Source organism: Candoia aspera, chromosome 1 (genome assembly GCF_035149785.1).
Source record: "Candoia aspera isolate rCanAsp1 chromosome 1, rCanAsp1.hap2, whole genome shotgun sequence".
NCBI lineage: Eukaryota > Metazoa > Chordata > Lepidosauria > Squamata > Boidae > Candoia > Candoia aspera.
This window is the reverse complement of record NC_086153.1, coordinates 21896000-22184357: the sequence shown is the minus strand read 5'-3', so window position 1 is coordinate 22184357 and position 288358 is coordinate 21896000. Positions and strand designations below refer to the sequence as shown.

General features: G+C 40.6%; 3 protein-coding genes across 12 annotated transcripts; all 3 read left to right on the top strand.

Moving 5' to 3' along the window:
* Positions 1-26013: 26013 nt before the first annotated feature.
* Positions 26014-58865, top strand: KIF3C (kinesin family member 3C). 2 transcript variants are annotated; one of them, XM_063300192.1, is made up of 8 exons: positions 26014-28091; positions 48875-48976; positions 49237-49359; positions 52584-52702; positions 54542-54661; positions 55540-55675; positions 57624-57799; positions 58385-58865. In XM_063300192.1, the coding sequence occupies exons 1-8, from the start codon at positions 26679-26681 to the stop codon at positions 58476-58478; spliced, it is 2283 nt and encodes a 760-aa protein (XP_063156262.1). In that variant the 5' UTR covers positions 26014-26678; the 3' UTR covers positions 58479-58865. The 2 variants fall into 2 exon arrangements, with proteins under 2 accessions (XP_063156262.1, XP_063156270.1); XM_063300200.1 differs by having other exon boundaries at positions 26018-28091; positions 55546-55675.
* Positions 58866-67629: 8764 nt separating this feature from the next.
* ASXL2 (ASXL transcriptional regulator 2) lies at positions 67630-143277 on the top strand. Of its 2 annotated transcripts, XM_063300181.1 has the most exons (13): positions 67630-67883; positions 102179-102261; positions 104465-104467; positions 107848-107956; positions 109489-109642; positions 124726-124841; positions 126718-126853; positions 128307-128447; positions 129727-129890; positions 130772-130868; positions 131174-131279; positions 132304-132955; positions 133722-143277. In XM_063300181.1, the coding sequence occupies exons 1-13, from the start codon at positions 67827-67829 to the stop codon at positions 136056-136058; spliced, it is 4155 nt and encodes a 1384-aa protein (XP_063156251.1). In that variant the 5' UTR covers positions 67630-67826; the 3' UTR covers positions 136059-143277. The 2 variants fall into 2 exon arrangements, with proteins under 2 accessions (XP_063156251.1, XP_063156246.1); XM_063300176.1 differs by lacking the exons at positions 67630-67883; positions 102179-102261; positions 104465-104467; positions 107848-107956; positions 109489-109642 and adding an exon at positions 120110-120480.
* Positions 143278-154846: 11569 nt separating this feature from the next.
* DTNB (dystrobrevin beta) lies at positions 154847-265968 on the top strand. 8 transcript variants are annotated; one of them, XM_063300149.1, is made up of 21 exons: positions 154847-154975; positions 169556-169623; positions 170208-170288; positions 178061-178274; positions 180493-180578; positions 182673-182827; positions 183389-183494; positions 184751-184917; positions 191703-191827; positions 206693-206770; positions 222699-222788; positions 225605-225695; positions 230711-230796; positions 232541-232654; positions 232780-232876; positions 234704-234724; positions 251454-251613; positions 253810-253899; positions 257730-257792; positions 258538-258576; positions 260389-265968. In XM_063300149.1, exons 2-20 carry the CDS (start codon positions 169557-169559, stop codon positions 258540-258542), a joined length of 1896 nt encoding a protein of 631 aa, XP_063156219.1. In that variant the 5' UTR covers positions 154847-154975; position 169556; the 3' UTR covers positions 258543-258576; positions 260389-265968. The 8 variants fall into 8 exon arrangements, 4 of the variants coding, with proteins under 4 accessions (XP_063156219.1, XP_063156212.1, XP_063156205.1 ...); XM_063300142.1 differs by lacking the exons at positions 234704-234724; positions 258538-258576; positions 260389-265968 and having other exon boundaries at positions 225608-225695; positions 257730-258524; XM_063300135.1 differs by lacking the exons at positions 234704-234724; positions 258538-258576; positions 260389-265968 and having other exon boundaries at positions 257730-258524.
* The last annotated feature ends 22390 nt before the right edge of the window (positions 265969-288358 follow it).

Below are 288358 nucleotides of genomic sequence, written 5' to 3'. Positions count from 1 at the left end.
CCATCTGGATTGTCAGTAATCTTGCCCTTGTGTTCTATACAGTGACAGTTTCTGGGTCATCTCCCAAGGCAGCCCCATGTACAGCATGTAACAGTAGTCTAATCTGGTGGTGATCAAGGTAAGAGTAACTTGCTGGGTCATTCTGATCAAAGTAAGATAGTAACTGGCTCACTGGATGAAGTTGGACAAGGCCCATCCGCTGGCTTGTCCACAGCTTTCACCTGTTGTTCCAGCAGGAACCAAGAGTCCAGGAGGACCTCAAGTCACAAACCAACTATTTCTCAGGAAGTATGACCCCAGCCCATAGTATTACTGAGACAATTATTGTTAAATTGCTGAACTGTTTACTGACAAACAACAGCTCTTTCTTGGAAGGATTTAATCTGAGATTGTTTTGCCCCACCCAGATCCTTATAGCCTCCAAGCACTGGTTCAGAACCTCCACATCACTGGTTCAGTCCAGGCAGTGATGTATTACTGATGTCATATGCACTTTAGTGATCCCTCACCCTGAACCAACAGATGATCTCCCCAGTGATTTCATGTAGGTGTTAAATAAGGTTCAATATCATGTACTCCTAAGTAAGATAAGACCACTTTAATGTGGTTGTAGAGTAGTTCATCTGTTAGTCCCACTTTGGGAACTGACTTTGATATAGTGAAGGTTTATCTTGGCCCTGTAGTACAATGAGGACATACATTGAAGATCTGTCTAATCCAGGGTTTCTCAACCAGGGTTCTGTGGAACCCTCAGGTTCTGTGAGAGGTCACTAGGAGTTCCCTGGGAGATCACAATTTATTTAAACAATTACTTCAAATTTGGGCAACTTCACATTAAAGAGGTAAGTTTCATCCCTTATTTTTAGTTTAAGAGCACTGTTAATGCATATATACAGGCCTACACATGAAACAAATATAATAATTTTGTAACTTCTGGCCAATATTTGAGCCTGAATGTGCAGGGGATCCCCGAGGCTTGAAAAATATTTCAAAGGTTCCTCCAGGGTCAAAAGATTGAGAAAGGCTGGTCTAATCTTAAAACAGGCTATTCAGTTTGGAGTGCTTTCTTTGGAGTGAGATCTGCTGTTTATTTACTTGATTTATCTACTGCCTCAGTAACAATACATAAAATAACAAACATGACCTTTTCTTGTAAGGTAGGTATTTGAGCCCTACAATCCTTTTTGTTGCCATATTTTACCATGTTTCTAGTTCTGTTGCATCCTTTTTCAAATGCGACTACCAGAACCATATACAGTATTCTAGATGTACATCAGATTAGAATAAGGGCATTATAATATTGGTAGTCTTATTTTCAATCCCTTTTCAAACACTCTTTACTATGGCATTTGCCTTTTTTTTACAGCTATTCAGCTGTCCACTATGACCCCATGTATATACTCTATGACTGAATTCTAATAAAGTATATTGTAAATATTTATTTTTGTTTATTAAATTTATACTGCCCAATTCCCAATGACTCTAAGTGGTTCACAAGTGAAAAATTAAAAAGAATAAATTTTTAAAAAATATTTTGTTTATGAAATGTGATTTCGGCAACGTTGATTTTATATTTATATGCTGCTTAAGTTTATAGTATGTTTTCTCTGAAGCAACACAAAAACTTTGCTAGACCTTCAGGGTGCAGGTTCCTGCCTGTTCACTGTGTATCCATAATGGCTAGCTTCACACAGTGAAAAATAAACCAATTTTGGCCTCTTTCTGGTGATAAGCACTGATGCTAATATTCCTTCCCAGTTATAGAAGAAATATCCATCCTGACTCCACATGGCCTTCAGATTTTAGCAAGTGGCCATATTAATCAAACCTGGCTTTCAGACAGTGGCTTCAATTACTTTCACCTAGCCTTTTTTCTGTTGTTCTCTTGAGCAGAAAATTGCAAAGTAGAACATTTTCAGGGTATTAATACATTTGGTTCCTGAGTGACTCTTTGCCAAAAAAGCGGCAGCACTTTTGCAGTTTGGCTCTGCACGTGTATGAGAAGCTCCTGGCTTTTGTTTTTGGTTCTTGGTTTTGAGCACAAACTCAGTATAAACAGATTAGCATTTCTGCTTGAGAAAATTGAAAAGTTGAAATGCCTTTTGACAGCAAATGAAATCTTAAAAGGGGCAAATTTACCTTATGAAAAACAGATCATTCATTTGTACATTCATCTATTTCAGACTCACATTCATTCTGCTTTATACTTTGCAAGGGTATTTATTTGTGGACATTTTCTGATCATTTTAAAATCCACATCAGAGCATAAAGGCAGTGCATTGGACAAAATGTGACAGTGCTCCCCTCTTCCTGGATATTATTCTTTTACACTTTTCTTCCTTTCCTATTACAGGAAAGGCTTTTTAAAAAAATACTGAAAATATGCATGTTTACCTTGACTTACACATCTTCACCTCTTCTGATTTTCTTTGAGGGACTCCTTGTTTCCATCTTCACTGTATTTCAGTTAAGATTACACATGTATCTCAAAGATTTCCCCATTCCATAGAAGCGCTAAGCTTTTTGTTTGTGTTGTGTATTTCTCATCACGATCATTGATGTGTAAATGAATGTCATTTAGTCTTCTTCAGAATGATTATGTTTATTAAGTCAAAGAAGGAAGAATAATATATGAAACTATATATAAAAAGTCTAATTGCCATTGGCTGGAAGTAGATATCTCCTGCTATTTTTTAAAATCACACGGGTAGAAACTAGATTGCTTTTAAGAACCAGCTGAGCATTATTCTCCAGTAGTAACCAGGCAGCCACTTCCACTGATGTAAGAGGTTGGGTTTTTCCCTTTCCCCTTCATTTGGATAGTACTCATGGTGGAGAAACACTGGTCCTGAATACCCCATCCTTCCCCAGTTTGCAAATGTCTCTTTTCAGCCCCTTTGCCATGTGAATGATAGGCTGCTGCAATCTTCCCTCTCCGTTAATTTATTTTTTTATGTATTTTTCTCAACCTGCTTTAAAACTGAATCTTTTTGTATGTGCAGGGAGACTGCAGTCTCTTTCAGTAGTAACATCAGCTATCTGCAAATGGAAAGAATGCTATGCATTTGGCCATAAACGATGAGCAAATTAATTGCACATATGGGAAAGGGTGAGTTTATCTTCAGTGCCAGGAACAAGTTGTATGATGGTTTCCTTTTAGGTGAAATGGGATTTAGATCCAGTTTCAAATTGAAAAGTATCCTAATCCATTAGTTTTAAAGCTACCCTGGACTGTGGATTTTAACCCTTGCAGCAGAAATCTTGAACAACCATTGTGCATGAAGGGAAGAGGCCACAAGCCATTCCCATCTACCAGAATCTTGGCCGACTGCCTTCCGTCAGCTGAAAAATGTGAAGATTGATAATACTGCTGTGCAGAAGTAAGTCATACTTTTTCCAACAGTCCTTTCTCTTGCGTTATCATGTGTTCAACTGCATCTTCCAGCAGCAATTCTGCTAACTCTGAATTTCAGGTTCCTGGCCTTCCACTGTGTGCTCATCTTTTAGGTCATTGGTCATTGGTCTATCACAGTAAGTGTATACGAATATGCCAGAAGTGTGCCAATTCTGGTAGTTGTCTTCTCCTAGCAGAACTTTCATATGGCAAATAGGCAGCAATGTCACTCTAGCTTTAAATCAAGCTGGCTGGAATTCTGGAAGCTGCAGTCCCAACAAATCTGGAGCAAATCAAGTAAGGGGCCGTTGGGCCTAGAGGAACAGAAAACGATGAGATGTGGCAGAGAGGACTTTGGGCTTTGGCTATGAGATGAGTTTTCTTGTAGGTTGGCTTCAGGTGGGCTAAGAGCAGGCAACTTTTTGATGGCCAAGAACTGCTCTTAACATGAGCAGTCCGTGATGCAGACTGAGTGGGGCCGCATTACAGATGGGTGAGGATAGTGGTTCCTGGGTTTGGAGTCACTGAGGTGGGGATTTTCCTTATATTTTTAAAGCAAGCCTATTTTACAGTTTGCATTTCATATGTTTTCTGTCTCAAAATGGCAAAAAGCTACAACTGGTTTTCAGCAATCTTGGAGCTGAAATTTGGTAGCATATTTGTATGGGCTCTGGGGCCTACAAGGAAGGAGATGAGGGAGAGTCGTACCCTTCCCTGATGTAGTAGGTTGTCTACCCTAACGTAAACCATTGTCCTGGCCTCCCTCAGAAAGTCACAAAAAGAGAAGCAGCTGAGAAAAATAAACTGCAAAATACTCTTTGTGCCAGAAATTCCAACACAACAAATAGGAAGAAAAACATGGCCACTTTAATTCTTCCTGTTCATTCCAAGTAAGTGCTTCACAGTTCTATGGTGCTTCCAGTATCACCTTAAGGAGGCTTTGTGAGTCGCCATGCAGCTGAAGCCTCAGTTTTTCTTTTAAGTGAATTTATAACCTAAGGAAAAAGTTTACTCAGTAGGGCTGATTCATACAACTATAGAGAGGAGTAATTAAAAGCAGCAAAAGAGATCGAAGAGACAGTTACATAGATATCCATTGCTGTTCTTTTAAGAGAAAGAGCACCCTGTTCTTTTGTCTTTGAATATGCACAGGTTTCTGTATTTATAGGGATCCCAGGGTACCACAAGGCTATTCTGGTTAAAATTCCACATCCTGGCAATGTAGGCCCTCCTCAAATCATTATCTATTTAGCTTTCAGAGTTGAGAGAAGCAATCTTTTTTGTCCCTGTGGATTGAATATAATTTGATACCTATAACACATGACACCAACTGCATTCAGTCCACAGCCCCAGTCTTGAGCCTGTGTTAAATATTTGGCCTAATTTTGGGACTTATTCTTTCCTCTTATTTTTGTTTCATCTTCCCTGGCAAGTTCTGGAGAATTCAAGAATTTGTGGTGTTTTGGTTGGTCCTAATGAAACTTTCACCAAAACAGGATTATGCATTTTCCCCTCATTGATCAATACAGTTCTGTCTGCTTTTTATTCTGCATAGAGAATTAGCTGTTGGGACTTCTGCCAGAATCCAGTTAAAATAATACCTCATCTTTTTTTTTTTTACCACATAATTTGTTAAAACATGTTGTAACAGAGCCATAGTTTTGGTATAGCACATCTGGTTTAAACTACACTGTGATTATAATTCTACAAAGCGTTACTAGGAAGATGAGTTTGACCAGTAAAAAAAATTCTGCTTTGTTGGCTACATCCAGGACATCAAAGCTTAAGCATTGCCCTTGAAAGCAACAACCAGTTTCCTAAAGAGGTGGGCTTTCTCTTATCCTCTACATTCTATTAAATTGAAAATAGTGCTCAAAGGAAAAGTGAAGAAGGACTATCTTCCTATCTAAGCAGGAGGCCCAAATTATCTTTCCAACCATCCTCTCTGCAGTGTATTTCAAATATCTGCTGAAACCCAAGATCTAAGACAAACCATTGACCCATTTCACCCGGTCAGGCAGAGAGGGCATCTTATAGACCCTGTCTATGAGAGATTGTCGATTGGCAGGGTCCAGGAGGAGGGCCTTCTCTGCCATAGCACCTGCCCTTTGGAACAACCTACCCCCAGACGTAAGACAGGCCCCCACTCTCCTGGCCTTCCAGAAGGGAGGTAAGACCTGGTTGTGCCATCTTGCTTGGGGTGGGAGGGGGGATAGCCAATCTTGGAGGTGGTTGGCACTGTGAGGGGGCCAATAATAATATTCTTACTCACCATCTTGAATTTTATATTTTACATTTTTGCGCTTATATATTTATATTTATATGTATTTATATTTATATTGTTTTATTTTAATAATATGTTCTCTATTTTTTAACCGTTGTAAACTGCCCAGAGTCGTCATTACGAGATGGGTGGTAAAAAAAAAAAAGACAAATAAATAAATAATAAACTATTTTGGCTAGGTTGATTGTATGATTTTACTTGGAATTCTTTGTGTGTGAGTGTTGCCTTCTCTTGTTTTTCCAAGATTCTCTTTTCCAAAAATTAATTTGGTGTTTAGAGATTTGGCTTCATTCATTGGCCCAATGAAATTTTTTGTAAATTATTTGATTGCTATTAATGGTGCCATGAATCCTCTTGTGATGCCCCCTGGCTAGTGGTTCTGGCTGGATGTGAAAGAACTTGCTTAGTTTGTTCCCACTGAATGTCCTGCCCAGGAATGGGGAAGGGAAATGGATCCATCAGTCTAAGGGCTGTTGCACGCAAAGGTGCACCATCCCAATGTGTTGTTGAGTAGTTTTATAATTACGGGATTGAATGAAGTTGCTATGCAAATTGCATGTTATGCTGTAAAAAAGCTAACTATCCCAAGCGACATCCATCCATTAAGCATTATGTCCCCTGAAGCCTGCCAGTTCAGCTCTGAAAGTCACTCTCTTCTGTTTTTGTTTTCTTTGTAGGCACCCATACCTACATGCTTTCTTCTTCTCACTGTTGCATCCATACCCTTTGCCATATGCCTCAGTCACTGCAGCTATTTTAATTTCTCCTCCCTTAACCTTCTCCCAGGGAGGAGAATGATGACGTGAAAGGAGCCTTTGTGTGTAGGAAAGCAAATATGGTTCTATTGTTTCTCCTCTCTGTAGCTACTATTATCCATCCACAAAGAGGATAAAGTATCAGCTGCTTGGATGAAATGTCAGTACCACTGATCTATCACCAGGGGTGATTTATCACCCCTGGATTCACAGTGGTACTCCTGGACAAGGGCAGGCATAGGTGCTTAAGACATAAATTGAAATATTGGAGGCTTCAGTGAGGGAAAAAGGCAGTCGTGGGAGAGGCGATACTCCTGCAGCATCCAAGATCTCCTTTTGTGGTACCCAGAAACAGTAGACCACAACAGTTGAAGCGTGGTTTTCTGCCATTTTGCGATAGGACGCATCTTAAAACTTTAGTATGTTAATTTTTTTTTTTAAAAAGGAAAACATAATCAAAAATTCAAGAAAAAGCCCCAGAAATCCTATTCCTCCCCATTGTTAAAAGCATCCCCACCCATCAAAAGATTGCCCACCACTAAAATAAAATCCCATAATAGTCATATCATAAAGAGCAACTTAAGGCTGAAATGCTGAGCAGCGGCATCATGAATTGGACTGGGATAGCCAATAGGTGGCCGATGAAATTTCATACTTGTTGCAGTATGTTAACTAACCCAACCAGAATTCATTTTACTAATTCTGCACAAACTGAAGCTTCTGAATTGCCTTCAATTGCTGTTGAAATATTACACATAATAGTAATATAATGTACAAATCACTGTAACCAGGCTGTCATGAACATCTGGCAACCCAGTCAAAACTTCATACTATCAAAAGTCACTCATAAAACTGCTGAAACACCAACTGCCTGGACCTGCAATCAGCTACAATGTTTGGTGAAAATTCAGCTTTGGTTTATTAGTTTTCACAAACAGCAGTGTTTCTTAGCCTTGGCAAGTTTAAGACGTGTGGACTTCAACTCCCAGAATTCCCCAGCCATCAAGGCTGGCTGAGAAATTCTGGGAGTTGAAGTCCACACGTCTTAAACTTGCCAAGGTTGGGAAACACTGACATAGAGACTTCACATAGATATTACAGTAGGGATAGGTCACATTTCAGTCCCAAATGGCCCCAGAAACTGCTGGATCAGTGGCAGTGCTGTAGGTACCAGTTATCTGTTCCACACATACTGTACGTCCTTCCCATTCATCAGAAGGAGGGAAGCCTTTCCCCATCTCTCCCAGTGACTCCGCTGCAGATTACTACTTTGTACATTACTTTGAGGTATAGTTTGCATGACCATAATTTGAGTAAGCCACAATTAATTGGGGTCACAAACTCTTGTAAGTCATAAGTCAAGTTTTACAAATTATAATGGTTGGGTTCATAAATCACACCAAATTAAAACCAAACAAATAATTAGATATCTTAATATAAGGTCTAAACATGAATCTGTAACTTAATAAGGAACTGGAAGATCAGTCTACAGTATTTGACAGAAATTCTGCAGAAATGCTTCTCTGATTATGTAGTATCCCATTAGCTTTTGTTCCTTAAAGATTGTTTCCAGGAATCACTGGGCAGCATAGTTGAGTAGGTCCCAAATGCAGGTTCTTACCCTAACCCTGCACTGTCACAAACCTGACCACTCAGATCTCACTCTGACATTAAAACTGCATCCACTGCAAAGAAGGATCCTGTTTGTGTAATGTTGGGTGTGTTCAGCAGCCTCTCCATGACTCAGCCTCTGCTCTGTCTCCGATTCCTTCATTAAACACAAGAGTCAGCAGCCTCAGATAATTTCCTCACCCTACAGCCGCTTTTAGCAACTGCTCATGGGAAGACCCAGCCCAGTGGAAATATTCTGCAAAGAAACAATTCTGTACATCTACCAACTCCAAGCCATGAAATCAACCTTCACTTGGACGCAAGGCTAGGGCCTGCGTATCTTCAGTTTCTGTTTTGTAAAACATCTGAAAATCTACAAGGCTGACTAGAGCCACAGAAACATTGCCTTTCTCTTTTCTGGTGGATGACTAATCCTGGGAAATTGTGCCGAGCAAGCAAAACTATAATCGCTAGTGAGCCAATTTCAGTTGGGATAGAATACACACCAGTTTGTGTTTCAAAGGATTCTTCATCAGGCCAAAATGGTCTCATGAGAAGTTCCATCTCTCTCAAAAAGTGCAATTTAAAGAGGGTCCTTTATAAATACTCCAATCTTATTTGCATATTTTGGCCCAAGAGGTAAAGTCCCCTCAGTAGCATGGTTTTCTGACATTGTACCAGCTGCCTGATTTTTAGTAATGTTTTGAGGAAGGATTCATTTTGTGCCTCTTCATGGAATAAAATGTTTCCAGGATAGCCTCTAACACTTGCACCACAACAGGAGACCAAGGAGCAGTTGCAACTAAGAGACTGCGTGGGGCCACTCATTGTGCTAAGCCATTTGTTGAATAAACTGCAATCGGCTGGTGTCAAAACCCAAGCACGCCACATGATGGCTTAGTGTGCTGTGTGAATGAAGCCAATGGCAGGGAATGTGAGTGTGGCCCATGTAGCGCCTGCCCTACCTTTTGGCTGGGTTTGCACAACATACTTAACCAGACAGTTAAAGATCTAACAACTGCATTTGCACAACTTGGCTCGTTTTAATGTGATTAGAGTTTTTGTGTGAAGCCAGCCACTGAGAAAGATGGATCTGCTTTGTTTGCTTTGGAGCCAGCCAATTCAAGAAAAAGATATAAGGGGTAAAAGTTTTTAGTATGAGACTGAAGAAACAAAATAGAGTAACTCCCTTCTCTCTAACTTCAGTCCTTGTGTCGGTAATGCAGGCTTCCAAGATGCTGTGTCTGCACTTAAAGTGGTACAGTCCAAGAAAGCCTTAACCATCGTATTGCAGTAATTGTGTACTCTGCCCTTCTAGCTGATGGTACCACCAGCCCTTTTCCATTCTCTGGGGTGGGTGCACCCTGTACATACTCCTACCCTGGCCTCTCTCCAGCGTTGCTGTGCCAGCTTCCCATCAAAGAAAAGCATCCATTGTCCTTCACAGCTGCCCATTCATATCCATCCTCCTTCCTTCATCAATGGGCCATTGGAAGAACTTGCCCTTCAGGAAGCAGCTTAACCCTTCAAACCCCAGTATGTGTCCCCTACCAGTGTAGATAAAGCCTCTTTTCAGACACAGAGGGCCAGGAGGGGTCTTGCTTGTGGGAATCACAGATCTTTTGTGGAGGAGATGACTGCAGAAAATGTGGAATAGCGGCTGCAAAAAGGCTACACTTCCTCCTTGGGACTTGAAAGCAGATCAGTGAACTTGGTGCTAAGCAAAACAGAAGATGACAAATCCTTGCTCCAGTCTTAAACTGGACCCAAGAGTAAGACAGTGTCTAGATTCACAAACAGTACTCAGCCACAAAATAATAGAATGGAAGTGATCTTGAAGGTCATCTAGTCTAACCCCCTGCTTTGTGCAAGATGGGCAGTGATGAAATTTGAAATATAAACAAACAAACAGTGCAGAACCTGCTATGTAACTTCAGACAGATGGCTATCTAGCCTCTGTTGAAGACCTCTAGTGAAGGGAGTTGGTTGTGATTGGAGTGGCATAGAAGCCCTGTAAAATAAATAAACTTCATGGGAGTAACCTATTCTGCCAGTTGACAGTTCTTAACCTTTTTGGATGCTTATAATCTGTTTCTCTTTTTATTGTTCTAAATTTTTACTATATAAAGTGCCCAGAGTCAGTTGGAGTCAGGCATTCTTTAAATCTATGTAATAAATAAACAAACCTGAATCTGCTCCCCTAACCTGTTGATTCTGGTCTTGCTTCTGGGGCTACAGAAAGAAGTCCACTTCCTCCTCTATATGAGAACCCTTTATAAAGCTGAAAACTGTTTTTATATCTCTCCTCAGTCTTCCTCTTCCTCTTCTTCTTCCTCTTCTTCTTCTTCTTCTTCTTCTTCTTCGGCAGGTTAGACATTCATAAAACTTGGTTTCCAATCCCCTCAACATCTTGGTAGACTTTCAGAACTTGGTCCTTTTCCAGAACTCAGTTTGTTGAGTCCTTTTAAGACTGTGCTGCCTAGAACTGGACCCCATATTCTAAGAAAGGCCTGACCAAGTTGGAGTAGAACATGTCTGAATCCTCCTGCAGCAATCAGGGCTGGAAATCAACTCTGGAGGAACAAGTTGCTCTTTTGGCTCTGCTTGGAAAGATGTATTAGGAAGAATAATTGAGAAGACAACACACAAGAATTCCCAGTACTTCTGCTTTCAAAGGAGGACCAATTGAGCAGTTAGCTTCTTGTTTTCTTTCCCTACTCTGTAGAGGGGAAGAAGTTTGTCTCTTCTGAGAAAGCAGGCAAAACTGCACCTGGATGTTGTTTACATGGTGGCTACCAGCCTCCTGCTTGGTGTGAGAAACTGCTGTCGAAGTGGGACTTTTGTGATCTGGAGTTTATACTCATGTCAATACAGCTGTACACAAAAGTATATTTATATGCAGCTGTTTTCAGATTCAGAATAAGAAAACGGTGAATGTGGCAGATGCAAATATTTGGACATTCGTTCAATCACTACTTTGTAACACCTCCTTTGGCAGAAATAAGAACTTCCAAACATTTCTTATAGCCACCTAAAAATGTTTTTATTCTGGCTTTTGGAATTTTTTCCCCACTCTTTCTTGCAGAACTCTTCTAACTCTGAAATAGTCTCTTTTTTGCTTGGTCTACGTGTTTCATGTTTTCAATAATATTCAAATCTGGGGACTGTGATGGCCATTCTAAACCAGTATCTTCTTTTCTTGTAAGAACGTCAGGGCTCATTTGGAAGAATGTTTCAGATTTTTGTCTTACTGAAATATCAAAACTCTTTTCAGCAATTTTTGACAAAAATAACAGAATTTTCATCAAAAGAGAAAGAGGTGTTAATGAACAAAATTTGGAAAATGAAGTGCAATTTTCTGCTGGACACCATGTGTGCAGTCCAGATTTTGCTCTTCAGTAGATCATTGTGAAATGCATAGATGGATATGAGAAATATAATATATTGTACGTTAGTTGATTTAGAGAAAGCATATGATAAAGCAAATAGGCTTAATTTATGGAATATTTTGCCCAAATGTGAAGAAGAAAATTGGCTGCTAAATGTGATAAATGCAATATATGATGGAAGTAAAATGTGTAAGAACAAATGGAATGTTTAGTGAATGGATCAACACTGAGTAGGGAGAAAGATAAGGATGTGTGTTGTCCCCCCCTTTATGAAAAAAATGTATAAGGAATGCTTATGATAGTGGTAGGTTCGTTACGGACATCAATTATGTGAGGTGAATGTCCAGTTGTAGGATACGAAGAAGAATATGGATCTGAAAAGTAGTATTTCAAAGACCAGGGTAATTGTGTTTGATAGGTAAATAAAATGAACAATTGCAAGCTGTACATGACTAATTAGTAACATATGGCTGCGAGAGCTGGACCATAAGGAAGGCTGAGCGAAGGAAGATCGATGCTTTTGAACTGTGGTGTTGGAGGAAAATTCTGAGAGTGCCTTGGACTGCAAGAAGATCCAACCAGTCCATCCTCCAGGAAATAAAGCCAGACTGCTCACTTGAGGGAATGATATTAAAGGCAAAACTGAAATACTTTGGCCACATAATGAGAAGACAGGACACCCTGGAGAAGATGCTGATGCTAGGGAGAGTGGAAGGCAAAAGGAAGAGGGGCCGACCAAGGGCAAGATGGATGGATGATATTCTAGAGGTGACGGACCTGTCCCTGGGGGAGCTGGGGGTGTTGACGACCGACAGGAAGCTCTGGCGTGGGCTGGTCCATGAAGTCACAAAGAGTCGGAAGCGACTAAACGAATAAACAACAACAACATGACTAATGAAAAACTAGAGCAGGTAGATGAACTTGTGACCTTGGTAGAATATCTGCTAAAGATGGGAAAGTGTATGGAGAAACTTTAAGATGTTCAAACAGTATGTGGTCTATTGCAAGGAATCAATGTTTGTCAGAAGCAAAAATGGCTGTCCTTAAGAGCATGCTTCTGCCCCCTCCATTATATGGAAAAGAGAATTTGGGATGTCCGAAGAAACATAAAAGTAAATTGAATGAAATGCAAATAGGATACTTAAGAAGTGTGTGGCATAAAATAGGGTAAGGAATGAATGGGTGCTGATATCCAGCAGCATGAACTTATCTAAAAGAGAGTATTCAGCCTCTCTGAACTGTCTTTTGACTTACTGAGCTTTTCTTTTAGACTAGGTTCACATGACACACTTATTACTCATGGTTAACTGAACATGCTTTTAACCCAAGTCAAGTGAACTGGGTCCTTGTGCTAGAAACAAAACAGTCCTGTAAGGTAAACCAAAGCCGGTGTAATTATTTTCATATTGCAGATGTTATACTCCCTGGGAAAGAGAGTGGCAGTTAAGAAAATACTGCAAGTCGTTTCATTATTATCTGAAAACTCGAAAGCTAGCTTTCCTGTTCATCTTGAGAGCAAGAGAAGGAAGAAAGCTTTGCCCTCCCAAACTCTGAAAAATTTGCTCCCAGAAATTAAAGTATTCAGTTGTCTAGATTTATGTAACTGAATCCCTTTTCCTTTGTAATAAATCTAGTTTAAAAAGCCTCCATGAGAATCTTGCTTTTGGGTGGATTTGGCTGTCAAAGAGTTTGACAGCAGATGAGGAACTGAGAAATAATATCTTGCCTGATGCTACAGTATTAAGATTCTTGCCTATAACCAGACCTGAGTCTGAGTCTCCTTAGCTTCCAGGCCCAAACAAACCTTTATTTTTTATTATTTTATGGCTAAGATTTCTATGCCATTCCATTCCAGACTGGCCCTGAGTGGCTTAAGTGACCTCAAGAAGCTAAGCAGCAGAGGACCTGGATTGAACCTGGATGGAAGACTACCAATTAAAAAAAGGGCTATAGGCTAGGTTGGGAAGCCAAAAATCATTGCTTGGAAGAAGGCAATGGCAGACCATTTTACTGTTGCCAAGAAAAGAGATGGCTGTGTTCATGAAGGCACGGGGACTGAGCTCATCTTGAGGACTGCAGCCTAGAGGATGCAGAATAGGAATCCTATTTTAGCACAGGAGCTGGAGATAAAGAGACTTTACTGTCTCCCACAGCAGCTGAAGGCCTCTACGTAGCTGACCAAATCTGTGTTCACCCAAAATGTTTGGCGGCGGCGGTGGTGGTTTGGTTTTTTTGTGTCTTTGAGTCCATCTTTCTCCTGCCAGATACAACAAACGAGTCCATACACTTTTCTTGGCAGCATTTTCAAAAGTGGTTTGCCCTCGCCTTCTTCCTAGGGCTGAGACAGAAATCAACTGACCCAAAGTCATCCCGCTGGCTTTGTGCCTAAGGTGGGATTAGAATTCAAGTTTCTATATTTGTAGTCATCCAGCGCCCTGACTACTAGGCCAAACCAGCTGTCTTGGCTGTGGGTTGCTTAATAATAATTTATGAAATAACTCACAATTGGCTAGCTTCCCCTAACAAGCTGAACCATAAAACACTGTTGTCAGACCAGAAGGGATGGGTTCACATTACTTTCTAAGCCACAGTGTGGTATGTTTGTGACCTACCTTGTGCCATAAACACAACTTCAGTCAGGCAAGAAAAATCTGGAGCCAAAATCTGATTTAGTCCACAGTCAAGTTCCCTCCTGTCCCCCCTACCGCACCCCCAACACTGGGGCTGTGACATGCACCCCCTACCTGTTGTGTTTCAGTGCCACCTGCTGTTGGATCCTGTTCCCCACAGTCATGTTTTTTGAATTAGAGGTCCTCCCTGCCAAGTTCACACATGCATATGTAAGTTCATTTACCTCTGGGTTTAATGGGCAGAATCAAAGCTTCCTCTTCCCAGGAATTATAGATAACAGCAAAGAGCTGCTTCTTGCTGCTGGGGAAGATAACATGACATTTTGGCCAATCTGGTCCAATCCTAACTCTTTTTACATTAGTCAGCCTACCAGATTTTGTTTACCTTTAGCACAGATTTTATGATCAGCCTCTAAAGCAGGACCATCACCTAACTAGCAAGATCTTAGTCTGTCGAGTGATTAAATCTTCTTACATGTAAATAAAGAAAAAAAATATTCTCCAAACATTTTAAAAAATGCCTTTTCCTGTCTTAGCACCATGTAGGTTGTGTTTGTACAACAGCCTAAGTAAAAATTTGGTTTGTTTCTTTGGGTCTTAATACATTAAGTGAATCAAGATTGTGTGGTTCATTGACCACATTTATTATGTAGTATGTTGCATGAACCCATCAAATTATTTAGTCAGTAAATCATTGATGTTACACATTGCTTTCAGCCATAATGTGGTTTGCTTAGTTGGCTGTGGGAACCCAGACCATTGTGGATTGTAAACTAGAGTGATGATTAGGTGTGTTTGCAATCCTGCCAACTGATTTATTTATCATGGCTTAAAATGTTATATAAACAGAGCCATGGATACCCCCATGTCCTGCTGTGCTGCCTCATCGTGGGGAGGGCATGTATGTGTTACTGGAGGGATGAGTGAGAACATCTTTATTTTGCTTACCCACGGTTTATTAACTAAACCACAATGGGTTCAGCTTACACAAACAAGTAAATCACGCGTCATGCTTTACAGAACACACTGACTGGACTTAGAGGACACGCAAACAAAGCACATTACGGCTTAATGCAGTTCATAGACACTGTTACAGAGAGCTGCTTCTAAGATGGCTTCCCAGCTCCAGTTCTGAGTACTCATATAATTACATCAGAACAAATATGAAATGAATATCTGGTATCTGAAGGCACTTCTTGATTCAAAATATTTTCCATAAATAAATCTCACGGATAAAACTTTGTAGCCTCCCTGCTTACATGACATTGTTTTCAAGTCAGTGGCATTGATTTTAGCGGATTTGGTTAGAAGCTGCCTAAGGAGACTGGTGCCATTCAGGGGCTGACATAGCAGGTCTGTACTGTCACAGTATTTTACTTTTCATCTGAAACTGGCTTACACATCGCTTTCAGCCATAATGTGGTTTGCTTAGTTGGCTGGGTGAACCCAGACCATTGTGGATTGTAAACTAGAGTGATGATTAGGTGTGTTTGCAAACCCTGCCAACTGATTAAGCAAACCGTGCTAAAAGCTTTGAGTGAGAAGCTGTTTACCTTTTTTTCTCCATGTAGTTTTCCTGCCCTAACTTGCGCTCCAGATTACGCTGAGAAACATTATGGAACGGAAGGGTTGGGTCTAATCTTTTTTCTCTGATCCCTGATCCAGTTAGCAGACATTTCCTCCCACCACAGCAATTTAATGGATGTAGCAGAAGATTGCATCACAGACTGCCTGTATAACGCCCCCCCCTTTTTTTCATCGCTTGACCCCAAATTCATGTGCTGAGAATTTCCTTCATATCACAGTCTTCCTAAATCAATTATATGCTCCAGTTAAGCAGGACCTAAGTTACTCTGGTTTTTCCTTCTAACACCTTCCAACCTGCATAGCATTTTATTTATTCTTAATAGTCTCCTCCTCCTTTCTTTTCTGGAAGTGCAAAGCTTGGACATCATTTTAGATCTCTCTCCTTTTCTCAGCTCTGGTGCTTACAGTCTGTTCAGATTTAATGTATCCTTCCATCGTTATGAAATGGCTAGGATATATCCTTTTCTTCCTGCTGACTCTACCAAAACTTTAATGTGGGCTCTTTTCACTCCTAGTCATACTGATAATTATAGTACTTTATTTTCTTGTCTCTGTATTTTCTCTCTCTGCCTTGAATGTGCACTTACTTCTTTCTTCCCTTGCATGACAGCCAGGCCATGCTGCTTCTATTGATTTCTTGATCCAGAACACCAGGGTCCCTCACCCAACATGTATTAGCTGGAAGCTGAAGCATCGCCCTCTGTTGAAAATGTACCCTAAATCTTCCTGCCCTTCTTTTGCCTCTTCAGCTGGTCTCCTTTCTTCACACTTACCTGTAGGCTGCATCTGCACATGTTAAATCTGGTTACCGAATTAATCCTTTGACTTCACAATATATGGAATGATAAACTAAGCAACCAGGCTGGACTTGTACCGCTCATTAAGCCAAGAAAGTACTAGCCAACTTCCCTTTTGCAAATGTAGTCATTAGGTTTGTAACTAACCTTGTTAAGCATGTGTGAACACAATCTTTTCTTTTGGTATCAACCACTTCTGCCCTTGCCTGCTTGCTAGATCCTCTGTTTCAAATATTAAGACGTGGCTGTGCCACCTCGCTTGGGGCAGAAGAGGGGATAGTTTGTCGTGGGGGTGGCTGGTGCCATAATATGGCCCCAGGGAATTTGAACATCTTCCATCTTGGTTTTTAGCTTTTTAGCTTATATATTGTCATGTTCCCGTTCCGATGTTTATGGTTCCTCGTAACGTTTCACATGTCATATCTGCAGTTGCGTGCCTGCCTGGCCACGCTGGTAAATTTCCTTTGTGCTGACTTGTGATCTTCTGGAATGTATGTTTGGGTTATCTCTGCTGTTCAAGGTTACTTTCTCAGGCCAATTCTAACGGTTGCTAGCATCTGGGGTGGGTGGTTGCTATGCTAGCTTGAGGGGAGGGTTCGCAACGGGAGCAAGGCTTTTTAAGTTTGTAATTGGCGCGCTTTTGCTCATTCTCAGCTTGCTTCATACTTTGCATACTATTCATTCAATAAATTAGTTTTCTCTAGTAACTACTGATGAGACTCCTTTTATTGGAATAGGCAATCATTACATATATTTTATAATAATTATATATTTTTAGAGTTTTTATATTGTATATAAAATATATTTTATAATGTTTTTAATTGATATGAACCATTGTTGTTTTAATGTATTGCAAGCTGTCCAGAATCGTGTTTGAGATGGGCAGTAGAAAAATGTGCTAAATAAATAAATATTCTTCATGTCTTTGTTTGTTTGTTTGTTTGTTTCTCTACTTCCCCTTTTTATGAGGATCTTATTTTTAATTTTGTCCCAGCATCTGATGAATCAACTTCTCCTTTTCCCCCTTTCCTGATCTTGAGCACAACACTGAAGTAGACATCCTCAGCCAAGTGTCCTGTAGAAAAGTTGGCCTGTCTCCCCATCTCTAGCTCCAACATGGATCTTCAGAAATATTAAACATATCTATTTTTAGTCCCAGCAAATGACAGCACTGGAATGTGCCTGATCTCAAAAAGCTAAACAGGATCACGCTTGGATAGTACTTGTATTGGAGAGTACTGGGAAATCCCAGGATGTAGGCTAATCTGAGAATTTGAAAGAATATCCTAGAAAAAATAATAACAAACCATTTCCATACCTGACAAGAAAACAACATGGATGTGGCCATTAGATCATCAGGAGCTGAATTTGATTCAACGGGATCTGTAGTTTTTACTGAATTCTTAAATGTGAAGGCTTATTCTTCCCATGTTGAGAATTGTCTCTCCTCCTGCTCTGGGGGACAGGGTGGCCAGCACTTCAGGATTCTTTTCTTTTCATTCCTTTTCTTTTTCATGCAAGTGTATAATGAGCTGCCACATGCCCATGGGAATATCTGAGAGTGAAAAAGCTGGAATAGTAGCTTTGCTTTGTGCATCATCATCATTTCCAAAGTGGCTAATGTTTGCTAAACATAGTTAGCAATTAGTCCAGGTTTGTACAACTCATGGAGCTATGCTGGACTATATAAATCAAGAACAAGGGGTGGCTACAGGCCAAGAACCTGAACTACAATCTGGATTTTCAGTCTGGGATCCAATGGCATGCTAAGCCCAAATACAGTACAGTTCAGTGAACATGCCAGAGTTGTTTACCTGCTTAGCAGATGATAGTCCTCTCTGTGTATGGGAAACACTGCTTTCTCCTATTGAAGAAGAGTATTATCCAACATAGTTCAGACCAAATATGTTTTTCTCATGTAGGAAAGGGCTGGATGGTTCAGAAGGCTGGGTGAACATTGGAGATAGTTGCAACTGTGCTAGGTTGTACCATTCTTTCTTCCCTTATTTCCCCTCAAGAGATGTGTTTTAATATTCCCATTGTAGTGTTTATAGCTGGACTTCCAAGAACCTAAAAAGAGTTATGTTAGACCAGAACAGAGCCCATCTAATCTTGCTTTCTCTGTCACACAGGAACCACCTAGCTGCATGCAGCAAGCTCACAAGCATGGACAGGAGGGTGGTAGTCATCTTTCACAATTGCTTCTCAGCAGCTGGCAATTAAGATATGCTGCCTGTGATCAAAGAAACAGCAAATACAAGGCTACCACACTGGGTTGTGAAAATCTAGATGACCACTACATGTCAGCAAAGAGTCATGGCTTTCTGTACCTCTTCGTTGCCATCTAATGGTCATCTGGTTTTCTGTAGCCCAGATCTGGTAGATCTAAGTCGGCAGCCAACAGGACTACTATAGTAACTTGCTACCTACCAATGTACACAGATATGATTAACACTCAAGATATGACCCTCTTTCATTTGGTCATGTGGTATTTGTTTATGGTGTATGAGGTGGGGTGTGGTTGAGGTTGCTGAGAAACCTCTGCTAAAATTAGGCAGTGCAAAGCTAGCAGGTCTGCCAGCAAAGTACATTTGTTAAAAGCATTTTGGAAGGGATCTTGACACTGGTCTGAAGCCATGAAAGGGTCAGGATGCTAGGAGAATAGCCAGAAACTCTTGAACACCAAAGCTCAGAAAGGGGCTTTACAAAACAAGAATGGGGAGGGAAAAAAAGCATAATGGAAGATTGCTGCCTTGAGAGCATGTAGCATCTGAAAAAAAACCTGTCCCAGCTGGCATTGTGCATCATGTGATGCCTCAGTCATATCCATTATGATCATATTAATGTTCTGTCCCAATCCCCAAATTTTCTCTGGGTGTCCCCAATAGCAGAGCATCCAGAGTTCCTGCAGAAATGTTTAAATAGTTGTCTGGGAGCTCTGTCTCTGGGGATCTCTTCAGGAGAAGGGAGAAAGCAGAGAATCCAGCTGTAACAGTGACTCTACCAGTAACCAAGAAAAGAACGTTCAGTGATGATACCCACCTCTTAACCTCCTCTAGGTCTCTGCTTGCTGAACAGCTTCGTACTGAGTTTCTTGCATTTGTTCTCTAAGCTGAGGTTGGTCATGGACACAGAGCAGGAGGGTCCCAGCTGGGACACACTGTCCTGTGTAATCAACCACCAGAGGGAGCTCCAAGAACACATCCTGGAGGTTGAAAATGACAAAATCCCAGTGTGTGTCCACTTCTCAGACGATATGCCAAGGATAGTTGGGCTGATCCAAATATACATTCACTGTATCCAATCCAAATGTACTTTTACTGAGCTCTGAAAAACAGTATGTTTTGTGGAGATGCAGTAGTAGTTAAACTGCTAATTAATAGTATCACTAATAAATAATATCACTAATAAAATACCCCTCAGTCCTTAGTGCAATGCTTTGAACTAAAAATTCAACAGATGAATAAGTAGATAGATATAAAGTGCATGGGACTTTGGATTAATTTTTTAAAAGCGGCAGCTTACTTGATTCCTAGGGGATGAGACAAAATATGTGCCATCATCGTTCAGTACAATGGCTGTGTCTACCCAGGTGCCCTGCATTAAGGACTTAAACAAAATATTGAAAGGAACATTTTTGAGGAAATTCTCCCATTACTTGCAACACACTGAGTACATCTTTTCTGTAATTCAGTTGCAAGTTTACAGAATCCATAACTACTTTATATCTTACTTCTTTCAAAGTAACTTCTTTCCAAAGCAATTTATAAAACAAAGCAAAATTAAAATTTTAACTATTGTCACAAATTAAACATGTTGCCAATGGAACATTTTAAGATATTCAAATAATATCAAATAATACGGTATATTGAAGTGATTTACACAAACAAAACATTTAAAAAGTCAGATGAGAGACTTGAAACCTTTCTTAGTCAAAGGCCACCTGAAATTAAAGTCTAAAAGGTTTGTCTTAATACAAAAAGGAAAGAATGTAGCCTATATTCAGTGGAAGGGGGGATCTTCAAATGAAGGCTCATTACCTTGATGGATGCTATTATTTTTTAATTTTTTATTTAATTTAAAACAGAGATATATTTCCAAAAAAAGATAATATCTATAGATGGACAGATAATTATGGAGGTTATACAATTAATGCTCAATATACCATTAATAAGAGAGACAGAGTATATTGAGTTGTTTTTATGATACTAAATATTTTACTTAATAGTGAAATTTCCACTATATTATTATTTATAATTGTTAAAAATAGAAGAGAAAAAAACACCCCTAAAAACAATATACAGTAAATGTTTAATTTCTGACTCCCCCTTCTTTGTTTTCCAATTGATTTATAGACTCTATTGGTGTAAACTTTAGAAACCATACTTTAAGGGTTTGTATTTAGCTTTCTGCCTAATGCGTAATACATGGAAGACATTCTTGCTTGAATTTAGTTAAACTTCTATTATTATTTTATTTATTTATTTTATATCCCGCCTTTATTGTTTTTATAAATAACTCAAGGTGGGGGACATTTATTTATTTATTTTATGTATTATTCGCATTTCTATTACTGCCCATCTCTCCCCCCAAGAGGGGGACTCTTGGGGGGAGATGGGCAGTAATAGAAATGCCTAATATACTAATATACATACCTAATATTCCTTCTTCCTCCTATTTTCCCCACAACAACAGCCCTGTGAGATGAGCTGGGCTGAGAGAGAGTAACTGGCCCAAGGTCACTCAGCCAGCTTTCATGCCTAAGGCGGGACTAGAACTCACACTCTCCTGGTTTCTAGCCCGGCACCTTAACCACTAGACCAAATTGGCTCTCTTATGTATGTACACTGTTAATTTCACCATTTCCGCATATTCCTCAAGTTTAAATTTCCAATCAGATAGCTATCCTTCTTTTGGGTGACCAGGGTTGATTTAGAACACCCCCTCTCCTAGCAGGGTCTGTCCTCCTGACCCACAGTCTTTGCATCCCCATCTCCCATCCCATGCTTTGGACTGATGCTGTGACTGGGTTTATACCTCACATAAAATCATGATTTGCTCAACTAAGCTTAGTGAATAAACAATAATTGGCTTGATTTGTACAACACCCTGAGCCAAAATCAAGGAAGCCTTGCTAGGCCTAGCATGGTGATTGAATTCAGTCATTGTATGAATGTATCTACTCAGAAGTGTTGGCGCTCCCCAACTGCCATATCCAGTGGCAGGAAGCTTTATAGTTCAGGGAAGAGTCCCTTCAAGCAATCCAATTCTCTGGGCTGCCCACAGCAAAAACTCTGCTATTCTTATAGCAACCTAACTAGCAACCTGTTTGCATATTTAATGAAAGACTGAATCAGTTGTAATTCTTGAACATGTAGAAAAATGTAAGATGCGTTTTATTTTCATCAAGAGTACTGGAAACCTGGTGTTGTAATGACTCTTCAATTGCCAGTATCAACCAGAGCAACACATGTAGACCAAAACGTCAACCTGTAAAGGGGCATCCATTTTACACAGCCTACTTGTGTTCTCTATGCCAGATAGGAGCAAAGTAATGTTCTCTCTGATGCCTTCATTTTATGCCAACCTGTCTCTTCAGCCCTCTCTTCCCTGAGGAAGTGGCTTGTACTGTATCTATTATTTATTTATGAAACTTCTACCCCACCACATGCAATCAAATGTCTCTTGGCAGCTTACAGAGAATATAAGACAAGTTAAAATATCAACAGTCTGATTAAAACCCCAAACAGAGACCATCAAAAACAACCTAAACAAGGGACAATATGATAACAACAAAAAATAGGGAAAAAGAATTAAATATGGTGTCATATATGAGATAATACTCACGTGCATAGTATTTTAGTCTTCAACATTTTCCTAACAACCAGCAAGAAGGGAGCTAGCCCATTCTCTATCAGGAAGCTGTTCCAAGGCACCAGGACTGATACAAAAAAGCAGTGCCTTCCAGCTTTACCCCCTCCAACCTCTCAGAAATGTGGGACCATGAGTAGCTTCTCCTTGGATGTTTTAGTAGATTGAGCTGATACTGAGTAGGTAGCCCTGTAGGTACTGCCACAGAACTTAAACCTAAGTGAGGCAGGACTCATCTTTGCAGAAACTATGTTGGTCCTTTTCAAGCAAGACTTGGTCTTCTGTATAATAATGTTATTTGTAATAATGCATCCCAGAAATCTCCCCATAAACTGATAGACGTATGAGTTCCTGATTTCCATTTTAAAATTGGCAGTATGTTGGTTATTTTCCAATACAAAGACTGATCTTGCAGATACATCACATATTTCTGGTAGAAAATCATCAGGTTCCCATCTGAGATCTTTAAGAATGCTAGAATGGCTCTCATCCTAGCATGAGAAGGGTCAGTGTACACAGGTGAACAGCAGGATTTTCAAATGTCAGTGTCCCTTCACCAGCTGGCAACCCTAGTAGTAAAAAACTTTCCAATTAGGAAAGATACTAGACAGGAAACCCAGGAGAGTCAGATTTATTTCCAAGATCTCCACTTACCTATTTCTATTTCCAAGGAAAGGCAAGATTTTAAAAATGCAGCTAGCCGGCTTCAACCCACAGCACATAACTCACTTATGGTAATTACTACCACAAGATATAGTGATAGCAATATATTTATATTGTAGCTGACCTTGGGAAATCTCAGAAAGCTTAGCAGGGTTGGAGCTGTTTAGTGCTTGGTTGAGAAACCACAAGGAAATATCACAGCTTTAAGCTAGACTGGAATATAGGGGAAACAATCCAGGAAGAAGGCAATGGTTGCTCACCAATAATTTTAGTGTTATTGCCAAGAAATCTACATGGATGGATCCAGAAAGTTACCAGAAGTTGAGCATGACTCCAAAGTATCTTTACTCTTATTTTTTCAAAGGAAACTAGATAAATTTGTGGTGGAAGTAGCTATTAGACACAAAAACTTAATGGAATGTCCATATTTTAAAACAATCAATATGCTGTTGAATGCCAGGCAAACAGCAGGAGAACTGCCTCTTCGTTCTCCGTTGATGGACTTGCCAGAGCATTTGCTTGGTCATTATGGAAACAGGATATAGATTCATATAGATGGATTTTTGGTCAGCAAGACTGCTGGTCCTTCTATAATGTATGTTATCACCATGTTTTAACAGATGAGGCTAAAGAAAGGGGAAAAGATGAAGAGATGAAGGCATGCAGTATTAGGACTCTCTCTTTGCCACCAGCAGGAAGCATTTGGATCAGCTTTCCCCAATGTGGTACTCTCCAGATGCACTGTACTACCAAACTAGTCACCAGCGGACCATGGGGAACTACTGAAAAGGAGTGTTGCAAAATTGTTTGGTTCCTTGCAATTTTAGCACTGAGTGGGAAGGGGCTGCAAATTTGGCCCTCTGCCTAAAGTGCTAAATCAGCTGGAGGAAAAATATGACATTGCTCAGGCTAAACTGTTCTTGGCAAAATTGCCAAAGCATTGTGGAAGGAGAAAGCAGTGCCATTAACCCTGGTACTTTATTTGGTCATTCAGCTTCGTCATCCTCTGCATCCCACCTGCAATGTTTTCTGCAGGCCAGTATTTTGATTTTGCTTAGGTTTATTATTGTTGGTTGTTTGTAAAGGTCAACCTACTTTCAGATAGTGGCTGGATCAGCAATCATTAAGAATGCATTGTAAGTGGATACAAGAGGTAATTCAGTTTGCACAATGGAACTGAAGCTGGAAAGGAGTTAGATATTTCTGCAAAGCAGCTGCTACAGGAAAGATAAAGGATTTGGAACAGCTTCACAGTGAACAGGCTTGAATATTATTGAAAATCTGTGGAGATCTCAACATGCAGTGCATGTAAGGAGGCCTGAGAAAGTTCTTGAGCTAAAAAGGTTCTGCAAAGAAGAGTGGGGAAAAAAATCAAAAGCAAGAATACAAATACATTTAGCTTGCTACAGGAAATGTTCCTTTCTGCCAAGAGAAGTGATACAAAGTAGTGCCTGAAAGAGTGGCCAAACGTTTGCACCTACCATATTCACCGTTTTCTTATTTTGAATCTAAAATAACTACATATAAATAGTAAGCATACCAACATTTGCAGAAATAAGTTGTATTTAACTCTGTACCATGTAGGGATTGTTCACTTAGAGATTTACAGAAACATACAATTTGCCCAAAAAGGTATCTTTTATTCAGATATGCTCTGAGAAATGCTCTGTTAAAGTTGGTACATAGATTTATTAAATCTGCAAGAATGAGGAAAAGGAGATAAATAAATAAAGACATCCTTGAGCAGAATTCAACTCCTGCTAACTACATGGACATGTCCATGCATTTTCTTGGAAGCAATACCAACCTAATTTGCTGTTACCTTTTCCCAGGACGTTTTTTACCTCCCACACTAGCCTACAGCCTTAATGGCCTTCCATCTAAATACTAGCAAAGCCTGATCCATAGTTTCCAAACTCAACCAGATCCTGTCAGCTGCTGATATGGAGGTGGACATCTAGAAAAATTTGCATCTTCCTGTTGTTGTTTATTCGTTTAGTCGCTTCCAACTCTTCGTGACTTCATGGACCAGCCCACGCCAGAGCTTCCTGTCGGTTGTCAACACCCCCAGCTCCCCCAGGGATGAGTCCATCACCTCTAGAATATCATCCATCCACTTTGCCCTTGGTCGGCCCCTCTTCCTTTTGCCCTCCACTCTCCCTAGCATCAGCATCTTCTCCAGGGTGTCCTGTCTTCTCATTATGTGGCCAAAGTATTTCAGTTTTGCCTTTAATATCGTTCCCTCAAGTGAGCAGTCTGGCTTTATTTCCTGGAGGATGGACTGGTTTGATCTTCTTGCAGTCCAAGGCACTCTCAGAATTTTCCTCCAATACCACAGTTCCAAAGCATCGATCTTCCTTCACTCACCCTTCCTTATGGTCCAGCTCTCGCAGCCATATGTTACTACAGGGAACACCATTGCTTTAACTATGCGGACCTTTGTTGTCAGTGTGATGTCTCTGCTCTTAACTATTTTATCGAGAGGATGACCACTAGATGACAGCAAATAGTTTGTCTGTTTCCAGAGATTTTTGCAGCCCAGACCTGGGGAGGGAGTGGGGGTGGAGAGGAGTTGGTCTGGAGAGGCCATCAAAGAATAGGGTGCATATCCATTCTTCTCAAATCGGCCACTCTTTAGTCCCCATAATTCCCAGCTGTCTGGGAGATGTAGAAGACACTCAGTTGGGAAAGATTTTCGTGAGTGGTGCTGGCTCCAACGATTCAAATGTCTGAACCATGCTGATGATACACCACGGCCTTCTCTGGTTTCGAGGGCTCCCTGTTGTGCTCTGATTGGCCGAAATATCCCTGTCCCTTTACGAAACAGCCCCCCAACCCACCCCCGGGCGCACCACCCTACCTTCTACAACAAGTCGCATCCTTCTCCTTGTGAGTGAAGAAGACAACAAAGGCAGGACTACATTCCCCAGCATACTTTGCGAACAGTGGGCGGGGTGGCCAGGAGAAGCTGGTGTTCCCTTCTGGGGGTGGGCAGCGTCTGAGAATGAGAAGGAGACGCTTTCTGTATCACCCAGCCCCCTTCCGTCCTCCCGCGTTTTGCTTTTCCGTTCCAGGGCAGCCAGCAGCAAGCCAAGTGCTGGCAGCCCCCTCCCACCGGATCAGCAGCAGCAGCAGCATCCCACTCCGGGCGCTGCTTCCCCCTCCCTTCTGTTTTCCTCCCTCGTTCTCTTACGCGTTAGAGGGCGGCAGCTGCTGCTGTTGCTGCTGAGCTGCAATGAATGAGCATCCAGTGCAGCGACTCTCGAGCCCTTCAGATCGCCCGGAGCTGCTGATGGACCCACTGGGAAGATTTAAAAATTAGGAAGAAAGCGAGCCTAGGCAGAGCGAGGCTTTGCCTTCCATCCCCAGCTGAGAAGGCTAAAATCGCACCGTTTCCCCACCTCCCTTCCTCCTTGCCCTTCTGCATGGCGGGATGAGCCGGCATGGGTGGTCTGTGGTCCGGGGCGGGATGCCCTGAACAGAGCACGCCTAACCGTACCTATTGTGCGAAGAAACGGTGCAAATAACCGCAGCCGCCGCCACCGCGCCAGCCTGTCAACGCCACTGCCGCAGCAGAGCAGCAACAACAGTCACTCGGGGAGGAGAGGACCTCATGCCTAGAAACGCCGTCGCTGCCGAGACCTGACATCCGAAGGGCGAGGGAAGCCCCGGGGGCAGGACCTGTCTTGGGTTCGAGATGGCTAATAGGCCCAGGGTCAGCGAGACTCTGAAAGTGGTGGTCCGCTGCCGCCCCATGAACAGGAAAGAGGAAGCAACCGGCTACGAGAGGATCCTGGACATGGATGTGAAGCTGGGCCAGGTGACTATCCGGAACCCCAAGGCCTCTCCAGGGGAACTAGCCAAAACATTCACCTTTGATGCTGTGTATGATGCCACCTCCAAGCAGGCAGACCTGTACGATGAAACGGTCCGGCCCTTGATAGATTCAGTTCTGCAAGGATTCAATGGCACCATCTTTGCCTATGGTCAGACCGGTACCGGGAAGACCTACACTATGCAAGGGGTCTGGGCTGACCCTGAGAAGAGAGGTGTCATCCCCATCTCCTTTGAGCACATTTTCACCCATATCTCCCGTTCGCAGAACCAGCAATATTTGGTCAGGGCTTCCTATTTGGAGATCTATCAAGAAGAAATCCGAGATCTCCTGGCAAAAGACCAGAGTAAGAAAATGGAGCTGAAAGAGAACCCAGAAACAGGTGTTTACATCAAGGACCTTTCATCCTTTGTGACAAAAAATGTCAAAGAAATTGAACATGTCATGAATTTGGGGAACCAAACTCGATCAGTGGGCAGCACGAACATGAATGAGTACAGCTCCCGTTCACACGCCATCTTTGTCATCACAGTGGAGTGCAGTGAGACTGGCCCAGATGGAGAGGATCATATCCGGGTAGGAAAGCTCAACCTGGTGGATTTGGCTGGGAGTGAACGGCAGAGCAAGATGGGTGCCCAGGGGGAACGACCAAAAGAAGCCTCAAAGATCAACCTCTCCCTCTCTGCTCTGGGGAATGTCATCTCAGCTCTGGTGGATGGCAAAAGCACTCATATCCCATACCGGGACTCCAAGCTCACCCGCCTTCTGCAGGACTCTTTGGGTGGCAATGCTAAGACCATCATGGTAGCCACGCTGGGCCCAGCTTCCCATAGCTATGATGAGAGCTTGTCCACTCTTCGATTTGCTAATAGGGCCAAAAATATCAAGAACAAGCCACGAGTCAATGAAGATCCCAAAGATACACTATTGCGGGAGTTCCAGGAGGAGATCATCCGCCTGAAGGCCCAGTTGGAGAAACGTGGGATGCTGAGCAAGAAAAGGCGGAGAAGTAGCCGGAGAAAGAAAAGCATGGATGGGGAGGGAACCCCTGAAGCTGAAGAAGCAGAGGACAATGAGGATGGAGGGCTGGAAAAAAACATGAAGAATTACTTGAAGGAGCAAAAGGAGAGGTTGGAGGAGGAGAAAGCAGCAATCCAGGATGACCACAGCCTGGTGAGTGAGGAGAAGCAAAAGCTACTGGAGGAGAAAGAGAAGATGATTGAGGAACTCAGGAAGGAGCAAGAGGCCACTGAACTTCTAGCCACCAAGTACAAGGTAAGTCTCATTCATAACACCATTTCTGGAGTGTGGTTCAAGTACACAGCACTAAGCAATCTCTTGTGCATCCAGGAAAAAACAGTGAGGCAGGACATCATTTTCCAGGTGGAGCAGGAAGTCCCATGTTGTCCCAAACACCATCTGATATGTTCAGAGGCTCACCATTAAGATTATTTCACCCACCCCTTTAATAACACTCAGTTAATCTGATGGGCTTCTTGGATTCTTAGCTCAGCATGCAGCCATTCATTATGAGTTCTATTCCAGCAGTGCTGGTGGCAAATATTGGTTGATGCTCAGTGAAAATAGGTGATACTTCTTGGGGTGAGCAGAGGCCACAGGCTAATATTTTTTTTGCTGGGTCACATTGGACCTTGTGGCAGTAATGGATTTCTGTTGGCTGCAGTGTCTGCTGGGCCTCTTGCTTGGGTTTATGCACTGTCATGTGTCAGATTCCTTTGCATGGGCTGTCAGACGCTGCTCCCTCTGGCCAGGGAGGAGGAGTGGCTGAACTGTAGGACAACAAAGCCCAGGAGGGGGTCTTTGGTGTTCAGGGCTGGCAGTTTCAGCTAATAAGCTCCTCCATTGCACAACAAAGCAGCACAGAAAAGGCCCATTTCTCTTACTAGGTGGAGGTGACCTCCTGCATATGCATTGGCTGGCATCTCTGGGAGGTTGGCCAATTGTTCCCGCAGTTCTGATGGGGTTTTCTTTTGTCTCTGCAAATGGGTGTTAACAAGAGGGGCTGCAAGCTTCCTTGACTTCCAGGTCACATTGCCTGCAGCATCTTAGGGGTTTAAGTGAGGACTTCCCTGTCCTATTTTATTTCCAGCTTTTACTGAAAAATATGACTAAAGGGCGCTCAAGGGCTGTTTTTTCCCCCAAACCATATCTGCACCTTTTTGCTGACTCTTGTTTGGCCAGATCTGCCAGTGCTATCTGTGCCCTTAGTTGCCTTCTAGTGTGAGCTGGGAAGTGCAGCAAGATGGGGCTCCATCCTGTGGACCATTTGGTTCTTGTCTCTCTTGAAAAAAGGGTGGATGTGGCACCACAATTCAGACTGCAGAGCACATGGAACAGCTGAGCTCATGCAAAATGCTTAATTGGTTACTAAAGGAATCATTGAAGGGTTCATGCAATTTATTGAAACATAAACTAGCTCAATGGTTTGGGTTCACACAAGATGCTAAGCGGCAAAAAACCTAACCAGAGTTAGTAAAAATCAAATATAGCACATTGGACAAATGTAGCTGCTATGCCTTTAGCTCACCTGGTTGTATGAATACTTCTGAAGTGTTTATAGGTGACTCAATACTGTCCTTCCAGGATGACAACACAAGATCCCACTGAGGCTTCCAGAAATGATGTATCTGCCCCAAACTACTGCTTTCAGAGAACCTCATGTCAAACTACTAGGCTTCCTCTCCTCTCCCAGAGGTAGTTGGAGATTCCACGAACCAAACCCTGGAATTCCATTCTTCAACAACTACCTTGCATTTTCTGTCTGTGTCTGTCCGTTCATCCATTCATCCACTTCATATGTCTGCCTATCTATCCAATCAAGCTATGGATGGCTCCAACTCTGCTTTTGAAAAGCAGTGAAGACTTGGAGTTGGAGCCATCCATATCTCTGCATTCCCTACCACCCATGGAAGCTGATGACTATAGCACTGTTCCTTCACTCACCTTTCTTTCCACAGACCAAACAAACCTCAATTAAAATCTTTGCTCATAGAGGAAACTCACATGGTGACCTTAGCTCACTTGCTGTTCCTTAGTACCATCTACTTCGCAGGCTTGGTGTGAAGTAAATGCCTATATAATTGCACAGGCTTATCTGAACAACCCTGAGGGTAAACGCAGATAAAAATATACTGAATGACTGATAAAAACAACTAACACTCCTTCATTCTACCCTCTTTATTTCCAACATGCACACCTTCAAATGTGTGTTGTCAATCGAGGCTTAAGTTCAATATTGATTTAACATCTTTAGCTGTTTTTAGGTCTTGTCTAGTTTTGTGCATCACCCGGAGCCCACTGGAGTTGGGTGGCCAATATTTGGATGGATGGATGGATAGATAAGGTCGTTTTAAATAAGAGGTACTTCCCTAGGTGGGTTTTTAATCCCAGGTGGAAAACTGATTGGGATCACACATTCCTTTAAGTCATAGTTTGCTGAATAAACTATTGTTGGTTGGACTCAACACAATATGCTACAGCATAACCCATGGTTTACAAATCAGAATAGTTGGGTTCACATGACACATTAAGCCAGAGACAAACCAGCCATATTTGAATTTAGTGCCATGTGTGAATGCAGCAAGATGACTCAACTAAACCATTTTCTAGATTCATGCCATACATCAAGTCTTAAACTGACCAAAAGGGCTGGGTTCCCATAACACGCTAAACCACAAAAAACCTAACTAAGGTTAACACTAACCAAACTTAGTATATTGTACACCTGCAGACATTACAACTTTAATTGACTATGTTAAGCCTCTGTGGACACAGCCTGCATATCTCTGGGAGAGCTTAACAACCCCTCCCCGCCCCAGAGCTCTCTATGTGAGAAATCCAGGATTGCATAGGTTTCCTATCTCAGTTATGAGATCCTAGAAGTCATTCTAGACTCCAGGCAGTCTCAGACCAGATGCTATTGTTGCCACCTCAGTCTGGTTCAGCCTGCTTCCCTCAACCCCAAGATCACCCCTGAGTGGCTGTCTTGGGGTCTTCTTCCCCTCCTGGGGCTCATCCAGCGGATTCCAGAGTTTTAAGATGAAATGTGGCATAGCCAGGGCTCAGTCCCATGAAGCTTTTTCAGAGTATGTTTGTTTGTTTGTTTGTTTGTTTGTTCATTCATTCATTCATTCAATTTATATAGCCAACCATCTCAGACCAGAGGCTCTGGGTGGCTAACAATAATTAAAAAAAAACACCAATTAAAACAATACAGAAATTAAATATAAATATAAATGTTATCAGTCCTGGCATGTATATGCTTCTGAATACGCACAAAGGGCCACACTCTCATATCCCCAGAATTACAACTGGCCTTGGCAGAGTTAAGGCTTCCTTCCTATGGCGCCCCTCAAGAGATCCTTTTACACCTCATTCTTGATATTGCAGAACGGAAAGAGGCAAAGGAAGAAGCCAAACTCCATTCCCAGCATTCAGTATACCCAGTGCTTGACCATGCACAAAGGGCAAATTGGCAAGTCACATTCATATTTGAGCAATCTTGTTCTGGAACAGGCTAGAAGTGGGCAAGGTGCTGCTGAATTTAACATGAACAGGAAGGCGGCTTTTTTTTCATAAGCCTACTATTCGCTGCGATTGATCGGGTTGAGGGGAGGAGATAATTCTGTGCATGGCCAGAGATATTCTCCCCAGCTGAAACAACTTGTAAACCACCCAGATTCCCTTTTGGGAGTTGGGTGGTGATAAATTTGATTAATAAATAAATAAATAAAATAAACTTTGGAACTGCTCTACAAACAAGATGGACTCACTGCAAATGCAGGCAGTCTCACTGGCTAGATGAATAGCTAAGGATGAATGTGCATTGTCCATGAGAGCTGTAGCAAAAAACTCCATTCTTTGCAGGCTTTGCCCATGGCTCATAATTAGAAGAAACTTATTAGACTCATTAAGTCAGAGCTGGGAGGCTCTTTTGCAGCCAAAACTATATTTGGTTTTTTTATCTTTTATATTTGGTCCACTGAGGCCCCAGAGGTTGTGGTAGTGATGTGATGAAGTTACTGGGAAGGGTGGGGCCAGAACCTCAGGTCCTTTTTCCATTTTTTAAAGTTTACGTTTTCTTTCTTTTTTCTGTTCTAGTAAGATAGATATGTATATCGACCCTGTCAGGGGCTGCATATACCTTCCCTTCCCTTCCCTTCCCTTTGGAAATTATACCTCCAAGTTTTGGTAGTTTGCTGCTGAATTTCATTGACAAAATCTTGGTGGCAGAGGGAGGCTTTAAAAAGGGGTTTGGGAGACCAATGCAATTCATAAGCCATGGATTGCTTACCCCTGACACAGGAGCATCCTTCAGTGTGCAGAAGAGAAGCCCGATGCTTTCCCAGAACCAGGCTTCTTCCCTCACTGCTACAACAGGAGTCACGGTTTCAGCGAGATATAGGAGGTAATGCTTTCCTCCGTCCTCTTTGTCTCTCTGAAATCCCATGTCCTATTCTAGGGATAAAACCTGGATCCCATTCTTTCTAATCCTGGATCAGTAGTGAGGAAGTTGCATGTCAGTGACACTCCCTTGTTTGTTATTCCTGAAGTTTTCCAGGACTGGATAGGCACAGTGGATGCCCTGCACAGTCTCAACAAAGCCCTCTCAGATGATGGTCCTCCCAGCTTCCAAGAAGATAGCAGAAGCATCTGACTGACCTCTTGTAGTTAAGGGGAGGGAGAGGGATCTGGGGTAATGGCCTCTGCATGAATGTTCTCTTCTGTTGGTTGGAGTTACCCTCTCAATGAACAAGCACAATGCCATTAACAAGTCCCCCCAGCCTACACAGCCTTGGGCCAATGGTGGCCTAGAAAAGAAGGAGACTATTGTGTTCCAGAAAGAGGCAGCTTTGTGAATGGATGGATGGGAAACAGAGGGAAGCCCTCCTTTTCTTTAGCACATAATCCAGCTTTATGGGATACTGTGTAAAAAATCAGATCAAAGACTGAGCAGCTTAGGAGCCCCAAAAAGGTTGTGGTCCCATTCCAATACTTGGGCCAACTGAATAACATGAATGATGAGCACCTCACTTGGTGCCCACCATGCTCTAGGCCCCATTACTGAAAATTAAATAAACAGCAATTTTTGAGAATATATCCACTTGCCCAGAAAAAGAAGACAGAGGTGAGCTGAGACTGAAAGAGCATCCCAGTGTTTGGATTTGGATTGTGAATATTTTTTGACCACCACACCCACCATTTTGCAAGTTTCCTATAGCATGCTCTCAAAATTCCAGTTGTTTCCACCAGCTCAACAGCAACAGCAAAAAAAACCCCCTTAAGTGGAATTGTCAGGCAGATCTTTTCTCAGCTCTAGAGAAAGGTTCACTGGGTCTTTTTCACCTGTTGGCTTGAGTCCCACATTGCTCTAAGCCATAATAAGGTTTGTTTGGTTTGGCTTTATATATTGTATAAATCCAGCCATTTGTGTTTTTTTTCAGCAAACCATGTTTAAGCAAACCATGGCTAAGTATGTTGTGTGAATCCAATCAGAAAGTAATTTGTGTTAGAGCTCTGCATTGCCCCTGTAGTTCCTGTGGTGGAGTACAGTTGCATTTGATTTTAATTTGTAAGGTTTTAGTAAGGGCATTTAAACTGAAAACAAAGAAAAAGAGATCTGGTGAGGGGGTGATGCTGCTATCTTACCATCATGCTTGATGGAACTGTTTTTTGATCAGCAGCTGCCTTTAGCAACATAATTGCTATGGAAGGATGACCTAATTTTGACAAGCACTGGGAATGTAAGCTGTAGGGCTAGGCAGAGTAACTAGCGTTCCAGATTGGCTTCCTTTGGGAGCATGTGTGCACACAATGCAGTTTTAGAGACAAGATTCTTACTGGCAGAACGGACTGTAACGAAGGCAGCAGCATTGCATTAATCATGCTAAAAGATGGGATGGGGGCAGAATGACAGTATTGGACTACAAAACTCAGCTTGTCCTTCATCTATTTCTGAATGGAAGACTACTGTTAGACAGCTTTCACACTAACAACTGATACGTTCTTCTTTCACTTCAGCAAGGCTATGTGCACATTGTAATTCTACTGGAGCAAAAATACCATACACATGCAGACTGTAGTGCAGGTCAAATAATTGTACCTCCAGATGATGTCACTTTTCATTAGAAAAAGAACACATTTCTAGCCTTTACGGTATTCAAATGTGCTTGAAAATATACAGGCAACATCTAATGAAAGGTCTGAAGCCAACAGGGAAAGGTCTGAAGCCAAAATTGTAAAAACTTAGAACAAATTTTGTAATATGAGTTTATGTGTTTAGGATGCTAGATTAAAATGTTCTTAGTGAGGGGAAAATGTTATTTATTTATTTTCTATCCCACCTTTATTATTTTTATAAATAACTCAAGGTGGCAAACATACCTAATACTCCTTCCTCTTCCTCTTTTCCCCGTAACAACTCTGTGAGGTGAGTTGGGCTGAGAGGGAGTGACTGGCCCAAGCTCACCCAGCTGGCTTTCATGTGAGCAACAGAGAAGACCTATTTCTTCGGTCCCACCTAATGACACTTCTTGAATGACAGGACTCAGAGCATGCCAAACCTGTCCATTCTTATTGGATGAACAGAGGTAATTGGAGACAGGCAGTCTTGCAGATAACCAGGCCCAGTGCCAGGAAGGGCTTTATATACAGTATGATAACCAGCAACTTTAACTGCACCTGAAAGCCTACTGGTAACCAGATTATATCATGAAGTAGTGGTATTGTATGGACATACCAAGATGATTGATTATTATTTGGACCACTATATTCTGGACCAGCTGTAGCTTCTGAGTGGTCTTCAAGGGACAGCAGTCCCATGTAGAGCAAGTTGCAGTAATGTAGGTAAGATGTGGTCAAGGCTACTCATGAGTCACGATGAGTAGGGCCTCCGAATTCAGAAATGGGAGCAATTGGCTCAGAAGATGGATTTGTGTAAAGACCCTCTAAGCCACAGCTGCCTCCTGTTCTTCAAGCACTGGCTATGAATCTTAGAGGATCCACAAATTGCACACCAAGTCTGTCTGGGACAGTGTGACCACATACCCATTCATATCCAAGGTTGAAGCTGACATGTTTTTCCCCATCCAGACCCTTATATCCTCCAGACACTGAGACAGAACCTCAGTGGCATCGCTTGGCTGGCCAAGGGTTGAGATACGTAAATAGGTATCATCAGCGTATTGATGATATCCAGTTCCATGACAACAGAAGACATCACCCGGCAGCTTCATGAAGATGCTAAATAGGAGTGAGGAGAGAACTGAACCCTGAGTAAGAGCTGAAGGCTAGACCTCTCTCCCCATCAACAGGAAGAGGAACTGGCCCTGGAGGAAGGAGGAGAGCTATCATAACAATGTGCCTCCCACTCCCAATCACCTGAGCTGGTCCAGAAGGATACCATGATCAATGGCACTAAAAGCACCAAGAGATCTAGAACGACCAGAGTGAATGCACTACGCCCATCTCAGTCCTATCATAGGTCATAGGGCTGTCTCAGTAATGTGTCCAGATCTAGTAGGGATCCAGTTTGTTTCTTCCAGCAGTGCTCTAATCTCTTCTGCCATTTCATCTCCAAAAGTTCCTCTGAAAACTGGGAGCCCTCTGAGATCCATGTGCAGAGAAAGGCCATGAAAGTGCAATCTGATTCAAGGCTGGCACCACCTTCTCATTCCAAGAGATGACTACGGCTTCAGTTGAAATGTGGGGTCTACCAGGCATCTGGGCAGACAGATTGGCAGACATGAAGAACTCCAAAACAATGTTTTGTCGATGACAAGGGCAAGAGCAACATTCCCAACTCCAGATCTCGTTGCCACTGCCCTGAGAGAAAAAACAGATCCAACAAGTGACCCCTGCTTTGTGTTGGGCTCTTGATGACTTGGATCAGGTCAAGAGTTGCCATGGTGGTAGCTCTGAACTCCCAAGTCACTTCAGACTCCACACTTGGGGAAGGCAGGTTGATGTCTCCCAGTACCATAAGCTGGGACATCCCCCTGCCAACCCAGCCACAATGTCAAGCAGCTCAGGCAGGGAAGTCGCTTTACAATAGCAGCAGCCCCATCTGTTCCCTAGAGCCTTTACAAACAGGGTCTCACATCCAGTTATCTGTGGGGCAGCAACTCTAAAAGCCACAATAGGCACTTCCCCCCCCCCCCCGCCCTGGGGTCACAACGGCCACACTTGAAACCCAGATAGGCACTGGATTCTGGCAATATGTTAAACCAGAACTAAACATGCAGTATTATAGGTTAACATTCTGTCTGAACCCAACCTATGACTGCAAATATTACCTTCCAGGATGGAAAATCTGGAGGCTGACTAGCAAGGCACACCTACTAATAGGGCTAGATTGGTGAGCACAGATTCTCCTAGGGGAAATAATGGGAGGAGCTGTTGCTAAGCAACTGATTTGCCAGGCATTGCAGGGAATTGAGCGGGAATGAATATGAACAAGGATCAGGCTAGCCACTGCCCCATCTGGAAGGCTTTCTAGAAACCTTGTGGACTGTAGCCAAGGGGTGTAGAGCGGTCTACAGCCTTGCTGCATTCAGGAGCATCCATAGAGGAGGCCAAAGAAGTCAAGATGATGTCTGTGACTATGTGATTGAAGCATTTTTACACGCACCGCAAGTGCAATTACATGAAAAGAGGCAGGGCTTCAATCTTGCATCCATAACCATCATCTTGACTTTTTTATCCTACCCCACCATGCATCCTTGAGAACCTTTCAGCAGTTGCCACTAAAGTGTATTTTTTTCATGTACCAGAGGAGGAAATTATTAAATACATATATGGGGAGTAATCATATTAACTGCAATTCACATTTAATTCAGATATAATTTTTGTCATACCTGGCTTATTTTATGGTGTGTGGATTTAATATAATGGGATGGACACACAGAAAAAAACCAACACTGTATCACCTGACTGTCTGCCCCTGTTCCCAACTAAGTGAAGTTGCAATGCAGCATGTAATTCACATTGGAATTTTATTGTAAACCGCCCAGAGTCCCTTTTGGGAGCTGGGTGGTGATAAATTTGATTAATAAATAAATACATAAAAAATAAATTGGAAGAGAATGACTAGATTACATTAGAGGTATGCATTTAGAAGCAGCCTTTTCATAGCTGGTGGGGGACATTTCCTAATTAATTTCTGGACATCATCATGCTCATTGCTTAGCATGACATGTAAACCCAGTTTTTGTGGCTTTTAAACTATAGATTATAGCTTAACACAGTGTTTCTCAACCTTGACAACTTTGAGATGTGGGGACTTCAACTTTCAGAATTCCTCAGCCAGCTTTGCTGGCTGGGGAATTCTGGGAGCTGAAGTCCACACATCTTAAAGTTGCCAAGGTTGAGAAACACTGGCTTAATACAACATGTGAAGCCTGCCAGTTGTGGCACAATCAGTAAACCAAGGGTTTTAAAAAATAATGATTTAGCACAAGATGTGATCCAGTCTGTGTCAATGAAACAAGGAATTGGGCTGTCTCAGCTGCAGTGAATGTCACCCACTTTTGATTTTCTTGTATGAAAAGATCGAGCCAGTGATTGTGCTGAACCTGGGGCTGCAAACAGGGAGAACCCTTGTAATGACTGGAAGTGATTTCTTGTAAGGTTAATATCACATGCAGAAATACTAGCCTAATAGACTGACACAAAAGTGATAAGCAATAGCTGTTGGTGTGTATTTTGAGCAGCCTGAGGATCTGTAATGTTTGAAATATGAATTTTGTGCCCTCAGTTATAGGCTACATATTTTCAAAAGATCCTGAGTTATGGACTTGTCCATGGATGTCTGTGCCTTTTTCTATTTATATCACTTACTGTTTACATCACTTACTGGCAATCATCCAAATTATGACAAGCTTATTTGATAAGCTTGTTTAATAATGTTCTCCAGTCACAAGAAAGAGTTGGCTGAGAGTGTATGAAATCATCTGTCTGGGTCTAGGATGGTTCATTGCTTCCTTGCATTTTTTGATTCATTGGGAGCATGCAGGCACATGCCACATACAATCATATAAGGCCAGGGGATGGTGCAAGTCATCCAAGCATTTGTGAAAGCATCAAAGAGGGTTCCCTTGCACTTTGAGAGCTGCGTCTCTGCAGTCTCTGTGTCTTTACAAGAAAGCCCCTGAACATCCCTCCCAGGTGAGGTGTTCTCCAGAGGGGGAAAAAGCATTGTTAACAAAATCAGATTTAATTTAGGTAAATTAAAGATTTAATAATTAAAATTTCTAACTGTTTCAGAATAAGTCTTACTATTAAATGATACACAGTACTCTTTAACTTAAAATTCCACTCAGCCATCCTCTTAATTATAGTTGTACAATTATCCAGCTCATTCATAAATACATAGACTTTTCTCACTTCAAAAATGTTTAGGATTTAACCTGGACTGTCTTTCCTATAAATGAACAAGAGAGGGTTTTTTACTTTTTTTATTTATTGATTATGTGCCATCAAATCGGTGTTGGTGCTTAGTGACCACATTCTCCAGATCTTTCCCCAGCCTGGTCCTACAGGCCTTCCAAAGGTGCATCCATTGCTGTTGTGATTGAGTCTATCTACCTTGTTGCTGGCCGTTCTCTTCTCTTTCTTTTTACCTTTCCCAGCATAATAGCTCAAGGGAGCTAAGTCTTCACATAATGTGTCTAAGTATGATAATTAGAGCCTGGTCATTTGTGCTTCAAATGAGAACTCTGCATTGATTCTAGATATGATCCAGTTGTTTGTTTTCTTGGCTATCCATGGTGTTTTCATGAGTCTTCTGCAATGCCAAGTTCAAAGGCATCAATACCCTTTTATCCCGCTTCTTAAAAGTCTTTCGCTTCCATAGAGTGTCACAGGGAAAACCATTGCCTGCACAATTCTGATCTTCATAGATATAAACACATCATGGCATCTGAATATCATTTTCAAGGCCTTCATTGCTACCCTATCAAGTGCTAGTCTGTAGCCTATTTATTGATTGGTGATGCCTTTGTTGTTGATAGTCGATCCTAAAAGGTGGAAGCTACCAACCACTTCAGTATCTTTATTATCAATTACAAGGCTGGTTGCAGTACTTGTTGTAATTAGTCTGGTCTTCTTTATATTTAACCTTAGTCCCATTTTTTCATTGTGCTTGTTAACTTTCATTATTACTGCTTGCAAATCATTTGCATTTTTAGCTATCTTTAGTACCATAGTGCATGTTATTGAAGTCTCTTCCTCCAATTTTAAAATGACACTCTTCTTCCAATCCAGCCTCTCTCAATATGTCTTCAGCGTATACATTAGGTTGATTAAATTAGGAGAGAGTATACAGCCTTGTTTCGTTCCTTTGCTGACCTGGATCCAATCTTTTTACCACATTCTGACCAGAGTGTGGCTTCCTGTCCTGTGTCTAGGATTCTCATGAAGACAGTGAGATCTTTTGGGACTCCCCATTTTCCTAAGGACATGCTACAGCTTGACATGATTGCTACAGTCAAAGCCTTTCTATAATCAGTGAAACACGTGTTGCTTTCTTTGGGGTATTTGGCTTTCTCAATTATTCAGCATGCATCAATAATAATGTCTCTTGTTCCTCTGCCTTTTCTAAAACTAACTTGAACATCTGGTATCTCCCCTTCTGAGTAGGCTTCTAATCTCCAATGTAGGATCCCAAGCATTATTTTGTAGCATGTGAAATTAAGAATATTGCACAATAGTTTGCACACTCTGTGAAGTCTTCCATATCTTTACAGATGTTATCATAATGCTGCTGCTTGTCTTTTCTAAGAGCTCTCTGAAATTGTTAACTTCTTCCTGAGATCTTTGTCCTTCTTGGCTGTGGCTTCTCTTCTCTGCTTGTTTTTAGTTTTATAACATTCATATCATGTAAATAATTCTTGTTTCTTGGTATTATAATGACTTTTTAGTTTTGTCAGTATTTGTACCTAATCTAAGTCACTTGTATAACCCCATCTGTGGGCTGATCCAGCAGGATTCTTCTGTTCTTATGTCTTAATTGGAAACTGATGGGTATTACAGAACTGTATGTATACGTGTAGTTGAATCTTTATGGATAACAATATGGTATATTCCTATCTTATAATAAATAGAGTGTTGAATGCTCTTTGAGTTTATATTGCACATGGAGGGCATTGTGACTAAATGGTGTGCACAAGAATATGGGCAGAATTGGTTGAGATGTACTTATGATGAGGTAGGTATATCAGTTTCCAGTTTCATCCTTTAATCTACTTAGTAGCTTCAACTGATGGGGTCTCCCAAAAGTCTTATGTTGTAAACTCAGAGGGCAGGCTATGAAAAGATGTAGGCAGCAAAGCTTTTTAAGCAGCCCATTACTGTGCATTGAGAAAATGCAAAGCTATTTGGGGGCAGGGGAGGAGTTTACCATATTCTCAGAAAGGACAGTATGTACACATGAATGGAGAGAGCATATACATTTATAGCCATACCTATGGATGGCTATCAGTGTCTTGTAGTGATCCATATAATGTAATATATAATTAATATGTGGGGTAATGCCTCCTTGGGCTAGAGCCAGGAGATTACAGATATATACAAAAGGTCTGTGTTCCATGGAATCACCAGCTCTTAGTGCCTCTGGACTCATACCACAGGGAAATGAGTTGTTGCTCACTTTGATGAGCTGGACTTCCAACAAATGGTCTTGTCTCTTGTTGTATTGGTGCTCCTGCCTTGAACAAACGGATTAGTGAGTGGTTCATGGACATACACTCTTACTTGACAGGCCTCCAATCCTTACTTCCCCATCATATTAGTTTTGGGTGTGACTGCATGAAGAGGCAGAGGAAATGGCCAGATATCATAATAGATAGAAGTTGTAACTATCCAATAGGATAGAAGTTGTAACTATCCAGCAGGTTGAATTTTAAATTGCCACCTAACAATGAAACCTACCTCTTTGTTGCAGAGATGAAGCCCCGTGGCTTGCTGACATCTGAATGTTTGCTGCTGAGCTAACATGTGATGCCATTAATAACTGTGTATTTAGGTGGGGAGGCAATACGTTCACATTTCCAACAAACACAATGACTTTGTTCACACATCATGGTAATTCTGGAATCTTTGACTTGTTCAGCTCTAAGAAACCTGAGTTGGAAGGCATGGTTTTTTGTTCATTATTGATCCCTGCATTATATGAAAGAGAAAAGAGAGGAGTACTAGATTGGGTGTTGCTTCTTAACAAACCATTTTACAATCTTTCCCTCTTATTTTTAATCCCTTATTCACATGTCATAAACCAAACATATTTTTGTTTTTCTACTGTACTTAGTTTGAGAGAAATGGACTCTGACAGTTGAGAATCAATGCTACTTCCACAGCATCACAGGCATTTGCAAGAGGGAAAAAAGACAACATGTATGTCATTGCCATCATCAAAGAAATGATAGAACTCATGTGCCAAATATCATAACATCTTTACATTATTGTGTTATTTGTGTGATGCCATCATGATGCATGTGTTGTCATTTTGACATCTTCCTGGTCAGGGCCGACTCTAGACATTGTCGCGCCCTAGATAAAGTCATATTCTGGTGCCCCTTATGGTTTGGTTCATCCTCCAATTTTGTTAGGAGTTTCAAAAAGGCACCCTCTTGTTTCTTAATTATATTTAACCCTCAAGCATGTGCGCTGGCTCACAAAGTGCATCATTATTGCTTTTTACTTTTTTATTGTGTTATTTGGAAGTCCTTTCAATTTTGGTACCCCCCCAAGTCATGGAGCCCCTAGGCCAGTGCCTACTCAGCCTTAGCCTAGAGGTAGCCCTGTTCATGGCTTGTGACAGACACCACAGCACAACCATGGGGACATGGAAGCTAGAGGCAGGTGGTCCATTTAAAAGTCTGGCACCTGCTCTTTATTCTCCCATTCATTTTTGAGATTCATTCTAGCTAAAATATGATGGACTTCAGTGGAAAGATATAAAAGTAGAGTTAGATAGAGCACCTGCAAGAACAGAAAACGTAAGTATTGCGTGAAAAAAATATTAGAAGATAGACTAATCTTGCAACAGAATGAATAGAAAATATGACGTAGAAGCTATTTAGAACAGAGTGAAAATGACGTTACAGAATGCCTGGAGTTAATGCTAAAGGGAAGTATGAAAAAAGGATGCTGGGTGGAATAATGAAGTGAAAGAGGCTGTGAATGGGAAAAATGCATGTAGGAGAATGATTGCTAAAAAAAATGATAATAGAAATGTATGTACAGGTAGTCCTTGGTGAACAACCACTCGTTCAGCAACCGTTCAAAATTGCAACAGTGTTGAACGAGTGGTACTTACGACTGGTCCTCAAAGTTCTGGCTGTTGCACACACTCATGCAGCCCAACAGCACCTCCTCCCCCTCTTGCACTTGCACGGCCCTGCAGCGCCCCCTCCCTCATCTGGTGCCACAGCACCCCCTTTCCTGCCCACTTGCACTTGCACAGCCCCACAGCACCCCCACAGCCTGGCCGCACTCCATACCACTCATCCACCCACTGGCCTGCTTGTGAGGTGCCTGGGATTTGCAACTACCTGCCAGCTTCCCCATTGACTTTGCTTGTTGGAGACCGGCAGGAAGTCACAAGTTGCAGTCACGTGAAATCCTCGCTAAATGACCTGCGATCCTCGCTTAATGATGGCAACAGGGACTGACAGGATTGCCATCACTAAGAGATTCAGTCATGTGACATCGCGCTTTACAACCACATCACTTAGTGATGGAAATTTCAGCCCCAATTTTCTGTTGTTAAGCGAGGACTACCTGTATACTGTAGAGGGAAAAAGATCGTTGCAAAGAATGTAGTTGGAGATAAGATTAAAAGTGTCAGAAGAGATGCAAAGTAGTTTTGATGGAAAGAAAACATTGTTTTGGAAGTAGGCGAAGGAAGCTAAACAAAGTATCTGTAGCAGAGTGAATGGAATTACAAATAAAATTTATTAAATTAATTGGTGTGAACCTAAAATTAGGAATTTGGAATGAATACTTCTGAGATTTGTTTGGGACTGATAATGATATGTGGAAGAGTGGAATTGAAATGAATATTGTAAATGGTAGTGTCCAAGAAAAAAAAATGATGAAAAAGGAGTGATAACTCCTGTGAAAATGTTGAAAAACGTAAGGCTGAAGGTATAGATGGTGTAACTGGAGACATTTTAAACTGTGGATCTGGTTTGCTAATGAGGTAGTTACAGAACTTGTTCAACGAACTGTATGTGTGACTACATTTCCCTGATGTCTAGAAGAATGCCACTACTTTTCCCCCACAGAAAGAGAAAGATAAAATGAGTGGATGCAAAACCTATTGGAGGATTTGTTTGTTGTGTGTACCTGACAAGGCATTTTATAGACTTCTGGTTAAGTGTGCTAGTCAAAAATAGCCAGAGAGAGGCGGCGCTGCAAACCCTGCATCTGTCTCAGTCATATCCTCCGGAACCAGAAATTTATTAGTTCCCCCAGGCATTAGATTGGAGTCCCCTCTTGGTTGCTTTGTTATGGTGCTTGGTTGCCATTTTATATTTATATATTGTGTTTGTTTTAATGTTCCATGGGGGTTTTTTGGTTTATTGTTTGTGTTTTCTTGTTGTACGTTGCCTAGGGACACATTGTTTGAGTTGGGTGGCCCTATAAATCTAGCTAATAAATAAATGAATAAATAAATAATTAAGTCCACTTCCCTCCCAGTCAAACCAGCATGTGGTGGATAATGATATAGATCAATATAAAACATCATAGGTATAATAATATCAATTTCTAAAATATATTAAAAGATCATAAGAAATTATAAAGAACAGTAATAAATAAACAGCAAAATTCATAGGCCCTTCATAGGAAAAAAAATCCAACATGTACTTTAATAGCTTTTAATAATGTCCAAGTCAAAAATGGTTTATTGCCATTTACTGTTTTATGATATTGTGTATATTCATGGTTGAGTTTACTACTTTTACAGCTACATCTTTAGTTTTCAGGTTTTCAAAAAGTATTTTTGTTTTGGTATTTTATTTATTGATTTCGTTAATCAGATTTCAAGCCTGCTGCAATCTAAAGACTCTCAGCAGCATACAACAGAGCAATAGGATATGCCACCCTGAGTTGCTTGCAATTAAGTGGCCACTAAAATAAAATAAAAAAATAAAATAAAATAAAATAAAATAAAATAATAATAACATATCCACAGTACAGAACATTAAAATACCTACGGTGGTGGTGGTAATTATGATGATGAATATGTTGATAATCTAAATTCAAAATAAATATCAGTGGTAAAAACAATGAGAGCTGACATACAGTCAGTCATCATGAGAGTGTCTATCCATCAAAGATCTCCTTCTTTAATATTTTCCAAAAGTTAGTTCCAAAAGTTCCAAATGTAGAGGCAGATTAATCTCTAAGGCAGTGTTTCTCAACCTTGGTCACCTGAAGATGTGTGGACTTCAATTCCCAGAATTCCCCAGCCAACTGTACATATGGAAAGGATCTGGGAGTCCTTGTCAGTCACACGCCAGCTGTCTGATGTGGTTGCCAAAAAGGCAAATGCTATCTTGAGATGCATTAGCAGGAGCATAGAGAACGCATCAGAGGAACTGATTTCTCTATTATATTCTTCCCTGGTCAGACCCATTTAGGGTACAGTTCTAGGCACTACAGTTCAAAAATTGGAGCATGTCCAGAGGAAGGCTATGAAGCTGATTAGGAGTGTAGAAACAAAGCCTTATGAGGGATGGTTAAATGATCTGGGCATATAAGAGGTAACTAAGATATTGTATCAGGAGGGTCATCACACAGAAGAGAGAGTCAACTTATTTTCCATGACTCCAGAGTGCAGGACCAGAACCAATGGGTAAAAATGATAAGGAAAGAGGTTCAGGCTAGACATCAGGAGGAGCTTCATGACTATGTGAGCTGTCAGCCAGTGGACGAGTTGCCACATGAAGTGGAAAGCTCTTCTTCCCTAAAGGTCCTCAAACAGAGGCTGAATGTTATCTGTCAGTGCTGTAGTAGATCCTGCACTGAACAGGGGTTGGACCTGATGACCTCTAAGATACCTTCCACTTCTATGATTCTGTGAATCTAAGCATACAGGAGTTAGAGAGTGCAACAATAACCCTCCTTTTTATTTAGCTTCCCCATTAAGCACTGATGACAGCTTCTGAGGAAGGACAGCCCCTCCTCCCTGGCCCTGCTTCCTTCCTCTCCCTCATTCCAAAATATCTTTCTTCCTTCAAGACTCTTGGCTTGCATTCAGGTCTCTGCAGTATATAGCAGGATTTGACTCTATGTTTTGAATATTTTCTAGACCAGGCCTAGAAGTTCGCCTCTTATCAAGTTCTGGGTTTTCAGAAAACCCAATTGTTTTGGATAATCAAGATGTTTGGCACTTAAAAAGGAACATCCAATTGATAACTCCTTCGTTACTTGACAGGAGGCATACAACTTAATTTATTTCTTGTATAAGAGCCCCAGAGAAATCAAAGGGCATTTCTGAATTTCTTAATGGGTATTGCCCATAAACCAGACATGTCTTCCACCTACCTGTGTTCCATGACAACCCACCCCTGCTTGAGGAGACTGGCCAGTCTGAAATCATAGGCAGCTTTTCTTTCATGCTTCCTTCCTGGCCTTCTGGCTATTCCAAGAGACTGCCTGACTACCTTTGCGGTTGGGTTTAGCAACAGCTGAATCAGTCTCTCTCTGAATCCTCTTCTGCATACAATACAGATATAAGAGCTATGCATCCCAAGTTGCTTATCTCTATCTGTGGAATCCTTCTCTGTTAAGATGCCTGGCTAAGAACCTGAAGTTTAATTTATGAATCAGTCACATTCCTCTCCTTGTAGATGGGGAAAATATGAAAACAAGCAATTCATGTTGCCTTTATAGCTTCCATCAGATGGCTATTCATTTATCTCTCATCTGCCCTAATGCTATTGTATTGCCTACACAATTATCAAAATCAGCAAACTCCTCCTCATCACTTCAGCCTAAAATCCAGCATTGGCCAAACTAGGGTCTTGTATAAAGTTTATGGTGTGTGTATTTCTCTCTCTCTCTACAGACACACAGACACACACACACACACACAGAGGCAGTCCTCGGTTAACAACCATTCGTTCAGCAACCACTGGAAGTTACAACGGCACTGAATGAGGAGATTTACAGCTGGTCCTTGAAGTTACAGACATCGCAATGTCCCCACAGTCACGTGATTGTGGTTCAGGTGCTTGGCAACCAGCTTGCAATTATGACATGACAGCGTCTCACGGTCATGGGATCACCATTTGCAACCTTCTTTGCCAGCTTCCTACAAGCAAAGTCAATGGGGAAACTGGCAGGAGGTCACAAATGACAACCACGTGGCATCCCCACTTAACAACCCACAGTGATTCACTTAATGATGGCAACTGGAAGCACCAGTATTTCTGTCACTAAGTGGTGCAGTCGCATGAAATTCTGGGCCCAATTACCGTTAAATGAGGACTACCTGTATATATAAATCTATATATAAATTATTTGTGGCATAGTAAAAGAGGATCAACTTTGGTGCAAAGCAGGGTCGGTTTTCATGATAGAAGGGCATGGGAGATATGGGCCTTGCAGTTGCAAAACTGGAATCCCCAACCAAATAGTTACATGTCTTCAAGACAACTTGCCTTCCTTTCAAGTAGAAGATTCCAGTGTTTGTGTGGGAAGGAACTGCTCAGTGCAAGGCACACAGGAAGGATGGCTTGCAAGCAGGGTGTGCAGCTGCCATGTGTTGGGCAGCAGCTGTGTGGAAGGAAATAGTCCTGGCTGTAGCCCAGCACCATCTGGGATGTGTCAGCACCACAGCCTGGAAACAAAGAGTAGAGAGCTTGCTCTGGACTCCTTGAGTATCAGGCGGTCACAGGCAGTTTGAGCATTCCCACAGGACAGGTGGGGAAATTCTCCATCTTAGTTGTTTCTCAAAGCACTAAAATTAGGTGAGCAGAACAGGAATCATTAAAACTGTGATTTAAAAAGTAGACAATTTTTCTTATTTTCTCACTCTTGGACAGGAAATCCAAAATTCCTGATGGATGTCAGTTGAAAATGCCTTCAGAAAAATTCCCTCCATTCTACCCCCTGATTGACAGGAAACCCTAGCATTCCAGAGAGATGCAAATTGAATCTTGCTTCAGAATCTCCTTAAATAGCTTGTGATGTTACTAATGCTACTTATTTACATAGGAAGCTAAGTTTACATTTTCTAAATTGTTCCTTCTTTTCATAAGTCTTCTAGCCAGGAACTTAAATAGTGCTATTGTCCTTTGTTATTCCTTTCCATCAGATGGTAAAATTCAAGTTGTTTTGGGATTTCCCATCCCAACAGACTTTTACATTTGGCCACTTTCATTTCTTATAGAGGGGAAGATAGGTAAACATGAGCCTGTATTTTAACTGGGATTTGACAAGACTTTATCCCAGATCCAGATTTAACAGTTTAACCACAGTGATCCATAACTGTCTTTATGAGGCTATTCCAGGGTTATTTATCCAAGGTCAACAATATTGGGAGAAAGAGAAATTGAATGTACCCACATAGTCTAAAAATGTGGAAAACTCAACAGAGTTTAATCATCTGGATGGCATGAGAAAAGGCAGCCTGGTATATCTTTGAAAGATATTCTAAAAAGTGGAATTCTCAGGCCAACACCATTATATTTTTAAGCAGCTGGCTTTCATTTCACTGAGACTCATCAGTGTATCATGTCACAACCACAAGGACCAGACCCATCTGGCTTCCACTCTCTGATGTCATCCAAAATCTGCTGCCTAAGACAGCTGTGTCACCTTTGCTCATGGTAAGGCCATTTCTAGTCCTCTTATCCCAGACATTTAGATTCCTGTGCAGTGATAGTCACACTGGGAAAGAAAAAATATGTAATATTTAATTTCTATCATTTCACTTTTTAATAACTCAAAGTCCTCTAATCAGGATTGGGACCATGGTGCAGCAAAATGAAGGTGAAATCCTCCACCTTCGTGCTGTTTTTCTTTTTGTCCAGGGGAAGGAAGCATCACATAGCTGTAGAAACCTTCACCTGAACCATATAGGCCCAGAGACAGATGGTGTCAAAAGCAACCCGTCAGCTGGCTTGCCTCTATCTCTTTTTAATTGCTTTTCTATTGTGGATTTGGATCTGTGGTTTGTCCTGGGTCAGCTTTGTATAGCCAAGCTGACCCAGGAGCTTCTTCTCCTACACTTTTTTGGCTCAGGTGCTTGAAACCTCTGGTACCAAATGCCAACTTAGCTGCTTCATCTGGTCACTGAATTAACCCAATTTCTGGGTCTGCACAAACATTGAACCATAAAGTTAAAGACTGAGTTTGGAAAAAATGTCCAACTTGTTTATGAAATTAATCCAATGTTCTGATTTCACAAATACACTGAACCACAAACTAACCACACTGCTTATGCACAGTATGCTAAACTACAAAAAACTAATAAACAAAAGTAACTAAATTCAGCCCATTGTGCAAATGCAGCTGCTAGGTTTTTAACTGATTTGGTTAAGCAAGGCATGAGAACCCAGCCTTTGTAAATTGGCTTTTTGTGTGCCACCAGAAAAATATGGCTTTCTGAATAATTTAAGTGCAGTAACTGATTTGTTCCAAGTCCTGCATACAACTTCATTTCTCCAGTTACCACCTCAAGATTTGGCAGGAAGAGTTGAAGCAGGACACACCCACGCACTACTGAAGGAGTGAAGGAGGATAGAAAATAATCCAAGCCTTTGTAATCCAAGAATTAAATGGCCAATATCTGCTATAACAGTTTCAACTCACCAGTGTGTCTATTAAGTATTTGCTATAGCACTGATTACCTATTTAATCCTTTCAAATGAATTAAATCACTTGAGAGGGGGAATAACCATTCTCAAAGAGAACAAGAGTTTAGACATGTTAGGGCTGCTCAACTGTACATGCAAACACATGCATCCTGGAAAAAGGATGGAACCCCTTGCCATAGTCTACTGTTACGTTCCCCTTCTTGTCTTCAGGCGATGGAGAGCAAGTTGCTGATCGGCGGGAGGAACATCATGGACCACACGAATGAGCAGCAGAAGATGCTTGAGCTGAAGAGGCAGGAAATTGCAGAGCAGGTAAGGACCAACTGGGATCTGGATCTGCAACAGACCCCTCAACTTTCCTCTTGTGTATCCCATTCTTTTTCAAGCCAACATGAGACAAATGTGATCCTTGATCTCTTTCAAAATACAAGCAGCCTTCTAAGCAGCTCATGGATGCTGGATTGTAATCTTTTGTCTGTGGAACCAGTGGTTGCTGTGTCTGATAATACTCTGGTGGGAGATAGCAGCATTTTATTCTGACACTAAGGAATGTTTGGCCTGATCTGTTACAGAAGCGGCGTGAGAGGGAAATGCAACAGGAAGTGCTTTTGCGGGATGAGGAAACCATGGAGCTCCGGGAGACATTCACCTCTTTACAGCAGGAAGTAGAAATAAAAACCAAGAAGCTCAAAAAGGTGAGACTCCTGTAGAGATATAGAACATCGGAAGGTACAGCAGTGTTAGGGGGTTCCTTCAGAAGGTCCATCACAAGAGGTTGATAGCTCTCTTTAGATACAGGCTTATACATGTTTTAAGATTATTCTTTCCCAGGAGCCAAATCAGGAACAAACTGTCCCCTGCAATAGATAACAGCAGGATCCATGTTCAGTTGGCAGAAGCTTGTCAGGAATGTTGAGAAGACAAGGGTTCAGTTTTATGTTGCGATTAAGGCTGAAGAGAAAAGGGACGCGGTGGCGCTGCGGGTTAAACCGCTGAGCTGTCGATCGGAAGGTCGGCGGTTCGAAACCGCGCAGCGGGGTGAGCTCCCGTTGCTCGTCCCAGCTTCTGCACACCAAGCAGTTCGAAAACATGCAAATGTGAGTAGATTAATTGGTACCGCTTCGGCGGGAAGGTAACGGCGTTCCGTGAGTCGTGCTGGCCACATGACCCGGAAGTGTCCTATGGACAACGCTGGCTCCAAGGCTTTGAAAAGGAGATGAGCACCGCCCCCTAGAGTCGGACACGACTGGACTTTACGTCAAGGGAAACCTTTACCTTTACCTTTTAAGGCTGAAGAGAACTCTCTCATTCCTAATCACTTACCAGCTAAATATTGTCTTTATGACACCTTGGATGTATACAAAAACGGGTGTATATAGACTGAAGTGACTTCTAGAGAGGCTATTATGGGTCTTTGTGCACTCTATATTCAGAGACCTCTGCATCCCCCTTAGGAAGATTGTTGCTGATATCATGGGACAGGGTGATGTTGAGTAGGCATCACATAGCAGCATTGTCACTCAGATCAATGCTTTGAATTTTCCCATAGGAATGAATAGCAACTGTTCACATAGATGGAAGAAAATAAGACACACACTGCTGCTAGGAACCTAGATGAGTTTTACATTTCCCTCCTCCCATCCCAGAGTACAAATTATCCCACAGTACATAATGAAAGCTGTTAGAATTGGGACAGTTTCTACGTGTGTAGCCACAGCTGTTTTTTTTTTTTCCTTGCTGGAATCCCAGCGGGACAAAATTTCAATGACTTCTTCCATAGATAGATAACATAGATAATAGGTAAGTGCAAAACTGAACATTTCATTTGCACTCCGTATGCAGTCTTTGCTGTGTTTTTCTACACAATAGGTTTATTGCTCCTTTTTATAGATGAGGCATGGTAGGAAACAGTGATATGTCTTACTAATAATCATTAAGATACTGAAAATGCAAAAAAAAAAAAAATTATTCCGAAACCATTGTGCTCCTTCAAAGCAACAGCTACATTTTGGCCATTACAGAGGTCTGAGGAATAATACTAATTTCACTGAGAAACCTTTTTCCCCTGATTCTCGACCAGACTTTGCCCAATTTTAGCTGTCTCCAACAGGAGAAGTGATAAGATTTAACTAATAAATTAGTAAAGAGAAAGGGAGGCTTCCCTGTATATGATCTTAAGAACAGAGAACATTTCTTATCATAGTTCAGACCATTTGTCTAAAGTAATCTCTACTCTTTGGGTGGGCAATCTGTGGCTTTCAAGATATTGTTGAATTTCAGTACCCAGCAGTCCCAGCCAGTATGGTCAGCGGTGACTACCTTGGCCTCTTGTTCCTCTTTCTTGGCCTCTTGTTGCTGGGTTCATACAATATGCTAAACCCCAAGTTAACAAAACACAGTTGCTGTGTTGTCAAAACATGCTATGGTCAAAGAATTATATTATGCTTTCGTATGATAGCATCATTCGCACAACATGCAAAGAAAATGGTTGGGTTTCTGTAACATGCTAGACTACAGATTATCCAACCTGATTTTAGTCTCATCTATCATTTTGTGTGCTTGCAGCAGCTCTCCAGCCTCTCAAATTGTCTATGTGAAACTCTTAAACTGGTGCTCTGGATAAATATGTCTGATCCTTTAACATAGATAATAAGTACAATGTACATGTCTATCTGTAAAGCATGCTCCACTTTCAAGAGCAAATCCTCTCCAAAAGCCCTTTGTTTCTAACCCAGTGAGAAAAAAGATAATGTGACTATCTGAATGCACAGAATCTTAACTTTGGACATTCTCACTGCACAGAAGCAAGCCTAGGGCTCGGGCTCTTTCCCAGTCAGAGCCTATTCTCAGTAAGAAAATTTGAGACAAACAACCTGTGATGCAGTAAGTCGGTTGAAAGGTGTGTCTCTACAAGTGTCAATAGCAGGCACGGAATCAATGTATAATCAAAAAGCAAGTGAGCGTGCTGGAAGAGAGTCTGACTCGCAGCTGGTGTCAGTTGATTGTAGGGCTTCTTTTGGACCCAGGCTAAGTGCTATTCCGGAACAGTGATGGGTTTTCTCACCAGCTAGTGATGTTTGGTGGGAGAGAGGAAAACAAAGCCAGAGGAATCCACCAACTCCTGCCCTTAATGTGCCCTGCACACTTAAATAAAGAAAGGAACATTTGTCAGCATTGTGCCTGTTGAGGAATAGCGATCCCCGGGGGTAGGCTGGAAAATTTATGTATGTATGTATGTATCTATTCTTCAAATTTCTATCACTGCTCATCTCTCCCAAAAGGGGACTCTGGGCGGTTACGCCAATATATATTCTGCCAGCTCAGGGACAGGTACACAGCTTTTAACTTGGCTGTGAGGAAGAGCCCAATGTCTTTGTGAACCTAGAAAATCTGTGTGTTTAACTAGATTAAGGTTATCACATTATTGCCGCAACACAGTATCATTTGTAGTTTAACCCCTGAATTGCCCATTTAAGGGGTAAACAACTTTCAGGCCATGGGAAGTGTATAGTTCCTTCTAGCAAATGATTTACAGCCCCCAGATTTTTGCCAGAATGGTTGGGGCCAAAATGTTTGAAACCTTGTTAAAGCACCCCAAAATGTCTCACCTATTTTTCTAATTTGGGGAAATTTTAAGGGACAGAATGGGTGTCCCTTAAATTAATTTTACCCATTAGAGCCGCCAAGCCATTTCACTCCTTAAATCCTCTATCCCCCAAAGCAAAAAAAAAAAACAACCTTAAAATTTGGCTGCTCCCTCATTACTGAGACTTGGCTGCCTAGTAGACTTCAAAACAGAGCATACTTTTTAGGCTAAAAAAACGTGGTCCTTCAGCTGTAGTTCATGCCAGCAGGAAAGGTGAGGTGTGGTATCAAAGCTAGTCCGCTAAATAAACAGCATTTTTTTTGGATCCGGCAGCTTTATGCCAAGCTCCAGGCTGTGAAGGCAGAGATCCAGGACCAACATGATGAATACATCCGAGTGCGGCAAGACCTGGAGGAGGCACAGAATGAGCAGACGCGAGAACTGAAACTCAAGTAGGTGCCTTGGCAGGATTTGATAGGGTCCAGGGGCAGTCCAGTCTATGAGGATCCTAAAGAACAATTGACACTCTTGCCCATCCATCTCATTGCCAGGGCTGGTAGGCAGAAGGGGAGTGTGAAAGGACAGTTTGTGAGCAATGCAGATATGCCAAAGTGACAAGCTACTCAAGTGGAGAAATCAGGCCAGAACCAGCAGCTTTATAAAAAAGAAATGAAATCCTCTTGGTCTCCCTGTGTCACCTGACCTCTGCAAAGTAAATGCCCTAGGACCATCTTCTGGATACTTCTGGTGACAATGCTGAAGTGAGTCCAAAATTTGGCAAACAGCCCCGTTCTTTCTTCTTCCTCTTTTCTTTCAGTTGATTAACAAAATAAAATCAGCAATATACAAACCAACCAGGTTCAGTGCTGAAAACAAATAACATTTGAATTAGGGATAAAACAATTAACCTCATATGATGATGCTTATTTTTTTCCCCTCTCTAGAATCCTAAATAATTTTGATATAGCACAATGGCAAGGATTTTTTTTTTAAAAAACCTCCCATCTCTGTTAGAAGACATCACTCCAAAAAAAACAAAAAAGTGGGGGGGCTTGAAGGTATCCCTGAAGGAACAATTTGTCACCAAAGGAGCCAGTCTACAATTAAAATTCTTAACTGTGGGATGGTTCCTGAGGCAAGAGGTCATTTCTTCAGGGACTTTATTTTATTACTCCTCTGTGCCAGCTTTTCTTTCCCATTTCAAGGAGCCAGTTAGTGCTTTGTGTTTTCATGTTTTTTTCCTCCTTGGGAACAGTCAAGCTACCTATTACTGGTTGTGTTTTTATAATACCTATACCAAAGGAAAAGTTAACCAAGAACTGTACAGTATATGCCATCCAGTTCTACTCCGTAGTTCGTGCCTTGTTATCTAAAATTCAAGGGTTATCATTTTGGATTTGCTGAACCAACTGTTGAAGTCTTTGGTTGGCAGCTTGGATGGCACGATAAGCCCCAGATTCTAGTTAACAGGCTCTGTCAAATGATGAGTAAGGTGACTGGGCAAGTTTTTCTTTAACTCTTCTGGCCTAGCAGGGTAACCCAACCACTATGTGAAGATTTTTTAGAAGAGACATTTGTCACAAGAATATCTTGAGAGTAACTTTTTTTCTGATAGCATGGCCCAACCCCTATTATCTATCCACAGAAAACCCTGTTTTCATTCACTGTCTCTATTAAGTCCCATCTTTTCTCACTGCCTCTTACTGTGTCATTCTGCAACATTTGCATGGCACTGAACAAGGTTGCCAGTGCTGTGCAGAATATAAAAATGACTGCATCCCTGAGGAGAGGGAAATCATAACAGTTCAACCTCATTGACTCCAATGCTTCTCACTTTTGTCAGGCGATGATTTCCATTATCTCCAGCTAATGGCTTCCCTTCCACCATCCATTGGAAAGTTCTCTTCTACAGTGGATTTTGCCTCACGATGCTCTTTGTCCTACCCTTCATGGTACCTCTGCTCATGGTGGGATTTCCTTGGGAGGAGAGGAGATGATGCAGCCTTAGAACATATATCTGAGACTATCAAAGAGCAGGTTGCTATTGTGATGGAATCATGATGGGGTCAAACCATTTTAGCTGAGTTCCTTGGGTGGGATGATTTATCCCCAAATTCATTATAATTTACAATAGTATGAATTATAAATTTGAAAATAACTACAGTACCACTCCTCTACTTTGATTTTGCCCTCCCAACCTTTTACTGATGTAACTGCCAATTAAAATATTACAGAGCAGAGTTTTGTTGTTGCTTCTTTGCCTTGATTCTGACCATTTCCATTTTGTGTAGGTACCTAATCATTGAAAACTTCATCCCTCCTGAGGAGAAGAACAAGATCATGAACCGCCTCTACTTTGATTGTGAGGAGGATCAGTGGAAATTCCAGCCCTTGGTGCTGGCTGCAGGGGGGTGAGTCTGCAAGCTCTGTCCCTTTGATGCCCAGTCTCCCTGGGAAGGCCAGGCTGGAGGAGCTTCATGTAGATAGTGATTAAGAAAAGACACCAGTGGGGTCAGGCACAGGAATGGTAGCTCTTCCATTCCACCCACTGCTTTAAATCAGAGCCATACAATTTGAGGTCCCAGGGCCATGTGGGGCTCACCAAACTCCTCAAAAAACTTGCTGTCAAATTGTAATTTTTAATATGATAGAAGGAGAAGATGGTCAAATACTTGTGGATTAATCATATTCTGCATTTAATTTGTTTAATATTAATTCCATAAAGTTCAGTCTTAGTACTGTCTCTACCCAGTTTTTAGAGGTCCTTCCAAAAAGCTGTAGAAACCTTGGGGTGATATGAGGCTGGACCCCAGGGAAGCTCTACAGTTGTGATATGTATATGCAAGTATGCTGTTTTGGGAGCACTGGCTATGTTCCGTTTCTGTTAGTTTTTATCATTTTTATTCTTTTATTATTGTTTTGAGGCAGCCAGGGTTATGTTAGATAAGATGAGGAGCTATACAAATCTTTCTAATAAATAAATAAATAAATAACAAACAAACAAATTCTGGCATGCCATTCAAAGGACAAGTGCTATATATAACACTAAACACTGTCTGCCCCCACAGCAAAGTTGTATACTGTGTTGTGAAATGGTTGCAAAGATAAGACTTGTGAGGCAGACTGAACAGCAAAAAATGGAAGATGAGTTCTATTAGTTAAATGCCAGATTTTAGAGTAGGGAATCCTACATAGGCATATGGTGACTGAGGAACCATCTCCATGTTGCCACATGGCTGCTCAAGAGAAAATCCTTGCACGCTCTTTATTTCTTTTATACCAACAGTAGCAGCAGCAGCAACAGCAGTAACTCCACCACTGGGACCCAGATGAAAAAGCGGCCAACCTCCGCAGTGGGATACAAAAGGCCAATCAGCCAATACGCTCGCCTCGCCATGTCAATGGGGTCCCATCCTCGGTATCGGGTGAGAAAAAGGCTCTTAATGGAGCAGGTGAAGGGTTGGTATTTGGTGAAGAGAAGAGATCCCTGATAAACCCTAACTGTCTGGCTACGCAGCAAGCCATATTCCAATGGGGACTGTGTTTGCACAACACACTTAACTGGACACTGAACAAACCCATTTTCCAACAATATGTTGAATTAGAAACTAACCAAACAGGCTGAGTTTGCACAACATGCTAAAGCCTTAAACAACCTAACCAAGACAAATGCAAAACAAACTTAGCATGTTATGTAAATGCATGTCTTAATCTAGAGAGCCAGTTTGGTCTAGTGGTTAAGGCAATGGGCTAGGAACCAGGAGACTGTGAGTTCTAGTCCCGCCTTCGGCATGAAAGCCGGCTGGGTGACCTTGGTCACTCTCTCTCAGCCCAACTCACCTCACAGGGTTGTTGTGGGGAAAATAGGAGGAGGAAGGAGTATTAGGTATGTTCACCACCTTGAGTTATTTATAAAAATATGAAGGCTGGATAGAAAATAAAGTAAATAAATAAATAATCTAATTCAGTTAAGCCACATTTGTATCCCAGCCTTGGCAAGAAAAAAAAAACCCACCCCAACAAGCTGCTAACAAGATGTTGAAATCTGTGACAGAAGTAAATTAATTGAAAGGCAAGATTAAAAAAACAGTCAAATAAATGGCAGTCAGATCACAACAAGAAAACAGATGACTAATTGGATTCAAAGTATGAAAGATAAGACCAAAGAACTGACTGGTCAGACTTTCTGTTTTCATAGTGACCAGCCAAATACTAGGAGGAACCCATCAGTAGGATATGAGGGTAAATTGGATTCCTTCTACTTACGTTACTCAGCAATTAATATTGAGAAACATGCTGTCTCCGTTAATAGGGTTAATATATGGGGGTCATAACTAGCAGCCATTGATAGTCTGCTAGTAATTTTCCTAATCCCCTTCAAAAAGCTTTCAAGGTAGTAGCCTTTTCTATATTTTGGGTAATAAATTCCATCTATGTGCTTATAAATATGTCCTTTTATCAGTCTTAAATGTCCTAATCTTTTACTGGATGATCCTGGTTTATAGTATTATGCGGTATTAAGTTTTATGAGAAAACCTTTTTTCTATCTGTTTTTCACATGAGGCATAATTTTATACATCTGTGTTGTGTACCCTCCACTTTCCTCTTTGGGGATTTGTTCCAGTCCCATGAACATTTTGGTTAATCTTTTCTGCATTAGTGAGAACAGTAATCTAAGAAAAAAGAGAGTCAAAAAGTATTTCTGATAAACCACCACCTTTGTGCAGCTTCTGGAGATTATCAAAGAACAGATAGAATGAATATCCCCTAGAAAAAATACTTGGGGATTGGTTTAACAAAACCTTGACAGCTGAGGACTTCTGAGCAAAATGCAAAAATATGGGCAGGTTCATGTGAAAAGCCGTCATTCTGTAAAAGGCCATGGACTTAGACCATGAAGGAGACTGTTCAGGATTTGCTTAGTCATGTAGATGTATAGGATCATCCTAACTTAGCACTGTGTAGGGGCTATGTATTTATTTCAATTATTGCACACTTAAATATGTGTAATAGGCGGTAAGAGTAACCTTGAGGAACAGGAGGAAGAGCTGCAACCAAGACAATAATCAGATAAAAGAAATTTGAGTCCAAGGCAGAAATGTAATTTGAGAAAGCATCTCAGACTTGAATCTCCCTAGTTCTCTTGCAGATAATGGGAGGGAGGGGGGAGGCACATTCAGACTTGCAAGATTCTGTTACTGTAACCTTATAATAATAGTATTAGCATTCATAACTTCAGTTTCCTAGTCTGGCTACTTGAAGAGCTGACAATATGTTGAAACAGAGCTCTGCTTCAGCTCTGTAATAAACTGGCCTCTTGATACTATCAACATCATTCTGCCTTGCTTTCTTCTTCCAACTTCATCACCAAAGGCCGAGAACATCATGTTTCTGGAACTAGATGTCTCTCCACCAGCTGTATTTGAGTTTGAGATCACACAAGACCAAAGTGAGCAGGACCCACGAGCATTGCATTTGGAGAGGCTGATGCGCCTAGATAGCCTCCTGGAGCGACCTGCAGCATCCCGAGTACGGAAGTCACGATCTTGGTGAGTTAGTGAATGGAAAGCAGACATAGATGGCTCTTGCCAGAATCCTAGACTCTAGTGCTAGGCTCAGTTCTTAACTAAATTGTTTTGTGGCATTACAAAGACAAATAAGCAGGAATGAGCCATGGAGAGTACAAGCCAAGACTGAGGAAAGCTGGTCAAATAGAAGCCTAGTAGTCACCAACACAATGTTCAGAACTAGAGTGTGACCTGTCTCCAAATAGCGTTACATCTACAGTATGTCTATAATATCTAGCCCATCAAAATAGGTTGGTAGTCTATCAGAACCAGTGTGGTGTAGCACTAGAGTGCTGATTAAGGACTGGGAAGAACCAGGTTCAAATCTCCACCCAGCCATGAATCTTACTGGAAACTTTGGACTAGTCATTATTTCTTAGACCAATCTATTTCATTGAGTTATTAGGATGTAGGGGAAGGCTACATCAACTGCTGTTGTTCTTTTTCTCAGATGAAAATTCTTGGTTTTTTAAGAGGCGAAAAAGAATGCTTTTGACAGAGAGAGGAAAAGAGAAGGAAAATGTGATTCCTGCTCCTATTTCTTTTTTCTTTCTTATCCCACTTTAGGTGCCAGACTCCTCGCACCTTGCCATCTTCAGCAACACAAGTGTCCCTAGCCTCCAGCTCACAGAACCCTTCTGCAACCCTGGCTCACAAATAACATCCCTTGAGCCTTTCCCCTTCCTTCAGACATGAGGACTGCGCTCTTTCTTCTGCCACTGATTGCCTCTGAGAACACCTAGTCCAGGGAGAGGTGTCCCCTGCACTAATTCATCTTTGTCTTTAGCTACTTTTTGTGTGTGTGTGTCTGTACGAGATGATGGCTCCCTGGGATCCACATCCCCAGCCCTCTCTGGATCTGTCACCCAATCACCCTATTTATTTAACATATTTATTTATGGTGTGTCTTTGTGATGATGCGGGGTTTCCAGCTGAGGAGCAGCCTCAGATGGTGGAAGGTGCAGTGCTGCTGGCTTTCCTGTTAGTGTTGGGGAAGTTGCTCAGTGCACAATGTTTCTAGAAGACAATGCTTGCTTTTTCTTCATTCCATGTACGGGGGCAATGGGAAGATGAACAATCTACACTTAGCTGCAGTGGCAGTTCTGTCTGTTTCTTTTGGACTGCGGAAATCAGTCAACTTTGATGAGTATACTATGCAGTGAGGATGATCAAAGTGGGCGAGTCTCAGGGGCAGGATCTTGGTCTTACCAAAATATACGGATTTCCTTCTGCTTTTGCAATAAGGGCACAGGTCTCATTTCATCTTCTGTTCAAATCCTCTCCATCTACCCTCCACATACAGATGTTGCAGAAAGGTAGCCTGGGCACTGATCATGCAAGCAGAACTATAAGAGGGCTAACAAAAGCACCTTTGTGACTTGAGGAAACTTTCTCAGCATCTGATTCAGAAAAAGACAAGACAGCTTTAGGCAGCTAACAATCGAAAAACTTGGTCAACTTACCAAGGCAAGGAGTCACCTGTATTTTCATTAAGAACATTTTTGTAGCTGAAAACCAACCATGTATGTAAAGTGGGGAAAGGGAGCTGAATGCCCAGTTATTTCAACAGAGCACAGGGAATGGTATAATTTTATCTAGAAGTATGTTCCAATTCACCAAGTTCCTTTCAGTGGCAACTGCAGGTTTAATAGAGCACCCAGCTTAATAGTGACAAGAATTTTCTGGCGCTAAACTGAGACTAAGAGGAAATAATGGAAAAGCCAGTTGCACTTTGGCTTATACTTAGCAGAATGGCTGTCCTAAAGTTGGCCATCCAGAGGAAGTTTCCTAGGAGTAACATAATTTTCTGTGGAAAATTTCAGGTTACCTCTGGTAGGGAACGTGACTGAAGTTGCTAGCACTCAGCTGTACTTGTTACGTTGTTGGTAACCTTAGCTGCCATGTTTCCTGGTATTAATATGGATGGGTAAACCCAGAGTTACCCAAACCCAACCATATAAGCCACCATGAACTGCAGAAAAATATCAGAGCAGAGGCCTGCATTAGAGGTTTAGAAAGCCTAATTTGATTAGCTTTTATGGGAGTGGAAAGAGAAGGAAGTCTTGAGATTGATGAACGATCCTGAATGTTCTGTCCAATGCTGGCAGTAATTTGTGCTAGAGAAAGATTCTCACCTCTTTGTGCTCTGAGTCCAGAGCACTGATATGCCTGAAGGAAGAATAAGAAGACATCTAGAATCAAAAGAGCTGTAGCACAGAGCTGGGCAGATCCAAGAGTGGTGACAGTGGTCAACCTGTGAAAGCCTATCATCTGAGGCATTTAACATTTGGGATTTCTGACAAAATGATTCTCCCAAATCATACCAGAATACCTTTTGGTCTCCTTTGTATATACCTTGCTTTGTCCTTGCAGGAATACTTCTGTTCTAGGATTCTGTGGTTCATAGGAACTGTTTGCTTCCTCTGGGATCAAAATTATTTATTGCCTTTCATCCATTGAGAGAATGATAGTAGCATAAATTCTCACCATTGTTACTTCATCTATTCTCTCAAACGAAGCAAGCATTGTAACCTGGGTTTAGCAAATGTGAGTACAGAACTGAGGGAAATTGCTATTCCAAAGTTATTAACCTGGGCTCCATGTTTGTTTTATCCACTTCGAAAATTGCAAAGTTCAAGCAGTAGGTTAATGTCAGTCAATATGATAACTTTAGTACAGAAACAGCAAGAGGACATTTTCTGGGAAGTTTTTATTAACATGATACAAAAAAGGCTTTCTAGAGGTGGTAATGTGGTAACTGATACATCACCGTGTTATATAATTTTACCATGTAATTATGCCAATCTGTCCTTGCTTTGTTGACCCTAAAGTCCCGCTCTCCCTTTTGTACTTTCTGTTTATAGTAGCTACTGGCATTCCTATTATGCTTGCTTGCCATGCCTTTTTATGCTGCACATGGCTGATGACTCATGGGAGCTAATACAGGAACACTGTTAAAGATCAAAAGCAACAAAAATGTTCAGGGATGATAGTTAAGAATTTGGCAAGCCAGTTAGAAGCTAACTTGGCTCTCAGACCATAAGAAGAATATGTTTCTTTTTTCCCAACTCTTAAAGGAGACACATCTCCCTTCTTCACCAAAAGGTGAAAGTAGTTTGAATACACTTAATCAATGCTTCCTTGCCTTTGATTTCCAGAGTCTCTTAAATTCCAAATACCTTGGAATTAGGATCAAGCACATCCAAATGGATCTTCTAGGTTTACTTTACAGCACAATGGTCACATACAGAAAGATGAGGCACTTCAAGGCGGGTCAATTTATTTGTGGGCTTAAACTAATTAATAACACTTGAATTTGCTATAACTGGCCTTTTCGTCCTCTAGAAACTATTTGCCATGGACCATAAAAGTATATGAACTGGAGACCTGTGAAAACAAAGGAGATATGTCCTTCTTGATAGCAAAGGCCATACCATTGCAAAGATAAGAGATGCTCTCACAATGGAAAAGACACCTAATCAGAATTTTTCCCATCCAACCAGGACTGGAATTGGATGCAGGTAAGCTGAGGCCAGTGGTTCCTCCTGCATAATCACATGTTGGCTCTGGAAATCTGGGGTCATTACTAGACAGTTAACCACATCTAGCATTTTGAAGCAGTGAGTCTGTCTGCACACAAACAAACATGGGGAAGAACGACACTTTTGGCAACGTACTCCTACTCTGGCCATATATTCTGTGTCTGAAGATCTCTCCTACTCTCAGTCTGCTGCTGTGCTGCCAGTAACCTCAGATAACTTCCTAGCACAAAACACAAGAACAATTGCAATGAAATACTGTAACCTAAGACAAGAACTGATTACTGATAGCTGTGGCATCCCTTCTTCTTCTACAGTGGGGCTAGGATGCTCCTACAGCTCTGCTGCATTGCTGCGACAACCTCAGATGTAGATTTCTGATGTTCTTTGTTCTTTGTATGTCAGAGAGTCTGTATTTACATATGAATGTATGTGGTATGTATGTTGTGTGGGTATGTATGGGTGTCCCACCCAGGGAAAATCATGGGATTTCTGTCTATTTGGGTGATTGGTGAGGGGAAAAAAATCCAGAGGGGAATAAAAAATAGGAGGGAGTGGTTGGTTGGCAAGGTGAGGGCCTCTACTGGGACCAAAATATTGTGCCTGTTGCTGTGGTGATTTACTTTGGCAGTCAAAAGTTGGTGTACGGTGGCCCATGCTTGTTGCTCTATACATATGAATATACAGGACATATTATGCATAATATATTACACATAATGTACTAGAAGAGGTTGTTGTCCCAACCCCCTCTGGTTTTGGATGGATACGCTTTTCAATACACTGTAATGTTGCTTTGATTTGGTGCAGGCCTGAAGAGTGCTGGGCAGCGCCACAACCAAATCCCAGCCATGACAATAAAGGAATGAGCATTGTTGAAAACTATCTCTCATTTATTTGCCTCTCTCTCTTTTTTGTGGTAGGGTAAAGAGAGAGGGAGATGGCCCCCGACCCATTATGACCAAGATATACCCTTCCAATGGATTTCTACATTATGATCAGGAGAGAATACATAATATTCAAATAAATATGTGTTATCTGAAATTAACGCATACTGATTTGAAGAATGCTCCATTTAATAAAATGGGAGGCAATTCTAAGTAAACAAAACATAGGCTGGTTCACCTAACTTGCTAAACTCTAAATGGGTCAACAAAACACAATTGCTGTATTCATTAAATGTTCACTTTCTAAACAAACAAACCATATTATAGCTTAACATGATTATCCGATTCACCCATTATGCTAAGACTGCTTCTTGGTTCTCCCTAACACAATAAAGTATAAACTACCATTCCAACTTTAGCTGAGTCTAGCATTTAATTAAGCTTGATAAATAGATTAAGTTGTGAGTTCAGAAAAATAAGCAGTGATATGATAGAGGAAGCATTTTACTATATGATGTGCATTCCAAAAGTCTACCGTCTGTAATAATTTTTAAATTATGTGCAGGATTTAATCAGTTTGTATTAGATGCAGAAATATTTTAGGCTCCATCAAGTGCAGTTACAACAGAGAAGCATGGTAAATTGCCTTCTCAAGACACAAGTCTACCTATTTCATACAATTGCTTTTATATTGTGGGAAGGGAGGGGAAGATAGGTTGGTTATACAGATGCACATTGTAACTGAGTCTGAAATGCTGGTTAAAAACAGTCTGTAGAAGATTAAAAAGAACTGTATGCCTGCCCTGCCTAATTTTGTTCTCCTTAGTACTTTCCCACTTAGTAGCAGGATCCACTTGGATTGCACTGCGCTCACCTAGTTCTTAAAGTTTATCAATTCATGATGTGACAAGGAGTTTTGTTCCTTCAGTATGTTATATAGCCATGGACATAGGATTCAGGGTAGCCAGTAATGTGAGAAAGTTTGCTGAGAACAACAAGCTGTTTATTGATTAAAATAAAAAGGGTAACGAAGTGGTCCAAAAGGATGACTCCAATCGGGGAGAAGAGAACAAAGTAAATGCAAGTATGGCACACGAGAGTAATAATATGTACCAGAGCACAATTTCTACACACTGAAGTAGTCTGTTGTGATTGACCAGACGTTGACTTGAAAAACATTTGAACACTTAAGAAATTAAGTATTACACAATGTTACATTTCTGTTAAAAGGAGATGGAAAGTTCACTTTTGCTTGTGATACCTTAGTTAGGGATCCTGCCTTTACACACTCAGGAAACCCTTATTTTATCCTTTTACATATTCCAGATATTATCCCTCTGTTAGTATTCAAGTTCCAAACTGATGAGTCCTAATATTAAGTCCTGTTTCCTGCTCAGTAGACTGTCTCTCTTTGCATGTATTGGGGCAACTCCTGTGGTCTTGGTCTTTCATTGTTGAGTAAAGCATTCTCTTCCCAACCAATGCAGTCTTGAATAGATTGGAAAATACAATCCCTAGGTGTCAGCGAAAGAGACACAGTAAATAGGTAAACTTTGTTAAGATCTTTGACCAGCATAGCAAAGAAAGAGTTTTCGGTATCTCTTTGCTCCCATCTAGTGGTCATTTGAAGTTGCAGCTTAAATAAGGTAGCCCTGGTTTTCAATCTACTGGACTACACATATAAAACAGTCATACAGATATACGGGATAAATATATGGATAAACAAACTGGAATCTATACTTTCTGGGATTGAGAACAATATATACGAGAGTTAATGTTTTAAAGTGTTTGCACAACATGCTGAACCTTAACTCTGAATGGATGCACATGCGCTGCCATTTTACTCTCTTCCACCCCACCCACTGCAGCCTTAATTTTAATAAGGGTCAAGGCTTATTGGGCTGTCCAGAGCCAAACTGGCCCAATTTTGATTTGCTCAAAAACTTTCAATTTGTACAAAACCAAAGTGACATTTTGGGATGTGGATTATTTAGCAAAGCTCAAACTGGTTAAAATACAGTATGCTACAAAATGGTGGTCACCAAGAAAGCTTTTTAGGGTTTAGGGTGTTGTGCAAACATAATTTAAAGAAGCCCCATCCTTTCTTCATTGCAGCTTATGCAAGAGTTGGAGAAGATACGCTTTTCAAATTTCTTGGGAAATTGTGATAAGGGAATGGGAGTTCCATATATTAGCAGAGTGACAGAAGTTGACAGATGAGCTGCTAAAGAACAGGTATGGTGATCTTAATGGAAGGTCTTGGTTGTTGGAGTTAGGGCTTTGAGCAAGAAAGAGCAGCTGATTTTAGAGAAAAAGGGATATAGAATCCAGCCTTCAAACCAGATTTCTAACTAGTGGGCCATGTTCATGCAATGTTGTACGCTTAGCCTGCTCAAGAAGAGTAGCAGAATCATTTATACATTATTCTAATATTAATCTTGGTTATATTTTTCTGCCTTAGTGTGTTGTGAAAACCAAACCATTTGGTTCAATTACAGCTCACTATATAGTGCAAGACAGCCAGTTTGGTGTAGTGGTTAAGGTACCAGGCTAGAAACCAGGAGACTGTGAGTTCTAGTCCTGCCTGAGGCACAAAGCCAGCTGGGTGACCTTGGGCCAGTCGCTCTCTCTCAGCCCTAGGAAGAAGGCAATGGCAAACCACTTTGAAAAATCTTGCCAAGAAAAACTACAGGGACTTGTCCAGGCACTATATATGTATATATAGTGCAAACTCAGAAAATGGATTCATTCAGTGACCAGGTTCAACAGTATTAGGTTCTGCCCAACCTAGATTCTATATATTAAGCCAAATAGAAAACATCATTTACTAGAATACATATTTTAAAGGTCTTTCTGTTCTGCAAATGTGCTATGCAGATTAAAAAGTGTAATTTCTGAAAATATATTTAGTGCCTTTAGAGTTCATGAGTTAGGCCAACTGAGAAAAAACAGCCACTGAATGAACTGGCTCAAAATGGCATCAAACAGAATTCCTTCTTTTTTATATTTTAAACAAATCCCTAATGACCATTTCTCACTTAATCAACCATTTGTTGGTTTGTTTTGCTACTTTGGTGAGATTCTGCTTTCATGCTCCAGTTACTACCAGGCAGGCACTTGGAAAGAGATGGTCAGTTAGAATGTACCTAAAGCCAAAAAAGATGCACAAATGCATAGAAGAAACTTGCATAATAAAAATGGAGAGTGACATACTAGCTGCATTCACAAAACCTTAATCTTCTTACTGAATTACCCCATTTTTCTGGCTTTGGGAAATACAGCTGCAAGTAAAGCAATATTTCTGATGCTACCCTCTGAAACCTGCCATCACACAGGACTTTTGTCCCATGACTTAGCCTGCAGCCAGATTGAAATAGATGCAGAAAATCTGTTTCATCCAAGAGCGCTTAGACTTATCTGCTGTAATATGTAGGTCACCTTGGCAAGAAAAGGAAAATTTACCATTTTCTGAAGCTATTAAGTATCAACCAAGAGGGAGCTGGATCTAAAGGAGGAGAAATGGCACAAAGTCATACACACATTCTGGCCACATCTTCAAGGTACACAGAAACAAACTGACCCAATAACACAAAACAACGTACAGCATCAATTTCATCTCACACCCAGCTCACGGCAAGGGTAATCTCCACTCTTTTCTTCTTGCTCCACATTAAAAGTAGTGTTTTCTTGCTGTGCTAAGCAGTCTGTCTGCCATGTGTCATTCCATTGTTGGCAATGTTTCTGCTCCAATTAGCTCATGTGCTCCGTGGTGGAAATGCCCTTCCCCTCTAGTCCTTGCCCTGCATGGCCATTTCATCCTGAACACATGTTCAGCTAGCATGCTTCATCTCCCAGTTTTTCAGTAAATCAAAACAACTCACGCACTTGGTGAACATGCAAAGGCTGCTTAAGAACCTACTGGTCAAGAGCCAGGACATTCCAGTCCTCCACTAAGATTTCAGCCTTCATCTTGCCTTGTGTCCCTCCAGGGAGGGCTGAAGCCAACTATCTCACCCTTACCAGCTAGTGATCTATCCATAAAAAAATATGTATTATCATTATGAATGCAAAAATCCAGGTCCACCTTAGTGAGTGGCAGATATAATTTGAAACGGACCATGGAAATACTGTAATGGCAGCCATAAACTCCTGAATTCATCAGATAAAGTGGCTTAAAATGTTGAAGTCCCCTACACCAAGAGCTTCAGGATCATCATCGCTACCAGGACCAGATCCATCAGTTTAGGCAGGAAAGCTGTTGGGCACCAGGGACACAAATACACATCTGTTACTTTCTCACCTCCAACATCACTTCTGAAGCCCTCAGACCCTGCCCTGAATGCTTGGGATCATAAATCAACTTTTCTGTTTTTGGGGTGGGATAGTTAGTGCTTTACAGAATAAAATGGTGCTTGATGCTACCCACTTCACATCACGAATAGTGCTACCTATGGTGGAATATTGGTTTGATTCAGAGAAGGGGAGGAGAATGACAAGCCATTACAGAACGGATATTTGAGTCCTGGGAAAAGAGAAAACACAAGAAAGAAACTGAAAACAACACCTTGATTGCGTTAGGTATAGTTGATGTAAAGAAGGGCTTTGAAGATTCTGATAGGATACTCTAACAGAATTAAGGTGCTTTTCACACTCCTAGGTCTTGCTTCCTGACCTGTATCGATTCAAGGCCGTGATATAACTAATACATCCGCCTTCTATTTTCCCCACACCACCCCTGTATGATGGGTTGGGCTGAAACAGAGTGACTGGCCTCACCCAGCCGGCTTTCAACATGCCACGCCAAACCAGTGTGGGCCGAATTAATCCAATAAACCACGGCTCAATGACGCCCTACTTAGTGTGTTGTGCGGACACAACTCCGCGGGAGACCTCCCAATTGATAATCATTAGGGACCACATGGCAATGGGACTGCAGCCAGTACTGAAGCGCCTCCCTTCCGCCACCAAGAGGAGAAACGGGAAGGGCCGGGCACTGAAGAGGCCCGAGAAGGGCTCGGACGTCACACCCTGTGACTTTGCACGCAGGTTCCCGCTGGGAATCAGTGTATAGCGGCGCCTCCGCTGACGATGAAACGCGTGCCAGGACTGTGCGCATGCGTCATCCGAGAAAGCTGGCCTAGGCGATCCGAACCTACCACACTGGGTAGAAGGCCACGACTGTGGCGTTTTTCCGGTCACCCGAACGACGCATGTGCGCCCCTCCCTCAACGCCTTCTTCTCTGCTGCAGGGCGGAGCCGCCTGTCACGAATCCCCTTTGGCTCCACCTCCGTCCCTTTTCCTATACTGGCAATGGGCGGGGTTACGCGGTCAGTTGGCGGGCAGGCTGAGGAGGAGGGGTGGAGGCATTGTCACGTGATTACTGTAGGCTTCCCAACATGGCGGCTGGGGTAGCTGCGGGCGTTGCAAGCATCAGGATTTAAGTAGCAGCAGCGGCCAACCCTTCCTTCTCTTCCCCCTCCCACGACAGAGACCCCGCACCGGCCTCGGACACGCCCCCTCCCCTCGTGTCTTCATTCATTCATTCATTCCATCGGTTGTTCGGCTTCTGCCAGTACCCAGCCGCCATGAGGGAAAAGGGCCGCAAGAAGAAGGGCAGGACCTGGGCAGAGGCCGCCAGGACGGTACGCGGGGTTGGGCTGCGGGGGGACGGTATGGGTGGCACCAGTTACTTTTCCCTGCCTTTGAACGCATTCGTCACGATTAGGCAGTCTTCCTCAAGGTAGTGGCCTCTGAAGCTGTTGGGCTTCAGCTCCCATCGTCCTTAGCCTCCATGTTAAGTGCAGGTGATGGGAGTTGTAGTCCAGCAATTCTGGATGGTTGGGAAGACCAGAGTAGGATACAAGGAACTCTTTTTTTCCTCCTTCCTCCCATCTCCTCGCGCTGTCTCAGTATTTGCACCAGAACGAGTTTTTGAAGTGTAAAGGATTAAAAACCCACCTCTATTTCTGCGATCTGGCAGACTGTTGGGATGGGAAAACAGCTGCTGCCTGCCATATCTCTCCTGTTCTCCGGAGTACCTGCTGACTGGTTTACTGGGTGAAGACCAATCTTTGTTGTAGAAGAGTCACATTTGCTTTCAAGACTAGAAAAGATCTCTTAGCATATTTTAAGACTGCTGATCCTTTGTGTCAGATACACCCATATTTCTCACTGTTTTCCAGTGAACCAAAGGCTAGCTCTTGATTAATGGCTGAAGAGACATTAATAGCAAAGTCGTTGGAAAACTGCCCCCCCCCCATTTTCTAGTGCATCATGGTGATCAATCACATTACCAGAGTGATCTGGCAGGGCAGCCCATTACTTCCATGACTTTAAGATTACATCTGAGTATTTGTATATGTGTAATTAAAAGTTTACACTATAGTTAGTTACAGAAATGACGTTTTGTGACTGTAGTGTCTTAAGAATGTTAGAAATTCGGATGTCATGCATTTTGAAATTCTAACTCGTTTCTTAATGAGCCAAACAAGTAAATGAGTCTGTTTCCCCTACCTGAAATTACTGTGCACCAATTTAATTTCTGGTTTTAAAAAATTCATTTTACACCTCTCATTTTCACAGATAATACAAACTTTCTTTTAAATCTTAATCCTTTTGACATTTATTCACCTGATTTTTAGTTAATTCTGGGTAGAATGCACTTTCACGTTTCTGGTCTTGATGATAACATAAAATGCAATATAAACCCCATTTTTAATCAGCAACTCTTAATGGGAGAGGACACATATACCAAGAAAAGAATTGTAGCTCCTTGGCAGAAGACCTGCATTGCATATGGAAAATCCCAGATTCAATCTTCCATTGGCTGTGTTAGGAAAGAGCTCTAGTTTAAAGTCATGAATAGCTGCTGTCAGCTAGTGTAGCTAGTACTAATCTAGATGGAGTAATTTTGACCAAGAAAGCTTTCTGTGTTCTTGTGCAAGCTATTTGGATTCATCATTTGTTTTGTTGTTCAGTTAATAATGAAACACTTAATACTTTGTAGCAGCTTTGTAGTATCAATTAATGAAATGATAAATGTCCGCACCCAATTTAGTCATTAAATGGGATAGGGAAACATATTAATTTTTCCCTAATGTCAACCTGTGTATGTAAGTTATATATTTAAGATTTTGTGCAAACTGTCGCAATAGTCCCAGCTCCTCTTTGTTTCATTGCTGCTGAAAAGTAAATCTAAATTATATATTTTTATTTTGGTAGAAGAGATTGGGGAAGGCTTTAATCTTTGATATCAAAAATAAAATATGTTATTTTATTTTTCTAATGTAGCAACTGCAAACAGCTCTTCTTTCTTGTAGCAAGATATTACAGGGACCCCGGATCCTAAACACTGATGACTTTTTAAAATCACAGTTGAATTTAGGCTTGCTCATAGTGACTATCCAGAAATTAGCCTTAGCTGGATTGGCAGTTTGCATTTTTAATTTTTTGGGAGCAGTACAATTTTCTGTGGCCTGAGAATCAATCTTAACACACATCTTCTGATTACACAAAACAAGAGGTCTCTAGATTTCAGAGGGAACAGAATATACTTATAGATCAGATCAGGGTGGAATTGAACTTGGACCTCCCAAATGCCAATCTTACTCTTTAACCATAAAATCCTCATGTTCTTAAAATCTTCTGATAAAATGTATGAGTGTTTAAATGGCGTAGAAGGCCTGTAATTAATCTGAATGTTTCTGTAGTTGAAGAGACTAGAAGTTCAAGATAGTAACATTCTATATAGTTACTATATAGTTATAGTTATATTACAGAATTCTATATCCCCAAATATGTACAGAACACTTCACATTTATTTCTTGTTGCTTTCAGGAGCTAGATGAAATCCCATTGAGGATGAAAGAGGGTGTGGAAAAAGCCATGCAGATGTGAAACAGCAGGCACTGGTTCTATTTCTGTTGCCATTGGTTGGAGCCAATTAATAGGAGGCAGAGAGATGAGAATGAATGATTTATTTATTTATTTATATTTCAAATTCCTATCACTGCCCATCTCTCCCGAAAAGGGGACTGGGTGGTTAGCTATTCATGTATTGTTGCATGATCTACAACTATTGTTACATTTCTTGCTATAGTAAAGTTAGAATTCATGGATTATGTTCTGTATGTGCTATGCTTTCTTTTTCAGGCAAGTTGCCAAGTACATATGCATTACAGGTGGTATTGCTGTGTTTCACACTTTCAAGCTGCCAAATACTAAAGTTGTTGCTTTGTTTCTTAAGCATTGCAGGAAAGTTACCAAATGCAAAATGTGTTCTATTGTCAGCCTTTTCAAGGTAGGCCATGTCAGTAAACAAACTCCAGACAAAATACTGGAATTCTCTTTTATTGATACAGGCTATAGTAATAGAATCTTAAAAGCCTGACAGCATTTTCCCTTCCCTCCTCCTTATGCCAACAAGAGTTAAGACACAGCCAATTTAAGTTTCTTTCTAATATTTTCTTCCTTTCCTGGATTTAACTCATCTTTTGCTAACTGCTGCATTCGTTCTTCAAGGTTATCTTTGTGGTTCTTTACAACTATGCAGAGAAGTGTCTTTTTGCAGCTGTTATATATCTGTTGAAATGAATCCATTATTTATTATTTCTTTGCTAGGTTCAATTCTGTGACCAGCTTTAATGCAGGCAAAAGCTACAAAAAATGTCCTTACTTGTTGCTTCCTTTTTGTGCTATGGAAATTTTTGATATTTTTTTAATCATTCCCTTGGGCAATTTTATATAGGTTGGGTAGTAGGTAGTACTCAGCATGGACTATAAGCCTATCTACTTTTGTAGCCCTTAGAAGAAAAACTAGAGAGTAAGAATATTATCTCAAATTTCCATTGTTCCCTTGGCAGAGCAGTCAAAATATTTTGAGTTTTGTTCTTTCTGAACACTTGATATATGAAATGTTCTGATGGAACATTCTGAATAGTTTTGTTCTGAGCTTGAAACAAAGCATTTGTTCATTGTGTGCATACCCATGTGATGATGTCTTTTAGATAACTTGAGCTGATTTTTTACATACGATTTTAAACTGTGTGCGATACCCTTGCAATCCAACCCTCTTTTCAGTGCTGCATCCGCTACAGCATCTCTGACAGATATGACTATCCTGCTTGTGTTTGAAGACTTCCAGCAAATGGCCATTCACTACTTTATGTAGCAATCCATTTCACTAACTGTCAGCTTGCTCCTTTCTCACTGTAGTTTTAATCCACTAGTTCTGGTCCTGTTCTCTGGGGCAGTAGAGAACATCCACATCTGTGTGACAACCCTTCAGTTATTTGAAGACTGCTGTCATATCTTCCCACAGTCATCTCTTCTGTGGGCAAAATAGATACTTTATGTTTCTTCATAAAGCTTGATTTCAAACCCCTCACCATTTTGGTAGCCCTCCTTTGAAGTCACTCTAATTTGTCCTGTCCTTTTTGAACAATAATGCCCAGAACTGGATGCAGTTCCAATGAGGTCTGGTCAGAGCAGGTAGTGTAGAACAGTTACTTCCTGTGATGTGGACTTTAAGCTCCTGCGAATGCACCTCAAGATATAATTTCTCTATTCAACACCTGCATCACGCTGCTATTTCATCTTCATCTTGTGGCCTACCCAAATATCAGGTTCTTTTCACATACTTTACTGCCAAAGCAGATTTCCCCTGTCCTATACATGTTTCTTTTGTGTTTCTCCCAATAAACAGGACATTACATTTCTTTCTGTTAAGTTTCATCTTGTTTATTTCATCCCACTGTTCAAAGTTGTCTACATATTTTTGATTTTTTGCAGGTTTTTCCTCCTTTTTCAGGTCATTAATAGAAATGTTGAATAGTACAAGAAATACTGTAGAGAAAACCCTGTGGCACTCCATACTATTCTTCAGGCTTTTATGAATGCTTCTGGGTATGGTCATTCAGCCAGTTATGAATCTATCTTGCACCATATAGGCCATATTTTAGCATTTTATTAATGTGGATATCAAGAGACTTCCTCAGATGCTTTGCTGAGGTCAAGGTACACTGTGTCCACAGCATTCCCTGATCTGTTAAGCCTGTAGCGCTGTCAAAAAAGAAGATAAGGTTAGTCTGGAAAACCCATGCTACCTTTTCTTGTTGCATTCTTATCCAAGTGTGTATGAATATGTTGCTTTATAAACCTGCCCAGTATAGAAATCAAGCTGACAGGTCTGTAATTTTTCTGGACCTCCCTTCTTCCCTTTTTTGAAGATAAAGACATTTGCCCTTCTGTGGACTTTACCAGTTTTCCAGGAGTTTTCAAGCCTTATATTTAGAATTTTGTGATCACTTCCTCTAGTTCTTTCAGTACTCTAGGATGTAATTCAACTGATCCTGGAGACTTGAATTCATTTACATTAGCTGAGTTTTTACCTTCTTCTATCCTGAACTGCAGCTCCCTTCTTCTACTGGTGGCACATTGATGGCCAACTAGGGCTTCATTCTTTTTCTGAGAGAAGGCACACTAAACATTTCAAGGTGTTGGCTTTAAGTTGTCTTTATGCCAGCTTAGTTGGCATAGCTTCTTTTGCATTAAGCACAGATATCTGGAGAGGGGAAGGAATATAAAAACTGAGGAAATCCATATTACACAAGATTAAACAGACTACTAAAGGCCACAGGTTTTAAAATGCAATTAAAGAAATTTTATTTGTTTTAATTGTCGCATTTATAACATCATGATAGTAGACTGGATAATATGCAGCAGGTATCCAAATTAGGCTGCATTTTGGGTAGGACTACCACTTAAGGTCTTTTTGGTCTTGTTTCTTTTGTCTTGCATTTATACTAAAAAGTTCTCAAAGCAACTAAGAAAAATTATTAAAACCAAGAATGAAATGCAAATTAAATTAAAATCAGTTCAGAAAGATTAGGAGAACAAGTAGGAGAACAAGTAACTAAAGGTCCTAAAAGTCCTGAAAATGTCATGTACCTGAAAGCTGAGACAAAGCTAATTGAACCTTAAGCAGGTAAGAATAAAATAGGAGAAGGTACTGTATGTTGGAAAGGGGCAGAATGTTCTAGCTGTTTTTATTCTCTGGACAGGATCACGTGATAACAAGTAATACCTTAGGCATTTTGATCTTACTTGTTTCTAGCCACCACCTTAATTTACATAAGGAAGTGATTTAGTATATTGATCTTTTAGAACTAGTCAGGATGATAGTTGATGAATTTATTTATTCCTGTCCCAGAGCTACTTTGACTCCTGACTGTTAAATTGGCAATGGAGATGCATTAACATTTTGTTATTTTGTCAGTGAAATATATAAATAGTCACTAGTTTCATCTAAGTAAAGCATGCATAAGAAATCATAGTTACATTTCAAAAAACTCAGGTCCAGGAAATGTGTAGGATGTTTTTCTCCTGGAGTGGCCAGGAGGCCTCTCAGTGCAAATTAGTTATTGGATTTGAGAAACATCTTTTCCCAGGAGGTTTTGTTATGGAAGTTTTAATAGATCTGGAGACCTGGCTGTGCACCTGAGTCATTCTGGAAATCAGTGGCAATAGAAAACAACCCCCCAAATGCTATTGTTGGTACATTATCTTTTATATATTTGGTTAAATATATGAACTTGTTTTCAGAAGAGCTAATGGTTCTCAGTAGAACACCCCCACCATCACCATGCTTTTAATAAAAGAAATTATTGGACCTGGATTCCAAACCTTACTAAGCTCATTTTGTGAACTTGAGGTAGTCATTGCTAATTCTTATGTAACTGCAGTCTAGAATTCTAAAGTAAGTACAATTTCCCTCAGTGGTTTGTCATTGGCTTTTTCTAGGAAGTTCCCCCCACCCCACCCCGCTCACCAATTTCCCAGTCTACCATATAGACCTAGTACTCCCTGGAGGTCTTCCATTCAAATACTAACAAAGGCCATCAATTAAATTTGGAGCCCAAGCATTGATGACTGTTGCTATCTCCTGAGATGATCTGGAATTGCCACATTTATTTCAGTTCTTTGTTATAGGGGATCCAAATGATTTAATATGCTGAACCATTGCATCTCAGTATTGTCTTCCTGTCTTTTCAGACTTCATTTACAGCAGTTGCTTCCTTCATAAAATTTGTAGCATCAGACTACTGTACCCAGGAAATGCATTATTATTGAGGCTGTGAAAGTCTATAATTTCTTTAATGCATCCTGAGAGTATGTCAGTGTACTGCGAACACTTTCTAGTGAGTATGACAACAATATAATGGCTTGTAAGGTAGATTCTAGGGTAGAAATCTTAGCTTGCATAAAATAGCATGAGCATGTTTGGGGTAAAACTGGGGCCTAAGTTGGGCTTGTGGAATACTGGTCAAAATGTGCCAGAATTGACTAGTACTTTCATTACTGTAAGCACAAAATGCTGAGTGAGGTACAGGATAACTAAGGCTAGTAAATTACCGAGTTTCTCTATCTTACTCAAAAATGTGATATGAAAGAGTGTTCCCCCCCCACCCCCAGAGCCATGATGGACAGCAGAAATCAGTATCTTTGGGTTCATCTGGTACAGTGGTTATATAGAAAATTGTGACTTGGAATGTAAGGGGAATGTAAAGAACTCTAATGAATGAATGAAATGAATGAAAGTAGGTATGATACAGTTGTGTGTAGTATTTAGATCCAAAATCGGCAAGGGTGCTTCAGATCTGATATGGGCACCCTTATTCTACTTGTGAGCAACTCCTTAAAGGAGCTGTGCCTTTTCCTGAGGTCCCACAGTAGCTGTGTTGGCTTAGAGAAATACTCATTGAGTTTGGGAGGTATTGCATATTGGGGGAATGACAGGATGTTACAGAGCTGCCAGCAGGTACATTGAGGCTGCCAATGCCAGATCCTAAACACTTTTGCCCAGTTCAGTTTATAATGCGTACTTATAAAATGTACGGTGCCTGCAAAACTAAGAGAAAAGGGAAGGATGTAATAGATCTGAATGAAGATGGACTGATCTTGTAGAGTGAAATTGATGAAAATATATGGAACTTGGCAACATACAGAAAAATGAAGATGTCATTTTAATTATGAATGAAAGCGCTAAAATGTATGTCAGAATATGGATTGGTGTCATTTGGGTTGTTGTGTGTACGTAAGAGAGTAAGAGGCCACAGGTTGGTGATAATTGCATGTTACTCTCCAGTAAATAATGGAAAACTAGATATGAGTTTTAGGAAAAATTGTGCAACATTCTCATTTTAATGCAATTCACTGGGAAACATTATTCTGTTAACCAACATCAGTGAATGAATGGGGAACAAGATGATTGGGCCATCATGTGATTAGTGACTGGTGAGCTTAGCAAAATCTTGTTTGGTGAGGTGGGCAGCTATATACATTGAAATAAATAAGTGGTATGTTTCATATACATGGTTTCAGCATACATCTACATGTGAAAAAGAAGGAATTGAAAATTGATTGATTCTTTTTTCAGTTAAAAAAAACCTTAATGATACAGCATATACAGATATACAAATATGGATAGGTAGAGATATATATTAATTTCTATAAAAAAGAACAACAGTACTCTGTTCTTGTTTTATTATTTTTTAGGCTTATTATAATCCTTTTATTTAAAACAAAGGCATATTTTCAGAAAAGATATTATCTATGAATAAACAAATAGTCATAGTCATTGAGGTTGGGCAGTTATAACTCTATATGACATTAGTAAAAGTTCCAAGCAGAGTATATTAAGTTATTTTGTCAAATAAATAATATCAAAAAACTGTTTAAGGCCAAAATTTCCACTGTTAAGGAAAAGAAAGAGAACCCCACCCCTAAAAATAATAAAGGCAAATATTTAATTTCTGACTTCCCCCTTCTTTGTACTCCAGCCAATTTGCAGTGCTTGTTGGCATAGGCTTTAAAAACCATACTCTAAATGTCTGTATTTACCTTGCTGCATAATATGTAATATTATATATATATGTATGTATGTATGTATGTATGCATGCCATTCTTGCTTAAATTTAGTTAAACATGTATACATACTATGTCATTGCTGCGTATTCTCCAAGTTTAAGTTGCTAGTCTGATATCATTGGTACTATGTCTTTTTTCCAGTATTGTATGCTTATAAAGTCATAAGCATGTATCTTAATAAATTATGGGTTTTTAAAAATACGTTCTGAAATATGCCTAATTAAAAAAATTGTGGTTTCATTTCAAACTTGATCCTCAAAATTCTCTGAATAGTGCTATGTATATCTCTCCAATATTTCTGAGGTTTTTTTCCTTGTGCACCACATATGGTAGAATGTTCCTTCTGTTTCATACACCAACATTTATTGCTGTATGATTTGTCTATTTTGGCAATTATTGACAGAGTTGTATATTATCTGTAAAACATTTATACCAGTTCTCTCTCAAACCATAGCGTGGAGTGAATTTTATAGATTTATTGCACAGTTCTTCCCACTTCTGTATTGAACTGTTTTGCATCCAATTTATCATACAGTACAGGTAGTCCTCGTTCAGTGACCACTTCTTCAGTGACCATTCAAAGTTACAACAGCACTAAACGAGAACTTATGAACATGAACTTTCCCCGTAGTTGTGGCCGTCAGAGCATCCCTGCGGTCACATAATCGTGATTTGGGCACTTGGTGACTGGCTCGCAATTACAACGTCGCAGTGTCCTGCAGTCACATGACTGCCATTTGTGTCCTTCACTGCCAGCTTCTGACAAGCAAAGTCAATGGGGAAGCCAACAGGAGGTCGCAAATAGCGATCATGTGACCGTGGGAGCTGTGACCACACGGGATTCGCCTAATGATGGCAGCTGGGACTGCTGAAACTGCTGTTGTAAGTCCCAGTCCCAATTACCATTGGTAAGTGAGGACTACCTGTATTGAGTTATCAGCCCATCTGGATCCAGTGGTTTCCCAAGTCTATTTTTTATGATTGCCTCTTTTGTTTCTTGGATAGTTATAGGTTGAAAAATAATTGTTTCTGATAGAAGGTTTAGAGAATCAGTGAAGGACTCAAGGGTGATAGGTTCTGAGTGTGGGACAAAACATTTTTGTGTACAGTAGTGCCAAGTGTGATGTTGGGAAAAAATAGGGAAGAAAAAAAGTGTATGAAATGAAAGTGAAAGTAAAATAACTGGTTGGAAGAATTACAAATCCTGTACAGGTAGCCTTCGACTTACGACCATTAGTTTAACAACGGTCTGAAGTTACAACAGCCTTGGAATGGGTGCTTTACTGCCTGTAAAGCACTTACAAGCATTGCAAACCGTCGCATTTCCCCCCACAGTCACATGATCGCATTTTGGGCACTTGGCAATCAGCTCACATTTGCGACCGGTTGCAGCATCCCATGGTCACATGATGGCATTTTTGTGACTTTTTTTGCTGTTTTCCAGCAAAAAATGCCCATTGGGGAAGCTGGATTTGCTTAATGACCACTGTAAAAATGGTCATAAAATCGGGTCCAGTCACATGGTGACTCGGCTTATGATCCCAAAGATTTACAATGAGATAAACTTAAAAGTGGCAGAGAAGATGCAGAGTAATTCTTCGAGCAGGAGTCATGAGTCCAGGAGGGCCACCAGATTCTGCACTGGGTCTGTCTGGGCAGCGCAACCCCATCCAGAACCAAAGATGGTAAATTCCCAGATACAGAGGAGCCCCCAACCCACAGCCACTCTGGGCTAGAGTTATAGTGGAGTTATATAGGAATTATAGTGGTATGTCAAAAAGTGGGATTGAAATGAATGAATGTTGGTGTCTAAGAAAAAAAAATGAAAAGTGATAAATCCTGTGAGATTGTTGAAAAACTGTAAGACTGCATAGATGGTGTGATTGCGGAAATGTTAAAAAGTGGATGTGATTTGCTTATGAGGCAGTTACAGAATTTGTTCAATGTATATGTGAAGACTACGTTTCTCTGAAGACTGGAATAGTGTCATTACTGCTCCCCCATAGAAAAGGAAAAATAAAATGAATGCAAAAACTTAGCCTAACCAGGTGGGGGGGGGGGACAGTGAGCAAAAGGTGGGAAGTGCAGTGCTATTTCATAGATATCACTTTATACTGGGCAGATTTGTGGGCCAGGTTTTTTTGTTCAGCAGGTCACTGAGAAATGTATGAATGCAAGAAAGAAAGTTTATTATATGTTTGTTGATTTAGAGAACTGTTTAATAAAGTGAATAGGTTTGAATTATGGGATGCATGAGTGACTATGAAGTAGAATTTACTGGGAAAGCAGGTGTAATCTTAGGTCTTTGTCTGGTACCCCAAATGCACCCACAATGCAGTTTTGAGGCTTGAAGCTAATATGCCAAGTATTAAGGCTCTGGCCTGGATCAGGATTCTAACTTCAGGACTCAAAATCATGTTTGACCCTACAGGCCTGATGCCTTTGCTGTTGTCAGACAGCTACCAATCTCATTGGCACCATACCTGTACAAAAGAACTTCGCAGTCTTGGCCTCTCTCCTGAATATTTAGGTCAGCTAACTCTGGAGAAGGCCAAATCAATAGCAAAAGATAGAATTAGGGACATTGATCATCAAAATGATATTACCAGTGCTCCCGAATTCTATCGTCAAATTCTTGACCACCGCAAACCCTCTACTGCAGGGTATCTATACAATCTCTCCTTAAGCAAATATAGATGGGCCTTTTCCAGAGCCCACTTTGATGCCTTCCCTTCAGCTCTCCTGGCAGGAAGATTTCATGGGACTCCTTATTCACAGAGACTTTGCCCTTGTGGATCCAGGGAGGCAGAAACTCTTGCCCACGGTGTCCTTTTTTATGATGCTCCAAGACGTGCTCTGATTTCCCCAATTATTTCTAAATTTGTGGGTCTACTGATAGATTTTACGTTTATTTCTTTTTAAGAGATGCTGATTCTACACTCACACACCAGGTGGCCAAATATTTTTATCAAGTTATACAATTATGCAAAACTTTTAATTAGATATATTGTTTTACTGTTTTATTGTTTTCCTTTTTCCTGACAATGAATTGGTGGATTAAACTACTTTCTTTTATTGTAGAGGCTGGTCCAAGACCATAATAAAGATATTAATTAATTAATTCATGTATGATCATATTCCATTTAGAGCCCTCTTATGTTTTTCCATCAATTTTTCTTCTTTTTTCTTACCACAGAAAAAGAAATCAAGCCAAAATAGCCCAGCAGGATCTTTTGATAAGCAGCATTAAGAGTCTTTGCTCTGAAAGCTCTCAGTGAGATTGGAAGAAAGAGAAAGATTGAAGGATTGAATGCAAAAACTAGAGGGGATTCGTTTGTTAAATGTGCCTGAAAAGGTGTCTTGACAGGCTTCTGACTGAAAGGGTATGAGATAGTAAGGAGCAAAAGTTGGGCAGTGTGGTACAACTTTATGCAAGGCCGTGATTCTGCATATTAGATTTTTGCTCTTCAACAGGTAATTGAGAATGATGTGAATATGAGAAAGAGTTTATTGGATGATGATTGATTTATAAAAAGTGTATCAAAGTGCTTGAATTAGAGGATGTTTTGCACATATATGGAGCTGACGTTTGGTTTCTGAATGCAATAAAAGTGTATGATTAAATGTGTATTGTACTACAATGAATGGAATGCTTAATGAATGATTCAGGATTGAGCAGAGAGTTAAAAAAAGATGTGTGATGTCCATTATGTTGTTTAATCAATTTATGGATAAATATATATGGAATCTTATGGTGATGGTAGAGGTGAATTGGTTGAAGATGTGAATGAATATTCTTGTACTCAAGATGCCATCTTGAGAATTCGAGCAATTTGCAGCAAATGTTTGATTGTTTGCATGACGCAGCCAGAAGTATGGATCTGAAAATTAATCTATCAAAGACCAAGGTAATTGTGTTTGACAGGGAAAATGGAGTGAACATTTGCAGATAAATGATGTAAAGCTAGAACAAGGGCTTGCACAGAATATTTACTAAAGATGGGAAAATGGATGGAGAAATTTTAAGACACGCACAAATGCTGGTAGAAAGTTGATAGGCAATATGTGATCTGTTGTGAAGAATGAATGTAAAGCAAAAATGGCTGAGAATAAAAACATCCTTTTCCCACTTCGCTATGTGGAAAAAAGTGTATCAGGAAAAACAGAACTAAGTTGAATGCTGCTGGGATGGGCTACTTAGGAAACTGTCTGTGGTAAAAGGAGAAATACTGTATGGGTAAATTGGTCCCGAATAAATGTGGATTGAAAACAAAATGAGTGGGTTTTTGTTTTTTTTTAATCGTATGGCACAGCAGTTCGGTGTTCATGCTGCTTTTTCTTGCTGAGAAGTCCTTGTGAGGTCCAGCAGTCAGATGTGTAGACTATTTAGCCGTGACAAGTCACATTGCCTGGGGTGCACCACGAGGAGGCTAGTCTACATTGCACCGAGTTGGGCTGAGAGAAGGTGACTGGCCCAAGGTCACCAGCCGGCTTTCATGCCTAAGGCGGGACTAGAACTCTCAGTCTCCTGGTTTCTAGCCTTAACCACTAGACCAAACTGGCTGTCATGAGTGAGGTGATTTGGTGATATGAAGAGAATGAGAATCAAATTACAGAACAAATGTATGAAGGAAGAATGAATAGGTTGAGAGGAAGGGGAAGCCTGAGAAAGTTCTCATTGAATAGAGTTAATGAGATCCTCAAAAAAAGAGTGAGAAGGCAATATATGAAGCCGTGTATGAACTTGTTGGAAAGGAGAATGGTTTTTAAGGATAGAAAGCTACAGAGAGGTATGGTGGATAATGTTGAGGTAAACTAGATTTAGTCATGTTTCCTTTTGTTTTTCTTAACTCGTGCCTGCCTTTAATTTCTTTGGCTTAGTTTTATTACTCTTACTCTGCACTCTGCCCACCTATGCTTCCCCCAATCAGAATGGTGTGATGGGTATTTAATACGTACATGCCTTTAAAGAAAAACTTCTCTTTCCCTTGCTGTCTCATATTATTAAACGTGGACAACTTAGGATACTGGAGAGGGGGGAATTAATTTCTACCTTCTCTGATCATTTCTGCTGTGCCATTGTCCTTTTTTTACAGCAGGAAAGTAGAACAAGTTGAATTTACTATTAATGTGCCTCTTCTAGGAGGAAGCAGGAATTATGTTCTGGGCAATTAATCAGTAATAGTCTGGACTGAACATAGAGCAATTGTAGGTAGAAAAATTCAAATAGTGACTAATTAAAACAGGATCGGGGCAGCCTTCTCAATAAATGATGTAGAAAATATTTGGTCCTGAGGCTTGGATAGATAAAAGTACAATTGCCTTCAAGTCAGCTTCTGGTGGAGTGGTGTGGAAATTGTTTGTCATTGCATTATTGTGGAATATTTTTAGGCTTCTCAGCCTAGCCTGTAAACTTGGATTGCTTAGGAGATCCATTATCCATGTACTGAGAAGGGCTGACTCTGCTTACCTTTTTTAGATCTACCAAGACCAGCTAGGTGATTCTACCTGTGAGACCTTGACAGATATTAAATATTTGTCAGATCACTGCTTATAATTTCAGACAAATAGTGTTTCATTTCTGCAAAAGGTTAATTACTCGGTCTAACCTTCCTCATAGAAATGTTAGAATAAAATTATGGAAAACACACACCATAATTCTCTGTGTAGAAGAGCTTGTATAACATTTAGTTCTGCTTGAGTGTAGAAAGAAATCATTAAAATTGACAAAATCAGTCAGGTATCTCTCTGCTACTTGGGTGTTTGGTGCTACTGCTCAGAGAATGCTGCAGTCATAACTTTATGTTGTAAGATGTTGCCTGGTTATCTTCTTGGCTGCTTGACAAATAGAATAATAATTCTGCAAATTGCAGAATTCGTATTTCTCAAACAGTACTGTGTGATACAACTATGAAGTTATTTTGACTTTTTCGGATCAGCATACCTTGTCTAAAGAGATCATTTTAAAAGATAAGAGTTCAAAGTTACACTGAGATTGGTAGTAATATTTATTCAGAGTAATTTATCCTGTTAATAATCTTTCTAACAACACTGTAAAAGTAGGTCACTATTATTCTCATGTTGCATACTGGGTTAGTGGGGTAAGCTGTTGCAGATGGCTTGTTGAAGGTGTGTAAGATCTTCTTACTACTACTAGACTATTGCTCTTGCAAATAGTGTTTATTATTACGGTTACAATATTAACTCCCCACCAATAGAATACCTTTTTTAAAATTATTAATGCCTCACCTTTCTGCTCAGTCTGAGAAACCTGAGATCTCAAACCTTTGACAAAATTTGGAATATTGATAGCTTGTTGCAGATTCTGTGGTGCAGGCTTGCTCATTCAGATGATGGATGTGGCATTGCAAAATACTGATCACCTGGAAAGCAGGCTGATAAATCTAGCAAACTAATTTTTCAAGAATACAAGGCAGAGGTAGAATCTGAGTTCCAGAATAAAATAATTCTTTGAAATTCACACACTACCCATCACATAAAAGGCAGAACAGGTGAAATTCAGAGAAATGTACACGCAGATGTAAATCATGCAAGAAAAAAGTTATCAAAGCAAGCATGATGTATATAGATTTGGGCAAGACATCCTGCCCCCCCCCAAAACAAAAAAGCCTCCAAAATTTATGCATGTAACATTACCACATTAAAACAAACCAGCTATGGGATATTCACATAGCATCTTAAAAAAAAAAAAAAAGCAGAACACACGCCCATATACAGATATTCATGCAAAATATAAACAATCTTCCTTGCTCCTCCCATCCTCTTTAGTCCCCAGGATATTTCCTACCACCATGTCCCTGTACTATATCCCAGGTTCTCCCCCTCCTCAAGTAATTCCCACTCAAACCTACATTTAAAACTACATTCACTTAATTACCCTTTACCCCTCTTCCCACTAGTGTATGTTGCCCCCCTTCCCAATCCAGGTGGTGTCTCTGATGTATCTCTTTTCCCTGGCCTTGATGTGTTAATGCCATAAAGTCCTAGTCATAATAATGCAGTTCACACTCCAACCCGGCACCCCCTTCCATCTGGTGACATGGAGTCTGATACCACTGACAAGAAAGTATTGGCAGATTCTCCAATAAGGGGTTCTGTGAACCTTTTGATTGGAGGTGTCTGACAACTGGACTGCCTTTACCTATCCTATTTATCTTCTAAAATGCTCTAGACTGGGCATCATTTTTTATTACTAAAGGTGGAGGGTAGTACTTCACTTTTCAGCATTCCATTCTTCTAGCTGATTATTTTAAATGATTTTTTTAATTAAAGAAAAAAACACGGGTGATGGGAAGCCTAACAGAAATTTGGAAAATATTTGTAACTACATGTTGGGGATCTACAGAACATAATGGATTATCATTCTGACTGCTTTCCTGTCTGTTGAGGTGGTATGGGGATGACTGTAGCATTTTACAGTGTTCTAAATTATGCAGAATTTAATATTTGGTGCAGAATTTTATAGTCTGAAATACTGCTTCTCTCAGTCAGTTTCACTGAGTTAGCAATAATATTCTTGACTGCTTATGATTCAATATGAACATAGTGCCTCTATAAAAATAAGTTACATGAACTTCAAGATTATGGTAGTTTTTATAGATGTACTACCTTCTTACTAAATTTTACTGAAGTGGGATTTTGGGGAGGGGGTGGAATAAGCTTTATACTTTAAATATGACAAGTTGCAAATTTCAAAGTATCCAATGTTGTTGGTAAAATTCTAAGTACCCAAGGGGAAAAATGTGTCGGATTGGGTGGCTTTCTTAAGGAATCTGCTGCCTGTAAATGTGGGCATTCTGGGCAGGATTTTGTGCTTCTGATTCTGGACCACTTTGCTTATCCAGATGGAGCTGTCCAACCATCCTTTGATGTTGAAATAGCTTGTGAGCCTGAAGAGGGAATCTCTAGTTCAAATCTTAAAAGAAAATTTTTGAAGATGCTTCAAGATAGAACCATTTTACTCTGTGGATTTGAAATAAACATGAAGCAATATCTGCACAATTCTTTTAATATGAATTGTATATTTATTGGTGCATGTTTTCTGTTCTCTTGTAAACAGTTTGGTGAACATTTATGATTTTTTTGCTGTGTATATTAAGAGCCATTAAGCTGAAACTACTGTGATGTCAGATGCAAAATAAAAAGGATTCATGGATACTCCAGGGTGTTGTTTTCTATGATGAAGCAACCAGGATGAAGCAACTCTGGACCTGTACATTGCCGTAATTCTGTTGAAGAAAGACAGGGTATAAATATAATAATTCCCCAAACTTTACTGCATTTATAAAAAGCCACTGTTGATTGATTCAACTTAAAGAAGTAATGAGAATTATTTTTCTATTTCTCCCTACTGCTTCTTCTCAGACAGTCATTCTTTAAAACAAGCTCATGAGTTTTCTTTGAAAAACATGGGAGATTATGAGATGAGATGCGTATGGGTCAAATCAAAGGCTAATAGTTCTCTGTACAAATAGGACATAAGGACAGTAGTTTTCCATTACCTTTTTTCCCCACACTGATACTGTAAAGCAGTGTTTCCAAACTGACAGTACACAGATGTAGACTAAGATAGGATGCAAGTATACATGCCAACTACAATATAGTGAGGGGTGATTTTTTTTTAACTAGTAGGAAGGGTAGCATTTTAGGTTGCATGAGGGAAAGAATTTATTAAAATGCTCCTTTGCTCAGAGGTTGAGCATTAAGGGTGACTTTGTCCCCTTCATAGTCACTGCCATCAAAAAGGGTTGCTTGCATTTCATACAGTTGGCCTTTGAGCTGCTGCCTCTGGATAAAGCATTGTGTAAGATCAAGCCCCTAGTTCTCCTTCAACAACTTTGCACTTTCAGCAAAAGCTCCTACTGAAACACCAGCTTGATTCTCAGCATCATCCAAGATCACCCATTTGAGCATTGAGATGCTGTTAGTTAGTTTCATCTGGCCCTCTTCTGAGGATGTCTGTTCTAGAGCTATTAATATATTTAGCTATCCAGTTGAAAAGCAAAAGCAAAAAGGAAGTTGGGTAGTAGGCTGTTGAGGTGTGTGGGGCTAGAGAGGAATTGGAGAGCAAAGGAATATTTTGCATGTGTATTTCTATGAAATTGTGTGGATATTCCTTAGAGCCGGCATAAAAGTTGACAATCATCAACTCTTTTAAAACATTGTGTAGAGTATCCAATAAGCATAAAAAAAACCCTCTTATACTGAATTAATCTTGTTGTGAGATTATAAGAAACATATTTATTATTTTTAAGACATTTAACCATATTTCTTTCAAAGTTCTAGCAAATAACTGATGCCCACCTTGAAAATACTATTTAACTGTCCAGTTTTCTTTTTTAAAAAATGAAGTTTTTTTTTTTGCAATATTCTTTTCTCCAGGCTAAACATATCCAGCACTTCTAGCTATGTGTTGTAAAAAAAAAATTCTTTCAGACCCCTTAACATCTTGATTGCTCTTGTGTGCAGATTGTCTATGTCCTTCTGAGAATATAGAGCCCAGAACTGGATGTAATTTTTTAGTTGTGGTCTGACCAAAGGAGAGTACAGAAGACTGATGACTTCTTTGGACCATGACGCTATACTTCTCTTGAAGCATTTGCATATTTTGCAGCTGCCTCACACTGTTGGATCATGTTTACCTTGTGATCTACCAAAACATCAAAAACCTTCTTGCATGTGCTACTACCCAGCATGGTTTCACCCATCTACTTTCCTTTTGATTTTTCCTACTCAACGAGGACTTTTCATTTGTCCCTGTTGAAATTAATCTTGCTGGCTCCTGCCCATTGTGCCAGCTTGTCAAGATCCTCCTGAATCTTGATACTGTTTGTTTGATAGTGGTGGCTATCTTGCCTATCTTTGTATTGTTTGCAGATCTGATACAGTAATTGAATTTTCTGATACCTATTCAAAGTATTTATAAATGCATTGAACAGTGCAGCACTTATAATGGAGCACACTTGACACCTTCTTCCACATTGATGCAGTCTCATTGATATACAGTTGTTGGGTTTGATTGCTCAACCAGCTTTATAGCCATTTCACGTAAGTCCAGTTCACATGTTGCCATTTTCTCTACTAGGATTTCATGGGAGACTTTGAATTGAGTGGAAGCCATTGTATTGAAGAAAGCTACTTTGGTTAGTTGGCAGCTTTGAAACTAAATACTGTGTGGTTATGAATAAATAAAATACTAAGTCATAATGTTTGTTTGTTGTACATGGCTTATTACTTAGTGCAATGTATGAAATCAGATATCTCAGCTTGGTCAGCAAACCATGGATAAAGCAAACCATGGTTTACTGTTACATATTAACTCAGTTTATATGTCTGTGTTTGCTTTGCGTTTCTTCTTATAGCTAGTTCTATTCCAGGAATAGAGCACATGACCAGTAAGGTAAGCAGAGCCATATGGCTTAGCTGGAAGGAGAAAAGGCGAGCCATGGGCTATTTGCTCCTTAATGACAGGGGTATGTGTATGATTTCGATCTGAGAAGAGTCTACACTCTTAACACTTCTGTTGTATGATTGGGCAATAAAAGTGAACTGTTACCTTGTGCAATAACATTTGACCCTAATATCTAACTATGATTGTTTGCTGCTCAAATCCTAAATGATGAGAAATATTTGTAATTTAGTTAATTTAATAGTTTAATCCTACCAACATGATACCTCCAGATGTGCTGAGATTCCACTCATTCTCATTCCAGGTAATCCTTACTTAACGACCACAATTGGGTCTGGCAATTCCATCACTAAGTGACATTAAGTGAGACATCATATGACTGTGATGGACTTATGACCTCACTTGACTACCTATAGTGTATAGCTATTAATCCTCTTGTCTTCAGGATTGTGCAAGCCATAATTCAGCACATCTGAAGATCACTTTTTTGGAAAGCATTAGGATTGATCTTGATAGAATTGTTCACATTTTGGTGCAGTTTTCTAAAGGCATTTACATTCAAATTAGCACTGTGGCTGGTTCAAGCTGTGGCTTCACTAGTTTTGTTCCCTTGTGTCTGGCATTTCCTACATTCATGATGGCAGTACTCTTTTGTGGTTGAGGGTATCTTGCAGCCTGAAGATTCAAAACTTGCCTGAGCTCTCTGGTTAGTCTTCCAGATCTTCCACAAAGTTCATTTTAAACTTAAAGAATACATGAAGTTATACTATACACAGTCAAGTTATCCAGCTCAGTGCTGCCCATCTGTCATAGCAGCATTTTACCAGCTCTACTTCCTGAGGACTTTGTAACTGGAGGTGCACTGGCATTGATCTGTTGCCTCTTCCTTTCCTCAAGTGTCTGTCTTCATTTAAATCTCTGGCTGCTTGCCATAGATACCACCTGGCAACAATTCTTCACAAAACCTGGGAAAAAAAATCCTGATGTGGGGATTGAAATAAATGTTGCAGTATTGTTCCCTACATATATATAATTCTGCTTTTAATGTTCAGATTTTTTTTCCAGAGAATTAAAGGCTTTTAAAAAAAAAAGCTTTGGATTTATCAAAAAAGAATGGTAACAAGGCATGACAAATGCAGATGGTTGAACAATATGTAATTCTTATGAATCTTTTTAGCACTTCAGCCAAGGCTGCCTTATAAATTTGGATTTAAAGAGGTGCTACCTGATCAAGTCTGTTGTTAGCTGGATCCATGTTTTAAAGTATATTTAGGCTCTGATTGTAATAGACTAAAGGTAAGAGGATTATTTTCTGACTAGTATGGATTTGTGGTGCTGGAGGAAAATTCTGAGAGTGCCTTGGACTGCAAGAAGATCAAACCAGTCCATACTCCAGGAAAGAAAGCCAGACTGCTCACTTGAGGGAATGATATTAAAGGCAACCCTGAAATACTTTGGCCACATAATGAGAAGACAGGACACCCTGGAGAAGATGCTGATGCTAAGGAGAGTGGAAGGCAAAAGGAAGAGGGGCCGACCAAGGGCAAGGTGGATGGATGATATTCTAGAGGTGACGGACTTGTCCCTGGGGGAGCTGGGGGTGTTGACGACCGACAGGAAGCTCTGGCGTGGGCTGGTCCATGAAGTCACGAAGAGTCGGAAGCAACTGAACGAATAAACAACAACATGGATTTGCGATGGTACTGACTCATATCATTCTGGTTCCAGTTCCAGAATTCAGTGCCATTGCAAATCTATAACTGTGTGCTATTTACCAAGTGATGTGTCTTCAACCTCAAATCAGAAACATTACAATAGCAAAGTAGTATACCAAGACACTCAAATCTATATTTATTCTTGCAGCAATTAAAGTTCACAGCCATATTATATATTCCAGAACAGTCTTCTCTAATCAGCTGCTCTCCAGCATATAACATATCATTCCCTGTCCTAGAATGTTCGCTTTCAAAATAGAGGCTGCTCCTGTTTCTGGGGTGATTAATCTAGATGCAACTAAATTAGAGCTGAGAATGGTAGTAGGTACAAAAGGTATGGCATAGAAAAGTTTTGTGTTACATGATACCCAGTCTTTTTTTTTACATGTTGTCCTGAAACTGTGAAATGGTGAAAGAAAGCAATTTTAAAAAGAGGCTTTCGTCTTAAGGGATGGTAGAAGAGACAAACAGTGCAAGCAGAAATAGAAATAGCAGAAATATTTTAGCATTGTCAAATCTAAATAAAGTGTCCTCAATCTTCCGTTTTTAGGCTTCTCCCCAACTTTCCCCTTCTTTCGGACAATTCAAGATAAACCAGGTGCCAGAACCTACATAGCTGAATTTTCCATGCATGACTGGGGCTAGTACACATTATCAAAACTTGAATGTTTGTGCTTTATGGATTGTCATTAAGTTCAATCGGTCTTGATGGAACTTGGAGTTCTGCCGTCAAGACTCTGTGTGCCTGATTGTGAGAGAGATCAGGCTGCCAGGCATGAGGACTAAAGACTTTTTGTTGTTGTCTTATGCTTGTAGAACTTTTTTCCACTTGAAATACATCATGCACTCTCATTGTAGGTGTTCACAAATAGGCTTTAGAGGCCTTTCTGGTTTCTGAATTAAGTTAATTTTAGGTTCCTACGTATATGTTTCTACTATGGTTTCTAAATTTGATTTTATTGTTCTAACAGTGTGGATATTGTGAATATGGATATTGAAAGCTGTTGCAGAAGATATTAAGAGGCTGCCTATACATGTAATAAATAAATGTGTGCTTGTTGCCTATTTGGAATGAGTCATCACAGTGGTGTGCAACCTTCATCTCCTGCATGTTCTCTAGCCTCTCTTTTGTGGCCCCAGAGCTGCTGAAAATTGGTTGCATTAATTTTTCAGTGATGGACATTGCTGAAATAAGTATCAAAATGCACCTAGTTCCCCCCCCCCCTTTAAACAGCAACTTCCTAAAAAAACACACTGCCTGTGGCCTTTGGAAACCCTCAGAATTGTCTGCCCCTAATTTTTCCAGAATCAGTACCCATTAATATTTGAGTGCTGTTGCTGTTTCTTTTTTTTTTTCACCCTTGCCTGTAAGATAACTAGTCAGGATGAAGGAACACCCTCTTGAACTGTACGTAGACATACACAGTCTGTAACTACCTTGCATCATCTCCTTTCTTCATGACCTTGATTCTAATTAAAGCTTTGAACAACAATTGCCTAACTAGATGAGTCACAGTAATCTAGGTCAAGTCCTCTTCAAACCTCTCTCTCCTGCTGGTTTATGGGTAGAAATACATTTTTACCTGTTTCTGTTGCCACACTGAATTTTTTATGGAAGAAGAAAGATCCACAGTATATTTCAGTTTGCAAAATTGTTTCTAGGTGCAAGAATCCCTTCCTCTAATATCCATGCAACAATAATGTTTCTGATCCATTCACCTTCCTGTTTAAAGTAGTAGAAGTCATGCACAGTGGAAGGAACCTTTGCATTGTTCAGTGACTTGCCGCAGCCTTTTTAGATGGACTAATTCAGATAGGTCATAATTACTAAACCTATTTCACACTGCCAGATGGAACCTCTTCTTGTATCTTTGGTAACCTGAGAATGTGTGGGAATAGGGGAAGATTGTACATGTACTGTTGCCTTGTTTTTTGTCTTCTTAGAACATATCTGGAGAATATGGGAGTGGTTATCTGCTACTGTTTAACTAGAAAGGATGAGATTTAATAGATGTAAGTGCTTGTAAGAGGGAGGTAGGGTAGTAAAAGTTTTGTTGAAATTCACTTTGGTAGTGGTTCCACTCTACTGGAATACTGTATGCAGTTGTAGTATGCCAATATTTTTACTTCTGTGGCTTTATTTACTTATTAATATATCATCTTTCTGCTTGATAGGCAGTATCTTACAACAATTAAAACAAAATGGAAAGAAAACATAACAGATGATTTTAGCACTTGTTCAACCAGTACTTTAATGCAATTAAAATCAATTAACTGAAGCTGAGAGCCAGTTTGGTGTAGTGGTTAAGGCATCAGGCTAGAAACCGGGAGACCAGGAGTTCTAGTCCTGCCTTAGGCATGAAAGCCAGTGGGTGACTTTGGGCCAGTCACTCTCTCAGCCCTAGGAAGGAGGCAGTGGCAAACCACTTCTGAAAAATCTTGCCAAGAAAACTGCAGGGACTTGTCCAGGCAGTCTCTGAGAATGGCCACAATTGAATGGAGTAAAAACAAAAACAAAAATAAGCTAGGCAAAAAAATATGCACTTTTGTCATTTTTCTAAATACTGAGAGATTTGTTGTCAAATCAGTTTTATAAAGGATTATGCACCAGCGGATGTATTTCACAGTGCAGTTTTATAAGTTTATCACTCAAGCAATATATATGAAAAAAATATATTCATGAATTACAGTTTCTGAAATTCTAGTTATTATGGTTATTGCCAAGATTCAGTGCTAGTGTTGCTAGCAGAATTTGAATCTCAAATCTTTGAAAGTTTGCTTGAAAGCAGAAGTATGTAATTGTTTAATGGTTGTATAAAGTTGTGTGTACTGGGTTAGAGGTTTAACTTACCCATTCTTCCTCCTGGAGTCCTTTCCTTTTGAATGTCTTATTCCCCTAAATTGTTAGGCAATATACTGGTTTTCAAGTCCATCATACTATTCTAGCTATTAAAATCTGCTGGTACTAATGTTTCATTACTGTGATAGAACAGGAGTTTATTAAAAGGTGATTGCATCCTCAGAACATGCTCCTTTTAGCCCCTGTTCAGCCAGTATGCCAGGGGGAAAAAAGTACCTAGAGCTGCAAGGTCCATATGCTTTGTCTCTTTATTTCTGCTTAAATTTATAATATTCTCTTAAATTTATAATATTTATGTACTGTTTCTTTACCAGAAGTTCTCAGCGCAGGTTCATGTAGTATGAAGTGGCTGTTCTCAGATGTTTACAATCTTGATTTGGTTTTCATATTCAGATCTTAAAGGAAACAGTAATGTCACATATTCTACAAATGATGTTTATTTGGATGAGAGCACTTCTTCCCTTGAAGCTGCCTGCCTCTCCCTTCTTGCTTTCCAGAACAGGTAATAAGGGTAGGGCTGTTTCTGCCACCTACTTACTCCCTCATACAGCTGACTTGTTGGTAATTGAAATCCTTAGAGGAGTTGCTGTCCTACTTTGCTTTATATTAGCATTTTTTAGCTGTCTTGGCCTGTGCTAAGCACATTCCCCCCTCCCCTATGTAACCCTTTCCCCTGGTTCCAAGTTCTCTCGCACAGTGAGCAACTCTGAGGAATTCCTGGAAAATGTTAGCAGATTGCAAATATGTATGCCAAGCAGCTGACCTGAATCTTTTCTTTAATCTTAGAGGCTGCTTCTAGTGCTGTATTAAAAGTACTGATAGAATGGGTAATCAAAGGAAAAACTGCCCAAAGTCAAAACAAGGTGGAAAATGGGAGGGCAAGAAAGGATATTCTGCAGAAATGAATCCGTTGAGCTCACTGGATGCAGAAATTCAAAAATGTACAATCTAGTCCTTTTGTGAGTAGTAAACTGGGATAGTCTGAGGTATGCTTTGGCAAGGCAGTATCAGGAATTTTAATAAGACAACTATGCAAATCTGCTAAATGACTTTACCTTTTAAAGACAGTGGTAGTGAATGGAGAAGATGGGATGTGTGCATAGCATATACACTGGGAACAGGGGACGCTTTGACCATTCTGGGTAGGGTAGCACAGATAGTGTAATGTGACCAGATATTCAGGAGTAAAAATTGGGATTCATTAATTTGTATAAATATATACTGTATATCTATTAATGTTAATCCTGTTTTTCAAATCCAAATAAAAATGGAAACGAAAAACCTTGATATGGTCAGATTTTATTTTTTCATTATAAATTCCCCTGACAAGTTTTTTTTTTTTTTTTGTAGAATGATTTCTGAATACTTTCGTTTTTAAGGGCTTTTACTACAATAGCTGTAGCTTTTAGGAATTGTTTCTTTCAGTCTACAGGAAATAGTTTTTTTCCTGTTCTTAGTTTACCATCAAAGTAGTACTTTGCTTGTCAGGACTAAATCCAATTTTGTGTTTTCTGTAAATTATGCTTGCCAAGGACCTTACCTATTTCTCCTCACAGTATGATAGATATATCATCTGAAAACGAAGTAAATTTCAAAAATACTTACTTTAAATATTCCCTCACAATAAATAAATTACTATGTGTATGAACTATCCATGTTTTCTCTTAGAATCATTAGTGGATACAGATATATAGTCGATGTTGCCCATATCTCTCTTCAGACCATCAAATACATTTGTAACAAGAGTTTTTGTTACTGTATGGCCACAGAAGAACTTTGTCATCATCAAGTTTCTAGTTAAAGCAGAAGTGTGGCTCACTGACTCAGTATTGTGCTTAAGCATTACAATGTAGGGAGCACTTGTATTTTCAGCTGCTGCCTTTCAGCTAATTAAATTAGTTAACATTTCTTCCAGGAGTTGCTTTCTCAAACACATTTGCTACACTGCTGCTTTCAGCTTCAATCCATAGTTTGTGTGTTTGGGAGAGGAAGGAGGTGTTTGAATATGATCAACAGTGAGTAACAGAAAAGTGTACTTTTGTATAGTCTGTGCCTGCCTTACTCAAAAAAATGAAGGCTGTCTGTAATTCTTCACTGAATCAACATTTGAATTTAGGAGGCTTCTCTCAGCAAATTGCTTTGATGAATAGTGCTTTAGAGATTTTTGGTCATGAAGTATAAACTAAAAACTTTATCATTTTTCAAAATGTGTGGTTACTAATGGACCCATTTCAATGTATTGAAGGATTTAAATTTTAAAACCAGTTTTGCCTAGAATGGCATCCCAGAAGGGTCTCTGCAGCTTTTATTCATTTGTAAAATATCCTATTTACTACAGCTGTCAGTAGTATATACCAGGAGCAAGTACAAATTATTACATTCCAGTAAATATGTCTATATAAATTCCACTGGGAGATTCTCCTGCTTATGTCTGCATGAAATGAATAGAAATCTCAGAAGAATAATATTTGTATAAATCCTACTCATTCCAGTGAGGCTTGTACAGGAAAAGTTCTCACTGTTCTCTTTTGATCATTATTACCTATAGGTTCATCTATAATTTGTAAAATATAATTAATATGGCTGTATTAATAGGCATTTAATTGAATAATAAGAGTAATGTGCATTTTATAATAAAATCTGCTTTGCTTCTTTCTTGGTCCTCCTGCCCACATCAGATGTGCATGGCCTCCCTCAAAATAAGAGCAAGTACATCTATGTTTATCATTGCACTCTTTTTAAAGAAAGATTGGAAGTTAATATTTGGAAGGGCTTTTCAACATCAGTACCGTCATTGCGAACACTTCCTGTTGTCTGCTGTGCTTGTATTTTGTGTGCAAAATGTTTCCACATCAGATCAAGCTAGTAGATGAGCAAAAAGCAATAGGCCCTGCTAGCCAGCAGGAAATAGAGAATGAAGTAGACAAAAAAACAACAACAGGAACTAGAGTTGGTGATTACCAGATGCAATTTCTTTTATTACTTCTTCCATGCTGCCATTGCCCAATCTGCCCAAAATGAGTAGTAAATATGGAAGTGGTTTCCTGCATTATAGCTCATGCAAACCTTTTGCTGGTTGGGTTCCTAAAACTGGGATGTTTTTTTGGGTTTGGGGGCTGTCTGCTGCCTGGTTCATCTTTCTCAAAACCAAGGCTGTCCGAGCAAAAATATCTGTTCACCCTAAGCCTGTGCTATTAAGATGTCTTGAAATGTGCAAATAAATATTTTCAATTTAAATGAAATAGGGATTCTTCAAATTCTTATTATACTGAGCCTCTTGAGGATTAGGAAAATATACCTCACTGCAAGTGTATCTAAATGTATGAGATGCTTGGACAGAGATTTTAGCTTTATGATGAAAGCAGGTCAAAGAGAGGGGACCCTCATATTAAAGTCCTTTATGTCCATTGTAAGAGGAAACTCCCAAGGAATGGAAAGTTGTGTGCGCTGTTGCAAATATATTGGCCCTACAGAATCAGATTAAGAATAATTTAGATTGTTATTATATTATCAAACCACAGATTTTTAAAAGTATTATTCAATATCCATAAATTTTGTATTATTTGTAGTATATTAGTTGAGTTTCCATGGGAAGCAACTCTTTTTAAGGCATTGGTGTTTGTTTTAGAAAGATCTTGGTATGACTGCCTAACGTGCTTTTGCCATGATGAATCTGTCTGACATCAGCAATCTCTTAGATCTCCAGCCCTGAGCCATAACAAGAACCTTGAATTGCACTTGGAAACATACCAATGCAGGTCTCACAGCAGAAGTGTTAAAAACTGTCCTAAAAGCACATGGGCCACTACATTTTGCAGCAGTTGCAGTTTCTAGGGAATCTTTCTAGGTGATCTTCAAGGGCAGCCCCATGTAAATGAATTACAGTAATCCATGCAGAAATGATAATGTCACAAGTGATCACCTTTGGTACCCTCTGTCCTAGGTAATGTCACAATTAGTTTACTAGCCAAAGGCCTTCCTGGCCAAGGCTTCCACATACATTTCCAGGAAGTCCCCTGGAAATGTGAGCCTGTTCTCTCACAGGGAGCTCCAATCCCATTGACAGCCAAAGATATAATCCCAGAATTATAACAGTTTTGAATGAATAGCCACTCCATCTTGCTTGGGTTGAGTCTAGTCTTTTCATTCATATCCATAGCCATATTAATACTTGAAGCTAATTATAATCAACAGATTGGAAGGGACCATTTAGCCTAACTCCTGCTCAGTGCAAAAGTCAAAGTAATCCAGACAGATTACTGTCTCCAGACTCTATGTCAGGGCTGTGAAAGGTGAAAGGTCCCTTGTGCAAGCACCGAGTCATGTCTGAGCCTTTGGGGGGACACCACTTTTGTGACGTTTTCTTGGCAGACTATAGAGCAGGGTGGTTTGCCATTGCCTTCCCCAGTCATCACCTTCCCCAGCAAGCTGGGTGCTCATTTTACCGACCTCGGAAGGATGGAAGGCTGAGTTGACCTGAGCTGACTCTCCGAGAATCCAGCTTTCGCTGGGATCGAACTCGGATCGTGGGGAGAATTTTGGTTGCAATACTGCCGCCTACCACTCTGCGCCACACGAGGCTCTTAGCCATATTAATACTTGAAGCTAATTATAATCAACAGATTGGAAGGGACCATTTAGCCTAACTCCTGCTCAGTGCAAAAGTCAAAGTAATCCAGACAGATTGCTATCTAGCCTCCACTTGAATACATTCAGTGAGGAGGAGCCCACCACCTCACTATGTTGAATGGCTATTAATTTTAGGAAGTTTTTTTTTTTTTAACAATCAGAATTTGCTTTCCTCTAATTTACATCCATTATTCTGTGATTGCACTCTAGAATGAAAGACATTGTGATCTTTTGGTCATATCCTTTCAGAGTGCAATGATACCCCCTCTCCCCTGGTCGTCTTTTCTCAAAGCTTAAGATTTCCAGTTCTTTCGATTTCTCTTCATGGGACTTAGTTTCTAAATTCCTGGATTATCCTTGCTGCACTTCAATTGTTCCAGCTTGAAGATTCCTTAATATGCCCACAATCAGACATTGTGCTCAAGGTGGAAACTGACTAATGCAGAATAAAGCAGAACTATTATTTCCCTTATATTTTGGCCAAAATATAAAGCAACTGAAAGAAGCTGTACAAGATTGGAAATCATGGAGAGAGCCGGCTTATGGAATCGCCAAGGGTTGGATATGGCTGAATGGATAAATCGATTCGATTATTTCCCTTGCATTTGGAAAGTGTAATTCCGTTGGTATAGTCAAATGTACTTTCATTTGACTTTTTTGCAGCCATTATCTCACTGATGATTTATATTCACTTTGTGATCAATTACTGTTGAAATATTTTTCTCACAAATATTATTGCCAAGCCATCCTTTGGATAAGAGAGCAAGTTTGGTCTAGTGATTAAGGCAACAGGCTAGAAACCAGGAGACTGAGAGTTCTAGTCCCACCTTAGTCATGAAAGCCGGCTGGGTGACTTTGGGCCAGTCACACTCTCTCAGCCCGACTCACCTTACAGGGGGGTTGTTGTGGGGAAAATAGGAGGAGGAAGGAGGATTAGGTATGTTTGCTGCCTTGAGTTATTATGTCAGGGCTATAAATGTTAAAAAGTGGAATGCTCATGGATCACATCTTTCCCTTCCTGCCACTGCCAGCTGGATCTGCCCACTCAGGAAAGAGCAGAAACACATTGCCTCTGTCTTCCAGTTCTCATTGGTAGGCTAGAAGAATATTGTCATTGACAGTATCAAAAGCCGCCATGAGTTGCAGTAGGATGAGGATGATTGTATGCCCTCCATTCTAGCCCTGCCACAAGTCATCCATGAGGTCAATGAACCTTGCTCCCTATGTGATTGATAAATTGCTTATCCTAGTTCTTAGTTAAGCGAATAGATGCAGATTACTTCCTCTCAACCCTGAAGAAGCTGAAAGGAAAGAAAAGTTCTTTATCATAAGGCAGAGCTAAGGCAGTTGAGTTGGGAGGGGTTTCTTCCACAAAGCCCTGCCTTCTGACTAGAAGTAGGCTGGGCTCCATCTTCCATGATGAAGAATGACTGTTATCTGGTATTTATTCTTCAGAGTGGCTTTTAATTAGAGGGTTATTGGTTAGAGGGATATTGACTTTAGATCAGTATTATTTTAAAATATGAGAAATAATATTCACTAAAAACTTACATGGCAGTGAAGAGTTAAGAATTTAATGAAATAATAAAATGTTACCGTCTTAATAAATGCTAAACATTTATAACAATATTAATAAAATGTTAATTTTTTTTAACATTTGGCCTCCATTTTTTAGCTATATCAACAATAATTTCTAACAGATTATCCCTAGGCATACAGGTAGTCCTCATTTAGTAACCACAGTTGGGACTGGCAACTCAGTCATTAAGCGAAGTGGTTGCTAAGTGAAACCGCAACGGCTTATGTTCTTCAGCTTTCCTTTGCTTTACAGACCTGCAAAGGTTGTAAATGCAAGGATTGGTCACAGAGTTACTTTTTCATCACTGTCATAACTGCAGTCACTGTATGAGGCAGTTGCTAAACAAGGACTACCTATAAAGTTTTTTATACATACAGAATATGAATAGTTTTGTATCTTCCTTAAGATTGCCCTCCAAAAAGAGTACCTTGATGTCTAGGCAAGCGCAGTAGTTTATTGATCCTGAGGGGGATGCCATTGCAGCTCCTGGTAGGGTTTCTCTTGCTGGTGAGGTCAAATGGGAGAGGTGAAGCTATGAGTAATCCATAAGGGCAAGTCAGGTTCTATGGACAGGGGGAAATTAAACCCCTTTAATAGAAGGAACCTAAAATCAAAACCAGGAGAAGGCTATGGCAACCTACTTCCCGACTTTTGGAGGTAGAGCACGAGATCCCTCGCTTCATCATGCTTGCCAACTTTTATCTTTATCTTTTATTGATGTTATCGTAATTTCTTTGATCGTTGTGAGCCACCCTGAGTCATTGAGACTCAGGTAGATACAAGTTTAATAAATAATAATAATAATAACAATAACATTGTTGCAAAGAACACTGTATGGACATGGTTAAAAACATTTCAGAGAGTTTGGGTACAAGTGATGAGAACTCAAGTTGGAAAGTTGCTGTAATCATTGAGAAGAATATGATAACATGACCAAACCCAAACTGCAAGGATGTTTGATGATGTCAGTATCAAAAGAGGAGTTCTTTACTCATAAGAGCACATAGAACTGGAATATGGAATGTCAGAAGCAGGAACCAAGGAAAATTTGAAATTGTCAAACAGAAAATAAAGGATACCATATTGGGTGTTTTAGTAATAAGCAAATATAGGGCGTAAGAGCATACCAAAGAATGAAGTGGCCGTGATACTCAGGAAGAATATCATTTAGTATAATATCAATGTCAGTATATGCACTTAATAGATATGCAATGGATGAGGATATTGAGGAATTCTACAGCAAATTGCAAGGATAGTAAATGCAATCTAGAAAGGACCTAATATTACTAGTCCATAATTGAAATGCAAAGTTGGAGAAATGGAAGAACCTGCAATCACAGTAAAATTTGGATCGAGTAAATCCAATAATGTGGAAGATAGGCTAATAGGGTTTTTGTAAAGAGAACTTTGAGACACTGCAGGTTGTGAAATAGTCCATGACTTATTGGTGAATATAGAGGGTAAGCTTAGAAATAAAATAGATTAGGTGCTTAAGCAAGATTTGTTGTGGTCATCCTGTCAGAATATAAATTCTTTGTAAGGAACAACATTAGTACACTTACCTTAAGCAAACAAGAACCTAAAGAGCTATGGGAAAAGATAAGATACGTGAACACTGATATTCCCCAGATTTCAAATTGGAGAAGATCAAAGTGACTTTTGGAACAGATTTAGAGGCTGCTCAATTCTAGGTGACTCTGGGCAGCTTTCCTTAAAGCTGGAAAAACAACAACAAGGATGTAAGAGGATGTGCAAATTACAACACAAAAAGTCTCAACTGCCCTTCCACCACATGGTTTCCACAGTAGTATTCAAAATCAGGGTGCAGGGGAGGGAACCACACCAATAAATTTATATTGTTAAAATGCAAACAAAGCCACCCATCAGAAGGTCAGAGACATTTAAACCTGGAGCTAGGACAAACAGGAGGCAGAACTCTTTCTATACCTCATATAGCTGTCATCAGTCCATGCCATTTATTATTTATTGTAATAGTAAAATAAAAGCTGAACATTTATTAAGTTGGCAATTATCCAGTACATGCTGGTCTGATTTTCATTGGAAAATTATTGGGATTTTACTGCCATCTCAAAAGTGTCTAAGACTGCAATATTTTCCCTAACCTGCTGTGTCCTCAGTTCCATCAACCACCACAAGACATTCAACTGACCAGGCAAGAACCTTGGGTTTTTAAAATTACATTTTAATACGGCCTGAGGTCAGCATGCTTAGAAACAAGTAAACAGACAAAACTTCTTGTTTGCATTCTTATAAGTTTATTGGTGTGATTCCACCTCTACCACCGACTTTGGATACTGCTGTGGAGTCCATGTGGAGGAAGGGTTGAGAATTATTATTATTATTATTATTTCAACTTACATGGTTGCCCATCTCACATGGCAATTCTGGGTGGCCAGCAACATTTTAAAATCATAACGCAAATAACATAAAACCACAATGCATATAATGATAGCCTAGGTAAAAGCCAATCTACCACAAATCAAACAATTTCACAGGCTCCAGCTAATGATCCGACCACCGTGCCCAGGAACACATCCATGTCTTTAAAGGTTTTCAAAAAGCAGGCAAGATCAGGAGCAATCTAATATCTGGGGAATGGTGTTCCAAAGGGCAGGTGCTATGCCAGAAAAGGCCTACTTTCACATTGCTAGCTTCTGGCCTATCCTTGGGATGTCTTCAAATTGTACACAATCCCTTTCTATAAAACAAAACTATTGCCTGCAAAGAAAGTTGCAAATTACGTTACTCCAGGAGCCAAAGCAAACTCCTTCTCCAGAGGTTTCTTACTTTTTTGGCTTTCTGAAAAATAAAAGTGCTGAACTTGGTTTTTACCAATTTTTTAAAAATAAGTGCTTTTAAGAAATCTGCTTTCAATCTGATTTCCTCAAAAGGTAATTTTGATACTCAGTTTATTTTAATAGCATGTCATATCATGCAGTTCTTTAGTAAATGGCCTAAGGGAATTAGGGAATTTGTCCAGGACTTCCCACTTAAATAAAACCAGAAATATAAATATTTAGCTGATATATCAAAATGTTGTATAGCCCTCATTGCTGGATGTTACCGACCTGAATATCTACTTCCAATACACTATTTTTCTGGTCTCCTAATACCCACACTTCTATTCTCCCCCTTTCAGGAATCATGGCATGTAGATATTTCCAAGCAAAGGGCAGAGAAATCCTTTTTCTTCTGAGAAAATATCTTATTATTCAACTTCTTGCTTTCTAAAGCGGGGAAAAAAAACCTCAAAAGCTTTTCAGTAGCTTCCTCATTTCATTGTCCATTTTGGAAGGCATATCCGAACTCTTCATGGATCCATGAAGACTGGAAGTCAGCCGTGTGGTGCCCACAGCTGCTATGAAGCCTGTGACACCACTAGATGGTGCCCACTGACTCCAAAATGATATATTGTTTTATATTATATTTAAATTCTATTTATCTTATTTAATTTTAAAATGCCCAGAGTTTTATAAGAGAAACCAAATCTTACAAGCCCATGTTCCTGCGTAAGACTTTTGCCATTTTTTAATGCAATATTTATATTTTAGAGGCTTTGGCATTGCTGGTAGTATGGAGATAATGGTATCATGCATGACATGTGGCATTGCTGGTAGCAGCTCACTAGAACATCTAGTTTGTATCTATCTACCTACCTACCTACCTACCTATCTACCTGTTTATTTATTTATTTCACAGTATTTGCAATCCCAATCTCAAACAAGTCTGGTGCTTACAACAAGGCAAGATTAAAATCAATGTAAGGGGGAAAAAAGTTGTCAGCCACCCAGAGTCATGTATATGAGATGAGCAGCCATATAAAATTATTAAATAAATAAATAAAATTTCTGTGATGGCCATCCAGGATCAGCCAGGGCTGAAGGCACATTGGAACAATACTGCTCTTAATTGTTTCCTAAAATTAAATAATGTTGGGGTCCCTGAACCTCTGGGGAAGGATGTTTCACAAGCTGATGCATCACAAGCTGATTGCTATGACTAAGAGTATCTCTTGTCTGGTCTACACCTCATGCATCTCTCAAGGAGGGGGGACCCTTTATAGACCCATTCTAAATTACCTGACCCAGACATGTTCAATTTTAGCAAAGCATTGCCTGTTATATATTAGGGTTGTACCATTTAGCTTCACATAGGTTCAACTTCAGATATACTGTTCTGTATGTAGTATTTGTTGCAGGCATTTCTAAGACAGATGTCATATCTCTACTGTGCAATCCCTTAACACTCATTGCATGATGAATATGAACTGAAGAGGTTGGTATTGAGGACAAACATCCTTGTTTAAGTCGACTATTCCACTGTGAATGATTATTCCACTAATTCTGGGTGTCATAAACATTCCCTTTCTGTTTCTTTGTTTTAATCTTGATATTGCATACTTGACAGATATAATTAAGGGTATATAACTACTATGTTACCTAAGTATGTCAAGTGGAAGTAGAGTTAGTTACAGAGATTATCTGCCATTGTAGTTCAGAGAGAAGAGAAGTAATGGGATTTTAGTAGTTTTGCTAATTATAAGAAAGTAGTCTAGCTAATGATAAGAATGAAAAAACAAGCTGGAAGTACCACCTGCCAACTATTGTGCAATTCATGTTCGTTAGCTCAAGCTGAGGGATACATATTTGGGAGAATTGTTTCTAAATCATTGGGCAGGCAAGTAGACATAGAACATAGGAAAAAAGGTTGAAGCAAATTGCTGGCTCTAAAATAAGACAAGGCAAGTAGATTCAAAACTCTTTTTTTTTTCTTATCAGGTCCTAGAAAAAAATCCTAACAGACCAATGAGCCACAAAGAGATTCTTCAGGTTATCCAAAAGGAAGGGTTAAAAGAGATTAGGTGAGTATGAATTACTGTACTGCTTAGTACTCCTAATAACATAAACCAGAAATATTTTCCAACTGTAGACTTTGTGAGTATTGCAGGGGGCAAATAGTTAACTAAGATAGCACCTTCTTACTGTTTTATTATCATATTACACCTTTCCTCTTTTCTAATAAATGTCTCTATAGAGTTTACTCAATATATTTTTGCATTAGAATTAATAATTTGTTGGCTGTAAATTAGTAATTAGATATGTAAGAATCCCACTTAGTAATGAAGACAAATCAAATAATAAGACTGAAAAGCAGCAGATAATATAATTCTGAACTCAGACCAGTTGTCCAGTAATTTTCAGAGCTATCCCTTTGGGCATGGAAAAGCTTAGGCTTAAAAATTAAGAATTGGCCAAGGAATCTATTCAGACTTTACCATGATGTGTTCATGAATATGTATTCCTCTCATGTTCAAGCTTTCTTCCAGATTTAGTTACTCAGACTAGTTTTGTTTCTACATGAAACTCTGAATTTCATTTCTTTGTATTTATGAAAACATCAGTTAGGGAACCAATGCTTTCTGTAACAGACAGCAAGGAGTTTTCTTCATAAGCTGGATGGCAGCTTCCGGATTGAAGTAATATCACCTGGATGCCACGTGCCTAAAGAATTTTCTTTTCAGAGCTGCTCAGTGGTTGAGATTGAGTTGTCAATCAGTAAATCATTAGTTATTTCACTAAACTTAGGAGCTGGACTAAGTTAAGCTTTTCTAGAAATCAGTATTATTGCTGTTATCTATTGCATGTATGTTTCACTTTCCTCTGAGAACTCAAGGCAACTTACAGAAAGGTCCCCCTTAATTTTGTCCTTATAACAATTCTGTGAGGCAGGTTAGGCTGAGAGTGGGTAACTGTTTCAAAATGAACTCCATAGTTGAGAAATTGAACCTTGGTCTCCTCAGTTCAGATCTGGCACTTTAAATACTATATTCAAATGTCTGACACGTATCTAGATTGCTTTTGTCTAGTCTGACTCTAGGAACTGTTTAATGATTCAGACAGTGGAGGTGTTTTCTAATTTTACTATTACAGTATTTTCTTTCCAAGTTGAATGAGAGAGATCGAATGAGGCCTTCCATGAGCATGGATGCCAATTCACCTTATCTGTAAGGGAATAATAATGACTTAACCTTACAGAGCTGTTTAAAGAATTATTAGAACAATCATATGAAATGCTTTGAATGTTTCAATATGTTTTATAAAAATGGTAAATATTTGTTGACTAACCTATCTGCTTAAATGAAAGCACTTCATAGGAGGAAGAACTATGCAACTATGTACTGGAGTTTGTATACATGCTGTGAAGTTGCAGTGTGCACGCATGTGATTTTTACCAGAAAGCAAACATGGATTTTGTGCTTTGTAATCAAAATGAATTCCACGTTATAAAAAAAGATGCACAGAAAATTGTAATATATTCCATTCAGATCAGAGAATCCCTATATTAAAATTTTGCTTTTTAAAAATAGCTTTGCAATGTGCAATTTTCCCAGGTTTACTAAATAGAGTTTGTTTTTGGGACCTGAATTTAATAAAGAAATTTTTAGTAGAGGAAAAATTTGTCCCAGAGGGGACAAAACTTAAGATTTTCAGCCCAATGTTAAAAACAAAAAAAACTTTAAAATTTGTGTCAGGCTCTTGGGATTGTGTATGACCTGGGGAGCTTCCAAAAAGAGGACCCTGCCCACAAAGAGGAACTAGATATTGCTTATTTCTGGCTTATATGGACCATGTTACTTAAAATATTGTTTCCTTCACCCATAAGAGTTTGAGATTTTTTTTTTGCTCTTTTCTGGTATTCTGCCACTGCCTAGAGATTTTGCATTTCCAGAGATTTGTCTTTAAAAATTGCCCAGTTGTTTTTCTGCTCTTTGATGATGATTCTTACTTTTCTGGGTCAAAAGATGGCATTTAAGTAAAAAAAAAAAATTGTATTATTTATTGTGGTTAATTATTAATTGACCTAAGCCAACTTAGATATTTCTATCTGAAATACAAAGGGAAAAAGAAAATACAGAATTTTCAAAGAAGAGTAATAAGAACGCCATATCCTAGTACCTTTCAGAATTTAATCAAATGACTCTGTTAATACTTTGAAATGTGAACTATTCCCTTCCCTCAATACTTCAACTAAAATTAAGGCAGTCAGGCATGTTTTCCTTAAAGAAGGTAATGGCTGAAAAATTCTCATATGAGTGCTGTAGCTTCAGCTTCAGAATTGAAGCTGTCAGAAAAAATAGTCCAAGGATGTATCCCATGATGCATGATGCTATATTTCTCCAACATTAGCTTAATAGGTGACTTCCTGGTTCTAATGTCAGTTTGGATCAGATGCTAGATTGAATAAAATTGTGTTCGGTAGTCTCTTCCAAACGTCAGGTGTTTGCTCATGATAACCTTCCTGCTCTATAAGTCTCTTGGACATACATCCTTCGGGCAATTCTTTTCTAACAGGTATGATTTCTGTGTAATGGCTTGGGCTTTGTTTTTTTTTTAGCCATAGTAATAAATATTGAAATAAACAATTGCCACCAGAAATTAGGTTCAATAAATGGTCATGGAGTATTTTAAGTACATATATCTTTATTAAGTCTTGCAACCAACCCACAAGAAATGTTCTTTATTACATTTGGAAGAGTATGTTTGTAAGATCAGTGTGGACCATGTAATTCTGAGTTGACATCTGTAGTAATGGAGCAGTTTCTGCAATATTCTTCTTTGTTCCCACCTAGAGGTAGCATTGATTCTACGGCCTGTTATGTTACTATTCTTGACCTCTCCTTCAGTGTAATTCAGACTTGAAGCTCAGAGTGGCATCTTTTATTTATACTGCCAACACTCCCCCTCGAGACTTGCAAAGCCTCCCTGATGAATTTGTCCCACTTTTGTCCCCTGTGTTCTCTATAATCTAAGAAAAAAATGTCTGATATGGGTGGTCATTGGAAATATGTAAAAGCATTGCTTTACTGGCATACTTAAATTTTTATCTTTTCTTTTTTTACCATTCTCACTGTCTCTTTTTTATTTGTTTTTGGGTGTCTTGGATTTCCATCTTTTCCAGAAGGTAAGAACCACAATTAATGAATAAATTCCTTTGCACATAATCAAAGTAATGCTACATTTACTTAGCTTGCTTTGTACAGAAGCTTAGCAATAATTTCAGTGCTGTTAGGTTGAAGAATCATTTCTCTGTGTACCTAAAGCTTGCTTGTGGGAGGCAGTGGCTAGCCAAATGAGGTGGGAAGGGCTGACATTTTCCAGTCAAGTCTTTTCTTCTGTTTGACCTGAATAAAAGAAGTTTAGCATTGGCTCTTCTACTTTCATCTCTGATTAACTTGGCAGGGTTTTCTGAACCATCTTGTTGTTCGCTCTAGGATCTTCTGAATGTTGAATTAAAATAAAGTAGAACTGGGGATCCTTTTTTGGCCCAAAGGCGGCTCTCATTTATACCCCTCCAGGGTCATGCCAGGGAGCATGCCATTCTCTTTCTTCTTATGCTTCCTTTCTCCCATAGTTTTTCCTACAAGCTGTTCCCTCCAGAGTCCCATTTCCCCTCCTTTTTTCCACAGAGCCTTTTTGTAGCAATGTAAGCTTTTCAGATGCCTGAACTGCTGCAGGAAGGGAAGGAATTATTTAGCTCCAGAGCATGAGGAATGGAGCCTCCATTTCATCCTTGTGCAGGGGTTACACTTCTAAAAGTCTTTCTTGGCATCATTAAAAGCTTTTTAAACACTTAATTGCTATCTAGAGGGAGGGGCTAGATGAGATGACAAGGGGAGTCCAGTGATGTACCTCTGGCTAGTGGTTTCCCATTCAGAATACTGGCCTGTCTACACAGTGACTTTTAGCTACAACACCACTAGAAATATAAGATGCATCTTTGAGAAAGGCAGTGATCTTCATACAATGAGTTAATGGACTTATGCAGCCAGCAACGTGAACTATTGCTTATTGGTTTTGCAACTCCTCCTTCACCTATGGAGAGAAGTCACACTGAAACCTCTGTGCAATGTCAGAAGCAGATGCATTTCTTGATTCCATTTAATCCTCTAAATAAGCAGTGTGTGTTTATTTACTGGTTATTTTTGGCATGATCTTTCTGTATTTTGGTTCTAGAGTAGGGGTGAGCAGCCTGTGGCGTTGTGTGACTTGGAACCCCTTTTGACTAGAATCACAGAAAACTGGTGGTGTGATTTTGTACCATTCCTGAGGCAAGAAGTCCATGAAAAATATTGTATAAACCCTCAAATGCTTTAAAAAGAGAGAAAGAAACAGAGCTCAACACTCTCCAAAAGCCAAGGGGGAAAAAATCAATGCTAGATCCATATGTCTCACCCCCCCCGCCCCCTGCAGCTCTCAGGTTCTTCCTAAATGTGAAATGTGGCCTTATTTGACAAAATGTTGCTCACTTCTATTCTAGAAGCAAAGGTTTCTGTACATAAACAAAGGAAATGAACTGTCCTGTATAAATCTCTCATTGGCATTACAGGCCAGAGTTAATTAAATGAATTGTCTTGTGGGAGTAGACTGTTAGCTAGTGCTTTCCTTGTGACTTTGGTTTCAGATTAGTTTTTTGCTTACTTCAAACTCACACCTTTTGGCATATTGCAGTTACAGTTTGCATATCTAGACTTCATGTTGACGAGCTTAGTGCATTGTTCATAAATGAACGTGATTTGCTTATGAATGTATTCGTTGCTTTTTACTGGGTGTCGAACTCCTGTAAACAAGCGCGCATTGGAAGCAACTTGGAAGAATAAAAAAATTGAGCACGTGAGCCCACTTCATTCTGTAATGCTGCTCCTTGGCTTTATTATGGTTGCACAGCACACACAGGAGTTTGCAATTGAATTAGAAGCAACTCTTTTATTTTTGGAAATACTATGAAATTGGTATACTTTAATCTCAAGCCAGTATGTTTCAATTTTTTTTTTAATGCTAGTATGTCTGAAGCAATGAAGACTGAGCCATTCCCAGAAATGTCGAAACTTTTTTTCTTAATGTTTTGGTTGTTGGTGGCCGAAGAAAAGTTCTAATATCTCTGATGCTGTTTTTTTTTTTAATGTTGCGTAACACTTGTGTTTAGGAATGTGACAGACTATGTATGAAGCAACTGAAGAAATTTCTTTCCCTTCTGGGAATTCTTCCCTGAATAGCAAGAGCAGTTTTCTCTTTTATAATTAACAGAAGTGTATGCATATTCTATGCTGTATTTTGCAGTATATGCTTGTTTATAGAGAATTCACCTGTTGAATTTGATTGTCCATTGTCTCTAAAATTTCCCTCAAGTGCCATGGCCTATAACATCTGTGCTAAACCTGGTCTTATCTCATTAAAAAAAAAAAGATAATTTGCATGTACTGGAGAATTGTTATCGGTTGGTTGGATTCAGGCTGCATCCAAATTGAATAAATAAATAAATAAAATTGGCAAGGCCTTGTTGGGTCATTTTTCTTACCATCATGTAATGCATAGGTCCAGTGGATACGAAGTGTGATAGCATTGCTTTGTTGTGTTGCTGGTGGCTAAATCTGCACTTCTATTTCCAGTGGAACTTCTCCCCTTGCATGCCTGAATGCTATGCTGCATACCAACTCCCGTGGAGATGAGGGAATTTTCTATAAGGTCCCTGGAAGGATGGGGGTCTATACCCTGAAGGTGAGTCTCCTGCTTGAAATGAGCACTGTCTTTTAACAGGTTAAACTATATTTCAAACCATGAACTGCCAGAGTTAGAAAACTTTATGAAGTAGTTTGCAGATGTTCTAAATAAACCTTCCTAGTGGGGCTTAGAGTAGTCTTTGAAATGATGAAGGGTGACAATATGTGTTCGGCAGTGTTCCTGCATTGCCCCTCATGACTGATTAGATCACAAACCAATTATTATCCATGAATTGAAAGTCATAATTAACTTAACAAGAAGTTCATTGGATCAAATCTGTTGTTAGGAGTACGAGAAGCTGTTAGAAATACAAGAAACATTCTACTGAGTCACACCATTGATTTAGTTCAATATTATCAACACTGGCAACAGCTCTCCAGGCTTTCAGACATGGCTGTAGTCCTGCCTAGTGGTTCTTGGTTGAATCTAGAACTTCTGCATGTTCTGTCACTGAGCTAAGGCTTTTCTTTTGTGAGAATAAGCTCTCCAGTAGGTAGACAATATAGTGTAAATGTTGTCCAATGTGTATGAACAATTATTACGAAAAAGATTGTTTTCACAAGAATTCTATTTTTATAAACTAACTAAACTAAATGAAGAAAATAGGTGGAATGTTAAATATGATAGTACTAACAATTTGGGGGTTTTTGAGGTGCACAGTAGAACAGTTATATGTGGTAGGCTCCATTCCTTGGAAGTTTGGGAGTGCTGAGGGATGTGCGTGGTCATTTTTTGGACAGGGAGTAGTATGAGATCCACTTTGCCTCCAGAGCTATAATCCTAACCTATGTCCATACATACACCCTGGAGAAGATGCTGATGCTAGGGAGAGTGGAAGGCAAAAGGAAGAGGGGCCGACCAAGGGCAAGATGGATGGATGATATTCTAGAGGTGACGGACTCGTCCCTGGGGGAGCTGGGGGTGTTGACGACCGACAGGAAGCTCTGGCGTGGGCTGGTCCATGAAGTCACGAAGAGTCGGAAGCGACTAAACGAATAAACAACAAAATGTCCATACATATTAAATAAAAATGGAATGTCCTCTTGAGTGCAGTGCCTTGTGAACTCAGGGACACATTTATTTAATTTTCTTGGCAACAATATCAAATTGGTTTGCTATTGCCTTCGTTCATTCATTCATTCATTCATTCATTCATTCATTCAGGTTTTCCAGTCCAGTTTACAGTTCTGGGATTTTCTGGAGGTTTCTCATTCAAATACTAAACAGATCCAAACCTGCTTAGCTTTCCTAGATCAACCTAAGTCAGATAGGTACTGCCACCTAACAGGTCCCATCCATATTAAATACCTGCAAATAAGGTCTGTGTCATCTTTCATAGTTGCCATTAATTTTAATTGGGCTTGCATACATGATATTCCTAGAAGATCATATTCCCTCATTTTTGAACTGGTGGCATCAATCTATTTTAGGGTTTAATTTTCCCCTATGTTGAATTGAAGTAGAGAAATACACATTAGATTCTACTGCATTTGCATTTGTATGATTCTTTCTCTGTTACTCATTTGCAGAAAGATGTTCCTGATGGACTGAAGGACTTGTCTGAAGGCTCAGAAGAAAGCAGTGATATACAGTCAGATTCCCCCATCTCAGAAAGCAGCAGTAGCAGCAGTAGTGACCAGAATAGCAACAAGGAAGGAAGAAAAAGCAGGTGGCGAAGGAAAGGTAGATATTCCTGTTTTTTTAATAGTAATTTTATTAAAAATTACAACTACAATGATAAAAAAACTAATGCAAACTAGAAAAAGAAAAAGAAAAAATAGAAGGTGCAGAAAAGAAAATAGAAAAAAAATAGAAAAGAAAGAAAAAATAATAAAGAAAAAAGCAGTTGTTTCTGCCCGTCCAATTCAATCTGGTAGGTTGGGCATGCTGCAGGTCCTGTCAGCCAAGGAATGTTGGTCGGCTGGGACTAGAAGGTGTGCCTTCTCAGCTGTAGCGCCTGCCCTCTGGAATATCCTCCCTAAAGAGTTTAGGATGTCCCTGACCCTGTTGGCCTTTCGTAAAGCCGTGAAAACCTGGTTATGTGCCCAGGTCTGGGGCCTCAAACATGTGAATGGTCCCGTTTCTTGGTTATATTAACATCTGTGCACTGCTTACTTGGTGGCCATGTATATTTATTCTGTAATTTAATTGTTTTAATTGAAATTGTTTTAATTGTTTTATAGTTTTTATTGTTGTAAGCCGCTCTGAGTCACTTGCTGAGAAGGGCGGCTATAGAAATTGAATAAATAAATAAATAGTAAAGAAAAAGAAAAGAAAAATCTAAAGAAATGACTTTCCACTCCATCACAACAAGCATAAACAATTTTAGTAACGTATTGCCTTCTCTTAAAATACAACAAATGATCTTTTCTTCCCATATCCCATCTCTTATCTATAAACAAATCCTTAAAAATGTTGTCATTTCAGTCCTGATCAGCAAAAGTTCATTAAGGGTTACCAGAGATAACAACATATCTATTTTAACCTTGATCAGATAAACCCACTTTATATTCCTTCCTTTTACTTTTAACGATCTTGATTTTAATCCCTTCAAATAATGTCCTAGAATTTTATTTCTTTTCATTTTTTCTTTATCCCTTCTCACAAAATTCTTCAAAGCTTTAACAAATCTCTTCTGTAAATCCTATATAGGAAGATTATCCAGGTCACTCCCTTGGTTTGTTATTTGTGTATCCCCTTTAATTATTAAGAAATCAGCCAGTTTCTTTTATACGTCCAGCATAGCATCTTTTTCCACATCATTCTTGTAGCTTGTCATTTTTAAATCCACTTTCAGATCAGTCTCAGTCTTGTCTGGTAAAACTTGTTCCTCTTCCATAACATCTTTTAAACACAGTCTGTCTATAGAGGCAGACACTCTTAAAATTAACTTCTGGGTCCATTGTTCAAAAATATCCTTTAACGTGTTGAACATTTAAAGTATTTTGCTCCATTCTGTATTAGTAAGTCAATTTTAAGAGTTCTTCTCCTGTAATTGTAATCTTTAGTTCCTTCTAGTTCCCTCAAACCACACCCTATCATGTTTTTTTTAAAGAATTCAAAACAAAAGTATTTTTCCATGGGAAGGATTCTTATAATTAATTCTAAAATCTTATTTCAAATTTATCTGGACCCTTAGTCCATTTGTAACTTTCTAATATCATAATTTTAATCACCTTTTTGCTCTTTATTCCAGGAAAAAAAAATTAAGTCCTTAAACTTGTATTTAAAGCTTATTTCACTAAGGATTGAAAGAAATAGTGCTGTTAAACTGTCAATCCAAAGATTCCCAATAGCTGAAAAGCAGTTCTTTAAAATTTTATTTCAAGCAATATCAGGTAATTACATTAACATAAATCCAAGATACATATAAAGGAAAAAAAGATATAGGTAGCTGAAAAGCGGTTAACAAGCAATTTGTTTGCATACGTCCTTAAATCCTCTGGAGACCGCTGTCTTTTCCCCATCTCCTTTGCTTTTAGTTTCTAAGGGAAGAACTGCAGAGAACAGCATTTTTGCCAGGTTATGTCTTATTACATTATTGGAAAAATTTTGCAGAATGCTCCTTGTTCAGATATTGCATGTGAAAATGGTAAATACTAAAGTCAGAGCAAATTGGATTATCTGTCAGTGTCAGTAGCAGACCCTGGAGAGAAAATCTAGATCAATCTATAGTATGGAGTTGAGTGCCTTAAGTATGGCTTCATATGAAGCTTTGAAAATGGAAGTAGTTTGTGATTCTACAAAAGGCAAAGGATGAAAGAGTGGTGCATTCTGTAATTTAGGGGATGAGATTTCAAACTTACGCATTTCTACACATCTTAATGGCAGGAACGCAAGCCGCCTCCGACAGCAAGAATGTGCAACTTTTTCTGGGTTGAGGGCCACGTTTTACTTTTGAGTGACATATCGAGGATCATACTCCAAAAACAGTGAACAAAGCTAGACAAATCTAAATATAACTTCATTTAGTTTATACTTAAAATTAAACACAGATAATATGATTATTGTCCGGCTATGTATTTTACCATTTTTATCTTCTGTCACAGAAACTTTCTGCTTTTACCACATTACAAGTTACTATTTGGTAATACATTTTAGAGCTTTTGAGCAGCTATGTGAGGCCTTGGGGCTCAGGTTGTACAATTCTGCCTTGAGTAAGAGATAACAAAAGGTTTCAGTAGCAGTGCATGCAGGAGGAATGATTTGCAAGTGGCATAGGTTAACACTTACTGCTTTTGTTATTAAGGATGATGAGAAATGTAGTGCTATATAGGATAGATCATTGAACAAAATTTTGAACTGGACACACTTCTAGGAAATGTGAATATTCTTTCATGTTTAACTTTGAGTCATTTCTGTATAGCAGCATTTCTCAACCTTAGCAACATTAAGATGTGTGGACTTCAACTCCCCATGTTGGCTGGGGAATTTTGGGAGTTGAAGTCCTCACATTTTAAAGTTTCCAAGATTGAGAAACACTGCTGTACAGTCTCTGTAGCTAATCCCTGGTAAACATGTGAGATGAGAGAAGTCAATAAACAAAAAGTCGAGAAAGGTTGCAACTCATGGATTTTGAAATTGCTTTGAAAGTAAGCTTCTTATCAAATTTCTCATCTTCAAGACTGATTGTTGTGCAATTATCTGAGTTTGCTAGAAAAGACATTGTAAAGGCTATACGTAGTGCAGACCTATAAAAATCATGGGCAGTATTTTGGTGACTGGAGGCTAAATGTAACATCTTTTGCAGTGGCAAGGCAATAATGCAAAACAAGGAGGTCTGTGTCATTCATGGGCCTTGTCTATTTCCTAGATGGGAAGAGATTCGATTTTTAATGTGTGGTTTTTTAAAGCCTGTTTTAGACCTTACATTACTGTGTATGTATTTCTGCTCCAAAATAATGGGAAACCAAAACACCAATTTTTAGAAGTTGTGGTCAGAAGAGGCTGTAGCAGTTATTTTTTTAAAACGGATCATATGCAGTCAAAAAGCCTTATGTTACCCACTTTGTCCTAACTAAAGTGAGAGGCAACTGGCACAGTTCAGCGTGTTAAGCTTTTTTCCTTCAGGAATTGTCTCATTCTGTATCATTCTGAGCTCTCCTTAAGATTAGAAAGAGAAATTCCCACCCATCTCAGAGCAGAAAAAACTTTAGTGAAGTTTATTTAGGAAATTTGTATAGCCGCCCATCTCACATAACATGAGTCTGGGTGGTATACAAATTTGGTCCAGGTCTCAGTGCATATTGGGTTTTTCTAGAATAAGCCCCTCCCCTGCTGACACAACCACCCCGGTGCTATTTTTTAAACTTAAACTGCCTTTCCTTCTGGATCTGGGTGTCGGAATATTCTTTTTGTGAAGAAAAGCATGTTTTTAAAAGGTTACAAATGTAAGTGGGAGCGAAGAGGGGAGGAATGCGAACATCCACACTATCTCTGGTTAGAGGAGTCCTTGTACATTAGCCCAAAAGTCCACTTGGCCAACTCTCCCTTTTCTGACAGTGGCCAGCCAGATAAGAAAATAGTAATCCTGCTGGTCTAATCTGTTCACCAAGCCAGTCCATCCAACACATGAGGAATTGAGCAGTGCCCTTCCCCTAGTCCCTTTATCACACCACTGTACTCTTTTACATGTCTTTTATCCTCTCCATTTGAGGAGCAGTGGTGGGATTGGCCCACTTCACCATGTTTTTCCCCATCATAGGGGAAGCAGGCAAGGACCAGTGCTTTTATCTTCATTTATTTATATTCTTCCTGGCATAAATCAGGCAATACCAACAAGCAAGATTGTCTCTTTTTTGTCAGAAGAATGACAGGCAAAGAGGAATCACTGGCAGACTGTAAATGAAGAGTACTGGATATTGTACATTGTACATTGTTGGCGTGTGTGGCTCTGATGGGCCTTTATATCATACAGATATATGCAGCACTATATACAAAGTTCAGTTTTAAAGGAACTATTTGGTCCTAGGCGGAAGCTGGATTCTCAGGCGGCTGGTTCAGGTTGACTCAGCCATCCTTCCAAGGTCGATAAAATGAGTACCCAGCTTGCTGGGCAAGGCGACGACTGGGGAAGGCAATGGCAAACCACCCCGCTATAGTCTGCCAAGAAAACATTGCGAAAGCGGTGTCCCCCAAAGGGTCAGACATGACTTGGTACTTGCACAGGGGACATTTGTTCCTAGATCAGTGGGTTCTGAGTGCCAGTAGCTTTGCAACAGCTTAGTCTCAGCAAACTTTATATCTCTAGGTTGAGAAATTAATCATTTAAAACAAGAGGAAGGTTGCAATTCAAGATAAGTAATTATTATCCAACTTGGTGACAAAATCTTAATACATATTCTCAATGGTCCTCCATCAGGATTCCCTCAAAAAAGGAGAAATATACAGTAACGTTTGTACTTAAGTTGGTGTACGTACTGTAACTGGTAAGTGCTGTTCATCAGATATTCACTGTCACACACATTATTCATGTACCTGGATTAAAGCTGCCTTTAAGAAAAGCAGTGCAAATCAAATAAAACTATCTGAGATCTTCATCTGATCTTGTGCCACCTTTGGTAAACATGGGGAAAAAACATGTAGGGTTTTTCCTCTAGTAAATAGATAGCAGTTTTTCCTGCTGTCCTCCAGTGCTGCTATTCTTCAGCATTAATTTGCAATTCAGACGAATTGTCCTTTTTGGCATTGATTAAAAAAAGTGTTGAGGACTAAAGTTAATTTGCCTTAAAGTACACCTGCTCACTTCCTCTCACTTAGCACAGTGATAGACAATATTTATCCCTCCAAGTGTTGCTTAATTTCAGCTCCTCTGAGTTGTAACCAGCGTGGCCAGTGGTGAGGCACAATGGGAACTGCTGTTCAATGTCTAGAAGGTTATGCATTGCCCGCTACTGATTTAACAAAGTTTAAACAATTGACGTTCCAAGAGTTTATGCAAAAGGCATTCTGTTATGCAGAGGAGCTTAGTTTTCCAGACATTAAGTACTGAAAGAGTCTGTGTTTTCTTGTTCCATTGACTTTTGTACATGAAGGAATTATGTAAAGACCCTATTGAGCAAATCTCTCACATTTATGCTGCCAAACAGAAGTATTTTAGACACCATGGTTGCATCTCAATCCTATTCTGATACTTTAATTGAAGTTTATTGAAAGTTCAAAGGGGATATAATACAGGAAGAAGTGTCAGCAGAGCACATAATTTTCAATTAACATCTGGCTGTGGAGAGGACTGCTTTATTGAGTACGGACTTGCTTCACTTATAGACTGTTTTGAGGTTTTGTAACAAAATTCATGTGCCAAGTGCTTTTTATTAGAAAGGGATCTCCCCCAACATGTGCCAAAAAGATCTCATAAAACTCTTTGTTTTCTCAGTAAGTGCATACTTGGTAGTTTGTCTCTCATGACCCAAGGAGCTTGCGGTTGTCAAGGAAACCATTTTTCTGTTCAACTTGGGGGCGGATAGAGAGTGCATGAAGGAATATGCTGGATCCTATATAGTCACACATATTGTGTTCAGTATTCCAAATACTACAGCTTCAATTACTGTATTGCTGAGCTATGCAAATCAATGCTGGCAATTATTGTTTAGCTGCATCAATTTATAAAGTTTGGTGTAATCCTTTCAGTAGCATACACACAAAAGAAATACACTAATGGATCATCATAGTATTCAGTAAAACATAATACCTCCAGGACTCAGAACTAATTTTTTATGTCCCTTGAGACATATTTAGAATGTTGATGGATAGATTTGGACCTCCAGATTTTTGTAAACCCTCCACTTGAATGCATCCAGGGAAAAGAAGTTTGCAATCACTCTGGGTAATCGGAATATTGAGATGTGCTCAATTGCCCTGATTCCTTACATACAGCCACACTTCAGTGTTCTTTTAGGGATATAGAATTCTACATTTGACCATGCCTTCCTTCCTTGGCCTCAAACAATGCAAGAGACCCTAGAAAGCAACTATGCTTATGGCTCACAACTCTCCTATTGGACTTCTGCATGAGGAACTAATAGATGAATGGAGAGGACAGAAAAGCAAGATGATTTTGATTCTATGGAATTTCCAGTAAATTCACTAAAGACAGTAGCTTGAGGAAAATTCATGTACTGAGATAGTTTGAGTTGCATACAGTCCTTCTAGTTGAGCAGAGGTGGAGGACCTTTAAGTGCCTGAGAGTCACATTCCATTCCAGGAGCAAACTACCATGGCAAGCTCCTGCTTGTTTTTGAGAAGGTAGTCATAGCTGTAAATCAGCATTTGCAAAACAATTGATACCAGCCTAGACCTGTCAGTTCATAACCCTGAACAACAAAGCTGCCGTTAAATATGCCTTCCAGCCAAATATGTTGAGCATCCTGCCCTTATTTGTAATAGCAGAATATATTTACTCTCTGAACACAAGCTAAAGGAGCCTTAATGTAAGTACTGTGTTACTCAATTTACCATTAAGTTTGATTCATACATGATTTTAGTAGAAATCTCTTTAATGGAAAGTAGCACACAAAACAGTGAAGAAGTTGCAAATGAAAGTTCCCGTGTTTTCCCCAAGTTAAACGACCCAATGAGTACAAGCCCCTTCCCTCTCTCAAGCATGTAGCCCCCCTCTTCGTGCCAGTCAGCTCAACTCCACGCAGTTGTCTCCAATGGCTCAGTAGCTTGACCTTGGATACCAGAGATAGTCCAAACAAGATGTTTTCACACTCCTGGCATGTTCCCACTCCCAACTCTACCCACCCACAAGTCCCAACACGTGTTAAGTCCATTCATGCATGCGAGTCCAATCAGATGTTCTGGGAATGTGTAATCGGGGAGCATGACACTCAAAAACAATAATTTGAGGTATCTACAGTAGTTTAAACAAAAAGTCACAACCCATACTTTGTACATGGTAGGTCTTTATTCTTTTCAGTTGTTTCAACTATGATTTCCTGGTGATACAGAGCAGTGTAATATTGGTATGGCAGATAGTACTGGCCACTGTGATACATTTTCACAACATTTTCCTGATAAAGCTACTCCAGTTTGCCAAAGTTTTGACTTCTCAGGGGCAAGGTCTGAAGTGGTAACTGGAACATCTTACAGTGTTATCTAGAATTTGTTTCAGTTTGTAGATTTCTGATTAAATGGGTAGGATGCTCTATTATGAGCTACAACACTTGTGGCTTATATCTATGCCTCTCTTGGCTCCTTCAGCTGGATCTAGGAAGTAGTCCGTGCTTTTGGGGGGGAAGATGTGCTTGGTGCCTTCAAGGTGGCTCCTTCTGAAGAAGCCTTCCTTGGATCTTCCCTTCTTAGGGAAAGTTGTTGAGAAAGTGGTGTGGCTTCAACTATAGAATGCACTAGATGAACTGGGCTGTCTGGGCCCTTTTCAGGCCCTGGATGGAACCGAAATGGATAGATCACTTTGGTGTATTACCTCTGTCAGAACATGGATAGGAAGAGTATGCTCTCCTGGTCCTACTTGTCCTCTAAGTGGTATTTCGTTCCATTAACTATGATACACTTCTGGACCACCTGTGAGAGCTGGATACATGTTTTACAATGGTTCCTCCTTCCTAAATAGGCAATATCATCTGATATTAGTTCAAGAAGTTGGACTGGAGGGTGCTCCCTCTTATTCCTAATTTTTAACATACACAAGAAGTAATCTTTTGGCAGGATGAGGTATCACCAGTATGCTACTGTGTCATGTTCACTGTTTCAGTGTAGTTCATACATCGTAACGTTTCACATGCCATGGCGCTGACCCGCGTTTCTGTTTGGGAGGGAGCTGCTGTGAAACCTTGTACCAAGCTCTGTATGTGAAATCAGGACAATGGAATGTGTTTGGGTTATTTTCTCTGTTCAAGGGCTTTTCCTGCAGACCATCAGAAACCGTTAGGAGCACCTGGGATTGTGGACTTGAGAAGATTCTAAGGGGGGAGGGATTTCATTTGCACCAAGGGTTTTTAGTTTGAATTTGCCGCACTTTCATCATTCTCAGTTTTCTTTGTGATCCTGCATACTATTCTTCAATAATTCAGATATCTTTGAAACCCTGCTTATGAGTCTGATGTACATCAGAGTAGGCAATCATTACACATTGATACCAAACTGTACCTTAGCATCTTGGGCAAGGGCAAAGATGCAGAGGAATTCTTGACCCAGTGCTTGGAGGCTCTGATAATCTGGATGGAAGAAACAAGCTAGATGAACTGTTTGTCTAGAAATCATTTGGCTTTCTATCTTCTCAGCTTTTAACTGTGAATGGTATTCCATTCTCACAGAAGGAACAAGTCTGTGGTTTGTGTGTCCTCTTATCAAATTTGCAGATAGAAGCTGTGGCCTTTACACAGCTTCAACTGGTGGGCCAGCTGCAGCCCTTCCTGGAGCAGGAGGCCCTAGCATCAGTAACTCATGCTCTCCTCACCACAGGATACACTGCTGGAGCATGCTGTACATGGGGCTGCCTTTGAAGACTAACCAGAAACTGCAGCTAGTACAAATGCAACTGCCCACATAATGGCATGTGAGAACTGCTGCAGCCATACAACATGAAGCATTGGCTTTCAATAGATTTGCAGATACAATTCAAAGTAGTAGCTGCAAGAGAAGATACTTGCAGGACCACCTTCTCCAGATAGAACTAATCCATTCAGTACATTCATCCCAGTTGGGGATTCTGAATGTTCCCCGAACACGAGAGATGAGCCTGGATATGCTATCTCTGTATAGCACTGAACACTTCAGCCCTCCCCTTGGAAGTCAGTTTGTACCAAATCTTGTGTATTTTTGTAAAACTGCCAAGACTGAGCTTTTCTACGGTACGTTTGATGGTTAAATGTTGCTTGATTGATAGGCTGGCACCAGCATATTTGCAACTATTTATTACTAGTTTTAATTACTTAATTACTTTGGGGGGGGGGTTAATTGCATTCTGTTGTTTTTAATGCTACTTTAAATTGCCATGAGTTGTGAGATTCAGTGGTCTACAAGCAAATACAGTCAGTCTGTATAATATCAAACAAAGTATTAGATAAAGGCTTGAGTGCAATGTTCATTTTTTAAAAAAAGAACATGTGTACAAAGCTATAGTTTATTACATGACAATATAATATTATTTAAGACAGCAGAGTACAAATCAAATATATAGTATTTCCTTTGAGTCAAATTTAGCCCCTGGAGACTTGATGGATATATCCATGTAGTTTTCTTTACAATAATACAGAAGTGGTCTGCCATAACCTTATGGGAAAAAAATAGAAATCTTCTAGAAAACATATAATCACAAAGCAAGCAATTCAAAGAACTCATCTGCACAACGCGTTAAACTGAAGTGTGGCTTAGTGGCAAACAAGCAGCATATCTTTGAACAGCCATATTAGGGTTTTGCCATGCTAAAATGGAAACCAAATTTCTAAAAGCATATTTCATTAGTTGCAAATCTCCATGAGAAGAAATTGCGAAGACCTGGAGAAAACAGGCTGCTCTTTGGAGTTTCTTTAGGAGCTGAATCTTTTCAGTCCATTGGCAAGTTGACAAGGAGTCCTGTTAAATGTCAAGTTCCAGGAAAAAGTAAAGGCTGTTTTGTTTCCAATTCTATTATTGACCAAGAATGTGTGATGAAGATAATGTAATGTGAGCTTTGTGGAATTATGCTCATAGTAACCACTACTCACAAGTTGTTCTTATTGCTAAAAAAATTACACAGAATGTCTAAGAAGCTCAAAGTACATTTCCCTACTGGTTTGATAATTCAAAAATTATATTAGAATTGGCTTCACATAGTATAAATATGGAGAAACTGACAAAAAGAATTGCTTTATTTGCCCTTTTATTCCATTCTGAAGCTCAAAAGAAAAGATACTCTGTGACTTCACTTGCTTGTGTTGTTACAAAAATAATCTTGAAAGTTATTTTGCTCCTTTAGAACTATCACATTTTTTCTTTTCTCCCCCCCCCCATCCCCATTTTGTTCTTTTTACATGTAATACAGCTCTTAAACATGTGGATGTCTGTGGCTGGATGCAGTTAAAATCTTGCATAATTTCAAGTGCTTGAGCAGAGCTCAAGAAGCAGACCTAATAGGCCAAGGCCTGACAGACTTGGGCTCTCTTTCAGATAGTTTATTTCTTCACCGGGAAGAAGTGGAACTGAAGCATCTGAGCTTTGAATTTTGTATCCTTTGAAGAAAGAGGCCTGGCTCTGTTGAGCTTTGCAATTTAGCTTAATGTGGCATCATTGTTATGCATATACATACGAAACAGGAAGTCCTTGCAGATCATATCAACAATCCACTTCCTTATATGTACAAAAATAAAGCTTTCTGAAACAGCAAAGGCAAAAACTGACAACATAGGCAAGCCCCATATTTTTAGGCCTATCCAGTCGTGGGGCAGGGGGAAGTTTAAAAGCTAAGATTGCAACTTCTCTGTTTGTGTTCCTGCAAGACCCCAAAGCAGGTACAAATTCAGACTGTAAGTTTTCTCTGGGTGCCATAACCATGTCCAGAAATGAGATTCCTTTGCAAGGTAAGACTACATTTCCTTACTGTGAAGTGAACTTAGATAACTTTTCCCACAATATGTTGCAGTGAATTACTCTGTTGTCTATATTGGAAGGAAGAGGAGGTTCTTTCTGTGTGTGATTCCAGGCAAAACCTATGGCTTGATTAACTAAAGAGCTGGACTTTAATAGAGCCAACAACTTTTTGTACAGCTTCACATTAACTAAACCTGATATTGAAGAAGAGAGAGAATGCAAATGTGGATTTTTTTTTCTGAGTCAGTTGCTGATATGGGCTGAGGTCAGTCTACAGCTGATCAACCAGGATGGAACACATGATTTAAAAAATGAATTAAACCTGTCATGAGAGAGAGAGTTTTCCTAGTTTCAGAATTCTGAATTAAATTAATATTTTCTAAGTTGCACTAGTAGAAAGGCTTCTGTTCACTATGACTGCTGTTTGTTTTAATGGTGTTATACTCTGAATCTAGACAAATACTTTAGAGCCTTCTTTGCAGCCAGATGATCCTGGATCATGGACAATCTTTGGACAGTTCACAGAGGGGTTGTTTGTAGTCATGTATAAATATGCAGCCATGAGGTTGGAAGAATAGTGTAGTCCAAACCAGGAAATATGAACAGTGTTAATTGTTGAACAGATGTTACAGAAACTGGAGTATGATCAGTCACGAGGTACAGTTCAAAATATATTTGAACTGTAGCCAAATAATGAGTTTGGTCCACAGTATGAGATTTATACCGGTGTTTCAGACAGTTCCCTAGACCTGTTCTGCAATAAGGGCAAGGGACAATATATTCAGTGTTGATTCTCCTCCATTTGTAAGCCTGTAAAGAGCTTACAGGTGAAAGCACTGTAGAAAATTAGATACTTTGGAAAGATAGTCCTAGGATTGTGGAGGCCGGTCAGCTGTTTGAAATAACAAACTTTTATGGACATAGTACATTTGTAGCTTTGCAGTTTCAATAGAGCAGTACAGGTCTCACAAATAAAAGAAGGGAGGTCCCTACTGCCTTTTAAGAAAAGCCCAAAGTTTTTTTTTAACACTGAGAGATAATTTATTTTATTGGGACATGTAGATTGGGCTTTTGCAAATGTGCAAATTTGATGTAATAAGATTCCACGGGCAAGAGCTCACCAACAGTTTTACCTATTCCAGAATTGGTCTCTTTCTTCTCCAGGAGATCCTTTGTCTTATCTTGATTGAGTTTCCATTTGTTAGTCCTTCTTCAGGTACCAGTTCAGAAAGACAACAGCTTCTTAGATGATACTTCGTAACCTGGTAGTTAGTCAGTGACACAAACAGATCTGAAGACATAGACCTAACGTCCATCACTATGAATTTTTCAAACAGCTACATGATCACTTCCAGTACTCACTGAATATTACATTTGTATCTAATATGCAAATATTGAAAAATCGGGTGATTGTTTACCCTAACCATGTATCTGAAACAGAAGTGATGGGAGCTGGACTTGTTGCCAGTTGGCTTTCGGTACAAGCCAGTGTCACCTTATATATCTAATAGATACCTATTCCATGTGGAATCTGCCCATCAAATAAGATCCAAGGAAGAGATCTTGCTGTGAGTCCCTATGCCAAGGGAGTATCAACCCATGGGGGTGGGTCTTCTTGGTGATGACCCCCTCTTCTCTGGAGCAGCTTACACCTAGAGATGAACTCCTCTATTATTATTCTGGAAAGCTATGAAGATCTTGCTCTTTACAAGGGCCTGTGGAGAAGGAAAGGAAGATTGAATGTTCTCCCAAAGAAATGACCAATGATTTAGTGGAGATGAATAAATGAGATTGTTTTTGTTTGTTTGTTTTGGTGGTGCATGTGTCTTATGTTTTATAGTTGCAACCTTAAAGTACTGAGGTTTCGTAAGCAACTAGTCAACAGATTGGAGCAGCATAGACGCCTATTTAATAAATAACGCACTATAATGGGGAAGAATTAAGGCCAAGTGACTCTGTGACTGGTCAGTCTACTGTCCAAATGCCAGTGACTAATAGACAACTTCAAAACATTAGTTCTTCCTTCTTGTAGTTTTGTGGATGTTAGAGGAATATGATTCCATTGGACTTCTTGGAAATATGGAAATTCTCTTATACGTAAAAAGCTTTAAAACCATGGACAGTATTCTCAAATCTTTTCAGGACTCTGTTGTTGTTCTTGGTTCATTGGACTCCTTTACAGTAATAGGCCAGCTTTTTATCATAAAGGGCATATGTGCTTTTTATTGCTAATATTAATTTACTAAATTATGAATGATATTTATAGCTTTCCCCAATTGACAACTCTGGGCTGGATACAAAAAAGGCATATACATAAAGGAAAAAAGAAGTGTACAGTATATATATTGTTAAAAACCCTAATAATATAAGGAAAAATCTCATACATGCTCCATGACTGAAATTGCTCTGAAGACCAAACATCTGGTGAATCAGCACTGCTTTAGCTAGTTCATGAAATGCCAGTAGGGTAGGAGCCATCCATACATCTGGAAGAAGAATGTTTCAAAGAAGGAGGACTGCTACTGAGTAGGCTTATTACCTGGTCCATGTCCCATGTAACTCTCAAGGTGGAGGGACCCACCACAGGACTTCTCTTGATCACTGAATGGGCAGATTCAATTCTGGCAAGACATTGCTTACTATCCACACGCTGTACCATTGAAGGCTTTAAAGATGATAACCAGTGTTTTGAACTGGACCCAGAAGCCTAGTGATAACCAGGATTGGTCTTTTTCTAGTTTGATGTGATTATCCTGCCAGAAGTCTGGCCATCACATTTTGTACCAACTGTAGCTTCTGGGTTATCTCCAGAGGGCATCTCCATAGAGCACATAGTAGTCTAATCAAAAGATGATAAAGGTATAACTTACCACTGCCAGTCATAACTGGCAGACCAGCCAAGGCTAGGAAAGTCCCCCCCCAGCTATGGCTTCTACCTGCTGTTTAGGCAAGAGCAGAGAGACCAAGAGAAGTCCCAAATCTCAAACCAGCTCTTTCGGATGGAGTGCAATCCCATCTAGAATTACAATCAGGGCAAATGTTATCAAATTACCCTGATGTCTATTGAGGACAAACAGCTCTGTCTTGGAAAGATTTAATCTACTCATACACTAATACTGCTGTCCTCCTACAATATTTACGAATTCTATGTGGGATTGGAAGTGAGAGGAAAATATCATTAAGTCTTTGAGATTGAAGTCTTGTTGGCAAAAAGCATAGAGGCGTGAAAGGAAAAATGGACAAAGAGTAAAGGACAGGCCCACAAGATTTCTCTTACAGCATTTTAAAGGATTTTCTGGAGATGGATTTGTGAACCTTAGTAGCTTCTCACCCTCCTAAAATAATAGTTGCATCACCATTTCCAGTGTCTAGCAGATCTTTCTAAAAAGGAGCTGGGGTAGACAACCTGTAGCTCCTAAAGCCTCTCTGACTGCTATTGCTGAAAATGAATGGCCCAGTTTCCCAGTCTATTGAGCACCCCATATGCAGCACCCCAAGATCAAATTTCAGCAATCAAATTATAGGGGTGAGGTTGGGGAGATTGGGGAGATTTGAAGGGTGGGGGTGGAAGTGGTTTGACTCTGGGAATGCTTTCTCTGTCTTAAAACCTCTAAAAAAAAATGGCCCCCAAAATTTTGACCGTTATGTGATAAACTTTAGTGATTCTGCAGGACATCAAGAAACTCTTGTAGCTCCCAGTCCTTCATATATTGTCCACTCTGACTTAATGTAATTCCTAAAATAGAATTAACATAGTTTTAAAAGACAAAGGAACCCAGTAAAAAGCTCAAATATCTTTATTCTGCCAGTGTACTTGGCATGGCCCTGCCCCTTCTACATGACTTCACTTCCTCTCCCACTGCAGCTCTTATCCCTCTTCCTCCAACTGTTAAGCCCCTGAGCACCTGCAGACTGCTTATCCGTGAACTAAGGGGTGCCATTCTTCATGAAATTGGCCCTGTGACATTTTCCATTGTGGTATCAGATGATACCCTTTAAGATGACATTCTAGCCAATTACAGAAAGGTTCTCCTCAAGGTCCTTATGAATGTCGAGACTTGGTTTCTTGAGCAAACAATTGAGATGTACGGAGTATGACTCTCAGATAATCAGAACTTATTCCAGAGAGCCAGCATTATATTTCCAGGTATCTGGTTTTCCATGCTTGCAGCAAATGGTTTTATTTGTGGCATGCTTGTTTATCTACTTGTCATCTTCTGTTCTTGCTTCTCCAGTATCAGCTAGACTTTCACAAGTGTCCTCCCCACAGCCAGGCTGCCCATCTCCTTCTATGCCACCAGGTAAAGTCATCTCTTCATCTCAGAAGCACAGCAAAAAGGCACTTAAACAAGTAAGTGAGAGAGCATATGATTTGTTTATCTGACCTTTAGTTTGTGCTTATCTGCATGTTACTTGACACTAAAAACCTAACCTAGCTTTATCTTAAATTTGTTCTGTGTCTTGCTCCAATTTATACTCTGGTAAAAATTCTATATAATTGAGCATGTGGATACAGGAATAAAAGTTAACTAGAATGTATGTAATAAAACATAGCTTCTATTCAAACTGCATCCCTGGAAGAACAGATGAATTTTTCTAAGTATTAATAAAATCTTAATCACTTTTCTGTGGATAGGCAACCACCAGGAAGCTAGATTTCTTTGCAGCACAGTCTTCATATATGGCTCAAAAGAACTCAATAGGCTCTAGCTACCAGCTAGTAAAAGGTAGCTACTTGGTGTTTCATTCAGTTGTAAAGCAGCTGAAGGAGGTGTAATAACTCTTGCTTTATTCTTGGCGCTCATGTTACTTCCAAAATAAAAGTAAGTTGTACTTACTTTTATTTTGCACTTATTGCTTAATTTCAGTTGCCCTGTCTGCTTTTTGTCTCATGCATCAGCTTGGTTCCCCCCCCCCCCCCGCACCACCACCCCCTCTCTGCAGACAGGTAGTATTTCACTGGGGACTGTGTTTGCTCTGGGTCAAAATGCCCTAGCTTTTTCTCCATATTGTTCTGCTTTTTCCCCATTCTCTAATTTCTTTCACAATGATTATTTCCTTAACATAATCGCATTTTCAAAAGATTTTGAAGCAAATTATATTTTCTCATTTCATATGCTGAACGTTTTTCACTGCCTTTAAAAACTTGCTTGGATTTCTCTTTTGAAAATATCTTCTATTTTTAACTGTGATCTCTCCTAGACTTCCTTCCCCTTCATTTACTTTGCCCTCTGCAGAAATACACATGCAGTTGTTTCTCTGTTGGGAGGGTGTCTTATTCTGTCAATGCAGTACTTTTCCTTTATTTTAGATACCAGGTTATATTTTTCTTCTCTTTCCATAGCTTCTCGACATTGAGAATTTTCATCACAGTTATGGACTGTATTTGTTGCAGGGCCTATATTATATATTTCCTTATATTCCTCTGGAGCAATTGCTCTGACCATGTCTTTATGTATCAGATTTGTTTGTACTTTGTAGAAGATACTTTGTTTTGAGAAAGGTCTTCTTTGTAATTATGATAATGCCTTCGATAATTACTTGGATGCTGTTCATTAATCTGTAATGAAATCAGATTATCCTTTACTCTTGCAATACTGTAAGGTAAAATATCTTGCCAAGTATCTACTCTTTCTCAGAAGCATCAAAGAAGGAAAATTTTCCCACTTCTGGATATTTAGTAGAAGCATTAGTTTGGGAATGTCTTTGATGGCAAGATGAAGTCTGTTGTCCACAAATCTGTCCTGATTACCAGGAAACACACTGAGACAATGACTTGGTCTCTAATATTTATTAGTAGTACTTAACAAGAATCCTAACAAACTGAGGAAGCGTGGGAAAACCCAGCCATATAAACCCCAAAGGTTAAGGCGGTCCCGATCTGTGTCTCTTTGAATGGCTGAACAGTTCCTCAGTGCTACGCATGCGCTTGACAGTCTGGGTGGGAGCCCCCTGCTCGCCATCCTTACTCATGACAAAATCTGATGATAGGAAATTTATTTCAAAATTATTTTGCAGTCTTCTGCCTCATTGTTATGTAAAAAGAAATCAGTAGGAGACACAAAATACATCTTCAGTAACATGCAATATATAATCGTTGGTAATAGAACAGTACTCCTGTCAGCCTTCCATCACTGCAGGCTTTCGTGAACAAGGAATTCTGCACTACAGACTTTTCAGCTTAGGAGACTTTCCTGTCTAATGTATCACTTTCACTTTCTTAATAGGCCTTGAAGCAAAAGCAGCGGAAGCAGCAGCATTGCCGAGCCAGTGTGCCTGTTTCAGCTAATCACCACCTCCTACAGCAGCATGTGAAGGTTGCCAACCATTCTGCTCCTGCAAAAGCCGGTATGAGGCCAGCCGGTGAAGATCTTTTCAAACACACCTGCTCCACTCAGTACTGCTAATTATCTTGCTCAACTCATCAGGACAGGGAAGGTGTCCCCAGATACCAATCAACTAAGTAGGGCAATGTTCTGTTCCATGTTCTGATCAAAACTCATCAAATACTGTATATTTTTTTTCCAACATAGAACTTTGATTTTTGAAAAAGAGCCTATTCCCTAGTTGAAACCATAGGCTTGGGTTTGTCCAGAAGAACCTCCCCTGAAGTCCCAGAGAATAATGTATTTGTGGGGAGCACTGTAAAATAGGAAATCTGGAAACAAGACAGAAGTATACTTTCAGGATAGAAAGGACCCTATTATCAGGGAATAAATTTGTTACATTACATGTTTTTGTTACAATAATGAAATATTTAGGAAATTTGGAAATTGTCTTCCACTAGGTCAGAAGCTTTAGTCGTGGAATGGGGAAGCCCCGGCATATAAACAGAATTCAGACCATGGGCTCTCCATCCAACCTACAAACTAAATGCTCAGCTTGAGAGAAGCATTAATTTTCATTAAATAGCTGAACAAAGATAAAATGCTTGTCTTTTCTAGGTGTGAATCCATCTTTAAGAAGCCTACATTGGTCCCAAGTCTAATTGTAGTATATGGATATTTTCAGGTAGAAGATGCTGTTAGAATGGCAAGAATTAACCTGCTCCATGACTATTGCACCTTCCTTTGCTCTGTGTGTCTGTGTGATTTTTCAGTCCCACCAATACTGTGATGACAGCAAGAGGAAGTGCCCAAGACTGACTAATATTTAGTGAGCCTACTGTGGCCAAAAGACTTGAGAAACAAGGCACTAATTAATTACTTTTGAATGAATCTCTCCTTCCCTTCTTCCTCTAGGCCAGTGTTTCTCAACCTTGGGAACTTGAAGATGTGTGGACTTCAACTCCCAGAATTCCCCAGCCAGCTGCTGGCTGGGGAATTCTGAGAGTTGAAGTCCACACATCTTCAAGTTCCCAAGGTTGAGAAATGCTGCCCTAGGCCATCTAGTTGAATATTAAGCTTCCACGGTGGCTAATAGATATTGATAATATTACATTTTTTGAAGTTAACCTAGGCATCAACACCTGTAGGTTCCTGAGTTCTGTTGTTTAACTATATGCTGTATGTAGAACCCAGATTAGAAGAGCTGGCTGAGCAACTTCGAAGATTCATAGACTTCTTTTCAAGCAGATACTTCATAGAAGCTTCCAATTCTAACTTTTCTACAGTATGCACACTGAGACTGCTACTAATTGATTATCTGCCACTGGTCCTTCTTATTTGTGGTGGCTTTGCATTGTGCTGCAATTCGTATTTCATGTAGATATTCAGTGGAAATCTAAGGTTTCCAAAAATTACAAAAGCAAAACCTTGAATGAGCTGCTGAAAAGTTAAAGCCAGATAGCGTTTTTATGTTATCCTTTTCCTTGCAGCCTGGGAAGGAAAACCATTGGATGGACATTCAAGTAGCCCACAAAATTCTACTTCCAGTTCCTCTCCCTCTGTTAAAACTGAGCCTTCCTTGCCAATCCTTGGGAAGAAACCATTCCAGAGATCTGAGAGGCTCCATGCAAGTAAGACAACAGCTTCCTTAGAAAAAGAATCCTACCCTTATCAGAATCTGAAAGTCAGAAACACCTTGCTTTTATTGTTATTTTGAATAAAATGACGTTTTATTTCAAACATTTGAACAGATATTTCATAATTCATTTTTTAAATTTAATGCTTCAGTTATTCAAGAAAAAAACAAAAATGGGCTGGGCAGGGTTAGAAGAAAAGACCTGTCTGTCTGTGTGGGTGTTTTCTTGGTTTTCTTTTTCTATTTCCTGCTAGAAGAGCAAAAGAGCCACTAAAAGAGCAGCTGGGGTTTTCACCTCATTGGGTTTGCCTCATGTGAGTCTCTGTTTGAGATAGAACAGCTATGCAGCTTGTCTATAATCAGTGGATTTTGCAGTATATTCTGGATGAAGCTGGAAGCAGTTAGTAATTTTTTGATACAAGATAGTGTTATGCAATGAAGTATTCAATGGTTGTACAGCACTGTTCAGAAAACGACCATTTTGGATAAATGCAGGCTCAGGTTTTATTTAATTTATATGCCAGCTTTCTTTCTACTAAGAAGTATTCAAGGCAGCTAAGTACAAATGGAATAGTAAAATTAAATATTAAAATTTACCAATAAAAAGACAGTAAAGTCACTGAAAATCAGATCAGTCATATGCTGAGTATGAGAAGGAGTTTTTTTTTGCTCTTGTTTGTTTGTTACAAATGCTCATATGCTGCTTCAGTAATATTAGGATATTATTGTAACAAATTCATATTCCTAATAATGAATTACATAATTCTAATTAGAGGTGTACAGAATGTTTGAAATTTGAAATGCTTTGAGCTTGAACTGCTCCTTTTGTGGTCAGGGTGAGATTTTCTAACCTTACAGGAAGTATCCCAAGCTCAATCATTTTGTACTCTCTATTCCTGATACCTTTCCTTACCTCTAGTGAAGGATTACGATGTATCTGAAAAACACTGCACAGAAGCAGTTTTCTATGCATTACACATAAGCAGCACTTCAATAAGCAAAGGTTCTAGCATCCCTTGAGATTTCACCGACTTAGTTGTGGACTGTGAGTGCTGCCATCCATCTTATTTCCTTTGACATTCTTCCTGTGTGGTAGAGGAATTTAAAGCCTTCCTACTTAAGGAGGTTTGTCAAGTGGGGTGGGATTTCAGACTCAAGAAGCAGTCCTGGCTAGGGACTTTGCCATTCCTTGCTGAGGAGCTGTGTTATCTAGTAACTCCAAAATGGGTAGAGCTCTCCTTTCTAATTATGATCTTTGGTGTCTCTTTTCTTAGGGCAGCTGAAGAGGACAAAATGTGCTGAAATTGATGTAGAAACCCCAGAATCCATCTTAGTGAACACCAATCTACGAGCTCTAATCAACAAGCACACATTCATGGGGCTACCAGTTGAATGTCAGCAGAAGCTGCTCCTGCTCCTGCCAGAGGTGGACAGGCAGGTGTGTATCCATGGAGGGAGGGGAGGAAACAGGTCAGGGGTCAATTTCTTCCCACAATTTTATATAGCAGTGCTGTTGTGCAGAACCTGGGCTGTGCGATGGTAAGGGCCTGAGGCTCCCAATACTCATTAAATTTGTCTTCTGGGTACCCCTTTCATGTTTAGCAAATGGGTGTTCAATTTGTGAAACTCACCTTATTTTCTGCTTCCTTGGCCCAGAATTAAAATCATTCTTTTTCTTCTTGTTGATGTATCAACAAGAATTGGGGGGGGGGGAAGAATTGAGCCACTATTGGCCCCTGTGGTAGTTTAGAGCTCTATAAAAGGAAACAATCTTGGTCCTACAATATTGGCATTTTTAATGAGTCTCAACCTGTCATTACTTTTACTGTGCCACGGTTGTGGCATTTAGCGCAAAGAAATGCAATGCCACATTGAGAGACTTGCCAATTCAGTGATTCCCCTGTGTATGTATGTCCACCTCCAAATATTTTAATAGGACACCCAGGCCTTCCTGGAGAACAGCTGTTGCCCTTAGGGGCAGGTGGGGGCTTGCTTTCATGTCTGTTGTACTTTCTTGTATGTATGCAGTATGCACAAACACTATGTTGTTCTATGGCTCTTATTCCCAGTTTTTTTCCTAGTTCCCAAAACCTCTGCACAAATGAGCAATCGTTCTCAAATCATTTATATGGCAGAAGGGGCTAAAAGTGCCCATCAGAGGTCTTCTTACCCTAGGAAGATAGAACGCCAAGAGGTTCCTTCTCTTATTCCTCTCTAAGATTGCCCCATGACTTTATCTGCCTGATTTCATGAATTCTGGAGGAAAGTTGAGTATCTGGCAGCATACTTTTTATTGACCCCACTCCATTTGTCTTTCAGATTGGGATGGATGGCTTTATGAAGCTTAGCAGTTCTGCCCTCAACAATGAATTCTTTAATTCTGCTGCCCAAGGATGGAAGGAGCGGCTATCGGAAGGTGAGGACATCTGGAGGCAGGTCTCTAGGCTTTTGAGGCTGTTTCAAAGGGGCTGGTGAGAATGAACAGGTATTTACTGAAGGAACTACCTGCCCAGAGAAGCATGAGACCAGACCAATAAATGAAACAAAAGTAACCTCCCTTGCCAAGAAAATTGAAAGGTTTCTAAAATATGGACGTTAGTGACTTTTGAGAAGGTTTGGGACATTTATGTTCAGCAAAGCCAGTGCAGCAATGGAGGTTGGAAAAGGCAGACATTTCTGTATTTTGCTAACTTCTTTTCTTCCACTCTGTGTGTGTGGCAGGGGAGTTCACTCCAGAGATGCAGCTAAGACTTCGGCAGGAACTAGAAAAGGAGAAGAAAGTGGAACTTTGGAAAGAGCGCTTCTTTGAGAGTTATTATGGCCAGAGGTAAGGACTTAGTCTGCCCTGCCTGATCAAAATGCCTTTCTCTTTCCTTTCTGAGACTCTTGAGCTGATGGCAGTTGGGCCTGAACTCTGAACAGTTATACAACTGCATGGAAGGCTGCTTTGGAGGAATGCTTTACTTTGTATTGCGCTGCTCAGAAATGAATTATCCAAATGTTCAAAGCATTTTAAATACATGATTCCAGAAATATTTTAAATAATTTTGGAAAGGTGCCTGGTATTTCAGTTGAGGGTTGAAAGAGCAGTCTCTTATATAGAATATCCATAGTTGAAAAGATACTAAAACTAGGACTTCTCCGTTCACAGAATGGTCTACTTGCCAGTGCACTGCTGTTCTGCACTGGTTCTTAATAGGATAAATGGCTCCCAGAACTGGAGCTCCTACTACCATTTAAGCTACAGAGGGAGGGGAGAAGGGACTTGCAGCCCTTTTAAAGGAAGTGGTCTCCACTGCCTGCCTAAGGCCGTGATTAGTCTCTTCTCCTTTAATCTACTATGTCAGCTTGGGTCCTCCTCAATTACTGCTTCCTCATAATGAGGAAAAAGAACCCTTCCCTTGACAGTCAGCTGAGATTTTCTGTTATGCTGATTTGTTCTCCCCCAGTTCTCTCTTTCTGTCACCACGTCTGTGTTCATTCTTAACCTGGCTACTGAATTAACCCATTCCCTGGGTTTGCATAGGACATTGCACAGTCATCTAAAGAAACAGGCTAGATTCAAATAACTCATTAACCCACAAAACAAAAACTAGCCAAGATTAACATAAATCAAGCTTAGCATGTTGTGTAAATGGACCTACTAGGTCTTTACTCGACCGAGGCACATATATAACAAGAACCAACCTATTAATATTCTGACAGGCTGCAAGATTTGAATACTTGTTGCTTCCCCATGAAGAATCAGCACTTCCAACAGATTTCCTTATTGAATGACACTCTGCTTGATGACCAGGGAAGAATTGCCCTGTATCTTACAAATGTTTCTGCTTTCTCTTCTTGTCTTCTAGTTCTGGGCTAAGCCTTGAAGAGTCCAAGCAACTGACTTCTTGTATCCCTACTGTTCAGAATCAAGCACAGGCTGGGAGTTTAGCAGCTCAGTTGCAGAAATACACAGTAGTCCATAAAGCAGCACCTGACAAAGAACAGGCCACTTCTCTTGTGGGCCCAAAGGTACAGGTTCTCCCAGCTGTAACAGCAGCTGCTAAAGGAGAGGAGATTGAGCAGCCCAAGGCCTTTAAGCCAGAAGAGCCTGTGAATCCTTCTGACAGCAGTGCCTCCTCCCAGTTTAGCAGCCAGATTCCTCTGAAGCTTTTCAAGAGAGTTGAGGAGCCAGAAGGAGCGGCACCACATCCTGCCTGCCTGGAGTCCCTGGTGAGACAAAATCCAAGTAAACCAAAGAATGCAGCCATTGCTGGCACTAAACCAAGCCCAGAAGTAGAATCTCAGGAGAATTCTGCAAAGGAGGCTCCTGCCACTGGCGCAGAACAAATGGACACTGGAAGCCGGGCTTTCAAGAGAAAATCAGAGATTCCTGAAGAGGCACTGATGACACCCGAAAAACAGCTCCACGTGACGGAGAAGTGCCCCACCAGGCCGCCTTTTCAGGGCCCACCGCAGTGCTTTCCCATCGCGCCCATGCCAAAAGTCCCTCCGCTCAGGGTAAAGGAACCCTATGTGTTAAGCTCATTCCATTATGTTCCTGTGACTCCTGCAGGCTGATAGGGTCCTCTTTCACAATCCCTGCATTGTTCTATATTTCTCTTTATTTTGGAAGAGAAAGTACATCTGTCACTGCTGTTTGCTGGCAGGCTGAATCTTTGCAAACAGAATGAGGGTGGGATGAGCTCAGGTTGGGCAATTCTGATCTGGGAGATTCAGTACTAAGGTGTTTGAACAACACCCTTTCACCACTGATAATCTCACTTTAAGAGGAATCCCCTGAGTAAAGAGGAAGGAATCTAGATCTTGTTCTTCAGCCAAGCCATTTGAGTTGGTTCGTTGACTTCAGAGATTATGTGTGTAATTTTTAATGGGATTTTAATTACTGTTTCATTATTTTTCTATTTCCTTATTAGCTGCCTTAAACATAAATAATGAGTGAGTGAGTGAACAATCAGACAAAATGAATACTGGAAAGTTACCAGCACTGAGGCTGATGAATCAGAAGTCTAAATTTTTGGCTGTTGCACCTCCTTACATTCCAGAAGGAAGCACCTTCTATTCATTATAACAGCCTCTTGAAAGAAGAGGCGGGCATAAGAGAATCCAGTGTATTCAATTCCTCTGTCTGCCAAGAAGTGTTTTCCTTGGATTGGGGCTCACAAAGGCCATTTTGCCCTGAGTCTCTTGCTTTGTTCCAAGAGAAGAAAGATGAGTGAGAGGTGCTTTCCCTTCCCATTTATTGATGTGCTTTCCTCTCTTCCAGATCCAAGTCCCCAGGATCCAAGGAGCTCCAGCATTACTGTCTGCTAGCCAGGTCTCTCCCAGGCCCCCCTTCCCAATCATCAGGAGAACGGGAGCCAGAACTTTGGCCGACATCAAGGCCAGGGCTAGGATGGCCAGGGCCCAGCGAGCAGCTGCTGCAGCCGAAGCAGCCACAGCAGCCTCCATTGCTGCTACTGCTGCCTCCATTGTGGAAGCCATCCCAGGCCCAGGGCCAGGAGGGGGGAAAGGAGAGGACAGGAGCAGTCCACCCTCAGGGAGGCCTCATGGAGCTACATTGGACATGGCAGGCTCTGGAAGCAGGACAAGTCCAAGAAGGCTTTTGCCCTCTTGCCCAACCCCTTTCTCCCCAGCAGACTCCCCAGCTCCAGAACCAGCAGCCACAAGCAGTGCTGCTAGAGCACAGCTACAGCCGGCTCCCCCAGCACAATCCAGAACTGCAAGTCGCAGCCCAGGCATGGAGACCACGTCAATCTCACAACCAGCAGTAGGCAATGTCCGCTGTGCAAACCCCAGCCTTTTGACTGTGCCTGCCACTCAGGATGTCACAGCTTCTTTGGGCTCAACAACTGATCTTGCTTCAGTGATGGAAAAACTTAGAAATAACCCTCTTGCTCTTAACCAGGTCACAAGAACACCCTGTGGCTTTGAGACTGGAGTGAACTGCAAAAGTATATCCAAAACAGCTTCTGCTGCCGGCACAGGTATTTCAGAAGACAAAGCCAATGCCTTGCTTTCTGCATCTCTGGTGTCAGCTGTACCCTTCAAGGCACCCCCTCCCCTTTCTTCTCAGGCTGGCACTGTGCCTGTGTCCACCTTGCCGCCTCCGCCTCATAACACGTTGTTGGTAGCCCACAGCCCTCAACTCCCCCCAGGCTCCTCAGGTTCAAGTGGAAGCACATCTGCAGTCAAGGCCAGCTCCAGCATTCCTGCTAATAATCCCCTGGTTGCTCAGCTGCTGCAAGGTAAAGAAGTCCCAATGGAGCAGATCCTGCCAAAGCCCCTGACAAGAGTTGAGATTAAGAGTGTTGCACTGCCTATGAAGGAAGGCAAAGAGAACACAATTGATTCCAGGCCTGGCCCTCCAAGGGAAGGGGAAAGGCAGCTGCTCATCACCTTCCCAAGAGGTGGGAAGCCAAGACTCAGCCATTGTGGACAGTCCCAAGATCCTCCGCCCTTAACCTCTTTACCAGGGCAGGACTTGTGGAAACCTACAAACCTGTACAGCAGCCAGGAAACTTCAAACGAGAGTGCCCAAGAACATATTCTCCAGACCGTCATGCAGAAATTCCCCATGCAGAGCCTCCCTCCTGCCCCCTCTCCCCCTCCACGTCTTCCCCTCCTCCCACCACACTTCCCACTAGAGAGCAGCTCCACCAGCCAAAGTTTCACACTGGGCTTCATAGGGAGAAGGACATTCAAGCCTGCCATGTCTGGCCATTACCTCCTGAATGTTTCTACCTATGGACGCTGCCCCGAGAACCTACGAAGAAACCTCGCCCTGCCCCCAGAGAGCCTCCTCTGCTCAGATGGGCCCCTGATGAAATTTGAGGACCGGGAACGTACATCTAGAGATGATAGTGACAGCAGTGGTGGCAAAGATGAAGGAGACACAGATGGTGACATGACTGAAGATGAAGCAGCCCATCTCAAGGTTAAAGAGGAATCTTTGACTCATGAAGGAGGAAGAGGAAGGCAGGCAGCTTCCAATGTAAAACTGGAGCAGACAGCAGTAAGCCACAAGGAGAGAAGCATTCACCTATTCCCAACAGGTCAAGACTATGCTGAAAGCAGCCCAGCAAAAGATTTTATTCAGGCAGCCCAAGAACAAGTGGCCCAGGCAGTTAGAGGAGAAATGAGACCTTGCAGTAGGGAGCTTAAGACTTGCGCTTCAGCAAATGCTACCCCACAGCAGCCCCTGCTGCTTTCACCCTCACCCTCTCCTCAGCTCTTTGGAAGTCCTACTCCTGCACAACTTGTTGGACCAGGCTACAGTGGCACGATTAATGTTTCCACTTCTCCAGACATGCATGAAGAAACTCTCCTGACTGGACTATCAGACCCCAGCCGCATGGGGGATGTCGTGTCCTTCTCTGTAACTGTAACAGCCATCCCTGCTAGCCAGTCAGCAAATACTGGTAGCCATGGGCAATCCCTCCGTAGCCAGGCTTTTGCAGAAGATGGTGGCTTGGAGGACTTGCCCTCAAAGTGCTACTGTCGCTTGAAAGCCATGATTGTGTGCAAGGGCTGCGGGGCCTTCTGCCATGATGACTGTATTGGCCCCTCCAAGCTCTGTGTTTCCTGCCTTGTTGTACGGTAGCAGGTTTGCTAGATGTCATCTCATCTAGGGAGCAGGAGGGGCATGCTGCTGAGTCAAGAGTCCCCACCCCATCCCACCCCACCCCATCCCACATCTATTTTGTTTCCTTGAGAATGAAGAAAGCACTTTGGATGAATGGCTGAACCAGTGGGACAAGTGTGTGCACTTAAGGAATCATGTAAATATGTTGCATTGTATTGTCTTAATGATTATTTTTTCCAGCCTCAAGATAAATCTATGGATGTGAACTTCATGTTCATTTTGCCTGTTGTCCTACAGTAGCAGAACTCTGGCCCAGTAAGTCCCTCTTCAGTCAATGCCTCTGTTTCCCATAGGCCCTGATCAACCTCCCTCTGGCTATCATCATGGCCTCCATGTTTTTCTTTTGAATGGAGTTGCCAAATGTCCTAATGAAACACAGCAGCTGAGACTTACATATCAGCAGCCCTAAGAACAGGAACATCAAAAGGTGGGCAGATAGCCTACTGCACAGTTGAATTTGGTAGTGTTGCTGTTTACTCTAAAGAAGAATTGAATCACCTTGAGGAGAGGCAGAGGTGATGTTCTTCAGATCATCAGGATTTGCAAGGCAGAATGGGGTTGGTGGGGCTGGTCAGTTTATAGCTCTGAATTAACCAATGGCAGCAATTATGATTTCCATTTCCTTACACAATGGGTGCGCTGTGGCCTTTGAATGTCAGCCAAGATGCAGCAGCACAAATTCCTTTGGTCCCAGTCATCAGATTCTAATTTTTCCAGAAGAAAAATGTCTCATTGAGGTAAATGCTATAGAACAGGGCAGGAGAAATGTTTCAGATTTTTAAAAATCAAGCCATAATTTTGGGTCAGCTAGTCACTTCTGGGGTAAGCCCTGACTCTTGAATAATTGAAGATTTCAAGCTGGAAAAGATAGTGAGGGCTCATTATTCCTTTGTTTATATTCTGCAGTTGCACCCTAAAGGTATGGAATATTATATTTAGAGGCAGAATTGATCCTGCTCAGAATCACCATAATTTAAACAAAACTGAGTTTCTGGACATGGCTCACTTACAGAAGGGTGGACATTTCCTTGGAAGTAATCTGTAGGAAATCATAGCAATGTTGGATGGAACTTAAGCATTCAGGATGGAGGCAAACAAAATTAGTGCTGCTCTTTCTGACACCTTATTAGCCATCTCCTCTCCCTCCCCCACCCCTATTCACTTCTATTGCCAGAGACTCAAACTTATTGCTTATAAAGAGCTTTTAAGATTAGGCAGTAATTGGGTTCGATGCTCCTGATTTATAGAACATACAGAGCTGCCTTGTGCTCTTTGTCAGCCTTGCCAGGGTTGTGCCAAGATAGTTCTCAAAGCATGGCAGGATGTCTCCTTTCACTCTTAAGACTACTAGGAATAGCCTGAATTACGGAGGTTTGATGAAACCAGAATAATTTATTCCAGCTTCAGATTCTGCTTTTTGTCTGGTTGATTTATAATGAGTAGGAGATACTTAGAGGCATCCGCAGCACTGTTCAATGCCTCCACTGTAGTTTGGTAGCATAACTACAACGTACATGGTAATTTGGGCCCCAGTCCCCAGTTAATGTGTAGGTTTTTAGATGAAGTGGCACTGTTTGAGTAACAGGAAAAGCTGTAAGTCAGAGATAAATGAAGAGAAGAACTACAGTTTAGAAGGATTAAACTAGGTAGAGCATTCCCCTTTGATAGATAAGAGCAGGAAAAGATAGTTCAGCCAAGGCACACCCTCTCCTTGCAAGTTGAACTATATCATTCCGGTTTCCATCCTTCATTCTGGATAAAGGCTGATACTGTTGTTGTGGCCTGAGACAGTTTCACCATTAATCTTTTGAAAAATGTGTATCAGCTGTATTTTGAACAAATGAGAGTTGCTTGGAGGCACTCCGTTACCCATTTCAGCAAGCATTGCCCATTTCTATTACTCATCTCATCATGGGAATACCACATTGGAATGAGTGCTGTGGGAATTGGATCATTTTTCCTCATGATTTTAAGTCATGATCTGGCCTTCTGTTTTTAATAATGGTCTGCCAGATACTTCCCAGCAGCCTATTGGTAGAGTATGGAAGTCACATCTCTTTCCAGTTGCATGTGCCATAACAACTGCAACTCTTGGGTAGGCCTATTCTCTTTCCTGAATTTGTATTGTCCCTTGAAGAAGGCATCAAAGGCAGTATCAGTATCATTTGTGATACATCTTGTATTGGTCAACTCCGTAAGTTAGCCATGTGTTCTTTTGCATGTTCTAAATCTACAGTATTTATACAGCACTATCAGTGTGCATTGTGTTTTATAGAGTTACATAGGTAAAAGAATGATCAACACCCACAGGAAACGTATGTTTTAATAGAGTCAACAAGTAAGAACCAGGAAGAGAGAAGAATATAGGTAAATTCAATTACACATGACACTTCTTTACATTAAGAATTAAAGTAAATAAGTTAAAGATGGTGTGAATTTCTAGAGCTTACACTTTTCTTTACCTACTTTATTCATGCAATTCATAATTGTATAAACTGTATGAGGATCTCCTCATCCTTTATCTGTTTCTTTTTCTAAGCAAGCAAGTCCATATTTTTAGGATTTCACTGACAAGAGGGAAACTCTAACCTTTTGGTCCTTTAGCTCTCTATTCAGCATCTTTTCCTGGCATCCAGAACATCCAGATGAGGGCACACCAAATTATCATGGACCTAGCTTCATTTCAGACCTCTTCCTAATGTGAAATTAGCTTTTTATAATTGATGTACAGATTTTGCATTTTCATTAAGCTATCAACCATGACTTCAAGATCATTTTTCCACTTAGGTCCTATCAGATGCTGTAACTCTGTTGTGGAAAGGTTTTTTTAATTACTATTTTTTGCTTTATGTCTCTGGCCATTTTTAAGCTCTACACAGCTGAATTTTATTTCCTAGATTTTTTGGTGTTACCTAAAAACTTGAGCAAATTTTCCCTGATTAGTTCAGCCATAACTGATCAAGGAAACAAATACAGATTATATAAGAACATATAAAAAAGCACAAACCCTGGGGAATTCCTTTATTTACATTCCTCAGATTTGTTTATACTACTCTCCACTTCCTGCTCTTTCACCAAATACTAATCCACTAACAAGATCTTACTCATGATTATTGACTTTGTTCAGCCCTTCAGTTTAATATGCAGAAGATCTCTGCTATCTAGATACTGATGCTTTTCAGCACTCCAGAAGATTAGTGAAATGAACTGTCCTCTGCAGAAACCATGCTTATTCTTCCTCAGCAGTTGTTGTTGTTATGTGTAGTGGTACAAGCTTTCATAATTAACAAAGAAAATGTTAGGTGAACTTGTCTGTTTCCTTTTCTGATCTCTCTTTTTTTAATGCAGTGATGTTGCTTTTCATATTCTATTAAGGAGGCTGAGTTCAATAATGATATGTCACTAACGTTTTATTGTGACGGATCAGCGGAATAATACTTAGCCCCTGCATTCCAACCCTCTCCCAACAGTATCCAGCCAGTTCTGACTTTTTAATCCAATTTCTGTTGGAGCCTTCACTCAAACAGAGCCAAACGCACTGCAGCTGAATTATTCATTCCATTGTCATTCTAGCTTCCAAGTTGTGAATGTTCATTTTCTGAGATTGCCCTCTTACCCACATCTCAAATTTCCACCATACTTGAGAATCACATCAAAGGGGGAGTTATACAACTAGAATGAGTTTACTAGTTCTCATTGAGTTTTACAGAACGCAAGTGAGGGGTCAAACCATGATTGTTGCCTCATATATTAGAATAATTAATGACAGATTTGTCCCCTCCCTTTCACAATGGTGCCTCAGGATTTTTTCCCCTTTCACCTTCAGAATTGATCGGTAGCCATTAACTCCTGCAGGGAAGAACAAAATGTTTCTCTTAGGGGGCAGAATTATGATAGTAGTAATATTCATGTACCTGAGAAGTGAATTCTCCAGCATCCTTTAGCAGGGGCATTTTACCACAAAGCTTGCAGAAGCACATGTCATGCTTGCAGCCCTAGGTTCATGCATCATAGTTAATTTACTTTTAAATTATTAACATAATTTATATACCATCATAAAGACTCTGAACAGTGTTCAGAAAAATCTGACATAAAATCTACCTTCTATAGTACACTGTCATAAGAGTGGCAGTCATTCCTTCACTATGCAGAAAGACCATCAATGGCCCAATTAAAAAGGAAGGTCTTGGGAGATTTCCTAAACACTAAGAGTGAGAGGGCCAAGCACATCTCCAAGGGCCGCCTATTTGACAGGATGGGGGCTGCCACAGAAAAGGTCTATCTTCTTGCCCATACCCATCTGTCTTCATATGGGGTGCAATCTTGAGGAGCTCCTTTGATTTGATGAACAGAGAAAATAATTTTGGATAAGGAGGTCCCTGAGACAACCCAGTGATCCCCTGGATTAAGGGTCTCTTACTGATAACAAATTACAAACAGGGCTGACTAGAAGATAGTCAAAATTTGTAATAGATTAGCTGTTAAAACAAACATCATAATTGCACCTAAGGCTGTGTGAAAAGCCAAGAACTATAACTACTCTCCCGACTCCAAAGTTCTGAAGGAGTATTGTAATTCTTGGCCAATGGTTTCCCATAGTTAGATCCAAACATAACTGCAATGTGAAAGGGTTTTAAGCATCTTTCATTGCTAATGGTTGTTTTGCAGAAAGGGGCATGGAAGAGCAGATTATAATCACCCTCCCCTTAGTTTAGCAGAGCTTTGTCAGTTGAATATAGTAACGCTGACAAAAGTTTATACTCACTCAAGCCAAGCAATATTCAGCTTGTGGGAGGAGAAAGCCTTCCCTTTTGGCTAAAATAAGGGTAAAGCTGTTGCTGCGTCTACTTTTACTTTTCATCCTCATGCGGTTGCTAGTGCAGGATGGATCTGCCTATGATATAACTCTCGGTCTGCCCTTTTGGCTCAACTCATGACAAAACAAGACTGTTAAATTTCTTTTGGCTGAAGCACCATGTATGTTTAGTTGCATCCTTATTTTGGGGCTGGCAGGGCCTGAGACACAAAAGCCCTGAGTATTCAACAATTAAATGGGACATCTGTGCCCTTGGCCTCATTGGTTGAGGATAATTGAAGTAATCAACATTTGGAAAGCGCTGGATTGGGTAAATCTGGAAAGTTTTGCATAATCCTTTCTAAACTGAACAGGAACATCAATGAATTGAATCTTCTGGGCTATATCTGACATAACAGCATCTGATATCCTCTTTCTGTGAAAGCTGCTTTCCTTCCCTTCTTCCCTGTAAGCAGATATTTGTGGTGATGATTCTGGGCATAGGAAATACTCAATATTGGTAAGTATTTTCTTAAGTAGAACTACAAAGGAATTTATACATGAGTACTCATGCAGAAGTTCAAGTAGGAAACCAAACTGAACATTTTCTGGTCAACAGAAAGTCCATGCAAGGCAAATTTGCAGTGAAGTGTGCTTTTTGAAAGGGTACTTGGGTGAAGTGCAAGGAATTTGAACAACATTCCTAAGAGCTGAAGGCATGGAACTCAGCTGTAAACCCTACATGCAAGGTTAAAATAGAAGGTGGGAACAGCCTTGATTTTCAAAGAAGTTGAGGTGAGATTTCTGGGTGGGTGATTATAAGCTTAGCAGGCGATGCTCTCTAGCTGGCCCATTAAATTGCACTACAGATGGCTGTTGGCTATGTTACCGGTTCTTTAATTTCATCCTCAGATTATAAACCCTCAGGACATGGAGGCATCATTTTTATTAAGATGATTTAATGATGCAACTCATGCTGGAATTGTGGGAGTATCAATACAGTCAGCCCAAATTAACACCCTGACAAACATTTGGGTTTACAGCTCCACTTCAGAAAGGAAAGCCCATGTGCCTATGTAACACAATGTACACTATTCATCATTCTTTTCTGGTGTCAGGTACTGCAGGTTTTAGAAGCCATTAAAAATGCCCAGGCAGTTTGAATTTTCTGTCTTTTGTATTTTGGGTACAAACCGCAAGATCATTTTTCATATACCATCAGTAGGCCATTTTGCTTGCTGCAGTATTACTTTTATCAGACCAATGATGTGTGTTTATGTTGAGCCTGGTGGAGCTGGAATCTTTTGTAAGAATGCAAAAAATGAAATTGAAGCATTTAGCCTGTCTTTTGTGATCAATTAACTGTACTGTGTTTTCAGTGCTTTTTCACCGAGAAAAATAGAAGGTAGGGCAGTATTTTCTGCAGTGCAGGTAGGGTCCATTACTGTGCAAGTGTGCATCATCTGGTACCCAGATTTCACAGTCCATGCTGACCTCAGCTTTGAGGTATGGCACTGGCGAGGGGCCAGAGGGGCAGTGTGCATGTGAGTTGCAGAGGCCTGGTGGCCACCAAGTATCTTCATCTCTGTCAAGGTTCGTTTTTGGAAACAGGTATTGAAGCTGAAGTTAAAATGGTGCATGTGTGTTTGTGTGTGTGTATGAGAGAGGGAGAGAGAGTTGTTTGCCTAGGTAGAAGGCAGTATGTCTTTCTGTTAGAATGACTGAAGATAAGACACCTCTCTGACTTCCACATTGTATCCTGCAGGAATGAAACCACACAGCCATTTAGGTAAATTAAGAGATTGTGGCAGGGAGAATACTCTTGTTTCCTTCTTTCTTCCCCCCCCCCCATGCAATACATTTGATATGATTGAAAATCAATTTAAGAGCTTATAAGTAATATATTTTAATTAATATATATTTTAGTACCTCTATTTCAAGGATGATGAAAGATTTGTGACATTGGTGTGTGTATGTGTGTGTGTGCAATTTTGTGTTTTTCCCCCCATCAGGGACCTGGTAAGCACCCAGGTTGCAATAAAAATTGAAGAAGAACTGTTAAAAAAAAGGGGTGGGGGTTGCCAGGAGCTGTTTCGTTTTTATAAGCCAAGACGTGAGTAAAGCTACCTTAGAGTGTATTAAACTTTAATTGTTGCCTTTAAAAAAAATACTTAAATTGGAATTGAGAATATGTATAGAAAAGTCAGGTTGAGACCATTAAAAAGTCATATTTTTTCACAAATAATATAGAAAAATATTTTACTTAAAAGTTTTAAGTATTTGAAATAAATATAGGTATGTAAATATACTGTATGTACTTCATATATTCTTTTATTTTACAATTTATTGTAAACAGATAGATATTAAAACTCTTTGAACTGGCTTGATTGTAGATTCCAACTTTTGCAAAAGTAATGGTGAATTCTATTGATCATGGCACCATCACAAAAATTTCACCCATAATTCTTTCCATTATGCTCCCTTTTCCCCATTTCTCTTTTGCTCCTTGCAGAATAGATGGTGGGAACGCAGACCCTTAAGTAGCCCTGTGAAGATTAACTTCAAGAAATATAATCAAAGACACATCAGAAAGCTTAAGGATTGAGTGAGGTTCTCTTGGATTGATGATGATAGCAAGAGTAATGGATAAGATCAGAGAATGCTTGAAGTCTACTAAGTAACCATAATGTTTTATACTGGCTGCAAGTTCTGGATAACTCTTAAGGGGAGCCACAGTTAGATTACTTTACAGTAATCTAATCTTGAAGTTATGAATATGTGGGGTACTGAGGCAGGATTATCTCCATTCAAGATAAATGGTAGCTGCCATACTAGTCAATGTTTGCTATAAGAGCTTTTGAGCTACTGAAGCTACCTGGGCCTCTAGTGACAAAGTTAAATATACAGTCATCCTGAGATTACATGCATTTCCTGCAAAGATAATTCTTCCCCCTCCAAATCAGGTATGACCCACCTATCCACAAGAATTCAGTGTTAGAAGGATTCGTCTTTACTGTGTTTGCCCTCATGCAGCCCACCACTGCATCAGGATACAAGTCTCAGCTGTGCACAGCCACATCTGGCTCAAACAGAATAGGTACAGTATAGATTTTTAAATACCATAGGAGATAAAATGATGCCTTGCAGAACCCTGCAGCCTAACTGCCAAAATACCAAAGCACAGCCTCTCAGTGTCTTTGCTACCTTGCAGCTGTATAATTGCAGCATGTTCTATATTGAAGACCAGAAGCTTCAGCTGGTGCAGCATACAGCAGTCTAGGTAATTATGAGTGTGCTGAAGTTTGCTCATATAACACCACTATTACAGGAACTGTGCACTGGTTTCCAATTAGCTTTTGGAGCTGGTTGGAGCTATAAAGCCTTACATGGCTCAGAGCCTGGATTTCTCAGTGACTACCACCTTTGAGTTGAATCTGCCCATCCAGTAAGATCTGCGAAAGCAGAGGAAATGCCATAAAAATGGCATTTTCAGCATGCCATAAAAATAGGCTTTCATAAGATCATTCTACTCTCAACTGATGGCATATCAGAATGATTGATTGCAATTGTATTAATTTTTGCTTAGTATTGTAAGCTGCTCAGAGCGTCCAGAAAAGGAGTGGTGTATAGATTATAGCGTATAAATAAATAAGACCTGGTTTCTTGATGTCATTCTCAGCAATCACTCCAGCTGAGAGGAGTAGAGCCACTTCAACCCATACTTCATGGAAATAATACAGAAACATACCATGATAATTAGCATGAAAGGTTGCAGAGAGATGAATTGAGGATTGCACATTCCTTGTCCCTTGCTTGGCAATGGTTGTCCATCAGAATGACCAAGGTTATTCCATTTCAAAAACAGGCCTCAATCCCATTGGAAGTGGATAATCAGTATCCTCCAAATTGGTCCACTACCTCCTTTACAAGTGCAAAAGAATAAGCCCTACTGTACAAGGGGACATTGGTACCCCATTTCTTTCTTGGTGGATGTGTGTTTTAAGTCAGATGTTTAATGTACATCCCACATTTCCTCTAGCAAGCATACACAGTACTATGCCATCTTAGTTTTCCCCTATAACAATCCTGTGAGTTAGGTTGGGCTGAGAGAGAGTACCTGAATGTCCATGACTTGAACAAAGACCTAGAAGACCAAGATTCAAGTCACCCACTGAATGTCCATGACTGAGGGTAGACTTGAATCTTGGTCTTCTAGGTCTTTGTTCAACATTTTAATCACTGTATTATTCTAGTGCATTGTTATACTGTACCTTAGATTTTGGGGTTCAAAATGTGTTACATAGTATCTGAGGGACACTTTCATGTAACTAAAACTTCATCTCTCTATTCTCTTAATATTTTTCCACCATCAAACTTCAACAACTAATTTTGAAAATATCTTCTTATTTGTATATTCTACTGAGCACTCAAGACAATTAATAAAATTTGAAACAAAAAGAATATAAAAAGTCAAAAATGCAGATTAAAGTCATCAAGATAAATACTAAAATAATATTAAGAAAAGCCTGGCAAAGAAGATGCATCTTCACAGATTTAAAACACTGAAGGAGAGGGAGCCAAACACAACTCCAAGGGAGTGCATTTCATAGCCTGACAGGAATGCAAGAGAAGGTCCCCTGCCATATGCCAGAAATAGAGGCCTCTGACAGCACAGGTATCCTCATAAGGCTCTCTCCTTTAGGTCTTAATTCAGCAGGTTGATAAAGGAAGAGGTTTTTCCTTAGACAGGCTTTAGACCATTTAGGGCTTGATAGGTTAATACCAATACCTAAAGCTGGCTATCAGTGCAACTGTTTAAATACAGGCCTCATTTGAAAACACTACCTTGCACCAATTAGCAGCCAAACTGCCTCATTTTGCACCAATTGCAACTTTCAGACTCTGTGCATAGCGCCATATAAAGCATATTCCAGCAGTCAAGACAGGGTGTAATAAAGTGTGGGTAACCTGCCAAATCCAACTGGCCCAGGAAGGACCTCATGTGATGCTCAAAGTATTCCTTACTACAGTTGCCACCTATGTATCCAGCATGACAGCTACATATGAAAGAGCACTCCCAGACTATGAATCTTCTGTTTCAGGGGAGTGTTCCTCCATTCAAAATAGGCTGAATCTCATCCTCTGAGTTCAGTTTCCTATTTACTGGCATCACTTCTAACTTGTTCTGATTTTATTTCAGCTTATTTCTCCCTCATCCATCTGATTTAGTCAATATTCAAGGGTGCTGACTACTTCTTTGGAGTGAGATGATGAGCAATATAGCTGGGTGTCATCCCATCCAAAGCTCCAGATGGATGACCTCTGGAGCATTTTCATGTAGATGTTGAACAGAATGGGGGCAATATGGATACTATGAGATGCCATAGGTCAGTTGTCCTCCAGAATGATCTGGACACATCTCAGTAGGTAAGACTGGAATCACTGTAAAACAGTGCCCCCAAGATTTAATTCCACCAGGTAGTCAAAAAGAATATTATTGATGATAATATGGAAAGCCACAAAGAAGTTCTGGGGTCACATTCCACCTATTTAGTTTCCTGCATAGATCAACCACAATGGTGATCAGAGCAGTTTCAATACTGTATCTCAGCTGAAAGACCAATTAAAATTGATCCAGAATGTAAATGATGTTCAGATCTATGTGGAGCTGTGAGGTCACCACCTTTTCAATCTTCTTTTCTCCAAATTGAACATTTGATACTGGACTATAACTATGTAGATCTCCCAAGGCAAGAGAAGATTTCATCAATGAAATTCGTATTACAATTTATTTTAGGCAGGGGAAAATACAAGAAGACATTGATCACCATGGGGCCAGTCCTGTCCTAACTGCTTTTATAAGCCATGTGCCCTCTCTCTCTTTGGTACTTTTCTCAGCTTGAGAAGTCATGTCCCACCTAGGCTATTATTGATTGAGAAACATCAATATAGAAGACAGTGGGGCAGCTACAAAAGATCAACTGACTGGCACTTTCTTGACAAGACAGCACCATAAACACTCAGACAAATTACATTCAATTTACTGTTTTTGGTATGCATTCAGTGCATACTGAGAATCTAGGGTCAAAAAAGAGAGCTTCCTGGGCTTTCCCCAGGAAATAGAGATGAGATGCCCAGCTTTGTTCCATCATTAAGATCAAACAGCAAATAACTGGTCAGTAAGATTTCCCACTAAATAGGATTCAGTAGTTCATATTTTGTACTGATTAAGGGATCAGAGTAAACAGCCTTTGCTCTTCCAGCACCATTCTCACTTCCACCTCCATCACCTGAAGGTTTCTTGCTCCATCAAAAGATTTCACTCTTGTTGCCCCTTATCTCAGGATTTGTCTCCTGTTACTTCCTCCTTAAGGCCTACTTTTTCATTAAGCTCTTTATGGAAGACCCTGTGCTCCTTAATATTTTAACTTGTAATAGAACTTAAGCATGTGCAGCAAAAGAAGAAGCATATTGTTTTCTTATTTACCCTTGCCTTATTTCCCTCATCTGTCTCTGGGTTCAATTTTAGATTAATTAGATAAGAATACTTCCTTCTATATAATGTAAAACACCACATGTGCAGGCAGCAAATGTCCACCAGCACCATAGCCACTCTTTGGGCAACCTGCAAAACTCCCAAAGAGCCCCCTCAAACACGTTTCAGTACTGCCTAAATGATTGCCTGTTAGCTACAGTAGTGAGGAACAGATAGCTACCTTATTTATTAGTAGAAGGAAAATAATAATCTCAGGATAAAACATCTCCCACTCCCAGCATCTTCTACCAATCTTTATTCTTGGAGGCCAGGTAAGGCTGTGCTAACATTCCCTCAGTCCTGATCAAGATAGCTGCTGTTCACGCTGGGACAAGTGCCATATTCTTTCCTGTATCGGGTGAGCTTGGATGAGGAAAAGCCTCTTTTACTGATAGAGGCTCATTGCCTGCAGCCACAATTGCTCTTTCTTCATTCACATCTTGAGTACATGACACAATCCCATATGCACTGTGGGAGAAGAAAGAGTCCAAAAGGAAAAGTGAAATCAGAGGGGCTTTTCATAATAGAATATTACTTTGTCTGTTAGAAGAAAAAATACTAGCAACTCTCTGAAATCACCACTGCCACCCTGCCAATAAAGAGATTTCAGAAAAGCTTTTGCTTTTTATTTTGTTAACACATATATTCTTAACAAACGATGATCTGCACTTTTCCCTTGACCAACTCTTTATTCTTTCCAACCCTACGGAAGGCTGGAAAGGAATTATGTAAAGGGGGTCAGGACTCCATTGGCACAATTACTCAAAAACAAAAAGGGACCAAATGTGATGTGGAGGGGAGAAGCTGGCAAAAGAAAGGCTGAGTTTGAAAATGTGCTGTATCAAACTGGAGGTTGTGGAGGAAAAAAAAAAATCCAGTGCATATGCTCCCTACCCAGTGCTTCCCGGTACACACATACAGACACAACATGAAGAGAACAAAAACACATCAATACAACACTTTACTTTGATGTACAGGAGAGGAAAACAACGACACCCTTGCTGGTAAAGGGATTAGAAGCCGTGTGTCAAACCCCATGCAGCTGGGCAAAATCAAGAAGCAAGAATTATGTACATTTCAGTAGGGTATATTAATGGTAGTCTAGGGTAAACTCAGAGTCCTGGAAAGTGTAAGAGGAATATCCAACCCTCATTTATATAATTAAGACAGTCTCTTTGAATTATTTCAAATGTTTCTTCCCATATTTTTTCTGCTTTATGCTGCTATATATGAGATAGGCTATTAACGTATTTGCCAGCTATCTCTTGTTTATATCTACATTTTTTTCATCCTTTCCTAGCCTCCCCACAATCTCTCACATGGTATTCTGCATGCTTTCTTTACACTGTTTCAAATGAAAGTAAATTCCAAGTTCTGGAAAGGAGGAAGTCTGTACTTCACTGGCACAATCTCATGCCTAAAACACTTGCTGTCTAGCTGCTAGACAGACTTAAGAAACTATTGTGGTTCCATGACTGTAATTTCTTAATCCTTTCATCCCTCAATCTTTTTGCACATGCATTGTTATGATTGCATCATTAAATAACATTAATTGCCATGCTTATTCTGCTGACATTGGTTAATGTGTTTGCTCTGATTCCTTGGCTGAATTCATACCACTTGATGAACTCAGATTATTAACAGAATTGTTGTGATCATATAACATGCTATGCCAAAAAAAAAATATTATGACATGCTGCGGCAATGGGTAGGTTCTCATTAACATGCTGAATCACAAATACCCAACCTAGTTTATGAACCCTAAACATACTGCACGTTGTCACCACTCATACTCTTTCTGTCATAATTGTTTTTACATTATCTTTTATGTGTTGGATATGAATTTCAATTAATTTTTGATGAACTGCCCATGTTACTGATATGCATCTTCAGTGTTTTGTAGAAGTTCAGGGGGGCTTCCTCCAACCACTATGTGCAACTGTTTATATCCCAATTGTATGAATCCTAACCCTACTTTTCCCAAATTTTTCCCATTGTCACCACTCATACCCTTTCCATCAGTTGTTGTTTATTCATTCAGTTGCTTCCGACTCTTCGTGACTTCATGGACCAGCCCACGCCAGAGCTTCCTGTCGGTCGTCAACACCCCCAGCTCCCCCAGGGACGAGTCCGTCACCTCTAGAATATCATCCATCCACCTTGCCCTTGGTCGGCCCCTCTTCCTTTTGCCCTCCACTCTCCCTAGCATCAGCATCTTCTCCAGGGTGTCCTGTCTTCTCATTATGTGGCCAAAGTATTTCAGTTTTGCCTTGAATATAATTCGCTCAAGTGAGCAGTCTGGCTTTATTTCCTGGAGGATGGACTGTTTGATCTTCTTGCAGTCCGAGGCACTCTCAGAATTTTCCTCCAACACCACAGTTCAAAAGCATCGATCTTCCTTCTCTCAGCCTTCCTTATGGTCCAGCTCTCGCAGCCATATGTTACTACGGGGAACACCATTGCTTTAACTATGCGGACCTTTGTTGTCAGCATGATGTCTCTGCTCTTAACTATTTTATCGAGATTTGTCATTGGAAATTTGTCATTTCCATCAGTACTCTGCCAAAAACCTTCTCAAACACATTTAACAAACGATTCCCCTTATTATGTTTGCATTCACTCTTGCTACTTTTCCATCTGCACAGGAGAAACAGAACAGCCTTCTTCAAATCATCAGGCACAGATATTTTCATACACACTCTGAACAAGTTGCACAGCCAATCTATAAACAATTTGGATCCATATTTTAGCATTTCTTCATTAATTCTAAGTGAATGACAGTTTACAAACTTAGTCAAGGTCATGTTGTTACCAAATAAAGGCTGACTGCTCCTTTGGAACTATGATCAGCAAGCAGAAACTTCCATATTTGGGCCATGTGATGTGAATGAATGATAGACAATAAAAAATGATAATGAATGAATGGCAGAAAATGTATACATGACAAGATGGATGGAAGGGATCAAACTATCAGAATGTCATTGGAAGAGTGCTGAGGGTGGAATGTCATTGGAAGAGTGCTAGAGACAGGTGAAGTCTGAGAGCATTTGTTGATACTGTCACTAGAAGTCAAATCCAACTTAATGGCACCTCACTCACTCAGTATTAACCTGCATAGATTTAATAGCTAGCTGAAGTCTACAGCAGGAGGCTTAGTAATAGTTTTGGCAAGGTACTTATAACTGGCTTATCGTTGACAGCTTTCTCTGATTGCTTGGCAAAAGTTTGGAGATGTTGAAAGAAAATCTAGCATCAATTGGACATTTGATTGTCCAATTCACCAATTTAATGGGAAAGGATTTCTCTTGATAAAATGGTTGCCTGATAGATATACAAAACAGTCAAAAAGTGCTTTTTAAGGTCTGTATATGCAGGTTTTTAATTAATGTTTGTTGATTATTCAGGTGCATCTGATTGTGAAACTAAACCTAATGTGAGATTTCTCTGTATGTATTCATAAAAGCTGGCTTTCCAATCCAGGTAGATGTAGGCATCTGTTCTCCCCTCCAATGCAACCTACAAATGCTGGGTTTCTTTAGGTGTGGCTGCCCTTATTAACATTCTATTTCCGGTTGCCCCATTAAATTAAGTGCAGCAAAACAGAAAACAACAACTACTACACTCCTGAGAGCCTTTCTGTATTTTTGCTGATTCTTGCCTGTGTCTCACTGATTGGTCAAATTGTCTGCAGGGGGTTCAGTATATTGCTTACTTTGTATGTTGCCTTAGCATCCTGGTGCTTGGGTTTATAGCTTACAACCACTGAGACTTTTTTTTTACTCCCAACGATTAAGTTCTTGCAATAGATCAACATTCTTATCTTCCTGCCATAGTTCATGGCTCTTTCTTGTCCTCTTCATAACTTTGTCTTGATTAGACTAATTTCTTTCCTCCCTCTCAAAACTGCTTTTACAAGCTCTCCTCCGTTCTTCAGTTTATCAGTTGGGATTTTCGTTATATAATATTAAATGTGCTGTATATTGGGCTACCTTTGAGGAATACTTTTGTGGGGGGGAATAGCTGTACCTGGGAATGGCTAGCGCCCTAGAGTGACTTCTGATTGACCTATTATACTCATGGTCTGATAAAGAACTCTTGGCTATCTAGATTCCATTATATTTTTACTTTTATTGTATTTATTGTATTTATAACTGTTCTGGTTTTAATTCTATTTTATTGTAAACCGCCCAGAGTCCCTCCTTGGGAGGGAGATGGGCAGTGATAAAGTTTGATAAATAAATAGATAACTCAGAAACAACATTGGTGCAAAATGCACTGCCTACATGCTGGGGGGTAAGAGCTGCTTCAGCCATGTTATGCTAATACTATGGGTGTTAAACTGATGGTCAATAGGTTTCTAGGCACAGTTCAAAGAGTTGATTCTGACCTTTGTGATTTGGCTCCTAGGTACCTTTAAGACTGCCTTCCCCAAGTAGGACCATCCTATCCAGTACGAGGAATTATCTACCCCCAACATTTTTTACACTCTCCCGGTTTCTACCCTGGTGCCTTAACTACTACACCAAACTGGTTGTCTACCCCCAACATAAGAGAGGTGAAATCACTGGGATCCTGAAAGCAGTGGTTTTTGGTTATGACCCCCAATTTATGGAATAGTCTTCTCTGTACCCAAAGGCTTTACTGGCTATCAGCTCCACTAGATAGACCAGTCCATGAAACAACTCCACAGGAAAGCTGAAACTACTTTTATTGAGATTTGCTACAATAACAGAATCTTGCAAGTCTGATTGTATTGTGCCTCCTCCTCCTCTTCTTATACATATGTGAATTAGGGAGGTGTCTGTCTGAGCCACTTACACATACTTTCTGCTTGTTTTTGACTTAGGTCATGTTTTTCTCCTGGTCACTTTTGTAACAGATCTGGCCTATCTCTGTCAAGGTCATCTTCCTTATACTCTGCACTGGCAGAGTTTAGTATCATTTTGTTTTTATATATGATAACTGCTGCGAGAATATAATATGTACAAAAATGGAAAGACTCTGAAATACCCACAATGGAAGAATGGCTGGTGAAGATGACAGAATTAGCAGAAATGGCAAAATTGACTTGTTTGATTAGAGAAAGGACAATAACTACATTTATTAGTGACTGGAAACCCCTTATCGACTTTTTCCTGAAAAAAGAAAAAAATGAACTTGTGATTTATGGGTTTGATGATTAGAAAAGATAGATATTCTCCATGATGTTCTGTCCCTAACCTGGTACTTCAGGTATTCCAATGGTGTATCCACAGCCACTGCAACTAAGTCCATCCATCTTGCTGTTGGTCTTCCTTTTTCTCTTTCCTTCCATCTTTCCCAGCATTTGAACTTTCCCCACATAGGTCTTCACATAATGTGTCCATTATGTGCCCGGTCATTTGGGCCTTGAGTGAGAATTCTGGGTTGATTTGTTTGATGATCCATTTGTTTGGTTTTTTGGGCTGTCCATGGTAATCTCAGGAGTCTTCTCCAACACCAGTGTTCCAAAATGTCAAGTTTTCTGATGACACTTAATTGTTCTGGGTGGTAAAAAAAAAAAAAGACTGGGAAGATCTCCAAAGGATTCTCTGCACATTAGGGGAGCGGGCATCAAAATGGCAGATGTCATTCAAATGTAAAGTGATGCATCTTGGTGCCAATCCTAACTACTCATACAGACTGAAAGAATTCAGTGAAAGTGTCAACACAGTGCACATTCACTGTAAAAAAGGCCAACAGCATGTTAGGGATAATAAAAAACTACTGAAAATAGAGATGCCAATATTATAATGTCCTTATAAAAATGGTGCAGCTGTATCTGGAATATCTGGAATATTGTATGCAGTTCTGGTTGCTGCACCTCAAAAAGGCATGAATACTGCTGTATCTCTACCAAGAAAACCACATGGATAGAAAATCACACGGGCTGGCTACTGTCTAGGTTGCAAAGAGCCATTATGCTGAACTTACTCAAAGCATGTTGGTGGAGACAGAAATATAAGGGAAAAAATTGCCTTATACCATATTTGGACCATTTATCTACTGCACTAAATATGTCTAAAATGGCTGGGTCAACTCACTCAGTAACACCTTAGCCCAGCACATGCATAAACGCAGCCACTGATACTTGTTTTCCAGGATGGCAGATGGCTTCTTATCCATACCTGGAAATAACAAGAAGATTTTAGTAACAGAACCAAATGCTTTCTGTTACTTCCTAACTGTGGAGTCCTTGGTGCTCTCTGAGCCTTGTTGTTTTCTTGCAGACGTTTCACTGCCAGACTAGGCAACGTCTTCAGTGCAAAGAGGGAGTGGGCCTTGCTCTCAGTTAATATACTGTGGCTTGCCCTGCTTGGGTTGGTGGAGGTGTTGTTCTCTCTTTGGGAGTTCTTTGATTGCACTGAAGATGTTGCCTAGTCTGGCAATGAAACGTCTGCAAGAAAACAACAAGGCTCAGACAACACCAAGGACTCCACAGTTCAACCCTGAGTTACAATATTTGCTTCGATTGGCACTTCCTAACTATAATCCCTACTCAGGGGGAGGGGGGGCTAAGATTTCAATCGTTATTTTGAACATAGGGTTACTGCAGTTTATATTCATATTTATTGTGGATACAAAATCAGGATGTGGCAGGCATCAAAGAGCTCCCGGCTTCCTGGTAAGGTAAAGGTAAAGGTTTCCCTTGACGTTAAGTCCAGTCGTGTCCGACTCTAGGGGGTGGTGCTCATCTCCGTTTCAAAGCCGAAGAGCCGGCGTTTGGCCGTGGACACTTCGGAACGCCGTTACCTGCCTGCCGAAGCGGTACCTATTAATCTACTCACATTTGCACGGAGGTGTATTTTGACAGAAGAAAGGTGTGCAAGCAGGAAAATGAGGAATAATTTGGTCAGGCGAGAGGTGAGGCTCAGAAGGCCGCAGGCGCGGGCTTCCTTATCACCATAGCAACGGACCGAGATTGCGCACGACCGGGAAGCGGGCGAAAAAGAGGAACGCGTAACACACGAGCAATTGTTGATGCGCGCGAGTGAGAGACGGCGATGCGCGCAAGAGTAAATGAAGCTATTGGGTAGATTTATGTACGCATGCGCCAACTCTCGCCCGTGGGACACTGTGCGGCTGAGAGGAGAAAGATTGAACGCGCTTCCCTTCTCCGGTTTCTGATTGGCTTAACTATCATGTGGCTAATGCCGGGAGGGCGGGATTTTGCCGTTGGGTTCTTTTTTCTTATTGGTGAAACTCTTGGCCAAGGCGCCAGGAGGCTGAAATGTCCGTCGGGTTGGTTGCCCGCTTATCCTCTCCTTTGTCATTCCCTTCCCTATTGAAATCGCTGTTGGGATTGGACAGCGTTGAAGGGAGGCAGGTCCTCTGCGTCGAGTGCCGAACGTGGGTTGGTTAGATTGTCGGTGGCTGCAAGCAGAGTGCCTGTGGGAAGGGAGAAGAGTAGGGTTGAGGTTGAGGCGCGCGCGCGGAGGCGGAGGAAGGCAGGCAGGCAGGCAAGGCTGGTTGGCTCGGTCAGCCGTTGCCTCCGCCCTCCCGCGGAGAAGAGGGCCCGGTGGAAAAGTAAGTGCCCGGGATCGGCGCGGGAGGGTGTCCGAGCGGTCCGGGGGAGGGAAGGGGCCTCTTCTTCTTAGCCGGTTTGTTCGCCTCCTTGCGGTCCCGGCGGCGGGAACCCCTTCCCGCTCGATCTAAAAAAGAGAGGCTCGAGGGTCTTTGCGCCCCGGACTGGTTCGAGAATGCCACGGAGCGTGTGGTCGCCTGCAGCGTCAACCTCGCGTATGTTTGCGGGGGCCAAGCCGTGCTCTATGGGCGCGCATAGTGCTCAGCTTGGCCATAGTGCAGGCATTCTTGCTGCAGCAACTCTCCAACCCGTTCTGCAAAAGAAAGAAGAGGAATAATTCCTTGGGCTGGAGTTTCTTTCTCCTGGAGAAATTAACTTCCGGACACTAGAATATATATTAATTCTGGTGCCGTATATTTTATGGTCGTAATCTCATTCATGTTTGCAACAGCTTTTTGAGGTCCGTCACCAAGTGGTTGTTAGCTGCTCTTAAAAATTTGTGTAGTGGATCTCGGCGTTTAAAGTCTTGGATTCATTTAATAACTTTTTGTGACCGATTTCGCATAATTTTTAGATCTGCTAAAGGTACATCTGGCATTTCTTGGCCATAGTAATATGACATATGGTGGTAGTAATGTACAAATGGGAAAGGGAATCCTTGTTTGGGTTCTACAGAATTGTAGTCCTGAGGTAATATGCATGGGTTAACACATTTTAAGCTGTAGTTTCTTTAATAATGTTTTACTGATTAAAGCATGTTTGGGTGGGTTCATATAACTTGCTAAATGATAAACCATGCTTTACGAATCACAGAGACACATTTCACATAACACGCAAAATTAGAACAAAAGAAACCGTCTTATGGCTTAACATAATATTTAGCCTAGCCTGTGCATGACAGTTAAAACTTGCCAAACCAAAAATGGTGTCTCTGATGGTGCTTTTTTTTTTAAAAATTCATAAGTCCTGAGGGAAAATTTCCAGAATAATCATATCTCCTCTCAGGATTGAAACAGAAATAATATAAACAGTATACCTTTCTTTTCTGTCCCTTCTTTGGGTGTAACAATCCAAGCAAAGACGTTCCTTTATTACAAGGTAACCAATACAAGTAACTTAAGATTAGACGGCTATTAGAAAAACAGCAAATCTCAAGAGGCGCAAGGAAAGTATGTAGGAAATTAAAATGTCTGGCTTTCATTTGTGGCACAGCCCAAATGCCATGGCCTGGTCTGTGATGAAGAAAGAAGTCTGATCATGACACCTTTGCTGAGAAGGAATTTATCACATGAAGATTCTCTGCTGGGGATTATATTATCTAAAAGACAACCATCTTGCATGATCCTTTTTTGGGTGGTGCTGGCAAGAACTCCAGTTTGAGCTGCAAAATGGAAGCCAAATGTAGGGCAAAACTGAGCTTGAGCCATACTCCTTGGTTATTACTGGGTAAATCAGCACCAGTTGGTGATGGACAGCACTGCACATGGCTTATTACTTTTGCCTTTAGGAAAAGTTTTCCATTTAGGAATAAAGTGGACAGTACATGGAAATAAAGGAGTTTTGATTTTCATCTTAATTGGAAAGTGGCCTTGAAAAGCATGACTTGAAACAAATTATTTGAAAGACTGGTTATATCTGTATTGATAGGCCTAAGCATCATGATGAAGATCCTGCTCATATACCTGCTAAGTAGACCAATGCAGTTGGCAAGAACAACTAAGACCACCATTTTGCTAATACAGTAGCTCCAAAATAAGGATGGCCATGTGCAATATTATATGTGTCTAGTTTTCTTATTAATTGCTTTTAAATAGTTATTGCTCTCAGCACTTTGTTCTGGGCTAAATTTTGTTCTTATTTGAGTATATATTTGAATGTTCATGTTGTGCTATTTTTGATTTTTTAAATGATCTTTAAAAACAAATTATAGGATAGCTGTGTAATGATTGAATTGCTTTAAAAGCCAGAGTATTGATACAGAAATGAAGAAATAAAATTTGTGACATTTTACAGAAGCTTGAAATAAAGAGAACTGGATTTAACCACTTTTTAATTGTGAAAAATAGGATCTAGATTCACTGAACTAGGCAGTTTTTTCAGCCATCTGTAGGACTTACTGAAGGCATATCGTTATAAGTTGTGTTGTGTTACTGTTGCTTCTAATACAGATGCTGCAATTGTCTGAAATATTGAATTGCTTAGGGGGCAGAATAGTTTATTGCCCAGACTTTTTTAAAGAAGAAAAGAGTGATTATCTTTGGACAAGAGAAGACCAGTTGATTGAGATGAGACTCTGAGACATTAGGACAAGGAGATCTGATAACAAGGAGAATAAAAAAAGGTGTGGAGTCAGCTATGGACTGAAGGAGAGGAATTGAAGAGGAAATAAGATGAAGGCAAGAAAAGAGCAAGAGTGGGAGGACTTTAGGAGCAAGAGAGAGATATGCTAGGAAGGATGGCAAAGAAACAAGATGTTTAATTTTTCTAAAAATGAAAGGAAATGGAACAAAGAAAGAAATGACATGATGATTAAAGATAGGGAGAATCAAAAACTAAAAATTTTGATGCTGCCTTGCATGATAAGCAGGGAATAGAAGTGTACAAGGCTGGTAATGCTGAGTCAAGAACCTAAAATGGCATAAGATTTCTAGAGTTTTACTTGTTTAAGTTCTACTTGGTGGAACTAAGTGCCAGTTGCATTCATTTAATAGCATGCAGAGGTAACTACTTCAAAGTAACTACTTGAGGACCTTTTTCATGGCTGGAAAAATAATGACCTTGTTCTTCCTACATGTACAGAGCTGTTTGCAAATATTTGTTGTTATTTTTGTTTGCATTTATATCCCACCTTTTGCATTTATATTCCACCCTTTCTGAGAAAGCTCAAGGCAGCTTACACAAGGGTCTCCTTAACTGTTAGCATCAAAAAGGGTCTCCTTAACTGTTAACATCACAAAACCTCTAGTAGATAGATTGGCCTAAAGGGACTGATTGGCTCAAAATCAAGCAACAAACTTTGTGGATGAGTGAGAATTTGAACTTGGGTCTCTCCAGCATAGGCCTCCTCAGCAAACCAAAATTATATGTGCACAGTAACATCATGATGCAAATCCCACTCTTATGTACTTGTGTTCTGACATCGGATGCTTGTATATAAGTTGTGGTATTTACATCATGATGCACATTTTTTCACTTGCCCCCTCTAGATGCTCATGCTTCTGACCTAAAACTGATAGTGATTTTTTTCTCCTTTCATCCATCCACTTTGTCTACTGAGTGTGTGAGTCCCCCTCTCACTATGTAGCCATTACTGCCCAGATCCATCAGTGAGTAAGTCAGAATGAAGTTAAAAAGGCTGAAGTGGAGAGCTTCAGTTTTTGGGAAGAACGAGGAGAGAGAACCAAGGTTTTCTCTCTGTTCAGGAGCCAATCAGGATTTGGAATATTCCACATAATCCTACTTGAAGGAATGCATTACAAACACAAAGCAACATTGTAAACGGCCCAGAGTCGCTTTGGTGAGATGGGCTGTGAAGAAATGTGAGGAATAAAATAAACAAACATTGTTTAAACCTTCTCTTATCCCTCGTTGTTTCGAGCTTAGACCTGGGAGGATAAAGAATTGTATTGAAATTTGGATATCAGAAAATTTTGAAAAAATACACTCTAGTGTTGGGTTGTGGCTTGCATAAATCATGGTTTACCAAACATATTTGTGGATCCCCTGGAAGTAGGAGATAAAATGCATCAGTGTATAGGAACATATGCTCGAACTAACCAATTTTTGGCTACAAGATTCAAGCCAATTAGGTGCTTTTGGAGTATATAACTAAACTCCCTCAACATCAATTCCATTGCAGTCCATTCTATGGATTACATTCTGCCTCAAGTCTATTTTATATTATAATATTCCTATATTTAATTTAAATTTGTGTTTAAAATACAGCTTATGCCAAACAAGCCTGATATACTTGAATTTACTACTGCCTTTATGCATGACAGATATATTTAAGTGCTAGAAATTTATAAGAAATGTGTGTAACCAATATATATACAAAAAATAACTGTCATATATGGTGTTGTTTGTGTGAGTTGCATGTTATTTTATGTACAAAAGAACAATCTTCATTGGAATTTGTAATTTGTAACAAGTGGTCCTTGTTTTTCATTAGTTCTGGATAGACTATATTATTGTCATGAGTAATGATGGCGAGCAGGAGGGGGCCTTGATCCAGGGTGGAAAACGCATGCGTAGTACTAAGGAATTAAGCCGCCATTCAAAGAGACACCGATCAGATCCGCCTTAGCTTTTGGGGTTTATCTGTCTGGGTTTTTCCCACGCTTCTTCAGTTTGTTAGGATTCTGTTTATGTAGCAGTAATAAACACTAGAGACCTACTCCTTGTCTCAGCGTGATTTCTGACTGTTAGGACAATTATTTTTCTTAAGTGTTCACAGTACTACAAATATTTTACTTTGATTTTATTATTTCACAGATTTGGCTAATTTTGTAATCTAAAGGGGCAATTTCCTTGTATTAAACACTACAAAAGGGCAAAGATAATGTGTCTGTAGATTACATAGTATGAGAATGAGCATGTATCACCTGTCAGTGATAGGCAAGATTTGCCTTTAAGCTACGGTTGATCAGACTCTTGGAAGTTTGAACTCATTTCTGAAGCTGAAGTCTTTTATATCTTTACTGTCTTTTTAAAAAAAATTGACTCTATTTTTTTTAAAAAAATGCTTCCATATCTATACTAATTAGGGACAAATTTCTTTGAAAGAAGGTGTTGAAAGTTGTATTGAAATACATTTTGTGAACTTCTGGTTGCCTTTGTTCATGCCCTTGAAAAGTGATGAACCATTCTAAAATGTACAGTAGACTCTCAGTTAACCAGCACCCATGGGGATTGGTAGATGTTGGATAAATGTAGTTTCTGGTTGCTTGAGAGTTACTATTAAACCCTAATACCCACTAGATGGCAGCAGAGAGATAGATTCTTTTTTTGCGGGTTGCTTGAGAGTGCCCGTTTTTTTTTTTCTGGCTGCTTGAGAGTGCCAGTTGCTTGAGTTCTGGCTAATTGAGAGTCTACTGTATTCAGAAAGTAGAGGAAAAGATGGCAAACTGGGAAAAGTTGAATATAATTTAACATATTCTGTTGCTGCTTGTTATTTGTAAAATTATTTTGTTAATTATTTTTATTTTACACTACTTCGAACACACACAAAAGTGTTTGCATATTTCTTTCTAGCGTTTTTCCTGCAGGTGCAGGGTCCGCTTTTTTTCGGATCAACCAAATGTTGATCCATTAATTTCAACAGGAATTAACTGACTGGCTTGTTGGATATATAAGAGGACACCTACTTCTAGAGAAATGTTTTAATTCTACGGAGAATAGGTTCAGTAAGTCAAATGAGAAGTATTGTTTGGAGCTGTACACTGGTTTGGATTATTAAAAAGAGTGGGAAGAATGGTGCATTTTATCATGCTAAAAGGTCAACAGTAGATTTGCCCATGGCTGTCTCCCACGTAATAGCAACTCATAGGAAAGAACTTTAGGTTATTTGTTTGTAACATATCTTTGGGACCCTGGAAAATCCTGCGCTTTGATTTTCTGAGCACAAGCATCACAATTTTAGGCATTTGAATATATCACTGTGTTTTGTTTGCCCTGTTTTATACTTTTTAATCTTACTTCCAACCCCCACCCACAAACCAAGAAAGTATATAATGGAGGTGGGGAACCTATGACTTTCCAGTGATTGCTGAATTTTGCATCCTTTACTATTGATAATACTGTTTGTGACAGCTAGGAACATAGGCATCCACTGGGGATAAGATGGGCAAATAACAGAATGTGCATCACGGTGTCATGATGCAAATTCCATGACTTGTGTTTAATGCCACAATGCAAATAATATAGGCCAGGGTTTGCATTATGAGGTCATGGTGTGTGTTTCATCAGCTTTTCCTCATTGCAGCTTGTAGCCAATGCCTATGGCTATGAGTTGTAGTTCAGCAGTGTCTACTGACCACAAGTTCTCACAGAGAATAAAAGCAACTGAGATTTGAAGATGTAAATGAATGGGACTGAAATGGGAGTAAAATGCTGTAATTGGCTTACTTTAGATTCAGAGTGTTAAATGTATGGAATGTAGAATGAGAACAAGTTGCTTAGCTTCTCATAGCATGTAGAAATGTTAGATATTCTGGGTATACTTTCTGCATTATACTGCTGTGCAGTAGCAGCCAGATTCTTTTGGAAGAAAACAAGAAAGGAAAGGAAAGAACTAACTAACTACTCCTGATCTAAATTTGCAAAGCCTACTCTGAGCATCACTCTGCAGCCCAATCATAAAAATAACTGAAGCAGTATTACTCTAGTGCAGTGTCCTGTTTTTTCCAGTTATCTAGCCAGTTATCATTAAGATTCCCCCAAGTTAGATATGAGGGCAGTCCACTTCCTTGTAAGTGTTGAAATGCAAGAGTCATGAATTCTTGAAAATCAGTGAAGCTTTAAAGCTGCTCTGAGAAAGCCTTGTTTAGTTGGTGAAAAGTCTGTGTGTACAAAGTTCTGTGGATGGACATGTTGCCAAATACTCCAAAAATTAGGAAATAAAGAGGCTGAATGAAAAGTGAACATGTAATTTTATTAATCTCATTAATCAGAAATGTATGCTGCTTTGTTACTATTGTTATTCCACTCTTTCTCCTGGTCCTGGATAGGTGAAACATATATAATATAGTTGGAATTCATTACGACAAACCTGGTGCTACAGGGTGCCTGGAGAATTTTCATCATAGGTCTATAATTTTCTTCAGTGGTTTGTCATACCAGCTTCCATATTAATTATTTAGTATCTCTCTAATATAATAACCTAATCCAATAACTATTGTTAATATAATCTACTGTAATAATAATAAGTAGCAATCTAATCTAATAACCTAATGTAAGAGAGCCAGTTTAGCCTAGTGGTTAAGACGCTGGACTAAGAGTAGGGAAATTTGAGATTTAGTCCCACTTTAGGCTTGAAAACCAGCTGGGTAACCTTGGGCCAGTCACTCTCAGCTATAGGAAGAAAGCAGTGGCAAACTACTTCTGAAAACGTTGCCTAGATAACTGCATGGACTTGTCAAGTCTGGCTTCAAGACAAATAAATAAATAAATAAATATCACCCTAAATGGGATAAAGCGTGCCTTCTTGTGACATAAGCTATTACAGGTTGTGGCTCAAGTACTAACAACTTCCTTAAATAAATGGAGGCTTATTGCTGTGAAGTTCCACTTAGATATAAATGATAGAAATAGAAATTCATGAACATCTAGCCATCAACTAAATTTCTAAGAGCAATAAAAACGCTTCTTTGGGAACTTGTGGAAATGTACATTTAAGGACAAATAATCTCATGTACTTTTTCTGACAGGAGGTTGGCAAATACAAAATATTGAACTATAACTTAAGAGGGCAGCTGAATATCATCGGCAAACCCCACACCTTTCAGTTTGGCAAACACATTAAACTTCAATATGAAGTCAACATTTTGCATGTAAAGCTGATGGATTTTTTTTGCTAACTTGCACCTATAACCCTATTAGGAATTGAGAGAGGGAAAGAGATCAAGAAAATTACTAACCTTTAAGTCTAAATGAAAAATAGATCATTCATTGCAGGAGTTAGGAACCTGAGGGACAATTAAAAAGACATAAAGACCTGTAACTCAGTTTTTTCAAACGTTTTATTCTAAATTATACAATAATGACTTATCTCAAGGGTAGGGCAGAATTTGCAAATGTGAGGTCTTCCAAAGAGTCAAGCAGAGTATTTTCAGGCAGTGCTAATACTCTTGACAGAAGGAAGATCTCAGAGCCAGATGCATACAGTCAGGACCAGACATATTGGAACAAGGATAACTGTTTTGGCATTTGGCCTCTGTACACCACCACATTGAAGTTGAAAGGAAACACACCCAGATGGGAGCGAAGTCAGGACTTTCAGCTGTAATTCGAGGGGGTTGACAAAAGTGGGGCACTAACCATTCAGGAAGTACAGCCAGTGGCATACACACACACCCATTGTTGGTGGCTCATAAGTAATAGAACAAACTAACACCACTACAAACATAAGGATCACCTTTAATACCTGGATGAAAATCCTTTGCAGTCAGTGACTGCCTGAAGTCTGGAACCTGTGGACATGACTAAATGCTGAGTTTCCTCCCTTGAGATGCTTTGCCAGGGCTTTACTGCCTTCAGCTGCTGCTTGTTTGTGGGTCTCTCTGCCTTCAGTCTTGTTTTCAGTAAGTGAAAAGCATACTCTATTGGGTTGAGATCAGGTGACTGACTTGGCCATTGAAGAACATCCCACTTCTTTGCCTTGAGAAACTCTTGGGTGGCTGTTGCTGTATGATTCGGGTCATTATCTATCTGCAATATGAAGCAGCATCCTATCAGTTTGGCAGCATTTGGCTGAATCTGAGCAGAAAGTATAGCCCTATACACTTCAGAATTCATTCTGCTGCTTTAATCAGCAGTCAGGTCATCAATAAACACCAGTGACCCGGTTCCATTGGCAGCCATACATGCCCATGCCATAACACTGCCTCCACCATGTTTGACAGATGATGTGGTATGCTTTGGATCATGAGTTGTTCTTTTCCTTCTCTGTACTTTTCTCATCATTCTGGTGCAAGTTAATCTTGGTTTCATCAGTCCAAAGAATCTTACTCCAGAACTGGGCAGGCTTTTTTAGGTGTTTGCTGGCAAAGTCTAATCTGGCCTTTGTTTTCTTGAGTGTTACCAATCATTTGCACCTTGTTGTGAAGCCTCTGTGTTTACATTCATAAAGCTGTCTCTTGACTGTAGATGTTGACAATGACATGCCTACTTCCTCAAAAGCGTTCGTGACCTGGCTAGATGTTGTGAAAGGGTTCTTCATCATGAGCAGAATTCTGTGATCATCTACTTTAGTTATCTTCCGTGGTCTTCCAGGCCTTTTGCTGTTGCTGAGCTTGCCAGTTAATTCGTTCTTTTTCAGGATGTTCCAAACTGTTGTATTGGCCATTCCCAATGTTTTTGCTATCTCTCTGATGGGTTTATTTTGTTTTCTCAGCCTAATGATGGCCTCCTTCACTTGCATGGACACCTCTTTGGACCTCATGTTGAGAGTTCCAGTGAACAGCTACCAAATGCAAATGAAACACTCAACCACCTCCAGGCCTTTTATCTGCTTGATTGGTCATGGGGTACCCAAGAAACAGGCCACACCTGGCCATACAGCTGCTTGTCAGCCATTCGTTCCATTACTTATGAGCCACCAACAATGGGTGTGTGTGTATGCCACTGGCTGTACTTCCTGAATGGTTAGTGCCCCACTTTTGTCAACCCCCGTGAATTACAGCTGAAAGTCCTGACTTCGCTCCCAACTGGGTGTGTTTCCTTTCAACTTCAGTGTGGTGGTTTACAGGGGCCAAATGCCAAAACAGTTATCCTTGTTCCAATATTTCCGGTCCTGACTGTATATAGTAAAATGGTACTAGACAATCAAAGATAAATGGTTCCTTATATTGATTAGAATAAGCTTGGAAGCAGCTGTAGCATATTCACTGCTAATATCAGTTCATAATAGTTGCAGATTTCTATAAACTAATATCACCTGTAAATGACAACGCTGTAATGGTCATCGTGATTTTTATTCAGTAAATGCCTCTTTATCATTACTCACTTTATTCTGGGGTTCCAGATAACAGAATTAAGTGTAATAGTAGTTGTGGTTGAAAGGCGGCTCTAATTGCATGCCTAAGAAGTGAAGGAGGCCTTTAGTTAGGTCCTTTGGGACCTTTGGGACTCTTCATTGGTCACAGAACACAAATTGAATCCCCCCACCATTTTTGAATGGGATCTAGACTATAAATTATTTGTAGCTATTTTTTAATCCGTTCAGTCGTGTCCGATTACAACAAATTATATTCGGTACCTATTCTACTAAAATGTGGTCTACTAGGTTTATCCAATTCTTCCAAGCAAAATTAGTTTTGGAACAGCTGGCATGTGTTGTTAGATTAGGATATGTAAAGGACGTAGATGTTGTAAGTTTGGAGTATAAAATAGCAGCCTACACAGATTTGGCATTATTTATGATAGACACGGGCATCGCTATTCCAAAATAATTAATTGGCTGAAATTGGGAGGCAAAGGCTCCTGCTTCCTAAAAAAAGGGCAATTTACACATCTTGATAATAATTTTTTAAGAATGCAGAAAATGTGTGCTGAATTCTACTGCATCTAGTGTCTCACAACTGTTCACTAAAGAAAATGTGGTTAAGTAGACTATTATAAAATAAACGAATCTGACCCACCTGCCCTCTAAAACAACACGTTGTTCCTTGGCATGAAGCTTTGATGCCCTTGTTTTAGAATTTTAAGTGAAATGCACAGCCTTTGCTTTGGATGGCTCCCTTGACATTTGTAAAGACTCCTAGAGTAGATCATGTCATGAGTAAGGATGGCGAGCAGGGGGCTCCCACCCAGACTGTCAAGCGCATGCGTAGCACTGAGGAACTGTTCAGCCATTCAAAGAGACACAGATCGGGACCGCCTTAACCTTTGGGGTTTATATGGCTGGGTTTTTCCCACGCTTCCTCAGTTTGTTAGGATTCTTGTTAAGTACTAGTAATAAATATTAGAGACCACGTCATTGTCTCAGTGTGTTTCCTGGTAGTCAGGACATATCTTGGGCTCTGCATCTCATAGGAGGACAGTACTGGAGGCATGCCTGCACACAAGTGCTATGGCAGAGTGCTGGCTGCTAATGATGTTTTCTTGCCCCCCACTCCCAGAATCAACAGTATTGTTGAATCCTCACTGTACAAAATGTGCCTCAGCCTTTTTTGTGTTCATATTCATTAAGCCATAAAGCAGGTTGTTTGCCTTGGAATTAATATAATGTGTGAATCCTACTGTTGTGGTTTATAAAGCATGATTTATGCCTTACAATAAGCCAAATATAGTTTATTCAACAAATCTTATTTAATTAAACCATAGCTTTAATGCAATATATATAAGCCTAGTCTCTGAGGGGGTGAACTCTTCTCTCAAAGCATTTCACTTGTTCTGAAAAACAATATTCAAGAGGATTTTTTAATCCTGCCCATCTCCCCTGCAGTTTTTCTATTAAAAAATTCTCTCTCCCTCCCCCCCTCCCCCCTCCCCCTCCCCTCTCTCTCTCTCTCTCAGAATTTGGGTGGGACTCTGTAGCTCTTGAATTTTTTTCAACTGTTTTGGGTATTACTTCGGCAAAGTGCATATCCACACATACATGTACATACGCAAAATTGAGCTAGGCTATAGACTGATAACATGATAAAAAGGCAGGATTAATTTCTGCATTTCTGCATGAATAGATTTAGAATTAAGCACATGCACTATATACACTTCAATCCAGATATGTTGAGCAAATTCCATTGCCAAGGCACTGAAAATCTAACAGATGATTGTGTGGTTTCTTAATTTGATATAGCTTGCCAAATCCAAAGAACTCGATATGTTTGGTTGCAGTATTTTCTGATTTTGAAGAAGCCATACTTATGAATTTTACAGCAGTATAAAAGGAAGAAATTATCTTTGAGAAAACTGTCTAGCTCTTTTGTTGTTGCAGACCAGAGCAATGTCAGAAACCAGTTTGATTAAACAATGGTAGTAGAAAGACTTGATTTGGAAAAATGCTGCTTTGGACAACAATTGGCTTATGTTCTTATACAAGAACATAAAAATAAAGCAGCAGTTGTATTCCAACTTTACATTCAGTTACGGTGCTTGTCCAAGAAGGAAACAAGATTTCTAGAGCAACTGCATAGGTGAATATCATCTAAAAGTAAACTGTCAGCTTCCATCACAGTTAATTGTAGTTGAAATACACTACACTTTTAACTGTAGTTGAAATAGGAGTAATTTGACCTTTTATATACTTGTGGGAAGAAAATTGTACAGTAGTAGCTTTATAAAATTGAATAGTTACGATGTCAACTAATGTGTAATTCTCAATCTACAGGTTGTGTAGGAGAATAAATGGCAAACTGTACTTAGAGTATTGTAAAATTTATTTTAAAAAAGCAATTTAGTCATGAAGTAGCTAATGTTCTATAAATTCAGAAGGTATAATTAAGGTTATACATCCTACACGGACTAAATGTTTTGCTGTTCTAAAACAAATAAACAACATCAAAAAGAACTAAGTGTATCAGCTGTTCCTTTGGCTTTATCCAGGAAAAGACAACAGAAGTGCAGGTTTAATAATAGTAGCAAAGCTCTGAGATTTGTCCAAACCAGGATCTATTGCTTGTTGTTATAAACCAAAATTTGAAACCATGGTTTATGACTTGAGTTTTCTTAAAGATTGAACTATTACAGTATAAATGTTAATTTACAAAATGCATATTCTACTGTTCAGTTCAAAATTTACAGGGCGATTTACAGATGGGGCAGCAACTTGTAAAAGGTAAACTCAACTATGTAGATCTCACTTTTTTTGCTGCTTGGAAAATAGGAAGTCGTATGTAAGAGCTGAAGATAGAAACAGTTTGTATTAAACAAAATGAAAATGTCCTTCACTGAACTTCAAAATAATCTCCTGATTTATTGTATTGCATGCTGTTCATTGTGTTTGGGAAGAGGTTATATTCCCTGAAAAAGTAGGCTGAGAATACTCTTTGATCCAACATTGTGGTAAGAAATCCAGTAACCACATTCACATGTAGGACATGAGAACAATAGCAGCCTCTCGTTATGTTCTCCAGCAGCTGATCCTCAGAGGTATAGCACATCTAATAACAAAGGGAATCATGACTAGGAGCTGTCTAACCTTCCCTTTCATGAATTTATGGATGTATTCCCATTGTTCCTGTACTACGTGCTGTGTGAAAGAGTACTTCATTTACTTGTCTTAAATCTTCCACCATTCAGCTTTATCTGATGACTTGGATTTCTAATATTTCTTCACAATATGTGATCCCAATTCTTCCAGCAGAAGTTTTTTAAAAAATCAGATGTGAGAATCCTTTCTATCTGTGCATGTGAGGAGGGGGATTTTAGCTATATAGGGAAGAACTGGTTTAGCTTTATAGATCTCGAATTGTGTCCAGAATAGGCATTGGCTTATAGCTGGTAGCGCCTGTAGCCACTCTCCGCTATTAATTAAATTAGGTCCTTTTTTTTTAGGCCTCTGTGTGAACAGGAAGGTGAGGCTGCTTTAGGGAATCAATTTGTTAAAGTTAATGTGAGTTTTAAAGCAGACTTCCATTTTTTCAGGCTCACGTGGAATTTTTTCTTCTGAAATGTTAGACAGTTACTAGCTGAAATCCCGAAAAGCATGCTTTTCTTACATTGCAATATGTTTTGGCATTGGAATACATAGCGGATTAAGATTTAGGGATCAAATCAGTCTCTTTGAACTTCTTTTGAAATGTATTGCAAAATAGGCCGTTACCTACAGCTGATGAGCTCCAAGAAGAGCGAAACCTGTTAAAATAGGTCCTGTAGTATTGGCCTTAATAAGTAGTTCTCTGCATGGTCATATCTACTCCTTCCTTTTTAAATTCTTCACAAATGAGCAAACCAGATAAATTCTAAACTCAGCCTGGAATCAGCTATAAGCTATCCAGTGCTGGGGTTTATTAGGGCTTTAGCTGGCATTCCTGTAGATTAATGATGATGATGATGATGATGATGATAATAATATGGCTGTTTTGTGCATTTTTCTATTTTTCTACACTATAGCACTACTTTGCCTTCCTGTTTTAATGTACATTTTATTTTTCCTGATTGAATCTTACAACAGAAATGAGATTTCTTTCTAAAGAAAGTTAAACGATATTTTTTTTAAATTTAACATTCCAAAAATATATATTGGCATATCTGAGAAGAATTTGGACAGATACTATTGGTTTGGAACAATTGTTACTAGTGATTTTGAATTCCTGTTTTTTTTTTTTTTTGTGAAAGTCAATGTGATAGTAGGGCAAAGTTAGTTCTTAATTATATTTAAGGAATATCATACAACTCCTTAATCCTGATACTCTCATTTCTTAAACTGATTTAATAATGAAGCCAACAGGAGAGGACATGCCATCTGTTCATAGCTGAAGGGTTTTTTTTTCCAAGAATACCCCCACCATGAAAATTATAATTGTACCACTGGGGGCTTTATTTAAGAGAACAGTTCCTAATGGAAAGAAGAGCTTGTGCTCTAGTGTGGTGTAGGAAGAAGCACATACTTCCCCTTTTGAAACTCTCAGCCCAACAGGACATTCACTGTTCTTCTAGCTTATTTGCTGCTGGCTGCAGTGGAAGGTTAATTATTATGAATCTTTATTAAAACAAAGGTGTGGAAGTTTCTTTGAACTCCTGGCATTTGCTTCCTGCTCTATGTGGTTTAGATCGGTTAATATATAGTAGGCCACATTACCTAGTGGCTTCTTTTGGCTGTTTTCTGCAATAACAGATGAATATTGAAAGAGTTCGTGAATTTCTTCTTAGTAGTTAAATTCTCTCTGAACAGTCGGCTAAAATTCTAAATTTGTTTTTAGGATGATTGAGGAAAGTGGAAAGAGGAGGAGGACGATGGCAGAGAAGAGACAGCTCTTCATGGAAATGAGTAAGTAGAAGCCTTAAAGTTTGAAACTTAATTTAAAAATGTGTTGCAGCTTCTTTAAAGAATGTAACCAGACCCTGTTTCTCATAAAACAGGTTAAAGTTATTAGTTATTAGACTAAAATAACAGGGTGTTGTTTCTTAAGGGTTTATGCCCTAACCTTCAGTCCTTAAATAAGGTTTAGTGGTGACCTTATATTACCTTTTCCCATTTAAGCATCATTCCACCCTTATTACTCACTGTGATGGTAAATTTGGATATTGGAATGTACTACCTCATATTCCTCTACGCAAAATATAAATAAATTAAAATTTGCCACATAAAAATACCAGGGAGAAATTTAACATGAAAGTTAACCACGTATAGGTTACTTTTTGTGAGGTGGAATATTTGAACACACATGGGAGAGGGTGGAGTTTGACATGATACAGAAATAGTACAATCCAGATAAAAGTTTACAACTCCTTAAGGATTAAATTTCTAATGTAGTTGCAGTTGTAGCTGGACATCATAATGTAATTGAAGTCCTCTTTTCATTTTAACATTGAAATACCATGTTGAGAAGACTCTTTGCTTTTAATTTGTAGGGGCTCAGAATTTTGATGTCATCAGACTGTCAACATATCGAACTGCCTGCAAACTCAGATTTGTGCAAAAAAGATGTAATTGTAAGTGGAAAACATGACTCTGGAGGGAGGGTGGAACTTGATAAAGACATGTTTCAAATTAGCAATTCAAACCAGTTCTTCAGTTGTGATGGAAAATGTGAATAATATTTTGAAGTGATAATACAAAATGAAAAAAAAAAATCCCTTCTACTCTTACTGTTTAGTGGAAGAGTTGCTACTACGATACTTTTCAGGTTTGTGTAGGATTTCCATAAGAACTAATATTATTTTAAACTTTTGGTTGCTATACCATTGCCGGTTTTGTACAATATGCTAAATCCTAAGCCTGAGTTAACAAAACACAATTGCTGTCTTCATATAGCATGTTATGCCCATGACATAAGCTATAATTATTTGTTTATTTAAATTACCTATAAACAGGTAGTCCTCACTTACTGACCACTTGTTCAGTGACCGTTCAAAGTTGCAGTGGCACTGAACAAGCAGTACTTAAGGCCGGTCCTCAAAGTTCTGGCTGTTGCAGTGCCCCTTTGGTCACATGATCGCAGTTTGGGTGCTTGTCAACCAGCTTGCACTTAACACAGTTGCAGTAGTGTCCCACGCTCATGCAATCACCATTTGTGACCTTCCCTGCTGGCTTCCCACAAGCAAAGTTAATGGGAAAGCTGGCAGGGAAGGTTGCAAGTTGCTCTGGTAATTCCCCCCCTTCCTGCGCACTGTGCTGCGCCCTCCTACCTTGGGCTTCCCTGCGCTCACACACACAAATGCACCCACCAGTGCCCTCCTCCCCAGGTCTCCCTACCCTCACATGCACCCCACGCCCTCCTCCCTGGGCCTTCCTACCCTTGAATGCACCCCACGCCTTCCTCCCCGGGCCTTTCTGCACCTGCATGCACCCCGCGCCTTCCTTCCGGGGCTTTTCTGCACCCACGTGAACCCCGCCGCTCCTCCCTGGGCCTTCCTACGCTCACGTGCACCCCGTGCCCTCCTCCCCAGGCCTTCCTACCCTCGCATGCACCCTGCACCCTCCTTCCCGGGCCTTCCTACCCTCGCACACATCCTGCACCCTCCTTCCCAGGCCTTCCTGCACCCACAGGCACCCCACATCTTCCTTCCTGGGCTTCTGTATGCTTGCATGCACCCTGCACCCTCCTTCCTGGGCCTCTCTCCACTTGCATGCACCCTATGGCCTCCTTCCCAAGCCTTCCTACACTCACACGCACCCCATGTCATTATAAAACACCCTCCCCTCAAATCCCCACCAACACAATTAATATATAATAGCTTAACATGATAGTTTGGTTCACACAATGAACTAAAACAGGCCAAATTTGTACAATACGATGGACCTGGACCACAAACTACTGAATCCCCTTTTTCTAGCATGTTGTAAAAACTCAGCCCTTCAGAGATGCATGGTGGTGGTGTTGTTTTTAATCTATTCTATTCTTTTATAACTAGAGGTTGTAAATAAGTATCTCTGGAATGAGATCCCCCTTGAAATCTCACACTGTTATTATTCTGTAAGGCCTTGAAGACCTGCTTGTTCTCCTAGGCCTTGGGTTAAAATGGATGGAGCACTTTGCGGGATGTGTTTTTGTTTGTTTGTTTGTTTATTCATTCAATTTATATCGCCGCCCATCTCAAACTAGTGACTCTGGGCGGCTAACAACAATAAAAACAGTCATGATATAAAACAATAAAAACAATAACGAACATTAAAAATAAATATAAATACAGCCGAGTGATCTAAAAGCCATGGTGTTAATATAACCATGCAATGGGGCCCTTCCCACACTCGGGGCCCCAAGCCCGGGCACAAAGCCAGGTTTTCAAGGCCTTCCGGAAAGCCAACAGGGTCGGGGCCATCCTAATATCCGGAGGGAGGATGTTCCAGAGGGCAGGCGCCACAACAGAAAAGGCACGCTTCCTGGTCTCTGCCAGCTGACATTCCTTGGCTGATGGGACCTGGTTCATGCCCATCCTGCTGGATCAGAATGGACGGGCAGAACTAACTGGGAAAAGACGGTCCCTTAGGTAACCCGGTCCCAAGCCATGAAGGGCTTTAAAAGTGACAACCAGCACCTTGAATTACACCAGAAACACACCGGCAACCAGTGTAGCTTCAGTTTCCATCTTGTTTTGTTTTATATTGTGTTGTCATGTTTTATTACACTGGGAGCAGCCCCAAGTCAGTTGGAGTTGAGTGGTACCTAAATTAAATTAAATTAAATTACCAAATAATTAATGGAGGGGTAGGCCACAGGCTGCATTTATTTGGGGGAGGCTAAGGGCCAGAAAATAGGTGGGAACACCTCACGTGTAGGCAGGTCTATGATTTTGGAGTAGTTGAAGGGGTGGTTAACTAACGTGCCTATTTTAAGAGTTATGCTTAGGCGTTCTGTTTCATTATGCCTTTTGTTTTCAGCAGTCATGGTCACTGGGGTCCATAGGCTGAGAAATGAGAACTGGGGTCATGTGCAGCCCCAGAAGTCATGTGCAGCCCCATGAGTGCAGCATGTCTGCCTTAGGTTGCAGTATGTACAATTTTCTTTTTTCCAAAAAAAGGAAAAATGGGTGAGGGGAAGGGGTGGAATTTCCATTCCAGACAGGTGAGGGTGAAGTGAAGAAAGTATATGAGGGGTAGATGATGGATTTAGACTTTTACTATTTACAGAATTTGACACAGGGCCTGGGATTCATTTCTCTTTACGTGCTGTTCACAGCAATCAGAATTTAGAGATATTACCCCAACTTATCACTTGCTTCTGTTCATCTCAGATTTCCTTTGACTTGCTTATCAGGCACTTGAAAATGCAAGTGTAAAAAAGGAGAAAATCACTGTAGATCTTGGTCACTGTAGATCTTCTGGGTCTTTTATATGCAATCCAAAGGTCTTTTCATATCTTCTACACTGAGTGCAATCAAATGATGATGATGTGCAAGTTAGAGAAAATCCTCAGTATTTATGTACTTGAAGACAAATGTGCCTGAATAAAGGAAAGTGCTGAGGCAGTAGAGAAAATTCTGCCCTTCATGAAATATAAGACAGTGTTCATTGATGATTGTGTGGTCTAGTAGTTGTTAAATGACCTAAGGTTGTAGTAGAGGAGAACAATGTATGATTTTTGAAGTGATGTTGAAAGGCAGGACAGGAAGAATGTGTTGGGAGGAAGTATGTGTGAGTGATAATTGCATTACAAGGTACAAAGAAATGTTTTAATTTTAATTTTAATTAATTAATCAATTAAATTAATTAATTTTCATCCCACCTTTATTATTTTTATAAATAATTCAACGTGGCGAACATACCTGATACTCCTTCCTCCTCCTATTTTCCCCACAACAGCAACCCTGTGAGGTGAGTTGGGCTGAGAGAGAGTGACTGGCCCAAGGCCACCCAGCCGGCTTTCACGCCTAAGGCAGGACTAGAACTCACAGTCTCCTGGTTTCCTGTTACTTGTTAAAAATTAAAAATACTGTTGCAAGAAGAGGGTGTATCTGGGGTCATCCAGCATTGAGAAAAGGAGTGTGAAGAATGAATGCAATATAGCAGGGTTTCTCATCCAGGGTTCTGTGGCACCCTAGGGTTCCGTGAGAGGTCACTAGGGGTTCCCTGGGAGATGATTTATTTAAAAACTATTTCAAATTCAGTAACTTTCATTCTTTATTTTTAGTTTAAGAACACTGTTAATGCATATATACAGGCCTATACATGAAACAAATATAATAATTTTGTAACTTTGTAACTTCTGGCCTGTGTCTGAGCCTGAATGTGCAGGGGTTCCCCGAGGCCTGAAAAATATTTCAAGGGTTCCTCCAGGGTCAAAAAGTTGAGAAAGGCTGCAATATAGTATCAAGAAATCAAGGATGATGGCGAGCTCATGTTGGCATAGCCATATGAAAAGTGAAGGAGTAGATTCCTGATCAAGGAGAATTAAAATCTATTGCCCTGTTCTGCATAGGTTTTAATCCTGTGCCAAGCTTGAAGAAAAAGAGTACATTTTCTCTATTTACACGCACTCTTGTTTTGAGTGATTGGCTTCTACTTCTGCCTTTTCTTCTTTGCTTCCTGTCCTGTCTTCTCCTGGGGGGAAATTGTTGCCTATGAAAATAGAGTTCCATGGAATGGGAGATATCATTTCTGCCAGAAAAAGAAAGCCCAATGGCTCTGCTCAAAGGGCTTTTCTTTCTCTTTTATCACTATCAGGGGCTGCTCTGTCTCTGAAATCATCACTGTGACCCCCTCAATTAAAGGAAAGTTATGGCAAAGCTTGAGGATGCAAATAAGGCCAATGTACATGGGGGAGCAGAAGGGCAGGCTTTCAGGAATGTTACTATGTGAGGTTCTTACTAGCTTATATTTGCCCTCCTTACTGCTAGTGCCAAGGAAACATTCAGTGGGAGGCTGCCCGGGGAGCAGGATAAATGAAAGGGTGTGAAAGCCTTCCTCACACCATTAACGATCTGCTAATAATGAACCGCAAAGTGTGTGGAGTGCCTGTCTCCTCTCTTTCCAGGCATTTTGTTGGTGTTTTGATAAACATAAGGTACTCACGGGCAGTTCTGAGATTTACCATCCCTGCGTCACTGTGCTCTGGAGATGCCTTCCCCTTTTCATTGGCTGCCCACACACTTGGGCTGGGATGAGATACACTTGTTGGCACTCCTGCATCATCTAGTCCTATGTCTCTTGCTCTGTCTGATGCCTGCCATGTCTGCATGTCATCCCAATAGCTTCCACCCACCCATCATGCAAGCTGGATGTTGGGGGAATAGCATGGCAGGTAAGGCAAAGCTTGTATTAGTGGGACACAAGAGAATGGCTGCTTTTGGGAAAGGTAGGCAGGAAACGGCAGTGGCCTATCTCAGCCTACCCTAGTGAATTTGGTGGGAAGGGGCAAGGTTCCACTGTAAAGAGGGGCAGAATAAATAATAATAATAATAATAATAATAATAATAATAATAATAATAATAATAATAATAATATGGCTGCCCATCTTGCAAAGCAACTCTGGGCAGCTGACATAGTAGAAACATCAATACTGATAACAAATCACAAAAATAATAAAAACAGGGGAAAAAAGCAAAATGTAGCAACCAAGTGGCAGGAACAATGATACTGTAATGGTCAGTTCACAAGATGATGAAGATTCTAGCGATGATTTTTTAAACAGCCACCTACAAGCTTTTCTATTATGAATGAAATTAACTGTTTTCTAAAATTATAATAGCATTCCATTACAAGATTAATTAAAACCAACTGGTCAGCATCCAACATTTTTAGGTTATAAAATAGGAGACAAAGAGGAGCGCTGTGTGTGTGTGTGTGTGTGTGAGAGAGAGAGAGGTGTGTGTATGTGTAGCATGTTCAGTTTGTGCTTTTTGCTGCTTTTTGCCTGCTGCTTCTCTCATTATCTTTTCCACACTGAGAAATCTTTCTGGAATCAAGGAACTACATAACAACTTTTAGCAATTATCCAGTTATTAATTTAGATAACCTCTCTGCTTACATTAGTTGGGAAAAGCATGGTGATCAGCAATAGAGGTGATCACCTCTAATTAGTTGTTCTGGAACTGAGGAATATACTAAAAACATACTAAAAATGTTTATAAAATATAAATATATAAAATATATAAAATATAAACATATAAAATATGAACATAAAAAATACACTAAAAAACAACTGTATTCAAGCTTCTATTCAATAAACCCATGTAATCATTGAATTGTATCTTGTTGCCTTCTGTGGTGATTGTGCTTACTAGGGCAAAAGAAAATGTTCTCTACATTTTCTCCCTCCCAAGAACCTTAGCAGATATGAACAGAGCCTAGGTCTGCTGAAAAGGTCTAGGGATGCCCACAGCAGCCACAGGAATACATATTGCTCTTACTGCCCATGTGTGAAGACAGCGGCTTCACTGCTCTGCTCTGCCAGCCCTCTGATGCTCCTGCCAGGCCCTGCTATGTCAAGTCAGGAACTAAACCTGGCTCTGAGGCTGCTTTGGGGTTTTCTGGGCAGGTTCATCAACATGGGAGTTGTTGCTATGCTGGTAGAGGTTATTCTGCTGGTCTAGTTTTCCCCAGAGAGACTTCTGGGCAAAGGTAGGAATTGAAAAAGCTTCTTCCAGAAGAGCCAAGAATGGGTTAATTATTAACTCTTAGAGCACAGCCTGACAGTTTTATTCATGGAGAGTCACAAAATTCTAAGGGGTCACAGCACTGCAAATTTGACAACCCCTGGTTTAAGAAGTTTAGGTGAACATAAGCTATTTTTGTGGAAGGAAATTTCTGCAATTTTGATTATTACAAAATTCTTTTGTAGAAGAATTCCTTTTTTAACTATATAGCTAGGATTGCAGCAAAGGGTGTATCTATTAGTAGCTATAAAATCATAGAACTGAAAGAGGCTGTTTAGCCTGTGGAGTCCAATTTCTGGCTTATCGCAGGAGTTAATTATTAAAGCATCCCTAACACATGGTTGTCTGGTCTCTGCCTGAACATGTGAAAGGGAGCCCATCACCGCCCTGGATAATTGGCACCACTGTCAAACTGTTTTTAAAATTAGGGTTTTCCTAACATTCAGCCAGAAACTGCCTTCTGGTAATTTAAACTTAGGAATGTGCAGAACATATGTTTTTGACAATGGAACATTCTGGAGAACTTTCTCCTGGGCCATGCCATTCTGGAACATCATGTCTGGGACACTTCAAATTGCTTCTGATTTGTAGAATTTACTTTCGGAAATCACCAAACACCATGTATCGCCAGAGAGGGGATAGAATGTTCTATACTGTAGTTGCTTTTAATTGCTAATTAATTAATTAACTAACTAACTAACTAACTGAAACATATAGGTTGCTCCAATCTCAAACAGTTTACTATCCCTACTTTAATTTATTATTCCATGAATTACTGTCTGGGATGACAGAGGACAGGCCTTGACCATATGTGTGACCTTGTTTCTAGCATATCCTCCTGCAGTCTTTTTTTTCCCCAAGGCTAAATATTTCCAGTTCCTTCCATTTCCTGTAAGTTTCCAGTCTGTGGTTATCCTTATTGCCCTTCTTTGTAGTACTTCCAGTTTCTTTGAATCTTCCTGAAATAGTGGTGCTCAGAAGTAGATAAATACACGAGGTAGCGTCAGACCAATGCAAAATACAGTAGTAGTGTTACTTTCTGTGATTTAGAAATTATTCTTTTATTGAGGCATCAAAAAGCATATTTTTCCTTTTTAATAGCTAAGTCACACTGCTAACTAATTCAGCTATAATTCTGAGGTCCTTCTCACATGTATTATTACCAAGACAGGTATTCCCCACCCTATACCCATGCCTGCCTGCCTGCCTGCCTCCCCTCCCCTTTTCATTTTATTTCTGATTTCACCTATAAAGCCTTACATGACTTGGGGCCTCAGTATATTTCAGACTGCCTATTCCAGGTAGAATTTGCTTGCCTAGTACAAGTAAGCAGGAAATTTTCCACTTACTGTAAGGTGTGGCAGAAAAGTTATGTGAAGATGAGCATTCTCAGTGAGGTTCCCCTCAGGTGAAAGCAGCTCCCATGCTTTTGGTTATCCAGAAACTTGTTAAGATGTGGCTTTTCCAGATGGCCTTTGGAGTTTGATCTTGGTCTGAGCCAGACAAGGCACCAGAAATTTTATTCATTGTTTAATGTTGTTCTTGCTTTTGATTATTGTACATATTGTATAATTCCTTAACTGCATACTGCTTAGAGTCCATTGATTGAAGCAGTATAGGAATGTTATAAATAAATATTTTTGTAATATTGGTAATATTTTTCCTTCCAGTACATCTTGTGGATATCTGGAATATGATTGAAGCCTTCAGAGATAATGGCCTTAACACATTGGACCATAATACAGAGATCAATGTATCTCGACTAGAAACTATCATTTCCTCCATTTACTACCAGCTGAATAAACGCCTTCCGTCTACTCACCAGATCAGTGTGGAGCAATCCATCAGCCTTCTCCTCAACTTCATGATAGCAGCATATGATAGGCAAGTGGTTTTGTTCTTGAAGCAATCTGTGTTTCTTCTGACCAAAAACTATGTGGGCTGGAATAAGACTGAGGTCTATAGCACCCAAACTGGAGCATGGGTCAGCAGAAGCAATCTTAGATTTTCTAACTATGGTTTGTTGAATTAGCTGAATTCACACTAATACTGAGTCAAAACCAAAACCAATCATTTTAAGACTTAGTTGGACATGTGAATCCATTCTGTAATATCTGTTATTTGTCTGGATTAGAGCAAGAATTTGCTTACAGGTAGTCCTCAGTTAATGACAGTAATTGGGACCAGAATTTCTGCTGCTAAGCAATGCGGTCACATGACTGCATTGCTTAGTGACAGCAGTTCCAGCACTTCCCAGTTGCCATCGTTAAGCAAATCCTGCGCCATCATTAAGCGAGGACGTCATGTGTTCGCAATATGTGACTTCCTGCCGGCTTCCCCATTAACCTTGCTTGTAGGAAGCCAGCAAAGAAGATAGCAAATGGTGACTGCGGGGACGCTGCAACAGCCAGAACTTAGAGAACCAGTCATAAGTACCACTTGTTCAGTGCCATCGCAAGTTTGGTGCTGAATGAGTGATTGTTAAGCGAGGACCACCTGTATTTTCTTCTTCTTTTCCCTTTTGTTTTGTGTCTTTTAGATTGTAATACTGGGAGTGGGAACTGCCTAGCTTTTCCTTGACTGTAAACTACTCTAGTGAGGTCAAAGTAACTACAGTGCTTTCTTTACTCAGATGCCTTCCATTTAAGATATCAAGTTATGTGTGGGCTTGGTAGCCGAAACTTTTTTCTTCCTATTAGTCATTGAAGTGCCTGATAACTAGAGGGTGCCTTTCCTTTTCCTCTAGGCAACTAGCAACCTTCCCCTCCCACAGAATAAAGGAGAAGGCTTATTAGAGCAAATGGCATTGTTCTGTATAAGTTTAAGTCCTTTATAAGGTTTTTTTTTCCTGAAAATTAAACATCCTCACTTCCCTAAAAATCATTATTGTGAGCATCTGTTTTGAAAGCCTGGGTTAAAAATGCCAGGAAACTACAATTTTTTTCCTGATTTTTGTTCCTTGTCTGTAAATGCCAGTTTGCAGACAGACTTGAATTTTGCTTGTTGCGCTAGCTTCCAGATGACAAAAGGGAACTGATGTATGCAGTTTGGTGTTTTGGATGTTTTTATTTTGTTGTGGAGATGGAAACTGAAAGAAAGAGAAGTCATTTTCAGTTCCTGCAGAGGGAAGGAAGCAGGCTGTAGATAACTGAAGGAAGTAAAAGGCAGTCAATTTACAAAGAAACTTTTGCTTAAAATAAATCTGCTTGTGGTTAGTGTGAAACAGAATAGGAATTTATTGCCTGGGAATTATTTGGAAGGATAAATTTGCAGAGTGAAGAATAGAGGCTAGGACTGCAAAATTTCTTTAGGAGCTGTATTTAATTCAAGAAAGAGGGGAGAAACATCACATTTGGATTGACACATCACATTTGGTCAATTTGTTTTAGCCATGAATAACCACTGAATAAGCCAATCAGAATATGAAAGCAGATGTATCCAAAAATGTATTACAACTTTTTTGTTTCTGTAGTGTAATGCAACTTAAACATGCTTACATACTAAGATCTCATCTGTAGTCTCTTTGTTTGGCAGAGGTATAAGAAGGTATAAGAAGCCCCGTGCATATGATAAATTGCCATTGATTGTACATGCACTCTTTTGTTAGAGATAGAGACAGAGTGAATGAGAATATTGTGGAGATAACAGAGAGCTTCCCAAATCTACACACATCCAGCTAAGTGAAACTGTCTGTGTGTATAGTGTGGAACACTGGGGCAATCCAGCACTGTAAACAGAATCTACCACAGAATTAACACAAGTAACCCTGTAGAATTAAAATCCCATAAAACTTTTTTCATAACCAGAGTTCCTGTTTTCAGATAGAGCAGTATGTGCATTGTAGGTGTCTGACCTTGATTAACAATCCCAGAGACTGTTTGTTGTGTTGTATAATAAATGAACTGGATTCCTCTTCAGTTGAATTAGATGTCTTTCCCCATAGTATTTTTTTTCTAGCAGAGATGTAGCTTTTTGGACAAATATTGTTACATGTTGTACTGTTGAATAAAATCATGACTGTCCATAAATCAGATGCTTTCTTCCTCCTGCAGTAATTTAAAATCTCTTATCTCATGTAGTTAGTATGGTTTATCTTTTACAGTGAAGGACATGGGAAATTGACAGTATTTTCCATAAAAGCAATGTTGGCAACTATGTGTGGTGGAAAAATTCTGGACAAATTAAGATGTGAGTATTTTGAGCTAATAACCTACTATTAAAATCTTATGGTCAAACACCAACTTTGTGGCATTTAAAATGCTCACCTTCATTACATTTCTTGCTGTGGGGGGGATAGAATGAGATTATATAACATTATTATCCTTTACTTTATTCCAATCAAGAATGGAGTATATTTATTTGCAAAATAGTAAGATGCTACTCTGTTCCCCATGCCTGACTTTACTCTGAATGTACGCATGCTCTATGCTAGGAAAATGTGACTCATAATATGTTAGAGAACTACAAGCCCAACATTCCTCATCATTGGCCATGCTCCTGCAGCTGCCAGTTGTGGTTACCCAGCAATGGAAGGGCTGCTGATTGCCCACCTCTAATTTAGTCATTGCATTTCATATACGTTAGTATATGCTGCCCCAGCACCCTATTGTTAAGCCCAGGAAGAGGCTCTAAGTTCACAAAAGAAGGAGCAAGAAAAGGGAGATGGCAGTGCTAAGTGCTGCAAAATGCTTGTTGTTGGATGAATTGTGTGTAACAGTAGAAATAGAGAGGATGTCTGGTATTACGGCTGTTATCCTATTTCCCTCCCCACTGATTCCAGCTCCTAGATCAGGGTTCCTCAACCTTGGCAACTCTAAGCTGTGTGGACCTCAACTCCCAGAATTCCCCAGCCAGCAAAGCGTTGAAGTCCGCACAGCTTAGAGTTGCCGAGGTTGAGGAACCCTGTCCTAGATGACTCCATGCTGCTGGATGAAAATGTTTCCTTTGTTTCACCGGAGAGCGGAAGCTTGCTGCTCTCCCCCTCTATACATTTCTATGTTTTGTAGATCTCCTTTTTATGAGAGTGTATTATGTATCCCTAGGCTGAATGTGATGGAGATAATTTGTGTACCCCTGGGCAAGCATTTTCAGCAGGTACAAAAACAAATGAAGAAAAGTACAAGAAACCATGAAAATAATCACACTGCCACAGTAACAGTCAATAAGCCAGCCAAAAATTATTGTCTAAAATTGTAGTTACTGCCCTAAAATACTCTATGGTTTATTCACTGATCCCCATTTATGCATAACATTTAGGACAAAAATAAAACACATTATGAGTTAGGGAGATGGTTGAATTCAACCATTACACAATTAGCTGGCTTTCAATTAGACTTTTAGAGCAACTGGGCCTCCCTCTATAAACCCAGTAATGAGCTTCTCCTGTCTGTTCTGTTGAAATCTTGCTATTCCTGAGACCGGTCTTTTTCTTTTATTGTTTCTAGAAAACGGAAGTGGGTAGCAAGAACTTAGCTGACGTGATCTATGTTTCCATTCTAAGCAATGACATATATGTAATGTGCTATTGCTAGAAATGTCCTTCATATTCTCTTTTCATTAAGGTGATCACAATTGTTCTTTGCCAGTGATCATCCATGTTTTAATTCCCTGCTTTGGTTTCTTATCTTAGGAATTATGTAGATCTGCATGTTAGTTTATCTTCTGATAAGAAGTATGATTTTTGGAGTAATTATTCTTGTACTACCTTGTCTTGTGCTGAACCCATAAGTTTCACAGTTAATACCTTCATGCTATCCAGAAGTACATATCAACATAAAACATGGTTATCTGAGCAGGCTTGGGGATCTCAGGGAAATGGTGAGATGGCTACACTGTACATAACATCAAAGATGCTCTCTCCTAGTCTTTTAAAACAATATTAATGTTTTTATTACGGTATAATTTTTAATGTTGTTTTTTATGGTCTGCTTTTATTGTATGCCGCCCAGGGTCACGTACATGAGATGGGCAGCTATATAAATACGATGAATAAATAAACAGCAGCAAAATGATTCATGTGCACATCCCATTTTAAAAGTAGAACATTTATTAAGATATTTCCACTATCTCACTTTTCCCAACAAAAGGAAATTAGCTTGTAATGTTTAAGGGAATTTTTTTAGAATGAAGAGAAATCTAAAAACTGTTGCAGAGATTTTAAGGGAAGATTTGTAAAATAGAAAGCCACTTGAATAAAGCATTCTTTTGTATGAGAGGATACATTTGCACTACAAAAATAATATGCTATGGTTAATTCATATCTCCCTTTGATTTGTATTTTAGATATTTTCTCTCAAATGTCAGATTCCAACGGACTGATGATATTTTCAAAATTTGACCAGTTTCTGAGAGAAGTTCTGAAACTTCCTACAGCTGTTTTTGAAGGGCCTTCTTTTGGATACACAGAAAATTCTGTGCGGACATGTTTTCCTCAGCAGGTAGGCTTAATGTGAAAGGATACACAGGGCTTTAGATGCTGACTATATTCAGTGTACTCCAAATTAATCTCAAAATATGAGTCTATGAAAGACTAGCACAGCTTTCTGATCTGTAGGCTGAGTATATTCATTCTATTTGTTCATTCATCCTAAATTAAACACACATTTTAAAAGTTTATTTTAAAGAAAAGTGTGGATGACAACAATGTGGCTCTTCCTTTTCCTATTAAATGCAAATAACCTATTTTATAGATTAGTTGTAATTGTAATGGGAAAATAAATGCAAATATATTGAGATTAAAATCCTATCTAGTAAAGAAACACAGTTGAATCAGAATTTCTTTATATTTAAGATTAGTGGATTTTGGAGAGAGAGAAATGTGTTTAGCTATCCCATAGAAATCAAAAGAACACATGAATAAACTTAACTCAGCTTTAAGATTTCTAGTGTGCTTTATGGTTTGCTACAAGCATTCTTTTGTACTACATATAGTTTTTCTACTCACCTCGTAGTCCAATTCTGCTTGGCTTTCCTCTGAACTTCTTTTGTTTGTTTTGCAGAAAAAAGTAATGCTAAACATGTTTTTAGACACCTTAATGGCTGACCCTCCACCCCAGTGCCTTGTGTGGCTACCTCTGATGCATAGACTTGCCCATGTTGAAAATGGTATGTGGCATATTCTCCTGAATTGTTCTTTACATGTATGAGCTTTGTGCTTCCAAAGATCACTGAAGTATGTATTGCAACCTAAGGCAAACATGGAACGTGCGTCAGAATGACATGCATGTCTGATCATTCACTGAAATTGTGCCATGGAACCTCAATACTTAACTCTTCCCTAGTATGCATTATTGTGTTTTGCTTTAGTAAGAAATGGGAAAAAAATCTTGTTGAATCAAATCTAAGGCCAATCTAGTCCAGCATTCTATTTCCCCTCAATATCCAGTCATTACTTCTGAGAAGCTGATATATAGAAAGTTAGCTGACTTACCCTCCCCAACAACTGGCAGGCAACAGCATGCTGCTTAAGTAGAATGTAGCCATAATAAGTGTTAGCTAATTATAATCTTACCTTCCATGAATTTGTCTAATTCCTTTTTAAGTCTTCTCTTGGGTGCCTTCACAAACTATTTTCCAAATTAACCACACTTGTATCTGATAGCGTCCTTAGCAGTAGTGACATGGACAAGTTCATTTAAGTATACCTTTCTTGATCTGCAGTAAAGCTTTCTGGGACGATTGATTCTCTTGATTCCCCTCTTGATTTTCTAAGACAACTTTGGTTATGATTGGTTTTCTTAGGAGGGCTCACTACATCTATTTTGAACTGGATAGCAATGCAGTTGCTATTTCCAATAGGCTCACTAACGGTTACACTTCATACCCAGTTATGGGGAGGAACCTCTCTAATCATTCCCATTGTAATTTCAACTTTAGCTTCCTAACTTTTAACTTGAAATATGGCACAGTGTAGCAATTAAGGACAGGAGATATGAGCTGGAGGATGCCTCCTCCCTGCATTCCAAACTCGGATTGGTCTTGCTCCTTTACAAAACATCTGGTAAGCATAGAGACAAGTCAGTGTGCCTTAGTCTCTCTCCAAACTTTCAGAGTTATTAAGTTCTGCACTTGCTAGTATTTTTTGGGTGTTATGGTCTGACTTATTATCTAAAACCAGAAAGAAGGAAGGGGAGAACTACAAGATTGTAGATAGTATTGGGGATCAATGACACAACCATGTTTTCAGGCAAATAATTTTGTTTAAGTGATATTCTGGGAATTACTCCTATTTGGAGTACAGTATGTAGAATTCTAGGAGTGCTGGGCTCATTGAGAGCCCTTTGTCCTGCTCAGGACGAAGTGGCCTGTTTTTCCAGTTAGAGTTCTTACTATTTCTCTTTCTTCCTTTTATCTCCTTCAAGTCTTCCATCCAGTGGAATGTTCTTACTGCCGGTGTGAGAGCATGATGGGCTTCCGATACCGATGCCAGCAGTGCCACAACTATCAGCTCTGTCAAAACTGTTTTTGGCGTGGCCATGCAAATGGCCCTCACAGCAACCAGCATCAGATGAAAGAGCATTCCTCTTGGGTAATCACTCTCTAATGTGCTCTTATTTCTAGTGGCGTGTCTGATGCCTTTCTAGTATGTGAGTGGCAAACAAGGAGCATTCCACAGTATACAGCATATTGGAGGGAATGATCGGAGCACAGACCCAACAACGTGCTTTTTAGCCCCATTGGTCCTTTGATGAAAAATAGAAAGCCTCACAGTGCTCCTGAGGGCTGGAACAATGCAGTAAAAACATGTGAGGAATTACAGTTCTGATGCACTCTGAACAGGCTGCCTTTATGAACTGTTTAGAGACCACTTGCATGAGTTGTCTCTATAACATGGATAACGACAGGTTTCTAATTAGTATGTTATAATACTTGTGACCAGGGATGGCTTCTGAGGTGGTAAGTATGTTAAGTTTGGCTGTAGGAACATGCTGGGTATATTTTGGTTGCTATGCTGTCCAGTTGGATCCCTCTCTGGGTTCTTTGATCTGGTGTCTGGGCTGGTGTTGGAGTCTCCTTGCCTTACGATGCTGGGTGACTTCAGTCTCCAGCCTTGGGGCCCAGTCAGGGAAAGCCTAGGAGTTAATAGCTGTCATGGCAATTATCGCCTTTGCACATGTAATCACTAGTCCATCACATGCTATTGCTCATACATTAGACCATGTGTTTGCCTTGGAGCAGTTAAATGATTATCTGAATGTAGAGGGTATTACATTTAGTGTGTTGCTGTGGTCAGATCACTTTCTGGTCCAATTAAGATCAACTGCCACCTGGGACTGCTGCAGGGTGGGATCCATTGGGAGAGTCTGCCCCATGTGCCTGATGGATCCAGAGGGTGCTTTTCAAGTTTTCTAATGATCTGAAAGATAATTCTGCTGATAGCCTGGTTAACTCTGGCAGTAAGGGAAGACCCAGGCTGTTCATGAAATTGAATGTGACAACTTGGCAGTTGTGGACCAAAGCAGAGTGCCCTACATGACCCGAGGAACCAAGCTCATCAGCATGATGGCATTCTCTTGACCATTCTACTTGCAGGGGAGTAAAATATACATTTGTGTCTGAGCTGATAAATGGAAACAGAGAAATGTTTATCAATTAGAGCAGCAAGCCCTGAGAAATAGTTATGCAGGAGGATGTGCAAACATTTATTCAATACGGACTAGCAGTTCTCCTTTAGGAAGGAATTCCAGAATGAAGTCACAGAAAAGGCTCTCTGTCTACTAACTATACCTGATAGATTAAGATACCCAGAGATTGTGTGGATTAAAATTTCAGTTGTTAGACATATTCATATGGCAACACATTAGCTGTCAGGGATGAGCTATATTTTAAGAACAGTCGATGACCGACTGTTAGTCTGTTTGTACTTAATATTTGTTTATTTGGGACTGATTTTTTGCAAAATTACACTTTTCAGAAATGTTTGTTTTATATGAACATTCTCCACTAGGGGGCAGAATTTCTCCAGGTACAAATGCAAGAATTGTGGTCTCTGGTTTGGGATGGAATCTTTGAATTAGTCAGGCAGAAAGCAGAAATGCACATTTTGAACTTCTCCATTTTTTGTCAGTTTTTATATGGGTTCCTTTTTGACAGTAAATAAGATTAGGTTTTTGGACAAAACAGCATGAGGGACACCTAGCATATATGTTGAAGCAATTTCCTAGAATGGAAACATATAAATTATGTTCCTATTTCACTCAATTTATTAAATTTGACATGTAAAATGTAAGATGTATTTCTGCTTTCTTCTATGTTAATTTTAAAAATTAATCAGAAAATTCCTGAGGAAATATCTCAAGAAAAGTTTTATAATAGTTAGCCCATTTAACCTTTTGAGCATTATATCATTCATTCATTCATTTGTTCATTTATTATTTTCTATCCTGCCTTTATTATTTTTATAAATAACTCAAGGCAGTGAACATACCTAATACTCCTTCCTCCACCTATTTTCCCCACAGTAGCAACCTTGTGAGGTGAGTTGGGCTGAGAGAGAGTGACTGGCCCAAGGTCACCCAGCCGGCTTTCACGCCTAAGGCAGGACTAGAACTCTCAGTCTCCTGGTTTCTAGCCTGTTGCCTTAACCACTAGACCAAATTGGCTCTCCATAATAATTTCATAACTAATAATAATAACCAATAAGTAATTATATTAATTATTAATTAAATAAACAAACAATAATAAATTAATAATAAAATTAATAATTTCATAACTAATAAAGCAGGATCATTTAGTACTCAATAGTTAATTAAGGGATTTATAGTTAATTTAGGTAATAAATAGTGAATTTAGTTTATAGAATGCTATATTTTGTAAATAACATTCAATAGTTAATTTAGGAAACTTATAAAATATTATATTTTCAGGATTATCTATTTTATATTGCGCACACTGTGCCTGGCCAAGTTATTACCTTAGTCTAGCCAAGAGTATGTTTGCAATGGGATGCTCAGCGTCCTCCTAATCCCACTCTACCCCATCACTGTTTCCATCCTAGCTTCTTTTTAAAGTTTGCCTAGTTGTGCAGAAGTTGCACTGGAAGAGAAGACTGATGATTTATTATGCTTTAATGGCAGCCTTCTCACCCCATTGCATGTCCCATGGATTTGTCTAGTAGAGTTAGTTTAGTACTTAAAAAGAAATAAGATTTTAGAAGTTAATTGTGGCTTTTGTCACAAGCTCAGCCTGGATCTGAAAAAATGTGTACAACAAGTATGCTAATGGTCAGTGTTCCTTTGCTTGGCAAAGGATTTGAGAGAATGCCAGCTGATCAATTCAGTCATTCTTATTTAAAGCTGGTTTTTGTGATCCATTTCAGTTGGGCTTCAGATCTATCTTTAGTTATAGGAACTATGATATGATTTTTGCAGAGAGATGGTGGGTAACAAAGAAACTGATACTGCTAATTTTCTTGGATTGCTCAATGGCTTTTCATACCAATCATCATATCGTTCTGCTGGTTAAGCTGTCAGAATTGTGTGTGGAAGCATCAGTTGATGGCTGTGCTAATTCTGCTTTAGATGACCAGCTGATTGTGCTGTCAAGGTTATAACTTTATGGGACATTTCCCTTCTAGTGTTAGATGAATCATGCAGTGTTGTATGGAAGGCATGTAAGATGTGATGGAGTACTAATAGGGAAGGCAGCAAGACAGTTACGGGAGGAAACATGGCCGGCACAGAAGAAAGAGGTTCCTGAGTCCAGGGGAAGGAGGACGTGTGAGAAAGAGACTCGAAGTAACTCTGCCTTAATTACACTAAGTTATGTAAAAGAATTACTTTAATAGGCTTTCCATATTCTGTTGTATTACCCTACTAGCAATACAGTAAAGGACTTTCCAGAAATCCAAGCAGTTCTTGTCTCTGGAGTTTGTCAGAGATACTGTTATACACATGTGTGCATGCGTGTGTATATGTGTATTTATCCATGGTACGGATGACGTGCATTTATAATCATAGCCATGAGCAGTGGGGTTATTAGATGTGAAAAATAATTTCCTTCCTATAATAACTTCTTGTATACAGGCTGGCTTGGCAATGACATATTGTCTTGTTTAAAGTTGCAGGATCAGTTACTTTTAGTGGACTTACTGGTATAAGTAGGATTACAATGTAATGCCTATCAAGAAGTTACTTATTTTTCCAGCATGTCCTAAACATTTCACCACATAATAAATAACTACTTGGGCTATGATCCAGGATATCCACTTCCCTTTGTGATTAGGTGAGACAGGCCTTCTATACTTGCACAATGGCAGAGACCCCTAATTAATATTTTAAGCTTTCTTGTGCTTAATATGAAATTTTATTTGTTTGTTTGTTTGTCAAATTTCTCTGCTGCCCATCTCATACACAATGACTCTGGGCTGCTTACAAATAAAACAACAGTAAAAAACAATCCAACATAAAATCAATACCGTGTAAATATACTTAAACAGCAATAAAACTATAAATGCTTTAGCGATGCCTGTATTTATGTATGCAAGAAAAAAAGCAAAGTGTTTTTAGCATTATTTTCTTTGTAGTTTAGAATTTGTTAATAAGTGATGCAAAATTGAAGTATTCCAACTAAAGCTTGCTCTTCAGATATATGTCATTTTATTTTATTTTATTTTATTTTAAATAAACATAGATATTAGAAAGGGGAGTGCAATACTCACATATGATAAACTGTTTTCACCTTGTTTATGAACGTAGGATGGCATACTTAAGCCATTGTAAGCAGCCATTCTGTCAGGTGACTTGAAATTCTTAAAATTCAAGTTAAAATAAACTGGTCATGATATGAAAGAAACTTGAAAAACTTGCTTTTTTCTTTCTTTCCATTCTGTCAGAAATCCCGAGAGCACTAAATAGTGGGGTAAAAATATTTTCCATAAATAAGTAAATAAATGGTAAGAACCTGATTGTGCAGTTCACTAGCTTAAATGTAATACTGCATTTGAATATAATTTCAAACTGAATGTAATGTGAAAATTCTGAAGACAAGTGTAAAATACAAATGTTAAATGCAACAGGTATAAAATACAGTTAATTGACAAATATCTTTTCAACAAAAGGCAAGGAAAGCTAACTTGATTTCTGAGTTGGCACAGGAAGTCCTAATTTAACAAGGGGCAAAAACAACCACCATCGGTTACTGCTGTAAGATTAGGGTCTCAAAGGCTTAATTTTTTAAAAACAGTTTTGAGTAGAAGAAATGCAGATTGCTTTTTAAAGTAAGATCAGCAAAATTAAAACATTGTGGTGTTCACAGTAGAGCTGATTTATCAAAATTCTTGAGCAAGCTTGTTAATATTGTTAACACTGCCTGCCCCAGAGACCTTCAAATTGGCTTTCAAAAGTACATAGAGAAATTTATCATGACTGTACGTATTTTTTAATCCAAGTGCTTTTCAGACTCAAACTCTGTACAGATTAATTTTGGATCTCTGTTAGTTATCCAGAAATCCTAGGATAAAACATCTATTGCCCCTTGGCTTCAGCTACGTTAGTTTTTATCTGCTTTAGACCAGTTTTTTCAAACTTGTCAACTTTAAGATGTGTGGACTTCAACTGCCAGAATTCTGGGAATTGAAGTTCACACATCTTAAAGCTGACAAGTTTGAAAAACACTGTTTTAGACCATAGCTTCAAGTTGTTTTCTCCACTTCTAAAAAGAGTTTATGCTGATGTACTAACTATAGCTAGGGTATATTCATTCAAGTAGATCTCCTTTCTGTTTCAATTGTTGCAATGTATTACATAGTGTAGTTTTAGAAAACAGTCTGGAAACTTTGGCAAATCCTGCATCTTGGATCTGGAAACAGAATTGATGTCAATGGCATATTATCAGCCAGTTTATGTTGCCATATTTTGTACAGCATGCTGAAAGGATTTACTCTGCAGCCCTTCCACTAATACCAAAACTATTTTGTGTGTTGGTTCCATGCCAACTGTTTGAAGAAATACTGCATGTAGAAGCTGTATAAAAGATTAGAGTGTCTGCTTCTCTTTTTTTTTTAAGGAATGAGTGGAAATCCACCTCTTTGTTTCAGTGAGGCAAGAATGTGTACAAATCTGCTTAAAGACATCTTTTAACATTATAGCATTTCCCACTGTACTGTGTCCTAGCCCCACCTTTCTGTCTTGTCCTTGCCAAATATTTCACATATCCTTAAATCCTAAACATTGCCTTAGAACTGAATTGATTTCAGTAGATTAATACTTGCTGAACTCAATCATCTTTCACACTGTGACAAGAATAACTCTATTTTTTTAAAGAGAAAGATGGTGCATCTTGTGCATTGAATCTTTGTGTCACTACATGCATTTGTGGTTTCTCCTTTTTCCCAGAAAGTACTTCTTCAGTCAGGGAAAAAAAATTGACTTCTTAATTATGTAGCTAAAAAGAATCTGTGAAAAAAAAAATTGGCTTTCCTTATGTGAAATCATGTTCCTCTCTTCAAAGTTAAGAGCACACTGCTTCTTCATATTAGTCCTTGAAAATATTTATCCAGTTTGCAAAATAGAGGGGCTGACCTTCCTGCATGGCAGAAGATCAGAAGGAATGGCAGATTGGTTTCTGTCCATTGGCAGAAGAGAATCTACCAGTTGTATTTCCCTGGCTGGAAATAGCTACACTATTACCTGCTATCCAAAGTAACCATCCCCTTTCCTGACTTCTGGAACACCATGCCCCTTGAGAGCTGGCTGGCCCTGACTCTGCTGGGATTCTGAAAACCTTTAAAAACACGTCTCGTTTCCCGGGTGTGGGGGTTAATGAGGCCTGTGAGACAAGGTGCTGTTGTGACTGTTGTCCTCAGCGGCCACTATATGTATATTTGTTGTTGCTGTTCTCTTAATATTTTAACCATGTTTGCCGCCCAGAGTTGCTAAAGTTGTGAGATGGGCAGCCATATAAACCATATAAACCAATTAAAATGAATAATAAATATATCCCTCCCAGCATGTCCCATTTCTTTACACTAAGAAAAACTCTAGAGCAAGGTATTGGTAAGCAAGTTTGCCCATCAGAAATAAGAATGGGGAGCTGGAGGGTAATCTTCCGTTTGTCCTGCAAAGTAGTCACAGGTACAAATTCTTGTTCTCTATGCTGTACAGTATGCACAAGGCAGTTGAAGTTGAGGAGAGAGCATGAATTACGGTCCTCTTCTGGGGATCCCAGGTGTGTGCCCAAGGCTATGGCTATGGTTTGAGCATTGAGAGTTGTTTCTTTTGAGGTTCAACTGCAGCTCTTATCTAGTTTGCTGCACAGATTGATCTGCTGTGTTAATACTAGTCTCTATGTTTAATTCTTTCTAAAAAAAAACAGAAATCGCCTGCCAAGAAGCTGAGCCATGCCATTAGTAAATCTCTTGGTTGTGTACCCACTAGAGATCCTCCTCACCCTGTATATCCGGAACAGCCAGAGAAGCCCCTTGACCTTGCCCATATAGTGTGAGTATATATCTTCATTCAAATATGATTTGTTCTGTTCGGTTTGATTGCTTTCTTGTTGGTCAGGTGGTGTTCTCTGAGTCCTTTTTCCCCTTTGATATACATGGTGCTTGTGCTCAGGAGAGGTCTAGAAATGAAATAAACTTTAGGCTTTGTTAGAAAAGATGTATAGTTGGTTATGATTTGGGTATAATGAAGCATCCACAGTTGGCTTAGTGATTCTTCTTACACTGATTATCAATTTGAGTCTGCTAGTTCTTTTTCAAATATTCATATTATCTCAGGACTTGATTCTGTAATTTATTAGTTGCTTACACTTAGAATTTTAATTACTGATTTTTTTTTTGTAGCCAGCATTTGTAGAACTCTGTCTTCCAAATTCCAAATCCACCTCCTAGATACTAGGAGAAAGAGAAAGTTATGGTGTCTCCCTTATTGGCATCTCTTTTTTCAATGGTCACTATGTGAGCAAAACAAGAACTATGGACCTATCGCTAGGGTCATTACATAGTTGAACATTATTTAATGTTCACATCTATGTGGGCAAGGGAGAACAAATACAGTATTAGAATCTAAAACAGCTATCTAAATTAGGCCAAAAGTCCACCAAGTCTACTGTCTTGTTCCTACAGCAGCCAGCCACATGCCAGTGAGAATCCCACAAGCAAGACACAGATGCAGTAGCATCTGGCTTTTTATTCTCCCCAGCACATGGCATTGAAGGGCATTCTGCCTCAGCCACTGGAGTAATAATGTACCCATTATGACAAAATTATTGATAGCCCTATTCTACATGAAGTTACCTTAATCCCTTTTAAAGCTGTCCAGATTGGTGACTCTTGCTATAGTTTGTGATAACAAATTCTATAGTTGAAAAAACAATCAGTTTGACAAACTTCCTTTTATCTGTACCGAACCCCCTAGTGCATAATTAGTTTACCTTCACTTAGAAAAAGATACCGCAAGTGCCTTAAACAATATTGTTTAACATGCAAAGGAATCACTCATGACTTGGACAGGAGCAATGATGTTTGGAAGAGAAACTCTGTATTATGGTAGGAAGTAAGCAGCATTGCCTTTTCTCAGGCTGAACTTGATGTGATGGCTGAAATCTCTGCTGACGTTTCTTAGATTTGCCCTCTGTAAAGGACAGCATAAAGTGTACAGCATATCAAGCAGCCTGACTGTGAGCACTTGGATAATTATCCAATTAACAAAAGTCAGCATGGGCTCAGCACAAACAAATCATGCCAGACTAACTGTGTTTCTTCCTTTGGTGGTTAGTAGCTTAATAGATCAGGGGAATACCACAGCGTATCTGGAACTACAGAGTGTCTCACGGAATTCCCTTAATAAAATGGTAAAATATGAGCTAGATAATATAACCATTAGATGAACTCATAGTTTGTTGAATAACTGTACCCAAAGCAGGCTCTTTAGTGGCTCCACTTCAGCTTGGAGGGAAGTATCAGATGAGATGCCATGGGACTCTTTTCTGAGCCCTATGCCGTTCAACATTTTTACCAATGACTTGGATGAAGGAGTTGAGAGGACACTTTAAAAGTTTGCTGATGACACAAAGCTAGAAGGGACAGATAATACTGCAGATGTATGAGAGGATATTGAAAAAAAAAGATCTAGACAACTTTGAACAATAGGCTGAAATTAATAGGATGGAATTGAATAGGGAGAAATGTAAAGTTCTGCATCTGGGTAGCAGAAAAGTAAGCCACAAGCCTAGAATGGGAGAGACCAAGTTTGACAGTAGTACATGTGGAAGGTATCTGGGTGTCCTTGTTGGACACAAGTTAACCATGAGCCAGCAATACAATGAAACTGTTAAAAGCAAAAGCTATCTTGGGGTACATTAACAGGACCATAGAGTCCAGATCATGGGAAGTAATTGTTCCACTCTGCTCTCTTCTGGACAGTTCCCATTTGGAGTATTGTGTTCAGTATGGGCCACCACTGTTCAAAAGGGACAATGAAAAATTGGAGCAAGGAGGGCTACCAAGTTGGTGATGGGTGTGGAAACCAAAATCTTTGGGGAAGCATTAAAGGTTATGGGCATGTTTAGCCTCCAGAAAAAGATGACTAAAGGGAGATATGATAAGTCTTCAGATATCTGAAGGGCTGTTACACAGAAGAAAGAGTAAAATTATTCTCAGTTGCCCCTGAAAGCAGGACCAGAACCAGTGGGTTAAAATTACAAGAAAGGAGGTTCAAGCTAGACATCAGGAGGAACGTCTGACTGTATAAACCATTAGTTAGTGGAACCAGCTGCCACGTGAGCAAAGGTCTTCAAATAGGCTGGGTGGTTATATGTCAGAGATATGCTAATATCTGCACTGAAAGCAACTCTAAGGTCACTTCCAGTTTATGATTCTGTGAAAGTGAGCAGTAAGGCAAGTTGTGCATTGGGACTGAGGTCACTTAGCAGTTATCACAGATCTCAGTAGTTGTAGAGGGAATAGGGAATGGCCTTGAAGGGCAGCAGGAAGCTACTTGAGTACAGGATCTGAGTCTTCATTAATTTTCTTTATATTTCTTTATGTATTTGTAAGGTTGCCCAGCTCCATCATGACTCTGGGCAGCGTACAATAGTAAAATCATAACTAAAAAATACAAATAAAATCACAGGCATAAAGAAAAAGACATAACCAATCATTCTAAAAATAATACAACCCACAGGACACCCAATTTTAACCCACGGCCTGCAGACAGACCCAGTTTTAAGGGCTCTTTTGAACGTGGTCAGAGTTGGGGCCAGTCAGATCTTAGGGGAATGTTGTTCTCAAGGGCAGGTGCTGTGACAGAAAAGGTGAGTTTCCGAGGTCCCATCAGATGACCCTGCTTACAGGTAGTCCTTGACTTACCACAACAATTGGGACTGGAATTTCCATCACTAAGCGATCTGGCCATAAAGTGCAACTGCATCACTTAGCGACAGCAATCCCTGCAGTCCTGGTTGCTGTTGTTAACTGAATCCCATGGTCCTTAGGCAAGGCAACTTCCTGCTGCCTTCCTGTAACCAAAGCCAGCGGGGAAGCCAGCAGGAAGTTGCAAATTCCAGGCTGGCAGGCAGGTAAGTGGCTGCTGCCGGGTGGGGGAAGGAATGAAGGGCTGCGGGGGACGGCCAGGGAGGGAGCATGGCAGTGTGTGAGAGGCACCCCGCAGGTCAGGGAGGGTGCACGGTAGTGCCCAAGTGGCAGCATAGTACGAGTGCAGAGGGGCTGGAGAGGGTGCACAGGTGGGGGAGACTTATCCCAGCAACTTGCGACCTTCCCTGCCAGTTTCCCCATTGACTTTCTGGGGAAGCCAGCAGGGAAGGTTGCAGATGGTGATCACATGATTGCGGGGTGCTTGGCAACTGGTCGTAAGTGGGGACAGGTTGCCAAGCAACCAGATTGTGATTACATGACGACAGGGGTGCTGTAACACCGTAACTCTGAGGACCAGTCATAACCACTATTTGTTCAGCACTGTCATAACTTCAAACAGTCACTGAATGAATGGTCATAAGTCGAGGACTACCTGTACTACTTTTCTCTGAATTAGCATTTTTTTAATTTGCTCAGCCTTTGATAAAACACTTTTAAGGAGAGTAAAGTGGTATAGTAATTCCCATCCTAGCCTTAGTACACCGGCATAATTAAGTTCTTGTTTGCATTGAACAGTTATTTCCATTTGCTAAAACATTTAAGTGGTACAACAGTGGTGACTTCTCTGTGTTATAAACCACTATGAAACTGGCTTGATATGTAACTTTCTTCTTGATATGTGTCTGTTAGGAAGAAAATAACACTGATGTTAATGGAAGTTGCTTCCAGGTACTTTTGCACAAAGGCAGAGCCTTTGTTTGATCTTAGAGAACTTGATGGACTGGGTCCGAGTAAGTGAAACCTTTTGGTTGGATATCTATAGTTGTATTTCAACATAAGGAAAAGTGCTTTGTAATTAAAGTTACTGTTTGAAATATAATTATTGGTTGTTGTAATTCTGTACATTACTCAAATTAAGGTTTTGACACCAAGGTAATCTCTTAAATGGATAAATCTTTCTTTGGATTGTATTTCTAGTATACTAGAACGTTTCAAATGTGAATTGTGGAAAGAGAAAAATAAAATAAAAGGTAGGACTTGTTTAAAATTCAGAATAAAAGCTAGGCTCCAAATTACTCCATCCCTAATACTGTATGGGTACTAGAAAAAATACTATTCTCTGTTTTTAAACTGATGTTAAATTGCCATGATTCCCCAGCTTAGGTACTGCTTGCAGTAATTAGTGCACAAATACTTTCCTGATGTAGCTTTTCATTACTGCTAATGAGTAGAATCCATAATGATAATAAAACGATGAAAATTTTGACCAATGGCTGTAGGTAAAATCACAGTCTCCCATTTAAGCATCATTTAACATACCAGCCTGTCCCTGCCAGGAAATAAAATGGCATCTTGTTACACCACAGTCAAGAAAAGAGGTCCAGCAGCTTTGTCTGGGTGGAGAAATTAAAAATATTGGAGGAAATTAGAATTGGTAGAGGTGATGCTGTCTGCTTAGCCCAAGCACTGAAGGTCATGCTGGCAGTCAAGAAAGCTACACACTGTATATACGAATGCAAGCATGCATGCCTTGGTTAACTGATTGACTCATTCATTCATTCTTTCTGTGATTTCTATTCTATCTATAAGATACCAAGGCAACTAACAAATCCAACCCACTATCTCCTATAAAACATAAAACTATACACAGTATTTTTAGCATTGAAGCTAAAAAGACAGCAGGATATGCAGAAAATAAACAGCAAAATTATTCAAAACAATGAGTAAGAGCAGATTGGATGTGTGCATTCTCGGTTGTGGCACCTACCCTCTTGGCCAGCATCCACTTGGACATATGTACTACTCCCACCCTTCAAATGTTCTGGAAGTCTCTTAAGACCTGGTTCTGTTCCCAGGCCTGGGGTTAGGTGTTTGTGAAGCTCCTGGCAATTTTTTTCCTGGATGTTATTTATGTGGTTTTGTCCAAGTAGTCATGTTCCTTTTTAAAATTATGTATTCTTTTAAATATTGTAAGCCCCCCAGTCTTTTCAGAGTTGGATGGCCTCAAAATCCAATAAATAAATAAATAGATAGATATTCAACAGACACAGCAGTAGTAAGCAACAGGCAGTGTATGACATCCTACTACAGGTAGTCCTCAAGTTAGGACAGCAATTGGGACTGGAATTTCCATCACTAAGCGATGCGTTCAAAAAGTGTGATGTCATGTGACTGAATCACTTGGAGACAGCAATCCCTGCAGTTTCCATTGCCATTGTTAAGTGAGAATTGTGGGTCGTTAAGTGAGCACCTCCTTGCAACTTCCTGCCAGCTTCCAACAAGCATAGCGGTGAAGCCAGCAGGAAGTTACAAGTCGCAGCTGGCTTGCAAACAGGCAGGTAAGTGGCTGCTGCTGGGTGGGAGAGGGTGCGTGAGCGAAAGGGAAGGCACGGTGCAATTGCAGTGGGGCTTGGGGTGGCTGCTGCTGGGTGGGAGAGGGTGCATGAGTGTGCCTAAGTGGTCGGGGAGGTGCAGCACGAGCACAGTGGGGCTTGGGGTGGCTGCTGCCAGGTGGGAGGAGGTGTGCGAGGGTGTGTGAGGGGCTAGGGAGGGTGTGCGGGTGGGGGAGACTTACCTGAGCAACTTGCAACCTTCCTTGCCAACTTCCCCATTGTGGAAAGTTGCAAATTGCAATCACGTGACTGTGGGATGCTGCATCCGTTGTAAGTGTGAGCCAATTTCCAAGTGCCCAGATCACGTGAGGATGTGGGGATGCTGGGATGGCCAGAACTTCGAGGACTGGTTATAACCACCACTTGTTCAGTGCTGTTGTAACCTCGAATGGTTGCTGAATGGGTCATGCTAATCCTCAACTATTATAAGGTTCCTTCTTTCTGTCCATATTATGTAAAACCTTAAAATGTATTTAATATCTGTTTGCTGTCTTCTGTTTAGTGGCAATGTTATGATGGATGCAAAATTTTGAAATCATCCCCTGTTCCCCAAGGATGGGGTGGAATAAGGTGAAAGTTATAACCCATCTGAATCTCAGTGAATCTCTGATGCAATGTGTTATTTTGACAAGGTATATGAAAGAAAGCCAGAAAAGAACTTTAAATCCTTTAAAATATTTAGATATTTATTTGTAGCTTAATGAAGTACTGATGCCCCATTCCCACCCTGTAAATAGCATAGTTGCATCTGAGGAGCTTAATGGGTCTTGTAAACGTCAGTTAATGTGTGCACTTTCCAGAACATCCGGAAACCTCAGATGGGTATAAAATAATGTAATTGAACTGGAGAAAAGGTCTCATTTTCATCTGGTAGCTGCTAGCTGTGTTGGTTATTGTTCTGAGGCTATGAAACATCTCCTATACAATAATCTGTTTTAGCTTAATTTTTCTATCTATCTATCTATCTATCTATCTATCTATCTATCTATCTATCTATCTATCTATCTATCTATCTAATTTCGTCACTGCCCATCTCCCCCAAAAGAGGGACTCTGGGCAGTTTACAATAAAGCCAAAAAGAAATACAATGAAAACAAGATATATTTCTGAGAGTGCTTGAATTTCTTGAATAGATAAATCTATTATCTGTTGGGAATGATATTAAAGGCAAAACTGAAATACTTTGGCCACATAATGAGAAGACAGGACACCCTGGAGAAGATGCTGATGCTAGGGAGAGTGGAAGGCAAAAGGAAGAGGGGCCGACCAAGGGCAAGATGGATGGATGATATTCTAGAGGTGACGGACTCGTCCCTGGGGGAGCTGGGGGTGTTGACGACCGACAGGAAGCTCTGGCGTGGGCTGGTCCATGAAGTCACGAAGAGTCGGAAGCGACTAAACGAATAAACAAAATTATCTGTTGCCAAGTCTACTCCAGTACTGCCTACCCTGACTGGCAGCAGCTCTCCAAGGCTCTTTTTGAACCAAGATGTTCCTAGGAATTAAACACTTGACATTCTAAGGCTTGTGCAACACACTGAACTCTAAACCTAGGTTAATAAAACACAGTTGTGCATTAATAAACCTGGTAAATAAAACACAGTTACTATGGACAAATAAACATTATAGTGTGATATAATGGCCTGATTAACACAACACCTTAAATCAGTTGTTGGGTTTCTGCAACAAGCCAAATCACAAACTACCCAACCCTATTCTAGACTAATCAGGTGTGTTGTATGAATCCAGCCTGAATGAAAAACAGGTGATCTCTCACTGAATTGGGATTTTCCCTGTAATCTTGCGTGAGAGGCAAGATGTGGCACCTGAGCCATATGCTGTTTTCTGTCATTTGGATGTGACCCTCATAGTCCTTCTGGAAAATTATGCTTAATCTTTTAATGTGACAGTAATGGTTTTAAGTGATTTGATCAATCCAAGTTAAATTTAGTTAAATATAAATTAAATCAAATGCAATTTTTGTCCTTCCCTCACCTCACTTTTACTTTTGGGAAGGCAACCCCTGGCACAGTGCTAAAAAGCTAAGTGTGTCCTTTGCCCCCAATGATGTTTAGAGGCAGAGTAAGTGTATGGCAGTTGCATAGGCAGAATAAATAATGGTTGCACTCTTTGGAGATCTAGATCCATGTGAATACAACTGAAGTGAAAATACAAATATTTGGGTAGAGCAGAGACTGTAGGCTTAGGCTCCTTCTTCCTGGAACCAAGAAGCAAGAACAGGGCTGCACGTGTAAGGGTCAGCTGACTTTCTGTTCTGCCAAAATGTTGCCCATCTTCTCACTTCTGGTTCTTAGCTAATGGTACACTGGCTTACTGTGCTTTGGCACCTTCTCTGGGAGCAGCCCAGTAATAATTTGTGATGCCCAGGTATTTTGGTTGCGGCATTATGGGTATTTTGAATTTGCTTCCCTAAATGTAAGGTGACTCTGTTCCTTTCTTTTTATTTCTGTCCTCATTTTCCATCCTCTATCTTCTTTGTTTTGTTTTCAAGAAGGTTCTGGGCTGTCAAGGAAATTAAATTTGAAATTGATGTAGCTGAACTTCTTGCCGAGACTGCTGTTGTCTGATGTCAGAAATCCTTATAGTTTTATTGCCTGACAGAGATTTAAATTTTGTGGTAAACTCGTGGTTACAGGGCTTGGTGAAAACATGTAATTATTCAACAGCATAATAACTATGGTTAATCTATTCTTCAGTGGCTTTCCTAAGAATCAGTGGAAGTGAAGACTAACAAGAAGCTGTCCATGCTCTTTTCTCATGGGTTTGACTAGGAAGTGTTTCAGGTTATTTAAAGGGGAACTGCAGAAATGAATTATTCTATCAAAAGGAAAGTTAAAGTAGAAGCTGCCCAGGCTGTGTGCGTGTTGTTGGAGGCTTCTCTTCCTCTCACCTTGACTGTGCAGAGGGATGCGAGCTAGAGAATGAAGAGGGAATTACCTTGGCATTGAGCTGTTGCGATGGTACCTTCTCTTCCCTGAAAGCCAGCCTTTTGCATGTATAAGTTCCTCCATCACGTGCCAGCTCTGTTTCCTTGGAGACAACCGTGGAGGAGTGTCTTTGGATGCCTCTTCAGCAAAGGAAGGCAGAGGCTTTTGCATTGAGCACAGGTTTGCTGTATTTACTTGCTTCTGTTTTTTTTTCTCATGCTGCTTTAGGGCTGGAAGGTCTTTGCATGCACTTTTAGAGACTCTCTCTCAATAGCCAAGCAAATATCTTTGAATACTATTGATAAATTCTTACCTTTTCCAGTAATACTTGGTAGCTCATGGTTATAGAGATAGATGTGAAGGATGAAGCTGTAGTAAAAGTTACCGGGGCTTTCCCCACCCCCCTCCAGCTGTACATACATTACAACAATGGCTGGAGACATGGGGATTCACTCAAGGGTGGCTTATAGAACAGCTGCACAAAGCAGTAACTTCCTGCATAGCTAAGTTACTCTAATTTTGGAGCCAGGTTTGAAGTGCTTCAGGAACCAAGTCTTTGTGAAGTAGCAGCTCGTAGTCCCTTAAGCAGGTTTGGAGCAGGTAGGAAAGCAGTCAGCCGAATGCAAGCTCAGTTGTTTGTATTTCCTTTCAGCAAAAGGCAAAACTAATTCTTGAAAGAGGAATGAATGAGGATAGATATTAATATTTGACATTGCTTAAGGATAACTAATTCAGAAGATTAAATACAAATGGCAATTTAGTGATCTCCGTTTTTCTCCCTGGATTTATTCTATAGTGGGTGCGTCAGTGCTTTTCTTTCCACCCTCTCCTACCCACACCCCTACCCCTCCTCTTTTACTCTTTGGGCATTTTGTAAAGCTGATGGAAGTCTTAGTCCACAGTGAGTCCTTGTCTTTGGGGCAAACTAACTTAACTAGGTTATCTTGTTTGTTAGCCCTAACCACTCTGATTGTCTTAATTAGCTCCTTGTCTTGTTGAAATTTTGGAAATCCAGTGCTCTCCTCTCTGGTGGGGTAGAGTTTGATGTGTTCGGTTGGGATACTGGCATGTGTGGCTGTTAAAACCTTTTAGCTCTGCTATCCAATGATAGATAAAACCATCAAGCTAGTCTAAGTGGCAGAAAGCTGCTATCTGGCTATTACAGCAGAGAGGAATAAAATACTGCTCCATTCCACAGATCACTTTGATAAGCTCATGTTCGGGCAGTGTCACATTTTCTTGTTTAATGGGTAACTTTCTCAGCTGTACATCTCTCCTTTTTGTATTGCTTAGTTCTCTTTTCTGGACCATTCACCAACTGTGGTAACAAAAGTTTTGATGTTAAGGATTCCAGAAGATAGCCACTATGCTATTACCATATGCTGTAAGTACGTAAAAAGGTTAGGGTTTTAACCAAGCCCACCTTCTTGACTTTTTTTGACATTCCCCCAAGTACCCCAAAGAAGGCTTTGCATAAGAATTGTTATGATATGGCCATCTCTGTCTACTTCTAGATGGCCCTGCAAATACCTCATTCTCATTAATACAGCAGGTTTTGATTGTATTTCCCTTCCTTACATTGTTCAATATGTCTAAAATACCGTTCTTGGTTTCTCCTTCATCTCTGGGCTTTCTGCAGCTGGTAGGAAATCCTGCATGGCCCAGAATAATTCATACCTGACCAATGTAGAAGGCAAATTATGAGACCAAGAGCAAGTTTGGTGTAGTGATTAAATGGGCTGAGCTAGAAACCAGCAGACTGTGAGTTATAGTCCTGCCTTAGGCACAAAGTCAGCCAGGTAACTCTGGGGCAGTCACTCTTTCTCTCAGCCTTAGGAAGAAAGCAATTGCAAACCACTTCTGAAAATCTTGCCAAGAAAACTGCATGGACTTGTCATGACTAATTGACAGTACAAAACTAATTGACAGTAGGATTTAACTGACTTGAAGGCACAAAAAAAATAAATTGAGACCACAGCCCTTGCAGACACAAAGTGTGGTTATCCTCTTGACTGTTTCTAGAGCAGTGAAGAGAAGCCAGGGCCTGCTCTGGAACTGGCTTAAGATAAGTGGGCCATTGATAACCAGTGTATAATTCTCAGTTCCGCGAAGAGTCATACAAATTGTGTAAAACTGAAAGTCTTGCTTTCAATGGAGGGTGTGTGTTTTTTTTTAATCAAAATCTGCGATAAGCGAAAATGTTCTATTCAAAAGTTGGGTAACAAAAACTGAAATTTGGAAGTAGGAGTGGAATTTTTTTTTCATCAATGTTGGCTCTATAAAACTTCAAGTTGAGCTCAACTCCTGGTGATGTCATGTATATTTTGAGGTTTTAAGAGAATGACTATGTAAAAACAATGGCCCTGTATTCTAAATCTTTTGATGCCAGACACAGTACAAAGTGACTTTTCTTCTGCTGGCTCTGGAAAGCCCATAGGACTATCTTCAGACTGCATTTAGAATCCATTCCAGCTCACGTATAATCAGCAGACCATTAACTTTCAGTGTTTGGATCATCTTTTCACTTTCATTCCAACATTGTTGATGAAAATAGCTTGGAGCTGAAGGAGAAATTCAATTTCTGCTGTGATACAAAAGCCAGAATGTAACATAGCCTCAAACATCTCCTTCTGTGTACATATCCTGCATATATTAATGCTTTTCTTTTCAAGTTTCTTCAATAAGAAATGGAATAGCTTTGACTGTTGCGTTATCTTTTAAACAAAACTATCTCAATAATTGGAAGGCAGAAGGAAGAGGGGCCAACCAAGGGCAAGATGGATGGATGATATTCTAGAGGTGACGGACTCGTCCCTGGGGGAGCTGGGGGTGTTGACAACTGACAGGAAGCTCTGGCGTGGGCTGGTCCATGAAGTCACGAAGAGTCGGGAGCGACTGAATGAATAAACAATAACAATCTCAGTAATCCTTTCCCACAAGTCTACACATTTAAATGTACTTTTAGGATGGAATCTTCCTGAGGTGGCAAACCTAATATAAAAAACAGTACATAAAGCAGTAGAACAACCAGTAAGGTCAACAATTATGAATAATATCAGCATCCAAAAATTAATTCAAGAAGAAGCCTTTAAAATAAATCAACCTTCAGAGTTTTTCTGAAGGCCTGCAAAGAAAGGGCCTGATTAACTCCCTGCAGAAGCTGATTTCATAAATGCATGACTTTCTTACTCAGTGACCTAAATTATCTTGGTGACAGGTAGTTTGAATGGGCGTCTGCTGAGCGCCTCAGACTGCATGAGGCTGGGTGGAGATGGTGGTGGTTTTGGGCTCTGCTTTATGCCCATTGAGGGGCAGTTTGGTGTAGTGGTTAAATCATCAGGCTAGAAGCCGGGAGACTGTGAGTTCTAGTCCTGCCTTAGGCACAAAGCCAGCTGGGTGACCTTGGGGCAGTCACTGACTCTCAGCTCTAGGAAGTAGGCTGTGTATGTGTGTAATGCCATTTGGGATTAGTTTCACCCCAACCTCCTAGTCCTCCATAGATAAAAATTTGTGTGACTGTGTATGCAAGAGCAATAGCAATTTTATGAATGGCTTGCTTTATAATAACCTGCATGCTCCACACTGCATTGTTTGCTTTCCTGGGCAATTAGAACAATATCAGCTTTCGAACTAGGCTGGCATTATTTGTGACTTATGGAACCATTAGAATCTTTCAGGATGACAATTCTCCCTTATCTGCTTGGGTTCCTGAATGGGGTTCCTATTGCTACTAAGTGGAGACTTGCTACAGATGCATAAAAGGAGACTTCCAGGAGATTGCTTTTGTTGCTGACCTCTTGTATTTTGTCTTCTAAAGATAAACTCATTTACCCCTCTGAATAGTACTGGATAGCATTGGAACTGGATGCTGATCCTGAAAATACCATTGTTTTTAATTTCTTCTTAGAAGGTACTGATTGGCAACACTTCTACAACAGAATGGCTGAAATGAATCAATTCATTAATCAACTGAATTAACTAAGAAAGAAGAAGCTTACTGAGGCAGTAAGAGTAGGAGGCTAATTGGCTAGTATGTGCTGGCAGTGAAATCCCTTTCTTTTTGCCAGATGATCATTTTTAAATTTATTTCCCTTATCAATAGTTAGCAGGGATCAAAAGTCTGAAGACCATGAAATGTATAGATCTGGAATGGCTTGGTGATAATTCCATCACTGCAGAATATTGTAAGTCGGGTGTTTAAGCTAACAAGACCAACATAGGGAAAGAAACAAAGAAAGCAGTGTTGGCTATTTTCACTATTGTACTTACACGCCTACAGGGAAACCAAACTTTCTGTATGAAAAGTCCTTAATTCTATAGGCAGAATAACTCAAAGCATCCAGAAGACACATCTAAAGGATAGATTATTTTCTCGTACAGAATTCTTTTTGGCTAGAAGCATGCAGACTATCATTTTAATTCTCTTTTATTGTTTTAAGTAATTCTTTTGTACAAATGTTTCAATGTGTAGCTGCATCTGTTCAACTTATTTTACAGTATTTTTATTGGGAACAAATGGAGTCCTCGCATACTGCACAGTGAGATGCCCCAAAGACATTGTAAGATTGCCCTTTAGCCTGATCTTCCTGTTTGCCAACAGATAGATTTACTGGGAGCAATCCATGCGCTATCTCTAATATAGAAGCACTGAGGCAATACGTAGGTTCAGAGAAGGACAATGAGAATGGAAAGAGGACTAGAGACAAAGTCCTTTAAAAGGAGATAGAAGGAACTGTATATATTTAACCTTGAGAAAAGATGACAGTGAGGCAGGCGTAATCTGAGAGTTCTCTTTAAATACCTGAAGGATGTGAAACAGAAGAAGGTCAAGATTTGTCTTATTTGAGGCTTTAAGTTACAGCAAGCAGATTCCCATGAAATGTTAAGGGGGAAAATCTTAAGAATAAAAGCAACCAATTACTACCAAAGTGGTGGACTTCTCTTTGCAGGATACGTTCAAGAAGAGGCTGACTAAAGTATCAGGGATTCCTGCTTTTATTCCTGCACTGAACAGGGGGTTGAACTCAGTGCCTAAATGGCCCCTTCCAATTCTGTGATTCTATCTAATTGGCAGGAGATATTTATGTAGAAGTGCTGAGAACTCAGTTCAGCTGATGATTTTGAAACAAACTTCTGTTTTTTTGGAATTCATTGATTCAAAGCCTTTTGTACCTGACTGGATCTTAAAATTCTAGCAGAAAATAAAGTACATTTCTACAAGACAGAAAATCTGTCCTGATTAACTCCTAATGCACAGATTTACAATGAAATTGTTCTTGTTTCCTAGACAAAATCCATTACAGTGAAGGGAGATGATATACACTTTGTGTGTGGTTGTGCTGGTTGTAGCTTTAAGGATGATTTGAGATTGCTGAAGAGGGGATGATACTGTATTTTATCGTTTAGGGATTGGAAGCCATGCTAATCTTAGAGACAACTGAGGCTCCTAAGTCTGACCTCTAACTCTGGGTGCCCTTTGCCTTACTGCAAGCAACTTGACATGAGCCTTTAAGAGACTGAATAGATTTGAGAAGTAATTACTCGTTAATTAATGATTAAACTTCACTTCTTCATGCATTCCTTGCATTCTTGATTGAAATGTGGAGGGAAAGAAGATTAATCGTTGACCTGCTGCAAAGAAAGCACATTCTTTGGTTTTGTCATTGGAAGACTCTTCCAAACCCCACAAAACTGACTCCAGACATGTTCCCGAGATGCAGAATTTTTTTTGGCTAGAAGCATGCAGACTATAATTTTAATTACTCTTGTGAATAATCTTATAAAGTGTAAAGGGCTCATTACTTCTGCAGTACTTAGTATGTCAAAAAATCTAGAAGTGAGCATGCATAGTCATGATTTTACTTGTAAGGAGACCTAGGGTTTTTTTTTTCCATGAGCATTTTTTGCAATTGTATACCTTTTTGAGCCCTCAGCAGGGTAGATTCCTTCCATACTTTTATGGCCTTATTTTCTGAGAGCAGTAGTTGCTTATAATACCTGCTAGGGCCTGGAAAAGCCCAAAAGAAAGTAGAGCCTTCTGTGGCAGGATTTCTAGCTTGCCTGCATCTGAGGTGCAAAGGTGAGGTGTTTTGTATATTTTAAATTATTTACACTTCATCATGTCTCCCAAGAGTTCCATGTCACTTATAATAAGTTCTATAATGACTGTGACATGAACCCCTTTCTTTGTCTGGAAATGGTAGTGTTGGTATGGTTCTGAAATGTACAAATCGATGAAAAAGCACGGCAGCAGCCAGGCAGGGTTCCTATATCGGCAGTCCTTGTATGCAGCAGAATAGGCAAAAGGTCCAGGTAAGGGATAAGGACAGGAAGATAGCACTTCAGTAACCATTAAGTGTATAGCATTTTCCCCTAACTCTGTCCCATTGGAGCATAACATCTAACAAACTTTTTCTATTTCAGCCCTTCTCGGCCTCTTGTTAACATGAATGATGCCACGGTTACCCACGTGTCCTCCGGAGCCCCCACACCAACAAAAAGGTAGGAATATTTGGATGGGTGGATGCTGTAGGTATTCTCTTTGAGGTATCTGCATTTTGGGGAATTGCTGCACTCACTGAGCTCAGGTTGTTTACCTCTGGACTACAGAAGTAGTGATGTATGACCTATGGTTGTCCTTGTATTTCAGTTTTGGGGGTATATGCTAAAGCCAGTTTTGAAAGACAAAATCTCTTCTTCTGGGCTTGTTAACTGCATGTGGAAATGCTGACTGTGGAATTGTTCTGATACTTTGATGGTTTCCCCCCCAAATCAGCATAAGTATTAACATGACTCAATGAGGCCTTGAAGGAAGAAACAGTGGAACTGCTTCTTCAAGGGGCTACCCTTGAAGAGTATCCGGAAGTTTCAACTGGTCCAGAATGCGGCTGCGCGAGCAGTTATTGGTGCCCCAAGATCAGCACATGTGACACCACTGCTGCGCGAGCTGCACTGGGTACCAGTTTGCTTCCAGGTCCAATTCAAGGTGTTGGTTATCACCTTTAAAGCCCTACATGTCATGGGGCCAGGTTACCTGAGGGACCGCCTCATCCCCTTAACATCGACCCACCCCACCCGGTCATGCAGAGAGGCATGCTACAAACCCGCCGGCAAAGGAATTCCACCTGGCAGGGTCCAGGAGGTGGGCCTTCTCTGCAGTGGCACCTGCCCTCTGGAACATTCTGCCCCCAGAGGTGACACAGGCCCATTCGCTCCCGGACTTCCGGAAGAACCTAAAAACCTGGTTCTGCCGCCTCACTTGGGGTGGGAGGGGCACCAGTTCATCTTGGGGGTGGCTATTATAGATCTCTCCCCAACAAACAAGATCTGCGCTGCTGGATTTTATATTTTATTTTTATAGAGTTATTTATATTGTAATTTATGTGTTTTAATTCTGGTTGTAAACCGCCCAGAGTCCCCTTTTTGGGGAAGATGGGCGGTGATGGAAATTTGAAAAATAAATAAATAAACTGTTTTCATTGCAAGCAGAAAGTTCTCTTCACTCCTCTTCTCCCCTGACTCTACTTGCCATCTTACAAGGCAGGAATCTTACTGCATTGCCTTTAGAGTTCTCAAACTGAGCCTGAAACATGTTAACTTTACAAAAAGAACAGAAGGCACAACAGACCATGGAGCAGGAGCACTTCAGCAGTAGTGGGGGGTCTTTTTCTCAACTGTGTTGAGAAGGTGTTGCCTGCTTACCAGCCATGAAATTTGCTTGCTCAAATATTTGGAAAATCGAATAATATTTATCTACTGTATTTAAGGAAACCACCATATGTGAACGTTCAACTGCCACTGACTGAAAGGGATTCCAACTGAAGAGGACAAAAAACAATTTTGACAACTTAATTTCTATCTCTGACACAATATATTGTGTACTAGAGACCTTTCCTTCTTCTTGTGAGCAAAGATCAGTTGTATCTCCTTTTTAAATTGTTTTTTATTTAATAATCACTATGAGTGTTTCCTTTTTTCCTGTCTGTGTAGATAATTATTTCTTTTGTATTTTCACTTTTATGAATTTAATTTTGAAAGTTTATATTGTAGAGGTTAACATATCACCTGTTTCTTAACTTGCCCAGGCAGCATTGTTACTGTAATCAGACCTAAAGGATTATAGAAATTCCTGTATTATTTTAGAGTTAGATAGCATGAGCTGCATTGACATCTACCACTTCTTAGGGGTTGAAGGGATAAACAATGCCATTTTCATTTCTGTCCTACTTAGGGAGCACCTGCTAAGGACCCACACCAACCAGGAGGTACAGCATAAAGGGGCCTGATGGTGGGTGTTCCCTGTAGCAGCTCCCCACCTCTGGAAGAGCTTGCTCCCTGAAGCATGGATGGCCCCCCATCCTCATGGCTTTCTAGATGCAGGTGAAAACACAGCTCTTTCAGAAGGTCTTGGGGCGTTAATAGTATTAGCACCATCACTTTTTACAATTTTATAATTTCTTAGCATTGTATTCCTAGTTAAGATGGTAATCATTTTATTCTGATACATACCCTGTTTCTAATATGTAACCTCTTTAGGCTGCCTAGAGTCCAGCTGGTTTCAGGTAGTTAGATAAAATAAATAAGTGGGCAAAATTCCAAGAGGGAAGGCAAGGGACTGAGAGAAATGCTGTGTAGCTTCATCTCTCTGCAAGGAAGTCAGAACAGGATTTTGGTAAACTTTTGAGTCACTTCAGTCATTTGACTCTGTGGCCTACAAGCAAGAACATACAAATAATACAGTGATAAAAATAATTATCAAAATGTCCAGCAAACATAATATTGTAATCATAAAACAATAGTGCCATATATCATCAAAATCAGAAAGTCATCACCTACTCTGGTGTGTCTACCCACTTTTGATTCAGTCTCCAAAATCCATGTTTTTAAGAGCATCCTGAATGTGAGGGTGTGAGGACATGGTTCTTCTATCTGGTGGGCAGTATTCCACAGGAGGAGACCTTCTACAAAGAATACTCGCCTCCCCGTTCCCTCTCCTCATACATCCCAAGGAGTGGGAACTGTCAGCAACTCTGCAGGCATGCCTTGGACAAGCAGTTTCTGTTTGGAGTAAGCGATCTCAAAGATAGCCAGGCCCCAGTCCATGTAAGCTGATCACCAGTTTCTTGAATGGTACCTAGAAGGTGTATGCCACAAACAAAAGTGATCCCGGGTGAGCTTCTGAAGAATGCATCTGGGATTGTTTGGCACACTCAGTACTGATCATTTCAGAATTATATTCCAGCATTTATTATGATACCCAGCACCTGGGTGCTCTTATATGTAGGCAACCCATTGGGGAAAAAACTGAAGACAGCATTTACTGAAGACAGATGGATTTGATCTAAGCACCAAAAGACATCACAGAAGACAGGAGCAACTAAACCTGGGCTGATCTTGAAAAGGTTAAGCAGGGTTGGACCTGCTTAGCATTTGAAAGAAAGAATATCAAGAAATCCGAGGCTCTCTAAAAAACTTCAGGAATAAATGCTGTGGCAAAGTATTTCTGAACTGTTGCCAAGAAAACTATTTGCTAGGGGTCATGTTTGACTTGAAAGAATCGTCACTTTACCAAAAGGCAGGTATGATGTTAAATTACCCAGCACTACTGGAGAATTGGGCTAGCTTGCCTTAGGCTCAAGGCTTGTGATGAGCATTATGTTTCAGAAATTAAGCAGGGAGGAATTTGTGAGGTGCTTGCATTGAGGAATGATATGGTCAATATGGATTTAGAATGTAAGTTTCCATGGCCAACAAAACAGTGGCTCTTTTTACACATAATTCTAAACCAGAGGGGGTTTTTCATCATTTTTTAAACAAGCTGTAGTGAACTAGCTTGTACATAGTGCTATTCCATAATGTGATGGGTTCATACTAAGCCAAATACAAACCAGTCAATCATATTACTGTATATAGTAGTATACATTAATAGACCAGATCAATGCCAAAAAAGTGTTAAGGTTTGAGAACCCACTGAGCTAAATCGTTAGAGGCTTGTAACTGTAAAAATTAAAATGTGAGGTTTTAAAAAATTTATCCTACATAAATAGAAGAGTCAGCTTCAAATATCCCTGCCTTCAAATTTGTATTTCTCTTTTCCTTCTAACAGCTTTCAAATCCCTCTGAAAATACTGTATCAGAGTTGAAATACCATTGATAACCTGAAGCTTTAACATTGCCTCTAATAGCTGGATCAGTCAAAGCATCCCATGATTCCTAATTGAATCTTCTTGAATTTTTTGTATTTTCTCTCTTCTCTTCGCCTAATATGCCTGGACTTGGTTGTGAATCAAGAATGCAGCTAAATACTATGGGATTTGAAGATATTGTGAGTTTAGCTGGCTTATGAGAATGTTTGTCATTTAGAGTGACAAATGTTCCTTTATGATTGGAAATCTCTTTCCAGCCATTCTACTAGTGAGAAAAGAGAAGCAATCTTTAACTTTTTTTAAATTCAGAGACAGAAAAGAATGTACTGTCAGTTCTGTTACAGTTAGCTAGAATGGGAGATTTGGGGATCTTCAGTGTTGCTTACAGGAATCAAATGCAGGTTCAGTGATTTTGCTGACTGACACAGGAGTTTCTTTGCTTCCATTATGACCTGCTCGAGTCAATGTAAATAAAGCAGAAATTACAGTCTTCAACAAGCTCTCCTCCAAAGGAAACAAAACTTTATAGTGCTGCCTCTGGATTTGTTACTACATGAGGAAGTGGGGAACATTTGACAGTGATCATAAGATTTGTGAAAAAATAGCAGAAACAGGACAGTGCACAATATGTCCACTCATTGCTCATGTGATATGCAAGGGTTCATTCTGCTGCAGAGACAGAGATCTGGGAAAGACATTGGAGTTAGGCTGATTTAACATATGTAATGCACCTCAATTCAGATATGCATTGCAAAAAATAGCATATTTGTTCTGAAGAAAATGTTTAGGGCCTATAATGCCAATGTGCATCAGATGAATATGGCAAGTGACCTAAAATTTCAGTCTCTCCATCACCCCTCCCAAATATAAATACTGTACTGGATTGTAACAAACGTCTTGTCCATTCCAGCTTCTTGTTCTAATGGTAGCTTACTGGCCCCACCATATAACTATAAGCTGTATTGCTGTTATCCACTTAGAGAAGTGCATTTTTTTTTAGGCTAACAAATGAACTTCTCTAAATTGAAGTCTCCTCATTGCCTCCCAGTTCATAAGTATTGTAGTCAGTTTCTTGCTTTCCTAGAACCATGGCAATCAGACATACAAACAAGTGTGTCCTCAAACTCTTTTGTTGTTTATTCGTTTAGTCGCTTCCGACTCTTCATGACTTCATGGACCAGCCCACGCCAGAGCTTCCTGTCAGTCGTCAACTCCCCCAGGGACGAGGCCGTCACCTCTAGAATATCATCCATCCACCTCGCCCTTGGTCGGCCCCTCTTCCTTTTGCCCTCCACTCTCCCTAGCATCAGCATCTTCTCCAGGGTGTCCTGTCTTCTCATTATGTGGCCAAAGTATTTCAGCTTTGCCTTTAATATCATTCCCTCAAGTGAGCAGTCTGGCTTTATTTCCTGGAGGATTGACTGGTTTGATCTTCTTGCAGGCCAAGGCACTCTCAGAATTTTCCTCCAACACCACAGTTCAAAAGCATCGATCTTCCTTCTCTCAGCCTTCCTTATGGTCCAGCTCTCACAGCCATATGTTACTACAGGGAACACCATTGCTTTAACTATGCGGACCTTTGTTGTCAGTGTGATGTCTCTGCTCTTAACTAAAGTGCCAGCTTTTGCACTTTCTTCTTTCACCTTGATCATAAGGCGGCTCAGTTCCTCTTCGCTTTCAGCCATCGAAGCGGTATCATCTGCATATCTGAGATTGTTAATGTTTCTTCCAGCGATTTTAACTCCAGCCTTGGATTCCTCAAGCCCAGCATGTTGCATGATGTGTTCTGCGTACAAGTTGAATAGGTAGGGTGAGAGTATACAGCCCTGCCGTACTCCTTTCCCAATCTTAAACCAGTCCGTTGTTCCATGGTCTGTTCTTACTGTTGCTACTTGGTCGTTATACAGATTCTTCAGGAGGCAGACAAGATGACTTGGTATCCCCATACCACTAAGAACTTGCCACAATTTGTTATGGTCCACACAGTCAAAGGCTTTAGAATAGTCAATAAAACAGAAATAGATGTTTTTCTGAAACTCCCTGGCTTTTTCCATTATCCAGCCGATATTGGCAATTTGGTCCCTAGTTCCTCTGCCTTTTCTAAACCCAGCTTGTACATCTGGCAATTCTCGCTCCATGAATTGCAGAAGTCTACCTTGCAGGATCTTGAGCGTTACCTTACTGGCATGTGAAATGAGTGCCACTGTTCGATAGTTTGAACACTCTTTAGTGTTTCCCTTTGGTATGGGGATATAAGTTGATTTTTTCCAATCTGATGGCCATTCTTGTGTTTTCCAAATTTGCTGGCATATAGCATGCATTACCTTGACAGCATCATCTTGCAAGATTTTGAACAGTTCAGCTGGGATGCCATCGTCTCCTGCTGCCTTGTTATTAGCAATGCTTCTTAAGGCCCACTCAACCTCACTCTTCAGGATGTCTGGCTCTAGCTCACTGACCACACCGTCAAAGCTATCCCCAATATTGTTATCCTTCCTATACAGGTCTTCTGTATATTCTTGCCACCTTTCCTTGATCTCTTCTTCTTCTGTTAGCTCCTTGCCATCTTTGTTTTTGATCATACCCATTTTTGCCTGGAATTTACCTCCAATGTTTCTAATTTTCTGGAAGAGGTCTCTTGTCCTTCCTATTCTTTTGTCTTCTTCCACTTCTGCGCATTGCTTGTTTAAAAATAATTCCTTATCTCTTCTGGCTAACCTCTGGAATTTTGCATTTAATTGGGCATATCTCCCCCTACCACTGTTGCCTTTTGCTTTCCTTCTTTCTTGGGCTACTTCCAGTGTCTCAGCAGACAGCCATTTTGCCTTCTTGGTTTTCTCTTTCTTTGGGATCTATTTTGTTGCCGCCTCCTGAACAATGCTGCGAACTTCTGTCCAGAGTTCTTCCGGGACCTTATCTACTAAGTCCAGTCCCTTAAATCTATTCTTCACCTCCACTGCATATTCCTTAGGAATATTAGTGAGCTCATATCTAGCTGATCTGTGGGTCTTCCCTAATCTCTTTAGTCTGATCCTAAATTGTGCAAGAAGAAGTTCGTGATCTGAACTACAGTCAGCTCCAGGTCTTGTTATTACCGACTGTATAGATGTCCACCACCTTTGGCTGCAAAGGATGTAGTCAATCTGATTTTGGTGTTGTCCATCTGGTGAAGTCCATGTATAAAGCCGTCTCTTAGGTTGTTGGAAGAGAGTGTTTGTTATGCAGAGTGAGTTGTCTTGGCAAAATTTTATCAGCCTATGTCCTGCTTCGTTTTGTTCTCCCAGGCCATGCTTACCTGTAATTCCAGGTGTCATTTGACTGCCCACCTTAGCATTCCAGTCTCCCATGATGAAAATAATATCTCTTTTAGGCGTGTTGTCCAGTAAGTGCTGCAGATCCTCATAGAACTGCTCTACTTCAGCTTCTTCAGTATCTGTGGTTGGGGCATATATTTGGATCACTGTGATGTTAGATGGCTTGCCCTGAATTTGAATTGAGATCATTCTATCATTTTTTGGATTGTATCCAAGCACTGCTTTAGCCACTTTACTATTAATTATGAAGGCTACTCCATTTCGTCTGTGGTCCACAGTAGTAGATCTGGTGGTCATCTGATGTGAAGTGGCCCATTCCAGTCCATTTCAGTTCACTGACGCCCAAAATGTCTATCTTTAATCTTGACATCTCCCCAATAACCACATCCAATTTGCCCTGGCTCATAGATCTTACATTCCAGGTTCCAATGGTGTGTTGATCCTTAGAACATCGGATTCGTCGTTCACCACCAGCACCATCGGCCGCTAGCTGTCCTTTCGGCTTTGAGCTAGCTGCGTGTCATGAGTAAGGATGGCGAGCAGGGGGCTCCCATCCAGGCTGTTAAGCGCATGCATAGCACTGAGGAATTGGGCAGCCATTCAAAGAGACACAGATCGGGACCGCCTTAACCTTTGGGGTTTATATGTCTGGGTTTTTCCCATGCTTCTTCAGTTTGTTAGGATTCCTGTTATGTACAAGCAATAAAACATTAAAGACCAGTTCCTTGTCTCAGCATGGTTCCTGGCTGTTAGGACACTGCGTCATCACGTCTGGGGCTAGTTGAACTCATCCTCTGTTCCTCCCCAGTAGCATTTTGACCATCTTCTGACCTGGGGGTCTCATCTTCCGATGGTGTACCGACGTATCTCTGGTTGTACTGATCCATTTAGTTTTCACGGCAAGAATACTGGGTTGAGTTGCCATTACCTTCCCCAGGGATCGCATTTAGTCTGACCTCTCTGTCATGACCTTCCCGTCTTGGGTGGCCCTTCACAGTTTAGCTCATGGCATCATTGAGGTGCTCAAGTTCCAGCACCACGACAAGGTAACGATCCTTTGCTGAAGCCTCAAACTCTAGAATCAATAAATAGCTATATTATCCTTATGCAAACACTGCATTTTTTACAGTTATATTATCACAGATAATTTATTCGTTCTCTTGATTTTTATGTTAGGTGAACAAATCAATAATTACTTTTAAACTTTAGACCAGCCTGACTGTCAGAGATTCATGTTTAATTAGTTCTCCTCTCTTGAACTGAAGAAACTAAGTATATGGAATATGTTTTGACCTTGGAACTGATATACCTGTGGCTCTGTGTTCTGTTTATTTCTTCTTCCATGTCTCTCTGGTGCAATGAATGGAGAGAGGCAGACTCCTTGGGATCTCTTTGGAGCTATGCTCTGTTGGGCAAAGGAATTGCTCTTGAGTTACTGAAATAATGGAGACAGATCTGCTTCAAAGTGGGAGATGTTCTCCCAGAAGAGAGGCATCAAATGACACTTACTAAGCAATGAGGTTTCCAGCATTCCCAACACTTGTCCTATTCTGGATTCATTAGTTGTCAGATTTAATCTTCTGATAGAGGAAATGAGAATGTACCATAACAAGCACACACAGTCATTTCAATGACAGCAATGTGGCTGCCTGTTGTTTAGCAATATGTTTGGCATCTCCTTTCTGATCTATAGTGAGTAAGGTTTTTTAAACGAAATGAGTTGATCAAGGAACTCTCCCTGTTCTGTTAACAAAGCTTGAATCCCTGCAAAATACCACTTGCTTTTCTACATGTGAATGTTAACCATGTGGATCAGGTGGATCATATCAGGAACAAAAAGAAAACTAAAAGTTTTGATCTAGGGTAGGATAGATGCAGGGAAAGCCAATATGAAACTTTACAAAGAAGAACCCAGGAGTCATGTGAGTATCGTACATATTTTTTTTATTGATTTTGATTACAACAGTAAAAACTAATACAAACTAAACTTAAGGAAAAAAGAATAGTAAGAAAGAATAAAAAGTGCAAGAAAGAAGAAAGAGAAAAAGAATATGATAAAGAAAAAAGAAATATATAAAGAAATGACTTCCAACCTTCATTACAACAAAAATAGACACATTTAGTAACTCTTCACCCCTATAAGGTTACAGATATCTCTTCATCCCATATCCCATCCCTTATCTATTAGCAAATCCATAAAACATCAACTTTTCAATCCTGATGCAGCAAAAAGTCCATAAAGTGTTGCCAGAAATTCGTACCAAAAAAGTTCTTATTTTAACCTTGATCAAATAAACCAACTTTATATTCCTTCCTTTCACTTCTAACAGTCTTAATATTTCGCTCATTAAAATAATGTTGTAGGATTTGATTTTGATTCTTCATCCTTTCACACAGACTTCTTCTTCAAGGGTTTAACAAGCCTCTTTTGTAGATCAAATAAGAAAACATTTTCCAGGTCTTTTCCTTGGTTTATCATTTGTATTTCCCCTTTAATTTTTAAAACTTCAGCCAGTTTCTTTTGTATATCCAATAGAGCATCCTTTTCCAAATCATTCTCTTGGTTTGTCATTTGTAGTTCCACTTTCAGTACCTTCTCTGTTTTGTCAGACAAAATTTGCTCCACATCTGTCATTCCCTCATTGATACATTTTGGGCATAATCTATCCATAGAATCAGACATCATTACTGACACTGTTGATACTGTAGCTACTAATTTCTGGCTCCATTTTTCAAAGATCTCCTTTAATATTTCCGATGTTACAACATTTTATGTCATTTTGTAAGTCCCAGTTAACCAACACCAAAAGCCGGCTTGCATTTTTTTTCCCTTCTACTTAGAATCTTTAGTCCCCTCTAGTGTCCAGCTTCTAAAATCATGGAGTCACTTATCTTTGTTATGATCCAAGATAGCCAGAATAATTCTGGTTACCATGAGAAGCTATTTTATAAAGTTAGTTCCAAAATCTTACAGTAAAAATCAATATTCCAAATTTAACTGGACTATTTGTATCAAAATTTTATTTAGCTTTTTATTTCAAATTCTTTAAGTTCTTAAGTTTGTAATTAATTTTTCTTTTGTTCAGAGTTGAAGGTAAACTCCCCTGGAGGCCTTTCATACTTGTCGTTCTGAAGGTCTCTAATAGCTTTAAGATATTTAATGGGCAATTTCCAAAAGTGATTAGAAAATGAGGCTTGTGAACTTAATGTCCTTTAAATGGCTCTGCTGTGGTTGCGAGCAGGATGGCTAATCCCTTCATCTACTAGTGCTCTAACCTGTGGAAGACCACTGTCCTGGGATCTCCTTGTGAGGAGCAGCCATCCGGAGCACATGTGAGTGATCTCCCATCCTCTCCTTATCCAGAGATGTTCCAAAGAAACGGTCTATTCACCTGTTCTTTGGTCTTTGCCATGGTCATTGGCTCTGCTTTCACAGAGGCATCTTCAGTTCACCATGCCTCCCCCAGAAGTCCAAGTCATGAGAGTATCATGCAAACATAAGTGAGTGGGAGAGAAAGATCTGGACCTCATGGATGCCAAAGGCAAAAGCAGGAAAAGATATAATAGTTCTGATAGAAGTTCAGGGTGATCTGAAAGACTCAAAGACAACCTCATAGGGTGGTTTTAGTTACTACTACTATACTGCTATATCATGGTCACATTCTGCAAACTTTTAAACTCTATTTTGTTCTCCCTTCTGAACAATCTTCTTGCACTCAGATCTGAATTTGGTGGCTAACATGCACACATTTACTTTAGTTTCATCTAGAGAGGTTTAACTGGGTTTTTTTCTTTCTTTCTTAACTGATGGAAGTGAAGCTCAAACGAACATTGTGGAATAAAGTTCCATGTAAAAATCTACAGGGCTGATATGAGTGTAATAATCACATAGTTCAAAATGGCTCAAGTTTTTTATAGCCCCAGAAGCTTTTTTTTAAATTGCTTTTTAAAATATAGCCCCTAGAAGCTTGGGAAATGAATGGAAATAGTAGATCAAACTTTCTAGACTGAACTTGGTTATTTATCTCAGATAGTCGCAATATTCATTCTTATTTCATGTCTGACTGATTATTTCTTTGAAAACTGAAAGCTACAGTTATGCGGATGAAGTAGCTGACAGTTGTGCAAGCTTTAGGCAGTGTTAACTAAAGTGTTGGGGAAAATGTTGCCTTTGTCCATCCTGAGATTCATTTATGGAAGATGCCACTTGGGATCAGTCCAAGAGCAGTAAGTCCATACCCCTATGCCAGAAGGAACTTACGTTATGGAACTTACGGAATCGTCGTTGGATGGGTACCTGGAGATCATCATGCAGGGATCCACTGCTATAGCACCCCCAACAGATAGCTATCCAGATATATATCTCCAGCAAAGGAAAGTCTACCACCTACCAGACCGACTGTTCCTGATTGGATCTTACTGTTAGGATTTTTTTTCCTGATGTTCAACCAAAATCTATTTCCTTATAATCTGAGTCCATTATTTCTTTTCATATTTTCTAGAACAACTCTGAACAATTTTGTCCTACCTTCTACATGACAGCCCTTCAGATACGTGAAGATAGCTGTCATGTCTCCCTAGAATCTTCTCTTCTCCAGGCTAAACATTGTAAACCGCCCAGAGACCCCTGATGAGAGGAGATGGGTGGGGACAAATTAGATAGATAAACAAACAAACACAAACATACCCAACAATGCCAACCATTCGTCATAGGTTTTTCCTTCCAGCTTCCTTACATCTTAGTTGCTCCTCTGGACAACTCTAGTTTGTCAGTGTCCTTCATAAAATGTGGTGTCCACAACTTGTACTTGTTCCTTATTTTTCTCCTTTTGTCAGCTGTTCTGCTTAGGTCAGATAGTTGCAATATCTATTCTTATTTGAATACAATTCAAAGAGCTCAGTTCTCTTCCTATCACCTGTTATTATCATTATCTCCTAGCATGAAGCCCACCTTTTCCTTGTTATTTCTTTTATTGCTGGCATAGCCAAAAAAGCCCTTTTTGTTAATTTTAGTTTCCCTTACAAAATTAACTTCCTTTTGTGCTTTAGCCTCTCTAATTTTCTTTCTACAGATATTGGCTACTAATTAGTACATCTCCTTCAGGATTACACCCATCTTGCATTTTGTATACATGTCTCTTTTAACACTTTGCTTAACTGAAAGCTTCCTGTGGATCCACAATGTTTTTTCAAGCTTTCCTACCTATACTTAAATGCTGAAGCCATTTAAAGTCCATACGGTATTGTTGGGTCCATATGATTTTTGTGTCAAGAAAGTTGGACTTAGATAAGAGAGGCTTGGATTAGAGACTCATCACAGCATCACCCAGTTGTTAATTATTTAGGTAAGAATATTCTAAAGAACAGTATTCTTCCATATGAAATTGCTGGTCTTTTAAGTTCTGCTATAGAGGCTCTTTTTATTACTTTCAAAGCTGGGGTGGACAAAGACAATGGAGCCTTGTCCGTGTTGCAAATAGTTAAGGAATACCTTTCTTAGAGAGGCTTGTTTGAACCAGTTTAATTGAATATTAAATCTGTCCAGTTTTTCAGTAAACCAGAATTTAATTTTCAGTGAGCAAGAAACATACATTCTGTATCATCTACACTGTTTTTATTGCCTATATTCTCATTGTCCCTCACTGTAATTTTAGCTTTATACTTATTACAGTTTTTTCAGCTGAAAACTAAAAGTTTCTGAATAGAAAGATGGAATATTCATTCTTGTTTTGCAAGTCATCAGCAGGGTTAATCTAACTTCTGAAAGTGTGATTTGAATCTGCTATAACCTATTGTAGTCTGTGAAATGTTCCGTCACAATAAAATGCCAATCTTTAAGCCACAAGACTTTTTTTTGTGTTTTGATATACATTGTCAACCAAATCTACCTCACAGGATTGGTGTGAAAATAACTTTACCTAAGAACATCTTTGAGTTCCTTGAAGGAAAATTAAAATGCGAATGTGATTAAGTATCTAACTGTATCCATTTGTTAAACTTACTTTAGCAACGCTTGTGGTGTATCTCTCTCATTTAAGGACTTTTTTCAGGAGCTTGTAAGTAATGCAGAAAATGTAACACTAATATAACTTACAACTTCAGTAGATCAGGGCTGCAGATTTCTTTTACCCCCAAGGTGACTGGCCTATTTGTATGGTTATGGACTATAGTCTTCAATCCAAAGCTGAGAGACTTCTGTTTGAAAAGTCAGGCAAATAATGTTCCAGTTTGAGGTGTGATGTGACATGGCCCATCTATGCAGAAGTTTGTCAGTGTAAATCATGCTAACATACATGCACACTTCCAGTATTTTGACAGTATACACATTTATATTCTGCTCTCCAGCCCAAAATCTGTTAGAGCAGATAGCAATAGAATGAAAATGTTTTAAGAATTAAAAACAGAGCAGTACCAAAATTATGCTAGCAAATACTAGGTGAAATCATCCTCAAAGATTAAAACACACAGAAGGTCTGGAAAATTTATCAGTAAAAAGTTCTCAGATTTTACCCAATGGAAAACTCCTTGAAAAGAGTTGGATTTCCGTGCAGGAGGGCCCTTGCCTGAGCTGTCCCACCTTAAGTGAAGGGATTGCTACTTTCATTGCAGAGGGAGGATCTTCCCTTCACCTCCAGAGGGACAAAGAGCTGTATTGCTTTAAAAATATTGCTGGGCATTCATCAGAGTGTCTGCCTCCTTTGCATTGCCCAAGATGGAAGCTTAATTCCTTGCCCCCCCAATATGGTGCTGTCTGGATCTTATGGAAGGCCTCTTAGTTTATTACACAGAGTGGTTTTCATTGCCACTAAGCTCAACTTTATGGCAAGCTCATAAAACTCCACAAGCAACTATTCCAGTCAGCTGGAAAGTATAATGACTTTAAAGCATGATGCGGGGTCAAAGGGGAGCCTTGTAAATATTCTTAGGCCATAAATGTTATTGGAAAAGGTCAGTTGCTCCAAATTGGAAAAAGATCTGATTTTCAGCAGGGGCCATGAGCTGCACAGCCCACACTGCCTTGTGATGGTGAATGCACAGCGATTAATACTTTCTTCAGTCAATTTCATCATGTCACAGATTGTTAGGAGAAGGAGAACAGCTGTAAAACCAGGAGATTAATAGATAATAGTCAAGCAAGCAGCTACTGCAGGTATCTGTCTGCCTGTTTCTAAGAGAAAAATCCAATGTTTCATAAGCTTTCCTGAATATGGATGTTGCCCCTGAATGTTCCAGTTTCAGTTGATTGCTTCTCTGTGGTGCAGACAACATAGATCCCTTCTTCTGTTGCTAGCAGCACTTTTCTTACCACGAAGAGTGAATTTGTTTGTTAAGCTTGCAACAGACACTTTTTCATAATCTGGAAGAAGAAATCGATTAACAAAAAGATTTATTGAAGAACAATACGGGGCATAATAAAGTAATCCAGCAAAGTGTTATAAACAGATGACCCAATCAGCCCTTCACAAACTAATGAAGTAGAGCAATTTGAATTGTTTAGTAACATTATTGAGAGTCCCCAATTAACCACTAAACTTCATGTCTATAGAAACTGCCTAGTCTTGGTTTATAGAATGAGGTCTGACTCCTTCAGGACAATTTACTCAGCTCCTGAGCAAGCCAGCTCTTAGGCACAGCAAGATGAAGTTATCCAAAAAGTAAATACATACATAAATATAATTCATACCTCTTAGAGAAATGAAAGCAGTCTCCTAGTTTTTTATTGTGATAGGAAGCATTAGATTTTTTAAGTTCAAAATGCCCATAAAGGAATAACATTACGCACATTTTCTAAGAGCTTTAGCTTGAATATCCAAGATGACACTAAATCCATATACATTAACCCCTGAAAGGATGGCACAGTACAGTAGAATATCCATAATATGCATTAATCATCCTACGTTTACAAACTAGTGAAATGTAAAATGTGCAAAATAATTTTCCCCACCTTGCATTTCTTGTTTTTTTTTTCGTTGTGTGTGTGTGTTATTGCTTTACTTTTGGGGTATCCAAAACAGTGTGCACCCCATGTCTAATCCTTTTTCCAAGGACTCAAGTCTGCTACTAAACTCTTTTCTTCTGCTGTTTCTAAGGCCTCAAATGAAGCTATGTCTCTTCCTCTTTTTTTCCCTTATATTGAGCCTTCTTTTATATTGTATGAAAGGAAATATGTGGGAAGCAGGCCCTTTATGTGAAAGGCATCCTTTGTCTAACTATGCCCCATTTATATTAATGGACATCCTGCCTCTTCCACTTTCCAGTTACTGTATGTTATGTCCTATTTCGGAGGTCAGAGGGAAGTAGTGAATAGAGCTTGTTTTCTATCTTACCAGCTCTAGCAAACAGCAACAGTTGAAATGGGACATTTTTTCAGGGCTTTGTTTAGAGGACTAAAGTTAGAAGGGACAAGGATTTGGGGGAGAGCATGCAAGCAAATCTGATGCCCCCAGCCTGATGATACAGTCCTCTGCGTATACCAAAACATGGGTTTGAATGTGTAGAATTGTGGAAGAAGGGTGTTTTGACTGGGTATTGTTTAATTGTATGTCTGGTAGAACGGTAGACCTGCGAAGGCATACAAACAAAGCACAGGAGAGTGTTTGCAGTTGGGGTTTGCCAAATAATGCATGTCCTTGCTCTTCCATGAATTACAACCACGCTGTATTCTGTTTTCTAGAAACGGTACTGCTGGTTGCCTGTTGGAAATGCAGGCTCCAAATTAATGTTGCAGTTTTAGAGATGGAGAGGAAAGGAATATGGTGAAAGGCTATCTCATTCTCCATGTCTTGTTCATCCCTTACTTCTTACAGGCGACTCCTGCCTATTTAAGTCCCCTCTCCCACCTTCTCCTAATGTTTACGTATGTTAATTATTATTTTTAATCATGTTATATTCCCCTAATAATTCACATTATTTCATTGCCTCATCTTCATTTCTGTTGAGTTTTGCTTCCTTTGCTTTCAATGTCCCTAGGTTGCAGCACAGCCTCGCCCCCTCCGATCGGCTCAGTGATGAGCATGTGCTGATAGCAGCCTATGTGAGCCAGCTCCAAAGCAGTACACGGTTAGTGCTAGGCAAGCAGATTGTATGGATGGGGTGTGGGGTACACAGGTGATTATTCTTTTCCCTTTCAAAACTTTGTTGAATGTCTTATATAGGTAGCTGGGTTGGCCCAGCCCATCCACTAAAACAAGTGTTAAGAAGGTCTGTGACCGATTGTTCATTTTTATTTTATGTATGTTTGTTTGAAAATGGATGACTAATTTAAAAAAAATTAGAAGGAAGGTCTGTGGTTGAATGTCATCAAGAAAAAAGAGCCAGTTTAAAGATGAGATGCTTGTGGATACACTCATATTTCAAAGAAGATTGCTTTAAAGGAAATTGTTTTGTAACAACTTAATGGGAACTGGGAACAAATATCAAAATGAACAATCCTAAATGGGCTTCTTGGTATGGTTCAAGCAAATAAATGGTGTTGGGCATAAAATGTAACAACTATGGAGTTATTTATTTATTTTCTATCCCACCTTTATTATTTTTATAAATAACTCAAGGTGGCAAACATACCTAATACTCCTTCCTCCTCCTGTTTTCCCCACAACAACAACCCTGTGATTCTTATAAACCCCTAAATATGGGGAAGCATGTAAGTATAATACAGCCTGTTTTCCTCTAGGCTCCAAATGATGAACTGCTGTTACAGGGAGAATCAAGATTTCTGTGGTTCAGGTTGAGTCATTCATGGGAATACGTTCTGTTGGATAGCTGTAGCAGCCACCTGTCTAGAAGTATTCCAAGGTCTTTTTCAAATTCCTGAGTTTCAGAAATTATTCTTGATTTCTTTAAAGGTCGCCCTGGGATGAATGTACCAGGGGTATACCAAAAGGGTGCACATCTATACTGTGCCACACTGATTTTGCCCATTCCTTCTAGATGCCTGATGCTTTGATGTGAAAAATGGAGCGTTGGGTTGCCTTGTGCTGCCAAGCAGCTTTTTAAAAAGAATAGTGTAAAAGAAAAGAATTCCTTCCCACAGACAAAGCCAGAGTAAGTCCTTGCCAAAACTAGACAATGTGATATCTTCCAGCACCTTTTGATCCTCTGAGTGGGGTCATTTCTAGAAGGGACTCTATTTTAGCCTATAAAGCAGGGATTTGCAAAGTAGTGTCCAATCTTCCTTCCAAGATGGGTTTTGTTGTTGTTTATATGATTTCATTAGAAAAATACTTATAGAATGGGCAGGTGACATGTTGGAAATCAGTGTGCCAGTTTCTAACATCTGTATTTATAGGTATGTGTCTGGCCCCTCTAGTCATTCTTAGAAGTAGGGAATGTAATAGAGGGGATTGTGGAGGGCAGTCTTTTGGTGAATGAGTGCTTTGTAACTTGTTACTTTCCTGATACTCCAGTTTAGGAAAGTCACACACCATATTTCAAATGTGCCCACAAGCCTCAGACATTCTTGAATCTGCCATAAAATCTGGAAGCACCATAAAGAGGTCTCCTTCCAAAGAGAAAAATAGTATAAAATAACAATCAAATTAGTAACATGTTGTGGCTTCAGCTAGAAAGAATCTGGGTTTACTTTTAGCTCATTGGGACATTAAAAAGTTTTTCATTTTAATGGCAAAACTTTTTTGATATATGGCATTGTTCTGGTAATAAGCGACTCTGTCAACATAACACTTGTTATGTGCTTCAGGTTTGTCACAGTACAGCCTGTTCATATCACAGCTTTTTATCAGATTTCTGGTTTAATTCCTTTTAAAAGTTAGTGTCTTCTCACCAGTCCTGGCAACCATTAGCAAACTTTCAACAGAGAAAAGGACTCTCTTGTTTTGGGAGAAGGGAGGGAGAAGACTGGAAGTTTCTTGGTTTGCCACTTGGTGTGATTAATAGCTGCCCTGTTGCTACCAATCCAGTGGCAACCTGCAGCTACTCCATCTTTCCTGCCTTAATGGCTTGGAGGATGCAATGAAGAATTGCACAATGAAAACTTTGTGCCCTAGTTGGAAGCGCTAGTCATTTTTAATGTTCTCCAGCCATAAAAGTCCCATTCACGTTGACCAAACTTTGGGATGCCAAAGTATTTGAAAACGTTTACTGCATTTGTCCTTGAAAAACAAAGTACAAGACGCTTTTGCCTATTAAAAAAGTAGGGTTTCACTTTAGATGTGATGTTCTTTTTCTGATTTTGTCCTTGCAAGCCATTCATATGACTTTGTCATCACATATTGTTCTTTTGTTTTCGTCCCATATTTTCTCTTTCTCTTTTAAGAGCTAAAAAATGTTTTTAGGGGAAATAATGGGTTCATAGCAGAAACTCTATAGATTTAATTTGTATTAGTATTATTCTTCTATCTTTTTGAAGAAATATGGTTTTGATATGTGCATTCATGTTTTGAGCATATGAACCAATCACCAGATCTCTACACTGTGACACAAAGTCAATGCAAAGTTAATGTTTGTACTATTTTGTACTAAAACATATTTTACCCATATTTTTAAAAAATCAGACAAATTTAAAAAATTAATATTAGAAATAGCCATGCTAAAAGACAAGCATTGTTGTGAGCTTGCCTACATGAATGCAATACTCCCCAGAAGTATGGAAAATATGTGGCAGTTCTACACACAGTTTTCAGCAAAATGACTGTTGGAAGTCGTCATTCTAGAATTCCCCTGAATTATTACCTTTCTTTATGCAGAAATGAAATTGGGCATGATGGGAGTAGAACATGAGTGAAGCTTGAAAATGTATTCCCAAGTTACACTGCTTTAACTCTGTGCAATTTGGACAACCACGTATCCTCCTGGTGTGATTTGATATTCTGGAATTGCAAATACCAATTGGTAAAAGTCAGCTCTCTTTCCTTTAGCAGTGTCCTGGACAGTCCTAGCAGACTGGATGAAGAGCACCGGTTAATTGCTCGGTATGCTGCCAGGTTAGCTGCTGAAGCTGGAAATGTGGTGAGCAATTAAACTTGTTTCTTGGCATCTGAGTTTTTAATCTTCTTTTCTTTGATTATCAAGGTGCAAATTTCCAGCTCTACAAGAGATGGCTGCTTAAATCCCCAGATCCTTAGAAAAGAAAAGTAAATTACTGAAAAAGCACCAAACCAGGAAATCCCTAAATCACCTTTCTTGTGTAGGGTCCCATGAGCAAGGCAATGGCTCATGCTAATAGCGTACAGTGTGTGTTAGATGGGTTGATCTATATAAAAAGTCACATCCATGCAGTAGTAGCCTTGCCGTCTCTTTGTGGTAATGTATCACAGAGAAAATGCACAGGAGAGATCCCAAAGAAGAACTCCACTAACAGTGCTGTGATATGCTGTTGGTCAGGAGGAAACCAGCTCAGACTGAGATGTCATGCAACTCAGTGTCCAGCATAGCTTTCTAGCATGTTGCTTCCATTGCTCCATCAGATCTTGAAGAGCATCTTTCTGTCTCCTCATTACAACTCAGTGCTAGGTATTGGGCATGCAGAATTCTCCATGGGTAAAGTCTACACACACACACACACAGTTTCAAAAAGGGAAAAGGCCACATAATTTTGAAGAACGGGAAAATAACTTAAACAGGAATGGTACTATTTTTTTTTAAATCATAGTATTTCACAGAGCCCTGAACTGTTTACTGTAACATTCTCTTGCTGGAAGGAGTTTAGAAATGGTGCTATCCAAAAGCATTTTCCAGCTGATTTATGTTTTCAGTTGCCTTGAGTGGCACTGAGCAATGTGTGCAGGGCCGCAACTAGGGGGGGCAACTGGGGTATGTGCCCCAGGTGCCATGCTGGTGGGGCGCCAAAATGAGTGCTGGGGGGGGCGCCAAAATGGGCGCGGAATCCGTTTGCCCTGGGTGACACAGACCCTAGTTGCGGCCCTGAATGTGTGCCCTGAGATGGGAGGTGTTCACATGTGACTGTGTATGCTCTTGAACGTGATGAGTGCCACTTCTCATCCCTTGAGGATCTGTGTCCTTCAGCGAGTCAGCAAGATGGATGATTTCTATTTTTATCAGCTCCTCAGTTCTTGCTGTGCTGATTGCAACAGCTGCTTGTGTAAACCATAGATGTAGACAGAAAATGCCATGTCCTATATCTCTGTTTTAAGATATGAGAGAAGGACAGGTGTTTCCACAAAAACACATGGACATGTGTGATCAATGTGCTCATAATTAATATTCCAAAGCTTCAGCTTGAGGGAGTCACAGTAGGTAACTGCTATGACTTGAGTGGCAGATGTTCTCTCAGGTTGCAGAGAACCATCACCTTTCTTGAGGGACCAGCTGACCCTTGGCATTAGCCTGTAGCCAATCTCTCAGATATCTGAATTGTTTTCATCTAAGCTGATTGCAACTCTGAGAACTACTGCTTGCGCTTGCACTTTTCCTCCTCTTTTTCTATTCCGCTTATGTGTTGTGTATGTTGAATTGTGAGTCTGATGAATAAGTTGCTCTTGAAGTTTATTTTGGCAGAGGGATGATGTAAAATGCTTTTTAAAAATGACCAACATTAATTCTTCTTGATAATTAAGTGCTAAATCCTAGATTGAATTTCTCCTTGCAGCGTCTCTTTTTCTGTTCTTTCGCCCTCAACATATTTTCCAGACCGTAATTAAACCCAAGAAAGATGGGGAGGATGACTTCTTTTCTCAGTTTCAGGCAAAGAGACAAACCACTAATAATAGTGATTTGTGACACTTTTTGCTAGCACATAATTGAAAGGAGAGCAAACTTCTGCAGATATATAGAAAAGTAGATGAAATACCAGGCAATTGGAGGAGGGCAAATGTTCCTAGTTTCACAAGAAGAAACAGGAGAGGATTTGGAGAGCTACAGGCCAGTTAGACTGATCTTAGTACCTGAGAACATTCTAAAGCAGCCCTTTAATCAATGAATTTCAGAATATTTTGAAAACAATGCAGTTATTGCAGAGGTCAGCCTGGATTTTTTAAAATTAGTCCAGCAGAATGTATAATTACCCCATTTTAATTTATTAGTAAAATTTTAATTGATAATTAGTAAACTTGGAGAACGATATGGACATAACATTCAGCAAAAAGTTGACAATTAACCTGTAACATTCCAATTAGCTAGCTAGTTAAGGATGGGCAGCCTGGCATGTCTACCAGGTGGATCTACAGCTGGCTTGAAAACTGCTCAAAATGTTCCTGAATGGCTTCTCATCCATTTAGATATCAAAAGGGATGCCATAGAGATCTATCCTGGTCCTAGTACCTTTTACTAGCTTTATTAATATATTGAACAACAAGGTAGAAGTAATGCTATCAGATTTGCAGAAGATACAAAACTGGGCAAAGTATCTAATACTCTGAAAGACAGAACAAATTTCTGATTAGTCTTGAGAAATGGGTTGAAAAATAATGAATGAGTAACAGAGTCAAATGCAAAGTTTGTTGATTTGGAAAATAAATTAGATGCACCAATATATGTGGGGGATGGCTCCCTTGGCAATAGAATGTAAACATGGTCTTGGAACTATAGGGAATCACAGAGTGAATATAAAGGCATCAGTTTGATGTTTCTGCAAAAAAAGGTAAAATTTATTTACTTGTTTGTTTAATTTTTATCCTGCCTTTATTATTTTTATGCCTATTAGATTGTCTTCCATTGAGGAGGAAGATAGATTTGATGTTCTGTATGACCTCTTCCAACTCTAAGATTCTATCAAGTAACTTTGTGTTAAAGTGGCTTGGCCCACCACATGAGGATGCCATTTATTCCTAACACTGGATCTGGCATATAATACCCCAAGCCAGAAGCAGAAATGTAATCAGGTGATAAATCAAATATGAGGTCCAGGCGAGGCAACTCAGTTGCTCCTGGCTAGTCCGAAGAGGTGCTGTTTCTGTTCTGGATACCCGTGAGAATGTTAACTTACAGAGACTAGCTGGCAGTTTCTCAGGCTGAGCTATCCTAATAAGTCAGGAAATGTCTGGTCTTTGCCACTTTACAGCACCCCATTGAGATAACTTGCTTCCAGATACCTGAGCTGATTTTTTGTATCTAGTCAGACAACATATTATACTCATTTTTAAGCAATGTGTCTTTAACTCTACATATCTGGAAGGTACCAAGTTTGGGAAAGGCTACCATATTCAAATCAAGAAAATAATGTTTTGGGTGACTGGCACATCTCTCAAGTATTGATACTTTTTATATTTTTAAACTTTGGACTTCAACAGTCAACAAGAGTTTTTTTTAATCATCTCCCTGAGCTGGTCAGTCTGTATAATGCATTCTGTAGCAAATTTAAGTACTGCTAAGGGTTGATTCAGCCTGAAGATGATGGCTATTGCTTGAGGTGATCTGGAGGAGAATGCAGGGGGAAAAAAGCATTTTGCTATATGAGGAGGAGCAACGATATTCTTTTCTAATACTTGGCCATAGTTGGCTGGCTAGATGTTGGGACCTATAGTAGAATATGGCTGGGCAGGTGTGATGATACCTCAGTGTCCCTTCTGAAGTTATTACAGTGTATCAGGCAGAAGGTTTAATGCTGGGAGTCGTTAAAATCATCAAGCTGCATCAGATACAGCTCTGTTCACCCTTTATGGAGTTGGGATTTATGTAGCTGAAAGCCATGCTGGAACATTTGGTCACAGTATACTCAAGGGTTTCCTCTAGAGATTCTGCAAATTACAGCCAAGAAAAAAGAACCTTTCCAAAAGAAGATAAAGTACTTTTTGGATAGAAAGGATCTTATTTCTCGTTCTTTTTTTTACCTGTATGGGGCACAATTTGTCCTCCCCTGATGTAGCTCCTTTTCCTATACAGACTTTTGGGGAGCTACCCAATACAGGTAGTCCTTGTTTACCAATTGCCTCAGATAGCGACCACTCACAAAAACAACAGTAATAAAAAAATTCGTTTTCCTTCCTATGCACACATTTATGACAACAAAAACCTTCATTGAAACTGATTAAGGTCCAGTAGGTTTCAGACAGCAGCTGCCAGTGGGCTGGAGGGTTCTAATCAACTAATTAAGGTCACAGAGCTGAGCTTGTTAACTTGCCCTTAGCACTTTTTAGGGAAACTCTGGGCTGGGCTGGGCAGAAAAGCAGCTCAGGAAGAGATAGCTTGTTTAAGCAATCTCTCTGCCCTGCAAGGGGGCAAAAAAATGGGGGAAAATGGGTCAGGCACAGGACACTGTACAAGAGAATGTTATCTGAATGAGACCACAGTAACCAGTGATCTTTGCAGGGTCTCTCTCTCAGTCACGTGTTCAGTTAGCGACCATGCCATTTGCTTAATGACAGAGTCATCAGAACCGATTGCAGCCACTAAACGAGGACTACCTGTAGTTCTTTACTTTTGTCTGAGCAGAATTCCCTCTTTCAGCTTGGGCCATCCAAGAGTGATGTTTCCATGCCTAAAGGCTTGCAGTGGTTTTTCTGTTTCTGGGTTTGGGTCTCTCAAACTTGTCTTCCTACTGCTTACACCATGAAATTGATTGTGAATGGTCCATTTTTTCCTAGAAAAGAAGCATCTCCCTCTTCTAATTGGGATTAATGTTGCTTTAGACTCAGGCACTGTAGGAAAAACTTCTTAATCCCAATTTAGAACAGTAAAAACAAAACAACTGAAGGGTGCTTTGGAGTTTTATTGAATCTGTGATCACAGGATGTTCTCAATAGGAGATTTCAGAGACCAACAGCACTGATTGCCTTGCCAGTGATAAGTTGTTAAAGGCTGCCTCCTCCATGTTCTCGCACCATATCCGTTTCTTCTAACAGGGTGCTTCACTGAGTTTCTCCCTTTCTTTGTATGTTCCTTCCTGCCACGCTTGGCAGGATGCTGTGGAACTGCTCGCCCAAATGATATGAACATGGAACCAGGCAACTTTTTCTGAATTCTTTTATTAACTTTATCATGAGCTTTCCATGGAAGCATAAACTCTGTGTGTCTCCATGCGCTCTAGGCTGAGTTGACATATTTAAATGTTGCCTGTTTTTCACCAGACACGGCCACAAATAGATCTGGGGTTCAATTTTGATGCCAACAAACAGCAAAGGCAACTGATAGCAGAGCTGGAAAACAAGAACAGGTAAGATATCTGGTGGGGGGGGGAGAATGACAGCTTAGCTTTTATGGGCTCCTAAGCAAGTACTCTTTCTCCACCCCTACCTGAGCTGCTCACTGACTGCTACAATCCTTGATATATTTTGGGAAGATAGAGCTGGTTTGGTATTTTTTTTTCTGGGCCCCAAGCCCCAAACTAAATTTGCTGGATACTGATGCTGATTGTGGCCAGTGAGACAAGTTTCTCAAGTTTCCTGATAAGCCACGTGCGTAAGTCATCAGTTTGATGATACGATTTCAGACCATTTATATTTTTTCTTTAAAAGATTTGTATGGCCACCCACCTTAGGCCACAACTCTGGGCGGCTCCATTTTTAGAGTACACAGTAAAACAAATACGTAAGCCTTAAAATATACTAAGCATATTAAAACAATAGCAAAATATGCCTCTAAAGTTAGGGGAAAATAACCTGGGTCTGTGTGATGGCATCATTCCCATTGTGCATTATTGCCCCACCTGTTTTTTCATCTCCGTACTCACTGTGCCCTGCTCCTTGCCTCCCTAAAACATTAAGTGCAGTTTCCAGCCATCAATTTACCATTTTTTTAATGCAACCTTGGAACCATAAATAGTTTTACAAAAGGGCAAGTATTTAGAGAATGAGACCCCCAGGGCTTGTGACCCTTATGTATCTCATGTTCCTTCTCTTTTTCTTGTATTAAGAAATAATACTCCTGTAAAAAATCTTATGCTTAATGGAGCGTCTGTGCTGTAAAGAGTGATCATTTTTCCTCAAGCTTTCTTAGATAAATGTGAGTTGTTGCTTGGGAAGTTTGAGTTCTTGTAGTAATAAGAGAGATACATATGTTTGTAATAACATAAAAAGAGCCCCACTGGATCAGGCACTCGGCCCATCTAGTGCAACATTCTGTGTCACACAATGGCCTGCTGGATGCACTTGGGAAGCTCACAAGCCTGGATTGAGGGCAAAAAGCGTTCTTCCACTGTTGTTTCACAACAACCAGTATATAAAACCTGCTGCCTCTTCAGGAGGCAGGGAACAGTCATCAATATTAATGGTTACTGATATTACCCCCAACTGCTGGCTGCAGATTCCGTAATTTAATTTGCACTGTATGAGAAAGTACTACCTTCTCTTGGTCCTGCATTTAGCTTCGGTGCATAACCTTGAGTTCTAACACTATGACAGAAGAAGAAAAACTCTTTCTATGTTATCTAAGCCATGCAAGGTTGTATACATGTCTGTCATATATCCCCTTATTCTCATTTCTAAGCTAAAGAGCCCCAGGTGCTGTAATCCTCCCCTATGGGGAGCCATTCCCCTAATCATTCGGTTGCCCTTTTTTGCACATTTTATAGCACTGTAATATTCTTTGTAAGGTGTAGTGAGCAGAATTGAGCGCAATACTCCAAATGTGATCTCAGCCCATGGATTTCAATGAGGGCATTATTATATAGACATTTCTGTTTCCAGTCCCCTTCCTAATGGTTTCAAGCATGGAATTTGTCTTTTTTATAGCAGCTGCACATTGGGTTGACATTTTCATTAAGCTGTCAATCATGATTCCAAGAGCCTTTTCCTTGTCAGCCGCTGCCAGCTCAGACTCTATTAATGTATAGGAGGAGTTTGGGGCTCAGTGCATCTTTGGGGTATCAGGCTGCCCTTTCCAACTCCAAAAAGCATGTCCAGGACATTTGGGGGAAAAAGGGGGATCATGTTTAACTAATTTCACATTTATTTTCATAGAGAAATTCTGCAAGAAATTCAGCGCCTCAGACTGGAACATGAACAGGCCTCCCAGCCAACACCTGAAAAAGCCCAACAGAATCCAACTTTGTTGGCAGAATTAAGGCTATTGCGGTAACCAACCAATCCCTCCCAAATTAATTTAGGATATTGATTACAGAAGCATCTGCTGGTGATAACTGAATAGAAAGAGCAAGATAAAAAGTTAATGAAATTATCCCTTTATTTATCCTGAATAGGCAAAGGAAAGATGAATTGGAACAACGAATGTCTGCTCTTCAGGAAAGCCGAAGGGAACTGATGGTACAACTGGAAGGACTCATGAAGCTGCTCAAGGTATGTCATGTCTGCACTCATCCTATGGCTAATGTAACTGCAATGATAATTGGCAATTTGTGTTGTGAATTTCTATTTCAGTCCTTTGAGCGTGGTTTTTCAACTGAACTCTTTTTATCTGACATTTGCAAGGGATTGGATCTGGAGTTTGCTGCATACAAAACATGTGCTCTCTCACCAAAGATATTAGTCAGTGTTCTGAGATGAACTAGTTTGGTTGTTTAAGCATATAGGAATAGCACAGATCTGAGATGACTGTTGTGCTAGATTTTGTCTTTGGTTGGTAGGAGTCAACTGTAGCTGCCTGTTCCAGCTTTTAGCAGTTATTTAATATGCCCAAAAAACACCTGAAGATTGCTGTGTTCTCCCCACCCCTCGTTCTTAATTGCTTCTTTCCATCCAAAAAAGTCCAGGCCCTACTTGATGCAAGAATTCTAAAGCTAGATCATCTCAACAGAGGATTACCCAGCCTCTGCTAAAAGGCCTCTTATGAGGAAAAACTTGCCCTATATCTCTAATTCAAGGAAGGTTTTTTTTCATCTCCAAGGCTACAGTCTCTTGGCGTAATCTATTGACGACTGCGTGCTAGGGGTGGCTGGGATCAGAGCCAGACATGGGTGGGACAATCTTTTCTCTCCTTGCCCCTTCCAGTGTGACTGCTTGGGGAGGGATAGATTGTTTTGCAAGAGACCTGAACTAATTGCTTGCAGAGGGCTTTTGAAATTAGGTCAAGAGCTGCATGCAACTTTAGGGGCAGAGCTTTCCTACCCTACTCTACATAATTGATTTCACTGTTGGTCTGCTGTTACTGCCAAAAAAAGAATCTATTGAAATCTGAAATCTCTCCTCTTATAATTTAAGTCCCTTAAATATGACCATGCCCTCTAGAACAGCAGGTAGCAAGTCATTTTCTTCTTCTACCAGATCTTTGAAGACTACTGTCCTGACCCTGCTTAATCTTTTCTCCAAGTTCTGTCAGCATTTCCTCACATGTTTTGTCTTCCATACTCCTGAACATTTTAGTTTCCAGCATCTGAATCTGATCCTTTGTATCTATAACCTACTTAAATTATAGTCCTCAGATGGGTTGGAACATGGATACTGTTCTGTGAGGGACTTGGAGATGGAGAGTTACAGTGCACTTCTTTTTATGCTTCTTTTCACTGCATGAAGATGGTGAGGCTGAGAGTGTTTCATTAGGAGGGTTAAAAGTAGTATTTGAGTGTTTTGCATTTGTCCGATGAATTAATAAGCATAAAAGGTTTCACAGAATTTGGGGGTGTTCTACTGAGTCAACAAGATTCTCTTATCATTCATTCAGGTCAAGGTTCAGAGCCATTAGAAGTAGGATTGGGAAGGAGTCTTAAAATGGATAGCTTCATAAGATTAGTAAATTTGCAGAGGATAAGCAGTCAATGGCAACTAGTCACAATAACTATACATTATCTCTGATATCAAACAAAATTGCCTCTGAATAACAATTGCTAGGGAGAAGATATAGGACAAACCAATTGTGTTTATGATGTTTTGTGGGCTTCCCTTATAAATATTTGTTTAATCAATGTGGGAACAAAATGTTCAATTAAAATGGACCTTTTGTCTTATCCAGCAAGCTCTTGTGTTTTCATGGGTCATGAATCCTCTAGGTGTGAGGCACTGACAAGAAAAAGCCAGGTTCTGGCAGTGTTTTATATCCTTATTCCTTGTGTCTTTACGTGTTAGGTCACATTGGTGTTCCCGCTAATACTCAGTTGTGTTTGCATTTTCAAGATAACAATTGTTCTTTTTTCTTTTTCTCTCTCATGTTCCAATTACAATTCTTTATAGGAAGAAGAACAAAAACAGGCAGTAAGTTAATGGCTTGACACTTGTTTTTCTTTGATCCTGCATGAAAAGTTTGGGTGTTGTGTTTCTCTGTCATGATGGGGTTGGATGTAAATAGGTTGAGCAGCATAGGCTCTCTTTTTGCTATCATCTTTATTCCTGAGCAACCTTTTTTGTTCCCTATTGAGCATGAGCTTATTAACCCTTGACACAATTACTTCCCATCTCAAATGAAGTTTGTTGCCCAGCAGTATAACTAACAAGGTATTCTTCCAGGTTTTTAAAAATTAAATGTATGAATCTGATAATACTTAGAGGTTCAGTCCCTATTATATGTTCTGGTGGCTTTCTTTGGCCTGAGGTCTCTGAGAGTTCCTTTTCCCTTAGTGAAACTTGCATTTGCCTGGTGGCTATGAACGAATCCATACATGAAGATGACTGCTCTGGGCTTTGGAGGCCCTGAGCCTTGCTAGCTTGACAAGATCTAGCTCAGCAAAGCACCAGATTTCAACGGCTCAGAAAGAGGAGGAGCAAGTGCCTTCCTTCCTCAAGATGTCCTTCAGCCCTCCTGTTCCTGCTCAGCATTAACTCTGAATACACTCCAGAGGGAGCCCTATTTCTTTCCTAAGCAAGCAGCCATTACTGCAGCAGCTCTTCTTATGGCAGAATTGATTTAGGCTTCAAAGTATACCAAAGGCTGGGCACTGATTCTGGGAAAATTAGACATATTTGCTATATCTGGAAATAAGTCTTACGAAAGTTCCATTGCTGAAGCAAATACGCTTCCAGAAACCCCAAATTAAAATTTTACCCTGCTGACCTGAAGCTAGGTTAACTTCCATATCTATTAGAGGTGCAATCCTAGTGCATTGTAATGTCTGATAACTTCTCATTCTGCCCATTTGTTTTTATGGTCTGTCAACATAGAGCCAAACTGAAGGTGGCACTTTTGGTCTGCCAGATGTATATGGAGGATAAAGATCAAGAAGACTTCTCCTACAATTGTCTTCTCAACCTGCCCCCACAATACCATTAGCCTATTTACTCTTGTGTGCTCTCTGGACAGGGCAAATACCTATCACACAGGAAGAGACAATGCTCTTTGGATTTTTATTTTTATTTACTTAATTTATTTAAAAGCCTTACATGGCCACCCATTTCACATGTGACTCCGAGCAGCTAACAACAATTTAACATATCAACAATAACACAAGTAAAGAAAAAAATGGTAACAATCAACACATTACAATGATACCAAGATCTGAATAAAACAAAAACATGTAAATCATATAAACCAGGCCCATCTAACATCCTGGCCCAAGGCTTGGGGGAACTGCCATGTCTTTAAGGCCTTATGGAAGGCCAACAGAGTCCAGACCATCTGTATCTTGTGGGGAATGGTGTTCCATAGGTCAGGCACTGCCAAACAGAGAAGGCATATATCCTAGATCCCATTACATGACACTGCCTTATAAAGGGGACCCAAAGCATGCTCACTCTGTTGGATCTGGTAGGATGGGCAGGGACAGTTAGAGATAGGTAGTCCTGCAAATAACCTAGTCCTGTGCCATGGAGGATTTTAATGGTAATAATCAGAATCTTCTATAGCACCTGGAAGCCTACTGGAAGCCAGGGCAGTTCATGAAACAGTGGTGACACATGAGTATATTGTGTTACACCTGAAACTGTCAGTACCATTAAGTTCTGCATTATTGCAGCTTCCAAATATTTTTTATTAGATTTTTCAATACAATAAAAGTGTACAAAAGTATACAAAATTAAAAGATGAAGAAATGAAATGAAATGAAAAAGGAAAGAAAACAGAATTATGACTTATGCCCTTCTTTCTATTGAGTAATTGCCATCTTATTATTTCCCTTTCCTCTTTGACCTTTTTAAATCCCCAAATCCATAAATCATCAATTCAGTCTTTTCTTCTTTCAACAAAAAGTCCATATAAGTCTTTATCTCTTCTTTCCTGACCATTAAAAATGTCTTTTTTCCTGACCAGAAGCTTCCAAATATTCTTCAAGGACAGCCATGTGGTATGTTGTAGTAGTGGAGACAGGAGATGACTAAAGCATGAGTGACCATAAACAGTCACTTCCCAGTCTAGAAATGGGTGCAGTTGGCACACAAGATAGATTTGTGTAAAGGCCTTCTTGGCCACGGCTGCCACCTGCTCTTTGAACAGGAGCTACAAGCCCAAGAGGACCCCCAAGTTGCATACCAGCTCTGCCTGGGAGAGTGCAACCTCATTCAGAGTTGGAGTAGAACAGATGAAAAATCTCCAGATGCAGGAAGCCTCAAGAGCTACAGCTACTCAGCCTTACCAGAATTGAACTGAAGACTGTTCTTTTCCATCCAGTTTCAGTCTGAAGCCCAACTGAAAAGATAATCCATTTCCTCCAGGGCCTCTGGAATTTCACGTCAACTACCTTTTCAACATCCTTCCCTAAAAGAGAAGGTTGAAGACTGGACAAAAATTGTCCAGGTCTGTTGGATCCAGCAGTGGCTTCTTGAAGAGGGGTTGGACTACTGCCTCTTTCAGAGCCAGAGGAATCCTTCCCTCCCTCCTTCAGAGAAGCATTCACCATTGCACAGATCCAACCATATGTCACCTCCCAGGAGGTCTTAACCAACCAGAGGAGTGACATGGATTTTAAAAAAATGTGGCTGAACTCACAATCTTGAGGGCCTTGTTCACTTCACAGGACCAACAGGCTTAGACCTTTCCCACATAATGAGGCAAGACTCTTACGCAATTACATAAATTAATCCAAGCAACTTTATCCAATAGATGCCTAATATAGACCTCACAGTGGTCTTGAAGATGTTCCTTCAGTCCCTCTGTATCCAGAATGAACAAAGGTCACCCCAATCAAGCCTACTGGTTGGCTCTCTGTGGATGTAAAGACAAAAAATAATTGTGTTTTATTGTCTTTATCACCATAAGTTAATTCTTAAGAAGGGTTCTTGCCAATGCTTAGTTGGATTCTTTGTCTTCTTCTAGCTGTGGTCTAGACATCTGTTATGCTGTTTCATCACCCTGAATTCCTCTGAAACCAGAGAGCTCTCTGGGATCCACTCGTATAGAACATCTGCACAGACGTGATTCAATCCAAGGCTTCTGCCACCCTCTCGTTCCAAGCAGCAACTAAAGGCTCAATTGGATCATGTAGTAAAGCCCCGGAAGAACCTCAAAATCCCTCTGAAACTCGATGGGGTCCATCAGGTGCCTGGAGCAGACCGATCAAATAGGTCCCCTCTCCCTGTATTGGGGGTAGGCATGAAGAACTCCAAGGCCAACAGGGAATGACAAGGGACTGATGGTGATGTCCCTCAATGCCAGATCATGTTGCAACTGTCCCAAAGAAAAACCAGATCTAACATGTAACCCCCACTATGAGTTAGACCAGAGATAACCTGGGTCAGTTTATGGGGGCCATGAATTCCTGAGCCACTCTGCACCCAGAGAAGGAAGATTGAAACCCTAGCACCAAGCCTGGGGAACTCCACCACCAAGCCAGCCACAGCTTCAAGCAGCTCAGATAGGAGGTTGCTGTGCAGCAGGGAGCAATGGTACATCAGCAACAATCCCTTCTGGTCCCTACCATCCAACTTCACAAACAGAATCCCACTTCTGGCTCTCTGGGAGCAATGTTCCTGATAGCCATCAGGGATTCTTGGATGACAATAACCACATCCCCATCCCTGCCCTAAAATTCTGATTGATGCATCACAGGAAACCCAGCCAGGCACCTCTGGGAAGGGAACCCTTCTCTCCACACCCAGTCAGGTGTCAGTAATATAAACAAAATCAGCCCTCTCATCCACAATTAAATTGTTAATGAGGCGAGATTTATTACAGAAAACATTGAGTAGCAACAGCTGGAATCCGGGGCCACTAAAATTCTAACAACCAGGCATTGGGGTAAAACACAAGCAGTTGAGACCCAGCATTAGTTGCAGACATTGAGGCTGCCTTCCCTGCAAGTGGCTCACCCCTTGGCTCCCACTATATTTCCTCTGCCCATCACCACTATAATATTGTTGTCGTCTTCCCAAAATCAAAATCACTAAAGAATATATCAGTGTATCTCCTTGGTAGAGAAAATATGCATAAAAATGGAAGAATTGCTGTTCAGGAAGTCACACATATGGATTGACTGTTCCACATGTGATGTTAACAAATCCAGAGATTGAATGAATTTGGTTCCTATGTTACCAATAGTCATTCAATCTTATGAAAATCTTCATCTTTCAGAGCACATCTGAGAAGTGTTGACATATTTCCTTCCAGAACATGAAGGAAAGGACTGTCGTCTTCAAATAGATTGCTGTCTTCCTCAGATTGCACCTCTTTTCATAATTCCCAACTCAATCACTCACTAAGAGGCTTTTAAGACTCCAAATTCTGCACCCAGTGAAAGATGCGTAGTCTTGGCTACACCTTTAAAGTAGAAGTCCCAATAACAAAAGGGCAGGGATACTTGATTTGATTATGAGATAAATTTGTGGAACTTAGTATGTCTTATATTTCCAAACTGGATTTGAAGAAAGGGCTCACCCAGATCAGTTGGGGTTGGAAGGGGAGGTTTTTTTTTCAAGACTTTATTCTTCTGTCTCCTAGTATATCTTGTGTAGACTATTATTTGTCATGTCTTTAGAATTTGAAAATAAGGTTTGAACCAACTACTAAATGGTGAATCACAATGGAGGCTGATTCATCATGCTAAAGTCTGCAGAAAACTTGCCTTTCAGGTTAACTTGACTGCATAAAATTGGTCCTGGAAATTAGTTAAACAAATCAGGCATCAGCACCTTATCCTTCAGCTGAGGATTATTTTCCACTTCTTGCTCTAGCAGAGAAAGAATAGCTTTTTTATTTTTAACTTACCTAGAGAATTAAATTAATCTGCAATGATATTACTAAAAACCATCAGGATAAAAAGTTAGTCGACATTTTAAAAAGGTGGTTTTAGCTGCAGCGATCAAATTCTGCTGAGGTTCCATCTAGAATAGAAACTTCATAAGTTCTAGAAAGTCCTTCCTGAAGTCTGGAAAGTACAGTCTTGCAGTTTTAAATCCCTCAGAGGTAGTCCACAGAAGCTTTTAATAAATGTCTCTAAAATGCTAGAAGAGTACTGTTTTTGGCCCATGTTGTTCATCCTGAATCTGCTAGTTCAGCTGCAGAGGAAACACATACACAGTACTTCTGGGATGCTTGCCTTTGGTTGCTAGTTCTTCTCTCTGAGTATTTATTTTATTTTATTTATTTAATTTTTATCCCACCTTCACTATTTTTATAAATAACTCAAGGCAGCGAACATACCTAATACTCCTCCCTCCTCCTATTTTCCCTACAACAACCACCCTGTGAAGTGAGTTGAGCTGAGAGACAGTAACTGGTCCAAGGTCACCCAGCTGGTTTCCGTGCCTAAGGCGGGACTAGAACTCACAGACTCCTGGTTTCTAGCCCAGCACCCTTAGCAAGGATGCTGGATCTCCAGCTATATGAGAGATGTCTATGCCTGGGATCATATGATTTTTCCAGGTGTTAAATGTCTCCACCAGCTACGTCACCGAAGCAGCAGGTTAGGAGCTGCTTCAGTGACATAGCTGGTTGCTGAAGGCTTTGTTTGTTCCTCCTCCCACCACACATACATACAAACCACCCATTGGCACTTTGGGAAAAAATGCCTTCGCCACTTCTCCAAGGCATTATTGCTTACTATACCCAGAGTCTGGGTATTGGCTTGCATAGATTTGATGCTTCCAAGGATCTCACTTCCTTTGAAAAAGATGGCCATCATCTTCTCAAACTAACTTCCATATTTTTGTTCAGGAAGATGACTTCTTAAATTGATTTTCTTCGTAGCTTCAAGTGAACTACTAGTAAGTAGACAGAGGCAGAGTGTTGCCTTCCCTCTTAGATAAAAGTAGAACTATCTCCTTGTACAGGTGTCTTCTTTCTGTTCACCTGAAAGGGTGCTGCCTTGTTCACTAGGAAAGGATGCTGCCTGAGTTCTGGATAGCACTGATGAGTGGAACAAGGGCTAGGCAGGTATAGCTCTGTGGTTCTTCCCAGGCTGGATGAAATGACCCTTCAGGGTGAAGAGTTGGGCCCTCCATACTTTTGCAAAATTTGCTCTGTGGAAAGGTGGATGCAGGTTGCTGCTGCTTCTCTCAGGATCCCCTCTCTGTTCCTGACCAGTCAGCAGTTCCCACTTCACAGAAGTTAATCATTACGGTAGGGTTTGTGTTCGCTTTGCCGCAGAGTCCCACTCCCTCTCTACAAGGGAGGAGTTGTGCTAGAGGAACGCTGCCTCAGTCATTTATTCTGGCCTGGAACTTAGCGTGCGGCCTCAAGGAGGGGGAACGAGGCTGAGGAGGGGTCTGGAGGCACGTTTTTGTTTTTAAACAGCCCAAATAGCTGCTTTGAATTAATACTGGGACTCTGTCAGGCATGTGCGTGCAAGCCCTACTGCTCTGTCTTTGACACGCTCCGCCATCTTAGCTATTTCTGGCTCCCTCGCTCTGCATTCAGGGGAGGCTGCCGCATCAGCAGCCCCAAGTCTAGGCTCCCCCTACCACAGCTGCAACAAGGCCCTGAATGTGTGTTAGTGCAGTTAATTAAATTATGCAATTCTGAACAATTAAGCACAATCTTCTGCCTTCGTAATCCTGTCGATCCTGCCTGCTTTTTTCCTCCCACGTTTGATTAGACAGCTGTGCTTTTGGGGGGGAGCAGCCGATGCCAACAGAGGCCCAAAATAGAACATATGAAATGGACGGTGCACGTCCCTCTCCCTCTACTGTACATTGCTGTCAGAGTGCCAGGAGTGCATGCTGCGGCCCCCTCTCCTGGCTGCACACAAGCACCTTTCCCTGCTGTGTTTCTGCGCAGCCGTTCTGAAGCCAGTAACCAAGAGGAGGATGACGTTTGTTTTGTTTAAACATGCAGCAGCGGCGGTAGAAAGCAGGGAATAGTCCACACCAGCCATCTGCTACCTGGCTGCCTTCCATGCGCTCAGGAGACAGCAGTGTGCAGATGAAGTGCCTCTTTCATTCTGTTGCCATGATAACAGTCCTTCAGATTTTAGCTTGCGGGGTGAGGGTGGGGAAGAGGTATTAAAGCTTTGGAAAAGGTTATTAAGCTGCTAAAGTAACAAGCTTTTTATAGGCCTCTTTATGGAGATTGTTCTTAGAAGTTTTTTCTGTGATGCACAAAGGAAGGGGCAAGGAAGAGCAGAGGCCCGTTTGAAGGCAGGAACAGTGGCCAGTTTCCACATGAGAGTAAAGATTGCCAAGTCAATTAGAATAGGTTTCAGGCTGATCTACTCCAGGTATAAAGTTTTACTTCCACATGTGCATATTTACACATCTAAATCCATGGCTGGGTGAAGAGCATCGGGCTCTCTGTATGTTCAGAAAAGCTTTGCAGAATGGAGCCAGGAAATGAGTACAATTAGCTAACATATATGCCATTGGTCTGCACAAAATTTGCAGTGAAGTCTTTTCATTGCTGCTGGGAAACATTTTGCTTCTTATGGAAAATGTGCTTGCATGAAAAAGGTTTATTCCACTTCAGCTTAGAACCAATTGATGTTGCCCTTAATACAGGAAGTGGGTTGACTTTAAACTTTCTGGAGATGGGGTAATGCAGTAGGAAAGGGGCCATAATTCAGTGATATATGTGATTTGTCTGGAAAATCTCATGTTGGATCCCCATTAATTCTGAGAGTGCAACTGAGAGAGGCTTCCTCTTGGAACCTGGGCTCTTTTCACCTAGAAGAAGCTTCATCTATCATTTTTCTAGCTACTCAACTGGAGAGAATCATGTTTCTCCTGGGCTTGCTATGCACAGCTTATCCCAAGAAGCTACTTGGATTCTCGTGGGGATTTTTTTGTATCCAGAATTACACCAGTGCTCTTTCATAGCACCCATTCATTTGAGTGGGCTTTGGCCTGTCCCATTGCCAGGATTTGTCAAAAGGGTGAAATATTGTAGTGGGCTGACTTTATTTTTAGTTTCATGTCCAAATGTGTTTTTTGCTTCTGAATGACTTGGAATGTGATGGGCAAGAGCCAACCCATCCTCTTAACACATTTGAGTTCTTGATGATTCAGCCCCCTTGCCTTGCTTAGCCTGTCTGTGAATAGGACTTCCATGAATCTTGCTGGGGAGAAGCCTGTAGAATTATAATATCATCTGGTTTTATTTCCATAGCCATTTCAGAATAATGAGCTGGCTGCTGTTCTCTGCTGCAGCTGTGCCAGAATCGAAGTGATAAAGAGCCCATATCGATCAATAACTATTAGCCTTGATGGCAGAATGAAAGCCGTATGATGGGAGGCTAGTGGGCTTCCTTGTGCAGTTGGTTGGCTGCTATGAGAACAGAGTGCTGGACTAGACGGGCCAGGGGTCTGATCCAGCAGGGCACTGCTTATGTTCTTACGTTCTGCCTTCACAACGGATTCTGAGTACCTGCAACTCCTGCAGTTTTTGTACCTTTAATTACTCCTCACTTGCCCTGCCTGGGCCCTCCAGAAGTGGTGATGGTTTCAGAGCCAGTATATTTTTCATATTCTTGAATGTGTTTTGATATAGTTTTTATTTCTTGTTATTAGCTGCCTTGAATAAAGAAACAGGTAGGATATAAATTGACTAATTTTTTAAAAAGAGTAAATTTGTTCTTGGGGCTACAAAGAGAGGCTTCACCTTATCCTGCCTCACCTAGGAATGTAAGAAGTCACGGCTTGGAAGGGTCCTGACAGCAAAACTAATCACCAGTCAAATAGCAGCCAATCATAGCTGAATGGCTTAGCAAACCTGGAGTGAAAACATGGTTCCTGTCTTTTCTCATGAATTTGCATGCAAGGAGATTTAGCCATTGTTTATCTTTCTGAGGAAATATCGCGGTCCAAGTGTAGAAAAACATTTAAAGGTTTCTGGCAGTCATAAAACCAAATATAAAGCAAGAGCATTTCTATGTTACATAAAAAATTGTTACAGTTCTTGTAAAGCAGCATAAAAACCCAGGATCCCAGGAGGATCCTGCCTGTTGCAATTTGCAATGAAATGGTAATAATGCTTGAGGAGTTTTATAGAGGGCTTCATTCTTTATTTGCTGTTATTTGTCTGCCCCTCCCTCTGCAAACAAAAATGGATTTATTGTTCAGAAGGGAAAAAGAATTAAAATCTTGCATTGCCTCAGGGCCTTTCCCTACTTGCACCTGAGGGGGCGGGGGCTTCGAGTCATTGCTGACTCCTGGCAGCTGCCTGGACAAGTCCCTGCAGTTTTCTTGGCAAGATTTCAGAAGTGGTTTGCCATTGCCTGCTTCCTAGGGCTCAGAGAGAGTGACTGGCCCAAGATCACCCAGCTGGTTTTGTGCCTAAGATGGGACTAGAACTCATGGTCTCCTGATGCCTTAACCACTACACCAGACTGTAGTGATGCTTTAACCACCGATACCTTAACCATTACACCAGACTTGCATCTAACCATTGCCCTGGCAATACTGATTTTCCTTCTTGTTCCTGTGACACTGACTTTAATCTCATTCCCAGTCTATGACCAAGATGAACTTATGTCCTCCTTAGCTATATTGGTATTAAAAATGTTTTTCTTCTTATTCCAGCCCTGTCCAAAGTCAGTCTCTGGAGAGAAGTCAGGGGACTGGCAGTGAGTAGGAATAGTGTCAGGATAAGAATCAGCAATGGGGACAGCACATCTCATGCCAGTATAGTTTTCTGCCAACGCAGCGATGAATGGAAGGCAGTTCAGCAATGGGGAAAGGCCTTCAGTGTGCCCCTGAAATTATGATCTCTTCTTTCTCATATGAGAATCCCATATGAACTTCACAGTTTTCAAAGCTGCAGATGTTAGTGGAGAAGGACCTTGAAGTACCTTCAGAGGGAGAAAAAAATCTTTAGCCTCAGGCTCTTTCTGATTCATGTTTATTGTTCACCTTTTCCTATCATCAGAAATAAAGATAGTTCCACTGTATGATCTCTATTGAATTCTAATTCAGACTTGATGGACAATGTTCCTCAGAAGGTCATCCCACTCAGAGTCAAAATAAACAGTAGAAACAAAGCTGGCAGAAAGTTAGGTAGAACAACCTTCATGTTAGTCTGCTTGGAAATAAGCCCCTTAGAATGTACAGGACAACTGAATTGTATGTTGTGTGGATGAATGTAAGAGGTCTTTTTTTTGCTTTTGTATTGTGCTCAATTATCTTGGGCTCTTTTTAAAACCAAGAGCAATCACAATATTCAAAGTCATGAGTTTCTTAAGTGAATTTCTTGCTATGACAGAGTATGTTGGATTTTGTGACTTAATTTCTCTGGTACCGGAGCTCTTACTAAGAGCACCAGGTTGTTTCCTCTATTGATGTTCCACCTCAGCCACTGAGAGTAAGTTGCCTATTTCTCGGATATTCCCCCAAAGAGTTTGAATGAAACAAATCAGCTTATATGCTCTACCTTACTTGTCCAAGTTGCCTGCATTGATTTTTTTTTAGCCTTTTTCTAAACATTTGCTTTGATTGTAGGGCTGAATCTCAGCATCATGTTCTGAATTCCCTGCTGTGGAGGTTTATTTCTTGCGGTTGATACACTTCAGGATACACTTTCAGGAAAACTGAAGCAAATGCAGAATTGCCATGTGTTGTTTTTGTGGGTAACTTCTACTGTAAGCATCATTTGAACTCAGCCATCCCAGCATCTGTTTAATCCAAGCACTGGCCTCCAGTCTTAAATTGCTTGATTGATTTTGCTAGAGGGGGTTAAAATGTTTTTTGGCTGCAAAATATTTCCTCCTGACAAGGATCAGGAAAGTTCCATCGGTGACTTCCAATTTCTGTCCAGTGTGTTCCTCCATCTTGGAGGAAAGGCTCCAAACATTTTCTTCTTTATTCTTTCTCCAGATGGGGCTGAAACCTGTAGAAATGTTTGGCATAACAATTGCTGGTAGCATTTGATTTTTAAATTTTCAATGCAAGTCACATCCTTCTGAAAAGTTGACTTCCAGATAGTTTACTGCTTTTCCTAAAAATCAAACATAGCCATACTGTTCTATCAAGAAAAAAAATAAAAAATCATTAGGTAGTGCCAGTCAAAGAGGTCCACCTACACATCAGGAAAACTCTGCATCTGCCCCCAAAGATATCCCTGTACTTCTGTGCTGCCACCTGCAATCCAGTGGTAGTTCACCAGAACTAAACAAAAAATCCAGCTGTTCAGCAAATATAAGAAAAGATATTTTTTTCTGCAGCATGCTTTTGGTTTATGAAGAATGCACATTCACATACCAATCTCCCACTCTTTGCCTTTTGATTGAGAGGGTGACCCGCTACCATGTCCTCTGCCTCCTAGCCTTCCAGTTACAAACTGCGGCAAATGAGATTGGCCCAAAGGAAAACCAGCCTAGTTTCTTCTCCATTTGGGACAGTTTTTGAAATGAATGGCTGTGATTAAACAGAGCTCAGAACTATGCAAAAAAGTATGGAAGCTTTCACATTTTTCAGCATTTGTCATTAGAATATTTGTAAAAGAAAATCAGCCGAGAGATTACGGATATGAAGTCTAAAGCTTAAACTCGCTCAATATGGGGGTTGTAAATGGAGTGCATTTGTTGGTGGGAGATGTCATATTTCACCTGGCATTTGTGAACCCCTAACTCTGAAAATACAAGGCCATTGGAGAAATTCACAGGTTCCTGTTTAGCAGAGAAGAAAAATAAATATTAGATAGATTTTTCAAAGCTGGGGGAGCTACATTTGAAATTTTGAGGTTATAGACACTTTCACAAAATGGCTGGTAAGATAGTTGTGGCCATTCACAAAACACCCATTTACCAGAAGGCAAAACTGATGAGATTGTTCCCCACATCCCTTCTAGCCTTTTTCATGGAGCTTAGCTTTGTCATTTTTTCCTGTACAAATAGACAAATTTTATCTAATTTATGGACTTTCTTACATCTTAGTCATCCCCTGCACTTTAGAGTACAGATTAAAATTTTAAAGCATGAGTTAAATTGATTATTTTTGGTCAGTAAACTTGGTTTTTAAGCATATATATTTACATATGTATTGAGGAAGATACCTAAGCTATAGACATCCCTTAGTGGACCTGCTGTGGTCAGGTTGTATCCAAATCCATCTCTGAATTTATCCATATCTATTCTGGCTTTCTCCAATCTGGTGATTCCATATGAATGGAAAACCACTCCAATCATCCCTAATTGGCTACAGTAGCAATAACTTGTTTGGGGTGATGGGCTCCCTAAAACATTTAATTTTACCTATATTTTTGCATCTCCTTTTCTGTGGCTCCAAGACAGCATCACTAGCATGCATGAATGGCAAAGCCCATTATCAAACAGCTGAAGGCTGTGAGGCATTACTGGGTGGCGTGGTTGGGGCATGACAGCTAAACTGTCCTTCTTTTGAAGGCAAGAACATATTATTTATTTATTTATATACCTACCTACCTACCTACCTAAGGGACCGTCTCATCCCCGTTACATCAACCCGTCCCACCTGGTCGAGCAGAGAGGGCATGCTTCGGACCCCATCTGTAAGAGAATTCCATCTGGTGGGGTCCAGGAGGCGGGCCTTCTCTGCAGCAGCTCCCGCCCTTTGGCACACCCTTCCCCCGGAAGTGAGGTTAGCCCCCTCTCTCCTGGACTTTAGAAAACAGCTGAAGACCTGGTTCTGCTACCAGGCTTGGAGTGGGGAGAGGAAGAGCCATTCTTGGGGCTGGCTGGTTCCCTAGTCCTACTGGGACCGGTCTTATCCCCTTATTAGTAGAATTAGATCTACCGTTACTTGGATTTGACTGTATTTTTATATTTATTGATTACTGGTATTATTTATGATTTTATTGAATTTTAAATTGTTTTTATTGTGAACCGCCCAGGGTCCCCCGTGCGGGGGAGATGGGCGGTCATAAAAATATAATAAATAAATAAATGATGATTTGATTCTTCCCATGTGCACATCAGTCTTGAGCAGGAGAGCAGCTTCCTATCTGCTGTGGCCACAATTTGCATGGGAAGGAGCTGTAAAATGGAATGGGATTCCTTCCACCTGTTTTGAAACTTCTGACATTATTGGATTGGCCCAAGAAAGAAAGCACAGCCAGTACAATATGAGTGGAGCACCAGCAGAATAAGGAAAACTTCAAAGCCATTAAGGCTTGTCCTGTGTTGGCATCAGGAAGTGCCTAGAGTAGAAAAGGAAAGGACTCCAGCTCTGCTCATGAGCATCAAGCTATACGTAGGCTGAAATTTGTTCAGGAAGGATAGCAGTTTAGTCCTTATAACAAGTTACATATCCTTTGCCACTTCAGTGTAGGACATGAAGATGCCAATGAGAACCTGAAACAAACTGGCCATAAAATTTCCAGCCATTCTTTGATTTTCCCCTGGAATTACCCTTTGTGCCAAAATCTTTCCACACCTGAGAATGTTAAATGCAGAAAAGGGCACATTTCCCTGCCCCAAAGTCCTTCCTGTACACGTGTTGGCTTTGAGACAAACAGCCCATGAAGTTAGCTAATTCTTGAATACATCTAGTTTGGAGGTCAGCTTAAGGTTTAGGAAAGGAGCAACATCCACCATCATGTGACTCTGCCATCTGCTTTTGCTCTGAGAGAAATAGTAGCAAAGGGAAGTCCAGCAACTGCATGTCAGTGGAAGAACTTGCGCAAAGCCTACCTGAGTTTACTCCGGTGAGGACCTTCTGCATCTGGGGTCAGCCACCACAGCAGTCCTCAAATTAAGCTTTGTAAAAACTGGCTTCATCTCACCTCCATGGGCATCAGATTCCTTTCCAGACTCCTGTGACCTCATGGTTTCCATAGTAGCAAATGTGATTCAAAGGTAGGGGGCTGCTTCTGGAAAAGAAAACAAAGGATAAAGACCAGATGAAATGACACAAACTGAATAAGGGAGGATGTGCAGGGGTTGTAAATTTTAATGGGGTAATTATGGTATTAGTCACAAACATTCAGTCCAAAACAGCTATGAGTGTGTCTCACCATTTGTGTGCACAACAACACATCAAAGAGAAGACTGGCAAAGCTTACTGTTGCACGTCAAATTAGCAAAGAATTGACAAGGAAGTATCAAGTAAAAAGATTGTTTATAAACAAAAGAGATACGGTTAACTTTCAACTCAAGCCTAGCAGAGGCTGTTTGGCATAAAAACTCCAAGGGGGCTCACTCCTAAAATTCTTAGCTAGCTGGTCAAAGCACCAAGAAAGGTCAGTGTTTGCTTCTTGTTGGGACTTGGAGATGTCAACCTCCCAAGAGTTGAAGTGCTTTCTTCTATATCCCTTCGTATCCCTTTGGTCTGCTATAATTTATTTATTTTTATTTATTATTCAAATTTTATTACCGACCATCTCCCCTGAAAGAGGGACTCTGGGCGGTAATAATGTCCTTGCATTTATTGCAAAGCGTGACCTTTTCCCCATCTGGAAAATCAGAAATAATTTCATTCTCATTCACAAGAAGTGATTCATAATAAAGTGCGAGTATCAGCAATTTAATTTTCATGGAGAGTACAACTGTGGTTTCTGCCCAATCATGGCATCAGTGCTATACTATTAAAATTATTTCTGGCTAAAATAGTACATATTCTTAGACCAACGTAGACTCTGTAGTGCAAACCAAGGTCTCAACAGTCTTTTACATCCCCCAGCCAGGCCAATGATTCAATTAATCTCCAACTTTCTACCCTGTGGTTTTTCACTATTACATCAACATAACTGAAGAGCTAATTCTCCAGAATCTATTCAGTTGAGGACAGTGAATACAACACATACAGCCCCCTTGAGAACACATTACCAGCTCTTTTTATGCATCATTTAATGCCTGTTGTATGTATGCTGAATGTTTATGCCTTTGGGACAGAGTACAAACTTTAGCTGGGGAACTCAACAAATTTATTCTTCACTTGATATTTAGATAATATATTGAAGTAGAATTCAGTTTATACAACTGTTGCTATTTACTGTTTATATGCTACCTTGTAACAAACTAGAAATATCTGATAAGTTCACAATTTGAATATAAAACCAGTTTAAGTACAAAATGTTACCACAAAACAGTTAAAGCATTCTAGATTTAGCAATTAAGGATAGGTATGGTGATACAAAGAAAACTCACTCACTTCAAGGTGCTTTTAGGATATATAAAAGTTGGTTAATCCCAGCAGTACTCATTTCTGCTTTTCCACCTTCATTCACTAGTCCAGGGATACGTCAATCTAGGACCATAATCTGAGTAACTGGATTGTAATGTGCATTGTCAGCTCTCTGTTAATAAGAAGACTCGATACCCATTCCAAGATACTTTGATACTGAGTACTGCTTATGGTAGATTGCTAGTTGAAAGACAAAAATATAGTCTCCTTTAAGTCCATCTTGATTCCTGGTGACTTCAGAGATATGCTTTTGTAGTGTTCTTGACAGCGCTATAGAAGTGGATTGCCATTGTCACCATCTGGGATATCTTTTTGAATTCCTAGTCTAGTCTACAATCCTGGTATTCCATGGAGGTCTGCTGACCAAGTACTAACCAGGCCTGACCATGTGCAACTTTCCATCCCAAACATAGCCAGTCAGGTACTGCTACCTGCCGAGTGTTTTTTGGGAGCAGAATGTCAAGTCAATATTTCTGAGTGTGTGGCCTTGCCTGCCATTTCTGGTACTGGAAAAATACTTGGCATTCCCTGACTCAGGACCAATTTTGTACTGCTATTCCTATAATCCACATTTTGGTTTGCCATGACAGTACTATGAAGGACAACCACTTTTCCAGTAGATGGTTCCAAGACCAATCTCTGGAATCTCAACTAAGCATCTCTCACCAGCTGGGTTTGCACAACACACTAGCCTTGACTAAATGGTATTGAGTTGTTTGCAGTTTAGCATATTATAGAAACACAGCTGTTGTCGTTGCATATTGTGTGAACCAGGCCACCCATTAAGCCATACTATGGTTTATTTCTTATGGCATAGCATTTTATGTAATCACAACAATTGTGTTTGGTTAACTTGGGTTTAGTATGTTGGATGATCCCTGCCTTGGAGCAGAGAATAGGTATATATTGGCCAATCATCTAACACAGCATGAGGTTATTTATAATAATAGGAAGGATCCTTTGCTTAGTGATAGAATATCTACTTATGGGCAAAGGGAACCATGGTTCAGTTCCTAGCAAGAGTGAAAGGGCTTTTAGGAACTGGAACTGTTTCTTTTTTCCTGGGACCTTGGTGAGCTATCAGATTAAACTAACCTTCTGCAACTTGGTAGATTTCAAGTCCCAGAATTTCTCAGCTAGCGTGGTCATTTCTGAGAAGTCTAGAAGCTGACATTCCCATATTTGGAAGGCTCCCAAGCTGGGGAAAGCTGAAGTAAATCAGATTGCCTGACTAGACACGAGACAGTTGCCTTCATTCCCAAGAAATTAAGGATTGTCTTAATGCAGCCTTCTCCAATCTAGTGCCTTCCAGATGGACCATGTTTTCTGGAGTTGATAGGACACCAGATTGGGAAAGAATGCCTTAATGGCTTACAAACTGCATGTGCCAATAATAGAGTTTGCATGCTGTATGAGACAGAGAGTGTTTGCCTGAGGGTTTATCACTCAGCTTGCAACATGTGCTGCTGGAATTTTATTTTGGAAAAGCTGTTCAAGAAGGAAATGTAATAACTGGGCTCCCCATTTATTTTAGGCTCAGGCAGCTGGTTCTCCACATACTTCCCCCACCCACGGGGCTGGCCGCTCCATGCCAATGCCAGTCAGGTCCACATCTGCTGGTTCTACCCCAACTCATGTACCCCAAGATTCACTTACTGGTGTTGGTGGAGATGTCCAGGAAGCATTTGCACAAGGTGAGACATAATATACATACCCGTTTGTTCATGTATATATGAAGTATGAGGGAAGGAGCAGGGAGGGGAGAGGATGAAAGCTCTAGGGTGCACAATTTATTTTTAGAAAGTATTTTAAAATATACTTCTACAGGAGAACAGAAAAAACACTGTGTCCAGCAAGGTACTCTGCTTTTGTTCCACTGATTTCTCTGTGTTTCAGATATGCAGGGATATTATTTAGCTAGTTCTGTGTGGTTCACGCAAAGTGCTTGTTAATTTTCTCTGAAGTATTCCACTCAGTTGGAGATGGAACATGCTCAGATCCACTGCACTCCCAGCACCTGTCTGCCCAAGTACTTCCAGGAGGTCACCCCCTAACCTGTTGAAAATAGCAGGGGTTGACATTGCCTGGGGTACACACAAAGTCCTCACTGGGACTGCTGCTATGGCAGCCAGTGCCACTGCTGGCTTCCTGCTCCCTCTTTTTCACAACTTCTCCAGCAACTGCAGTTGGTAGACTTAGCATGAGCTCTTCTGCAGCAGGCAGTGGGAGCAGCTGTGGCTGATGTTCTCTTTCTCCCACACCTTTTTTCTAATACTGCCCTCCTCCAGCTACCACCACAGCCACCACCACCACCACCTCAAGTCACAGCTGCCTCTAGCCTCCAGGAAGCCCAGCTGTTCATCTATGGAAGGCACAGAGGCTATTGTTGCTGTTGTCATAATCACCGCCTTCCAAGGAACTGCTTCAGCAATCATCTCTCTTCTTTCGTTCGGCTTGGCCACTTTGGGGTGATGAGCCAGGAGTCAAGTCACTTGTTGACTAATTTAGATAACTCCCTAAATGTATAATTACTTCTATTTGCTGCTTCTGATGCCCCCCCTTTCCCTGTGCCCTCAACCTGTTTTAAATTTTTAAGCCAATAGAATCTTCATAAAAAAGCAACAGAAAAGAAAAAATGTTTTAAAGATGTATGTGACAGAAGCAAAAGAGGAGCCACAAATAATGCTTTGGGAGAAAATGCAGCACAGAGGGGCCACCAGTGAGAAGGCACTCACCTTAAGGGATGGTCAATGTTCAGATGACCATTGAATAACCTTGGCCCGAGCTGTTTCCTACTTTAAGTCAAGGCCAGCCTTTTTCATTAAATTCAGAGACAAGCAGCCAATGCAAACTAATGCAAAGTAGCTCTAATATGATCCACACTTTTCTACAACTGTTCAAGACACCTTCACCGTTTGTCATTTGTATTTTTAAAGAGAGCCAATAGAATCTCACTGGTGGCCCCTCTGTGCTGCATTTTCTCCCAAAGCATTATTTGTGGCTCCTCTTTTGCTTCTGTCACTTACATCTTTAAAACATTTTTTCTTTTCTGTTGCTTTTTTATGAAGATTCTATTGGCTTAAAAATTTTAGGCCCTGGTGTTCTTAAATAGTGTTCAAATGTTATTGTTGTAAATTTGTCTTTGATATACTGTTTCTTCATTTGTGTGGTTAGCTATAATTTTCACAACAAATCTGCTAAAGATCAAGAAATGATCATGGAAAATAATCAATACAGCTGCAGTTTAGGAGACTGAGATCCTGTGCCTGCCCATTCCCAGTGTCTGAGTGTACAAAAAGCCAAAACCCTCCTTAAATTAATTGCAGGCCAAAGGTTTTTTTTGGTGGAAGTGATAAAAAAGAAACACAGGGTATTCCCTTCCCCCCTTCCTTTTGGCTCCTGTCCAGCTGACATCATCCGAGAGTGCATTTAGTTAGCTGTTTCTCCCCCAATCAGTGTCTAAGGGTCTTTCCACACTGTAAAGTTGAAGTGCTTTCCACCCAATCTTGTATTGGTGGAAAACAAGGGAAAAAACACTCTTTTAACATTGGTTCAGCCAAGGATGACTTAAGCCTATATCGCTCATGGTCTGGAGATGGGAGGAAGGTAATGGCATGGGTAGAGGGGAAAAATACATAATGCCAGAGCATGACTGTATTTGTTAAGTATAAGTGGGGAAACAGCCTTAGGATCAGTCTTTACATCTAGGATAGGCACAGATTCTCATCAATATTTCCTGGAACACAGGCCATCCTAGCAAAGAGAGACCTTACCTTTGGACTGGGGACTAATTTCCACTTTAGCTATTGAAGTCCACAATGTAAGAGTGTTACAGCCACTAATTTTCTTAGAACAATGAGTTTGTATATTACTTCATCACCCTTTCTCAGGAACTCGGCGGAACCTCCGTAATGATTTGCTGGTAGCAGCTGATTCTATTACCAACACAATGTCATTTTTGGTGAAGGAGCTTCATTCAGGTACGCAAGAAATTTGTATGTGAACCTATGCAAGGGACTCAAGAGATCTGCCAGGCACATTTGGGTGCCAGTGATGTTTCCTCTGGTGAGGCTTTGAATGGAGAAATCAGTCCAAATGTTAGTAAGTGTCTTAAGTGCTGATGGTGAGCAGGAGGGGGCCCCTATCCAGCAGGGAAAATGCATGCGTAGTTTAGAGACCTTCAGCTGTCATTCAGAGAAACCCAGAACAGACCTGCCTTGAGTTTTGGGGTTTATCTGTCCGGGTTTTCCCACGTTTCTTCAGTTTGGTAGGATCTTCTGTCTACAATAGCAGTAATGAAACACTAGAGACTTTCTCCTTGTCTCGGTGTGGTCTTTGCTTAATCAAGACAATAAGTTTACCACAAGACAATAAGGTTGAAAGAAATATGTTGGTCTAGGACAGTGTTTCTCAATCAGAGCCTTTAAGATGTGTGGACTTCAACTCAGCCTGGGAATTCTGGGAGTTGGAGTCCACACATTTTAAAGTTGCCAAGTTTGAAAAACACTGATCTAAACTTAAGAGTTGCAACTTAGACAAGATTAGTACCCTATTCCTGAGTTCCTCTTTAACCTCCCAAACAAATGAACAAGTATAGCTCACAAGTCTGGCACATGGATAAATCCACTTTCTAGGTAGACAAAAAGACTAATTATCAGTTTCCACTAGAATCTTTAAAAATTAAATGGACTAGAATCAAAGATGCTACATTTGTTTTTAAAATCAAACCATACTTAGATTTAGCTAACTAAGCTTAGGAAGAATCTGAATCTTTGAAAATATTTTACAAACTCATGTTACAGGGGGATTTCCTGGGGTTTTACAAAATAAAGACATTTTCATTTACCAGCTGATCGAAAGCAAAACAATTGCATTTATTTTACTTTTTTTATTCATAAAATTGGTAACCCACCTTTACTAATTAAAAAATTAATGCAAGATAGGATATCACCAAATGTGGGATTTCTAGCTGAGATGGAATAACTTCTAAAGAGGGAAATTCAGATCGAATAATTTGTTCCTTGGATGACCTGGCCACTAGGCAATTCCTTCTGTAGCACTGTAGCCTGAGTCACGCAAGAAATCAATCTGGGGTATGTATGCTGTAGATTTTGATCTAGTTTTCTATTTAGAGTCACGTCCAAGCAAGGGAACAAGTCAGGCTGAACAGGTCACAAAAGGGCATGCTAAATGCACTGGAGAAACCAGATGCTAGAGCACGATCAGAATGCAAACTCAATAGGAAGGCCAGGAAAGACATAGGGTGGGAGTGCTGTCAACTCTGTACAAAAGGCTCAGGCTCCACCATGGAATTCCTATGGGTAACAATAGCAAGCTCCAAAATAATTTAGTGCTGGTGACATCCTATCATTCTCCTAGCCAAAATAGTCATGTGAGTTACATGTGATTAATAAAACCAGAGAGGGATCCTTAGGAAAGTTTGCTGTCTATAAGCAATTGGATGCTTGTTTTTGACTAAACGGATTTTGTAATATCAAAGTCAGAAGGATCCAAAGAATCTACTCAGGTCCTCTAATATTTCATGCTAGTCATATATCCATGGCCTTATGGTACAGGTAGAATGTGGCACAATTACAGCAGCCTACAGGGTCCTCCAGTGTTCTGATTTATTCTTAAAAAATATTCTGAAAGACCTGGGCACTCCAGTACTCTTTTACATGGTAACTAAAACAAGGATGGCAGCAGACCAATAACTGTTCCTCCGTCCTGCAAATACATGGCCTTTGGAGGTCCTGTGCTAATATTTTCACAATCATCTTCAGATCTTTATGTTTAGCTGGGAAGTTGCTGAGTGTTTTTGCAGAACCAACCAGGCACTTGATATCTGTGGACTCCAAAATTGCAGCCATTGGTTCTGACAGTCTGGAATCCTGAGGCTCTGAATTTATTTATTTATTATTTATTTATTAAATTTATATCACCACCCATCTCCCCCAATGGGGGACTCTGGGCGGTTTACAATAAAATAACCCTAATTTAATTGGCCAGACTCTTCTGCTCACTTTTGGAAATGAAAAGATGTGTACAAGTTGTAAAAAGTGGGATTTGTTCTACCATCAGCATCCACGTTTTATGTGTTGTGTTGAGTTCTTTGCAGTTGAGGCAGATGACAGATGAAACAAACTGCAGGCGCCCACTTTGATGAGAGGCAGGCAAGGAGATCCTGGAAAGTATCTGACCCCCTCTCATTTGTGTAAATCAAGAGAAACGGCTGGAGTCAGGGCTCCTCAACAACTAATGCTGAGCTGGGCAGTTTATGACTGAAGTAGCCATGATACAACCACATCCTGTCCCAACCCTCTTTACCTTTGTTGAGCCTGGTTTCCATATGGAAACCTCACAGCTGTACAATCTGAAATCTGTCCTCTGTCTGGCCCATAGCATCCTGGGTGACTGCTAAAAGAAATCCAGCCATTATGAGAATCAAAAAGTGGTTTCATTGGACTCAGCCAGGGAAGCCAGCAGGAGACATGGCCTCAATCCAGCCCTTCTTTCACTACAAAATAAAAAGCAGATTGGTTACAATCTTGCCCCAGAGCCATAGGTAGAGGGCACAGTTAAATGGCATCTTCCATGCTTCTAAGCCAGCATAGCTGATTGACCTCAAGAAAGCAGGTGGTGTACATCTCTATCCCATGCTCCTCCATGGTCACTTTGGAAAGCCAGATAAGTGTTGATTCCATGCCCCAAGCTGGACCTACAGCAGCAGTGCAGAAAGGGTAGCCCCAGCATCTCTTTTGTGATGCCCCCAGAGCCCCCCAGAATAGGTGGGGCTAAAATGTGGCTCTTTTTTGCATTTTTTTTTAGATATGGGCAATTTAAGTTACAAAGTGAGCTCCTTAAGCCTTACAAATGTTTAAGCAGTGTTTCTCAACCGTGGCAACTTGAAGATGTGTGGACTTCAACTCCCAGAATTGCCCAGCCAGTTACAGTCCACACATCTTCAAATTGCCAAGGTTGAGAAACACTGGTTTAAAGAGCCCCTTAAACCTAAAATAGCCCTTGATCCTGCTCATTTTTGGAATATAGTCCACAGTTTGAGCCAACAAAGTTGCACTTGTACAGTCCTGTCCTAGAGCCTTAAATTTGCACTGTCAGTGGGCTACAAGGTACTACCCCTGTGTCTTACCACTCTGAGAAAACAGCCTCTCTTTTCTCTGTAGCAATCTTGTTCCTCTTCTCTTGTGAGATATTTCCTCTTCCTTTGCTCTTTTCAGCTTTTTGTCCACCATATTCTACTTTTAGCTCCTCTGTACTCCTGCCCACCACCCAGCTGCTTTCTGCCCTGTACTTAGGGAAGTGTCTACATAGTGCACATTTTAAGAAATGAATTTTACAGAATAACTTGAAACCAACGTACATGGTGTATACAAAAGTTTTTTCCTACTGAATGTAGACACTCAATCTTTTAGAATCTTGTTTGATTGATTTTGATGTCAATGACTTCCGCTCAGGAGGGTTAAGAGGGGCTGTAACGCATCCTTTGCAGAATGTGCCATTCATTTATTTTAGCCTCAGGATTCTGTTTTCTGCTAAGAGGATGTTTGGTTGTCCCAGTCTGGTTGAAGATTTTGGCTTCTGGGCTCCAGGTAGAGGCTGAGATCCAGACCAAAGCTTGTGAGCTGCACCCTCTGTCCGTGTTTGTTATGCCATCTTGTAGAAAGAATTGCACCTTGGGTCGCCCATAGAAAGAGTAGCAGAGCTTGTTAAGTCACCTGCCCTTATGGCCTCCTGCTCCCTATTTGCTCCCTCACTTGTTCTCACTGCTGCTGGCTTTTTTCTGTCTTAGGGGGAGAGGAAGGTGGTGAGGAGGAGGAAGAGGAGGACAAGATGCAGAATGGGAAGGACCGAGGTAAAAGCAAAGCTGCTGTATCTCCTGTATCAAGTATTTGGCAAGGTTTGGGAATGTGCTAAAAAGCCTAACATACTTCAAGTTTAAAACATGTCCATGATTAATTAGAAAACAGAGTTTAAGCACACATGGCACAGTTCACCTTGGTCCCAGTGTTGGCATGGCTGTGAGTTGGTCCTGTTGCTGATGGATCTGTATTTGCCAGCTGCAACAGAGGGCTCCACAAATGAGACTTTTAGCACCTAGCTGTAATGATCAACTAGATGGCTTCGCATTTTAACTGCTTACATTTTGGTTTAATCAACCTTAATAGATGTGAGATCCCAAAAATAGCTCCATAAGCCTAATATAGGTGGAGCCAAAGTGAACATGGACACCAAATGGCATGGAAAAGAAAAGATCTGCAATGTTAGTTCAAACTATTTTAAAGGCAGTTATCTTGCCAGTGACACTGAGGATGTGATTTATTTTCACATGTTTGTGCACACACATATTTGCTTACCAATTGGCGTATTTCTTCCCCCAGGCATTTAATAGTTCCTTGTTAGTGGAAATGACTGCACAGTGCACTGCGTGATTTAGCTTGCCTGATTTGTCTTTGGATTACTAATTCTTTTTAACTTGATTTAAAAAGTTGACTAAGACCTAATACAAGTGCTTCTTTCAGAGACATAATGTTCACATTTTAAATCATGAAAATAAAAATGATCTGTGGCTTTATCAAACTTTCCTTTGCTTCTTGCAGGTTAAATTAAAACAAAAACTGGACCGGCCAGAGGTTTAAGTAAGTGTGTGCCCATTTCTGTTCCATGCAGGCAGAAGCCATTGTAATTCTTACAGCTGAATCAGAGACAAATGTTAGGATTGTCCCCCATTCTCTCTTCATAGACATGCAGAGAATAAGACTATAGCAGAGCAGTTAATAGAGATTTGGGGGTGGGGGGCAAATATCCTGCTACAGATTCCCCCGTGCATCTGTTCTGGTATTCAAACACTGCTTGTTTCAGAAAGTCTATCCTGACTATGCACCAGGCTCTGGGCAGTTCACAATCCATAATATGATTTAAATGATTTACCGGTTGAACTTTTGTTTCTTGCTTATATCTCCCAATTTCTTATTTGCAGTTAATATATGGGGAATTTATGGGCATGGAGATGCCCTGCTTGATTATATGTTTCACCTCTGTTCCCCATTGGAGAGATAAAAGGCCATAGTATTTCAGAAACCCTGCTCCCTGAGGTTTGGGTGCATGAATTCTGATGGCCAGAAGCTAGCTTGGAGGTATCCACACTCAATTTCTTATTCTTTCTTTTATACATTCTTGGTGTGGCAGTAATATTCTTGACAGTGTTTATTGCCCACTTTGTGGGGACATTTTACTGGAAGTGCCAATTGACAGTATGACAACTTGGAATCCTGTAAGCCCCATCCCACCCAGATGCCTTAAGAAAGTTGAGTCACTTTTCTTCATGGCAGAGCCAACCTTAGATATGAATTACACATACCATCCCAGGTTTACCACTGCTGTCAGCCCTGCTGAGAATCATATTCAGCATGGTTCTTCACTTATGAACTTTGGTCCTGACCGATGGTCTAAAAATCAGAGCATGTGTTTCCAGTGAGGATTGCTTACTAGGTTCCATATTTTAAACATTGTTTAGGAGGATAGCATTCTGTCAATACTGAGGCAGAGTTTGGAGCTGTCTAGTTTCCTGACAATAGCAAATTCCCAGAGATTTTAGAAAGAATTATTTTCCCTTCCCTATCTGCAGATGCCAGGGATTGAACTAAGGACCTTTAGCATGCCAGACCTAGGTTCTGCTTCAGAGCTATAGAATAAATGGGCGTGATCTTAAGCGTAACTGCTCCACATAATACAGGTCACATGAAGTAACAAATTGGGACCTTTTATAGCAAGCTTTTGGATTTCACAGAACCCAGAAGTTTCTTTCTGCTGCCAACACAGCTGATGTAGTCTGGGCCTATCCTGACAACATTCATTCAGAGGAACCAGATACCTATTTCAGCATTTCATATTTATGGTCAAACAGAAATCCTGTTTGATAGCTACTCCAAAGGGAATGGGATGGGGGAGAGATTGGGAATGTAAGAAATCCAAATGTTGGAGACCTCACTGTGATGAGTTTTATACTCTCAGTATTACAAGTCTACTAGCACTTAGTGGAATTATGTCCACCTTGCTTAAAATGCTTTGTGCTCTCCTCTTGCAGTTGTCTAAGAGATCCCACTGTGTTTCCAATGAAGTGCTGATTCAAAAGAAATTTTTCTTTCATGTGGGCCTTGGAGCCCTCAAGGAATCACCTGCTGGGACTATGATCTGGAAGCAATTTGAAATGCCTGTAGCTTTTTAAGGAGATGCACATGTCATGTATATGTAGCAAACAGAAACCAGTTTGAAGCCTCGTTTAATGTTTTTGGCTCTCCACAAAAGAAAATTGACAATAGGAGAGACACAAATAAGAGGGAATTGGCTAATTTGACTACTGGCTAAATTAGTTTTTAGGCAGATTTAAAATTCTGTGTGTGTCTCCTGTAGGACAGGTGTCCTATGAGATTCTCTGTGTCTTGATACAGGTAACAAGGTGTGAGCTCCTATTCTAAAGACGTCTCCACATTCTTCAGAAGAGGCATGATCCAACTGACACATCCACCATTGTGAAGCTGTGACTAACACAACTATTGCAGGGGAGCAGTCTTCTTCCAATGGACAGAACGGCTTTTCTTGGGGGGGGAGGGCAGGGGCATCTCCTTAAGTTTGCATGTCCTATTTCTGTAGGCGTTCCAGTGCTAACTGGACAGAGCCTCATCTCTGTTTCAGTGAGAGAGCTTTTTGAATAATGGCTTCTGAAAATGCAAGCCACCTTCCTGTGAATTGTCCCCATTCTTTACCTGGGCTTCATTGTTCACACCTTACCATGCACTGGTAATTCCATTTGTGATCTTCAGTCCCTCATGAGCAGACTCGCAACTGGCTGTTTCTTCACCAAGTAACGGAGATGAATGCTGGCTGTGGACTCTGATGTGGCAGCAGCCCCTCTTGCCTTTTCAGAATGCTGCTTTTGTCTGCGACTGGCAGGTTGCTTGGGTTGTTTGTGAATGCATGTCACACAGTGCAGGTGCGAAGCAAGGTGTGTTCCAGACAGTGGTGGTGCTACCAGGAGGCAACCAATTTGGGCACCACTAAAGATGGTTTAGTGATAAATGGACAGTTCTGACCCACAGAGCCAATCCATCTGGAGATTTCTCTCTGTCAGTCTCATCAAAATGAATGAGAGCACCATTAGAGCATCACCTAGAGCATCACCACCATGCCCCTGTGCAACTGGCTTGTTTCAGTGAGGGTCGTATAGGGTAATGACTTGGTAGACGTCCCCTCTGTTTCATTTCATTAAATGGGCAGCTTTGAGGATTTCCACCATGAGCACTCTAGTGTGTCTTACACCAGCCCAGATGTCAGGAGAAGGATGGGAGAAAGGTCCAGCATCTAGCAGCTACCTTTAAGAATTCTCAGAACAGGTGGCTTTGTGGTTGTTGCTTTACATGATGGCTTAATGGAAAAAAGCTGTTTTGACAAGTACTGCTATTACCCAGTGCCCTTTCCCGCATCAAACGCCAGTCACTCAGTGAAGCAGTCGGCCTGCCTGCTCTGGTGGCTGAGGAACCTCTCAGTCCCTTCCATCCATACGTGATTCCCTTTTCCCTTCAGAGGCTTGCTCTGATGGAGATGTGGAGTAGCCTTGGAGTGAACTCTGACTGAGCTGGCTGGCTGTGCTGGTTCTCCAGGGAGCAGGCTTAGAAGTTCCATATTGCCTTTTAGGGGTAAGAGAAAGTCATGCACAAATGGTCAACTGATTTCTTTGAAGATCTGAAAGTCCAGTTTTAGAACCAAGAGCTTCACTTTGCTAAAACCCCGATGTGTACAGTCATATAGGACAGTTCTACATCTATCCTCTTTTGTTGTTCAGGTTAGGTAAATGAAATGCTGCTAGCCTTTGCATTATAAATAGTTGCCTGTAGCTATAGAAATACACGTAGACACCCAAAGCTGAGATTATTGTGACCACAGCAAAACCTTCAATCAGAAATTGGGGGATTTTTAACCATTTTGCCTAACCATTTTGCCAACACAGGGCATACCTGGCTGGGACAGACCAGAGGTTCTCCAGTTCAACCATATTTAAGTTCCTCTGTCATGACACCCCTCCATCATGTATAGTAGGGGGACAAAGAAACTTGATTTTTTGCTAAACCTTCTAGAAGAAGCCAGGAGTGAACCATTTCCATATAGTTGCAAAGAAAACTACATAGAAGTCTACATAGTCACCAAGAATTGAGTCAATTCAAGAGGCTGTTTACCTTGCTGGAAGTACAAAATCATCATAATTACTAGTCTACTGGTCAAAATCAAGTATCTGCCAGTAGATCCTGTTCTGCCTTCTACCCAACCCTGAAGTACATGACAGAGCGATCCCTGCTTACAAAACATTTTTTCCATCTCCTGCCACCTCCCGTTCTAGAAGCCAAGGTCATGCTGGATGAGATGGTTTGCTATATCTCACAATGGGCCCCTCTACGCACAAATGTGCCAGCCTCAGAAGTAGGAGCAGCAGCTTTCAACCAGCCCCAAATTGCCAACTACCACTGTCTATTGTAGCAGAAAAGGCCCTGCATCTTGACCCTCCAGAAGCTTCTCTTCCTGCTATCAGCTACCTCCAGAGCCAAACTCTCATGCAGTTGTATCTCTCTCCTTTCTTGCAAGCCGCTCCAGGAGGTGATTATAACTGAAAGGCTCGTTCCTACATGAAGCTCCAGGATCTGTTCTTCAGGCTGTGACAAGACAGATGAGTGAAATTGGTAGCCTGCGCTTGTTAAAAGTGACTCCCAATGCCATGCATCTGGATCACTTCATCCACAACACCATATATTTTGGCCTACAAAGCAATTAACATATGCTTCATATTACTGGAGCTGAAGGGCTCGTGGGTTGGCTTTAAGGCAGTTTTTAAGCCTTCCTGGCAGGCTGAAGTGCACAGAGGAGCTAGTGGCTCACTCATCCCTCTGCATGCCACAGGAGCTTAGGAAGTACTCCCTTTCCCCTTCACCTGTGGCACTTGGGCTTGGAAGATGGGTCTCTCACTGAGCTGTTGGCCAAAGTTCAACACAGCCACACAGTAAGTCCTGATGGAAGCAATGTCAAATTGAACTGGGCTTCACTTATGGTAAACTGAAGCTTTTCTTGAACCTTCAGCAAGTCATTGTGTCTCCTTTTTAGTATGGGCCAGTTTTTTTCTGCTTGGACTTCTGGGTAGGCAAGAAAATCAATGAAGAATGCCCCTGAGCGCGCGCACAGCTTATTTGAGGATCCTGCATGGCTCTGAATTGCATCTCTGACCTTGTTGAAAGGAGAAATCATGAAAAAATATTATTTGGCAAGAGATAAAATAAGGGGTCAAGCTCTTTCTCTGCCATCCACCGCTAAGGAACATCTTGGCAACTATATTGCTGAGGCTGAAGATGTGCCCAAGACTGCTGGCTGAGCCAGCTGGTCTTCAAAGAATTTGGCATTGCTGCTTCAGCTGCCCCATGCATGCTCACCAAGCCTTCTGGCCCTGTCTCTTCTCTAGGTGTGAACTCTTGCAATTTAGGCAAAACATTTTTTGGCTGCTGTGATTTGGCAAGGAGGGGACTCTGTTCCAAAGCATTTTGCAGCATCCTTTTCAATATGGTAAATGTGCCTTTGAAAGCCAGGAGACAAAAAGATGTCCCAACTACAGTTGAAAAAGATCTGCTCTCTGGGCATGTATGCAAGGCTTAGTGCTAATATTTTTGGCATCCGGAAGACAAAAGACAATCATCTGCTTTTCAAAATGCATTCAACTGCTGTTTTCACAGAGATCCAATTATCCTTGAAGTTGGGAACTTAGCTATCCTTAGAATATGTTCACATGACATACTAACCACAAACTAGCTAATCCAGGCTTTGTGATTAATTTATATTTCAGTGTCTTGTGTGAACCCAGAAAAATGGGTAATTGAGTAAACTTTGTTTCAGCTAACCATTAAGTGTGTCATGCAGACACAGCCAAAGTGTGTTACTCTGGGGGTGGAAATTTTTCAGTATCAGTATCAAAAGACATTTCTTTTGAATCCATGCCTTGTGGTTGAAGAATGTGGCCAAGAATGTGGCTACAGTTTATGGACAGGGTAAAGCAAGATTGTGGGGCTGGAGTCAGATCCAATGATGCCTTGTAAATGGGAAGGAACAGGGAGGCATCTGACTTTTGTCTACTTGCTGCAGTGTGGCACTGGGAACAGGGATAATGGCCTGGGTAAGTCTCCTCCTTCAGGAGTCACTGAGTGATGCTGCTGCTGTTGAGGGACATCAACTGTTCAGATCCGTCATCCTGCACTTGTGCACATCTGGCCCATGATGCTGAGTCAGTAGCTTCTTCACATACCATGGCGTCAGCATGGTAAAACAACACCAAAAAAGGGACAGTGGACAGTGAGCAGCAGTAAAGCTTCTCTTAAGCTTCAGACCAGATTGCCAGCATTTGGAATAGTGTTTATTCTGATCCTGATAGGGGAGTGACGGAGCAGAGCCATCGGGTGTAGCAGATCTGAGAGTGGAACTGAGTTAAAGCTTCCTATTCCATGGCTCAGTGTTTCTCAACCTTGGGAACTTTAAGCTGTGTGGACTTCAACTCACTCATGGATTTCATCTGTATTTTTCTATGTCCAAGTAATTTGGTGTGTGGGTAGAGAGCACTTTGCTAGGTATGAACAAATGTGGGTGACCAGAAAAGATGAGCAGACGCAGCAGGAGTCTGGAGGCAACAGCTGTGATAGAGCTCTGGGAAAGCATGGGGGCCTAACTGAGGGGCCTTGCTGTTCCTGCTTTCTGGGTGGCCTGACTTGCAACTGCAGGATAGGGCAGTGTGTATGCCAAGCCAGATTAAAATGGCACAGACTTCTAGCCAGCCACATAGGCCCGTACTCCAGAAAGATTTTGATCTGCATGGAGAAATTAGGCTTGTTAGGCAAAACTGCTGCTGCTGCTCTTGTACACTCTTTAGCATTCTCTAAAAGGCCCAGTTCCCTTCCTCGTGACATTCTGCAAGGGACAGGGAGGAAGCTATATTAGTGGAACTGTTGGCACGTGTCTGGGAACCAACAGCAGGCAGGAATTAGAGATTGGCTGTGTTCACACAGCACACTTAGCGTGGTTATTGAATTTTCTAGTTCATTCAGTACATTGACCCTAGACTAACACAATGCTAAACCACAAAAACAAAACAAAAACTAACCTAGCTTCACATGTTGTGCAAATGCAGTTGCTAGGTCTTTGACCTGGTGTGCGAACACAGCCATGATGTGTCTAGGCATCTAAGTGAAGCTGTGATTGAGATGAGTCATGCAAGACCAAACAGGAGGCGCAGCAGAGCATTCTTCTAGATGGGAACCGAAGGCAGATCAACCCCTACTCTCCCTGGGATGCAGAGACAAGGGCATGTGTTATGAAGGTACTGGAGCAAAGCTTCCTGCTGTTATTCCTGGATGCTTTCAATTGCCCTTGGACCTCACTAATTATGGCTTGCCAATGCTGCACTCATTGTGACCGCATTATCACTGGGGTAGGTGTGATACTGTACGAAAATATGGAAGGCAAGCCAAATGTGCTGATCGTTACCAAGATGTAGTGGAGGGTCTTTTTCCTGTTAAGAGGAAGCAGAATTTATCTAGAAACCATGATGTGGAGAGCAAGGAAACTGCATTGTGTATGTGTGAATATACGTGTGTGTTCTCTTTTTGACACACACATCCTGGATCTCAAACAATACTAGCTCCCCAACAGGCAATTAATACTTCCTTGTCTACTACACAGCACACCAAAACCTAAGTTTGGTACAATGAAAACCAATGTGAGGATGAATGTAATAATTCCAGTTTACAACTATTTTCCCACTCGTGTGTGTGTGGGTGAATGTGTATGTATATGAGAGAGCTCCTGAGTATGTGAATGCAATGTTTTCATTAAGGTTTGTTAAAATATATGGGAGATCCTGTACATGTTGGGAACAAGTCTAAAAAAAGCTGTAAACTAGAAGCCATGTTTTCTCATCTGCCAAATATTTAATAAAGGAGTCCCATCCATCTCTTCTTGTATATGTTTGAATATCTGATGAAATTCAGGGTGAACATAGACATCAGCTCAGCTCAAGTACCAAGGAACAAAATCCTCCAAACAGTGGAGGGGTTTCAAAATTAAATGGGAATTCCTTTCAAAAATGTTATCTCTGAGACAAGAGTCTGACATTTATTCAAGACATGGTTTTAGCATTTCTTTTAATCTCTATCATCTATCTATCTTAGCATATACACTTTATAAAGCAGAATTGGAGTAAGTTCAATCAGAAAGCAGTATTTCTCAAAGTGTGGAGTGACTCAGTCACCAAAACTGCTGCTTCCCATGGATTGCTATCCATACAGCTTCCACATTCTTGCTAGTCACAGTGGCTGCTGATGCTCCAACCTCAACAAGCAGAAAAATGCACAGATTGAGTCCCTTAATCTGAGAAGGCAAATGTGATCTCAGGACCTGGGGACAGGAGCTGCAGAGCCTCATGACTGGCATAGGCCAGCTACCACTTTTCTCATTGATTTGCTAACAGTATTTCCAAACCACTTTTAATTGCAAAGAACCCCCTTTCTCCCACCCTCATCCTAAAAATATTTCACAATGAAAACTAAGGTGAAAATCAAAGTAAAAATCAGAGAGCTAATATCTGAAGAAGGCCAAACTAAAAAGCTGTTTTTCAATTGTTTAAAACCCATCTCTCTGGCAGCCCAGCATTATTGCAGAGTAGAGGTTATTCAGCAAAGTAGGTGAGACACTGCAGGGACGTTACTGCCATGCTGCCACGAAAGAGCAAGCTGCAAGCAAAGCAGAGAAAGCAGAACCTCCTCTGAGCGGCAGAGCACCTGGGAAAGTGATCCAACTAAAGTTCTTTCAGGTAACTTTGTCCCTAGTGGTTTAGAGTTTTAAATGCTAGACTAACAGCTTGGCTCTGGGTAGGTGGCAGACTGGCAACCAGTACAGATTCTTTAGCACAATTGTGTGCGATGATACAGCACATCTGTCAGGAACCTAGCTGCGGCATTCTGCACCAGTTTGAGCTTCTGGATCAGTCTCAAAGATAGTCATGCACAGAGCACGTTGAAGTAATTTGCCAGGAGTCTGGAATAATCCATATTATGAAGTGAATTCTGTTGAAAATCACGAATAAATGCTTTGTACATAGGAGCATTAGCGAGAATACCCGTTTTCTTCACCTCCTATGGCATCATGCTGCCACGATGTCCATATAACACTAAAGACTATATTGTTGGTGGTATGTTCTCCCTTGCTTATATTGCCTCTGCCAATACAATAAACAATCCCTTTGTCTTGCACAACAAAAGGCCAGAAAGTAAAACTGCCTCCAGCACTGGTTGAATAGATAGAATAGCAGAATCTCTCTATGTGTGTGCACCTACCATAGCCCAAGATTACATCATCCAAAGGCCCAACTCCACAGCTTCCCTCTGGGTTGAGGGAGGATACAAGGGGGCCCCTGGGCAGAATAAGAGCACAAAACAGCTCTCCAAATGCAGAGAATGGCAGGTGTGTGAAATGTCCTGGATGTAGAGCAGCTGTTTGGGGCAGCATAGCCATAAATCATTTCTCCCATCCCCATAGAGTTCCCTCAGGAATGTGTAGGAATTTCTATCTGTGAAGGACTGTGTCTGGAAGTGATGGAGGGAGAAGCTTTGGAGTGGGAAAGAGGTGGCTGCTCTCTGGCATGACTGTAGCCTAATACGAGTCTACCAGCCATGACAACAGTGGATGGTTTTGCAAAGGAGAAGAGTCAGAGATAAGACCAGACTGTTGTCACACTTTTCAAAATTCTCCACCAAGTTTGTGAGAAAGACATTGAGCGGATGGTTTCTCTAAATTCTCCTTATATCTTCCCTTGAGGATCCAGGGAGGCTGCAGGCCACTGAAGAGATTAATATCTAATGGAAGATAGGCTATTTACATATTCTTTGACCATCTTGTAGCTCAATGGAGAAGAATACCATAGTCCACCGATGAGAATATTGGTACATTTCACCTTGAGCAAAATCTCTTAAACTGAATGAGAAGCAGTAGGGGAAAAATGCAGACTTTCTTTGTCCACAGCTAAGTAGGGAATTGATGTGGGACTTCCTCTACTGGCCACCATTTAAGTGATGAGTTTTGATTAAGAAATATTTGGCAGTCTTTATTGACTTTTGCCTGAAGGGAAGGGTCACCATTCCCCCCATTTTAAAGAGGAAGAACAGAAGCTGGAGGTTAATTTCTTGGCTTACCCTGGTTAGTTCACACAAACATATCCAGCTTCTTACTTTGCAGGCCTTAGCAGCCAAGTTAATAATTCACAGGACCCAGGTGTGTAACAGTGAGTAGCTCCCGATGGACAGTGATAAAAATGTTGTATTTCCCATGTTAATTAACTTTGCAAGCAAAAAAGTGAGTTCTTTTATGTTGTGCTCTTAAATTATTAGAGATAGCTGCAACCAGACAGTAAGTGAAAAATGATGTTCCTTTCTCTCTCCGGCTGCTGTCTGCTGGAGGAGCAAAACCCACGTATTCTGCAAATGGTGCTGGGAGCCCAGAACCTCTGTCCTGTCCAAGAGGAGAGCTCAGAAGATGTGTCTGTCTGAAAAGCCCATATTCTTCTTTTACTGTTCTCAAGCTTGCCCACTCAAGCAGAAATCTTTGTGATGGAGCAAGAGCTACAGGCAGAGTATTATCCCCAAATGCCAAACTAGCTCTAAGCACAATCCATCCTACTTCTCCAGATCTCTCCTAAGAAACCACTTAAAGTAGGGAAGAAATTTTTTCCTGCTCTCCTCAGTCTTCTGCAGACAGTTGTGACCCTTTAGTCACAGCAATGGGAGAGCAGAAGATTGGGAACAGGGCCTTGGGATGGAGACCAGCTCAGATGCCACGCAAGGCTATCTCAGGGGATTCTCTGAGCTATGGATGTTACACAGTCTTGTTTCTCCCAGGCAGCCTGTGGAGCTTTGCTGGCTGGAGACCTGACTGCTCTGTTCCTCTCTGGTTGCAGGAAGTAGTGCCTGGCTCAGCTCCTGAGCCTTTATTGTCCTAGCTGGATAATTAGGGAACTCCACAAAGGGCCCCTGCAGCGTCATTGAGCGCGTGTCTCCGTCTAATGAGAGACAGGCAGGGAGAAGCCCGGAAGCACCATCCAGTCTGGACAGTGGGGAGGTCAGCTGTGGCCAGGAAAGGTGAAGGGTCATACTACTGCTCAAGACGTTTGTGTGTGTGTGTGTGTGTGTGTGTGTGTGTGTGTGTGTGTAGGGGGTGCAATTAATTCCCAGAGCCCTCTTTGGGAGGGAGCAGAACAAAGAGGGAAAGTCAGGGTGTCTTTTACTCTTGCTGTGTGTTTGCATTGGCTTCGTCAGCAGCAGCCTGCCCAGAATGTTTTGTCTACTTCCCAGGGCGGTTGGCAGGGTGTGTGACTGTGGAGGCCATTCCAAGCCTTTTCTGCTCCCTCTTCCTCTGTCAGGCTCCCTCTACGGAAGAACACTGAGGTCAGGCGAGACAGGCTCCGGGTCCTGGTAAATAGCTTCCTTCCTGCTCTGCTGCAATCCCTCCTCAGGTCACCTTGGTGCTCTTTACCTCTGCCCACCCCACCCCACCCCACCCCACTTCCACCCAACTTACCTGTCTTTGCCTTTACATGCAGTTTTTCTCAACCTTGGCAACTTTTAGCTGTGTGGACTTCAACTCCCAGAATTCCTCAGACAACGTGGGAAGATAATGGCTGCCTTTGATTGTCCCTGGGTGGAAATGGCTGAGAGTCAGGGGATGAGGACTGGGGGGGAGGAGGGGGATGTCCCTCCTGACATTCTCCAGGGTGTGCTGATACCCACAAGACATGTTGTTCAGTTTACCAGCAGATGGGCGACAGAGGTTGTCGAATGGCAAGGGCACAGCGGTTTGCACTTGATGAAGCTGCAACCCTGAATGCAGCCAGTGGCTTTTCAAGCATTCAGAGGAGGGAAGCAAGATCCTTTTATTAACCAGGATGCAAACATGACCTGAAGTACAAAGGTGTGCTTTGCCCCAGCATTCTATGGGCATTCCCTGCACCTTTGAAAGGTTTGTGTCCCCAAGATCGTGTGGCAGATGTGAGCACAAAACAGGCTGAATCGACCAGATTACAGGTCTAGCACTGACTAGATTCACACATTGCACTAAGCTGTGGTTTGTGTAACCTTTGGGGTGTTTTTTGAACAAGCCATGGAAGCCTGGTTCACACAACACAGTAATCCACAGATGGTGATTACAAACCACAATGGCTGATTTCATACAACTTCCTAAATCAGAGTCAAAGAAACCACTTTATGGCTTAGCACAACATGCACACCAAAACCATTTGCTATCGGAGTCATTTTAGAACAGGAGCCCTATACTTGAGGGTGATGGTGCCACACCCATAAAAGCAGAGCTGATCTGAGGCTTCCCTCCCATTACCCACTACAGGTAGTCCTTGCTTAGCAACCACAATTGGGACTGGCAACTCCATTGCTAAGTGCTGTGATTGTTAAGCAAAACATCACATGACTGAGACTTCTGATTTTACTTCCATCTCCATTAACTCTGCTGGACACAAGCCACTTGCGAAGCACACAATTGGCAATCACATGACCGCAGGATGTTGTGATGGTTGTAAATGCAAGGATTGTTACAAAGCTATTTTTACACTGTCGTAACTTTGAATGGTCACTAAACAAGGCAGTTGGTAAGCGAGGACTACCTGTAATGCTCCAGGAAAGCAGTCAAAAACCATCCTTGGGGAACTACATACTTCTGTCCTGAAAACAAAGGGGTTATGGGCTAGCTGCACGCTGTGAAGTCAGCCTGGGCTAGGGAGGCCTGCCAGTGCAGCTTGCTACTGACGGGCCAAAGCAAAGAAAGGGCTGTTTAACTGCCATTAGCATCCCTGGGAAATAGGTTAATGCCCTGCATTTGCCTGGACCTGGGGTTAGGAACAGCAGGAATTCTGCCCATAAGCAAATGGGGAGGTCAAAGGGGAGTATGGTGCTAATCTGAAAGGATTTTACTGCTGCTCTGGGGTCAAAGTGCTGCTGGGGTTGCTCTGCAGGGTGCCAGCCAGACATGGGGTGGGGGGTGGGGGGTGGGCGAGCAAAAGAAGAAGCAATGCCGAGCCACGTATTGGGCCATATTCCTACGGTTTTGTGGAAAGCTTGAGCGGCTAAAAAATAAGGCACAGGATGACATACTCTGTTCCACCACTTGAGGGTACTTTGCATTTGACTGTTTCCTTGTAGCCTCCTTGAGGGCTATCAGCTGCTAGTGATCCAAATGAGTGTGCCCCTCCTACATATCAAAAACCTGCCTGTGTTGCTCCAGCCACAGGGTGGACCTCCAAGGGTCACTGGGTGGTAGTCTGCCATCCAGAAAGGACTCCCTGCAGCATCCCTAACTCTGTAACAGGCCAACAGGCAAGAAAAGGGATAATAAGTGCATTAGGGCTCAGTGGGAATTGGATGGGTGGGCTTTTGATATAAACAGGGAATCTGCTATTTTTTGCAAAGGTGACTTTTTAATTCCAAAAAAACCCAGTGCTTGAAGTGGCCACACTGTTGTTTCCGGACTCCTAACCTGTTAAAGAAGCATGGCGTCCAAGGTTCTGTAAACTACCGGGTCAGCTACTAGGCTGGTGTAAACTGCCTTGAATGCAGGATGAGGTATTTAAAAAATTGCCTAGTTTCAGTGGCAGGCAATCTGCACCTTCTCAAGCTGTCTGCTGTTATTCCAGCTCCCTCCTTTCTATGCCATGTGACATTAACATACAATGAGAGCTGCATCAGATCAAAGATGCACATGGTGTAGCATCCTGCTCCCCTTGTGATCCTCCACACACATCTTGAGAAATGCCCTCTTCTCTTGTTACTCCCCAGCAGTTGAGACTGAAAGGTCCATTGCCTGTAAGAAGGATTTCAACTTGTCTCTAATGATTAGCTATCCAGGCTAGTTGCCATCATCCTCTCCAATGTTTGTGAGGCCCATCAATGAATTACCTGGGCAACACTGTGCCTTGTTTGACTTGCTACCCTGAATCCTCTGATCATCAGTTTTATCTGGCTTCTGGTGTCTGAGAGAAGAAGTAACCATTCTCCTTCTACCTCCTTTCTCTACCCCCTGCATAATGCCATGTGCCCTCTTCAAATCATTCTTTTTCTAGGTGAGAGAACAATGGAAGAGCCCTGCAGAGCAGAATTCAAATCTGGTCAGAGACACATCTGCAGGATATGAAGGCACTGAGTCCTGCTGCTTCAGCGCAGTCTCTCTGGCTATTGTCTGCTGAGATGAAGTAGCGAGGGCTGAGCAGGTCTGGCTGGCAAAGGCCTTTTCCCTCCTCTTCTGCACGATTACACATGACTTCCTGCAAGGCTGCAGGAATAAACTTAAAGAGACAGAAAAACCATAGAACAACCTGAGCAGGGCCAGGAGCTCAAGAGGATGACCCTACTGTACTTCTGTGGTGGGACAGGGAGATTGTCAGAAGGCAGCATCCTTAATCTGGACATGGTTATGGTGGTTCTCCCTTGACTGCCTGGCTTTGGCAGAATCCTATGACACAAAAGGATCCACTTAATTTGATGCAAAAAATAACGGAGACCACTGCTTTATCATATATCTGTTTACTTTAAAGGTTTGTGGCTTCCTAGCTAGAAACTATAATGGGAAACCGGCTATTGGGCAAGATGGGTCTTTGGCCTAATCCTGTTGCAGGGCTTTGTTTATGTTCCTTTACAAGGGTGCTGGTCGCTCCCAGAGCTAGGAAAGTCAGTATCCGTCCAAGGAATGCTCCGGCTTCTTTGTGGGTATTTATATCCCTCCAGGACCTTACCTGACCTGCAATTGCCACTGCCTAAGGAAAAAAAATGGACCCAAGAACCCCTATGTGACATGGCTGCCTTGTACGATGCCAGGTATCAGGGAAGAAGGAACGTGGGCAGTGACAACTCTTTAGCATCTTTCTACTTTGACTGGTGGTTAATAAACATGAAATATGGAGGACATATGAGTGGCTGGCGGGAAGATGGATTGCAGCCTCCCCAAAAGCTGGCAAGGCCCCAGCTGAATGACTCATTACCCAATGTCCTATCCCCTACAGACTTCCTCCTTTGCTCCTCACCCTGACTCGATGGCCTAAATAGCCCCTTCCAGCTAGTTCTAATAAAGCTGCTTTTCTTCCTTGGATCTTTCCCCCATATCTGGCATCCTTTTTACTTAGCTTGCTCATATGACATTTCAGTATCTCAGATACTATTGTCCCAAAGAGCACTATGAAATCCTTGCACTCTGTATGTTAATAAGGCCAAAACAAAATATGAGGAAGTTCAAAAAGTGCCTACATAAATACAGATCTTGAAACACAGATCTTGAGTTCATGATTTGATCTTAGGGGACTGCCCTAAAGGTTGGTGAGAGCTGGAGAAAGTGTGAGCCCAGGTATCTAAAAATGAAGTAGATGAAGGCTATATTACCTGGTTTAGACACCACACTATGATTTGCATGGTTTGTTGACTAAACTGCAATTGGATGAGCTTGCACTTGATTGATTGATTGATTGATTGATTGATTGATTGATTGAGCCTTCAGTCAATGTTGACTCCTGGCAACAGCCTGGACAAGTCCCAGTTTTCTTGGCAAGATTTTGGAAGTGGTTTGCCATTGCCTGCTTCCTAGGGCTGAGAGAGTGACTGGCCCAAGGTTACCCAACTGACTTTGTGCCTAAGGCAGGAGTAGAACACATGGTATCTAGCCTGGTGCCTTAACCACTGCTGAGCATAAACCTTGGTTTATAAAGCACAAGGGGTGGGTTCACATAATGTGGTACCCCAAAACCAACAAATCACAGGCTGGTTTAGTACAATGTGTCAGCCCGGCCAGTATGTCAGACAAGTTTAATCCCATGGTGAGGACCAGTCCATATGTGTACGTGTGATGTGCCTGATTACTTTCCATCAGTCTAGAACATCCCTGTGCATGGAGAAAATAAGTTCCTTCTAGACTGTTGACCCAGACACTGTGTTAGAACTGCATCTGACCACGTGAACCTCACTAATGTATGTATTTGGTTGTTCTATGCAAAATTTCTAGGCAGCCTGTCGGCTTAAACCACTACTTCTTAAACTTTCTAAAAATGTTTGGAAAATGTGGAGACCATCCAGTTAAGCAACACTCCCCCACATTTTTGTTTATTAAGAGCATGAGAGTGCATGCCTGTCAGTGAATAAGACAGGGATTATAGATGTATTTGTGCATGCCTTCCTATCCTCTCCATTTTAGAGGCCTTTTAAAGATAAATTTTGCAACAAAAACTTAATCCAAAGGTAAGTATTTACCACTTTAATTACTTTATATACCAAATGCCACAATACTAACAATTATTAACAGAATCTTGCTGGTCAAGAGTATTCTTTGATAAAACTTAGCAAAAGGCTAGGGGTGAGTGGATCTCCAACCCAGTTAAATCCCACTTTTAAAATTAATTCTTGTATTTCCTATTTGCTTTGCTTGTGTGATACCCTAGTTCCATTTTGGACTCACAGTTAGTGACTAACCTGAAAAGCAGTTCACTATTGTCAGTTCAGTTTCTGAATTTGAATGCATTGCTACGCTCTTGAATGAACCCGTTTTGGAGTGAAGTCAGTACTTCCTGCTTCAGACCCATGACCATCAATCACTTCAGCTCTGGTCCATCGCTGCTTTCCAAAGTTACATTAGGGGAGTGGGGTCCAGTGTGGAGCTCAGGCTCTGTTTATAACAGCTGGACCATTTGGGGCCTGGCATGGAGGAAATGCTTCGGAAGCCCAGGAATCTGAGTTGGACCTGGCTGGGTGATCTTCCTAGGCAGCCTTCTCCTGCTCATTTGCCTGCTCCCCTCCCCACAGAGGCTCCCTCCGCTGTTTATTCTGTGGGCTAACCTTTTCACACCTCATTAGTTTGGTGTTTAAACCCAATTACCCCCACCCCAAAGGAGCAGAGATGAGCTAGCACTGAGCACACAAAAAGCAGATGGCCTCAACCCCAAAGTGAAAGTAATGAGCCCACAATGCCTCCTGGGGCTTATTGTCTGGGGCCTACCAGGAAGTGGGAGGGCTGGGTGGGGATGCTTCCCCTTGCTGGCTCATTAACCCTTCAGGGGCACCTGAAAAAGTGGCAATGGGAAGACAAGGTTGCTTTTGGTGGGTGCAGATTCTTAAGGCAAGGCAGGTCCAGCACCTGTGCAGATCCTCTTTCAGAGTCATTAGGATGATGTCAGAGGAGTGACCCCAAATTGTCTTGATCAGCAAGGAATGTCCTGGTTGCATATGGTGCCAGCACAACGGATTCTTTCTCTACTACTGCTACTACCATATTTGGAAAGCCAGTGCCAGATATGGCACAACGGGAAATGTGGTATAATCATGTCTCGCCCAAGGCTGTCAGTGGGCGTGAACTCTGCCTGCAGCCTGAGACAGTCTCTGGCCTCCAACTCCCAAGCTTCCAGTCAGGACTCGCTCTTCCCCTCTAGGTGTTTTTCATACCTTGCGCTCAAAGTGGATCTTGTGTTGCCCCTTTTCAGAGGGGCAGCATCGTGAGCTGGGAATGGGGAAAAAAGAATTTGTGGTATGAATAGAAAACCAGATTGATTGTAATGCTAATTTGCAATACAAATCACTTTTGGCTTTCTCCTTCCTCATTTGTAAGAGGTATAGGACTTTTCCTGCCCTCCCTTTGCAGATGGCTGTTTCTTTTCTTCCTTCCTTCCTCATCTCAAAAGGCACCTGGGAAGCTTCCTATCCTTTTAGAAATCCCAGCAGAGTTTTCCTGTTGTCTTTCTTCTTAGGCTTCCCAAAGGCAGGGTCAGGGTGGCTGATGGCGCCCAGGACATCAGGAAGTGGGAGGATGGTGAGAGTTCCAGAAAAGAAAATTGACAAATGGCAGCTTGGCTGCTATGCCCCCCACCCCCACCCCCACATCTGGGAGACTTACTGATTTGCTGAAAAAAATTCTCAGTGGAGATTAATGGAGACCATTTAGGAAAGAGGACCCAGGAAGTAGAAAAGTATTAGAAAACAATAGGGGAAAGGAGGCCTTTAAATTTTGAGATGTGCCATGCCAGGATATTTCTTTGTCTTGTTACGGTTTTAAAATGCTTTTTATGTAAATAAATGCTTTACCTTTTTTGTTGGCTTAGAGAACAAGACAGGAGGTCAGGGTCTACAATCAAGAGCTTCTCTTGATGTTGACAGGAGTTGTGACATGACCTTGTCTTGTCACTTGATATGGGGGAATGGGGTCCACTTACAGTCCTAAGACTGTGGAAGAGCACCATCAGTCCTTGGCAGGTGAGGCTGCAGTTTGATCCACTCATCACTTTGTCCAGTCAGAGTCTAGTCAGTTTTCTCCAACTGGACACAATACCTTCAGGTGTATACACTTCCAGCAATAGCCATGGTGCCTGGGCAGTTCTGGAAGTCAATGTGCATACATCCCAGGCTGGGGAAGCCTGACCAAAGTTATGTGCACACTACTTGCTTCCTTTTTTCACTGCACGGGTACCATAAAGCACTAGATACGAGGTTTTGAGAACAATTGAACATTTCAGCTGGTGCAAAATGCAGCTCACACTGGCAGCCTGTAACTCAGGCAACCTCTATCCTAGGCACTACCCACATTTGCCCCAGATCACCCTGACACACTTTAAGGAGCACAAAGAGTAGCGATTTTCCCCATTGGTTGCTGATGCAAAAGAAAGGGGAAAAAATGCGAGGGGAATCTTACTGGTTATAAGATTCAGTAGTCCTGCAGTAGAGCCGTAATGACAAGTCTACTTGAAAGCCTGACAGATTAGAGATCAGCTATTAGAGCAGCACAAATTGTGCCCATCTTATTTTTTGGCCAGCTAAAGGACTGGAGGAATGCACGTTAACGTGGCTGGGAGTAAATGCCCACAGTCTATTGTCTAGGGCTACCAGTTCTGCCCTGCAAAATTCTTGACAGTCACTAGAGAGAAACATCTCCTTACTGTCTTGTAGTGGTCCTGGGGCAAATGTACTGTATGAGAACTCTAGCATTGTGGTAACAGGACAATGGAGAAAGAAATAATAGGACCCAAAAAGTCATCTTTAAAATGTATTTATGCACTTAATGCATTTAATGCAAAACTACAGACTTCTCAAGGTGTTTCAACTTAAAGCATAAAATCAAATAGCAATATGGTGTTCATATAAAATCATACAGTCATCTGAAGCAAATGCAGGTGTATGAAACAGCTAAAACATGTCAAAGCTAAAACTTAAAATGACAAAAGCAACATATATGATGCCAGTAGAATAACTGCAACACACCAGCAGCCTCGTAAGGACGTAGAAGGCCCCACAAATAATCGGGATCCAAATTGTTTAGGGTTTTAAAGGTCAAAAACTGCATCTTGAGCTGAGCTCCAAACTCACCAGCCACCTGCTCTAACGGGACTCAATAAAGCCATCGACCCACAGGTACAGCATGTGCAGCCGAGCAAGATTTCCATAAACAAAAGGCTTGGTTTTTAGCCACTCTTTCTCTCCAGCTCCTGTTCCTGGAGGACTACGTATGCAAAATAGGTCAGGTGCCTGGGTTTAGGCATTCCCATTAGAGGACTGGGTGGCATTAGTTTAACACAGGGCATTAACTGTTTTCTTTTGGGTTAAATTTAATCCTGTGAGAGTTAGTCAATTAATCCTCTTTTAGTGTTTCTACAACACATTAATGAGTGACCCCTCCACTGAAATACTTCAGTGTGCAGTAAGAACAGGTCCCTTTTCTCCCTATGATAGGAACTAAAGTCCAATGTTTTCCCTTCTCATATTTGATAACCTGTTGACCTTCCAACATTTCTCAGATATCACTTCTTCTCTTGTATCCCATCTTGTCCTTCTTTCTTTGCAAAGATCATTCTAATTATAGCCGCTGGCTAGACTTACACAATATGCTCAAACAGGTGTCAGGTCAAGACTTATTAGCTGCATTCATATTACATTGTAAACTTTATTAGCATTAACTTTGGTAAGTGTGTGTGTGTGTGTGTGTGTGTAGCACATTGTACAAACCCAGTCCATTTGGTACCCAGAAAACAGTTCATTAATCAGGTTAAGTGTGTTGTGTGAACATAGCCTCTATATGTACAGTCTATACTACAGAGGCAATCTTGGTCAGCTGTTTTTCTTCTTTAGGACAAGGTTTAGCCATCCTTGATTAATTTTTTATGGGGGAAGGAGGTTTTGGTACCTTTTTCAGAATCAACATTTATTTTTAATTGCCCTGTAATCATGCCTTTTCATATTGACTTTCTTTCCATAATGAATGCATTGCTCTTCAATTGACCAAATGCCCAGACCTCACCTTGAAGGTTTAGAATAGGATAAGTCTGTTCATCAATATTCTCAATCAAGATGATCAAAGCAATATAGAAACAATTATTTTACTCAGACCCCAGATACCCTTCTTAATATTACCTCCCCTTCCCAAACTCCAGATGCTCTGGAATTTCTCTCTATTCCCAAACCTCTGTTTGACCTAGTGTAAGTTTTGACATATGAAGTAATTGCTAAGGACATCAAAGTCATACCCAGGCCCGCAACTAGGGTCAGTGTCAGCCCAGTCAAACATGGATCCTGCACCCAATTTGGGGTCCCCAGCACTCATTTTGGCATCGCCCCCAGCACGGCACCTGGGGCACATGCCCCACTTGTCCCCCACAGTTGTGGCCCTGGTCACACCTCCACCTGATCACAGCTAGCCCCTTGCTAACAAATCCAGAATCACCCATAAATGCTATTGCAATGTGTAGAAGCTCATGAATCTCATAAATAATTTTATATAGGTTTACTAACAAGGTAGAGCTCTAGTTTCTCTTCCTGACTAGCTGAGTTTGCATACTGCATTGAAACAAAAAGTAGCCAACCACAGTTTGGCCAAGAGTGCTATGCAAACCCAGCCTGTGTGGTTAGTTTGTGGCTCAGTTTTGTTCTGCAAATTCAGGCAATTGGGTTAATGAGTAAATCATGGTTCATTTAACCAGGCGTCTGCCAACATAGCCATTCTGATATTGATGAAATAAAGCCAGTCTGGGATATCTGTGGTGAAATGTGAGCTTCTTCAGTGAACAAAATAAGGAGGAGTTAATAGCTTATGTGGTAAAGAAGAACCAACAAAGAACAGATGTAGTAGTTAGCTGGGGGAATAAGGCTTTTTTCCTAAGTAACACAGACTTCAAGACTGAAGACAGTTTATATATTTAGTTACTGTAGATAAATTATTTAACTGAAAGCCTTGGGCCATTTTATAAAAGACAAAAAATATCTAAATGGAGGGAAGCCAGTATTCCTATTCATTCTACCATCTTGAAGATAAATATACAGCTTCCCTACCTGCCATAGAATGATTTTGCAGTAGCCTGAACATGAGTCCTTGAAGGCTCAGCAGTGGCCACCAGGGGCCCTTTCTGTGGCCACCGTTCTCTCCTCTGTGATGTTGAGCTGGGGAAATCTCATGGACTGTGACCCAGGGCAGAGCTAATGGGCCTCTGTCTTGTCTATCCCATTTAATGGCCTGAAGTGGCTGTATCTGTTCCACGGCTCCCATCCATCATCATAAAATGAATCTTTCCTTCAGTTCCAAGCTGTGAAGTTGACCTGCCCACCTTCCTTTCCCACTCAGGGACCTTCCTCTTGGCCCTATGCATTAATGATTGATGACCTAGGAATGCAATGGGGATTTCCAGACAAAATCAGAAGGTAATCTTAGAGCTTCAGGGAAGCAGTAGTCAAAAAGTTGTTCTGGGGAGAGCTGGGTCCAGTGAAAAAGGGATTTTCTGAAAGGTTGCTACAGAATGTAGTAACTTATATAGTGTATCCATGTTTTCCATGTGGATACAAGTTCCAGGTGATTTTTCAGGAAAGAAACAAAGGAGCCTACCTATGGCATTTGAATCAAGGAGTTTGGGTTCACATGTTATGTCCAAACAATAAATAATATAATGGTTCGACACAACATGCTAAGACAACGTTGGGTTCCCTTAACAGGCTAAAACATGATCTATGCAAACCCATTTTAGCCTAGTCTAGTGTACTGTAGATATCCCAGTCAATGAGTCTAGGGATGCTTCCTTCTGGGATCATGAAAAAGATGCATAGTGATGTGGTCTGAATTGAATAGAAATGCACTGATAACACTCAAGTATTGTTCATTACCCACATCTCTGGTATGCCCAGGTTCTGATCAAGAGATTGCCAGTCTAAGCCCAGTTGCAATAAAAGTTACATTCAAGTCCCACCAAAGCCCAGTATTTAATTTATCAGGAAGAGACACAGAGGCTCATGAAGACGTTTACTGCTCAGGAGAGCTTCCTTCCCCATCACTGGGGACTTTTGGCAGATTATTAAAGATGAATGATGTATTATGGGATAGCATGTGTCATAAAGCCTCCTACATCTTTTTTATATAAGTCAAGGAACTTGGGAAGCTCTTCTCTCTTCTTTTGTGCCTGCCTGCCAAATTTCACCTCTTCCAGAAGCTGCTTTTCTAAAATATAAAAGGAATGCTGGCTCACTATTTTAGACAGCCATACCTAGCATATGTACTTTGGACCCGCTCATAAACATTTTGTCTCAACTTTCTTTGTTCTAGCCCTGAGCACTGCTGCACATTGCACAAAACTATAATACTGTTTACAGTATTTAGATTTAGTTTAGTTTAGTATATTGGGTGAACCCAGCTAAGGTGGTTTGTAAAGCCACAGTTTATGGCTCTGTACATTGAATTCAGCCATCTCTGGCTTAGTCAATAAAACATTTTAATGTACAGAAATCATGGCTTGGCAGAATGTACAAACCCAGTTATTGAAAAGATATGCTGAGCATGAGTTCCAGCTCTACTTAGGCCTTTAGTCTTCAAATATTTGATTTGTCAAAGGCACTAGCCTTTAGTTCTTCTGAAGGGCATCAGATGAATTAAAAATTGGTGCCTAAAAAGAGTAACACCCTCCCCCCCAAAATTGACAAGTTCATTTCATGAACAATTCAACAGAATGTTATACTGTACAAGATTCATTGAAATGGGTGCTCAAGAGCACTTACTGTATGAAGAATGTGCAGAAGTGACTTGATTGATTGTGAATGGGAGAAATGCTTTGATCTGCTGTTCTAGTTTTATCCAAGGAACCTCAACATAAATTTCCAAGGGCTCTTGGAAGCTCTTGCCCTGTTCTCATGACACAGTTAACTGGGTCAACATGGTGGGTTAGCATGTCACATAAAGCTGGCCAACTGACCCAATCAGGTATATCTGAGAGGGTCAATTTTCAATTGAGACAATTTTAGATTGAGAAACTAAAAGAATTCCATCTAGTCACTTGTGTTTTCCAAATAATTGACCAGGGAAGTGTGGTGGTGGTGATGATAATGGGTGGGGAGTTAACCAACTCCCTGGCCTTTCATGATAATGGTGTAATGTCTCTCTGGCCATTTTAGCTTCCATCCTTCTCACCCCTATAGAGTTTTGTTTTGTATCTTCCTACCAGGTGGGGTATAGGACTTAGTCCATCATGTTGTGCAATGCCAGCTCTGCTATTCCCCAAGCTAATTCAAATAATTTTGCTGCCTGAGGGATAGAACCAAACAGACCTTTCTCCCATCACTCTCAGCCCCCTAAAATATAGTGTCCAAGGTCAGTAAAGGCAAGATAAAAAAATCTTTTAAAAAATGGTAGGGCCAACCCCAGTAGGGCTTAATGAATTTGTGACAAGACTCAGCTCAGTCAAGATTTATCCCTGGAAATAAGGAACAATTCAAGTTTTTCTTCTGAGCTTCTGTTGGGGAGACTGCCTGAGGAAAAAATGCATCCAAATCTGAGGATAGGTTTGTGTGATGCAGCTGGACTCCTCTTCCACTTTGCTTTTGAGGTGTTTAAACTTGGGCAACCATTTTCACAGGATGTTTCTGGAGCAGCTCACCTTCTTCATGTCTACATCCTGGGCTCTGTGTAGTGATATAGATGGCAGAGAGCCTGGTAGGTGCCAAGCAACATTCAGCAGGCCCATTACTCTTCCCAGGCATCATATTGGGAATGTGGGAGTCAGACCTTTGAGATTTCATCCTTTAGCAAGTCTCTCAAGCAGTCTCCAATGATGTTCTCCTAGACCATTCAGCTATGCTGTCTGGGAGCTATAGTCTCAAAATGTGTAAAATATATATTGTGGGAGGACAGGCTGTACCCTGATTGCAGGCAGCTGGGATTGCATTCCTCCCCTTTACTCCTAAATCACCTCAGCGTCAGAACAGCAGGGAGATTGTTAAAAAGCCCTGTGTTTGGAACAGCTGGGTGGTGGTAGTGGTGGTGGTGTGTAGGAGAGAAGCAGACAACAGGAGAAAGCGAGGGAGAGTGCAGCAGTAAGGGTTTGTAGAAACACCAGGAGCAAGTGAGACTTTGGCCTTTTTAAAGGAACATTGCATCTTGGAGATAGTAGTAGTGTTTAATAGTAATAAGAATAGTATAGTGACAGTTGTAGCTTAGTGGCCTACATGTATTAGTTAGAATAGACATAGTTTACAGTAGTAATAGTCATAGAAATATAGGTTAGTTGGAAATTGTATTAGTTGGTCAGCTGGGTAAAAAGAGCATTTATACTGTAACTAGTGGTTTTCTAAGTAAAATAACCCCCAACAGAAAAGGGGAGAACAAAAGGTCTTCTTGAGCAGTCTCTCATTGGGAATGTCTTGGAGAATCTGAGTAAACAACCCTTGGGTATCAAACAAACCTGTGACATACAGTAAATGTATAGCCTCAAAAGCAGATTTGAGATCTCTGATGCAGAACTTTGAGACCCACCATACATTATGGTTGCACAATGCAGACCTAGGATGTCCATCCTCCAGATCACTTTCCAATGCAGGTGCTGGGTAGTGTAATTTTGAGATATTTGTCTTGAACGAACAACTGATTTCCCTCCAAGAAAAGTCAATGGACTGTAAAACAGGATCAGATTAAGGGAAAGGCTGGTAGGCTGTCTAATGGAGGTTATCCCTTATATAGCTGGGACACTGGTTCCAGTCTTAATAAAACCACAAGCAAAAGTTCCTCAGATATACAGTCCCCATAAGACAAGTCTGCTGGGACAGAACAATTTCTTTTCCAGTCTATCTTCCTGATTCCTGGAATGGCAAAGGGACACATTACCTGTAAAATGTACTCTTGTGTCTTCTGCTGCCTCCTAAGGCTTTTGGAGACAGCCACCAGCAACTGATCTGCAGAATGACATTAGCAATGCTGATCTGCAGAAAGTAACCCAAGTGGAGTCAAGCAAATGAGTCAAGTCACAAACTGTAAAAAAAGCCAACCCAAATTCTACAAGTCACCTTCATTAGAATAACCCTTCATGTATCTTTATGGTAAAGGCTGTCATCAACCAAGCAACCTCCAATCTCAGCCCCTACCCAAAAGGCACACGTTCTCTCTCAACTGTCATGGGCTTCACTTCCCTTGGAAGCCTTAAGGATGGTAGCTACAGTGGCAAGAGGTGGTTGCTGCTGGTGGTGGGTGCTTCCAGGAGAAGTGAATGACTCAGCAGGATGGAGTGGGGGGCGGAGGAGGTGTGTGTCAGCAAATAATTGGGTTATTTAGTTAGCAAATGATAAGTGTTAACTAAGCAGGGTCATTATTAGTCACCAAATTGAGCATGTGGGGATCTCAAAGCAGAGCAACAAGGAACAAGCAGCCCACAAACAGATATTTGCAAACTTTGGTGGAGAGTCATCTGAAGAATTATGTAGGCAGAAGAAATTTTATCATTAGCAACAGATCAGGAAGAATTAAATCATCTGAGAAATGTGTTGGAGAAAGCCAACTTTGAGAAGTCAGCCTTAGAGATGTCAAGTCATTTGCTCTTTCTCATCTTGCTGGCTGAGTTCATACAACACGCTATTCTACCTGGATTAACAACCTTCCCAACAGTAAGAGCAATTTGATATCCAGGATTTGGATGGCCCCTGACCCTGTTGGTGTCCCAAAAAGTTTTAAGAACATGGTTATTTCCTGAAGTGTTGTGCCAGGATATTAGGTGAAGCCGGTTATACAGTTGTATGGTTGTAAAGCTGAAGGATATAAATTTTTTCAGGACCTGGGCTGCATTGAATTAACGTTACTATTGTGATTATTGTTATCTGATTTGAGGAGTTTGATCATTATGGTTTTAATTATTGTTAACCACCCAGAATAGCAGAAGCAATATAGAAAGCCATATAAATCATGTAAATAAACAAATTAGGCAGAGGGTGGGTGGGTTCCCTTTCATTGGATGTGCTCAAGGAGAAGCTGGACAGCTATCTGCCAGGGTTATTTTTCATATGGATTCCCAGTCTAAGCAAGGGACAAGACTTGATGGCCTGAAAGACCTTTCCACCCTTAGGTTCTTCCCCATGCCCACAGCAATGTGCTTTCCTTCTGTCCTTGAGATGGGAGGAGAGTGGAAAACTCTTGCCCCCATTGTGGCTCTTTTACCTTATTCAAAAACAAGGCCACAGCAAAGCTGCTGCCCTTCCAGAAAGGTTGGGGCGGCCATTTCTGCTGCTGTTGTCCAAGCAGTGAGGACCAGGGAAAGGGAAAGGGACTCTTCCCCTTTTCTGCTGTCTTCCTGCCTCTCTCTGCCAACTTCAAGTGTGGATCCCTCATCACTTCCCACTATGTGGGAAGGAAGGAAGGAAGCTCTTAGGCCTGTTTTTTGGTATGATGCCAGACTTAAACCAAACATTGTCTTCGTTGATGTGGGATAGTATTATGGTTTTTCAGAGGCTCCTCAGGCAGCCTCTTCCTTTAACTGGCCTGGGGCTAACCACACTCCAGTTCCAGCTGCCATGTTTCCCTCTGATGTTCTGCTAGTGTGTGTGTGTGTGCACCGCACCCCTCAATGCATATGTCAGCACCATTGGTCGAAAATCCAAGTTAGGTCATTTTCTCGCTGGTGACTTAAAAGTGACCGATAATGTCACCCAGCCGTTGTTGCGACAAAATAATGCCTGTCTTCGTTATTGTAGGGTTGGCATGACATTAGTGGGTGTTATAAATCATTACTCAGGAAATGGCCTGAGAGGCATTGAGGGCTGGGCCTCATGATCCCATCCCTGGCCCCCTGCCACATTCAACAACCCTTCTGGAAAACCTTCCAGTCCTCTCTTTCACAGCTTGACCCATTTGGCAAGCACTATTTCTGGAAGAAGAATCATTATGGTCTAGCTTTACAGGAGCCCCCTGAGAGTGTGTTCTGGAAAAGAAAGAAATGCTGCCCTCCTAGTTCAGCCAAGGGAAACCACCCACAAGCCCAACCAGCTTGCCTGGTGCTTCACACAATCTTTTTAAGGCTGAGGATTGTGCAGGGCCTTTAGACAGCATGCTGAGGGCTGCAGCCCAAAAAGGAGGTGGGCCAGTGCAAAGAAACAGGTGAGCAGGGACGCCCCTCCCCCAAATCAATTTCAGTATTAACATTGAGTAATTAAGTCCGGTGTATAAGACTACTTCCTATGAATCTAATAGGTATGTGGTCACATTAGAAAAAATACAAATTCAGCAGCAATGTTGGGAGGGACTGTCAGCCCTTCAAGGTAGATCAGATTAGGAAACCAAAGTCATGTAGGCCAATACTACTTTTATTGTAAAGTCATAGTAACAGAATCTTGCAAGTCTGAATGCACTTCCCCCTTTTATTTTCGTGTGCACTAGGGAGGGGCCTGTCTGAGACATTTACGTATGTTACATCCCTGCCCTGTACCCAGTTTTGTTTTATCTAACTGTTGCCTTGGAAACAGTTCTTCCTCCTGTCCCTCAAGGCCATTCCCTCTACCCTCTACAAGTACACCAAGAATGAAGGAGGTGGAAACTGCTCCTTCCTATCCTGAAAAGGTGATTCAGCCTGCCAGCCTCCATGGAATAGGGGTTTGGGAATAAGCCTGTTGAGGTTGCCTATAGATGGACTCTGAATCCTCTTGGGGACCCCACAAGAGCAGAGAAGCTGAAATGCTCAGAGAACAACGTAGATGCATCCACTGCAGTGTAACCCTCACCTCATTCCCCCCACTGGTTGGTGGGGATGCTTTTGCACCCACATACAGGAAGTCCTCGTTTAACAACTGCCTTGTACAGTGACTGTTCAGTTATGATGGAGATGAAAAAGTAGCTTTGTGACCAATCCTTGTATTTATAATCTTGCAGATCTGTAAAGCAGAGGAAAGCTGAAGTAAGATTGTAAGCACAGGCGTTTCACTTAGTGACCACTTTGCTTAAAAACCAAGTTGGTGGTCCCAATTGTGGTCACTAAACAAGGACTACCTGTACCTCCCTGGAAAAGTGCTTCCAAAGTACCCTCTCTGCTACAGGTCCACAGAATATCATTTTTCTTCTTAGGGAAACATTTTTAGACAGCTAGGATGATGTAGTTGGTTAAAATGTTAGGCTGATCAGGTGAGCCCACATTTAAATCTTCCTTCAGACTGAGAAGCTTATTGAGTACTTTTGGGCCTATTATTGTCTCTCAGTGCAGTCTATCTTGCATTCAGATATAGTGTAGGGAAAAATGGGAGTGCTGTGCACACCACCCTGAACTCCTAGAAGAAAGGTGGAGGTTAACCTAACAAACTGATTGATTGATTGATTATCTGCCATTGAGTCAGTATCAACCCTTAGCGACCACATAGTTAACATCAGCATTTGGAACTGGACCAGGAAACTTGCTGGTAAACAGTGGAGAGACCGAAGCACTCTTGATATACTGCTTAATTTATTTATGCCAGTTACCAGCTGGGCTGCTGCAGTTTGGACCAACTGCAGTTTCTAAACCAATCTCAAAGGCTGTGCTGCAGTAGTCTGGCAAAATGTTGATAGAAAAGCCTGCATTTTGGGGAAGGAAGGAAGGAAGGGAGTCAGGTTTACTTGCTTTACTCCTATGGTTTCTACCCATCCCATTAGGTTGGGCAGGAGGGGCATGCTCTGGGGATTGTCATCTAGCGGGACCCAGGAGGTGCACCTTTTCCATAGCTGCACCTGCCCTCTGGAACACCACATCACCCGAGGTTCAGCTGGCCCCGACTCAGCTCACCTTTTGGAAAGCCTTGAAGAATTGGCTGTTTTTCCGGGCAAGGGGGCAGGAGAGTAATCTAGCCCACACTACTGGTATGTTCAGGAGCCATTTTGTGTTTGTTAGTTGATTGGGAAGTGTTTTATATTTTTATTTTTTTAAATATATGTGTAGTTATATTGTATTTTAATTCTTGTTAGCCATTCAGAGTTGCAAATGGCTATATAAATCAATATAATTAAAAATATAAACGAAAGAAGCATGAACACTCAGGTCTAACAATCTACCTGGATTCAGTTCATTAGTTTTTGCATAGCTATTTTATCACAACTAACTGAAAGTGATGGGCACTTTTGCAGTGAGCAGGAATAGAACAGGAAGCTGCCTCTTAGTAGGACCGCCTATATCCATGGAAGCCTCTCTCCACCCCTTCCACACTCCAAAGCCCCTTGAAATTGTGAATGCTTAAGTGACCTTATCACCTCCATGTTAGGGTGAGCATGATGAAAGAAGAGACATCCAGATCCTATGTTTTCATGTCATGCCAAGCCATGGTGGTTTGCTGCAACGTGATACTTGAATAAACACCATCGACTGGATTCAAGAACACACCAAGCCACAGAGCATGATTAAAACTCAAAATGGCTGGGGTTGTACTGTAGAGGCCGCAGACCGACCAACCACGATATGGCATGACCTGTATGAACCAGGCCAGCCACTGGTTTTCCCAATGAGAAGCCTTGTGAAATTTCTACCCTTCCAGTCTAAATCTTTGGTTTGTGGCAACAAATTGTGTTCATGCAGCGTAGGGGTGTGGGAGAGGCACCCTCAACTATGTGTATAATATCCTGCCTTTTTTCTAGCAGTGAAAGTAGTGAATACGCTTTTTCCTCCATTTTTTCCACAACAATCCTGTGAGGTAGGTTGGGCTGATAATCTGGGCCAAGGTTACCCAGCAAGGGTGGAACTGATCCTAAATCTGCCCAGGCCTAGGCAAATGCTTTAAGCATTATGCTACACAAATTCTAACTTGTGAAACTCCGTGCCACATCTCTAGCAGCAAAAATTTCCACGTTTGTTGTGCGCAAAGAAAATGAGGAGCTGGAGCAAGATCTCGACTGGCATTTCCAATGAACCATGAACAATAAGGACGGGCTGGTATCCATTGGGGCATTTCTTGGAAACAAATGGTAATCAATTAGTAACCAAAAGGTGGTCTTCCCCTAATTACAAGTGTGTGTTTGTGACAATAGACTAACCATGTAGCAACAGATTTGGAGGAAAGGAAGGCCCTTCTTTTTCAAAAGGTT

What these genes read in the sequence shown, in the direction of transcription:
- KIF3C (XM_063300192.1), top strand. Translation starts at nt 26,679, where the DNA reads ATGGCTAATAGGCCCAGGGTCAGCGAGACTCTGAAAGTGGTGGTCCGC. An exon ending in GGCAGGAAATTGCAGAGCAG is followed by an intron (nt 48,977 to 49,236) that starts GTAAGGACCAAC and finishes GATCTGTTACAG; the next exon opens with AAGCGGCGTGAGAGGGAAAT. An exon ending in GTACGGAAGTCACGATCTTG is followed by an intron (nt 57,800 to 58,384) that starts GTGAGTTAGTGA and finishes ATCCCACTTTAG; the next exon opens with GTGCCAGACTCCTCGCACCT.
- ASXL2 (XM_063300181.1), top strand. Translation starts at nt 67,827, where the DNA reads ATGAGGGAAAAGGGCCGCAAGAAGAAGGGCAGGACCTGGGCAGAGGCC. An exon ending in AGCCGGTATGAGGCCAGCCG is followed by an intron (nt 126,854 to 128,306) that starts GTGAAGATCTTT and finishes TTTTCCTTGCAG; the next exon opens with CCTGGGAAGGAAAACCATTG. An exon ending in CAAAAGTCCCTCCGCTCAGG is followed by an intron (nt 132,956 to 133,721) that starts GTAAAGGAACCC and finishes CCTCTCTTCCAG; the next exon opens with ATCCAAGTCCCCAGGATCCA.
- DTNB (XM_063300135.1), top strand. Translation starts at nt 169,557, where the DNA reads ATGATTGAGGAAAGTGGAAAGAGGAGGAGGACGATGGCAGAGAAGAGA. An exon ending in ACTTGCCCATGTTGAAAATG is followed by an intron (nt 183,495 to 184,750) that starts GTATGTGGCATA and finishes ATCTCCTTCAAG; the next exon opens with TCTTCCATCCAGTGGAATGT. An exon ending in GCCCCCACACCAACAAAAAG is followed by an intron (nt 206,771 to 222,698) that starts GTAGGAATATTT and finishes CAATGTCCCTAG; the next exon opens with GTTGCAGCACAGCCTCGCCC.